At 41.9% G+C, this 286,177-nt stretch overlaps 7 protein-coding genes across 27 annotated transcripts; 4 read left to right on the forward strand and 3 right to left on the reverse strand.

Annotated features, from left to right (window-relative positions):
• Nucleotides 1–15,818: 15,818 nt before the first annotated feature.
• BATF3 (basic leucine zipper ATF-like transcription factor 3) lies at nucleotides 15,819–19,377 on the reverse strand. 2 transcript variants are annotated; one of them, XM_052687120.1, is made up of 3 exons: nucleotides 19,210–19,377; nucleotides 18,482–18,586; nucleotides 15,819–16,470 (listed from the first exon to the last, which is right to left on the reverse strand). In XM_052687120.1, the coding sequence occupies exons 1-3, from the start codon at nucleotides 19,243–19,245 to the stop codon at nucleotides 16,285–16,287; spliced, it is 327 nt and encodes a 108-aa protein (XP_052543080.1). In that variant the 5' UTR covers nucleotides 19,246–19,377; the 3' UTR covers nucleotides 15,819–16,284. The 2 variants fall into 2 exon arrangements, with proteins under 2 accessions (XP_052543080.1, XP_052543077.1); XM_052687117.1 differs by lacking the exon at nucleotides 19,210–19,377 and adding an exon at nucleotides 18,729–18,825.
• A 2,893-nt stretch (nucleotides 19,378–22,270) lies between these two features.
• Nucleotides 22,271–34,023, reverse strand: NSL1 (NSL1 component of MIS12 kinetochore complex). 2 transcript variants are annotated; one of them, XM_052675906.1, is made up of 6 exons: nucleotides 33,769–34,023; nucleotides 32,961–33,042; nucleotides 30,653–30,783; nucleotides 28,354–28,408; nucleotides 24,243–24,310; nucleotides 22,271–23,850 (listed from the first exon to the last, which is right to left on the reverse strand). In XM_052675906.1, exons 1-6 carry the CDS (start codon nucleotides 34,021–34,023, stop codon nucleotides 23,572–23,574), a joined length of 870 nt encoding a protein of 289 aa, XP_052531866.1. In that variant the 3' UTR covers nucleotides 22,271–23,571. The 2 variants fall into 2 exon arrangements, with proteins under 2 accessions (XP_052531866.1, XP_052531869.1); XM_052675909.1 differs by lacking the exon at nucleotides 33,769–34,023 and adding an exon at nucleotides 33,456–33,605.
• TATDN3 (TatD DNase domain containing 3) lies at nucleotides 34,007–40,072 on the forward strand. 4 transcript variants are annotated; one of them, XM_052675924.1, is made up of 10 exons: nucleotides 34,007–34,078; nucleotides 34,159–34,191; nucleotides 34,264–34,337; nucleotides 34,454–34,538; nucleotides 36,106–36,168; nucleotides 37,226–37,335; nucleotides 37,821–37,876; nucleotides 38,104–38,216; nucleotides 39,452–39,532; nucleotides 39,868–40,072. In XM_052675924.1, the coding sequence occupies exons 1-10, from the start codon at nucleotides 34,022–34,024 to the stop codon at nucleotides 40,009–40,011; spliced, it is 816 nt and encodes a 271-aa protein (XP_052531884.1). In that variant the 5' UTR covers nucleotides 34,007–34,021; the 3' UTR covers nucleotides 40,012–40,072. The 4 variants fall into 4 exon arrangements, with proteins under 4 accessions (XP_052531884.1, XP_052531894.1, XP_052531915.1 ...); XM_052675934.1 differs by having other exon boundaries at nucleotides 39,455–39,532; XM_052675955.1 differs by lacking the exon at nucleotides 36,106–36,168.
• Nucleotides 40,073–52,344: 12,272 nt separating this feature from the next.
• FLVCR1 (FLVCR heme transporter 1) lies at nucleotides 52,345–63,505 on the forward strand. Of its 3 annotated transcripts, none has more exons than XR_008206284.1 (11): nucleotides 52,345–53,079; nucleotides 54,708–54,852; nucleotides 55,386–55,526; nucleotides 56,194–56,261; nucleotides 56,469–56,572; nucleotides 57,759–57,869; nucleotides 58,167–58,272; nucleotides 58,484–58,595; nucleotides 59,228–59,295; nucleotides 60,746–61,494; nucleotides 62,072–63,505. XR_008206284.1 is itself a non-coding variant. In XM_052681119.1 (11 exons), exons 1-11 carry the CDS (start codon nucleotides 52,477–52,479, stop codon nucleotides 61,572–61,574), a joined length of 1,641 nt encoding a protein of 546 aa, XP_052537079.1. In that variant the 5' UTR covers nucleotides 52,349–52,476; the 3' UTR covers nucleotides 61,575–63,505. The 3 variants fall into 3 exon arrangements, 2 of the variants coding, with proteins under 2 accessions (XP_052537066.1, XP_052537079.1); XM_052681119.1 differs by having other exon boundaries at nucleotides 52,349–53,079; nucleotides 60,746–60,804; nucleotides 61,451–63,505; XM_052681106.1 differs by having other exon boundaries at nucleotides 60,746–63,505.
• Nucleotides 62,107–94,466, forward strand: VASH2 (vasohibin 2). 2 transcript variants are annotated; one of them, XM_052681176.1, is made up of 8 exons: nucleotides 62,107–62,206; nucleotides 64,853–64,935; nucleotides 72,232–72,320; nucleotides 73,918–73,974; nucleotides 81,483–81,557; nucleotides 87,737–88,118; nucleotides 89,829–89,944; nucleotides 92,010–94,466. In XM_052681176.1, the coding sequence occupies exons 2-8, from the start codon at nucleotides 64,918–64,920 to the stop codon at nucleotides 92,077–92,079; spliced, it is 807 nt and encodes a 268-aa protein (XP_052537136.1). In that variant the 5' UTR covers nucleotides 62,107–62,206; nucleotides 64,853–64,917; the 3' UTR covers nucleotides 92,080–94,466. The 2 variants fall into 2 exon arrangements, with proteins under 2 accessions (XP_052537136.1, XP_052537127.1); XM_052681167.1 differs by lacking the exons at nucleotides 62,107–62,206; nucleotides 64,853–64,935 and adding an exon at nucleotides 69,527–69,735.
• A 496-nt stretch (nucleotides 94,467–94,962) lies between these two features.
• ANGEL2 (angel homolog 2) lies at nucleotides 94,963–110,108 on the reverse strand. Of its 6 annotated transcripts, none has more exons than XM_052681057.1 (10): nucleotides 109,633–110,106; nucleotides 106,655–106,818; nucleotides 105,002–105,432; nucleotides 104,161–104,414; nucleotides 103,293–103,362; nucleotides 101,881–102,302; nucleotides 100,438–100,564; nucleotides 99,718–99,778; nucleotides 97,816–97,979; nucleotides 94,963–95,451 (listed from the first exon to the last, which is right to left on the reverse strand). In XM_052681057.1, the coding sequence occupies exons 2-10, from the start codon at nucleotides 106,741–106,743 to the stop codon at nucleotides 95,297–95,299; spliced, it is 1,773 nt and encodes a 590-aa protein (XP_052537017.1). In that variant the 5' UTR covers nucleotides 106,744–106,818; nucleotides 109,633–110,106; the 3' UTR covers nucleotides 94,963–95,296. The 6 variants fall into 6 exon arrangements, 5 of the variants coding, with proteins under 5 accessions (XP_052537017.1, XP_052537043.1, XP_052537059.1 ...); XR_008206272.1 differs by lacking the exon at nucleotides 97,816–97,979 and adding an exon at nucleotides 97,590–97,784 and having other exon boundaries at nucleotides 95,365–95,451; nucleotides 109,633–110,108; XM_052681083.1 differs by lacking the exons at nucleotides 106,655–106,818; nucleotides 109,633–110,106 and adding an exon at nucleotides 106,399–106,623.
• Nucleotides 110,109–110,219: 111 nt separating this feature from the next.
• Nucleotides 110,220–196,749, forward strand: RPS6KC1 (ribosomal protein S6 kinase C1). 8 transcript variants are annotated; one of them, XR_008206234.1, is made up of 17 exons: nucleotides 110,221–110,383; nucleotides 115,043–115,078; nucleotides 119,293–119,413; nucleotides 125,860–125,975; nucleotides 128,733–128,826; nucleotides 132,160–132,219; nucleotides 132,996–133,358; nucleotides 147,442–147,554; nucleotides 155,170–155,262; nucleotides 165,848–165,895; nucleotides 167,463–167,595; nucleotides 176,624–178,198; nucleotides 178,470–178,559; nucleotides 189,898–189,980; nucleotides 190,793–190,888; nucleotides 193,655–195,528; nucleotides 195,613–196,749. XR_008206234.1 is itself a non-coding variant. In XM_052680964.1 (16 exons), the coding sequence occupies exons 1-16, from the start codon at nucleotides 110,279–110,281 to the stop codon at nucleotides 193,763–193,765; spliced, it is 3,237 nt and encodes a 1,078-aa protein (XP_052536924.1). In that variant the 5' UTR covers nucleotides 110,221–110,278; the 3' UTR covers nucleotides 193,766–196,749. The 8 variants fall into 8 exon arrangements, 6 of the variants coding, with proteins under 6 accessions (XP_052536962.1, XP_052536924.1, XP_052536932.1 ...); XM_052680964.1 differs by having other exon boundaries at nucleotides 193,655–196,749; XM_052680992.1 differs by lacking the exons at nucleotides 110,221–110,383; nucleotides 195,613–196,749 and adding an exon at nucleotides 115,860–115,971 and having other exon boundaries at nucleotides 115,061–115,078; nucleotides 193,655–194,564.
• Nucleotides 196,750–286,177: the final 89,428 nt, after the last annotated feature.

Below are 286,177 nucleotides of genomic sequence, written 5' to 3' on the forward strand. Positions count from 1 at the left end.
AGCCTTCCAGCACAACCCAGAGCATTTCCAGCTCCTTCAAACTCAACCACATTCGCCAGTGCTGCCGCACGCACTGTGTGCTCCGTAGCCTCTCCATAGCAGGGAGGCCAAGCACATCACTAATGGCAATTACTCCAAAGCACCTAATCCCCAGCCCGTGATGACATGAGTAACTCACAGAAGAGTTTAAGATTTACCAGTTCTTCCCAAATGTATAAATCATCTTCCCACACTTCTTCCTCTTAAGCATCACCACTGCATTTGTTTTGCGTGCTTGTTGAGCTGAATTTGCTCAACTTACTGCATTTTATCACATATTCTTCTTTTAGGAACAATCTGCACACAATCAAAAACCTACACCACAATTTAAGTCCTTGTTAAACTTGGCTTAATGTGTATTGTAATAGGCAGTGCTTAGAAACCACAAATGAATTTGTAGCTTTCTTTTACCACTGCACAGTGCACAAATACAAAATCATGGCAATTTTCTGAAGCACTAAAATCCCATCTTGAAAAGCCAGGCAGGATACATAGGGGTGTTTCAGTTCCTGATTTATGAGTAGGGATGAGAGAGATTTTTTTTTAACTGCTTTTTTGGGATTTGATCACATTTTTAAATATATGGGAAGTCAGTCCAACCCATCAGACTTGCTGAGAGATCTACAGTATTCCATGTATTGCTCTTAGGTGGACCATTTCATTACTGAGAGTAAAAATTATTTTCCTTTAAATATATAAAAAAATCTATTAATGAAAAAACACATAAGCAAAAGTTTGTTCCAACCTCTCTGTACTAAAATAAGCTCCTCTCTTTTACAATAACAGTTTTTTTTTTCAGTACATTCCTATCACAGTGTAACCATGTTTGACTGGAAGTAGATGAACAAATCTCCGTAACGTAAGGCCTTGCAAGGAGCAAGCAGCACTTGGAGCTTGAGGTCAGTTTCTTGAGCCCTGGAACCAACCAAACACCTCCCTTTACCTTATTCTTCATTACTTTACCAAGAAACAAATCAAGGCAAAGTTGTGCCCTTCAGCCTTTCAGTCAGTTTTGGACCAGAATTTAACCTGGATATCCAGCTTTTTGGTTCACCTTAGAGAGGTAGGTGTAATTCTCTCACTAAATGATATCAGAAACTTACTTCTATCTGTAAACTTTTGGAAGGTCACATAGGCAACTAGCAAGCCAAAATCATAGGTTGAAAGTGAGAAATCCATTCAAGAAATATGGATTAATTTTTCATGAAATACTCAGAGGTACACATTCATTCATAAAGAAAGGTAAGAGATTCTGTTTGGCTCTACTGTCAAAATTCTGCATGTATTTAATAGAGCAAAACACAGAACATTACTGTACCAGAGTAAAAATAAAGGAAATGATTACAAACATCCATTTCAAGGGCATGCTAGCAGTTCTTATTAGATGGAACGATACAAGCTTGGTTCAGTGATTTACATGCCACTGTCCTGAGCTGGCAAAGATGGGAAATTGGGCCAAAAAGCTACGTAATTATTTACCATAGAGGAAAATATCATCTTCCACTTTTTAATTAGAAATTGAGATAACTGCCAGTGCCACCTGCAGACAAAATACGATAGGAAAATAGAAAAAGAGAGAAATATAATATGGGGGATCCCTCAGCTATTGCCATTCCCAGAAATTCAGAGCGAGCATTTCCCCCAACTACTCACATTTCTGATAAATCATAGATAAGTACATGTGGTCTGTGGAAGAAGACAGTTTCTTGCATCTCTTTTGAGTTTTCTAAGAAAAACTGTCACTGTCCCCAGGGATGAAGGTACTGAAACGAAATATTAGGACCTTGGGCATAAAAAAAGGGAAGAACATAATCAGATATTTTTAGGGCCAACATGAACAATCAAGATTTCTCCTCTTAAAAGCAGAGACTTCAGCATGAATGAAACCAATGGCTGATCCCAGCAGGTATAACAAAGGGCAGAATTCAATTCATGCCATCTAGACTTTTGCTAGTCCTTTTGCTAGTGCTCTAATGAATGGTTCAGTTCTTGTATGTAATTTGATTGCTCAAAAGTAGAAAGGTCCAGCTCATACCGAGACCTCTTAATTCACATCTGTGCAGAGCACTTCCAACAAGAACCACGAGTGTGCTGTGCCGTGAGTAGCCCAAAAACAAACCAGAAAACCGTGGGGCATTTCACATCTTCTAGTACAGATAGTAAGAAATATGAACCCAAATGCAAGGTTTCTATTCACCGTCTCCTTCGATGAAATGTGGCATTTCCAGAACATGTTTCTCAATCAGACTATCCCCAGAGCAGCTCTGCTGAGCAGTCCAAAGGCAGTATGCAGCTATTTGCTGGCTGGTAGTAAGCAGCACCAAGCAGAAGTGAAACAAGCTTTCAGATGCACTTTACTCACTGCCACTCCACTCCTTCTCCCCACTGACTGACGGTCAGACACTGAATTGGCACCGCCTGCCCCAGCGGACGGAGTCTTTCCCTCCCAGCAAGCACAGTTCTTTGCAACATCACATCTTTTGCTTCTTACCTTCACTCAGCAGTGTGTCAGCAAACGTACTCTTCCTGGTGCCAAAACAACGCAATTGCTACACGTGGTTTGTGCAAGATTTGTACATATTTCTTGCATTAGGCTACGAGTCTATCTTGCATCATCTTGATGTGATTCTTGTTAATTTGAAACACGACTGCATGTAAGCAAACTGTTCTGAGTTGGGCTCTTTAATGACAAGCCAGCATCCAGCAGTCACCAAAGCCAGTCACACCACGGCTGCTGGGATTTGTACCGGGATGACGGATGATTTCTCTGAGCACAGCGGTGGGTTTACTGACGGCACTGCCAGACCCAGCTCACTGCATCCCAACACGTTCCCGATGGCCATAAACCCAACCGGGCAGCTTGGAGAGCGGTTTGCGAACGTTCTATTTTTACCCAGCAATAAAAGCGTGGTTTCCTTGGCCCGAGCCCCACGGCCCGCAGCGGGGCTCCCCGCGATGGCGGCAGGCGGGCCTCGCCTTCTCCTCCAGAGGCGGCCCGCTCCGCGCGGCTCCCTCAGCCTTTCCGAGAATTCAAGCGAAAGCCTTTCACTTTCCGCGCGCGGGCGGGCTCGTGCCGCCAGGGGACGCTGTGGCTCCCCGGCCGAGCGCCTCCGCCTCCGCGGCTGAAGGGCGGGACGCTGAAGGCCGTTAGCGGCTGCGGGAGCTACGGCGTTGGCGGGCGCGCGTGAGGAGAGCGCGGTCCCGCAGCCGCCGTGTCTCTCGCGCGCTCCCGCTCTGCCCGAGTGAGGCGGCCGTGCCTCCCTGGGGTCAGGCGTGAGGCTCGTGCGCAAATCCTGCCCCCTCAGCCCGGCCGGGTCGCGGAGCGTACATGGGAGTCAACGAGGCTTGTCGTGTAACTTCCAGGCATTTCGGACTCATGCAGCGTTATGGTATGTGACAGGGACTTCCCCTTGTTTCGGCAAGCTGAAATCCTGTAAATGAAAATTCTGAACCCACTGGTTATCTGGATGGAGAGTCCCCGAAGACAATTTATAGACTGTATTTCATGAGTAACAAAATATGGTCGCTGGGATTTTCTGATGCCTTCCAGGTATAGCCCAGCAGCCCTGCTCGTGAGAGCAGGATGCATAGAAAACAGCAGCTCTGAGCGGCCCTGAGTGCACAGCTTCTGCTGCTGCACGAGTCGTACATGTACCATAGTCACTGCAGGATCAAGGCACGGCTTTGGTTGGAAGGGACCTTAAAGCCCACCCAGCCCCAACCCAGCCTTGGGCAGGGCTGCCCTCCAGGGCTCCATCCAACCTGACTGAGCACCCGCAGGAATGGGGCACCGCAGCTTCTCTGGGCAGCTGTACCAGTGCCTCACCGCCTCTCGTTGTGCAGTACTGAGCATTTCAAATTGTAGCTGGGTACTGGTATATGCTAACACTGAATGAAAGGAGTGTGAGCTCTGAGTTAATTACCAGAGAAACCTGAACCAGCATTTTCAGTGCATGCTCACAAGTGCACATGCAGAAGCACTGACTTAAGTCCTCACACTGACTTACGGCACAAGAGGATTGCAGCATGTCACTCTTGCCTAAGTGATGTAATGGTGAAAATGCTGCACCATAATGTGGTTTCCCTACCAGTGCTGTTCTAATATAGTCCCGGGTGACTATTGGCTCTGCTTCTCAGAAAGAATAGCTATCTCGTGGCCTGCCAATTAATCAGGTTTGCTTCTCGTAATACGTTATTTTATTTTGCATGGCACTGTGCTGCACATGGCATGCTCTCAGGTTTCTATATGCACACAGTGAACAGTTTAAGTAATTTATAAAGATTTATAAAGTAAGCAGCTCAGGAGACAATATGTGTAAAAAAATCACACCAGCTGTCTGCAGCCACTTTTAAAAAGTTTGGGAGGCTGCTTCAGGAAGAGTTTGATCACTGATTGTAGACAAGAATAATTTATTCTGCTAATTCTGCTACAGAACTGTAATTTCTGGCAACTTCTTTTAAAAAGCATGGACGTAAACTTGTTGATACAATCAGTAAGCACTTTCGAAAGGTGTGCTTCACTCATTCAATTCATTCTCTCTCAACTGGAAGTGGAACACACTTTACATTAAGTGCAATTTCTCTTTTAAACTTCTTAACAGTTTTAGTATTTTACTTTTGGGGAGATGAACCTCACCTGAGGGAATTATTAATGCCTTCCAGCTCTCAGGGGAGTCCCATGGAGCACATTCCTGAACTTCACAGACTCATTCCTTGCCTGTAAGTCTTGCCGCATTGGTTGGGAACCACTGTTCTGTACATCAGATGCCATGTAAGACATTATTTTTCCACTACTGTATGTTATTCAGCTCCTTCTGAAATTAAACAAAAGGAAGCTACAAGTAGTGCTCAGTTCGAAATGACTTTATTTGACTGGTGATGGTAAGCCTTACTTCAGAGTGAATTCATGCATGGGTGCACTGCCAATCTTTCATGATTCACAGGATTCAGAAGTGTTGGGTAGTACCACAGTCACACTACTGCAAAGGCAATTTTCGGGCTTTTAAATACTGAAAACAGCAATCATGAAGAGTAATATCCTACTGGGTATCAACCAGTAACACTTTAGCATGTATCAAGATAGAGGTGAAAACAGTTTATAACATATACACTGCCTTCTCTTGAAAGCATATATTTATTTAAAAATATACGCTTATGTCACCCAAATAGTTATGAAGATACTATAAAAATACATCCATGTACAAAATAAAAGTGATTATTCTAATTATAGAGAAACTTAAAAATGAGTCAAATTCTTACAAAGTTCTCTCTACTTTGTTTATACCCAAAGGAGAATGGAGAGGAAGGGAAATCTATTCAGATTATTACATCTGATTCAATAGTGTTCCAGAGAAATTATGATCATTAAGAGCATAATTCTGGGTAACTGGCAACTCTTCCTCATCTGCTTGAAAGTAATCAATTTAGAAAGCATTTGCCTATTAATGTCCAAGAATTCAGCTAGAGCTAGAGCATAGTAACAAGGCAGCTAAGATGTGCAGGCAGATATCAAATGATAGACTATCCATCCCATTTATGTATACAAATATTGGATACCAAACGAGGCCAAAGCTGGTCTGTGACACACAGTGTTTGGTGATAAGCACAACCTGCTGATTCAAGGCATTCTCCTGCCACCAGCCTCTCTGTCTCCCTGGCATGGCAAGTTCTCCCCCTTCAACTGTGTCATTCTTTTTGTCAAGCCCTTCTGTGAACAGGATCAGACAACCTGTGCTCAAAAAAGGCTCCCTCTTCACTCAAGGTTACTTTTCAACCATTTGCACTGCCTATTACAAAACCTAGAAACATTGTGTTGGCATCATTGGAAGGAGAGCAATGTGGGAGAAGGAGCAGCTAGGGGTGGGCAGATAAGGCTTGCTTCGCTTGATGTAGACACCTGTAAAATTGTATGAATACCTACTCTCTCAAGCAGGCATTTGCTTTTGGTGTCTTTTAATGTTACAGCTATGCATCCTGAAAATATATTCACATAGGACTAATCTAGCATTAAATTTCTAGCATCATCTGATTTCAGGGATAACCAATGCTCATTTTTATCCCTGGGTATCCGTATCATCTGCCATTTCTCTTCTCCATACTGAACAGGAGTTGAACTTCTGGGTTAAAATTCTAGCAGAAAAGCAGTTGAGGATGACAAGCCCCACTGTCTTAGAGGAGAGGGTTTCATTCTAGCACTTCTCCCAGATTTAACGTCAATACTTCTTACTCTTTGGCTCCATTGTTAATAAAAGGCAAATAAGCATCATGCATTTTCTTACCTTAAAACATTTCAAAGGAACCAAGGCATTTGAGCATGAACTGAAGTAGGAAAAGCTGAGATAGGTATCCCCTTCTGTAACTAGTGGTAATCAATGGCAAAGGAATAGTTGTATCTTAAACTGTGGCTGATGAATTTACCAGAGCCAGTTTATCATTGCTCTTAGTCAGCTGGAATGTGCCTGCATGAACATCCCTATTAAAATCAGCTTGCATCACCTGCAGTCACTTTGAAAACTCTTTTGTATCATCAGGATGGCATAAAGGTATTGGCTTGGTACTGGAAAAAAAACAGGTGTGACATTTTATTATTTTAGTTGAGTTGTTGAGACTACAGTTTTGAAATCAGTAAGGCAGTAAATCCAAGTGTTTGGCAATGTAGGCAACCATTCAAAATTTCCCATGGAACATGTAGAAAACCTAGTCTGTTCAATGCAATTTCAGAACATCAACGTGGATCCATGTGTGTGAGGCTCTTTTGCCCTCTCTGGAACTATTAGCACACATCTAAGTGAAAATATTTAAATTTACTAACTACGATACTGTGACAGTAACATAAATCTTGTTTTGTAATCTAGGAAGATCCCCTTTCATGCCAAATATACATGAATGAAACACACCTCATACAATTCCCTGAGAGGACTGAAGATTAAAGAGAAACCTGTTCCATTCAACTCAAGAGAATAACCTCAGAGTCTTAACCCTTGGTTGCTAATGGAATGACATCAGAAAGCAGCCATCAACAGCATCCTGCCAATTTCCTAGACACCAGGGAGTTTTGCTAAAAGTTGCATTAAATGATCTGTCATCAACCTCATATTAATCTCTCAGTATTTTATTACTAACCCTTAAACATGGCCTTCTGGAGGGCATGAGCTATTGGCAATGGGAGGCAGTAATTACGAAGTGAAGTATGGTGAAGAAAACATGACAAGTCAGCTAAAACAGCGTTTGGAGACCATTTAATATTGTGTTGGCAAGCGTGACTTGCTATAAAAACATTTTAGAGAGTCCAGATAGACGCAGGAATCTAGCTGCTATAGAACAAAAATGAACCCTGAAGCAGAAAATTTAATTTCTCATTTCTCACATTAAGGCATAATCTTTCAGCCTACAAAGTGGTAGATTCTGGCTATGCAGAGCACCATGTATATGTGCCAAGTTTCTTGAACATGCTGCAGGGCAAGACACATTTTTTAAACGTGTTGTAATCATTGTACATAAGATGCCACAGACCGTGGTCTGCCCTTTGTGTGCCATGTGGCTGAACTCTTGCTGAACTCAATGCTGAATGGGTTCCAAGCAAGTGCAGAGCTAAGGTGAGGACAGAAGAACTTTCTGTGTGCACTGATACCATTCTCCTGTAGTTAAGAAAATGTTGCTGAAGTTAAAAGGAAATGATGCTGAATTATTGCAACTCGAATGCCCCAACCTGAGCCAAATGCAGGAAGGTGCTTTGCACTGTGAGGGGATAATAAGGAAAACTAAAAGCAACGTGCACAGGCATCAGGTATCACAAGGCAGGGCTTAGACAGAACCAACCATCGCAGGCCGCATGATGCAGGCTGATGTTCCAGCCATCACACTGCACGACAAAGCATACGTAATAGCAGAGGAGTTTTAATCAAGTGTATCAGGGCATGAAAACACCAGAAAAGTACTGGAACATTTCCCTGAATTGAGTGTTCATTGTTAGAAATGCCTCTGCCCTGAAAGGCTCACATGGTTAGCAGGTAAAGCAGATGGTGCTGGAGAGACGTACGTGTCATGTGATAAACAGCAGCCATCTAACACACAGTGTGACAGAGCCCAATGAAAGGTGTTTGCTCATTACATTGCATTTGGAAAATGTAAAAAGTGACGAAAAAAAAGTTGCTATTATTGTTAGGAAAATCAAAATGTTAATTGGAGGTGGAGTTGCGATTATTCAGCCTGGAGAAGCAAAGGCCTCAGGGAGACCTTATAGCAACCTTCCAGTAGCTAACGTGGGCTTCCAGGAAAGCTGGGAAGGAGGGGGGCTTTTATCAGGAAGTGTAATGATTAAAAAAAGGAACATTTTTACACTAAAAGACAGAAAATTAGGATTAGATATTAGGAGGAATTTCTTTACTCAGGGGGTAGTGGGGCAGTGGCACAGCTGCCCAGAGAAGCTGTGTGCAGAAGGCCAGGTTGGATGGGGCCCTGGGCAGCTGAGCTGGTGGGCAGCCCTGCCCATGGCTGGGATGGATGGGCTTTGAGGACCCTTCCAAAACAAACTGTTCTGTGATTCTACAAAGAAGACAGAGAGATTCTGCATATTGGCTTGGGATAGATTATTGAAGCCCTACTGGTCAGGTATTAAATAAGTATGCAGATTGTGTAATAGGATTTTTATCAAGAAGTCATTCAACAGTTTGATATCCTCGTGTTGTCATTTGTAGTAAGATATTCTTCCGGTTTGTGAGAACAAATCAAGAAAACGAGACAGATAAAAGTCTCTCCATAGAATCTGATGTCAGACACTGTACTAAAAGTGAAATTGAAAATGAAAACACATTATACATATTTTCTTTTAACACATATAGCTGATGTTTAAAGAGTAAAATCATTTCATTTTTCTTAACCATTATAAAAGTTATAACTTGAAATAAAAGCAATTACCTATTTTTAGATAATTGTGTACTGTTTCCTGAATTTTACAGACAGTGACCATTTCTAGTTGGAAATATAAAGAAAATATGTGGAAAGGAACAATGATGCAAAAAAAAAGTTAGTGAAATACTGCAGAAATAGTTTTTCATATGAATTAAGTAGAATATTAGAATATAGGGGACTGGTATAAAATTTGGTAACCTAACAATTCATAGGGAAAGTGTTTTGATCACACAGTTTCTTAACAGAGTAGTAAAAAATGCGGGTGTATTGACACGAGAGTGTCATTTAGAACAGCCAGTGAAAAGCTGGAGTTATCACATGGCTTCATGTTAACAACGCTCGGTCACCTGCACCTCTGTTCATACTTACACAGCTGCAAGCTGCTCTGCCTTGGCTGACCTCAGTGACTCTCCAAGATTCCCCATGTTACCTGAAACTCCAGACTGGAGAAGTGTGGAACAACCAACAGAACAGTGGTCCAAACCAAGGCAGGCTCTCTCAGTATTTTATTAGCCTTGGGAACTGGGCTTTTGTTCCTATAGAAAAAATACATAAGTAGTTTCTTCACTTCACTTGATCGAAAGGGCTCTTTCAAATTCCTCAGCTCTTGGATGTTAATCAAGCCCTTACACACAGCTGATGGATCGTGTTCTAGAAAGGCATGAGCACGCATCTTCTTAATGCACTAGCAGAAGAGGTCCTGACTCCATACTGGAACTTAGAAAACAAATGGGATGGTCAGAATTTACAAGGGAAATTTGTAGCCCTGTGTACTATTGTCATTTACAGTAAAAAAAAATTTAGTAAATTCATCTCTAGAGATTATTTACCTCACAACCCAGTAGTGCACTTGGAAATTACTGTGCCTTAAAACAGCTCTGATAAGCAAAGATGAAACTCAAATAGCTAAAAGGGAACTAGCAGCTCTCTTGCTTAGTATCAAATCCTGTTTTAAAACTTTCTGCCCTTATAGACATCCTGTTTATATATTTAATCAATGAACTGCATGTGAGAGAAACAAAAATTTCCTGCAATCTTCTGTCAAATACGTATTCCTAAAACTGGAGTAACTCGGCTTCTAAACAACTAAACAGTTTGGGAAATTTTCCACATTCCTGTTTTATTTGTTTCTGCTTTTCTGTGAAGAGTTTTCTGATTGTTCTAGAACTGCTCGATAGTAACACTGAGGAAAAAAAAATCCCTCTCTTCTCTGCTCTTTTCCTACTTTAATCAGTTCTTTACTTTGACAAGAGATAGTACTTCTCCTGCCAAAACGTAACGCCTATGTTAGCTCTCCTGACTGAAGGAGCTGCTAGGTAATGAGGTGAGATACGGGAACCTCAGGGATTGCGTGGGTTTGTTTGTTCTGTTTTTTGGGTTTGTTTTTTTGTTTGTTTGTTTGTTTGTTTAATTTTTAATTTATTTATTTACTGAATAGTTACTTTTTAAGAACCTTTTAAAAATCTTACTTTTTAAGAACAACTTCAGATCTTCTCTAAAGAAAATAAGTACGCGAAACAGGAGGAAATATTTTAGATCACCAGAATACTCCAGTGGTCTCACATCAAATAGTCAGGTTTCATCCTAAAACAGGTTGCATTTACCTGTTTACCTGTGGCATTGCTCACATGTAGCTCAGAAATATATACAAATTACTCCTATTTAGTTTTCTACAAACCCTATCACTTACCTACAATACTTCTTTCCCTGCCATCTTCTTTATTTCATAATTACATAGACAACAATCCTACTATTTCTCAGGCTTTATTTGCCTAACAACCTGGAACAAATTTTAAAAGAAGTCATTATCTTATTTTTTTCCTAGCAGCCCTTCTATGTACTGTATTAGTTTTGATTCATCCTTCTTTATCATGATGTAGCAGAAATACATGCAGGGTTCCATCAGGCTCTTGCCTGGAAGTTTCTCTCTTAAAGAACACAAATACACACGTAAAGAAATAACCCCATTACAACACATGTAAGTTGTCATTTAACTTCCTTTTTGACCCACTAGACACATCTCTCCAGAACTGAGTTTTGAAACAAACAATCTGTAGCAGACTTAACTGGACAGTACCTAAATGAGTATAAAAAGCTATAATGGCAATATATAGAACTTACCAAATGGATACAAAACTCTTCTAATGCAGACTTAAAACAAAAACACCTATTAAGGGTATCATTTTCTATTCGACTACATGTAGGAGCTGCTTAAGGATAAGAAAAGATGTGAAATTGAAGCATAGTAGTCATTCTGTACCAACTCTCCAGATGAACTATTTCATTCTATGTCAAAAGAGCCATTTGTGGTTTAGCTAATCCACTTCCAAAGAGAACTATAATGATACCCTTAGAGCAGAATGAACACATAGCAAGTAGAGAACAGAGTATTTGCAAAAGCTGTGCCAGCCATTTCCAGACTAGGCAAGCCATTACTTTTGATGTCATAGTTTAAAATTCTACTAAATTCTTACGGATTTTTTCCACAGCAACTAACTAGGGAAACAAACAAACAAACAAACAAAAACTGAACAAGTAGCAAAAAAGAAGAATGCAGTTTCAGGAATGATTGCTACAGTGGTTTCCTTATTAACAATTACTCACTTTAAGTTAGTCTTTAACTGTTCTTTGGTTAAATATTACCTGAGTTACTAAACTTAGTGCCACTTGTCCTCTGGGGCAGCTGTAGGACTGTTCCTACTTCCAGTGAAATCAGCGTAAAACCCACGTATCTGCAATTAACTAATCCACATTCTTTCACTCCTTTGCAGATGGGTGCCTACACCAGATGATGTGTGTAAATGTAAAATCTTTCTCCAGTGACCACTTGACAGCAACCAAAGGTTTACTAACAGACAACTCCTAGCCTTCCTGTTAAGAGAGTATCATTAGTCTCTGTAACAGTAAGTAAACCCACTGCTTCTCCTGCTTATCAGATATGTTTCCTTCCTGTGTCATGAATTATATCACCACGCTGATGGGAAGAAGAGTAAAGGGATTTTTTTTTAATGGTTGTTTTATCTATCACTTTCACTGAAGCAGAAATTCTAGACTGATTCACAAATGGAAACCCCAAACACCATGCAGCAAAGCGTTCATCTATGGACAGGAAATAGTATGGGTTTTGTAGGCTAGAGTCAAGGTTATGTCACTTCTAAGTATACTTTAAAAGTCTGCACAGACACCTTCCTTAATATTCAGCTGACAAAGCTAGCCACACATAGTATACTTTAATCATATATAAGGTGTGCCAGCAAAGTTCAATTTATTACTCCTGTAGATTAGACTTGCTACTATAACACTTATAACATTTAGCAGTGTTGTCACCAAACCACATAAGAACAGAAGGAAAGCAAGGGAAGGAGAGGGAATAAAAGTAGCATCTCAAATTATATAACAGGAGAATACATGGGCTACTGCAAATAGCAGCAGATGTAGGGGAGACCAGCAGCTATTAAAGAAGGAACAAGCAGACAATGGAGGAAGAACAGAAAGATGTGGTGGCTGTAGAATAGGCTGTTTTAATTGTGTTCTTAAAAAGGGTGTACTTTTTGTGGGGCTTGGGATGACTACATGAAGATGACCGTAAACATTCACAGACACTAATACAAAACATCAGTGAGCAGAAGCAGGACTTTTTCTCTAATTAAATCTCTTCAGGTATAATATTTGATCACTGTTACACAGTAGACATTTTGGGAAGTTTGATTTTGTCTTTCTGTTGACTTTTTTTTATCTTTGAAAGCTAAAATTATCTTTTAAAAATATGATCAATTTAAATTTGACCCAGCATTATCTGAAATAAATGGACAAATACCCAGATTGGACTCCATCTGCTACTGAAAAGAATATTTGTATCTTTGTGTAAGTTTGAACCAAACATTTTGATTTTTCATTAAACTCAAAGAAAAGAGGAAATCCATGCCAACCAAATGTAGACAAACTGTAACCTTCATTGTGAACATAAAAGGGAAAATCCCAAACTTGCTTGGCAGCCTTCATGTATATTTGGTATGAACAAACAAGACTGCAGTTCATAGTACTCCTCACGTGAATCACCATCAGAACACAGAAAAGATCTTCACTATGTACCTTCATCAGAATATAATGTAAGTGTAACGTACACACCTCATCTGGTGTGGGCACCCATCTGCAAAGGAGTGAAAGAATTTGGATTAGTTAATTGCAGATACGGGGGTTCTAAGCTGATTTCACTGGAAGTAGGAACATTCATAGGGTATAGCATTTTACAGCTAGAATACGTCAAGCACTTTTTTAGCCATTTATAGGTATGAAACAATTTTTTTCTGATGGCGTAATGCCCTGCTGCAAAAGGAGAGGTCTGAATCTGATAAAGAACTTTCTGTTGCTTCCTTAATAAATGGGTCTTTTCCTTTCTGTTCTCCTTTCTGGTTCCCTATTCACATTACAATTATCCCAGGCTCCAGAACATACTTTCAGTTTTAAAACTCTCTGTAAATCAATATCCTTGTGAAGAGCTCCTGCAAATAGTGTGATCAACCTGGATACATATAATTTTGTTAGTGATACATAAGCCAGTGCTTTAACATTGTTCCTTTCAATACATGATTCAGCTATGAAATTAATTCTACAAATATATCAGTAGGTTGGATTTATTTAGCTTGGGACACTCATTTTGCTCACTTCTTTTGCTTAGGGTTCTCAGCTGCCTGTGAACTTCATTCATACAAAACACTGCAGTAGATGCCTTGATTAAACCATTAAATAGAAGAATTATGCACAACACTTTAGTAACAGTGCTGGAAAATAAAGTAATGAAATAAATGCAGGAGAAAGAAGCAGCCCTGGTCCTGATGGTTCAAAATCTGCTGTTACTCACAGACCCAATGGGCAGGCTGGACCCGGTTGTGGGACAGAACTTGAGACCACAAGGACCCAACGGGACTCCCAGCTCTTCCAGGGAAGAGCAGCACACAACATTGCTGTAAATTCAGCTGTCTTTCATTTTACACTCTGCACAGACATTACATAATTAATAAGCCAATAAACTTAAGTGCAGAAACTGGATTAAGTTTGCACAGCAGAACAGTATTACTGCTTACTGTTGAGGAGTGCTGAATAGAACTTGAATAGATCTAGAAAATCTGGAGCCATTTTCTGGACAGATGTTTACATGAATAAGTGCATAAAGAGGAGGATTTTATGCAGGTGACTATATCTTTCCTTCTAGAAGAAAGTACCTGTGGGACAGAATCCTTAGGAGGTTTCTGCTTGCATGGACTATCTTGGACAAGGTGGCTGAACTTTTCTCCAGTTTCTGAGGCCGCACAGGAGAGAGGCTTTTGCCTCACACCTGACCTCAGCTAGCTTTTTTTCATTCCAGCCTCAGCTCAGCTACATGTATATACTTAAAAGATGTAAAATCTAATTTCAGTCTCCAACAATCCCAAGCTACAATGAATTTTTCCAGAGTGAATGCTGTTCATCTCCAATACGTTCAACCTTCTCCATTACATCTCTACTCAGCCTGAATTACACTGCGGCATTCAGGGGAGGAAGGAACGTGGGTGGGTGGATGAAGATACTCAAGATAACTTCCTTTCTTAAGGGTGACAGAAGGAATCCTACCAAGGACAGTATCCAAAAAGCGTATCGCAGAGTGTCCTGAAGCTTTCATTTTCCTTGTCAGGAGTGCACCTGATTTACTTTGCATGATGACTCAGTTTTTACAGGACCGTAAGAAACTTTGAACACCACATTTAGGCTGTAGGTGGCTTCTGCAAACATTGAAAATTCTCTTGGGAACAACCTAATGCAAACTTCTGAAGAAGCCAAAGGCTCTCTCCTCCTGTTGACCTTGAGTTTCCAGCCTAAGACAATAGCATGAGAGGGTCCTTTGGAAGACAGAATTGACTACACAGTTTCCCCAATTCTGTCTTGGCAGTGATCAGTAATGCATAATTAAACTGGTAAAACTGAAAAAGAAAAAAAATATTCTAGACTTTTCATATGATGTTCTGCTGATAAATACACAGATCCACCTGAGTGAAGAAATTTATATCCTAAGCTAAAGTGAAAAAATAGGAATGCCAAAGTGAGAGAGCTGGCAAATGGATGGAGCCTTTTATTATCTGAAGACGCTCTTTCATTGGGAAGCACTGTGAAAAAAACTCCTTGCTGGACACCAGGCTAGAGCATTTACATTTCTAGAGCTTGGCACTTCTATGAAACTTCAGGGGAAGTAAGCACATTTTTCTCTATATTTCTCACTAATGTTGTCATAATTATTCTTTTTGTTAAAAAAAAAAAAAGTTGAAGATGAAATAAAACAATGTTTTTCTTGCAATAAATCATGCCATGTGGATATGGAACTAATCATTCAGCCTAACAGTCTTGTTCTATCACTTATCATTAGCAGAAGCAATATTCAAGACGAAGGATAAAGATACTGCATCACCAAAAAAATCCAAACAATTCCCTCAATTGCAAATAACTCTCCAGTTCATTTCCAGTGGCTGTAGCGCATTAAACCAATAAATTTTATAATCTGCTCTTTAAAACAATGTATAAAACAAGCAAACTCTGTTTTGCTTTTCCTCCATACAAAGCAGGCAGCCATTACTGGAAGTTGGCTGAGCCATATTTTGAGATAGAAAAAGTTTTTAGTATTGACGTTGGCAGAGCTGATGATTTGGAAGAGTATAGAAATGAAGACTGGGAAAAATTATTTGTTACATGCATTTGAAAAGGAGGACTAATGAAGTAGTGATAAGCAAACAATAAAACAACTGACAGGAAGATTACCATTAGACCATTGGATTTGGCCAGCAAACAAAGAGCAGAGATGCCGTAAGGGCACTGGATATTGATGAAGGTGGAGAACACCATAAAGACAGAACATGCCATCATTTTTTTATTAGCCAAATCTGTTTAGAGGAAAAAACAACACAAAAAAAACCCCAACCAAAACAGCAGCCAGAATCTGATACAAAAGGATGACAACTGACAAAGGGTTGCTAGTGGTGAGCGTGTGGGAGAAAGGCATCTCGGCCCGAGGCTGGTACTTATCCCGGTCTACATTCCATTGAGTGATGGTGGGCTGCACTGCACCATGATATTTCTGAACGCAAAACCATGGCTCGGAGATTCTACCACAGAAAGCAGTCGTAGTTCAAGCTGTCTTTTTTCCTATACTGATGCTTTCCCAAGATTCAGAAAACCGAAACACGTGGAGAACAGCTGTGTGGGCAAGTCCAGCCCTCTTCAAGGGTAGATCTGCACCTTACGCAGGCAGTTCTTCACATCTCCCATTTTACTGGCACTTTCACACATCACACAGGTTGAGGAGATGTCTCATCTGGGCAGGCAGCTGCTGAGTGCATCAGGCCTTGGCACGGTCACAAAGTTCATGGTGCAGTGCAATAGTGGACAGATCTTTTCGTGATCCTTCAAAACTTCACTCAAGTGTTTCATTTCATCTGTTAGCTTTCCGATTTCTTTTTTCAGGGAGGTATTTTCTTGCTCAAGAGATTCATATTCCTGAAAGGAGGGGAAAAAAAGCTTACTCATAGGCAAAACATTCTCTTCAGTGCTCCACCTTGAGTATATTCATGTAACTGTAGGAAAGAAGTGCCCTGCTTCAAGCCAATGCAGGGAAAAGCACCAGCTGGGCGTCACACTTGGCACCACATGCCTGGTGCCAGCTGCTCTCCTCCAGCCCATGTCTTGCAGTCACCTGTTCAGATGCTCAGGAACTTAGAAGCAGGAAGAGCTGAGCATCGTGCCAGCTTGATGCCAAGCCCCACTTTGTCACAAGCGATTTCAACCACTGCCTTGGTTACTGTGATCCCAAGATGTTTCTGAGCCAGGGCTTCACTGACAATGAGCTTTTGATAATTGCAGGAGAGCTTTGAGATACTCTGCAACAAGCACCTGTGACGGATGTGAGACTCACATGTCACATTTTTTGCTGACTGCACGTCTCAAGTGTCCCTGCCACCAAGACTTCTCATCCCAAATAGAAGAGAGCTCGAGGTTTAGAGCCAGCCCACGGAAAACCCACAGGTGTCCTCACCTCACTGCTGGCCTGGGGCTCAGCACTCGCCCACTCGATCTCACCTCCTGGGGAAAGCTGCAGAGCAAACTTCAAAGCCTACACGTGCCATCAAAGGGCTGACGGGAATGCCTCTCATGCACTGCTCCTCTGGGCAGCCTCATGCTATGTGTGCCACCCTTCCTTGCTGTGGCAGTTTGTATCCCCTTGCTCTTCCTCACACTCTTTCAGCACACACTCACAAAGAGTAAAATAGACACGATCCTCATAACACATCATTGTAGCCAAACTCCAGTAGGGCTCAGCATCCCCAGCTCAGACTCTGCTCTTGGTGCCTCAAGTCCATGGAACAAGCGTTGCCCTCCAGTTGTTCTGTTCCATTTTCAGGGGAGAAAATATCAAACTGTCCTTACTAGGGAAGAATGCCTTCAACCAGATCTGCCTGCAGATCTGAGTATGTGGATTCCCAACGTGACGAAAAGCTTCAAGTCCAGCAGGAACACCAGAGCGGCTGTGGGACAGCGCAGGGCCCAGCAGTGACTCCAAAAAAGCCAGGGGTTACCCCTGTACAGAAACACCAGCACCTGGCTGTCTCGGGTGCTGACTCAGAGGAGATCTGGGAAAAACCAAACCCCAGGCTCTCCATCTCACACCTCCCGGCCTCTGCTGCCTGATCCTTCCACCCTAAGAGAAAGAAGAGGCTGTGCTGAGCCTCCGAAGCTGAGCAACTGACAAAGCCACCACTGTGGCAGCGTAACCAACACCTACCTGCTGAGCCCTAGCTGCAACTAAAGTACTGCTGTGTGAGGAAACGTCCTGAACTAGAGAACAGCAATTCTTCTCCAGCGTTTGCAATGGTGACATGATAAAACTCCACTGCACTGTAATATTGAGAAGCGTTAAGAGTTTCTGGAAGAATCAGATACTTTTATGGTTTTTTGGAAACACCCACTGCTATTTATCAGAGCACACGAGTACAGCAGTAACTGCACCCAGCTCTCTTGTTTGGAGGTTTTGGAGTTCCTAAGAAGCCTTTTCAAAGGGGTATTTCTGTCTCAGACCACAGCTTCAGAATTGAGTTAAGCCAGCAGTGCCACTGAGCATCATGACACGGCACAGCACCGCCACCTTCCCTGCGAGGCATTCACACATGCCACCGTCAGCTCTCCCGGTTCAGCACTAATGCATCAGAAAGCGAGTTTGCTTTAGTCCTGAGAAGCCTGGGATCCAGCCGGCAGGTGGTCACAGGGATGGGAGTAGCGGGCACGACCGCGTGCCTCCCTCCTTCCCGCTGTCACAGATGGCGGAGATGCTTCACCCCACCTGAGCAGAGCGCCGGGAAGCTCCTGAGCGGGCAGCGGGCAGCCGGCAGCGCCCGCCTCTCCTGCACCGACGGCTCCGGGCGGATCGCACGAGGGCAGGCCCAGGCGTGCCGAAGGCGTCCCGTTATTGGAGCGTCCCGGACTCCACGCCCAAGAGCACCGCGTACCCGCTCACCTCGTGAAGTTTGTCTGCCTTTTGCGTTTGTTTCTTCCGACTTCTCTGTGCTGCAACTCGGTTCTTCTCTCTCCTCCTTACTTTCTTATCATCTTCTTCGTGGCTCTGGAAGATAGAAGCAGCTCGCTAGGTGTCAAGGTGCGGGCGGGCGCACCGAGCCAGCCCCTACCTCCCGCACCCAATCTCGGCAGAGCCCCCCCGGCCGCCCCGCTCTGCCCTACCCGCCCCTTACCCGCCCCTACCCTACCTGCTGGCCGCCTTCGGCGCTCCGCGGCACCGCGCTGCCCGCCGCCGGGGCGCCGCACGACATCCCGCCGGCTGCCGCCCGCCCCGGGGCGCCGCGCTCGGCGCCGTTGGGCTCCCCCGGCCCCGCGGCACGGAGCCGTCCCCCCGCTTCGCCCCGCCCCGGCACCTGGGGGGCCCCGGTCGCGGCCCCCGGGGCGGAGCCGTCCGGAGCTCACGTGGCGCCCGCAGGGTCCGCGCCCCGGCCCGACCGGCCCCCGGCAGCCAGGGGGAAGCCCGCGGTCCCCGTGGCGCGGCGCTGCCGGGCAGGAGCCGCCCGAAAATCCCCCGGAGAGCCCCGGGGCTGGCCGCGCCTGACGCCCCTCCGATGGTTAAAACGCCGTCCTGGCCCGAGCGCTGCCTCCCAGGGGCTTTTGCGCGGCATCTGCGCGAATCCCGCGCAGATGCCGCGCAAAAGCCGCCCGAGGTGTGCGCGGCTGACTCACCCCCGCGCACTCCTGGCCGCGGAACACGTGCGACATCGGCTTTCCAAAGCGGCACGACCTCAGAGAATGGGCAGGAGCGCAAGGAGGGGTTCACTGGAGTGAGGACGAGGCACCGGGGCTGGGATACAGCGATTTTCACTTTCGCTACTCGCCCGGTTCCTTTAAATAATAAGGAAATGCCGCACGTTTCTTGTAAAGGCGAAGCAAGACAATGAGTGCAGAGAACGCAGTTGCCGGGACAGAACTCTCTCTGTTCGAACGCGCTGCCGGGAACATTTTAGCAGCCCGAACAATGCTGCTTTTATCCTTCTAAACACTCGTCCTACGTCGCAACTGAAGCGTATCTTCTCCCTGTACTCTGAAGGAAGTGAATTGCCGAGTGCCCCCGCAGATACCCAGCGACATCCTTTCTACGGTGTGTGCGCGTACAGCACCACAAACGCGCGACTCCCGGGGATAACCGCACGTCCCCGCTAGGGAACGTGCCTCTACGCTGCCGTACAGTCGGTCATCAACCCCAGGTATCTTCATAAATCGGCCACTTCCCTATTCTTCTCGTTTCACCCGAAGTCTGAGTCATTCAGCTTAGGTGAAAATGAAGTTGCAGGCTGCAAATGGAGTAAATATAGATCATCCTTCCAGGAAGATCTGGTTGACGGTTCACGTTGATGGGAGAAATGTCCTGCCTGGAGTCCAGGAGTCAGATTGAGGTCAGCATCGCTGAAAGCTTGACCAGGGCTGCCCTGTGGGGAAACTCTTCTCCCCACTATGTCTCACAGCACATCCCGCCTCTGTCTCCTACACTGCCTTCACCTTTCCCAGAGCTCCATGGACCACGGAGGACTGAGCCTCAGAACTGTTTTCAGAGATACTTGGTGGATCCAGTGCAGTTGCAGGACACACACAAAGTCAAGGCACTTAAGAAAGTGAGCAAAGGGTCCATTGGGGCTGCTGGTCCCAGTGGCCCTCAGCATGCGGAAGGCTTGCAGATTTGTGTCTGGAGAAGAAAAAAGCCCCCTTCCTACAAGTGGGGCTTTGAAATGATCCCAAATGAAGTGTTCATGCTGGTACAGGAACCATACACACGTACCCTAGAAGCAGCTGCACAAGCAGGTGATCTAACAGAGCTAAGTCACAATAAGTAAGTTTTCCAATTTATTTATTGATACATGTAATTTATTGGTATGAATTCATCCCGTATTTGTAAAGTGAGGTTTACAGACCCCACAAGGAATGACAGGTCACAGGGAGGTCCTCCTGGACCTGGGTACAATCTGCTCATAGTGACAAAGGAAATGAAAATCAAAATTTGCTTGTGGGAACAAATTTCTGCTTGGTATTAAAGCTATCTCTGGTACATCTGTAGAAATGCCTACACAGTAGTTCCAAGTAACACAGCAGTAAGGGCAGAGCATTGCTATGCAGGAGAGAAAACGAGCCCAGAAAGCAGTCTGAGCTGCTGAGCTTACATTTTATAATCGCAGCATATCAGTAACGTTTGTCTGCACTGAAGCAGCCCACATGCCTTCAGACTGGAGTTGCTGTCTTTAACTTTAATTTAGCATGGCTCTCTGGAAGCGTGGCGTATGTCACAACTGGGTCCCAGAGCACCACATGCCCAAACTTTCAAACAAACAGATGTTGGTGTTTGCATGAAGATTTCTGGAAGAGGGGTGTCATCGCCTCTGTTTAAAAACTACATGCAGTAAGAGTGTGTGGATACAAGGCTGATTTGCAAAATTCCCTGGGTATAGATGGCTCACCTGGCAACATGCACGCCTTTGGCAGCACGTCCTAAAAACGGTAAGATGTTTAATCTCACCCAAAATAACTACAAAATTCAAACTAAGTTTGCAAATATTCCCAAGCATCCTTCACCATTGAGCTGCCTTACAAAATTCAAAGGCTATATAAAGAAAAATGACCAGACGTTTCTTGATGCAATACCAATTCACCCCAAGTTAAAAATAAGAAGCTTGGACGTTGTGACATTTCAGTGGAAACCTGAATAGACAGTCTTCTTGCACAACACTGCTGATTTCTATGAAGTTAGCTGAAGGACAAAAGACTACCGGAAGGGGAGGGGGGTGGGTGGGGAGAAGAAGAGGAATATTTTATGTATTTCTGTCAGTGGAAACACAGATTGCAGACACTGCTAGTTGGAAATATCAATTGCTATAGAAATTTTTAATAAGCATTGGGAAAGCAGATGAACATTCAAGCATGAAGTTCAGTTCATCACCTAGCTTTCATTTCAAGGGAGGTCCTCTGACATCTTTCACTGCTGCGTGGCCAAAAGCAACCCTAAAGATTTGTAAATTCATAGCTGAGGCACTGCACTGGACATCAACTGGTGTTCTTTATTCTTCTTTACATCAGTTATTTGGGCAGCATTCCCAGATGCAGTTTTCTTTTTCTACCCAGCTGTGATTAAAAGGAGGGCCATAGAACCAGGTCTGGCTGCTCTAGATCAAGGCAGCAGACATCCATTCCCACTTCTTTCAAAACCCATGCAGACCGGCTGCCCTGCACTCTCTTACCTCTAACAGGCACCATAGGATGAAGTCATTAGTTCACTTACTAGCCCTTAATCCACACTGCTCGCTCTCCTTATTTCCTAAGGCATTTGTCTTATGTTGGTCATTTGAGATGGTGCCTCTTGAAAGAGATATACCTATTTCTATTAACATAAAAATATTTAAATACTGTAATAGACATGCAAAATCCTGCAGTGCTTGGTGAAGATGTATGCATTTGTGCAACAGTGGGGATTTTCAACCAGAACACACACACACATTCAAACAAACCAGAATTCACTGTGCGAAAAACCATCCTGGTCACACGTTCTGCAGCTTTGCAATTCCAGTCCCTCTCACATCCTGTCCTCTCTTATGTTAGAGGCTTTGTAGCCTTGTGATTAATAGCAGTCGTAAGTTCAAAGGCAGTAAATGGAACTACTTCAGTTACTCCAGCCAAAATTTAACACAGATGTCTTCTACAGCACTAATACACTAACTGTTCAGTCAACATGTATTGCGGGACTAAGACAGACATCCAGATCTTTGATCTTTCTTAGTTGATTTAATTTACTTTGTATAAAAACAGAAGTTTGTATATACAAAAGTGATAGGAGATATTTACATACGATTAAAGATACAGAGCCTTGGTACAGGTGCTCACCTTCACAACATAAACGACGCTACAATCTGTCACGCACTTCCTTGAAAACTGTCAGTCTCTAGACATCAAGCTGCACCTGCCTTCTCACTACATTGCATTCCGTTAGCAAAGCTTCCAAATCACCCTCTATGTACTGCAGGAGGGAATACATGACATATTGGTTAGACACGAGTACTTACTGTAAGCGTATGCAGTCATAAGCTGGAAAAAGTTTGCAGTGGCTAAGGCACAATGCTTAATTTAATACTACTACGTAAATGTCTAGGTACTACTGTGCTTATAATAAAAAATGCTAGCTCAATTTAATCCCATTTACTGTTAATCTCTACTGTTTTAGATTTTTTTGGGTAAGTTTAGTCAAATGCCACAAACGCATGGCCAAGTCGAGATCCTGTAATGTGTACATCTATTGTCCAGGAAAACCCCAGATTGCTTAGATCAGTTATTTACACAAACTGAAATATCAGATGGTAAAATGCAGATGGTCAAATCATTGTTCAGTAGAGCACTCTGCAGGGAAATGCATATAATTATTAAAATTCCAAGTTCAAATCAAGATGACTGCAAATGAGCCGTGCTGATCTAGAAGATTACCTGAGAGGTAGAACAGGAGGGATCAATTTTAGATTTGCACATGGATTTTCTAAAAACTCAAACACTGTACTAAAATTGGTGGGTTTCACATACTCCAGTCTGAAAGTATTTTAAATTTATTTATTAAATATCCAAACTCAGTTTAAATGAAGCATGGTTAGGAGAATTAGACACTCTCCAACATCTTCAGAGATGTGCCTGCTGTATATGAGCACTTACTAGTTTACCAAAGGAGTGCCCACACACATAAAGCATTTGCACAGCTCTGAGAAGCACGAAGGCTGAGGGTAATAAATGCTGTAATAAATGGGCAAAGAAGAGAGTTAATCAGTAAACATACTTGCTGGGTATCAGCAGTGACTGGTTCATATAGGCTTTCATAATACCACCAGTGTAACAGTAAGAAGAGAAATATTTAAAAGAATCAAAAGACTAAATAATCAAGGAATCTCCCTTGTATAGCACTGAATTAGAGAGTAGAATGATTTTTTGTTGTTGTTGTTTTTGTGTTTTTTTTTTCTTTTTAAACTGAATACACTGAACGAGAATATTTCTGAATCTCCAATCCTGAAATTCTAAATGAGAAATCTACATGCTGAGGGTAATTTTCCTCCGTCGAAGCGGGTAGTATCTTCTCTGTGGTGTATCTGCAGCTTTTTTTCTTTTGAACAAAGTGTAAGGATTGTTAGTGGTATCAGCGTCTGTTGGTGTGACTTCTGCTGGTGATACAAAGTTTTGGACACTATTTTCCTCCTTTGCATTACAACCAGTGAAGACTTCTTGACGCAGCTTGCAGAGTTCCAAGGTTGGTTGCCAAGTTAACGCTTGGGAAAAACCTTCTGCTCTTTCTATTAGGGCTGGGAGAGACTGCGAAAACAAATCAAGTATCTCAAGTTACATGGGAAAAGCAATGGTTACAATGAGGGAGATGTTAATTAGATTCTGAGAGGCACAAAAGCTTCAGTGTCTGCAGAGATGATCTTCACAAGATATTTTTTGGATGCTGCAGATTTTAAAATCTCTGTAAGAAACACTTGCTGAAGTCAGAGGGTATTCTTCCTTCCTACTACAATTGAGGGAGAATTCTTCATAGGTATAACTTCAGTAATACAAACCTAAATATGTACTTGCTTCAATAGTACACGCAGGCTTTTTTGTACAAATCTACAACCAAGATAAATTACAACCCTCATTTCATGGCATTATCAAAACAACAAAATGAAACAAAAAAATCCCCTTGGAGCATACATAGATCTCACCTTCATGGCCTCACCAATCTGCTTGGATGCCATTTCAGTCACCTGCTTCAGATCTGTGAGGTAAGCATCTGAGAAAAACACAAAGCTCCAATAAGCTTCTGACACACAACTCCTCCCCTCCTTCCCTGATACTTGCTACTGACTTCTTAACACGGGGCATGAGAAGCAGTGGAGTCCCTCTGTAAAATTAAGCGTACAACATATCTCTTTAATTAGTGTTGGTGATGACAGCTGATGTGCTTCATCTTACTCTTATTACTTCTAATCATGCAAAGTGCAGTAGTGGATAGAGGTCTCAACTGCTGCAAGCCACAGAGGTCTTTGCTAGAAATCCTATAGCTTGTCCAAAACATGAGATACAGAAACAGTATGTGTATAAAGGAGAAGGTTAAAAATAAGTAGATCTGTTTTTCAATCTTTCAAAATCATATCACATTGTGGAAAAAAATTTCCAAAGGATAAACATAACTGTGGAGAAAATTACATGAAGGAAAATAATTTAATGGAGGGGGGAAAATCCTCAGTCTTACAACTTCAGCCTGATAGCAACAACTCAGCTTTCGTTAAAGAAAAAACAAAAAACAAAAGCTACTTTTCATTCTGATTTAATTTCCAAGCAGGAGTAAAAAAGGCACTAATTCTGTTGGGTTAACAACAAAAGGAAGAAAAAGAAGCTTTCAGGAAGACTGAGGCAGACAGCAGTACAGAACACTTGGGGAAATTATTTGACTGCAGTAGCAGTAAGATCATCAACATAACACACGTTTTTGATGACTGATTCACAAACAATAATATTTCTTCTGTTCAGGAGTTAAGGTTTTAAAGTTATTATAAAGTTTTAAAATTATTACATATTATTTTGCATGCTCTCTGCCATTGTCCTGCTTGAGGCACTATGCCATCAAGAAAAACTTAAAATCAGCAGCTAAGTGTGCATCTGGGAACTAAGTTGTCTCACCTACCACCAGTATTTGTCTGTAGGGTGTCACCAGGGCCTGCAGAAGAACACCACATCAGATGGTGCATGCAGTCCTAAATCATTGCAGAGCAAAACACCAATTTGCTTTGAAGTCAATCTAATTAATGCTACTGAAGATAATTTAAGTCAATCACTGCATTCTAGTGCAGGGTGACAGTGACCTCCTGCTGAAACGTAGTATGAAGCAAGAGAGTGTTTTGTTAAATTGCTTGTACTGTGTGTCCCCAGTGCTTATCAAACTTGGCTTAGGGAACACTGTCTGTATATGGATATGGATGCTAAAAAGCACAATCATTCAGAATTTGGAAGAAAAAATATTCAAGTAGTAGCCTCTTCAAATGCAACACAGACGTTTATGATGGACATTCTCTAAAAGAACATGTCCATAAAAAGCAATTCTTACAGTAGAATATGCAGAGTAGAAGGCTGTGAAGTTGTAAGGAAGGAGCTAAGTAAAAATAATTCCAGTGATTATTCCAGGTATACAGAAAGACTGACACACATTTAAATGAAATTTGCCTGCATGAGTTCAGCTTTACATGGACAGCAGTATATTCCTCAGTGTTCAAGGCTTTCCAAAACATAGGGAAATGAAAAGAGGAAATGAAAGGTATTGAGTAATCTAAACATTTTTTGTTTCTGGCCACTGTACTTACTAAACTGGGATACATAAACTTCCCAAATACTACATAATACTAATATTCAGCACAAACTCTATGCTGTCTTAACTGAAGCTTTGCTGTTACCTAACATGAAAAGGTAAGACTGTAGGAGACTGTAGTGCAAGCTCTTACTAGCTTGTGAGTACTTAATTCATATGAGAAGAGCATAGAATTACACACTAGAAACCAAAAGAAATGCAGACATGAAGTGACACTCTTTGCTGATCCTGTTAGCTGCTTTGCTGCACAGGCTGGCACTTCTGGAAGCAACATCTCCTGTTTACAAAGAGGAAATGATGCCTAGAGTGAAGCCAGATCAGCAGAGTGAGAGCTGGAAGCCTGAGCCTTGCTTCTCAAACTTAATTTAACACCTCTGCTTGTTACACCAGCTTTACAGCATGTGAAGTAATCCATAGAGAGTTCTCTGACCATGTTTGTCCACTTAAAACAGCATTGGTATGAAGACTGCTCCCAAAGTAATATCTCCTATGCTACAATGTTGGCCCGCGATGTCAGAGGCAGATGTTGGTGGTGTGGCAGTAGAGACTGAACCTTCCTGCTGACATCCCATTACATGTCATTGCTATGAGACAGATGGCAGCAGAGGAGCAGTCTGACAAAATGGCATCTGATACAGCAGTGCATATCAAGCAAAGGTGTGCCACTGAATTCCTCCATGCAGAAAAAACTGGCATCCACTGACATTCATCAGTGTTCTCTGAATGTTGATGGAGACCAGACAGTGGATGTGAGCACAGTGAGGAAGTGGATGGTGCATTTCAGCAGTGGTGACACCAACATGAAATACAAGCCTGTTCTGGACAGCCATGCACAGCTGTCACACCATGAAATGAAGAGCACCTAGATCAGCTCATCCACACAAATTGGCAGATTATAACCGGAGAACTGTGTTCGTAGCTGAATATCAGCTTCAAAGTATTGGATATGATGGTGGCAACATTGGAAAGTCTGCACCAAGTGTGTCTCATGAATGCCTGTATGCAAGTTTGTCAGAACCTACTGAATTTGCAGTACAGGTCTGAAGGTGACAGTTTCCAGGATCACATCATTATCAGTGACATCATGTCATCACTGTGAGTTGGAGTCAAAACATCAATCTGTGGATCAGTGACACGTGACTTCCCCATCGAAGATGCAGCCCTCAGTAGGTAAAGTGATGAGCACAGTCTTTCAAGATAGGAAAGGAGTGATCCTTCTAGATTTCCTGGAACCCGGATAAACCATAACTCGACCACTACATCCTGATGCTGACTAAGCCAAAGGATTGAACTTCCAGAGCCAGGCCAGGGAATAAAGCAACCTTTCTCTTGCAATACAATAAAAGCAGGCCCCATATCCGTCTGGAAGCCATGGAGCACACTGCCAATCTTAGCTGGACTGTCCTACCACACGTACCATATAGTTCAAATTTGGTGCCTTCTGACTTCCGTCTGTTTGGGCCAATGAAGGATGGTCTGCATGAGCAACATTTTCCTAGCAACGACACTGTCATAGTAGCTGTGAAATAGTGGGTTACTTCCATGGGTGCAGATTTTTACCAGTGCACATTCAGGCTCTTGTTCGTCACTGGCTAAAATGCATAGCTAACAGTGGTGACTGTTGAAAAATACTGTTTTGTAGCTAAGAATTTGCTCTATCAAATAGAGTTTGTATCTGTTATAATTTGCACGGAAAAAAAAAAAAAAAAAGAGGCATTACTTATGGAGCAACTTACATACATTCTGTCATTTTTCAGTACATAAAAACAGGCAAGGCATTTCTTTAGGCCAGCTACAGAAAAAGCACCTCCTATTCTACTATTGCAAAGTACACAGCACCTTGTACAAATGCCTCAGAACAAGGAATAACCTTTCCAAAGCATGCAGCAAACTTAGGACATCTTTCACAGTTTTACATAAGCAGAATAAAATTTGATGCATGCCTTACAAGTGTGGAGAGCCAACCCTATCAGCAGTGATACCACAGGACAGCTTTCAATTCCCCGAGGAAGCCGCCTGATTAGGAAGAGAGACTGAAGTATTTCTAGTATTTATATAGGAAGGAAGACAAGACTGGCCAAAGTATAATGTCAGCGGTCCATCCAGTTCCGCATCTTGCCTCCACCCAATGGTGAAGAAAAGAGGTGAGAACAGAAGGTGAACAGAGGTAAGAGAAAGTGAATATTTGACATTTTCTTCTCCGTGCCCTCATAGTGGCATCTTCTGCCTTTAAGCACAGTATATAACAGCAGAGAGCATTCAGAACAAGAGAAATGCATACAGATTAATAAGCTAATGCAGCAGTACTGCAATTATAACAAAACTTCCAGCTATTTTAGCTAATTTAGTTAATATAGTCAATAAAGATAAATAAATTTAAAGAAATAAAACTTCTTAAACGTTTGTTGCTAGGCAGGAAGGAAGGCAGTGTTCCCTCGGTATACTGCTGTCCTCCCCTGAGAAATCATTACCTTGAGAAGGCTGTGATTTAATCTCTTCTGGCGTTATGACAGGCTGGTAGAGCTTCTGCAAATTCAAAACAGAAAAAATCTGAAACGCTCCCTTGCTTTAACAGATATCTAATATATACATGGCAGCTAGAATAATGGAGAAAGGCTAATAGAAGGAGATGGTGGTGGAATTATTTAGAGTGTACTAGATGTTTAGTTTATAGATACTCAACTACTAGAAAGAATGATCTGATTAACATAAGTTCACTGAGAACATGTCTCCAGAATCTCCTTTAGTTTATGGAATTCTAATTATTAAAGCATGAGAATTTCTAAATTAAAATCCACATGTTCTGGAAGAACCATTACCATCTGCTGAACAACCCAGGAAAAATAACAGCTCTGACTCCAAAGGAACCATTCACAAAAACAGAAGAAGGTCAGCTGCAGAATAAAGGAGTCTGAGAAGCAACCTAAGTAAGTCATCTACTTTAGGATTCAGGTGGAACATAGCTCTCCTTTTCCAAACGATCAAAAGGTCTTGTTAAATCTTGGTGTTTTGCAACAGCAAGTTTTCACAGAATCGCATAACATCCCGAGTTGGAAGGGATCCACATGGATCATGGAGCCCAGCTCCTGGCTCCACACAGGACCACCCAAAATTCAAACCCTATGTCTGAGAGCACTGTCTGAACACTGAGCTGAGCATGGGTCACACTGCTTCTTTCTTACTGCATGCATATTTGTACAGTGCTGATACACCCAAGACTTCTCTCTTCCAGGCTGAACAATCCCGTCACACCAATGACTCATCACTGGACTTGCTTCAATTTGTGCACATCTTCCTCACGCTGAGGAGCCCCGAGTTGGACTCAGTACTTCTGATGCGTCTCCTCAGGGCTGAGAAGAGTGAAAGAATCACACCCTCAGCCTGCTGGTAGTGCTCTTCGTCATGCGGTTCAAGAGGCTGTTGGCCTCCTTTGCCACAAGGGTGCGTTTCTGGCTCACGGTCAGCTTGTCACTCAGGGCCTGTTCGGCAAAGCTGCTTTCCAGCTGTGGGGAAGCCTGGCCTGGTGCATGTGGTTATTTCTCCTCCCAGCATTATCTTTTGCCAAAATTCACGAGTTTCCTGTCAGCCCATTTCCCCAGCACATCCAGGTCCCTCTGAACAGCAGCACAACCACGTTCCTAACTTGACACTTGTCTACCATTCCCTCAAGTTATGTTTTCCTTGTTCGAATGTTTCGCACAGGTTTTGGAAGCCTATGGTTCCTGAAGGCAAATCTTACCAGGAAAGACAAAGGCAAAGAAAGGACTACGTTTCTTGGCCTTTTCCATGTGCTTGGTCATCAGTCCCATTCAGAAAGGAAGAGCATTTTCCCTAATCCTCTTCTTTTTTCTTCATCTGTTCACATACGCGCTCACACAGAAATGGCTCAAACAGTGTATCACAGTCCAGAAACCCCTGTCTTTTACCCCTAGAGATTCAGATGGTTTTTTTCCTCCAAAATCATATAATAAAGCACCTATCATTAGGCCATTAATCTGCCAGAAAACCAAGATGGTTTAAGAATGTATTCAAAAGTCGGACACTTAAAAAACGTACTTCAGGAGATGGGGAGAAGTTCACAGCTCTTTAGGGTGAATACGAGAAAGAAAACTGATGTCTAGTTAACCTGCAAGTAAGCCAAAAGGAGTCCTAATGTAACTGCAGAAAAGAAACTTAGCAACTAAGAACATGACTAAGAACATTGGCTGCCCAATGCCAATGATTACTTTACACTCAGTGTCAAAAAAATGAAATCGATGAACCTATTCATAATCCACACTACCTTTTTTCTTTCTTTAGTGAAAGTACTCAGTGTAGTTACTGGCTCAACAGAAGTACTTAGGAAAAACATAGACATCCTTTAAAAAGCCAAATACTGCATGTGGTAATATATATGCCTGCATGTATTGTAACAGTACTTCAACCAGCCTTCAGATAGGAACTTTAGAAACCTGAATTTTACAAGATAAATAGGGGTAAAACTGACTTGTAAAGCACAAATCATCATGTGGGAAAAATGTGCCTCAGTAATTTGCTGAACTGTAACATGGGCCTAATTCATTCGTAGTCACAGCAGCTTGTAATAACCCTTATTTTACTGGAGAACAAATTAATGCAAATTCACGCAAGGAAAAAATTTCATTATATGACAAAATCAAATGCAACTGTGGGAAGAAACTTAAAGGTCAACACTTGATGATTTGTTCCTTCAAATTACACACACCAGCTATAACTATAAGCAAAGCTTTTCTGAGCATCTGTGTTACTCACCAACATCTCTTGCTCTGCTTTCATGGTCTGGATAGCATGCACCAGTATCTTCTTAGGCCACTGCTTACGTTTTGTTGCTGTCTCTACTATCAGTTCATCAAGCTGATCTTCAAGAATTTTGATGTTGGCACCTAACAAAGTTGCAACAAAGTTATTGTAACGATGCTCCTACCTACAATGTTTCTTTTCTTTGAGACCTGAACAATTCTATGATTCTCAATGAAGATAAATACATCTGTCCTGGATCTCTAGCGAGTAAAAAATCGCCAATGCTCTAAGCGTTCTGAATCGAAGCCAAAAGTCTCACAAAGAAGTGGTTACCTTTTAGCTAACTTGTTTCTCAACTGAAAGAAACAATGCAAGCTGTTGCAAGAAAAGTGATTTGATCCGTTTAATTTTGTGTAATTTACAAGCATTGAACAAGATGCAGCTGTCCAAGCAGTAAGCTGAAGGCTAACTGACTTTGCATCATATAGAACACAGGCATACATTGTAATCATTAAATCAATCCATGCATTTTTGATAACATGTACCACCACCTTAACGAAACCTTGTTCCCAGAAATATTCCTCTGGGATGCACTTCATGGGAAGACAGAAAAGCAAAATTTAGTCTGCTTTCAAACTTTGATGCCAAAGACTGCATCTGATAGGAGCCAACTTTCACAGCCTTCTTTTCCAATCAAGATTAGGTTAAATGTGTAGAAAATGAGTATTTTGACTTCTGTTACTGTACTACAAATACTCAGCTTCTCCAAGACTGCAGTTAAACTTGACAATTTTTAAAGCTTAATGCACTGTTTTATAAGTGCCTTCAGCATTTGGACAAATAAATGCCTGCACTGTTCTGATGTCACAAGCCATCATTACAGACCATAAAAATTATGAGTTATGGAAGAAAACAGAATTAACAGCTCAATGTTATACTCTAACCTTGCATAACTGAGAATGCATAATTCTACATTCATTCATTTGCACACCTATATTTCTTTTTTCCATCAGCGGAGGCTTAAAACCCCAACAGTGGTCTTGTTTTATAATTTTTACACTGAACTTTGAAATTTTCTTAGAATTTACATTCACAGTTTCCAGTGATGTTAAACACAGCTTGCAAAGCCATGCATTATTGTCAATCTAGTGGTAACAAATGGATTTTGAGCACCCTCTCTTGGTCAAGCTGTGCAGAATCAGGTGATGATTAACCTCAGAAAGTTAAAAACAAGTTTTGAGAGTTGGTGGGATTCTTTATTTTTTTAGACTTGCCATTAAAAGAGCCAATTTAACCCTCAGTGTAACCCTCTGAGCTCAGTGATCCAGCCAGCATTTCCACCTACCTAAACTATTTCATCTTTGCTTGGATAACGGCAGAACACCAAGACACCAAGAGGCTTGGCATCTGGAGTACATGATGTATGAGAAGCATACAGGAATTTGTTCAGCATAAAGAAAGCTACAGGAGAAATCTGTTATCCTTGTCTAGTTAAAGGGTGGTTCTAGAGAGGATGGAGGCAGGCTCTTCTCAAAAGTGTGCAGCTTAAGGACAAGAGGCAACAGATATGGTGCAGTAAAGGAAATTCCAGTAGCCACAAGGAAGAAAATTTCACCATCTGAACAATCAACCACTAACTCCCCTGTGTAGAGCTGAAGCCTCCACAGTTGGATCCATCCTATTGCTTCATTTCAGCTTTAAAAATAGGTCAGCAGGCCCTGGTCCATCAGATTTTGTATACTCCCTTTATTCCTATGAGAAAAGTTATTGAAGTGGAACATGCTCTTTCCCAACCTGAATTAAAAATTATGTTTTGGAATAGCAACTTTCTAAAATCTTTCTGCAGGTTTTCTATTAAAATTAGTTGAACTTTATTTTATTTCCTATGTCAGTATCAGATGTTGTGGGTGTTTCTAAACTACTTTTCTCTAGTAAAGAACAGATCCTTTTAAGTTATTTAGGTACCATAATAGTGACAGCTAAAACTGTGCCTATCTGTAAGCACCTTGCTATAGGCATCAACCAGAACAGTGCTCCTTCTAACAAAGCTGTCTTCCCTTTTGTACTGTCACAGATACTTTTTGCTATACCTTTTAGTTGCTTTTCCCTTACAAACAATGCTCTGCAAGAACCATGTTCCTGCTGTGCAGTACTTCAGTTTTTTATACAGACGCAGCCAAGCTTGAGTTCCAATTCATCTGCTTCATGAGAGTCATTGTTGCCACTCTACTAGAGGAAGAAGTGCCCAATTAAAAATACCACATCTAAAAAAAACCCAACTATATAAACACATGTAAAATGAATGAAAGACCATACGTACTGCTTGGTTCAGAGTCAGCTGATGTCTCTGCCCAGAGCTGCCCATTAACAGTAACATTCTCTCTCACTGCTGCCTCAAAGTTCTGCAAGAGATGCATAGGCTGGAAAAGTTATGCTTTAGACACACATGTGCAACATCAGCACAGAGGACCCCTCCTGTATGAGTGCCTGGCTTGGCAGACAAGAATCACGGAATCCTTAAGATCGTGAAGATCCAACCATCAACCTGGCACTACCAACCAAGTGCAGCACTACGCCACATCCCTCAGTGCCACGTCCACGTGATTTTTAAATATCTGCAGGCAGGGGAACTCCACTATGTCCCTGGAAGGCCTGTTCCAATGCATGACAGCTCTTCCTATGAATAAATTCTTCCCGACATCCGAACTAAACCTCCTCAGCACAATTTGAGGCTGTTTCCTTACATACTATCACTTCTCCCTTTGGACTCGATGATCTTTAAGGTCTTTTCCAACCCGAGTGATTCTATGCTCACTCGTGGTGTTACCGACTCCCCTCCTCGCTGCAGCCTCCTTTCAGGCAATTGTAGAGCAATGAGGTCTCCCTCCAGTCTCCCCTCCTGCAGACCAAAACTTCCCCCAGCCCAAACAGCCCCAGTTTCCTCAGCCATTCCCTGTTTTCTGGCCCTTCACCAGCTTCTGTGCTCTCCTCGAGCGCGTTCCGTTCTTGCAGCCACAGCCCCGCCCCCCGTGCCTCTCCGCCTCTCCACCCCACGCTGACCGCCCGACGCGGCAGACCGAGCCGTAACGGTCAGCGCCAACCGGGCCGCGGGGTTCGCGGTGCCGTACCCAGATCGCGTCGTCCGCGGCTGCGGCGCCGCCCGGCTGCCCCTGCGCCAGGCCCCGCAGGAAGGGCGCGCACAGCCCCACCACCTCGTCCAGGCCGCGCCGCGAGCAGCAGCGCACCCGCGCGTCCCGCCGCTCGGGCGGCCCGGCCGCCATTTCCCGCCTCCTCCGAACTGAAAATGCCGGCCCGGAAGCACAACCCGCCACTCCCCCGCCCCTTCCCTCTCGAGGCCGAGGCCGGGCGCGGCGCGGCGGCATGGCGGCGAGGCCGGTGGACTGTCACTGCCACCTCTCCGCGCCCTGCTTCCAGTCGGTGAGGCGCCGCGGGGAGGGCGGGCGGATGGGGACCGGAGCGGCGCGGCCCGGCGCTGAGGCGCTGCGTGTCTATTGCAGGACGTGGCGGCCGTGGTGCGGGCGGCCCGGCAGGTGAGGCGCGCCCCGCGGCCCGGCAGGTGCGGCGCGCAGCGCGGCCTTCAGCGCTGTTTGTGGCTGTGACAGGCGGCGGTGGCGGCGCTGGTGGCGGTGACCGAGCAGGCGGGGGAGTTCCGCGGCGTGCTGGAGCTGTCCGACAGGTGCGAGCCGACGGCCAGGCGTCCGCGGCCCGGCGGGACTGTGATCGTGCTGCCCGCCCCGCTGCTCGGGCTTTCGGTCCCGCCTCAGACTGGCTCGGCCCGACGCTCTGTTCTAGGTTCCCGGGGTTCGTGCTGCCGTGTCTGGGCGTTCACCCTGTGCAGGATGTTTCTCCAGAAGAGCAACGCAGCGTTACTTTAAAGGTAAATTAGTGGCGGGTAGCCTGGCGCAGCTGTGATGTGCTGCTGTGTGGACGTGTCTGAGGGACAGGCTGAGCAGGAGGCACAGGAGAACCTCTTGAGGTTCAGCAGATCCAAGTTGTAAGGTCTTGTACCTGGGTCGTGGCAACCCCCACTATTGGTACAAGCTGGGGGGTGTAAGAGTGGAGCACAGCCCTGCCAAAAAGGACCTGGAGGCACTGGTGGATGGCAAGCTGCACAGGAGCTGGCAGTGCGCCCTCACAGCCCAGAAAGCCAACCGGATCCTGGGCCGCACCAAAAGAAGCACAGCCAGCAGTGTGAGGGAGGTGATCCTGCCCCTCTGCTCTGCGCTGATGAGGCCTCACCTGGAGTACTGTGTCCACATGTAGAGTTCTCAGTACAGGAGAGACATGGACCTGTTGGAGTGCATCCAGAGGAGGACTACAAGAATTATTCAAGGAATGTAATACCTTTCCTACAAGGACAGGGTGAGAGAGCTGGGGCTGTTCAGAACAGAGAAGAGAAAGCTCCAAGGAGACTTGACAGCAACTTTTCAGTATCTAGAGGGATGCTGTAAGAAAGAAGGGTACAGACTCTTTATTAGGGTCTGTTGTGTTAGGACAGGGGGACTTGGTTTTAAACTAAAAGAGAGGAGTTTCGTATTGAGATTGGATGTAAAGAAGGACTGGATGACCTTTGAGAGTCCCTTCCAACTCAAACAGTTCTGTGATTCTATGCTATGGCTGCGCTGGAGATGCAGGGGGCTGCCCTGGTCTGCCTGATTTCCAGTTAGTTGTGTTTCTGTGAAGTGGAGGACGCAGCAGACCAAACCCCAGGGCCTGCAGCATAGCATCTGCCTGTGTGACTTCAGCAGCACTGAGAGCCATCTGGCCCCAGAAGCGATGCTGCTGGAAAGCAGTTCTAAAAATCCCAAGTGAACAGCTTGCTTACAGTGAACAGAATGCATCTTGTTTGCAGATGGCCCTTTGTTAGCGTGGGACTGGGAGAATACCAGTTTTTGTCCTTAGCCTGGGGAGCTTGAAGAACTGCCTGCAGCCATGTAACATGACCAGACTATGGGCTTTGTTACTACTTCTGGTCCTATGAAAAGTTCACCTTGAAAGGAGGGGTCTTTGAGTAAAGCAGGAAAATCCTGCAGTCTTTGAAATACTGCTGATAGCTCAACTTCCAGTGATAGCACGTTTAAGGTACAAAATTTAAGAGGAGTGAAGGGAAGGGCTGATGGTACAAAGCTGGGAGAAGTGGCTGACACAGCAGAAAGCTGTGCAGTCGCTCAGCAAGACCTCTGCATGTTAGAGAGCAGGGTAGAGGGAAACCTGATGAGGTTCAGCAAGTGCAGGTATAGGGTCCTGTGCCTACGGGGGAATAACTGTATGCATCTGGTTAGGGGCTGACCTGTTGGAAGGCAGCTCTGCAGATAAGGACCTGGGGGACAACAGATAGGCCATGAGCCAGCAGTGTGCCCCTGTGGCCCAGAAATCCAAATTAATCACAACTTTGCATTTATAAAGCTTCCACCTCAAAGTCAGGGTTGCTTTTGTTCTTGCAGGATCTGGATGCAGCATTGCCACTTATAGAACTCTACAAAGATAAGTTGGTGGCAATTGGAGAAGTAAGTAGAATTCCAAAATGGGTTCAAATGTATATGGCTTTGGCAGCATCTGCCACCAGTTACAAAATCTTAGTGAATGCTTGGCTTTGTATATGTGATAAACATTGCTGGCCGTCTGAAAAAACCCCACAACTAATCAGTAATTCTCTTAACGTGCTCTCCTTCCTAGATTTGCCCAAATCCCTGCTTTCCTTCATTATATTGTTATTAGGAAATAGTTACCCTTGTTCAGGTCCTTTCTCCCTTCTGCAACACAGTTAGGCCAACCTATGGTTTCAGCATGCCTTGGTGGCTTACATAAGTCCCTTTCCCTTGTCTGTCTCTACCCACACAATGTCTATTATATTGTATTTCCTTATAAACAAACTGAAGCTTGAAAACTTTAGGGTAGAGTCCGTCCCTTTGGTATGTTGGTAGCAGAGGGGTTTGTGGCTGGTTCTTGCTGGAGGAAAGGCAATTGTTGAGAGAACTTGGCTAAACTTGTCATGTGTGAAGCCAGGAGTTGAACTTGGAGTTGATCCTTGTGGGTCCTTTCCAACTCAGGATGTTCTGTAGTTCTGTTTTGTTCCTGTACTTTAACCAGGTTTTTGGTTTGTATAACAGTAAATTTGGCTTCTTTGATGAAGTTTAAATTCTGTTTGAATGTATTTAGATAAAAAAGCTATAAAATTAATGGGTAATTTTTTTGCTAGGGATAGGACTAAGTTACAGGTTCAAGTTGGAAATTCAGCTTAGATTGGAGATCCAGCTTTGAGATTTTATCTGAAATAATATTTAATAGTATAGAAAAACTCAGAAAACTGCTTACAGATTAAAATGCTAAGTACAGTCGCTGCCTTCAAGTGCTTTCATAATTGAAAGTCTTGTCTTGAGAATGAATTCCTTTCTGAATTAAGCTACAGTGTGGCTACAACCTTCTTAATTGCCATCTTTCATAAATATGTTTTGTAATACCTTGCAGGTTTGAAACTTTTTTTTTCTTTTTCTCTGTGTGCTATTGTGATTTAGTCAAGCCTTAGACCTGTACAACTTTCTCACTTTTGTTCTTGTACCGTAGGTTGGATTAGATTTCACTCCTAGATTTGCCAGCACAGATGAACAGAAGGAAGGACAAAGACAGGTTCTGATCAAGCAGGTTGAGTTAGCAAGAAAACTGGATTTGCCTTTGTAAGTTTTACTAATAGGAGAGTTTTCCAGATCTCAGTAACCTCTGTACATTGTTCCCAGGATTTATGATTACTAAGAGCCTCCCGAACTTACATGGCTTACACTGGTATTAGTGTCCTGGCAGTCTCCAGCTTGAGATGTAATTACTGAATTTTGCCCATGAATACAGTGGAGTTCCCTAGCGTGTCTTCACAGTGTTGTTGCTAAATATTCACTGTGGCTAAAATGATTTAAATACACATCTCTAGACTTTTTTTACTCTAGTAAAAGTGCTAACACAGATTGTTTTCTTCCCAACATGCTGTTGGTTCATTGCAGCCTCCTCTAGAGAGCCTCCTTTAGCAAGGAACTGGACTAGATGACCTACAGGCGTCCCTTCCAACCCCTCTGATTCTGTGATTCTGTGGTGTATGTTTATTGAAAAATAAATACAAATACTGTTGCTTAATTTCCTAATGCCACGGCTCTCTCTCTTTCCTTTGCAGAAATGTTCACTCCCGCTCAGCTGGAAGACCAACCATTAATCTCTTAAAGGAGCAAGGTATGTTTCTAATGCATTTTTTCCCTTCTTATTTTTTGCCAACAGAATTTCCTAGAATTTCTTCAGTTTTGTAATGCTTTCCTATCATGTTGTGCCCAAGAAACTTGTGAAGAGTGGTGCGGAGATTCTGTATTCACTCTTTGGTGGGGTTGAGGTCCAGTTTGAAGTGGACACTGTGAACATGCTGTAAACCCTGCTAATAAATTGGTTTGTTTCTTTTCTCCAAGGTGCTTCAAAGGTGTTGCTTCACGCGTTTGATGGGAAGCCATCTGTAGCCATGGAAGGAGTGAAAGCTGGATACTTCTTCTCCATTCCTCCTTCCATTATAAGGAGTGATCAGGTAACACTTGAAGGGGATCACTCCTGCTCGGTGCTTGGGGACTGCAGGCAGTAGTTGGCAGCTTAACACATTGGCAAACGTAACTACATTTTTACTGTGTAACTACGTATTTTTTACTGTGCAGCTCGAAGGAATGCTTGGTTGTTTGGTTGTTTTTCATTAAGTCTATTCAGTATAAAAGACTATCATAGAGATGTGATTATAGTCACTTGATGCTTTTTGATAGAAGATCCTGCTTTCAGTTAAAACTGCCTTTTTACTTTGGTTATGTTTCTGTCTGGGACTTTTGCCATAGCTGGACATTTGGGGCAGAAATTTTGGCTAAAACAATTCAGCTATTCATGAGAAGCAATCATTAAGAAAATGAGCATTTTTTTTCCCTCATTTTATTGTATTCTGATGAACTTTTCTTCGGACATTTTTGATTCTGTAATGCTCTAGAGCAGGGAGGTGACACATGGAAAAGCACTAGTTTCTATCTCACTGCTATGGCACTTCTTGTTCAAAAGGAAATCCCCTTACAGTTGGCTAAGTTACAGGTCTTTGAGAAATGCTGATTAGTCCATGGCACGCTGCTCAAAGCATCAGCTACACTGCTTAAGATCAGCACTGGCCAGTTTCAGCCCTCGACTCAGTGAAATGCTGCTTCTGTTTCTACTGTGGGCTGCTCAAACTATGCTGACTTCTCAGATCAGTCAGCAGTCTGCTTCCATCCTGCACCATCATCATTTTCTGTGATAAGCTCAGGAAATATACGACGAGAAAAGGCATCAGTCAAGTGGGAAGGTTGTGAGGGTGGATATGGTTGGGGATGAGGGCAGGAAGCTGCAGAAAGGAGAGCAAACTGGAGCTGAATGGTGAAAGCAGAAAGGGGAATAAAGATATTAAAATGCTGTATATACAGAAAAGTGGTAGACTAAAACTGCAATGACAATCTGATTCTGTGCAATATTACCACATTATTTGATAAAGTAATAAAGGATCCAGTATTCAGGTAAAAGTGCTTCAGATGTTCAGAGTCACAAAAAATGAGATAATTCTTTTTTTAAAGGGACATCTTGGGCGTTTCCTGGTATTCTTGCTGCCATTCTGAATTTGCTGATAGTATACTGACAGTGGCATCAGAGTCTTTCAACATTGCTTTTAAGTGCAGAGCTTATCTTTATATCTTATATTTTTTTTCCCACAAGTGTAAGTGCATAAAACATTTAATGGTTCTCTTTACTGTCTTCAAGAAGCAGAAACTTGTGAAAGTGTTACCTCTGGAAAGTATATGCTTGGAAACCGACTCCCCTGCTTTGGGGCCTGAAAAACAGGTAAATGGTGGGGGGGATTTCTATGTTTGTATATCCACAATGACTCCTCGTCCTTGTGGAGGTTAGTTGCTAGCACGGGAGAGAGGAGGAGTGTAGGCATTGACAGGGGATGAAGGAGATTGCCAGGTGGAAATTTTGAAATACACAATTCAGAGAAATAGCTATAGATATAAGGGGAATAAGATTCAAGGACAATAGATACCTGTAATTTCTGTACCATAGATAGGTACAGTGTGACTGAAGGTGTGTCAGGAAGTGAATCCGAAGCACTTGCCACCTGGAGGGATCTGTTATTTGCTCTGTTTGATTTTTATTTTTGTTTTTTTTTAATCCAGGTGAGAAATGAACCAAAAAATATTTACATTGCTGCAGAATATATTGCTAAAATTAAAGGAATTCCAGTTGAAGAAGTTATAGAAGTGACGACACAGAATGCACTGAAAGTATTCCCCAAACTTCGTAACTTCCTTCAGGTATAGACTTAGAAACTGATGTTGTTGAAACTATTGGTTATGATGTAATAAATAAAACCAACACACATCTTGGCCTTGAGTTTTGCTATCAGAGAGGTCAAGAAGTGAGCATGGTGTTGCACAGATACAATTCACAACAAATATACTGAGTTCATCAGAGGTTTTCTGTGTACAGCATTATTGGCTCTTCAATGTGATAAAGATACGTTGTTCTTCATTCCACTGACTGGAAGTCACTTGTCTGTGGCCCTGCTAGGACCTGCTTGAAAACCCCAGAAGGATGGAAGTGCTGAGTGTCAGTAAGACAGGGCTCTGAGCCGGGCAGGTGTAGCAGCTCCAATTCTTTTTGATATGCAGCTTGAGGGAAAGAATGGCAGTCCTTCTACTTTCCCCCTCCTTTTCCCTTGCTTATAGTAACTTAACAGTTGTTCAGATCTTGGTTATTTTGAGAGGGGTGTGCTTTTATTAGTTTTTGAATCGCTCTCAAGGGAAGAACTTAGGATTTGGTCTTATCTGCAGGCCTACTCTTCTGTCTGCCCCGTATCAGGATGTGAAAGAGCAACAAGTCCAGTGTTCTGAGATCTTAGAGGGACTTGTCTGCTGTGGATTCGGCTATGACTGCCAGTGTTCTAAAAACTGGATATTGTGTTGTCTCACAGTACCTTGCATGAACTGAAATGTGCTGAAATACTGGGCTGAAATTTGTATTGACTTAAACAGTGAAGAGGTGAATTACAAATAACACTTGTTCTGAGGGCCAGGTAGGGAGGTACAGGCTTTGTTTCCCTGGGGGTTCTTGGATTTTTGGTAGAAAATCCAAGAGCAAGAGTATTTGGCTTTAAGATTGGGCACACAGACCATTTTCCAGGTTAGGCTTCTTCTTGTCTTCTTGCTTAAGCATCTTCCTGAATGCCCCTTTGGAAAGTGGTTCGTAATGCCCTATTCTGAATTCATCAGATGTCTGCCTTTCTGTGGGTTGGATGAGGAGGAGACAGAATATTGTCTTGATTGGCATATCAGGTTGCTTGCAGTAAATAGCTTAGAGCTGACTACTTCTGCCTTATAGGTCAAGAAGAAGGTTTTGTTTTGTTTTTTATTTGCTGTTTTGAGGATTAGGATGGAGAAGGTGTCAGCCATCCAGTAAAATAGAAATGGGAGCAAAACCTTGTGGTATAAGGCATACCCACACTGTGGTATTCTGCATTCTGCACTGTGGTAAATGCAATTCTGGTCTACCCAGAATTACTTTATCAACTTTAAATATTTGTTTCTAAGCAGTCTTGCAGCACACAACAAAACTTGAAGAATTGGTCTGTGTTACAGGGTGCGTGCAGATCAGCACAGCTTGAGTCTCCTGAAGCTTTGACCCAGAGTAGTTAGGGCCATTTGTTATCCTGGTCTACAGGCACCAGTTCCACTGAAGTAGTGAATGATGCAGTTTGCCTCCAGGTGGTGCTAGGGAACAGGTGTGCCATAGTCCTGAATTATATGATATTAATGATGTCACAGGAGATGCTAAGCAGGTGATAACAGGCTACCTTACATGTGATTCGTTCTGACTGTGAAGCATGGGAATGCAATCATGTATGGAGAAGGAGAAGGAGTTGTACCAGCTCTGGGGTGCTATTTGGTTGGCTTTGCTAGCCCTGCACCTGCAGCTGGCACTGAGGGCAGCAGGCTCTGGAAATAAGTTTGTTTCTTTCACAGGAGAACAACTTTTCTGTGTGTGGCAAAGAGGTTAAGCACATGTGTGCTGAATGCTATTGCAGCCAGTGTGGTTGTCGGGATGAATCCTGTCCCCTTCCTGTGTAGCATGGGCTACTGGAGTAGCCAGGAGTGTGCTGAGGGAGAGATCCAATGGAAGTTCAGCTGAGTGTCAAGTTGAGCTTTCAGGAATCCTGAGGGGAAACGAGAAAGCTCAGAACCAGTGGAGATGCAGCTTTCCTGTTCTGTCATGCCTTTAGCTTGCTGGGCCAGTGGCAGCGCCACTGAGCTCTCACAGCACTCCAGGAGCAGAGCAGTGCTTGCGTGTCCCCAGCTTTGTGTCTGTGAAAATCAGGCCACAGAAATATTAAATGAGCTGCCCAGTGGCTCCTGAGGTTCCCAGCAATATGAAGAATGGTCATTTCTGAGCAATACCCTCAACAATCATTCTCCCCTTGGATACTCCTAACAGCAGACCTGGTAGTATGGCTTTTCTTGTCTGTCTTGAAGACTCTATGTGGAGTGATAGAAAAATGAAGAAAGGTTTGTGATTTTTTTTGTAAAAAAATAGTGCCTTCGGGGTGCCTCATTCATTACTCAGCGCTCAGTCTTTGGTGCAGCTCTGGTGGCTACAGCTCCTGCTGGAGGAAAAGCCCCGTGTCATTGGTGCTTTCCAAGTTTAAAAGGCAGCACACAGATGGGCATGAGGAACTCCCATGTGTACAGGATTACAGTGAATGCATCGCTCCACACATCATGAGGAGGATGCAGGGTGACAGTGATGTGAATGTACTTTCCACAGGGTGAGCTTGCCGTTCATTTCTGGAGGGCTGCAGATGCAGCAACCTCGCAGGGCCCTTCTGAAACTTCCCTTGAAGGCTTGCTTCTGCCAAGTACTGGGGCAAGCTGTGAGGCTAAGTAGTTTTTCAAGATTTTAATGTGGGAACAAGTGAGGAGGTGACAATAAGGCTAAGCAGATAAGATGTGTTATCCTGTTACTCACTGTGATAAGAGTTTGACCAAATTGACCAAAGGCGTTTGCTGGAAGTGTTTTCAGCTGGCTCCTACGCAGTGCATGGATAGGCTCTTTAGAAGCAGAAACAGTAAATAATTGGCTGGAAATGCAAGTTTTATCACTAATGAGTTTCTGCTTTGGTTTGTTTGTTTTTTTTTTTCATTAATGCTGACTGGGGCCTTTGTTTCCATTACAAAGCAGGAAAATGAATTTGAGAAAGTTACTGGCTTAGCAGAAAGGTTTGTTATCCTTCTCTTTGCTTTCTATATAGAATTAAAAAAGACACAATTGGGATCAAAGAAAAGTTACAGGCTGCCACAGCACCTCATTGTCTCAGTGCTTTCCTTTCCAGCAGGTGGTTATCCCTCTCTTTGTGCCCCAAGACTGGTTTTCAATGGACATGAGCTCCCTTCCTGCCCTGAGTGCTAGCCATCTTTTGTGTCCCTGCTCCTGTGAGTCGTGGAACTGTGGAAAAATAATGGTGGAGAGAAAAAAACACTGAGGCACTAGGACATGCAGCCCACTCTGTCCAGAGCTGTTCCTTGTGGCACCGTGATGGGTTACACTTGGGTTTTGTCTCCATTAATGTTAGGAGGGCATGTTAGGATCTTGGGTTTATTTTGGCTGTGCCAGGGCTGTGTGTTCTGAGTAGTTAAACCTGATGCTTGGCTTCTTATCAGCCCACCCTCAGCACAGATCAGACAGTGTCTCTGTGTTAACAGAAGAGAACACACTGCACAAGTAGCACAGAGATTTTCTTTCCAGGGGATCTGGGACCTCCACACTATAGCAGTCCCACTCTCTTGCATGTGCCCTGTGATGCTCCCAGTACAGCCCTGCAGTCCCACCCCACTCCCAGCTGCTTCATTCCTAGCTCCCCATGCATTTTCCTCATCCCTATTGTGGTACTACCCTGTGGGACCAGACCTCCTTGCACTACACTGCCATGGCTGGGAAACTGGAGGGCTGGGGGTTATCTGGCAGGAAGGCCTGTCCTTGTGATGTGCGCTGCTGGAAAGGGAGGCTTTGAAGTTTCAGTTGGCCCAGGCTTGTTGCTATAAATACAGAGAGAGAGCACTTTGAGCTCAGAGTTTTTCTGGACACACAACAAAGAAGGAGGAAGTGAACAGAGCACAGTAGGAAGAAGTTAAATGGAGTACCATGTGGGGAGCTCCCATCAAAGCACCCCTGGATAACTCCCCTTCTGTTTTGTGGGACTGTTCCTGCCTGGGGAGCTCCGAGTGGAAGCTGAGCTTTGTGCTAGCACCATGTAACCTGCACATGTGGATGTCAGTACTCTCTGAAAACATCCACTGCCAATCCACGTATGTATGTGGGACTTTATCTGAAGAGGCTCCTTGTATCAGGATGTTCAGAATCTGGAATGAGGCATCTGCACAAAACATTTTCACACACAGTAAGCCAAAGCAAGCACTGAAGTATTTTACTGCATACACAGTGATCCACTAAGAGATCCAAGAAGGACAATTAGCCAGCACATCTCAGATTGGCTATAAGGTACTTTATGGGCTTTCCACCCTGTCTCCCCATGGAGACCCCATGTTATGGTTCTTAACTGTTTTTCATTAGTACCCGTCCTCTTGATGGTAACCAGGTTATACTTATCTGATGGGACCTCTCAGGGTTTATACATGTGACAGTCCCAGCTTTGTCCCAAGCTGCATGACACAGCAGAGGAAAGGTCCTCACTGAAGCAAGTGGAGAGAAAAGATAGAGAGATGCTTTCTCTCTATGGGACTTTGCCAGTGATCTCCTAATGCATGGCTGCACCACCCGGCATGCCTCTGGGCTACTTGTTCTTAGAAAACCCCATCTGGACTCCAGCTTTCAGCCCTTGATAGGTGACTTAGGATGGAGGATGAGAGAGAGGTACAAATCTTGTTCTTGTGTAGATCTCTTAGTGCGTTAACACCCATAGCTTAGTTGTGTTATTTTTGTGTAGACTAACAAGCCTTTAGAAACAGATTGTTGTAAGGAAGATCTGTATCTGTTTGAAAGCCCTTCTTCTGTTGCAGATAGCAGTTCTCTACCCAGTGGGTCAATATTTAGGAAAAAACACCGGTTACCACCACCAACAAAAAGGTCAGTTTCATAAATATGAACCTCAGGAACATCAAGATCAAATTTCTCTTGTTTTTATATGCGACTGTGTTGCTGTATATAAGCATGCTGTGTGCACTTCGTTCACGTGGGGAAGGATCACAGCTAAATCTACACAGGTGCCCAGAGCACTAACAATAAAAACAAACGAATCTAGTACAGCGTTTCCAAAGATTTTCTTAAACTTCAGATAGGTGCAAATAGGAGCAAGAAGGAAATAGCATTTTGCCTGTGGTGATGAGCAGAAAATAAATATTTGGAGAAAATCAGAGCTCACAATTGCTTTGCCATGTGCTGTCCACGTGATCTGGCCATAAAGCCACTCTGAGTGATCGAGAGAGGGTAGTTTGGGATGGAGGTGTCCTCATACAGCTTACTGCCAGCTATTACATGTATACCCTTTGGACCTGGCATAACTGCTGCAAAAGTGAGGCTGGATAATAGCCATCCAGCCAGAGGAGCCTGATCAGAGCAGCGTACCAACGTAATCACAGTGTGTGAACCTTTACTACTTTCCTGGAAGGGGACCTACCCAGCTGTTATCTTTACATTACAAGGCACAATCAGGGTATCTGTCCTTGCAGAGTTCCTGGAAGCCGTTTCAGCACGCTATAATTAGATTGCATGAGGCTCAGCCTTCTGCTTTATCTTCCCGCTATCGTTCTCCAATATCTGAATCAATGCAGAAGGAGAAGTGATTGATGGGGAGACTGTGGGTGACCAAGGGTGGCTTACATGCCATGGAAAGTATCAGTGATGTCAGTGCTCCCTGCAGACCTGTTTTCCTTTGGAGTGAAAATGAGATGCTGGGATTTGATCAAAGCCTCACGTAGCAGCTTGGAGCTCAGCCTTCCACAGGCTGTTGTTTTTAAGAGCTTTGAATTGAGAGGCTGAACTTCTTCACCTTCGCTGCTACCCACTGAAATACTGCTGCTTCTAGCACCCAGACATTTACCCTGGGAAAAGCTGCACTGTCATGAGAGTTACTGACTGTGCAGTGAGGAAGAAAAGGAGGTGACAGTGAGCAGGCACCTGGGGATGTTGCTGAGCATGGTGCACCCAAGCCACCAGCCCAGCTGGGGCTGAGCAGGGTGTTCTTTCACCAGTATGTTCAAGTAACCTATGGCTTTTCATGAGCTCTGTGAGTCTGCTTGCTTTTGTCCCGTGCATAGCTGTCCAACACAGCTTTTGTCCTGTGCGTAGCTCCAAGGGGCTCAAGATCTTACTGCCTGTGAAGAGAAGTAAGCAATCAAAAGTTATTCTTAGGACCGAAGTTATTCCTCTTCATTCCTCTCCTAGGGTTTCTAAAAGCTGCCAGCCATTTGTGCCGTCTGAGGTCTTAAGGAACATAAATGCTCTGTTTAGCCTGTATTTGCAGTACATTGGAAATACAGGATTATCTCCAGAAGCTTAAACAGTCTGAATGCCACTCTGGCAGATCTGGTTCCTGTTTCGAATGTTGCTATGTTGATTTCTGTAGTGAGATTGACCTTGTCATGTGCTATTCTGCCTTGTTTTGTTTTCTTAGCAGCACCAGAAATTAATTAAACAGATTCCATGTAGGAGAATGGATCCAAAGAGTGGTTGCTTCTCTTGGTCCAAACAAATAGGTTCAGTCAAAAACAGGTAGGTCAGTCCCCTTACGTACGCCGCTTTAAAACTCTCTTCCTGTGCTCTCTCTAAACTTAATGCACTGAAAAGCCTTAGTATAATGTAACACAATATTTTCTTTTTTACTGGCCTTATTATTTCATATGAGAAGAGCCACAAGGATTTGAAAAGATAAATAATTTGTAAATCAGCATGTCAGCTTTCAGGCTGAGATTATGTGATAGCTGCTTCAGTAAAGCAAGCCAGTGAATGCATTCATCGACACCTTGGAGAACACTAAATGATTTTCCCTGTAATAAAAGGGAGGAGAACTTTCCCAGCAATGTTCTTTCTGGCTTTGCAGCTAATCTGAAACAGTCTGAATCTTGCTGGGCGTACTATAAAGAGAGCTGTCTAAAGGGGTCTTTGAAGAATGCTTGCAGTGCTTTCCCAACAAAGGAGCAGAAAAAGTCCCTTTTGGTGTCTGAATGGCTGAGTTCCTGTTCAAGTGATGTAGGCTGCAGGAATGTTATTGCATTTTCCATAATGTGCTGTCACAGCCAGGGGCCGGGGCAGGCACTGTTTTTCTTTAATTCAAGTCTACACAAAAAAAATCCCTCTGATTTTTAGTTATGCTGAGGTCAGCCAACATCTTCCCTATGGAATAGATGTAGGCCGTTAAGAAACATGGCTCTCTTCCTGCTGATAACTTCTTCAGAGAGCAATTGGGAACTTCAAGCTGTTAGTAAATATTTGGGTTTCCTCAGTAGTAAGAGTAACAACATTTCTCAAGATCGGGTGAGCAATCTGTCTTTATAATACAAGTACATTTCCATACTTGGCTCTCAGTAGATCCAAATCCACGTTTCTCTTCCAGAGTGTGCACGTGGTTGCGATGAAGCAGGTAGTAAAAGAGAGTCGTGAAACTGAAGTCCTGTTATGGTGTTTTGTCACAAGTGTACTACATTAAATTGCTGCAGCTCTCAAGTTATCTGAGACCTCCTAGAAGCGAAGGTGATGTTTTATCCTTATTCCTTTGAATGATGCTTTCATTGGCCAGTTATTCAGCATTCTACCAAAGCTGTCAGACACACGGCATTTTTTTCTTAATGTTAACATGGCTTTTCTAATCACTTCTGTCCCACAGTCCTTTGTTAACTGAGGCTGATGTCATTTGATCTCTCTCACAAAAGAATTTGAGATTGAGACTGTCTGCCATTGTTGCTGCAGAGAACAGAGTATTAGGGGAAGAGTTTGTGCAGTAACAACAAAAAATGCTTTGAGGCTCTTCTCAAAAGTTAACCACTGTTTGGATGAATGAGTACTTGCTGAAAATGAGAATGTTCCTTAAAGGCAACCCTTTGCATCTCATGATTTTTATTAATTGTTATGAACATGGGCACTGTTGTTGTTGTTTACTGTTTATAAAGGATTCAGATGGAGGTTACACTTTTTGTGACAGATGAAGAAGCTCTTATCCATGCTGAATAAGAACCCAACACATTTTACCTACTGGATTTATTCACTTTTTATCTATCTATCTATCTATCTATCTATCTATCTATCTATCTATCTACCTATCTATCTATCTATTTTAAACACAAATTCTGTGTATGTAACATTTTTCCCCACTTGCTTTGCTTGGAAACTCAGGAGAAAAATTCTGTTACGTATAACAGACTGACAGCTGAGACTACAAAAGGAAAACCAGATGGCAGCACAACAGAAGCACCAGATGTACATTTCTCCATCTTTTGTGTGGATGGAGACATCTCAGAATGCTGATTTCTAATATTATTTACAGAAGAGTACCCTGCTCACTTATCACTCCCCATGTTTCAAAATTGAGAACTTTTCTCTGATGCTTAAGTAAGGGTATATTTCTGTGTGCCTGCCATTATAAAAAATTTGACTACAGGTCACAGACAAACATCCCTGCTATGGGCAATTATGTTCCAAAATTAAGGTGCCCAGACAAGCACCTGGAGTTCATCTAGGAGCAAACTTCAGTTAAGTGCTTTGTATTGCAGATGCTCATTCTGTGAGAGAGATTAAGGCTTTATGTTGTGGGGAGAGCAGGCGAATGTTGCTGAAATGAGGACTGCATAGGAGGAAGAGGATGTTTACATTTTCCCTGTATTCTCTTAACAGCTTTCAATGAAGAAATTTAAACACGCAACTCTTTAACCGCTTTATTTCAAGTCCAGCTTACTGAGGTTTGTTTGATATCTTGCTAAAATAGTTCATTTCCAGCTCAGTTGGAACTTCAGATCTTTTGTTCTGAAATCACTTTCTTAAGCTGCTGTTAGATTTTTATTATTATTACAATTTTTTGTCTAAAGACAAGTATGCAGTGCATTTCTTCAATGGAGGTTGTCCCTGCACTGAGATCAGTGTAACTGGGAGTTGAGTGCTTTGTAAAATAACATTTAAATTCTTGACAGTAAAGACTGACACGGTTTGAAACATTACAAACAGAAAATCCTGGAAAACTGAATTGTGTGCCAGGAGCACACAATAAAATATTGGAAAATTCCAATTTTATTTTTGAACAAGTGTTGGTGTTCTGGCAGTGTTCTACAGTGCCAGTCCCAATGAAATGTTCAGTTCAGATTCCTACCCTCAGGCTCAAGTTGCACCAAGATACACACACTTATAGATTTCTAGGTGGAGGGCTTAGATGCTGTTGTGAGGTTTGGAAGAAGAATGCGACTAAGAGTGTTAGGAAGCTAATTACGCCTTGAAAGCAGCACTGCATAGCTGACTTTCCTTTATTTTGTTATATGCTCCAAATGAAATAAAAAGGCAACTTCTGTATGGTGTTTCATCCAAAGGCATAATCTGAAAGATTAAAGTTTGGAAGTAGTTATGAAAATACATCACTTTTGCAATTGACAATATATTACAGTAACAGGGTCAGATTTTGGATGAGAGGCCAGATTGAAAAAGGTTAGCAGCAGTTCTAAGCTAAATTTGTCCTGCAAACCTTGACACCAGTCTTCTGTTTTTTGCTTCATAAATTATCCATGAAACGTAGAACTCCAAGGATGCACATTTTAAGTGAGCTCTTCCAGTGGCTGTTTCTCAGAGGAGAACTTTCTCCTGCTGTTTAACAATGTCCTTGGCCCTGCTTCTCACGCAAACAGATGTAAATCAGAAGTAATGGTTGTGAAGCCTATGAAATACAGCAGTGTAAAAAGTTAGTATGCAAGTATCAAAGATTTTTCCTACTGCTGTTAATTTGTTCTGCCTTTTCCTTTCCTGTTTAGAAAGGTAATTCTGGAGATAAATGACATGTCCCAGAGATGAAATTGCATTGACTTTACCACGTCAAAGTCAGCCTGGTTTTACTTTACTAACATCAGTGTAGCTGTGGCAGTGATATACTTAACTTCAAGTTGATGAGTTATGAAGAAACTTACTTCTTTCTGGAAAAAATCCACTCTCCTTATGGGAGCTGACTTTCATCCAGGTGCTCATTCTACTGCCAGGCTTAGGATCTTCTCTAAAGTCTCCTGATCTCCACTGCTTTGAGGGCAACATATCCTCTGAGGTGCAAGCCAGGCTGTGCCTCTTCTCCCTCATACCAAGCATCTGCACTGCCTTGTTACGTCCATTGCAAGCAGGTGCTTTTTTCACTGCCTCAGACATCATTTTGAGAAAGGTGCTCAGTTATTTCTTCTGTGCAAGATTCTTGTGTTGAAAGCAAACGAAGCTTTGTGTGTTGTGATGCAAAGAGGATGCTGTCTGTCTGCTGTGAAAGTGAAAGCTCAGACGCATCTGCAGCTCTAGAACAGGGTGAACTTGAATCTTACTCGGAGCATATTGGCCAGCACTAAATCTGCCTGCTGCACTGTCAGCAGTGTAACAGTAGGAAAAAGAAGAATGAGAGAAGAACAAAGCCTCATTTCCTATGTCTGTAGGGGTAAATGTTATCGTTGGATGAACTGCAAGGTCGTCTAAAATACAATGGAAAAAAAAAGTTAAATGAAATTAGATCACTGTTTACACCTTCTTTGGAAAGAACAAGAACTATACCTGTGTTCCCCAAAAATTGTGCTCCTTTCCTCAGCTGCAAGGCCTACTACAGAGTGAAATTCTCCTATGTCTGAATGAGCTGGACGGGTGGGAGAGCTCCCAGCTCATCCTAAATACTGAACATTGACTATCCCAGGCCAACTTTGTGCTAAGAACTGCACTAGGAGCAGTGTAGACGGCCAGGCTCCAGTGACCACAAACAGATACTGTTGGAAGTATCGAGATGTGGCCTCAAGATATTTTTTCAGCACATCTACTGACATGTTGCACTGACACACCTAAAGTGAAAGCAGTCTCTTCTGTTGCTTTGATGTCTAAGAAGAAGAGGAACCGAAACAAAGTCTTATTTTTAATAAAGCTGTGCTTCTGCAGCAAGTAGCACTTAAACTCTGAAGTCAGCCAGAATAAATGAATTTACCCAGCACCTGATCTGGTACAAGAGAAGTACAGCCAGACCAGGCTTTTTCTTGGAATGAATGAAGGAGGCAAAGAGGGCCTGAATCTGATATAGATAACTTAATTGCAAAAAAAGCAGTTTGCTTATCTGTGGTCTGTGAATTCAAGATTCGCTTCCAGTATTCTCTAAAAATCCACAGTGCCTGCAGTCATCACTGTCGTGTCTTAGCTAAGTGCTCAGGGAAAGCAAATATAGCCAAGTTAGAATTTTGAAGAATTTGTTCATAGTATTATTCATGCTCTAAATTAGATCAGGAACTGTGGCTTAAATAGATCACCTGATGTTAACTAAAATACCAAATCATAATTAGCGAGGAAAATTAAGGCTGGTGGCTAAGCCCATCTACCACTCATACACAAATCTGATTAGGCTCAAACATATGCACCAACAACGTGCAGTATGTTATTTGCTGAGCACACGCAAAATGATTTCCCACAGAAGCCAGTAACAAACTTAAATATTGTGGTATTTTCCTAATGCTCTTTGGAGAACAATCCATTTTTATAATGACACATTGTCCAAGGCGGCAGAATTATAAATCACAGTAGTGTTGCCAGATACCACTCCTACACAAACACATACCGGGCAAGGTTTGAGGGAGTATCGCTTACTGAGGTGACAAGTGACGGCCTACACGTGCTACGCGTGAGCCACACAGCCTGATTTCTGGGGGGTCTGTCACATCAAACTGCAGAGGTTGGGTGGAAACAAGGAATGCTTTGCCTATGGCACTTGATGCAGTGAAAGACCAGGGCAGAGGCATGTGCCCTAGTGCCAGTCCTAGGCGTCCTTTGCCTCCAGTCAGACCTCCATCTTTGCCCTCTGCATGTTAACCCATCAGCGCATTCCTTCGCACCGCAGCTGCAGAGACAAAGCTGTGGGCTGAGGGGAGCACCGGCCGTTTCCTTGGAGCTGCCTGCGGCGGGGCGGCAGCGGATGCAGCCTGCAGGGTGCTTGATGGGAGGGTGCCTCACACAGACCTGCAGCCACCCGGCCCTGCGGCACAGGGTGCGTAAACTGAGAGAGACTTTACGGGAATGAGATTATGCTGCTGCTCCCTCGGGGACGTTGTGGGGATTGTTTACGTCATTTCTGTCTCCATATGCTTCCCATCGTCTGCACTGAAACACTTCCGAGGTTCAGGTAAAAGACTGTAAATGGAGAATACAAGGGCAGCCTGTCGGCAAGCGACACCACTCATAACGCAACTCAGCACCAGGAATAAACAGGGACCTGTGCAGAAAGGCAGCGGGGGTCGATACAGAAATAGCACCTTCCCGCCGCGCTCTGGAAGCAGCGCGCACCCGGCGCTGGAGCAAGCGACGCGGGGAACGCCCGCAGCGCCGCCGCCCGCAGCTGGAGGCAGCCGCGCCCGGCTCCGCCTCCCACCGCGCCGCGCCCCGCCTCTCGGCTTCCATTGCCCGCGCCGGGCGCCCGAGGTTGCTTTGCGCCCGGCGGCGGAGCGCTGACTTCGCGGGGCGGTGAGCGCCGGCGGAGCCAGGCTGAGGCCGCCGCTGCCGGGAAGCTGGGCGGGGAGACGGCCGAGATGGTGGAGGACGGCAGCGAGGAAGAGGAGGGGGAGGCGGAGGGAGAGAGAGGGGAGATGCTGGGAGCCCCGCAGCACAACGGCTTCCTCCCCGGCAAGGAAGCGGAGAACGGCGGCCCCGGAGGATGCGCGGCAGCCGGGACCGGGGCGGGCGGGCGGGCGGAGACGCGGCTGTCGCGGCGGCGGCTGGCGGTGCTGGCCGTGTTCAGCTGCTACTCGCTGGTGAACGCTTTCCAGTGGATCCAGTACAGCATCCTTAGCAACGTCTTCGTCCACTTCTACGGCGTGTCCTTCACGGAGATAGACTGGCTCTCCATGGTGTACATGGTGGCCTACGTGCCGCTCATCCTGCCCGCCACCTGGCTGCTGGAAGCCCGCGGCCTGCGCCTCACGGCGCTGCTGGGCGCGGGGCTGAACGCGCTGGGCGCTTGGCTCAAGTGCGCCAGCCTGGCGCCCGGCCGCTACGCGCTCACCATGGCGGCGCAGGCCGTGTGCGCCGTCGCGCAGGTCTTCATCCTGGGGCTGCCCTCCCGCATCGCCTCCGTCTGGTTCGGCCCCGCCGAGGTCTCCACTGCCTGCTCCGTGGCCGTGCTGGGCAATCAGGTGAGGGGCTGGCGCCGGCTTCGAGCCTGCGTGCAGGGGAGGTGGGCTGAGGCGGTGTGAAGTGCCACGAGTCACGGGGAATTAATGTCGGATAGACCTCTGAGGTCATCCCGTCCAACCCCGACCCATCGCCGCTTTGCCCGCTGACCGCGTCCCTCAGTGCCGCATCTCCGGTTTCCTGAACGCCTCCGAAGACGGTGCCTCCACACGTCCCTGGGCACCTGTGCCAACTGCCTCGCCGCTATTTCTGAGGAGTAATGTTCCCCCATAGGCGGTGTGAGGTGACGGTGGAGTGAGGCGGTGGCATGAGGTGCCGGTGTAACTGAGTCGGATCTCCTCACGTCCCCTGCTGGTTTATCAGAGCTGGACCGGGCACCTCTGGAAACACAGGTGGAGATGAGGTGCTGCTCCTTGTCCTTCCCCCATCACCTTATTCTCAGCCCTGTCCCTGCTCATCTGTGGCAGCAAAATGGTGAAACTCCCACCAAGGTCGCTGGTGCAGGCTTAGGTCTTAGGTGTGGTTTCGTTAAGATAATAGAGATTATGTTTCTTGTCTCATGAGTCTGATGATTTATGACTGTGCACTTCGGATTATTGGTAATATTTAGGTTAAGGTTCTTGCTATATCTTACTTCTGTATTAATAGCTGTTCTATTGCTTTCCCACTACAATTAATCCTGTGCCTTTTTGCTATCCACAGTCAGGTTTAAGATTTGTCAGCTATATCTCTGCACTTCAGACACTCAGCTGTCCTTCCAGTGGCAAGGAGCTGCTAGGGCCTCTATTTGGCAGGACAGTGGCCAAGCTAGTGCAGAAATTGGGTGTGGGGCTATGCATAGTTCTGATGCTGGTGAGGGAAAGGAACAGCAGTGCAGGGATTGTCCCAGATCACACATGTTATCTGTCAAAGTGCTGCTTACTTGCAGCTGAAACATGTATCTCTGAGAGTGTGGCTGTTCGCCTGTCAAGGGTTGTTTTGAGCACCATGTTTTCAAAAGTAGTTTCTCAGTTGGGTATAGCAGGTTCTTTCTTGATCCTTCTGACCATAATTCTCTACTGCATGAAGAAGGTTAAAAAAAATAAATAATGGTGGCACAGGATGATTGTGGGTACTACGTAGCACTGCTCTGATGGCGAATAAAAGTCCTACACATTAAGAGAAAGCATAATAGTGTACTCTGTTTATGAGCTTCATATACTGAAGGGTGAGGGTAGAAAGAAATGAGTTCTTCAGGTGAATGCTGAATACTGCTTAAATCTGATGGCCTTTGGGGGAGGGAAAGCAGGGAAAGACTTACAAGGCGAATGCACAAAGGCTGCTTTGAGAGCCTACTGGCACATCTCTGGTGTGCGTGCTCTCTGAGTTGTGAATTTGCCATTCTGACAGTCACTGACATTTTATTTATTTTAACCTGAAATAGATGCAGGGTTTTTTTTTTTTTTTTTTTTTTTTTTTTTTTTAAGTCTAAGTATTCTTGCACTTAAGAATACAGCCTAGTTTTGTATGAGTGGCAGAGACAAGTTGCAGAGTAATTTAAGGCTGTTGTTTCTTGACATTTCTTAATGCTTTATACATATACCCGAAATGTCAGGAAAATGAATTTTTGTTTCTTTTCTTGCTTTTACAGCTTGGCACTGCCATTGGCTTTTTGTTGCCACCTGTCTTGGTTCCAAATACCCCTGATGATATTGATCTAATGGCACATAATATAAGCATAATGTTCTATGGAACAGCAATAGTATCCACACTTTTGTTCTTCTTAACAGGAGTTGGTAAGTGTTTTGTTCTTACAGTGTGAAAGTACTGTGGCCATAGGGGGTGTTTATGCTGTTGTACTTTGGGCATCTGACTTAGCCCACTGCAGTTGAGTTTACCTCTTCTCAGGTTACTTGTGCTCACTGTCTGTGGTATCAGGGCTAAGAGACAGGCGTTACTGTGTGTCATGCTTCACGTGGAGCAGCCTCTCTCAGGACACAGGTTTTTTGCTAGAACCCATGAGGACACTATGATGTAATGGAAATTCTTTCTGTTAATCTTACAATTTAGATGTGAAGGGCTGGGGATGCTGCATGTGAAGTCAGGCTCTAACTATATGCTGGCAGCAGTGAGATGTGAACAAGTTAATTAACGCATTATCTATTCTGGCTGTGACTTGTTTCTTGCATGAGGAAAATCTAGAATGTATATTTGGAAGCATTGAAAAGACAATCCTGTTAAATGTATTGAACTAGAAGACTTCATCTTTCAAGAAAGAAACAGGCGTGACTCTGGTAAATACAGATGAAAATCTTTTTTTTCCCCGTAGTGTTCGAAGAGAAGCCCAAATACCCTCCCAGTCACTCTCAAGCACTCCTGCAAGCTATGCCTCCTGAGGATTACTCCTACAAGCAGTCAATTATTAATTTGATCAAAAATGTCCCATTTGTACTTCTACTGATCAGCTATGGTAAGTGGTTGTGTCTGGCTGTTGTCTGGCAGAGCAGTTCCAATGTGTGCCAGAAGCATGGTGAGGTTTAATTGTGGTTTTTTTAGGTGAGGGAGGGATGTCAAACTACTACATATTAAGCAGCCTATGGAAAACCCTGCAGTATTTGAGATGCCATTTATAGGTCTGGAGAAGAGATGCGTATGGTAGATGAAAGGTTATTCCTCTGATCTGAGTCTTGGATGCTGTATGGGAACTGCTGAGTCACGGCCTGAACCTCTGATTGATCACCTGAGGTGAGCCTTGAGTCAGCCAGAGGAGCACAGCTGAAGGCAATTCACCTGTGCTGCAGGAAGGGGTGGAGCCAGGCTCCACCCCTCCTGGACCTATTTAAGAGCTGGCTGCCAGAGGGGAAGGATCTCTTCTGGAGATCCCCTCTTTTGGTATCTTCTGGTGAGCTCAACCCAAGGGTAAGCTCTTCCACTTATTCTCTTTTTGTGATCGTTGTCTGCTTTGCCTTACTCTCTTGATTATATTGCAATTATAACATCTTGATATCTATTGATTATACACAATTATATTGTGACTATAACATCTTGGTTATACAGATGCCAAAAGATTAACTCTGTGGTAGCAGATCTGCGTGGCTAGATGTGGGGTGACTGAAGCTGCTCTTTTGCTGTTGCAGGAATTATGACTGGAACATTTTATTCTGTTTCCACATTGTTAAACCAGATGATAGTAACTCATTATGAGGTAAGTATTGTTTTGTTTTTGTTTTTTTAATTTTATATTTGCAGAGGTGATTTGGTTTGGTTTCCTTTGTACCCCCCCATACAGTTTCTTGCATCATACAGCTGTGGGAGTCATAGGAATGTTTGCCTTATGACTGCCAAGAGGTCTGAACTTGACTCTGAGTGGAAACAAGTTATTAATGAGCACCATATAAATATTTGTTGAAAGGGAGAAGAAGTGAACGCTGGGAGAATTGGCTTGACACTGGTGGTGGCAGGAATGGTGGGTTCGATTATTTGTGGTTTGTGGCTGGATTACACTAAAACGTACAAGTAAGTGTGGGTAGGCATGTATGGGGCTAAGGGTAGGAGTCTGGTGCAATTATGTTAGAAAAATACTGCAACTGTGGAGGTGAGCTGATGATAAAATGCAGCGCATCCCTGATCGTCTAGCAGCCTTGATGAAGATGAGTTTCAGAGGCTTCAGCAGAAGTCTGACGCTCTGTTACTGGTTCTTGGCCAAAAGAAATGAGAGGGAGTTGTGGAGAATGCAAAGACGTGAAGGATTTTCCGTCTACTCCTGTCTCTGCAGGGAATGTAATGCTATCAAGAAAAGTGTTGTGTGTCCTACATGTAGTGGCCAGAAGGAACCCAGTAGGTTCCTTCTTCGTGGAAAGCATAAAGGCTCAAAACTTATCCTCCCTTGTTGTGTGAAGCACCCAGTTGAGGGATTCCCAGTTCTTGTATGACTTCTGGTCCTGTTAAGAAGCAGAACATTGGCTTTCATTCAGTGGATGACCATGCAGCAGAACTCTGTTTTGGTGTAAGAGCTCTTGGGTCCATCACCTGTGCTATGGTTCCCCTTCCAGGAGTGGGCAGTGCTTCCTCTGCTGACAGCAGAGGAGTTCTCCTTTGGTGATTCTCACATGTGAGCACTGTAGAAACCTACAGGATGCTAGTGCTGTAGATTGTTTCTCCATGCCTTTTGGCTTATAAATGAGTGGTGCATGCTTTAATGTTTTGGGTTACATCCCTCATTCCAGATTTAAAATGTTCTATTAATTTTTCTGACTTCTTAGATTGATTTTTTTTTTTAATTATTCTTTGTTTTATTTTTAATCACTGATATTGATTTGGCTGCTGCTGTTTTGATCTTTATATAATGAATTGTGCTGCAGAATGGCCAAGAGGTGCAGCACAGAACTAAAGGAGAACTGAAATAGTCTTGAGGTAATGGTTTCCTGTACAATTATTTGTTCTTTGAGAGTCTCTGAGTAGTTCTCTTGGCCTTGAATGAAGCAGCCGTGTAACTAAGGCAATAAGGAGCTGGGGTATGAATGTCTTCTCACTAAAATGCATTATATGGTTAAGTTAGAGTTACAGGAAGCTAATTTAATTATTGTAGAAAGTCAGTTGTTAACAAGAGAGTAAATAATTATATTATTCTTCTGTACTTCAACAATGTGCTATGACCTTATGTTTAAAATGTTAATATGTTTTTATTGTTGTTGTGTTGCAGGCAAACTACTTTGATTGTTTACATTCTCTCCTTCATTGGGATGGTGGTATTCACCTTCACGCTGGACCTCGGATACCTTATAGTGGTGTTTGTGACTGGAGGAGTGCTTGGGTGAGTGATGAAAGGAGGCTAGAAGGCTGATTGCAGTTCTGCTCAGAGATAGCATTTGACTGCTTTAACTCAGTGTTTCTACTGTGTGTTCTGTCACCATGCTCTCAACCTATGTCTGTGTAGCTAATAGATGTGGTTTATTTGGCAGGCAAAGCAAGCGTTGAATCGTATTAGATCTTGAAAACAAACAGTTCAGAGTAGCAGATAATTGGGTACCAGGTGTTGATGCTTGATTTTCATAGCCATAGTAACAGATGAAAGCCATACCCATCATTTTCTTGTTTTCTTCTTCAACAGGTTCTTCATGACCGGCTATCTGCCACTCGGGTTTGAATTTGCAGTGGAAATTACATACCCAGAGTCTGAAGGCACTTCCTCAGGTCTCCTCAATGCATCAGCACAGGTTACGTCACCTTATTTATTCAAGTGGTGTAAAGTTCAAGGAAGGCTGCTCTGCTAGAGTCTAAGTCTTCCTTAGATTTGGCTGCTGATCTCCGTTGTGGTGGTGTTGTCCTTTTAAAATATATTTTTAAATTATTATTTGGTTCAGTATGATATGGTCTGAATTTGATGACTCTTCTTGATGTGGTACTGATGAAGTGACTTGTTTGCAGATATTTGGAATTGTCTTTACGCTCGTCCAAGGAAAGCTTACAACAGACTACAGTCCTCGTGCAGGAAACCTCTTTCTTTGTGCTTGGCTGTTCGTGGGCATTATCTTGACAGGTAATTAAGCAGAAATGTAAGTAAAAAATGGAAAGGGAAAAATGTGGAGTTGAGATGTTTCAAAGACTTAGAATGTATGTGTATTAGTATATGACTTTCTGTCTGGGCTGAGGACCAAAATGACTAGGAAGTGCAGGGTATGTTTTAAGTTTTACATACTTGCTGTGTCCACGCGCTTTGTTTTAAGGATGGTGTTGCTAATAGGTGAACAACCAGTCATCAGCCATTTCTTGAGCCTTGTCCTGAATTTGTGGCAGATGCTTGCCTTCAAAGTAGGTTAGTGAACATAAGCAAGTTGGTAAATGCAGACAGTTTGCAGTTTTTCAAATGTAATTGATGTTTTTGTTTTTTAATGTGATATGATTTAGACAAGCCAGCATTTGGAAGTATGCTGGAAATGACAAAACCACTAAGCTTTGCTTTAGGTACTCATGTTTTAAAAGCTTTTATTGTCATTTTTTTGCATGTGACTTGTGAGGAGCAAGTTCCAGTTGTCACCAATTCAAATTACGAAAGTCAATGATGTATTTTGAGTCAGTGCTGAAAGCAGCTTCTTAGTGCTTGCCCGTGAAATGCATGTCATTACAAAGCTGGAAATCAACTTTCTCTTTTTTTTTTCTTTTTTTCCCCAGCCTTAATAAAATCAGATCTGCGAAGACACAATGTGAATTCAGGGATTATGAATATGGATGTGAAAGCTGTAAGTGGTGACTCTTTTACACTGTGATATTACTACACTTGAATGGCTGGCTTCTACTGAATTAATATTGGCAGAAAAGAACGATTGACAAAAACTTCCTGTGTGACAGTTTTGGTGCTGCTTTGTAAGGACAGAGTCGTGTGGGAGGCTGCCATCAGATAGTGTTTCTCTCCTTAGCTTCCATGAGAAGTCTCTGCTCTCAGATTTTCCTGAATTTTATATGGCTAGTATTCATCTCTTCTTGAGTGTAGGGTTTATTTATTTTTCCATGTTTGTAAGTAGTTTTGTAAATTGTGGAGCTTTTTTTGCATATTGCTTTAGGAGGTCATGCTATAGATGACATGTTTTATTTTAAACACCTGCCATCCCTGTAAGTGAAGTCTGTGTCTGATGAACTGAAGTCATGCTGCAGTTCTTATTCTGTGTTTTCATGAAGAGCCAGGTTGTTCTTCTCTGAGCACCGTATCGAGTTATGGGAGAATGAACACTGTGCTTCCTGCTGTTTATGAGGTTCCAAGACCATGGTTCAGCAGCTTTTACAACAAAACACAGTCACGAGTTGAACTAAAACCAACACCTGAAACTTTGTTCAATGCTATTATTTTCTTGACCCTTTTGATTCAGTTAAGGAAATCAGCTTTCTGAAGTCAGATGTTTTAAGGTCCTTCATATGCATCTTTGTATTATAAAGGTGTCTTGCATATACAACAGCTCTGGTCATCTGCAAGCAGCTTTAGGACTTAAGGTTCAGAAACTTGCAAGTCAATGCCACGCAAGCAGACTTTTTTTTTGCCTGAAACCTGTGTGGCCGTGTCTGCACAGTATGACAGCCTGTGTGTTTATCAGCTTGGGTTAGGGTTATCATGGAGATGGACGTGATGACTTGTATATAGCAGTCCCCTGAGTCCACTGTTCCACTTTCACTCATTACCTTGTTAATTAGCTAGATTGTCACACAACTTTATGAATATTAACCCCAGTAACACAGAATTGTAGTGTTCTCACCACATCATTATCATAGGGGAGTGCTGCCTGTGTTAATAAATGTAGAACAGCTGCCTGTGTGAATAAATCTAAAATAATACACCGATTCTAAACCTTGATTAAGATTCTCCCATGTTTAAACCTGATAGAGGAAAAAAAAAAAAAAGGAAGTTAATTTCCATGTGATAAATATCTATATGCTGTAAATGTATGTTTTAAAGTTAAACCAAGGAAGCTCAATTCCATGGATTTTTTTTTTTTGGTTTTTTTTTTTTTTTTTTTTATCAGAAAGAGAATGGAAAATAGAGCTTTCTGTAAATGTCTCTTCTAGTTGATAAACTACATGTACTATTGTGGTCTAACATACTGTAGTCTAACTCAATAGTTACCCAAGAGTACTGAGGTTGAAAGTGGCTTTGGCTGTACTACAGCTCAATTCTTGATTACTGCTTTCTTTTTCCCACAGGTACCAGTTGACAATCCAGAACGTGAAACTTGTACTGCATTCAAAATTCAGTCAGATTTGTAAGCCTGAAAGAAGATGGCTTAGAAACGCACAATTTCTGTTGAATGCTTAACAAAATTAGTATAGTCACTGGATTTATGTGTATGAGTAGTAAAACGTGTTTGGTGATTTTGGTGACATTTATGTGGACAGCTATGAAGATGCTGACTTCATTTTGCCCAAGATATAAACAATAGGACTTTGTATGGAATATTTATTGTAACAGACTACAAGTTTTGCTGTTTCGTTAATGAATCACAGAGTCGCAGGGGTTGGAAGGGACTTCTGGGGATCATCGAGTCCAACCCCCTAATGCTCTTCATTTTGGGAAGAAGTGTACGTTCAGGATGCCCACCAAAATGTGCATTTGGAATCCTGAAGTACAGTCATGATCAGAAGTATCTTCTCCCCAGGAAATCAGAAGTTAGTTAATTTCTTGTTCAGTTCTTTCTAGTGCTTTTACCAAGTCGCAGTAGGTAGCTGCATGACTGGAGGGTATTCATACTTATTTTTAATGTCTCTGATGTAAGACAGTATTTCCTTCTGGGAAACTGTCTATAGCACAATTCTGAAAACGTGATAACTGCAAATATGTGTGTTGAGTTTCTTTTGCCTTGAAACTTCTTGATAGATAGTGGAAGATGAGAGAAAATGCTTTTTTTGTAGGTTCTTCAAGCATTTCTGGGGAGATTTAAAGAGCTTCCTACTAGGTATGTTGAAGAAAATACATTTCTTATTAAATAGAAAGAAAAGACCACCATTGATTTATCTATCTATCTATCTATGGTGAAGTATTCACAGGCAATGGAATATGATTGCACAGGTTGCCTCCTGAATATTTTGAGTGCTTTCTCAGTTCAAATGAGAGGAACACGTGTTTACAAAGAGATGGTGCCTTTACAAAGTAAAGAAGATCCTTGCCTCATCTTGAGTTTGGCCAGTGCTGCTGAAGAAATTCCATTTTGCTTGTTAAACCTCCTGAATGTTTGTGGAGTATCCAAAAATGTGCTCTACCTGTTGTATTGTTTTTTTTTTCCCCTCCATTTATTTCTCTGTGTTACGTTGTATCATTTGTCTCCTGTAAAATTTTTGTGCTCACTGTGTAACTTAACAGTAAATAATGTCTTGTTCCTCACAGTCAAGAGCTGTAAGGGTGACTGAAAGGAAAATAGTGATGTTTCTCTTTGTCTGATGAAATACTTGCTGTTTAAATAATGAGTCTTAGCTACTAAGTATGCTTCTTTGCTTTTGTATTATAATTGTTTGTATTATTATTTCTCACTGCAGTGCTACTGATATTATTCTTCACCCTGTGTACTATCTACCCAGCTACAGAACTGACATCCCTACAGTAATACTGAGGCTCTTCTTCTGAAAAGTCCAGCCAGAGTTAGCAGCATTGAGGCTTTAGCAGCCTTTCAGGTGAGCCTGCAGTTTCAGTGCCATCAGTGATGCAGTCTCTGTGTTCCTACAGCTGTAGTGCCATCCAGCAGGTTGAATCCTGCTTGAAGTTTTTCTGTGGGTTACAAATTGATATGGGGAACTTTGCAACTCCCAGGATAGTCTTTCAAGGTGTTAAGTATAATTAAATGCTTTTCTTCTGCCTTGTTTCTCTAAAGATTTAGAGATTTATTTTTTTTTTAATATATAAACAGGACTTTCTTAACCTAGCCTCTAAGCTTTCCTCTTAAGTTAGTGTTTTGTGTGATAAATGCTTCAGACATGAGTAGGCTGAGTGGCAGTGTAGGTATCTGAAGAAGCCAGGCATATCTGAACATTGGTCTTTCCAAAACAAGCCCATGCCTCTGCCGGAGCCAGCACTAGAGGGAAAGTGGGCATGCTTTGTGGCTCCTGGAGAGGCAAGCTCTATGAGAGGAGTCCTGTGTGAGATAGCTGAAAAGAGATGTTCAAATGGCAGGCAAGAGGATAGGAGTGGAAGTAGGAGGTACCTTGTTTATCTCAGTTCTTACATGGAGTGACTAACTGATACCAGCTGCCCCGTTCAGGGATGTGCACATTTTCAGCCTGAGTGAGCAAAGTGAAAGTTCCTTCCTTTTGCTTTCTGAATGATTTTTGCCTTTAGAGAAATGGTAACACTATGATACATACATACATATATATATATATATAACTCTTCCACAGAATACAGGTATACAGAATGGATGTGCTTTCAGACGTCCAGTAGAGTCTTTGGCAGCATCCAGAATACTTTCTACATGTCTGCTAAACACTCTAAAGTTGAGCTCTTAATTTATTTTGGAAATTCCTTTCCCTACTAGATTCCAGTTTGTTTAGTTGTTTTCAGTTGATTATTGAAAACTATTCTAGCCCTACTGGCTCCTTGTGTTTTTCATCTTCTGCCAAATTACTTGGCTGCCCTCTGAAATTGTCCAAACAAGATTTTTGGCATGCTAAAAAGCCTGCAGGGTTCCTGAAAAGAAAATATTCCTAATAATGAAGACTTAATTACATCCTAGATTTAACGCAGATCAGAAGAAACTTGAAAGTCGGAAACCTGTGAGTATTTATTTGAAAGCTATTTCTGGGCAAGGACTAAGTATAGAAATAAAAGGCTAAGTGGCAAAATGAGGAACAAATAAACCAATACTCTTCTCATCTTTTCACAAAAAGAAAAAAAAAAAAGAAAGGTTCTAGCTTGTGGCAGAAACTGGTTTGGGGTAGTTGGGGCTTTATTTTTTGCTTTCTGTTTGTTTGTTTTTTTTAATAATATAAATCAAATGTGTCTGGAATTGGAAATAGTGTTTCTGACTTTCTGAGCCATCAGATTGTGGCTCAGCCCTCTTCTGGCAGAGACTAAGAATCAAAACTGCTTAAAGAGTAATCAATCGAGAAATGGGATCGTGTGTGCCAGCTGTGAGAGGACAGAATCAGAAAGCATGTGAGGAGAGCCATCCTAATTCCATGCATTAATTTGTGCTTTAAGTATGCTCTTCTGCCTATCACAGGAGTGTGTGTCTGCTGTTACCAACTTTCGATTCCTAGTGGAAAAAATGCTTTTTGAAAAAGCTTTGGACTACTGTGTGTATGACTGAGTGAAATTGGGTTAAGTCATATTTATTGCTCTCATTTTCCATTCCGTGAACTCAATAGTTTTACTTTGTGAATGGGAATGTGGTGTTGGTTTTTATCTTGCTGTACTTGTAACACTTTCCAGAGCATTAGAGACTACAGACAATTCATAGCCCACAAGCTAAGCTGTTGTATCCATGTTTTATCCCCCCTACACACAATGTGCTGCCTGAAATCTGTGAAGAGAAATTGTTAATACACAGAATAGGGTGGAATAAGCAAAAATATGCTTAAGAGAAATGCATTTTCTTGTAAGACCTGTGTTATATACTGCTTGTCTTTGTTCTCTTGGAGATTGTGAAGATTTTTGCTGTAATTTTTGTTTTGTCCTACTCTTTGTTTCAAAATAAAGTTTAAAAAAAAAAATCCCTATGAATATTCTCTGAATGCAGTATTGTACATATGTATACATGTGGGTGAAATCATTCTTTACCATTACATGTCACTTATAAAGCTTACAGCGTACAACTTGATTGGAGCAAAGCTGCTGGTACAGCTGGTGTGTTAGATTCATTTTGCCCCCTCCAAAGCTGTCATTTAATGTAGGAAAGCTAAGCTTTATATGTGAATTTTGTACTCTGCACTTAATAAACATGCATGCATTCATATACAGACTGGATGTTTTCACATTACCCAAGCATTACACACAAGACTATTGGCTTACCGTGAAATCTTGTCAGCATATGAAATTAAAGTGTTAGCACCGATAGCTGAGTTGCACTATTCTGATGTAGTGGTTTCTCCTTTGGTTTGAAGGAGGTCTATGGAGAAAAAGTATGGCTGAGACCTGAAGCAGGGCTGTCCAAAAAGTCAGCTCCTCCAGGGTAGTGCAAAGATTAATTACTTTATTCTCAGATGATTAGTATTGATTCCCAGGACACGAGCTGGGGGCCAAGCAAGTCTGAAGGATCCAACTTCAAAGAAAGTAGAGTCACTGTAAGAAAGTGATTTTAATTTTCACCTTCCTTCTCCACACAGCTCTGAGCTGCTTTCTCAAAAGAGATTAATCCTAGAAGAAGGCTGCAGTTTGTGCAGAGCATCAGATGCACCAGCCTCGTGTGGTAAGTCAATGCTAAGTTTCACTTGTATTTGGTTAGAACTGTATTCCTCTATGAAAGTACTTCTATGAAAGCTGTAGGCTTATATTCCCAATTAGTATTGCAATTTAAACACTCCCACAGCTGGAAGGGAACAATCAGCAAATTATTATTGCCCTAAAGTTCATTCTTTGGCAGACACTTGGTTTTTCTTGAAAGAAAAGAAACTTCACCAGGTATATGTGGGAGATGTGAAGGCATCATGACTGTGAGTCAAAGCCATTCTCCAGAGAAAATGCTTTCTTTGTTTCTATAGCTGAGGGGTGCTGTATATATCCAAAACTAACAAGTGGGATACACTTTCAGAAACTGGACTTTGCATGGTTAAAATCACAGGTAATGAATACTCCGTTTCCTATGCTAAGAAGGCTTCTTAGGGCTTGCTGGATTTCCTCCTTTCTGCCTTTGACAATGGACTTACCTCATCTGACCCTGTTCTGAATTAATATTTCTATCTTTGCTTAGACAACATCTTTCAGAAGTCAAAGCAATAATATCCTGGACTTTGTATGATAAAGTACTTCAGCAGTCATATCAGTAAAAAATAGGTGAAATGTGGGCAATGTTCAGACGTGGTTTCTCATTAATGAGGTAGTGCCTGCTGTATATCAGGTAACGTCAGTATTTAGCCTCTAGGGTGCTGATTCTTAATCAGAGGGGAGAATCCTGAAATTGTTGGATCAGGTATAATAGGGACTGGACCACACATGTGGTCCTTATTCTTTTACTGGTTCTGGTGTCAAGAGAAAAGACATTAAAATGTTATGCTCCCCTTCCTATGTTTGTACATACTGATATTCTCCGTTATTTCCTTGCAAAATAGATTGGTTTCCTCAGAATAATTCGTCAGCTAATTCAGAACAACTTCCAGGTGCAGGAAGAAACCTGCTGAGGTGAGAATGGCTTGCCCTTGGCTTACTAACCAGCTCCATGCACTTCAGTTTGTATGTATTGTGCTCCTAGAGTGCAGCTGAAATTCACTTAGGGGTCTATTGCTGAAAGCCTTCAATTCACATGGAAGCTAATGCTTAAAGCCTAAAGTTTCCATGCTTTTTCCTCTTATATTTGCTCAAAAAAAGTATCAAAAGGGTAGAGGAGCCCTCAGAGGCTGAGCTTGACAAAGCCTCCCAGCCCTGACAGCTGATAGTGGAGATATGGAGATCCAGCAGCTTTTGGGAAGCGAAGAGTCTGGGGTGACTTTGCTCCAACATACTTCATCTGCTCTGCCATGGACTGCGAGGGTCTTGCTAGAGTGGCAGAATGAGTATGATTCATGTGATGGGGTGTAATGTAGATGTATGAAAAAAATCATTTTGCTCCAAATGACTGTATTTCCTGTAAGACATTTAACTTTTGAAATTTGACCGCAGTATTTGAACTTTATCCTCATCTGCAGACACTTCTGCAGTGTTTTGTCTACTGTTCAGTCATTGCTTTCTTGAGAAGGAGGAGTTTTAATCTGCAGAGCACTGGCATCCAATGAAGCTTGAAGTGCTGTTCCAGATCAAAAGCTGCTTGATGAAATCATCAGTGTTGCGGTGATATTTTGTCATATAGTGGAATGAGAACAGTGAATCACACATTTCTTTGCAGGTTTCACAGAGCACTTTGGTCCTAGCTCTTGAAGCTGCTGGGCTTATGACAAGTTTTATTGCTAAACTTGATTACTTTTTCGGTCCACTCTCAAGTACTCCTGATCTTGAGCAGGCAGTGTTTGAATGGGATCCACTTCTCCCCTGGTACAGGAAGCAGTGACTCAGTACTCAAACACAGAGGCTTACTTTGGCAGGGAGCCTGTCCCAACTCTCACCTCAGCTCAACCACTCCAGTTCCCTTGTGACAAAGACTGGGGTGCTGCCAATTGCTGAAGGGATGGAAGCGATCTGGTGTCAGAGGACCAGGTCTTTTTTTTGTTTTTTGTTTTTTTTTTTTTAGCAACTGCCTTTCTTTGCTACCTGTACTGCTATTATGCAGTTTCCCTGAGCAAAGCGGTGGTGTGGAGTGGTTCACCCTGCACCTGAAGGTTATGAAGGAAGTGAGCAGTCCAAAAAAGATGGCTTTTGTAGGTTTATGGAAGGTTACTGTAGTGTTTCCTTGTTTTTTACGAGCAGATATTGTAGAAAGTGAATCATATGCTGGCAAGTGAGACCTTCACAACAAGTTGTGTTAATGCAGACATTTCCCCAGACTGGGAGCAAAGCCTTAGAGCAAGACAGCAATGCAGGCTGGCCAGGACATGGTGGGGTGCTGCTCAGTAGCAGAGATCTCCACTGTACCTAGTGCTATTAGCTGTCAGTCTGCAAGGTGACCTTAATGGGAACAGGGTGGGCAGGGCTGTGCTGCTGTTGGCGGGGCTAGTAAAGATTTCTGGGGAGCGTGCTGGAGTGAAATTATATGCTAGCCCTGATGCGTTGTATTTTCCTGCCACTTTGGTTTCCTGTGCTGGAAACCTTGCACGTTGCATTGGACTGCGATCAGGTAGAGCCTCATTAAGCAAACCCAACTAAATTAGCACTAATGATGTGTTGTGGTAGAGTTAGTGCAGGAGGCCTTGGACCTGGTCAAGGCCCTGGACCTGGTCAGGTGGAAATCAAAAGGCATTGCTGATGTTCTTCCTTGCTAAAGCTGAAGCAGTTTGATGCTGTTGTGCTGTGCTGGTGCAGTGCAAAACAAACAAGAGTTTCCAGAAAGGGTTGTTTGGGGGAGTACTCCAAAGCAGCATACCCTACCCTCAAATCTTCCTTTCATAGCTTGCTTTTTTTTTTTTTTTAAATCTGCTTTACATTTTTATTTTACCAGCTTTTATGATCGCAGTGATTTATACATAAAGTTATCACTCTTAGTGGTTATGCAAGCCACTCCTGCAAACTTGCCATTAACATATTACCATGGTGACATCCTTATCACCATTTAACCTTGCAGTTCATTACTAAGCAAATCCCATTCCAGTGTGATTTCCAGGTCAGGACAAAAAGCCCAAACAAATGAGTCTTATCTTCCTCTTCAGGCACTGAGTGAGTTTTTCAGGAAATGGCCTGAGTTTTGCACATCCATCATGCAGTTATGTCAGGCAAACTTTCCAGACCCCATTCTTTTGTTTCCATAGAATCACAGAATCACCAAGTTTGGAAAAAACCTCCAAAATTATGTAGTCCAACTGTCCATCTACCACTACTAACCCTGAAACCATGTCCCTTTGTACAACATCTGAACGTTTCTTGAGCACTTCCAGTGAGGGTGACTCCACCACCTCCCTGGGCAGCCTGTTCCAGCACCTGGCCACTCCTCTCCCAGCAGCTGCAACGGGCTTTGTGGGTGCAGTGGGCAACAGGGGTTCATGTTGTTCTTAGCAGAGAGAGCAGCTCCCCCTTTTCTTAGTTTAGGGCTCCCTGCACGCTTGTGGGAAAACTTCCAGGAAGCAGTGCCGATCCTAATATCACCTTGCTGCTATGGTGCAATTAAGAGCCATTAATTTTCCTTCTGTTGGTTGTGTAATAGCACTGCAGGGTGTTCTGAATGCTGTGTGTGAATGAGTCTGCAATTGGAAATAATGAAGGTTAGAACCTTCTTGCATGACTTAATGATCAAATTAGTTCGTTTGACCCAGAAAGCAACTGCGGTGGCACCAAGCTCTGTGTTAGGAAAAGGGCCACAGGTTAAGAGTGCTGCTCAGCCCTGTTACTTGAAGAAGGGACCGCAGTGCCCTCTGAGGCGTGGATGCCCCTGGTAGGCAGGGTCCTGTTTGGCTCTGGCTGACAGCCTTTCTCCAGTCTTCCTGACACCAGCCTCCAGCTGAGATGCCGACAGAAGGGTAGGGGTCACAGGGGACGCCAGCTCCTGCGGGAGGCCGTTAGCAGAAGGCTGGCATACACCCAGGGCTGCTGAGAGCCTTCGTGGAGTGGACAGGGCGCGGCACGGCTCACCCCAGCCTCTGGGCGGCTGAGGGGACAGCTCTCCTCGCTCGCTTGGCGCCACCTACTGGGCTTAGTTGGCGCGTGGGATTTCTGTTATTAGGCGGCTAGTTCGGGGCGCATTCGGGCTGGGCACGGCTCTCTGAAGGGCCGCGGGGCCAGGCAGCCCTGCGGGGGGAGGCTCGAGTGTCAATCCTGTCGCAGCCCCCGGGCACGGTACCCGGACCGCCGGGGGGCGCCATCGTCGCGGCCGCGCCGGGCAGCATCTCCGCCAATTGTTTCTTCGCCCGTCTCCTGGTCCCGCCCTTCTTTGTTGGGGCCGCCAATAGGAGCACGCTGAAGGCGGGCGGCAGGCCCGTAGCGTGGTAACGGCGGGGCGGCATGGAGCGGCGAGCCCGCAGAGCGGCCGGGGTGCCCGGGCAGTGGGGCTCAGGGTATCGCGCGGGAGGCGGGTAGCCGCCGTTAGGGCCGGGGTCTCGGCGCGCGCGAGCGCACGTTTATACCCATCTCTATTGATAGAGGGGGGCGGCGGGGCCCGGTCGCCCCCCGCCCGGGGCATGGCGGCAGGGCCATGACGGGAGCGGCGGGCGGCGGCGGCCCCCGCCGGGCGTCGGCTGCGGCCAAGGGCGGGGGCCGCTCCCGGAGCGCTCAGCCGCGGGCGGTGGGCAGCAGCAGCGGCGGCGGCTCGGAGGAGGAGGATCAGCGGGACGGCGGGGTGCTGTTCCTTGTCAACAAGAGCGGCTTCCCGCTGGACGGGCAGACCTGGGAGCGGATGTGGGGGCACGTGGAGCGGGTGCACCCCGACGGCAGCGCCGTGGCCGCCGCCATCCGCAGCGCCGCCTGCCTGGCCCGGGTAAGGCTGCGGGGCGGTGGGAAGGGACTGCGCGGACCTCCTGCGACCCGCTGCTGCGGGTCCGTGCCCGCTGCCGAGCTGCCTCGGCGCCCGGTGGCCGGAGAGGGTGGGCCCTGGGCCGGCGGGACGGTGCGCGCAGACCGTAGTGAATGACGAGCCCCGGGATCGAGTCTGCCGGCTTTGTCCGCGCTGGGTAACGGAGCGCTCGCTCTGTGCGCGGCGGCCTCCTGCTCCTAATGGGGTGCGGTGAGACGGTGGAAGGCAGTTCCACGCGGGCTGCCCGCAGCGAGCCGGGACCTGGCGTTCCGGGCATAGGGCGGTCGCTGGCCGCGTTGCGCCGTTCGCAGCATCGGCCCTCGCGCTGCAGCGGCCGTGCTGTCTGTGGAGGCGTAGCTGCTTAGAAATAGCGATGCAGGGTCAAGGTTTCCCGTTGCTCCACTCCCGAATCCTACTTGCTTTATAAATGCGCGATCCACAGCGCTGTGTCTCCTCTCGGCAGCCCTGACTTCCCCACTTGTACGCACAGAGCTGCTGTGCTGGCGGGCTGGGACCGGTCCTCTGCAGGGCTGTGCTTTGAGGAGTAGGACAATGCCAGGCAGCAAATGTTGTGACATAATGACAGTCCTGGCAGGAGTTTCCCTGGCCTGAGCCTGGTGTAAAGTGTGACCAGAGGAAACGGAGGGGCTCTTTGCAGATAGACAAGAGTAGGGATGGGAGCTACAGCTCTTCTTCTGTCCCCTCTCGTTTTCCACCACTGCCTGTGCCCCATCTCTGTAGGTACTTCTAGAAACCAGGGATGAACCTGTGGTTAGGAAGCTGGGAACTGTGGAATTTTTAATGCTGCCTGATCTTTGAGAGTGTACGGCACCTTCTGGGGTGTGCTCGGTCCTTTGTGCTTCCAGTGGCGTTAAGCAGGAGCTGCATGCTGCTCAGAAACATGCAGGGATTGAGCTCTAAGCAGGTGGAGCTCTGCCCACTGACCTAGGACACAGCTGGCCCAGATCTGCTTGCCTGGCTGTGGTGTGACCAATGTGGGCCAGGTGCCTGCATAGCCGCATTTGTGCCTGGGACTGGCCCAAGATGCAGAGCAGTCCAGAGCCATTTGTGCTGCAAGCTCTTATGGTGCTGTGGTGATCTTGTTCCACGTGTACCTCACGCACATGTGTGAAAGACATTGACATGGAAGGTTTCAGCACCAAAAGCTCAGGCCTGGCCCAGGCCAGCCCAGCCCTGATAATTGGGATGCCTGCACTGCGTGTAGTGAGGGCTGTGAGTCCCAGCACCCATCCTGTCCCCAGCAGCTGGGGGCCTAAAGGCTCTTCAGCAGTCCAGCTCTGGTAGGTTGAGTGAGGGCCACCCCACTGCCTCGATGTGTTGTGCATGTGCAGTGCAGGCAGGTTTTTATCTTAAAGGAGAGTCTGTATGGGATTGAGAGCAGCAGCAGTTACATCTGGAAACTTTCATTCACTTTTTTTTTTTTTTTTTTTTTTTTTTTTTTACTATTTCTGCTCTTGAAACTTGAGCCCTGTCTCAGTGATTCATCCAAGCCAAAGGGGTAGGGGGTGGAAGGAATTTGTGAAACTGAAGAACTACCTCTAATGAAGAGTGTATGCCTGGAAATTTGTACTAAGAAATGCTCACCATCCCCACTCATGACTTGTGGCAGCAGAGCTGTCTGCGTGGTTACCGTATCTCTTGCTGCACTGAGGAAGCTAGCAGCACACTGGAGCCACAGCCGTCTGTCTGCTTCCCACTTAAAACACATTTTTGTGTGTCAGTAGTGTGAGTCTCTTCCTATCCCTTTTCCAAGGCCTGTGTACTGTCTGACAGTAGTAGCGAGCTGAATGTGGGTGCCGATTTCCTTGGCAGGTGCTTGTCACAAAGCAAACAGTGAGCAGCTCACTCAGAGCGGAGGTGGGAGCCTGGGCAGCCAGGTCCATGAGAGGGAGGCTCCACCTGTTTTTATAGATGCTGACCCCTTGTTTTGCAGCCTTGCCCCTGCGTTAGCTGGGAGATGACAAGGAGCTGCCCCTTCCCTGTGTTGCTGTGGGCTGAGGAGCCACATAGCTGTGGGGATTAGATGTGGATTGAGGGCCTGGCTTCTGATGGTGCTTTGGCACCAGCTGATGCCTTAGGGGATTTCTGAAAAAATCCCATTATGGTACAGTCTCTATCTCTAAGTGTCTTAATACCATTAGCTATCGGGTGCCCTCAGATGGCCTTTTGGCCCTACAGATCCCTGCCTGGCAAGTGCTGGGATTGTGTTTCTGTGAGGAACCTGTGTGTGCGGGCTGCACAGGTCCTGTCCTGTCCCCATGCTGCAGGGTGTGGGCAGTCCCTGTCACAAGTGGGATGGCTTTGTCCTGTGCCCGAGTTCACTAAGGTGGGAGTCATGTGCTGCAAAGCTGCACGGTGTTAAATGCCTTCATCTGTCTTAGTCAGCCTCCTGTGAGGAGTGGTAGCTGGCTGACCTCTTCTTCTTCTTTCTGTGCCCAGCCCTCGGTTCCGCCCGTGCCCAATTACAAGCTCTCCATGTCCATCCCAGAATGGCTGCAGGCAATACAGACCTACATGAAGATGCTGCAGTATCCTCTGCACAGTGCGTACTCTTGCAAAGAAGGCTGATGTGTCCAGCATGGAGCACTGCCTCGTGGGTTAGCAGGGTTTACTGGAGCTGGTCACAAGGGCCGAGGATCATCGGGGGTGAAGGGACAACTCTCAGCACTGCTACAGACTTCTTGAGCTTTTTCTGAGGAGCGTAATGAGCCACAGCAAAGCAGGAGCCATGGGAGGGAGGGAGAGATTTTGCAGCATGCATCTGCATTCTAGCCCTGCAGCCTGCCCCTGGGACAGCTGTATTAAGAGAGGGGTAACAAGGAAGGGCCCTTTCCACATGTCTCAACTGCTTGGAGTTTTCTTTGGAGCGGCATACATCAACCTGGCCTCCCTGCTGCTTTGTCACTGCCCTGTGCCTGATAGCCAACCCTTCCCCACACTGACAGATAATGCTGGGGGAAGCTGCTGGCCTGGATGCTGACTTGGCTGCTCTTTTCTGTTTGCTTTTTTTCTAAACTCTCCCTCTGTGTGTGTGTGTGCTCTGGGGGAAGCAGTGAAGATGAGGAATGAACGTGAAGTCCTGGTAAGGATTAGGAAGGGATCTGGGTGGCAGCTGGAGGAGCATCCAAAAATAGCAGGGCAGAGGTTGGGATCAAAGCCTGGGCAGCAGCTGCAGGGCAGGCACTGCTGTGCAGCCCCCCTTGGGCAGAGAGAGCTACAGGGAGGAGGGCTGCACAGAAGGGGAGGCCATGTCACACAGCTCAAAAAAACACCATCTTTTCCTCCAGTGGTTTTGAAGTGCTGCACTTTGCTATGGAGGAGGAACAAGTCTCAGAGGTTGGGTTTGGCTCTGTGTTCAAAAAGGCTTCAAAGTGTGCTGGGACTGGGGAGCAGGATCCTGGCTTTCTTTGAGGGCTGAAGGAGGTTGTATGTTTTCAGAGCACTCTGTGAAAGGGTCTCATGAATTAAGTTTCAAAAGTGGGTGGGAGGGAAGAAAGTTTTTTGTTTGTTTGTTTTCCTGGAAGTCTCTGAACTCTAATTAATGTCAGCTCTGAGCATCCTGATGCAAGCTGAAGATTTGTATAGCAATGGTCACACAGCCAGCAGCTGTGCTGGTTGTACCGTGCTGGGGTTTGGTTGATGGGTGGGTGGCTGTCCTCTGGCATCCTTCATGATGAGCTCTCATGTGCTCATGGTGTTAACTTTTGTTCTTGAGTTGCACTTAGGTGGCTAGTTCCATTTTAAGTGCATTGTGTATTTTAGGGAGTGATTTATATTTCCTAAGTGTAAATAGATGTATTGCCGTGCAGTTGATTTACAGGCTGACTGAGTCAAAACTTACAAAAGGAAATTAGTTCTTTGAAACAGTGGATTATGTTGTTTGGTTTGGGCTCTTGCTTGAAGGGGAGACTTTTTTCAAACTATAACCCATTTTTTTTCAAATGCAACCCAGCAGCAAATGGGAGCTAGAGGAAAAAAGAATTCACATCTCCCAAATGCCAAGTGTGTCATATTAGACAAGTGACCTTTTTGCTCAATTCTCCATCTAATGCTGATTAATATGTCATGAATTGTGATTTTATTGTTTGTCTGTTTAAGTTGCTTTCCTTAACATACAAAATTCAGATACAATCACACGGGAACTCAGTTCTTCGAGATCAGAAAATCCAGACCTCTAAGTGGGTAAGTGTCTTTGGAGCTGCTATACTGTCATGCTCCCCCATACGTACTGAGGGCACTCAGCTGATGCAGAGCAATGTAGTGGTGTGGGAGCTCTCTAGTGCCACTGTCTGTCCTGGCACAGCCAGGGCTGTGTGTCACTACCTTTGCAAGGAGAGTCCCAGCTTGCTGCCTCCTGGGACAAGGATCCATAGCAAGCCAGCAAGGGGGAGGGCTGAACTTGCTCAGTATCCACGCTGTAGCTGGCCAAGCTTGAATGTGCAGGGCTGGGAAAATTCAATTCTTGTTTGTTGGTGTTGGGCTGGGAGGGCTGGGCTGTTTTTATGGAAAATATATAAGTCTTGTTATTCTGGTTTGCACTATAATACCATTGCTGAAAGTAGGAAGAGATCAACCGTGCACATTGCTGCAGAAATCTTAATGTTGTCATGGGCTCAGTTATTTCACCTTTGAGGATCACAAGGAATAGCTCAAGTCATGGTCTTGGTTCTCCCTTTGCTGGTCCTCTTGTCATTCCTTCCACCTGGTGTGGATGACAGTGAGTTGCATAATACGAATATGAACATGTGTGCAGGGAGTGTGGCAACAGAGTTGGGACCTCTTGCATGTAAGAGCTGTATCGTGGTTACGACAGGTCTTTGAAAGGACTCAGTAACTTGGCAGATTGGGTGGGTGGTGATGTTGACAACGTTGTGCCTTTTTAGTAGGGCAAAATTTAGACAAGCAGAATGTAATGACTCCTGTAGGCTGTCCTGTCTAGCTCTCCTCAGCTGTCTGTCACTAATAGTGTGTTGCTGTAAATTTCTTTTCCCATCACAGCTCTAGACTTGAAGTTTTCATCTTGCTGACAGCAATCTTTCCCACTTCCTTTCTCTATGTTATTTTACTGTACTGGTGGAACTTGTTTAAAAGAAATCTTGTGCTTTGAATGATGAATGGGTTTATAGACTCTTAAACCAGTTTTCAGGCTGGTCATTCATTTTTAAAGTTGTCCCATTACTTTTATCCAAGGAAGTGGAGAACGAGATGAACTCACTACTTTAAATGTCTGTGTTCTCTTGGGCTTGATGATAGTCTGGCTTATGAGGATGGTGCTTTTTCTTTAAAGTGAATCAGCGTGGAGGCGTAATCAGGGCTCTGGATCCTCTTCTAAGTGGTCTTATTTCCTCCATTTATCTGCCTTTAATGTTTGTGGGCTTGGGTACTCATGTTTGGCTTCTCTCCTTGTTGCAGTGACTTCTGAGCAATCTAATTTGTGGTGACAGGATTTCAGAAGAGCTACAGCGAGGGCCTCTGGAAATGGTCTGGCTAGTAGGAGCTGATTTGCCAGGCACAGTTGTCTTCCTTTCTCTTCCATTAGACTTGCACAGTGTGAGCTGCTAAGCCTGCACTGGTTTGCTCCTTGACATAGTGGACAGGGGTAGGCCTGGCGCAGGATGTGTGTAGGATCCCTCACTTGCTTTTGAAATTAGGCAGGAGCCTGCTGACAAAGCAAGGTTTGTATTTGCAAGTGGATCTGGCAAGATGCTGCACTATCCATTTCTACCAGCTCTTGGAAGCTGAGACTGTTACCAGAGTCGTGATTTATTGCTGCTGAGCATATTGTTTATTTCCTATTGTAAAGGCTCAGGCTAATGAAAGTATTACGAGACCTCTGGCAGCCTGACTTCATGAGAGTGGTGGCTGGACACAAAGAAGTAGAGTGCTAGGTAGAAATGATGAATATTCATAAATTCACGTGAAAGTGTCCTAAAGCAGCTGGAGCATATTAATGAGTATTTCTGCTATGGAGGGAGGACTATTATGGAGATTTACTGTCAGCATCAATGCAGTACATGAGAGAATAAAAATGTCTGGCTGGGCTTAGGAAGGAGAGCATAAATTATCCATAGGAGCACGTAACGTTAAGCAATGCAGGCTTGATACAACTCTGCCTTTATAATCCCTTTTATGAAGAATTCAGCTATCAACTTGCATCTAGACTGCCTGGCGCCCTGTGAATTTGTCTGGACTCAAACGACGCTTCTGAAAATGATTGTGCTGGTATGGCTTTGTAAGGGGTGGGAGAGATGTGATCCTGAAAGCTGTGTGTTGTTCCTATTGTATTGGCAGCGTGTGTGTGAAACTGGACCTTACCTTGCCTGGGTTTGCTGTACTTTTACAGAACCCAGATTTACAGGTGTAGCATGGATGTTCCTGACCCAGGGCAATGTCCTTGGTTTAGGTTTTGTGGTGTGCCCTTTTATATTGGGGAAGTAAAGGACGCTCAGTGGAGTTCTGCTGATATCTGGTAGGAGTGAGAGTGAGGCTGGGATATTTGTGTTTCAGGCACTTACTGATAGGACTGGTTTTCTTTTTTTCATACAGGATTATACTGGCAGAACTTACATTACAGCTTCTGTTTGTACAACTCTGATTTAAAAATTGGTTGTTCTTTAGTCATCACTCTTTAAAGCTCCCAAGAACGGATCATGTAAGAGCTCCAGAAAAACAAAATTTCCAGATATTTAATGAAGTCTATGAATGTTAATTCAGTGCTAACACACTTTTATTACTGGCTGTACAACAGGCGATAAACCCTCTGCACGCTTCTGTTCTAGGATACAGATGTGAGCCACAGTGTGGAGCAAGCATCTCTGCTCTGCACAGAGTAATGGGGACAGTGTAGGGAGGTGTGATCTTGCAGTATTCTCTTCATTCAGTGTCCTGTTGGTCACTGTAACTCCAGCTGAAGCAGTAAGATAAAATAAAATAAAAAAGCAATGGATTGTGGGTGCTTTGAGAAATGACAGAGATGCCTCTGGGATGTGAGGGTAGAGCCATTCTGTGGCAGCAGACAGTTGATGGCAAGAGGAGTCAATAGGAGCAGACACATGGAATCTATGTAACCAAATAGTACGGAGGAGAAAAACCACAATACTGTTTCAACACACCATATTATTAAGAAACCCTGATGGGGCTGCAAGGGAAAATGGGCTCATCCCATTTCCAAACAATAGACTGCAAAGGCTTTTAAACATCTGCTTCTTTCTCACACTGCTATAGTCAGCATGTGGGAGAAGTCCTTTCGCCACTGACACAAACTGGTGGTGAGAAGATCCTTGAGAATGGTGGCTGCACTGCTTTATATCTGTTTACTCCTGTTTGTACTTTTAACTTCTCTTTTTGCTTTGTTTGGGAAGAGTAAACCTGTCAGGAGCCTCTGAGAAGCCAAGAAGAGGGAAGTTCAGTGGGCCTTGTGCAAGTCCTGATGCCTGGAGAAAGAAAATTTAGTAGGAAATATGTGGGAGGATTTTATTATGAGATTTACTGACATCTGTAGAAACCTTGGCGAGGAAAAAATGGTTCAGTGCTCCTTAGCATGTTCATCTCTGAGTGAGTGTGGTGGGCCCCTGCTGGTGAGGTCCTCTAGCACTGGGCGTGCTAACAGGTTTGAAGCTTTTTCTAACCTGTATGTGAGATAGGAAGGGTGGTTAAGAACCAGGGAGCAAAAGGCATTTGTGTTTCACGTGATGTGCTGCAGTCATGTCAATGGAAAGCATTCTAAAATGGCAGGCACTAGTCCTCAGTGCAGAAACCAAGGGCGATAATTCTAATGGGCACCTAAAAACACTGAAATAGATTGGAGTCAATTTACAAGGAGATACTGCCGTGGACCTGGAGGGAGAAGTATGCAGCCTGTTCATGTTAGCTGTGCTTATCAGGGGCAGAAGTGTTAACTGTGGTCTGGGACAGATACCTGCCTGGCAGATTTTAGGTAATGGTGTAAACACAGCAAAGAGGGAAGTTATATTGTGCTAGTTCCCAGCTGCCCAATATGAGATTGCAAGTACTGCACTGGAGAACTGTGGATGTGGAATCTGTTGAGATGACTGGAAGGATTTAAAAGTCCCATAGACAAACCCTGCGCAGAAAAGAAATCAAAGCACATTTCTTTTTTTATTTTTTTCCCTTGCTTAAATCTTCATTAACAAATCTAATTGCGTAGTATTTCTCATCACAGTTAGTACATGTGACAGTGTGGTCAGAATTCAGGAGTGAAATCAAACAAGGAAAGGACAAGCCAAAGAGCACTTGTAATTACTTGTTTTCAACTAAGCTGGATGCAGCGTAGGTTGTTCTAGGTGACTTAGCTGACAAGCAGCCTGCAAACCATTTGTGCTTTGGTTACGGTGTGTAGGAAGGATGAGTGGTGTGGCTGGAAACAGGAAAGCAGTGATACCAGCCTGTTAGTGGAGGGGGAAAAAAAGCCAAAGAGAAAACTCTGAAACTGTGGTCTAGAAACTTCCAATTTATCTGCAGTCTCAGGAAAAAGCTCTAGCACAAATAATCAAGTGTCTGGGACATGATAAAGCTGTAAGGCAACATGAATTTAATTTGACACATTTTATCTCTATGAGATTGTAAAGGCTTTTGTGCGTAAGGGAGGAGTTGCAGAAGTGATCGCTTTAGTATGGCTGTTGGTAGCTTCCAGGTAAGGCAGGGGCAGCCAGCCTAAATAAAATGATTCTGACACAGGGACCCACGCTGGTGAAAAGCTGCACTCAGGAAGTGGCATGCGGACAACAGCTTGTTCTTGGTCTGGCAGAGCTTGTCAGTTGAGGTGTGCAGTATCTGTCCTAGGTCAATTGTTTTTTTCATTAATGGTGTGGATAAGACTAATTGTTTGCTAATTAATGTGCTTTGCACTTCAAGCTGAACAAAGTGACAAGACTTTGTAAGGTTGAACTAGGATTCAGAGTGGTTTTGGAGAGTAGGAGTGGATTGGAGCAAACAGGTGGTATTTTAGTAAGGACAGTTGCAGAGTATGGTTTTGGGAATCTTCAACTGTGAGGATACATGACGGAGAAGGAGAGGCTGGTTTTGCAGAGAAGGATCTGATTTTAGGTATTTATTTTTAAAGACATTCAGTGTGAGTCAGCAGGGCCAACAACACACTGAGTTGGGTTGCAAAAATATAGTTGGATTGAAAAGATAATTAGTGTTTGTATTGGAGTGGTGGGATCAAGTAAAGGGCTACAAGTGAAAAGAGAACAAAAGGAAAGCAAGAAACGTTGCCCAAGGTCTAGAAAACATGACTTATGGCAAAGCTTGGGGAGGGAGGGCTATAATAATAATAGTAAATGTGGGTTTACTTTGTCATGTTTGCAAAGGAGAGGTTGATTACAGCCTTATGTATGTATAAATGTCTGTTGCAAAAGGAGAGTTAATAAATGGTCTCCATGTCCACCGTGGATAGCAGAAATAGCTTCTCATTTAAATTGCAAAAATAAAGATTCAGTTTAAACATTAGGGGAGCTTCTTAGATGTGAGGTTAAGCATAGGATGGATTTACTGGTGGCTTCCCAAGCCTTTGAAAACCCAGTTCAAAGTAGGTTGGAAAATTATCAGTGAGGAGCGATTTGGGTTTGGCTTGTGCTACCTTGGGGCAGAGTGGTGGCTTAGGGATTTTCTGAAGACTGTCTCCAATGCAAATGCAGTTTCTGAGGCTGTGGTTTAACTTAGGCTTGTTAAGAGAGGCAGAGGGGCTCTGGGTGGTTGTTGAACTGGGTCATCCACAAACTCTGTGGCCTGTGTTGCAAATGTGAAGGAAAAAAAAAAACTTTGAGTACTGCCCAGGATTGGGCATGACAGGGTGGTGTTGTTGGATGTGGAGATGCTCAGGGCTCTGTTCAGCTGGCTTTCTGTGCTCCATGAACTCACAGAAGTACTGGGCACCCTCTTGTTCCACACTCAGGTGAGACTTGGGCTTGTTCTGCCCAGGAACTGCCTGGTGGAGCAAGGCTGAGCCCATGAATTTGGAGAGCCACGTCTGCAGCATGGCCCCTGGGCCCACCAGCCAACAGCTGGCCCTGGGCTTCCCACCTGGACTTGTCCTTGCAGGGATGGCTGTGGTTCCTGTGTCCTGATGCTGAAAGCAGGAGCTGGACAAGAGGGCTTGCCATGTTCCCTACCAAGCTGAATTAGCCTCCGTAGATGCTATGTAAAGGAATGGCAGAGCAGCTGCTAGCCTGAGTGGGCAGCCAAAATATAGCAGTGTGTCTTTGTTTTTGTTTTTTTTTTTTTTTAAGCAAGCAAAATGCCTCTGCTGGTCAATTTAAATCTATCTTAATAATTGCGTAGCATCTTGAAGGGCTGTACTTGCAAGCAGAGCATATGTGAAATAGAACTCAGTATTTAAGTACCATGGATATTGCTGTGACAGATATATTGGGGCTAATTTGGCTGCTTATTTAGGCCGATTACTTTGAAGCCTCCCTCCCTGGCTGGGGAATCATTAATATTATATATATATATATATATAAGCTGACAACTTGATGGCAGGGAGCTTGTGCAGGCAGCTGTTAGGAGAGCCAGTGCTGCGTGCTGTGGTGAGGTGGTGACCCCAAGCCCAGCAGCCGCAGGAATTGCCTTGCGTTGCTGTGGGAGGATGAAGGGGCCCCATTGTGTCCCTGCCAGACCTGCTGCTTGGTGCTGGGGCTCCTGTCACTGATTGTGAGCGTGGTGGAGGCAGGCAGGCTGGCCCTGCTGTGCCCGCTGTACGGCAGGCAGCACGTAAAGAGCAGTTGTTTACAAATGAGGAGATAATTTCTAGCCTGGAATCCCGTGACAGGCGGTAATAGCAGTGGAAGCTGCGCTGCCATTTACACTGAATACAAGGTTTAGAATGCATGAGATGGCTGAATTGGGAAGTGGGAAAATAGATTAATGGCTTGAGATGCATATTCTCATCATCTTCTCTGGTAGAAATATTTCTCTTTTTATGAAGCTCTCCTCAGAGAGGATTAGAGGAGACTTCAAAATAGAAGTCATCCTTTGTTTTGGCTTTTAGCATTGTCTTGCTGCAATTGAATATCACTTTTCTCCCTCCTGGTAATTTTTTTAAAGAGTCCAGATTGTAACTAAATTTCATGGGCTTGCCGTCTCTGGGATGTATTGTTTCTTGCACTCCTGTAAGGAAATCCTGCATTTGGGGCAGCCCAGAGGAGTTGGGGAGCAGTAGGAAGGTAACTTGGCTTGCAGTGTGAGTTATCTGTGCTGGCAGAGCTGCAGAGCAGATTCAATAAAACACCTGAAATTCCAGCCTGCATCTATAGCCATCAGCTCAAAAAGGGACATAATCACTGAGGGGATCAGCTTGGTTTCAGGCATGTTCTGCAGTGCAGAGGGGATTGTGGTGCACAGGGAGCTCCTGATAGGCAGCCCTACGTGTGGGATGACCTGGTGCAATGCAGGAGGCTGCTGTTCTTCCAGCACTTCCGATGAACGCTGTCACCTGCTCACAAGGTGGTGCTGTGGTCGTTGCACCCACCCAGCAGGAAGCCATGTCCTCTGCATCCCCTGAGGCCCCTCCAGCCCCAGGGACCCGTGCAGTGGCCCAGACAGAGCTCCCCAGGAACATCAGAGCACATTTAGCCTGCAGAGATCAGAAATGGGGATGTCTGGTTCCAAGAGTAAGAGAGAACTTTGTTCCAACCATAAAGACTAAAAGCTTTTTGTCTCTGTTCTAGGTTGATGGAAACAGCAAGAGAAATGACCAGGGAGTCCTTACCTATCAAATGCCTTGAAGCAGTCATCCTGGGGATGTATCCTTTCATGTGTCTGTCACTTCTTACTCTGCAGCGCTGCTGAATTTATCAGCTGTCCTGGAGGGTGTCTGAGATGTGCACAGCCAAAGGTGAGTGTACACATTTCAAGGGCTGTCTGTGCTGTAGATCGGTGAGCTGTTGAGCTGATGAGAGATAGGAAGAACTGGGGAGGCTGTGTGCTGTTCACAGCCATCAGCTGGTGTTACAGCAGCCATACTGCCTTTGCTTTCTGCCCCAGTAATTTGTGTAACATCAGGATCTGACCCACAGTGCCCACAAGTGTCTGTCTGTACAATCCCTGCTTTGTTTAGTCGTTTGTTGCCTGTTGCTGTTGAAGCTTGTTAACACATGAGAAACATAGGTTCTGCGTTGTGTTTGTGTAATGTTTGCATACTGAAGTTGTGTTCACTTTTTGTTTCTCAGTCCACAGCTGTGGTTTGTGCAGAAACAGGTGTATACTATAGTTAAATGTTTATGCTCTACCTTAATGTAATGGATATTTCCTACTCAGGTTCAGAAAATAACAAGGGTATTTTTATTTGGAGACTGACTCGCTTTCTAACTCCCTTGTTCTCTCACTAATAAACTAACTTGTTTGTCCCCAGATGCTGGAAAAGAGCAAGACAGGCCTACAGGTACAGCTGTGCACTGGATAAACCTCAGCACAGCTGATCAAATTTGATTTCAAACAAAGAAAACCGAATCCCAATGCAGAGTGGCTCCTGGCGTGTCTTTGCTGCGTTCTGCTTGCTGCTGCTGCCCCCTCTCGTGGCAGAAGAAATTGACATGTGTTGTAGTGCCCGGTGCTGGCGAGGGGGTGTCTGAGAGCTGCCCCCCTGTGTGCTGCTGCCTCCTCCTGCCTTGGCAGGGCCTGCTGACGGCTTGGGAGTCCTGAGTGCTTGGTGGCAGCAGGTGGCTCGCACTGACACCAATGTGTGTAGGCCTGTTGTGTTTATCCATGTGTCAGGACTCTATTTTGTATTATTTGGAGAACAAAGTGGGGAGGAAATCCCCAGGAGGAGCTGATGCTGCTCTGCAGTACTGGTAAGTGTCTGTGTGTCTTCTGGTGCTGTGTTTCTAGCACTGAACCACATAGCATTCAAACAGAGAGTGAGAACACTGGTGACATAAAGATGACCTAAGAGTCATGGTAACCTAAGAGTGTGTTTGATAGTTGAAAAGTTTTGACCGTTTTATTTTTGATTTCTGAAAAAGCCTTTTTTTTTTTTTGTTTGTTTGTTTTGTGGGGGCAAAACAGTTGAAAGCTCTGATTATGCTATTTTGTATCATTTGAAGTTTCTTTGGGGATGGATTTTAAAGCTTTGAATAAATGTTTCTGTGTCAAGACAGTACTTCCAAAATGTGTATGGAAGGCTTTTAGTTGAGGTTGCCTCATGAGAAGGCTTAGCGGGGAGAGTGGGACAGGGCTCTCTTTTCCTTTGGTTTCCAGTTCCTGCACTGGAAGTCCACTGTGTAAGAACAGGGGCTGCCTTCTGGGGTGGTTGTCTAGTAACGTGTTCGTTGATGGAAGTTAAAAGATACCAGAAAAATATTTAGATTTTATATTAAAGGCGAGGTGTGGGCATAGAGAATATCAGTAGCAAGTAGATGGGCCTCCTGAGTGTGTGACTTTTGGAAGTGGCCCTTACAAAGCATGGGTCCCTGCAGAACCTCATGGTGTGCTCCAGATGTGTTTCTGGAGCAGATCTCTGTAACAACATGACCTTGGCTGATTTTTTCCTCAGCTATGAGACTTTAATCTTCAGTGTCACCCTCTGGATGTGTACTCGGTTAGGCAGCGGCTGTGGCATAATTTACAGGGTCAAGCAGCTTCCAAATGAAAGATGCTGTTGCCCTCTGTTCCCTTTTTTGAGCGTCACATCGCTGACTTGCATCCTGCTGAGCTGAGCATCCTGGTGTGTGTGTATGTGTGTTAACCTCTGGTTCTCTTCTCTGTCTCTAGAAATAGGGTAATGCTGTGCTGACAGGCCTTGTCCTGTTGCTTGGCTACCAAAAGGATCAAAGCCCGGCTTTGCTGATAGTGAACCCTCAGTGTGAGCCTCCATTCAGAGCACAGCTTGCGCAGAGCAGCTTAGCAAGCTTAGCAAGGTGTCATTTAACTGAACTGCTTGGTGGCTTGTGCAGTTGCCTTTTGCAGTATGGCTTCTTATAAAATACTTCAGCAGTCCCTCTTGGTGCAGAATTAAGTTTTGCATAATTATCATCGCACTGAATATTGAAGTTTTTTTTATCTGGCAGCAAGTAAAATACTGAGCTATTCTGAATGCACACAGCAAGGGAGCAGCTGCTGTGAGATTACCAGAAGCTCATACAGATCTTCCAGCGTTATAACAATTGCAGCAGTCTGTACAGATCTCCTCCGCATAGCTGTCTGAACTGGCTTTGTGTCTTGTTGCTTTCATGGACTGCTCAGCAGTGCCTGACTGGAGGCATTCCTCCTCCTGCCCTCTCCAGGATCCTTCTGAGTTTAGCTGTACATCAGCTGAGTAATTGTGTGTTCACTACATCCATTATGAGCAAGGATCAAAACTACTTGTGCTCAGGAAAGGGAGTAGTAAACCAAAAGGTGCCAAGGGAATTGTATCCAGTTGTAGTAATAAAATGTGGAGAGCAAAATAGTGGAGAGTGAGTACAGATTATCAGTGGTCCACAGAGTGCTGTCTGTGACAGGTGAATCTAACTTATTCCCACTGACTGCAGTGTCCCTGTCGTGGTTCATGCGAGGTAACCAGCAGACCTGTGCAGTGTATGAGACCTCCTGCTGTCTGATAATGTCATTAACGGGGAGGGCAGAGGTGCCCCTGGAGGAGAGATGATTTAATGGCTTTACACTGCCCATTTAATCATTGGGTGATGTTTATCTCTGCTGGAGTCCCTCTTGCCTTGCAGGCAAGGTCCTGGCTGGGAGTGAGTGCTTCAGTTAGGGGCAGATTTTCTTCCTGCCGTCACTGCAGGGTGCCTTGGGATATTGACATCCTCTCTGTCCCCTGGTTGCTTTCTGCAAGCTTGTCTGCAGCCTGACATGTTTTCTAACTGGAATAGAAGCAGGGAAGGCCTGCTGAAGAGCTGCAGCCCCTCTGGTAGCTGGGAGGAGCTCAGAGAGTTTGTCATGACTTCCATCTTCATGGCCTAACCTTAAATTAGTAGCTCAGGCTGCACCTGGGCATTAGAGAGCTGGCTTCCTGCTCAGTCAGCAGGGTCATGCAGACCAGGGATTTCAGTGCTGCATCAGCTGCAGGTTCCCATGAGCAGCCGTGTCTGGCCAGCCAGGCTGTCCTGCCCTCTTCCCTGGCACCTGGCTGCCCTGGCCTGTGCTTACTGTCTGAGCCTCCCTGCCTGCGGTCACATGGTGCATGACAGTCATTCCCTTGGTTTGGACACCAGTGGGCTGGCACCCCGCAGACTGTTCCTTTGCCACCTGTTGAGCTGGCTGCGGTTCCCAGCGGCTGTGGGAGGCTGTTGGTCGTAGGCAACACAAGCTCGGGTAGCCATGGGAAGCCAGCTGCTGCGTAGATGGCATCAGCTGCTAAGGCCTATTTCCAGAAATGTCAGTGTCCAAAGCCTGGAGCCACGATGCTAGCACATGGAAAGATCCCACTCAGATTATGTATTTAAAAATAAATAAAAAAAAGCATTAGAGAAAACCCTTTCTAAATTTGCTCCTGGCAGATGAAGGAGAGTTCCTCTTCTGGCGAGGAGCTGCTCTGCACTCCTCGACGGGGATCACCTATTTAGGGAATGGTCTGTAACAGAGAGGAAGAATGCTGGGATTTCTGTGGGACTTTTTTGGTAGTAGAGTTTACTAGGGAACAAATTAAAATGTGGAAGGGCCGACTATAAAGCATTGCTGGAGTCATCATGTGGGTATATAGATTTAAAAACAAAACACAAACATCCAGAATCTAGTTTCGCACCAGAGTTTTAAAACAGAGTCTGACTCAGATCATGCCTTAGCTCAGAATGTTCACAGAACTAAAGAATGGTTTGGGCTGGAAGGGACCTTAAAGTCCACCCAGTTCCAACGCCCAGCCATGAGCAGGGCTGCCCCCCCAGCTCAGCTGCCCAGGAACGCATCCAACCTGACTCTGAGTGCTTGCAGGGATGGGGCACCACAGCTTCTCTGGGCAGCTGTGCCAGGGCCTCACTGCCCTCCAAATAAAGAATTTCTATCTAAATTTCCCCTCTTAGTTTAAAGCCGTTCCCCCTTGTCCTATCTACGTTCTCTGGTGGGGCTCCAGATGTTGTCTGTATGCATTTTTGCAGCGGGGGCAGGAGGTGGTTACCCAGAAGGTGACAGATAGGTTTCCTGGGTGATCATCTGAGGAGATCAGCATCCCTCAATACTGATTTTTGGCTGTATAGCCGCATGGCTGGGCCCTGGGAAGCTGCTTTGACTTGCACCAGGACCAGATATGGAGGGCACCGACCTTTCCTCTCAGCTGCCTGTGCCCTCTCCTGCTCTGTGCTGTGTCAGCATCATGCTGTGCAATTTACTCCCTGACTCTCCATCCTGCGGTAACAGGCCCAGCTCAGAAGTGTGATTGCAGCCATGGTGGCAGCGTGTCATTGCCTTTTGTTTGCTACAATACAGCTCTACTTGGGCAGAGCAGAAAGGAAAAGAACTAATAATGACACACGGGCGGAGGGGAAGCCCGTTTGCTGTGTATTTCATCTCGGGTGGGGACTCTCATTAAGCAGTCTCTCGGCAGAAGCAACCTGTACCTAAAGGTTAATTTCCACAGCAGTTGTTGCTGGGTTGTTTGATGGTGGGTAATTTCCATCCTCAAAGGAGCCTTTTACTCCTACCCAGCATTTAATGAGATTAAATTGCAACTTCTGCAAGGCCTGGTGGCAGAAGTGTGTATGTGTGGCAGGCGGGTGCCACGCTTTGTGTGGGCTCAATAGAAGGGCACTGGGGAGCGAGAGAAAACCCTTTCATCATGAAGGGAAAATAGTGGCGATGTTTGAATGCTTCATATGTGTTAATAAAAGACACTGCTTTTTCAGTTACACAGATTGATAAATACAATGGGCTTCTGTAAGAAACTGTCTGTAGGACAAGTTACTGTAACGTGACTTTGATAGATGCAGGATGCTCCTTTTAAGGCCTGGAGCAAGGTGACCTCAATGAGATGACAGTGGGCCGAATTTTCCAGTTGTCACAATTGCTGTGGTAAAAATGTTTGAGCATGTGAAATTCAGCAAGTGTTGGGAGGATGATCTGCCCCAAATGTGCTGAAGTGTGCTGCAGCTGTTCCTTGTCACCGCACCTGCCCTGCCTGGGCCAGGAGGCCTTGTGGGCCTCAGTGCCTGGAGCTGGGGCTCAGCTGTCCAGGATTAGCAGCAGGGAGCAGTGCAGACTCAGCACTGATGAGGACCCGCTTGTGTGAGGGATTCTCTCTGTCCTTCCTCCTCTGTGAGGGTCACTGATGTCCTGAGGAAACCAGCTGGACCAGCACGCAGCTCCCGTCTGAGATCACACATTGCTGCCAGAAAGCTTGGCCCTCAGCCATTTCCACTGGTGCATTTGGAACGGCCAGCCAGCAGTTCAGGGACAAATTCTGCTTTATAAAGGTTTGTTCGTGGCCATATGTGTCTGTGCTAATCTGGAAACAGTAGTTGTCAACTCAGGAGCTTGTCTTTATCTCAGCAGCGTGTTACGTATATAAAACTGGTCTTGTATCAGGAGTGGCCAGACTGAGGGTCATATTGAAAGACAGATCTGTAACCGTAGAAAGGATTCTGATCTGCTTGTACTGCTTAACGGCTGCAGAGATGTGTGAAAATGAGAATAAACAACCCGAGTCTTACCAAGTGTCAGTGGTTCCCTTTTGGTTTTGGTATCACATAAAGGAGCTCCCAGGGATTTGGGGCGGATGCTCTCCTCCAGCATACTGCGCTGAGCGCTGTCACTGTGGCTTTGTTTTTCTGTTCTTCCCCACAGGCGTGGTAGAGACAGGCCCTTTCCTGCCTCAACAATTGAGTCTTATTCTCCAAACAGTAAAACGGGCTTTAGTAATATTGACAGTTGCTGGGGCACTCTGAGAATACACTTGTGTTTACGTGGGTTCTGGCAGTGAAAACTGTTGGAGGTCTCACAGCTGTAATGTGGTGCTCCCTTCTCAACCCCGTTTTCGCCTTGATTCAGTGCACAGATACCTAACAAATGGGCAGCCCTCTGTGGAACGATTCCCCATCAGCTTTAAAACCCACTTCTCAGGGAACTATTTTCATCATGTGGTGCTTGGGATTTACTGCAATGGCCGGTATGGATCACTGGGCATGAGCAGGCGCTCGGACCTAATGGACAAACCTCTGACTTACCGAACTCTGAGCGACCTCATCTTTGAATTTGAAGACTCCTATAAGAAGTACTTGCATTCAGTCAAAAAAGTCAAAATCGGATTATATGTTCCGCATGAGCCACACAGCTTTCAGCCCATTGAGTGGAAACAGCTGGTCCTCAACGTATCCAAAATGATGCGCACAGAAGTCAGGAAGGAGCTGGAGAAGTTTGCCAGAGATATGAGGATGAAGGTAGGTCTGGTGCCTGGTTTTAGTTACAGGATCTCTCCTTCAGCCTGGGAAACGCTGGAACCCCACATTCTCCCCTGGCTGTCGAGGAGTCAGCACTCAGATTGTTTTCTGCATGTTTTCTAGCTCTGGATGAGGGTGGCCAGAGGTGGCCATTGAGGCTGAAGTTATGGGGTTTCTATACAGCTCCAAATCAGGCTGCTTTGGTGTTACATAAGGGCGGATGCGTGCAACACAGGGAAATGGGCCTTTCCTCTTTCCTTCTTTCCTTCTTTTCTGCTGAGAGGTGCAAGTCTGTAGAGGAGCATGATGGCAGTCCCCGAGGTATGCGAGCACATGTTGAGGAGAGTCACTTCTCCATGTAGGGCATGCTTCCCACTACCCGTGCTTCAGTCACGAGGTAGGTGAGGTGGGGAGGGAAGGAAAGCAAATCCTTGGCAAGATCAAGGGAAGCACAGGGAGAGAGGGCTGGCTGCCAGAGGGCTGCAGGTTTTGGCTGCCCTTGGGGCGAGGGGTGTCCCTGAGCACGCTGCCAGCATTGCTGTGGGCAAGAAGCCAGTCACAGCTAGGGCAGAAGGGGAGCTGGGGCCTCTCCAGTCTTCTGCTGGCAGCAGGAGCTGAGCAGGTGCATTGCTAAGTATGGGGCTGGCTCTTTTGGAGTGGTATGCAGGTTATTCTGGGTTCCCATACCCTTCTCTGCTGAGGAGTGGCTCATACATGGAAGCTATGTGCCTTTTTGGTAGGGGCTGCGGCAGCCTCCCTGCCCCGATGGAATACTGCTGCTGACGTTGGTGGCAGCAGGAGAGCCCTCTCCTGTGCTGCCAAGTAGGGCGAGAGGGGTGAGCGGTGCCCTCCCTCTGCCTCTACTGCACATCTATCTTCGGGAGTCCCCTGAGGTTCCCACCGGTCCCATGTCCTTCAGCTGTGCTGCAGCCAGGTGGGCCCAGTGAGCATCACTGCTATCTCTGTCACTTGCTGCCTGGGGCACAGGAGGAGGAGGCAGCGATGAAAAACGCTGAAGCCAAAATGGTCTTGTCCTGGGCTTCAGAGAGACAGCGTGTGGGGCAGTAGCACAGATAAGATGCCTTGTACCCTGATGTCATCTTAAGCAAATATGCTTGGTTACATTGTAATGAAGTTTTTTTTTTTCCCTTCTTCTCTATTCATACACTTCTAATACCATCTGGAGAGCAAATCACTTGAAGTGGGCTCCAGTTAAAGAAGTCCATGCAGGTAGACAGCTTCCTGAACTTAGTGCTTGCTTCTGACAGAGGCACCAGCTCAGTGTTTGTACCAAGCCATGATACTGTGTCCTGTCCTCAAGGCCCAGACCACAGCCCTGTACACTTGCATTCAGTCAAAAAAGTCAAAACTGGGGGCTGAAAACCCTGCACTGAACTCTGCCCTCATGACTATGGCTGTGCCTAATGCCACCTTGACCTCCTCTTAGTCAGCCACAAGATGACTTAATTCAGGGCTTGAGCCATTTAATTCAGAACACTTACATAGCAAGAGGTCTGATTTGGAGGATGGAATCTTGAAAACAGCCTGAAGTTCCTCTTAACCTGGGCAACATTTGAATGAACCCCAAGGGACCGAGGGCTTTGTGTGTGCCATCTGTGCTACTGCCTGAGGCCCTTCATTTCAGCTTTATTTTTTTATGAATTGTTGCCATCACAGAACGCTTCTCCCTCTCCTTCCCATCTCCTGCAGATTCTGAAGCCCTCAAGTGCCCATTCTCCCATGAAGGAGAGGTCGCGGGGTAAGTCGCTGTCCCCTCACCGAAGGCAGGCCAGCCCTCCGAGACGGCCGTTCAGAAGAGACAAATCGTGAGTACTCCTGTGCTGTCACTGCTGCCATCGCTGGCGTACGAAGTTGGGGGTGATGATACATTTATTATTTGACAGTGTACAAAACGTAGACGCTGGCATTTATAGGAAAACTGTACCAGGATCTTGACTGCCTAAGAGGCTCTCCAGTCCAGCAGTGCTGCTTGTCCCGGCGCTGCTGTGGTTACTGGCCCCTGATGGCTCCTCTGTACGGTGTCACTGGGAGCCCTGGTGACTCTTGTTTGGTTCAGCTCTACTGGGTGTTGGATGGCTGAGATAATGGAGGTATGGGTTCCACCTTTTATTTTTTTTCCAGTTTTTATACAGTACATTTTTGGGAGAAATGAAGAACATATCTTGGGGTGCAGAAGGCCTTTGCAGGGAGGAAAGCAGTTTGATCATATTTTGGGGTGTTCAGACATACATTTTAGAAACAGGAGAAGATCTCCCAGTGGTGTGGGGTGCTCAGCTATCACCGCTCCAAAAGAAGTTGCATTTCCTGTGAGCAGCACTGGTGTTGGGCTGCTATCCAGCTTAGAGGATTGTGGAAGAAGTCAGTCTTTCTCTTCTTGCCAAAGCAGGACTAGCCCTCCCACTGTAAACTTTTGATTCTAATCGGTTTAAAAAACCAGGCTACTTCATTCATGCTTCGTAGCTGTTTGTTTTTCTGCGAGTGACTGGGGAGGAACGGACTGTGACTGCAAGCGATACCTCTAAATGGACAGGAGTGAGCTGCCAGGCCTTTTACAGCCACCAGCACACTCCATACCTTAGATGCGGAAGAGTCACGCTCGAGCTGCACTGCTTCGTGCCAGGAAGCTGACAACTGCGAAAGCCCACACGTCACCCACATTAGTCACGCATTTATGATCACCTCTTTTTAAATAGGCTCCCGGACTACTGTCTCAGCACTTATTTATTTATTTTGAAGTGGCTAACAAAGACATTAGGCTAACTTTCTAAAGATAACTTCCAGATAGTTTAGCAGCAGATGATTTCACAGCAGGCTTTTATTTTAACTTGTGAATTCATACTTGGTCCGCGGTGCTGTGCTTTAGATGTCATCACTGCGTGCTCCTTGCTTAGTGTGTGAGTAATTACAGTCATGGCAGGCCCTGCTCCCCCCCAGCCTCATCTACTGGGTTCTTTTGGAGGGATGAGGTCCTCTCTGGGTTTCTCCTAATGCAGTGCAGAAGTGCAACGCAGGCATTGCAGCTTTATCTACGTTGTATGGTATTCTGAGCCAAACCCTCCTTCTTATCTCATGGGGATCTTAGTGCTGGTGCTGAGAGCGGGAGTCTAAGAACAGCAAGAGATGCACTATATGAAGTTTCCAGTGTCCTTTCTTCCTCCCTCTCTTTAATTAAAGCCAGTCTGGGTGGTTAGGATTCTATAATTCTCTTCTGTTAAGTACTTACAAACTGAGACGTGTTTGCTTTTTTGTTGTGAGAATAGCTGAGAACCTGGAATGAACTAGCAAATCAAATGCTTCTATAAACTATACACTGCCAGGATTATTTAGGTTTAAGAATGTTGCTGCAGGAGCTTTTCCATTGCATGCTAAGTAGGGAGAGACTGATTGCTCAGTCTTGAAGTTTAATTTATTTGGAATTGTGAATATAGTAACAGCATGTGTTTAAGTGAGATAACTGAAGTGAATGGCTTGATAGTACCAATCTGTAAGATGCCTGGAAAGTGTAAGGTGTTCGTCTCAGGCTTTCTGTTTGGCTGACTCTAGAATTTCATGCAGACTTAGGCAGTGGGAAGGAGTAGTCTGAGACTTACGTTACCATGTGAGAGACCTTGCCCATTGACCCTCAGTTTTCATGTTGCTGCAAAAGCCAGAGGATGGACAGCTTTTCTTCGCTGGTGGTGGGCTTTAATGGGAGCTTACTTGAGTAGCTCAGGTTATGCTCGTTTATGTAAGAAATTCAGCACGCTCGTGCTTGCAGCGAGAAAACTGGATGTAGATGGCCTCAGTTTGAAGTAAGCTGTACCTGGCTCTGCTGGTGCTCTCTGCTCCTGTGCGGCAGTGCCAGATTGCTCTCCCCTCCTCTCCTTGTAGGCCTGCGGTGGTGGACAAGAAGGGAGACCTGGCTACGCTCAACGAGGTGGGCTACCAGCTCCGCATCTAACAAAGCCATAGGCTGGACAGAGGGCTTCCTCGGTGCTTCCCACTGCACTTTACCCTCACTCCATTGGAAGGAAAAAGGAACGGGACTATTTATTAACTTGTGGACACTTACAGTAAAGGTTTTATCTAGAAAATAGAACAGAATTTTCTTGGTGGCTGTATTTATTTTCATTCAGTTCATGAAAAGGCATTAGTGAAGAGAACCTTCACTCTATCATGTAGGACATAACAGCAGTTGTATGTGAATTTCTGCAAGTAGAGTTTTGCTATGTGAGCATTAATGGAATTTGGACATTGTGCTGGCTGGTACCTTTGGGTGGGCTACAACTCATACTCTTAGTATTAAGATGTGCTGGGTGCAGTGTTTAAAAAAAAAATAAAATCACATTCAGTATTAATAGTCAGTTCAGCAATAAAAACAACCAGTGCAGCAGTGGCATGATTTTTTGAAGTGTCAACATTACCTCACAAAACTGAATAGATATGCAAAACTGTCAGTATTACTGTTTTGTAACAAGTTTGTACTGTTTCCCAGCATTCCTGGTAGTATTAAAATGGCACTGGACGTGCCCTGCCACCTCTTTGTTGTTCTGTGCATGTTGCTGAAAGACATTAATAGTAATATGCAAGTTGTATTCTTAAAAACACATTTTCTTGGGGAAAAATGAGTTTTTTAAAAAAATAATGATAATTGATTAATAATGAATTTCTAATATTTCATAATTTTTTATACTTTGTCACAAGCTTTTTGTCTTTCTTGACTACACTGCTGAAGCACAAGAAGAAGAGATTGCTGTTTTTGTAGAGACAAGTGTCCACAATAATGGTTTGTTGCTTGTGTATGTTATTGCAATCATGGAAAAAACGTCCAAATTGCTGAGTCTTTACACAGCTCTTTCAAGATTTGTGTGCAGCTTTGAACCTCGTCGTTGAAAGGCCAAGTGCTCTCAGATAGTGATGCCTTGACATCTTATATTAAGATCAGACATCACAGGCTGAAGTTAAGCTTCCACTGTGCTGCCGAGGGAATTTCTCTTGTATGCATCGTAATCACAACTGCTTAGTCAGACCTGAATAAGGAAGCTTGTATTGGAACAAGTTCAGCAATAAAATGCATGGTGTGTCTGAAATAACCAAGAACCAGGCTTGTCTGCTTCTTCCCTCTCTGCCCTTCTGCTGTGAGACTTGGCTAAGGACCTGTGATGGATGGCAGTGTTCACAAGTGACGTGGTAAGAGACTTTCATGCCTTTCACATGAATGAAGTTCTCTGGAAGCATTTGAGCGCTGCATTCATGAAAATATTTCATTAGGTGCCTAAGTAGAAACTGGATTATTCCAAACATCCAGCCTCTACCCTTTGTGCTGTGCTTATGGATTATACTGCCGTGGTCCTTGTGTACCTCCTCTTCTGGGCACGCACTTGTTTTGGAATCTCCTAGAAGACAGGACATTCTAACACAGTGACAGTAATACTGAATGAAATGGAATGATGTAAGCTCCCAAAACCCTTCCTGCATCAGCCAGGAAACGAATGAAAACAGAAGGAAATGAGTGCATATACCCAAACCTCACTGCTTGCTCAGAAGAGTCAGTGAACTCATCTCCCTAGGATAGAAAGCCAACAGAGACCCAGCAAGCTTCTACAAACAGCAAAACGCTCTTCGGTAATCATTCTTCACGAGGCCTGGAAAAAAGGCCTTTCAAATGTATTATACTTCCTTATACAAGATTACTTGATCAGTTACAGGGAGGCCTTTCTCATCCCTCTTTCCCCACCCTTTTTCACTCCTCTGTTCACAAAAGGAATTTTGGTTCAGGGGTGAAGTTGAAGAGAGGGAAGAATTTTTTTTAGTAGAAATTCTTGTGTAATTTGACATCAGCTACAGTCTTTGGTTTACACTTTGTGCTGCTCAGTGTCTTGTGACAGTTTTCTTCTTGTGTCTTAGATTTCTCATGGGTAAAATACTGTAGAAAAACTGACATGGTGATCAGCTGTATCATATAGCATGAGGGTATCTGGTATGTTTCTAGCTTTTTCAATGGAACCACAGTTTACTACTCTTTAACTCAAGAATCAGTGGTTGGTATATATCTATTACCAGGGTCCAGAGCGATCTGAGTTATTTCTTCTTAGCCTCTAACTTATACTGAAGCTCTTTTATGCTACAGAGCTGTTCTGAGGTGGTTCTTGTTCAACTGAAAATTTCTCTTGAAACTTGCTTATTATGGCATTTGTCTTAATGGTGGTTCTAGTGGCTGTTTTGTTACCTTACTGCAAAATGGTCAAATAATGTAGAAAACATGCATGCTGTTCTTTGTTTTTTTTCATTACTTGTATGCTTACGCACAGTGTGAGACTTCAATAAAATATCATGGTAGTCTTTGTAGTGACTCAGGGTTGCTTTTTGTCTTGTCTAACACTGGCTATTATTGGTAAGTGTCCAGGTTGTGATATTCCAGAGAATACCCAAGTCATTTTAAAATGTCACACTGACACAATATTTAAATACAGGACAAATAGAGAAGGTCAGAGTTGAGCACATCCAAAGCATTTGCTTTTAAATTAGTATAAAATTTAAGATTCAGACCCGCCCTACAGCATGTTTGGAATGGCCTATGGAAGTACTTCCTGCCATAGAAGAGATTGGAACTGACATGAAACCTGTCCTGTGAAAGAGCTGAGGCTTTAAGCAAAAGCTTCTCTGAGTGCCAGACAAGGGCTGCTTAAGACCTACTTTACCTCTCTCTTCCTGTTAAATCCCTTTGCAGAGGTACTCAGAAGGAAGTGGCTCAAAAGTAACTCCACAATAAAATATTATTTCCAGCTCATTACAAAGTTTGACGTGCACACAAACTCTTCCCTTTACTTGAAGAAATGCACAGTTCTCAGAGAATAATCAGTTTTACTCAGATTTACAACAAAGACCATTTACAGCATTTCTGTGAAAAATAATGCCATTTTAAGACTGGCAGATGTTTTCCATTATCAAAGAGGAAGCTCATGTAAACTTTTTTTTGCCTCAAAGACTTCATAAAGTAATTCAAACTCTTAAAAAAAGTCTCTTTAAAAAGTCTACTTTACCCAGCACTACCAAATCAGCATGCAAGCAAAACATTTAAACCGAACCGGCAGTGCTCAAACTAACTTTAAAAAATAAAGATCACATCAAGAGAGGAGGTGGGAGTAACTGTAGCTACATGGGAGGTCCTTTGGGTGTTACCGTTCAACCAGCCTGAACTCTGCCAGCAATGGCAGGTGGTCAGAGGAGTTATTTTCATTGGGAAGACCATTAACAGTCCAGAGATCTTTCTCTGTTAGAAGTGCCAGCCTTCCGAGGAGCTTCAGACCTCCGTGAAGAGAATCCTCTGTTCCTAAGTGAAAACAAACAGACAAAAACATTCACTGTAGACTAAAGTAAAAAAAAAAAAGTAATAGATGGCATTCATACATTTTCAGAAAGAACAGAACATGACAGTCTGTGGTTTTGTATGGAACAATAACCAAACAAGATGGTTTGGAATTTTTTCAATTTATTACTGTTCCCACACAGAAGGGCTTGCTCCCACAAGAGCTGCAGTGCTCAGGACACAGCCTCTGCACTTTGCAGGAGGGGGAGCTGAGGTAAGAAGGGAAAGGGATTTATTTGTCCATTGTACCTTCCCTGAAAAAACCCTGATACAATCCAGTCTTATTCCTTAGCGCAGCAGCATGGCTGTACAGAACTGACATTTGCAAAATTAAGAATCTCATGAGATTTACTGGGACACACAACATTTCTATATCCTCAAGCATGCAGTTCTCCAGCAGGCAGACAATACTCTCTCTGCTGAGGATGAAAGCATTTTGGCATCTTCATTCCTAATTGCTTGTCATAAGAAATGGATCTTACCCAGTGTTGCCTGCTAACTTTTCATCATAGCCTTAAAAGAAATCTTAGAAGTACCAAACCTCCTCCCCCTCTCCCCCACAGTAAAAGCATCACATTGGTCATGGTAGAGGGGAAGACGAATGAGAGCGTTTTACAACTTTATTATTATTACACTATATTTAAAATGTGTCCTCATTAAAAACAAACAAATAAACAAACAAACCACAAAGCAATCAGCAGCAGCAAGAACTTTTTTTTTTGCATTAAGAAATTCTATTGAGACGAGATCCTTTGTGATGCATCAAACCTCTCATGGGTAAAATGAGAGAGCAGACTATTCTGCACCCCTACCTGTTGGTTGCAGAGATCCTACGGAGGGAGCTGAGAGCTTTTCAGGAATGGCCCAAAACAGCAGGTGCAACTTTTGACAAAAATGTGCATGTAATGAACGTGTATGATCAGCTGATTTCAGAAATTCCAGCTGAATGTTTTAAGGGCTGGCTTACAAGTAGAACTATGTAAAGGATCGCCCAGCAACTGCTAAACTCCTTGCAGAGTTCAGGATCTTCACCCCCTTTGCAAACTGCTAGCTTACCAGGCCTCTGACAACCCAGCAGCTGCTTTCTGCTGCCTTGAAGGAAATCCTTCTTGCTGTAAAAATATCTCAGTGTCTTTAGAGCACGTCTGCTCAGCTCTTGAGCCAAATGTATTATTTGGCAGCACCTGCACTTCTACAAAGCAGCAGTTCATTGCTACAGAGAGCGTGGTCTGTATGCAGTGATTCATGCCAGCTCAGGGCATGCACTTTGGAAGCAACCAAATCAAATCCTGCAGCACCCACGTAAGTACTAACTCCCTTTTCACAGAAACATTTCCAGAAAACCAAACTAAGTTCTTGGTAAGCATACCATACATTTTTAAGTCACAGAGCACTCAGATTGCACAGAACTCGGGAGGAATTTAGAGACTCTGTTCTAGAGAAGCTTTTCATTTGCTGTATGCGTTATGACTAACAAGGCTTTGGTACATTCACTCAATGAATGTTAATGATCTAGACCCAAAGCATGAGAGATGAAGGTGCAGTTTTCATTTCAGTTACCAAGAACAACATCAATCCACTAAAATCAGTGGTAATCTGCACTGGGAGCAGGATTAGAATCCAGGTTTCTTTGCTCAGAGTTCTGCAGAGCCATTTATCTGATGGCACTGCGCTGTGCACTCATGGCTGGTAATGGCATAAGACACGCAGCTAACTGTAACGTGAAAAGCCTGCTGCTCAGGAGCACCACAGTAACACACAACTACGATCAAAGCAGTGCAGTTCCCCACCAGGAAAGGCACCCACAGAGGCACTGCATCTTTCTTGCACCATCTGGTGAGTTTTAGCTGCAACTGCAATCAGGAGAGTGACAACTGGGCTTCTGCCTGTGCCTCCTCTCAGAGGAAAGGCCATTCACTTGACATTAATTACGCCAAGACTATCTGAAAAGTAATTTTCTAGGAAGCAGTTCATTTAGCAGCTTTGGCACGTGTTAATAAAATTGCCATTTTATTGACTGAATGATTGGAAAAACGACTTTGTTGTAGGTCTGGCCACTCAGATCCTCCAGGAGTCAACAGTATTTTCCAAGTGCTACTTACATCACTGATTTTCTGTAGCCTTAGCTCTTGGTTTCCATGCTGAGATGGGAACTACAAGAATGTTTCTGTAGGTGAGAGTTTGCCCATTCCAGCTGTGGTAGGTTGACAAGGCAGCCATACCTCTGAGGTACTCGATATGGATCAAATTATCACGTTTCCCTTACAACCAGATCCAGAAGTTCCCTTTTAGCATCTCTGAAAAATAATTAGAAGTTGGTTTCTTTACCTGGTTGGGCAACAGAATCATCATTTGCTGCAGAATAGAAAATATAATCCACAGTGACTGCGCTTCGGGAGTGACAAGTTGTTACTTCTGGCAACCCATTTTCAGGGAAGTAGTGAGAATAGACTGAAGACAACTTAAAACGGTGCTGCAATTTTGAGGATAATCTAGATGGAATCAAAAGAAAAACATTTTATTTTCTTGCATTTCCTAGAAAAAGCCATCAAATGTTTCTTGTTCAAACAAAATAAACATCTGGATATGCAAGCAAACTGGTGTTTTCCTCAAGCAATCAGTCTCATCGCTTTTTGTGCTAGAAATGTTTATATAAGACTAGCTTATGAGAAAGGGACTGGCTGTGAAACTCATCTCTACCCGTGCCTTACTGTATGTAAAGAAATCAATGTTGTTTTTTTTTCCTGAACTAAAACTCGAGTGTTTTCAAGTTAGGCTATACCTAAACTTTCCTCTACTCAGGCTCCTGTTCTGCCTTTCCTCATCAGCAGCCTGTCTGCTCCTCTTCAGTTCATCTCATCTCATGTATGTATTCAATTCTGAAAGAAAAAGGCACAATTGCACCTTTCAGCAGAAGAGCTCTTCTCTCTATCCCAGCTCCCATCGGCTCAGCAAATCACCTTTTCCTCAGCTGTACCGCCTCGCCCTGCATGGCTGCATTTTAAACCTGATCTGCAGTATGTTCTTAAAATAAAATGTTTTGCTATTGTTTTTACAATTAAATCAGCCTGGATGGCAGTGGGTACAATACAAGAAAGCAACAATTTCTGCCCTGGAAATGGATGGGGAATAAGTTCCTCTTTTCAACTGATTCTACTGCCAACAGTTATACGTTGCAGCTTCTGTGGACTCCTGCATCCTGTGTTTTGATGACCTTTTCCATCTATGTTTAGCAGAAGCGCAGCTTTCCTGAGACAGTGCAGCCTGCCCTAACAGCCTGACACCAGCCAGTGCCAAATGGTTAAGCAGGGAGTGAGATCTGGTTAAACTTCAGCAGTCCTGTGACTCACAGCCTAGCCAACAATCATTGCATCTACACCGATTAAGTCATGTACAACAGCTTTTTCTTCCATGACTTTTCCTTACCATTGCTCAAGTACTTGTGCGGTGTTGTTCAGCAGTTGGTTTTACTTCTGCTGAAAGCAAAGAGTGTTTGTCTGTTTTATATCTACTGCCTGGAAATTTGTCATAGTGAGTATATTCTGTACTTAACCCTTCAATATTTGCTCATGTTCTGCTAGCTCTAGATGATTTTCCAGTTAATTCCCTCCCAGCTTTTTTTTTTTCTTAAATCAAGAGACCCAAGTCCATTTAGTCACTCTTCAGATCAAAGCTATTCCAATGACTTTGATCATCCTTGTTACTTCATTTCCCTTATAAGATGAAGCAAAAACCTGCAAGCAGTCTTCAACATGTGGCATGATACAGATTTATTTACACTGTAGCATTCCATTTTCTGTACTGTTATCAACTCCCTTCCTCAGAACAGTTATTCCTTGCCTTTTTGTTTGCTAGGGGTTTCAATCTATTAGCAGTGATACCAAGATCTCAATTCTGATAAGACATGGCTAACTTAGAGCCTGATATCACACACAGACCATTAAATGAGCTTCCTTCTCTTTTGCTTTATTTTACATGCTTTTCCCAGTTTGGTAAAGGCAAGTATATTCTTCCTCTAAAAATAAACAAACAAACAAACACCTGTTTCTTCACAGCAGTCTACTGATTATTTTGCCAGATGGGCAGATTGGGATCAGTGTGCATCTTATATCCACGTCTGAAATCTGAAAAAGTTTGGTCTAAAAACAAAACCAATACAGCCCCCTCTCTCCCCCCCCAAATATCCAAGATCCAGTCAAAGGAATGCACCTTCTCCCCAACAACACGTACTTTTCAGATGCTATTACAATCTCTTTGGTGTTATCCGATGTTGCTTCCTCTGTTTTTTCTCCTGTCAAATAAAAATACATTCAGTTTACATTCAAAGAGTAGGATGTAGGTGAGACTATAATACTGAAAAGCTACAACAGAATATCTGAATATCTGTAAGTATGTTTATTTCTTGCGGCAAGCAAGGTACAATTCACAAAACTGGACTGAATTACTCTGTTCCATTATTTAGATTCCCTACATCACATTATTTCAAATTGTTCTGTCTGACGCACACAAAAGGTGGATGAAAGATGCAATACCACTCAACAAGGAATCACTTTCTTTCCCCATTTGTCTCGTGAGATACTCTTACTGTAATACATGAACACTGGAGCAGAACGTAGGCTGATGCTACATGCTGCATTCCTCTCTCTTCTCCCTGTCACAGCACAAGCAGTTTTCCTGATGCAAACACAGTAATCCTGATGTGATTATCTGTCAGCTCCTGAATGGCAAATTCTGTGTCTTCTCAAAGATTTAAATCTGGAAATGCTTATCTTGTACAATATTCAAATTCACACGTGAACAAACAACCTTACACTCAAACAAGCCCAACAATAAGTTTGTGCAAGCTCAAGGCAATTTTTTCCCCTTCTACTATAAAAGATCATCTGTTTTTCAGTGCTTCCTGAAGGATGCTTTCAAAGGACCACAAAATCCATCAATCCCAAAACTGACCTGCATCATCTTCTTTTTGCTGCTGTTTTATTTCATACACACAGTTTTGTGAAATACCTAATTTTTTGGGCCAAATCGGAATAGATAAGATTCTTTGTCCCCTTGGAAACTGTTCTTGTCCAGAGACCTAAGAAAGACAACATGACAACATGCTTTTTCAGAAGAAATTTGATTAAAAAAAAACCCCTGACATGACCACACATTTTCTGTACATTAAAAATGTAAGCAAAAAACAGCCCCTTAGAATAAGCATTTTATAGAAACTTAACAAGCCATCTTGGGTTGGAAGAGACCTTAAAAATCACCCAGCCTCAGCCCTCAGCCATGGGCAGGGCTGCCCCCAGCTCAGCTGCCCAGGGCCCACACAACCCAGCCATGACTGCCTGCAGGGATGGGGCACCTCAGCTTCTCTGGGCAGCTGTGCCACTGCCTTGCCACCTCTCTGTGAAAAGCTTTTATCTAAACCTAACTTCTTTCACTTTAAATCATTACCTCTTGTTTTACCACTACACTCCCTGATAAAGTGTCTCTCCCCATCAGTGAAGGGCCACAGTGAGGTCTCCCTGCAGCCTTCTCCAGGCTGACCAGCCCAACTCCCTCAGCCTTTCTTCACAAGAGAGGTGTTCCAGCCCTCTGAGCATCCTCATATCTCCTCTGGACCACTAAAACAGGTGCACATCCTTCCTGTGCTGGGGGCCCAGAGCTGAACACAGTACTCCAGTGGAGTCTCATCATTCCCTCTGTTTACTCCTATCAAGATATTTTGCAGCTACCTAATTTTCCAAGATAGCTGTTGTGACACGAAGCTGAGAGATTACTGAGAACACTGTTTGCAATGTAACAGGATTGAGTATAGACATCTCCCTAGCAGAATCTTATTTTATCTTTTTTATGCTTATTCTGGGATCAAGTAAGGACAAAGACGGGCTAAAAACAACTACCCACTGGCAACAAACACCACTGAGGCTATTTTCCTATTTTCTCATTGTACACAGTTCTGTGCTTCCTATTAAATAGCCTTTGACATATCCAAGAGCTACGGCACACAAGAACTTACAAAGAAAACCATCTAACCTGAAACAGTTTAGCCTCAGCACCCAATCCCATATTTGATTTTTACAATTATTCTAACCACTGTAATTCAAAGCTCATCTAAAACAAAAGTCATCTTCTCAGAGAGAACAATATGCAATTGATTAAGTGGTTATTTTCTCCTGCTTAAAGACCAGAGCACTGACAAACAGTGACACAATCATCCCCTGGATAACTGCATTTTAAGAACAATTAATTTGTTTGGCAGATTTTTCATTTCAGAGTGATAGAGGCAGATACAACATCCTGTAAGACACAGCTAACAAACCCAGGCTTAACTCCACAGCAAATTTCTAGCAATTCTCTTTAATCAGAATCAACTTTTTTCCAGGTAAGAAATGAAAAGCTTACCTTCCCTATAGCAAGTCCTTCATAATTTAACTTCCCTTCCTTTATAAATCTGTACAGCGGAGAACCAGGAACAGAATTGAAGTCACCACAGATGATAATTGGGCAGAAGATACCATTCTTCTGAGGGGCGACGCTAGCAATCTCTGCCAGGAGCATTGCAAGTTGGGTCAGTTTGATGTCCCCTCTCCTCGGGTTATACAGCAGATGCGTGTTAGCTATACAGATGGCAGCGTTAGTTTTACATGGAAATTTAGGCTGCAAAAGTAAGACTAGTCCAACGTTGTCTCTGTCCAAGAGTGGAATATCACGGCGAAAAAACTCCACGGGATTTGATGACATCAGGCTAAATTTAGAAGTTTTGAAGCAAATAGCACAGCCATCAGGTTTTCTTCCTGTCCGCATTTTGTACTCACAGTGATACCCTGCAGGAAAGGAAAATAAAAACAGAATACTATTAAAAAAATACAGATTCATTACAAAAAAAAAAAGAAGTTACACTTCACACTACTTTTGCCCCTCCCACAGCAGTAAAGACTCAGTCTGAAGTAAGGAAGCCTAAGGGAAGTTCACTGCACTTTTCACATTCCTTTCTTTAATGTTCATCATTGAACTCTGCATCTTTTGAGGTTAAATTTTCTGATGCTTATGTTATTTTGGAGGACAGATGACTTCAATGGGAATTATTTGGTGTCACTAAATACAAAGCTAACAGCAGAGTTCCTAAACAATATCCATCACAAACTCCCTAAGAGAAACTCAGACCTGAATGGCTTCTGACAGAAATACCAAAACAACTGGGTCCCGATAAAAAGAAACTTATGTAAAACTTAGTTCCTGTATCTTTCAAGTTGATGGGGATCATCCCCAGTATCTCGTTTTTCAAAAATAATTGTTTTAAGATGGCATTGAGCTGCCATCTTCAAGTCAGGAAATAGTTCAGTATTAACTGCCCCAAATAAATTTCAGCTAGAAATGTAAAAATGTAAGTTTTTAGTACTGTATTTATCCAGTATTCTTTAAGTGAGAATTATTTAACATAACTAACGATACATAAGTAATCAAATATCACTAGCAATCATTAGACTTCACTAATGAAGGCTTCAAAATATGGTTCAGTAAGGAACACAAGAAGCATTCTGTCCCAACTTCAGTTTAAATACTGTAGGAAATTTGGTCCAATACCTTTCACAGTGTATAAGCATTTAAATAGTTTAAGATACCAAGCATCTTCTTCTCTATTCATGTTAGAGAAAAAAAAAATAAAATAAACCAAACAACCAAAATATAAACCACAAGTCACATCAATGGAAGTAGACTTGCATAACAAAGGCTTTTTTTCTGGATATTACCTGTGAAGCATATCAGTGATTAAAAAAAACCCAACCGTGCTGGCCATAAGATTTTCATCATACCTAAGGATTCCAAACTTGACTTGATCTCTTTCCTATAGTGGTCTTCTTGGACTTCTTGTAAACAAAGTACCTGAGGCAAAAAAAAGTTTACAACAAAAGTATCACTTTGTCTCTCTGTTGGCAGCCTCTGTACGTTCAGACAAAACCAAGAAGATGTTAGATTTTTTTTTTTTTTTTGCCCCATAATCCTACAGAAGGATTCAGTCTCCCACTAAAAACAAAAACAAAACCTTAAAATGAAATATTTGACAATGAAAATCAGCCGTTCAGTCTTGCATGTCCTTCGTACTAAATAATTTCTGGCACAGTTGAAGACACAGACTTCAGCCCTAGAGGTTCAGAATCTGACAATGCCACAGAGAAAGGTGCCCTATTTTCCCACTCTACATCTATCATCAGATGTGCTGAAGACACAATGCTGCACTGAGTGGATCTTCAGCTATACTTGCATAAACTGTTTTTAAATTCAGTGCCTTCTTTACTGCACACTATTAAAGCATGCATTAAAGACAAAAGGAGATTTCTGTGAAGAGAAGGTTCTAATATTGAAAAATAATTTTGCTGCATGTCAGCAGAACATCGGAGTCATTTCAAAAAGACCAGGAAGTCAGGGACAAAAGGCAACCATGAGTATTGCATACTGTACAGTTTGCTTTTCCTCTAAGTTTGGACCATAAGTAATGCATTATAAATCATAAATCAGAACTTCTGTTAGGCATGACATAACCAACAGCTCAGCTGGATTCACAAGACAGCCCATCCACTAAACTAAAAACCATCAAGGATTGGCTACCCCATTTCATCAGTTCTAATAAATATTTCATTTCATCCGTTCTAATTAATAGCTACGTGCTTGTTTTCTACTCACATCTGCGTCCAGCTGTTTGATTTCTTGTAGAATGTTGGGAAATCTGTACGTCCAGATTAACAAACGCTGTCTGCAGTGTTTGTACAGGTGGGAGTTATCTTCTAACAAATTCTGTGAGAGGATGTTGTAGGACATGACTGTGAAATCAAATTTGGCTTCACATTCTCTATTACTTTGGTCAGTTTCTGCACTTTCCAAGATTTTCATTGTCCTGCTGTGCTGACAGAAATATTCCCAGTGTCTTTTGATATTTCCTGTTAAAAACACACACAGCAGAAAACCACATGACTTCTTACTGCTCTTAGAAATCATTCTACTACCAACTATTTGCCTTGGAAATTGCTTAACCAATTCTAAAAGCTTGTCTGATTAGCAGTGATTTATAATCTTCATTGAAGATGATCTTTATGTAAGCATCCGTAAACAGCACAACAAAACAGTTATATGCACTGCATTTCTAATTACTTTGAAAACAGGAAACTGGCATGTTCTAAGGAGATTGCTGCTGTCATACCATACCACCCCACTTTGCTCCTTCTTCCTTGCAGGAAGGCTGCCAGCCCAGGAAGTCAAATCCACTCTCAAAAACACAGGCTTATATCACTACCTGCCCCTACATCCTAAATGCAATGTATCTGCAATGAATTCAGCAAGGCTTCAAATATTACTTTCATAGTGGGAGAGAAGTCATGCTGCACCTTTGTGACACCGTAACATTTTTAAAACAGATGTTTTCTGGGAGAGGAACCAAGAAAAACAGTAACTCAAAAGAGGTGGGCAATGTTGCATCTGACTTGTTACAAGTTCAAACAAGGCCAAGAAGCAAAAAACCATTTTTTACCTTTCTTACTACTCTCACTTTTTTCATCTTGTGAGACAGAAACATATAAAGCTTCTTTCTGCTCAGAGAAGTTTGGTTCTTCTGGGGCTGGAGAATCCGGCTGGGTGCTGAGCCTCCTCTTCTTTGTCAGTGGTTCTTCTCCCTCAGATTTCATAGTGGGGTTAGGCAGGTGAAAGCAAGAATTTTGTGTGAAGTTATCGAGCTGCCAATTAGAATTCTGAAATTGCCTCCAAGGTCCAAAAAATGGTGGGAGCCTCCAGTTTGCTGAGAAATCAACCGGAACAGGCAGAGGGAACGAGGCCCATGGGCACTGTCCAGCCCATCTCATACAGGTGGGAACTGGGCTGCCAAAGGCAAATACCTGAGAACCGTTGACATGGGCGATCCAGTCTCGGCCCAGCCTCTGCACATGACGGGGCAGCATGGGGTGTCTACCAATGAAAGTGTACATTTTGTTACTTAAATCCAACAAAATGTGCCTATAGAAGGCTGCAAATGCAATATAAAAGCCCCTCTCTACAAGTTAACACACACAGGATATTCATTTTTCTATTAGTTCTAGTTCAACTACACGAGAGAAGAATCAGATTTTTAGATACCGCTTACACATTACAACCTCTTGGAATTTCAAATGTAGTTGGCACTTGTAGAAATGTAAACCTTAACCTGGAGGATGACTCGCAAAGCGAGACCTCAGGAACTGAGGCGGAATAGGGAAAAGGATACAAGCGCCATTTAATTTTCACACTCTCCCTCTTAGTAACTGTCTACAATTCCGCCTTGTTGCATTCAATGCCACATCTTCCCAGCGCTCAGCAGGACAACGTTTACAAAAAGTCACTCGGCGTGCTGCTTGAGCTTCTTCAAAAGGCTATTAGAAAGGAGTCAGAAAAGCACCGACTTGCAAGAAGTCGGGAATTTGCTGAAAGAGGCGCTGACAAGGACCGTGCCATGACGACAAGGAAACAGACGGTACGGATGCTCACTTCCCTTCAGGCGCCACAGACAGCAAAGAAATCTCACGCCTGCGCCGTCTTCCGCTGGGAACCGCAACGGCGCTTAAAGCAACCGGCCGGCACGGCCAGGCCTCCCGCAGCCGCACGCGGCGCCCCCGGGTTCCAGGCTGTTCTCCCGGCAGCTGCCCCACCGCCCAAGGGAGGCCGACGCGGCACCCAGGCCCGACGGAGGCCTCACGGCGCCCTCAGGCCCGGCACCCCGAGATCCTGATCCTCGCCCGCCGCTCTTTACCTCACGGCGGGCCCAGGGCCGGGCCCGGCCCTGCGGAGCCCCGCTAGCTGCTCCGCCGAGCCCTGGCTCCCCCAGAAGGGGTCATTCCAGGGCAGCGCCAGCTCCGCCCGCCGCCGCCTCCGCCGCCACAATCCCTGCCCGCCGCTTACCTCGCGAGGGCGCTAGCTAGGCCACGCCCGCTCGCCCGTGGGACTTGTAGTCCGAAGGCTGCCCTGCCGTCCCGCCGCCATCTTGGTTCTGGGAGGGCCGGCGCCAAGCCGCGCCGCCACGTTGGGCCCAGGGCGGGGTGAGGCGGCAGGCACCATCTTGGTTGTGGGCGGCCCGCCCTGCTGTGAGGAATTCGAGCGGGTGGGAGCTTGTGCGTCACCTTCGGCTCTCAGAGAAATGAAATGCTGCTGTTCTTACGTGCTAGGCATATTTTGGAGACAGAAGAGACACCCGTAGGCAGCAGCATCAACGGCAGTTATTTTCTGGAGCTGAGAGAATTTTCCCATAGCATGTAATTATTTTCTTTATTCTGATGTGCAGTAGCTGTGAGGACAGTTTTTTTGTTTTTTTTTAAGGTAAGCCTTTAAGAAAAGAAACATATGTTGGTGAACACAGAAACTGTAAACAAAAAATTAGAAGAGATTAATCATACATTGAAAATCTTTTCACTTCTGTATTTTGTTATTATTTCTTACTTTGCCCCAAGTAAAATTTAATAACCCAGTAACATTTAATTACATGTAATCTCTTCTAATTATTATTTTGTACATCTAGGCTATACTACCTATGTTAAGGGAGATTCTTTGAAATAGGTACCCCCAAATACAGGTTTGCAACTAGCAGCCAAGTCTTTCATGAATCATTTGAGCTTTGGAAACTCCCCAGTGATCTGAGGCTACTGGCTCACTGAGGAATGCTTTGATTGATTATGCTGAACACGAGAACAGCCATGGTGCTTCAGCAAAATGGTCCAGAACTCAGTTTCCTGCCTGCTAGAAGGGGTTGGCAAAAGGTGCCTCAAGATGTGCAGGGACCAAGCAAACTGCAGCTGAATGCTTTCCCTGCCTCTAGCTGCTTTGAGTGTAGTAGATTTCCTGAGCCTGATGCAGTTGTCTTTTCAGTAAATCTTAGTGGCTCTCTCCCCAGATATTTGAACTTGTGAACTTTTTCACAGAATCACGGAATCGTAGGAGTTGGAAGGGACTTCTGGGGATCATCTAGTCCACTCCTGCTGATAAAGCAGGTTTCCTACAGCAGGTCACACAGGAAGGCATCCGGGTGAGTTGTGAATATTTCCAGAGAAAGACTCCCTCCTTGGGCAGTTTGTTTCAGTGCTCTGTCCCCCTCGAAGTACAGAATTTTTCCCTCATGTTAGTATAGAATGTCCTGAGTTCCAGTCTGTGCCCACAGCCCCTTGTCTTATTGCTGGGTACCACTGAAAAAAGCCTGGCCCCATCTACTTGACTTCTGCCATTTGTATAAGTGTTGATAAGGTCCCCTCTCCGTCTCCTCCAGACCAAACAGCCCCAGGTCTCTCAGCCTTTACTCATAAGGGAAATGCTCCAGGCCTTTAATCATCTTTGGTGCCCCCCACTGAACTCTCTAGAAGTTCCCTGTCTTTCTTGAACCGGTGAGCCCAGAACTCAGCACAGTGCTCCAGATGTGGCCTCAGCACATTTTATTTTATTTATTTTAACGTGCTCCAGGATATCATTACCCTTCTTATTCTCAAGAGCAAACTGCTGGCTTTTTTTTTTTTTTTTTTTTAAATCAACAACATAATTTGAGAAAAGTTGTGCAAGGCTAGCTAGTATTCATCATGTGAAAGCTTGTTTATCTATTTATCTAATTCCTATCAGCCTCTGGCTGTGTTGAAAGAGACATTAAGCAGTGCACTCCCATCCATCTTCTCCATACAACTCATGATTCTGTGGACCATTAACATATCCTTTTGTGTTATTTCTTCTTCCCTGCCAAACCCCCCCCAGACCGTTTTGTTGTTCTAAATGAAAAAAAAAAAAAACAAAAACAAAAAACTATTCCATGTCTCTGATTATTTTTATTTTATTTTCCTCCTTCTGATGTTTCCTAGTTCTAATATTTATATATTCTCTGACTATACAAAATATCTAAAGCTTAGTCCAGCCATAGAACTGTAGTGTTGCAACACATCCCTCTCTATCTACTGAACTCCTACTGCTGCTTCTCTGCTCCTCTTCCCACCAAACTAACTTTTGAATAAGACAGATTTAAAATTGGCATGTTTTTCTCAGAAGGTGCAGAAGTGTTAGCTTTTGAAATTATGTATGTCCTGCTATGTCATTCACTAGAAATTAATCAGTGATGCCTTCAGTACCACTGATTTCTGTTGGTACCATTAAAACCTCAGAACTTCCACATCTTATAAGATGTAATTAGTAAGGACCACTTCATAAGCAATTTCATGTTGGAAGTGGTTGTTTAATCACGTTTTTGCACTGGAAGGTTGTATGAGCTGCATGTTATAAATACTTAGTATGCCATACTGGAAGACATTTCCTTGTTTCCTTGAGCAAGTGTGTCCTCTGGATTTATGCTACCATCAATGCAATCGGAGCAGCTGCAAACTTTTCACAGCTAATATTACAGAAGATGAGAATAATAAAGTATCCTGAGGTCATTCTAACCCCTTCCTTTCAAATTTAAACAAAACCTTAGAGTTTGTATGTACGTTAAAATTACTCCAACCAGAAGATCTTGTATTGGAATTTTTCCTTTAATGAAACTTCAGCCACATTATCATTGGTATAAGAAATCATTCACTATCCAATGGATTTCATTGCTTGTCTTTAGCTTTGGGACTTGGAAACTTACTTTGGAAGGATGGTGATCAATACCAATTTATCTCTGAAGTAATTCTTTTGATATTTACTTGCATGAGGTTGGATATACCACCTTGTCAAAGACATAAAAGACATGCTTCTCTCTAAAGATAAGTGGGTGTGGCAGGTGAGGTTCTATCCATGTCACCTTCTCTTCCTCATCTCTTAAGAAAGTGTCTACCCAAAGCAGGGTAGACCAGACAGTTCTTAGAAAATAAAAGTATAAAGAATCTTTCTAGCAACTTGACAGAATCATAAAATCATTAAGGTTGGAAAAGACCACTAAGATCATCTAGTCCAATGCCAACCCACCCCCGCCATGCCCACTGACCACATCTCTCAGTGCCGCATCTCCACGTTCCCTGAACGCCTCCAGGGATGGTGACTCCACCACCTCCCTGGGCAGCCTGTGCCACTGCCTCGCTGCTATTGCTGAGATGTTTCCTAATATCCAACCTGAACCTCCCCTGATGTAACTTGAGGCCATTCCCTCTCATCCTATCACAGTAACCCAGGAGAAGAGGCTGAACCCACCTTGCCAGCACCTCCTTTCAGGCAGTTGTAGAGAGCAATGGAGTATCTCCTGAGGTTCCTCTACAATGTTCTCTCCATCAGCTCCCCATAAGATCTGTGTTCCAGATCCTTTACAAATTCCTTGCCTGCTCTGGACGTGCTCGAGGGCCTCAATGTGTTTCTTGTAGTGAGGGACCAGTGATAGCTTGGAACGCCAAAGTAATCCAGATAAATCCGAGAGACAGGGTGCTATGAAAGTCACTTTCGGCCATTTCTGCCCTATGAGGTGTATATCTCCACACAGGATGACTCCTATTGGGATTGCACTGCTCAGAGCAGCAGCTGTGCGTGGATGCTACAACATTCCATTTGGAGGCACTGAGCTCCTCCGACCCGATCTTGCTGAGCTCTCCGGGCTTTCACAAGGAAATCTGAAGGCGCGTGATCCGTCTTCAGTCAGATCGGTCCCAGGAGGGGAACGTCCCGCTCCGTCGCGCCTCCTCCCCTGCCCGCGGAAGTCCGCACAACCTCCCTTACGGCCCTCGGGCGGGGCTCCCCGAGGCGGCGGGCGGGAGGGCGCGGCCGGGCCCTGCACCGCCCGGGCGGGGCGGGGCGTTCGGGGGCTCCGCTTCCGCCGCGGTCGGGGCCCGTTGCGGCGGCGGGCAGCATGCTGAGCCCGCGGGAGCGCGGCGGGGAGCTGGCCCGCTTCTACACGGTGACGGAGCCGCGGCGGCACCCCCGCGGGCACACCGTCTACAGGGTCACGGCGCGGGTGAGTCAGCGCCGCCCGGGGCCGCGCCGCCACCGCCCGGGCCTCAGCCTCGGCCCTCTGCCCGCTCCCCGCCGGCGGCCGCAGCCCTTCCTTTCGCCTTTCCCGGCCGGCTGGGGGGCCGCTGGGCCGGAATAGTTGTGCAGGGACCCCTGTCTGCAGGGCTGTGTGGGCTCGGGCCTCTGCCTTGTGACGGTGCTGGATGCTTGTCGCCTCCATCTTCCCATTGAAGCCCAGTAGGGAGAAGGAGTATGTAAATACGTGGAGAAGGCTGCGAGAGGAGTGGGAATTCAGGTCATGGGTTGGTGGGTGTATTGAGACCACCAGGAAGGACAGGGTGTGTTCAGATGGCTGTGGTCGTGTGGGTGCTGTGGCTGTAGGTGTTCTGCCTGGGAAAACAATGTGCCTGCGTGTATCCCCCTAACCTTGGCATTTTGTACATGTCTTTATGCTGTAGCACTCAGGTTGAGCACGATCACATTGCATGAAATCATTTTGTACAACTAAAAACCTATTTTTAATCTTATTCCCTACCCTGCTCCCCCACCCCAAATGAGGGCTCCAAAAGTAGTGTCTCCTATTCTGATGTGTTGGCACACAATGTCAGAGGCATATGTTGGTGGTATGGCAGCAGAGGGTGAACCTTTCCACCAGTATCCCATTACATGTTGTTGCCGTGTAACAGATGGCAGCAGAGGGGCACTCTGACAAAATGGTGTCTGACATGGGAGTGCATGAGGTAAAGGTACGGAATTTAATTCCTCCATATGGAAAAATTAGCACCCACTAATGGTCACCAACACTTGTTGAACGTTGATGGAGATCAAAGAGTGGGTGTGAGCATGTGAGGTGGTGGGTGGTGTGTTTCAGAAGAGATGAAAACAATGTGAAAGACAAGCAGCATTCTGGGCAGCCATGCTTATGCAGGCTCTTGTTCATTGCTAGTGAATATACATAGTTAATGGTGGTGACTGAGTTGAAAAATAGTGGTTTGTAGCTGAGAATTTGCACTGTCAAAGAGTGTTGTTGTGTTCTTTGTTGTATTTTCTATGGAAATAAATTGTAGACGTTACTTTGGGAGCAATCTACAGATGTGTATTAATGCAAACACAGATATGGGATGTGCTGGATACTTTTTAGTCAAATAAACTACTTTTTATTAAGAGCCAGATAAAGATTGTGGGTTTTTTTTGTTTTTTGTTTTTTTTTCTCCTCAGAGATTTTAATCTAAAAGAGAAAGATTAGGTTGTGCTTGCAGTCAGAGAGCCTCTGGATGAGGATTAAGGGGATGAATCGCAAAGCAGATGTTGTCATGGGTGTCTGCTATTGGCTGTCCCTTCCATGATGGTAGTACAGATGAGCTATTCTGTAGGCAGTTAGGGGGAATCGTAGCATCAGCTGAACTCATCCCTATGGGAAACTTCAACTATTCAGACACAAACTGCTGTGACAGCTGAGTCTAGGGAATTCCCAAAGCAAGTTGAAGATAATTTCCTGTCGCAAGAAATAAGTGAGACAGCTAAGGGGGAAAAGTGTCCTCCTAGAGCTGTTTGAGAACAGGGAAGGCCCTGTGGGAGAAATGTTTTGTCCACAGCACTTTTTGCAGTGGTTATGTTCAAACGTTTTGGAGGGAAGAGAAGAAAGGTCAGCATTACCACTCTGGACTTCAGGAAAGGAAACCTTATCCTACCTGAGCTAGCAGTGTTCCCTGGGAATCAATTTTGGAAGGTTTGGGGGGATTCCATGCAAGCTGGTCACTCTACAAGCACCACCTTTTAAAGTCCAGCAGTGGGCAGTCCTGCTATGCTGTAAGTCAAGCAAGTGGGGCAGCTCAAAGGGTTGCAGTGAATGGGGCTGGCTGGTGGCCGGTCACCTGGCTGGTGGTGTTCGACTAAGGAGTGCTCTACGCCGGGGACAGAGTAATGGTGGACACAGTGCAGAGTGGGAGATGGCAAAGTAAGTGATGTTTTGGTACTTGCAGACTTGTTCAGGAACAGGCTGTGGTTAACTAGCAAGAAATGACAGTGTGTCTCTGTGTCCTGTAAGTTGGAGCCATGCTGGTGGTATGGTTTTCCAGGAGATGCAGTTCAGAATTGGGGAGCATGCGGGCTGCCGTGGTTTTCCTGCAGAACAAAGAGTTGGTCAGCCTTTGATCTCTCCAAACTAAGCTGTTAACCAGAGATATTTCATTCTTTGCTGCGTTTGGATGTTGAAAGTCCTCGAAATACAAAATTATTTAATTTATGCAGCAAAGCATGTGTTGTACGAACAAATGTAGAAATACAAATAGCATTTGTCTCACCTCAGTGGGTCTCTATTTGGTAATCTATTATGTAGTACTTGAAGCGAGGATTTGAAGTGTTAGACGTTGGACAAATGATTTAAAAATAATTCAGTGAACATATCTGCTGCAGTCCCTTTTTCTCCCCTCCTATTCCTCCCTCCTGTTCCTGCAGTGCTCTGGCTCCATGGTTGATATTGCAGCACTACAGCTGTATTGGCTGAGCTGATGCTCAGCAACTCTGGGGGACCAGCAGGAATAAAGTGGGGTGGGTCTTCCCCTTGCATTGAATTCCTTTCTGACAAACCCAGGGCACTAAGTGTGCTAGTGGAGATGCCTTTCAATGGTGCGTGAGTGAATCCTTTCTGAAACTATACTGAGGCCACGTATTTATAGAGTAGATTTGGTAAGCACAGAGAGAAGTATCAGGAAGTGATGATAGCAACAGAATTGCTTATATGATATCTGAAAATGTAGGCTACTCATAAAAGTTCAGAAAATTGAGCAGATTACAGTTACTAATTAACATTCAACTGAGTTGCATTGGCTATCTGCAGGAATGGGCTATTCTGAAATACATGGCTCAAAGGTGAGGTATGAGATCCTTTTAGAGTTTTTCTTTTCAGATCATAATGCAGTAGTTATGCATTGCTCAGCTCATTGATGGGTATCACAATGATATTTTTAAAATAGATGGAAGTTGCTTGCATTAAAGATTTGCGGAAGGAGCCAATTGCATTGATCCTTGTGGGAGAGCTAAAAATGTGCATTGAAAACTTGGGGGTTAGTTTTTTTTGGCAAGTCTCTGGATTGATTGTAGGTTTGGTTGAAGGGGAAGACCTCTTTTGGGGTTGACCTTCAGGAAAGGATATGAAGAACAAAGTAGGAAGAAGCATTAATTATTACATACTGACTTAAAATTGGCAGGACTGGTAGATATAGAAGGCAATGTAACATTATAACAAGTGTGGAACAGGGCCTCTGGGTTTTATTCCAGATTCTTACTAACTGGCTGGTAATTACTCATCTCTCTGGGTCTCCTTCTGCCCATCTGGTAACTTTCCTAGCTGCCAGAACTGGTGTAAGACTTTAACTAAAGGTGAACTGCAAAGCCAAACAGCTGCTGCACGCCCTTTGGTCTCCTTTTGACGCACAGCCGTACCTGTGGTACCTTCCTTCCTCAGCTCTGCAGCTTCCCTACATCAAGTACGCCAGCTGCTGGAAAAGAAGAGTCGGAATTGTTCACAAATAGTACACAGGAACTGGCTGGTAGTGAATGAGGTAGCACAGCCACAAGGTTAAAGTTTGGTCAAGTTGCCAAATGTGACATTAGTCACAGATTTCCTTGGATTGAGGAAAAGCTGAGGAAAGGTTTGTCAGTGCAGTCTGTTACAAGGGACTGACAACTGAGTGATGCCCGAGGCCAGTGAGATGGTGTTCTATGCTGTGGAACTATGTAACTCCTTCCACTTGCCCCTATATGTCACCAGTTCACAGTGCTAATTGTTTTGGGGTGTGTCAGTGTGCGGATAGTCTGAGTTTGGGGTGAGAGTGCCCTGTTTATTTAACACTGGGCTAATTATTGTGCTAAATGGCTTTGGCTGAGTTATAATGAAGGATATACTGACTGACACAAGGTAATTGCAGTTATGAAATAAAGATACCTGGTTTCAATGTGTTTGATTGTGTGGATGTGCTCTTACTGGTGTGACCAATGCAGAACTTGGATTACGAAGGCTTTTTTGCAGTCAATGTTTATTTATGGAAAGAAATCCTGACAAAACACAGGCTTCTTGATGGTGTGCAGTCAAGCCTCATTTTCACTGCGGTTTTCCTCTGGACAAAGTCATTTATAATTAATTAGGGAAAGAGCGTTTAAGCAGAAACAAATACAGAAAGATGGAATTAGTTGTGTGTGCACGTTGATGGCTGTAAGTGAAGTGAAAATACTGTCTTAATGAATACAAAGCCTTACATTCACAGCAAGGCAGTGAGTGACTTGTATTACGCTAAGCATAGCCTTAATTAGCTCTGCTTAGTGGGAGTAATGTGACCCAAATATGAAATAATAGAAGAAGATGAGAAAGATGAGGGGGGTGCACTCTGTGCAGCTTTGTTCTGTGAGATGCCTTCTCTGCCATTTTGCCTGGAATGTCCGTCTTGATTTCTCATCCCAGCAACCATCTCTGCTGCTGGAACTCCCTACTGTGTTGTGTTTGGATATTAGACTTCTGTGAAACTAATGAAAACAGTTCTAAGTGCAAGGAGAAATATACAAGTGCCTGCCTTTTTCCAGGTTTTAATTTTCAGCAACAAATCACTGCGTGTTTCCATTTGGAATAGTAAAGCTGAGCGCTTAATGTTTTTGTTTTCCTTTTCAGATTGTTTCGAGAAAAAATCCAGAGGATGTCCAGGAGGTAACAGTTTAAACTTGTACAAATGTCTTTACATATCACATTATGCCTTTTGAAGTATCTTTGATGTAATTTAGCAATTTCTGTGTATTTTGTCATCGTAATTGTGCAAACTCTTTTTTTGTATGTTTCCATCTGTTTTTTACTTTCATACTTGAAAACAGTGGCTGGTGTAACATGTTGCAATTCTGCCCTCAGTGATGAACGTGACTTGAAACAAAGTCTTAGGAAGTAAAGTATCTTTTGATGACAAGAAGGCTTTGATAATTTTGCAAGCTCTTTTCTCAGGTCTGGAATTGGCAAATTGATGGTTACTTAACTCCTACTGGTAAAATTAGAGATCAGTCTGCAATCCAAGTCTTAGGTCTCAGCTGTAGGTATTATAGTCCTCTTTAACCAATACTTCATGGAAAAGCCTACATCATTACTGGCTATTAGTGAGCAGGGAAAATGGAGGCACGTGGGAGTAATTGAGGGAGATCAGACTACAAGTCATATATTATGCGTCTCCCTTTGAGGATCCTTAAGTATTTTCCCATGATGTGCTTTGATAAAACTTCTGAATTGCTTGCTCTTTGCCTCTTCCAAAAAGGCTCTGAATAAGCCTTGTATCACTTTAATGCCTTGGAAAATCTATTTTTTGTTTCCTTCTTGATTTCTTTTAGACTAATGACTTGACATTGCTGATACTATTATGATGTACATGCAGTATCTTCCTTCAAAAGCACAACCTTATGGCTTTTCAGACATTGAGTAACATGCATATGTTGAATTTCTGGTGCAGTCTCTTACCACAGTTGAGGAGAACCTGGATAGTTGATGAAAGAAGAGCCCATAGATGAATTCATTGCATCTGTATGGTCAGACATGAGTTACTGATTAGTGGCTTGGCAGAGGTGAGACTTGCCTGCTACACCCAATACCCTTTTGTTGCATCTTTCTTTGAATTCTTGAGGATGAGACAAGCATGAGCATTCATGCTTCTGGCTTTTTTTTTTTTTTTTTTCTTAAGCTATAGAAGATTAAAAGTCTATCAGAATCAGAGTGATCACAGAGCTAGTGGTAGACCTGTGTGACTGTAGCTTGTAGCTCAGTCTCCTCTTCCAGAGAGACTCCTGACTTGAGCCTACACGTGTGCACCCTCTGCCAGTACATTAATCTTCATTTGTGGGAGAAACACTTTATAGCAGCTGTTGATGAGCTGTTCATCAGTAAAATACATTGAGTGTCTTTCAGCTAGTGTACTGCATGAATATATTTTAAATAATTTTGAAAAAAACAGCAAAACCATATCCTTCAGTCCTTGCTTTACTTCATAGTGCAGGCTAGCCTCGCAGGATTCCACATACTCTAGTCAACATGGGAACGTAAATGTGCCATGAACTAGTTGATAATTTTTCCACTTTGTACTATATCAAAGTAATTATTTTGCATGTGCTAGTGTGCTAGTGTGATGCAGTTTTGTTATAAGCAAGCATCTGAAAGTTCCTAGTTACTAAAAGCAAGACTGCAGACTGTAGTTGCTAGAATTATAGTGGGAAAACAACATACACTGGGAGCTTTGCTGTTGTAGTGATCTCCTGTGAAGTGAAAGACCTGTGGGCAGTGTTTGAAAGAAAAAAAAAAGATGCTTCTAATCTGCTCCTGCTGAAAATAAATTATCTCAGTTTTCTGGAATACTTGTTTAGAAATCCAACAGACAGAATTTTGTATATTCAGCAACCCTCTTACTTTATGGCCTCTCTGTGCAACCACTTCCCACTTGGCCATGCCTGCCTACGTTTTCAGAAGTCTTTTAATGGCACTGCTGTGATGCTAATAAATGAGTAACATATGTGCAGCTGTATGTAAGGCCATGTACAGTCATCTCAATTCTGCTTTCTGTCAGCTCTTCTAACTGCACTTTGGAATACCTTTAGTGCACAGTCTCTCCCGCTGCAGCCAACTAGAGTTCAGAATGTCCTCACCTGTTATGGCTGGGACAGAAAGGAAGGTAACTTTGTAAGGGATTTCTTCTCAGAAGAATGACGTTAATGCAAAATTGTATGTGGAGGAGTTAACAGATACTGAAGGGCTTGTGGCATTCATTTCAGTTTCCTTGCTTCTGTGTGTTGATGATAGCAACATAGCATATGAAGTCATTCTAGTTAGGGCAGTCCATGGTTGATTTTCTTTTTTTTCATCCATAATTTGCTGATGAGAAAGGGTTATTTTTTGTGGAAGGCAGAGATCAGATGAGTTAATAGAGATACAGTGGCTCTAGCTATGATGAGCACACACATTCCCTTACAAGTCTAATTCCTGTTTTATGATATACTTGGTGTGCTTTGTTGGGCCTCAAAGTATAACACGTCCTTCCTCCAAATCCAATTTCTGAAGAGTATATTACAGTGGGAGCTTTGCTAACTTTGCTGAGCTGTGTGCATGCAAAGGCATGATTTCCATGAGCTTGTGAAAGAGTTTAGGATGACCTTCACTCATTTGCTTTACAGGCCTTTTATGTTTTCTCCTCCTGGCTACTGGGAGAACGCTTGCAGCAGCAAAAAATAATACTCTGTAGTGGAACAGAATTTAATGCTCTTAATTTTTGGCAACATTTCTCAGTGTCTCCAAATACTGACTATATTGCAGCTTGATGTTTTGTGACTTTGCTTTCTTAAGAAACTCAGTAAGTGCTGATCACCCACTTTGTGGATATTGGATTAAATGGAAGTACAGCAGTAGAGAATTATTGTTTCTGGAAGTCAAATCACTAGTTAACTTTCTTGAGAGATTCTGTTTTTAATTGCCTTGCCTGTTGAACTCCATCAAATACTAATTGCAGCTGAGTTCTGGATGCATGTGTGTGGTAGGTAGGTGGGGCTGAGTCAGGACAGCTACTTTACACATAACTAAATTGATGAGGTGAATAGAGTGTTGCTATGGTAAAGCTTTACATATACACTCCTAACGGTCCTATTGCCTTAAATCTGCACTGTTCTGTAGGTATGACTTGCATCCACTGACAATTGGAAGGCCTCTGACATGGTGCTTAAGAAGAAAAAAAGAATTACTCTAAAATCAAACCTTTTACTTCTCTCTAAATCTGATCTCCTTGAGGAAAGTAAATTTTTTTCAATTATGATTGCTCATGAGAATGCAACTGGTTAAACCATAAATGTATGGAATATTTAAAATGGTGTTTAGTTGTGTTCACTTGATTGAGACTTGTGACTGAAGGAACACTGGAATCAACTTATGAATTTATTACACCCTCCTTGTTGTTCTTTGTTCTATACTAGTCTCTTTGCATTAGTGTTGAGTTTTATTACCATGGCTTAATGAGTCTAGCAAAAAATGCCTTTGTTCTTTTTCTTAATTTATTTTCCTAAATCTTAGGAAAGGAGTTACCAAACTCGTTAGCAGTCAAATGCAAATTCTGTTGCTTGATTTTTCTCCTGATCTGATTTTCCTACTGGGTTTCCTTCTTTCTCAAATGGCAGGATACAAAGAATGGGATGGAAGAAGGATAATGTAGATACCTGGCTGCAAGATGGCTACTTCTTTCTGAAAAGGGCAGATCAGGAAAATCCATTGTAATGAATGCTGTCCTTGCATTTCTGAAGTCTAGAGTACAAAAAGAATTGTTCAATTTTTTTACCATGATTATTAGTAATAAAAAATTTGGACTTGCATTTGCACACGATCAGCGTTTTATGTAGATGCATAAATCAGCTAGTTTGTAGTCCTTGGTGCTTAATGCTCTATCCATAAAAAATCCTCTGTCTATAAGATTCCGTAAGAATCCTTTACTTGTACTGATCTATTTTTCCTAGTTTTCTCTTGCTGTTGTCTCTTCCCCATACCTGCGCCAAGCACAGCATGCTGTTGAGTTTTGGATAGTGAAATGCTCCCATTTAGCTTTTCTTTTTTTCCTTCTCTTAGTGTCTCCTTGTAACTGGTCTGCATCGTGGCTGAAACATTGCTGCTTTCACCCTCTGTGTCCTTTTTTCTCCTTTTCCTTAATGTTTAGTCTGTACGCTGCAGTCTTGTTAGCCAAAATGGGGTTGGGGACAGGTACCTAATCACTATTGTTTATGATTGTTACGTTTGTCAGTTCAGATTGTATATTTTTGCTAAATGTGTTTGCTGAAGGTAGTGATCTGATTTGCTTGAAAATGTATTTGTGCTTTGAACAACAACCCTACTAATACTCCCCACCTCTTTCTGTGCTTCAGATAGTCGTTTGGAAGAGATACAGCGACTTTAAGAAGCTGCACAAAGATCTCTGGCAAATTCATAAGAACCTCTGCAGGCATACAGAACTCTTTCCACCTTTTGCCAAAGCAATAGTGTTTGGTAAGCATGATTTCTTCCTGAATTGCTGAAATGTATTGATAACTCAGAATCCATGAGTACATTTTGTTTTGCAGCTGCGTGGAGAAGTCTTTCCTATGTGCTTTTGAGCTCAGTGTTTTTGGTTTGTTGTGAGTGTCTTACCGATAGGTGGGCTGCTTTCACAATTTGGTATTTTTATTATTATTTTTAAATGGAATTACTTATGTGCTTGTGCATTTTAGAGAAATAAGCACTTATGTTTGTTGACGTAATATGTTCTATAAAAGTCTCTTACAGTGAGGGTGGTGAGGCACTGGAACAGATTACCTCGAGATGAGGTTGATGCTCTGTCCCTGGAGACTTTCAAGGCGAGACTGGATAAGGCCCTGAGCAACCTGATCTAGCTGTGGTGTCCCTGTTCAGTGCAGGGGAGTTGGACTAGGTGGCCTTTAAAGGCCCCTTCCAACTCTAAGGATTCTTTATCTGTTAAACATTAGTTCCTGTTTTCAGGAGCACGTTGTTTGTATTAGCTTTGTGAACAGTGCTTGAACAATGTACAAGACTATCATATATAAACTGTTTATTGATGAGTTACGGAGAAGTACAATGTTGGAGAAAATATGTTATATTTAATTATAACTATCAATTGTATACTCCTTTGAGGTCAGTATTACATAAAGCTATTAATTATACATAAGAGGGCTGTGACTCTACATGAAAAATATGTGGCAAAAGCTACTTAGCCAAAAAGGGTTTTATCGTAATCCAGATGGAAATCATCAAGTAGCCATAGATGGATTTTCACTGAAGCAGTATGGCTCTGTATAGAACTCCATACAGAACCAATTGCACTGTCAGCTACTAAAGAAAAAAACATTCTGTGCCTCTCAAGGAAAAACCAACCAACCAACCAACCAAAAAGGCCATCCAATCCTCCCGAGTGTTAAGACTTAAAATAACTTGAACATTAAAATGTGATATCCTGTTGTGTAACATTGTATTTTGAACCTTATCTTGCTGGATGTGCAATATCTTGAGCTTTAAGCCTTTTTGTTGTGTAGTGTATCGTACTGTATTTTTAACAAGTTGTGTGCCTCCTGTGCATGTTGCACTTCTCACAGCATTTTTCATATTTTTTTTCCTTGGAATTTAATGTTTGTGCGTTCACTGTTTTTCAAGTTTCATGGCATGCCTCTCGTGTACAGTTTTGCACCTTTTCTCCATTTTTTGGCATCTATGTGTGTGGTTTTTTGTGCATCTTTGGATGCGGTGCATTTCTCAGCTGGGTGGGCCTTAGGTCTGCTCTTTTTTTGTGTTTATTTTTCATGTGTCTTTTTAAGCAGCCAACGTGCAGCTGCTGCATGTTTCCACATTTTCCTCATGCACTGTTTGTAGGCATGCATGTGGCATAAGCTTTTGCACATTTTTTCCTTGTCCCTTGCTAGTGTGTTTCAGCCTCTAGCATGCATTTGACATTTTTACCATTCACTGCTCATCTTTTCACATGTACTATGTTTTGATGTGCATCTAGTGTGTGTTTTTGCTTGTTTTTTTCCTTGTATGGTGTTTTTGCATGCATTTAACACTTTTTTTCCCTTTTCTTGCACTTTGCTGTTCTTTTCATACTTTATCTACATTGTTTATTCTTTTTATATTGCACTGTGTTTTTTATTGGTGCATTTTTTGTTTTAAATTATGATTTCTTATGGTAAGCGTGAAAAGAAAATAACAAAAAGCCCCAACTCCCTGTGACTTTGAGATAGGCAGACCTGCCAGTTCACGGAGTGCCATAGCAGAGGTGGTTCAGTCACCCTTCATTCAGCAGTGCTGTTGTGCAGCTCTGGGCTGTGGCACTGTAGCAGTATTTGCTGGCAGCCGTTTTTTTCCTCCTGTGTCAGAGAAACAGTAGGAAACTCCTGTGGAGACAAAACCTCCACCTTCAAAGCACAACTTTTCCCTTAGTTTCAGGACCAAATTCTGCCAAATGTAGAGTTTTTGCTACCTAGTGCTACCATGCTTATTCTTGTTCACTGTGCTGCATGTAGGGATGGTGCTGGAATGTTTTAAAGAATATGTGAACATAAACAAGTGGAAGTTGGCTTGCAGGCTGTGTGCAAACTACTCTCGGGGAGGTACTGACTTAGCCTGCTATTGTTAGAAATGTTCAAGTGATGGGCGAGGAGGCTGAGCTCTGGTGTAGACTTCATGGGTCTCTGTGCAGAGCTGTGTAAAATTCCTAGTTCGTCTTTCACAACAGGTACATTGCATTCAGCTCTTGGGTCTTTTTATGGCTTATTTATGAGGTTGGAAGAGGAGTAAGCTTCACTGTTCTGTCAGAACTTGTGCACTGATGTTTAAAAAGAGAGTGCCTTATTAGTTTCATCTTGAGATTATTTTTATGTCTCATTTACAAACTAGAGTGCTTGCTGGACAAGTTATTCACAGAGCCAACATTTGCAATCTGTAATGTAATGTTAGGTAGAAGGTATGGTATCTATTCACAAGGGAGGGAGAAGAGAAATTAAAATGGAGGTTGAAAAGAGTGCAAACTTCTAATTACTTCTAAAGTAATTTAATTGTCAGAAATACAGATTTGGGAGCTGTTACTGTCTATAAACATGGGACAAATAGAACTAAATCCCCTTAAAATCTTTCTTTTGTATGGAACAAACAAATGTAACTGCAGCATACATTCAAAGAGAGGGAAATCTGCAGAAGGACTCAGAGTAGTTGTTGACAAAACACTCTTTGAAGTTAAAAACCAAACTAAGCAAAACTTACTAAGTTTGAATGAAAAATACAGGAAAGAAAAAATGAAGTAAAAACAAGTTTTAAATAATTCATAGATAGCAGAAAGGAACAGAAATGTCCTATTTTTTCCAATTTAAGATTTATCTTCATTTAAAACATAAAATTTTACAACAGCTCCTTCCATGCTTCTTCTACTTCGTAATAGGTGCTGTGTGTCTTATTGCCACCTACAGCATGTATCTTCAGTCCTAGTGCTTTTTGTATTAGAGAAACATGTAGCCTTTGTGGATGCTGAGTTTTTGACAAACTTCTTTTCAGTCTTGTTCAGTTAAAGGTGAGCTGCTAAGCACACCTCTGTTAAGAGCTTCCCTTTTCAGGCTGCTTTATCGAAGCATTTCTGAAATGTTTTTTCACTGTGGTGATGTTTTCTTTGTTGCAGTTTTTAAATTAGTTATTTATAAACATTGCCAATAGTTGCCAATGGCATAGTTTCATTTTTTTTTTTAAATGCACATACTTTAAGTAACGTGTTGTTTTGTGGAGAGTATACTTTACAAGTGGGCACTGTTAGACAGTTGAGCTTATTTGTTCTGAAAGTGTTAAACCTCAGCAGAACCTCAAGTGTAGCATTCAGAGTTTCAGGAGGTGATGTGGAGTACTGGGAAGGATTTAGAAATGGATCAGCCACGCTGTGCTGTTGTATTTGGGATAACTGAAGATGTGTCACACCTGCAGAATTGAGCTGCCTTGCACATTCTGCAGCACAGCTTTTGAAAATTATGATCTGCAAGTGTGGGGTTTTTTTTAAGCTGCTCGCTTCCAAATATGAAACTTGGTATGGGTGAGGGAAAAATAAATCCAGTGAGGAATAGAAAAAGTAGAATGAACTTTTCCACCCATGTTATGGGTGATCATTCAGACCATAGTAAGCTCAGGTAATGATACCAAATGAAGGAACCTGTTTAAGGATTAGGTGTCATGTGTGGTCTGAAGTGTTGTGAGAAACTGCACTGTGAGCAGAAACTTTGCTAGGTACTTTGTTTTTCAGATCTGCTCCAGAAACAGAATGGCGAAATCTTGTAACAGAAATTTACATTTGATTTCCATGCTCATAGGAAATTCTGAAAGCATCATTTGCTGGAGGAGTAGCCCAATGATGTTAATGCATTTGTTGTATGATGAAACTGAGCTTGAGATTTCCTAAAACTCTGGAAAGCTATGATCTCTGTCATGAAGTTTTCATTTGTCTAAGAGACGTGAAGAGCAGTGGAAATTACATTGACGTAGGTGCAGGAAGATATCATTTAGACTGTGTCTGAAGAGTCAGATGAGGTATCTCAGTACTTCTGAAAGTCTTACTGAGAATGGAGAGACCAGCCAAAGCACAACAGGAAAACTAGGGGAGTGTGAAGGAGTTCAGTAAGGGTGTCTGGGCATGGAACTGCTGCAAAGATGACAGTCTGTGAACTGTGCCAAATAATATTTTTCCATCCCAAGAAGTCCTGTTATTCTGAAACTGGTTGTCCTGTTAGTGTATCGTGGTGCTGATGAGCCAGGAAATGTGACAGTGACTTTAATGGTTCAGTGGCTTTATTCCAACATACATCTTAGTGAATTTTGTTCTTGCTCAGCTCCCTAAGAAAATAAGGCTTACATAATTGCACTGTCAGAAAGTCAAATCTCTTGCTCACGTGGATCAGCTGAATTTGAGAGATGAGGTGCCTAATGATGTTTTCTGTGAAGTGTGTGAAACAGCATCCCAGTGAGTAGTGTGCCCATGCTGTGTCTTCCTAAGGGAAGGAGGAGCCAGCTGCTGCCTGTTGGACTTGCACATGAGCATGAGCATGTTCAGCCTTGTAGGCCTGAGTGCATGTTGCCTGTGCCTGATGGAAGCTTGGAGAAGGTGAGGAAGAAGAAAACCACTTCTTAATTGTTTTGATGAAGGCCTATAATGGAGAGAGAAGGATCCCTGGGAAACCAGGAATGGTGTCTTACAGAATCACTTTTTTGTGCAGATTGTACATTTCTGACTTTGTTAGCTGCTGATTTCTTTGTAATCAATTTTCTGATGCATTGCATTAGCATCTGTGTTACTTTGTAGATTAATTTATTTCATGCTGTTACGCTTTATTAAGGAAAATTATTTTTTCATGACATCCTGTTTTGCTTGGTGTGAGGCAAAAACCATAATGTTCCTACAGTGTTGCTCTGAAGGCCTCTGAAGTTTGATGAGCAGTTTGATATGGCCTGATTTCAGCATTGCCACTGAATGTGATAGCATTGCCTTTGCCTTCTTTCTGCTTACTTGTTGCCCACTCTTTTGTATGTCTGCTAATGTTTGTACAGCTGAATGGCCGGGGTGAACAAATCATGGGGCTGATCCAGCTGAAAATTAGCCCAGCAATGTCTTTTCTTTCTTTTCGTGGAAAAAATAATCCCCAAAAGCTGTGTTTGTGATCTTCTGAGTATGTACATGTCTTTCTAGTTTTATTTTCTTTTTTCTGTTACCACATGGGCAGGAGCTATTTACTTGAAGAATTTCTAGAAAGAGTCCTGCTTTGATATTTTCTTCTGGGATTTTTTTTTTTTTTTGCTTCTGAGTATAAATGAATTTTGCTTTTGTATTCAATGCATCTTTTGTCCTCTTCAAAGGTTAATGCCACAGAGCTGTTATAGGTGGCTCTTATTTTTTTGGTCATGCTGTTATAGCAATACTATTTCTTGAACTTGTCTTCCCAGTCCTTTTTTTTCCCTCTGTATAGCTGTTTCAACTATCTTTTCTATTCTCCTCCAATTATTACTGTTCACCTCTGCCCTTTTCCTTTTGTAAACTTATAACTATTTCAACAACAAAGTGATGTTGATATGAAAAGCTAAAAGAAGTTGTGTGCAATTGTGAAGAATGTGGATTTAAGGTAGTAATGCAAGGGTCCTTTCTCCTGAGAAGCAAATCTCTGAGGTGAGCTGTGGGATTGGTTTTTAAACATTTTTTTTATTTTTTTATTTTTTCCTAATTGGAACGTCTTGGGTGCTGGGAAGGGAAAAAGGAAAGGACTGTACATTTTGGTAAATGAGCTGCCTCCCAGCTCTGATTACCTCCTGAATCCAGGGCAGATGAGGCCCTGTCTGCTTGGAGCTGTGACTTCCCTGTCTCACTGCGATTTGTCTCCATAAATAGCACCTTGGAATCAATTATCTGTTTGGGGGGCTTTTAGCAATATTTCTGCTTTCTGCTCATGTCATGTATCGTTCTTGAGAACACGTGAAGAATGCTCAGCTCCTTACAGGATTTGGGCTGTAATCAAGGCTGACACTGACTGGCATATTGTCAAATTGCACACGTATCATTTACTGTTAGACAACACTGGACATCCGTTAGTGTCTCTTGGCTAATGAAGAGTGTTGCCTCACATATTCTTACGATGGGAGTGTGAAGGATTCTTGTTGTAGCTGCCAGCTTTCATCATGCATGTGGATTGCAGAAGGTGGTACTCTAGGGATAATTGAGAATAGGAAGGTTGAAGATTTGCTGTGTTCTTCTGAAGCACTGGAATTACTTCCATTGGCTCAGGGCATTGTCTCCAGAACATTGCTTTATTTATTTATTCATTTATTTATTTATTTTTAAATAAATATTTGCTTACTCTGTGGTGGTTATTATTGCAGAATAAATATCTTGTTATTTCTAAAACTGTCAATCCACGTGTCTGTTCCAGGGCGATTTGATGAAACCGTGATTGAAGAAAGAAGGCAATGTGCTGAAGACCTGTTGCAGTTTTCTGCTAATATCCCTGCTCTCTACAGCAGCAAACAGCTTGAAGAGTTTTTTAAGGTTTGTTAGTATTTGCAAGAGCATTTTCCTTATTGATAGGAATAAAGTATACTGCTGATTCTGCTTTGTTTATAACAATAGAATGCCAACCAGCTGATCTGACATGCTTTCTGAAGCAACTGGCAGTTTTCTATTTACTCTCAAAATGTAGCTTTGAGGAAAAAACCAAAAAGGTGTATCATACTTCTAAGGTGGAAAGGTCTACAGGAACTTTAGGTGAAGGGATTTGGAATTCTTGCTTACCAAATGATGAGCAAAACCAGTGATGTTAAACCTGGATGATGTGGGGAAGCAATAAAAATTCTGCCATCAATTTGGCATGTAACTAGTTAAATATGCTACTTGCACAGCGTTATGAGAACCACTCACCAGAATACAGTTTAGGACAGTGAGTTGAGACTTTCTTTTCATTACATCTGAAGCAGTTAACTTTCAGTAGATTCTTCAAACCTCTTTATTTTCAGTACTTAGCTAATTCCAATATTCCACAGGCAGATAAGCATCAATTTGCTTGTAAACATGATAATAACTCCCTGAAATTAAATAAATGCTCATTTGGTTTAGATTGGGTTAAAAGTGTATTGACATGTTTAGTCTCTTTAAATGATACATGCAAAAGCAAGATTACAGCAAGGCTTACAAATTACAACCCGAGTTTATGGAACAGTTATTGCATAATAACGATATTTTTTGTTAAGCATTGGAAGTAATGCTAAATAGGAGAATGAATTTAAATATTTTTTAGTTTATTTCCATTTACACTTTTTAAAATTTATTTTTAAATACTTCCGTGCTTTTGGATATTTGTTTAGAACCGTTTTCATCTTTTGCTTAACTGAGGTATTGGTTTTAGCCTTCCAGTGAAAGCTAAAAGGCTAAAAGTGAAGGCTTTTCTGACTTTATGAGGCAATGAACAAACCTCAAATGGCATTCATTTTTATAGGAGTAAATATGTCTACAAGGAGATTTATGCAAGCTTGAACTCACGGTAGCTGAAGCTATGTTATGTTTTTCTGTAAGAAAGCCTCATGGTTTGATCAGTCACCAGGTCAGAATCCTTCAGCTCCATGTGTGAGTGGTTTTGTTGCTTGTCAGATTTCTGTGCATATAATCATGGAGAAATAGAGTTGGTCACTGAAGTCTTAGAAGGAACTGAGGGAGATGCTGTGTCTACCTATGTACTGCTGACTCCAGGAAAACAGACTACCGATGTGGAAATGTGCTGGAATAGTTCAAGACAGATTAGAAATGCCTTTGGAGGTGGTGCATTTATAATAAAAGTGCATGGAAGGGATGTACTTGAAATGCAAAGCAGAAAATTAAAAAAACAGTGACAAAATGACATCAATATAAACATAAAACAAAACATAAAGCAACAGCAAAAAAAAAAAAAAAAACAAACCCAAGGTGTAGGGAACCTGCTTTGGCAGGGGGGTTGGACTCGATCTCTGGAGATCCCTTCCAACCCCTACAATTCTGTGATTCTCTTTCCTCATGCAATTAACTGTTTCTTTTGATACTTTACCTATAATGCTTTCCAGGCTTAGAAGGGTACACTATCCTTATATGCTGGCCCGGGCCTTATCTTCTTTTGTCCAAAACTCAGGATATTAGATCCTGGTTAGGCTATTAATCTGATCCACAGACACTTCTGTGTGAGGGCCCTGCTGACCTAGGGAATTACCATGAAATGGCACAGACTCAAACCATAAGAGAGCTGGAGCATCACTGTTCTCTCCATGTAAAACTCCAGATCCTGTAGGTAGACCTGCTGCAGCCTGTGTGGTTCAGGACTTGTGTTACCACAGAAGCTGAAGTTGATACCTAAGTGGTCTGTGGCAAGCAACTGTGGCCTGAGCAAAAACCCTTGTTTTGCTTTGGTTCTTTAGAAGGAGTGCATTCTGAATTTTCATAGTCATAAAATCCCCAAGGTTGGAGAAGATCTCCAAGATCATCAAGTCCAACTGTCCACCTGCCACCAATATTTTCCCCACTAAACTGTGTTCCTTATTATAACATCTAAATGTTTCTTGAACACCTTCAGAAATGGTGTCTCAACCACCTCCCTGGGTAGCCTGTTCCAGCTCCTGAACACTCTTTCAGAGAAGTTTTTCCTAGTTTTATGTTGTGCAACGCGTGGAGTTTAGCTAGAAGGATTTGGTGAGGCTTACTGTCACTCATTTGTAGTGGAAATGGAAAGTCAGGGCTTGAAGCAGTGATTGAGCACCTGGTGGGAAGGCAGGGCCAACTCAGGAGAGCTCAGGTGCATGCAGTGCACTTGGGTGACTGCAAGGGGTAGAACCATGATCCACCTCTTTCCAGATCTCATTTAAGGGTTGGCAGTGGAGGCAAGGGTATCTTGCAGGAGATCCCTGTGTACTTGAGGCCTCCTGATGGTAAGCAGCTTCTTTCCTTTGTTTCTCTGTCTGTGGCTGCTGCATTTGAGCGTATCCTCACTTGCTGCAGCATGGGGCTTTGCTGCTATGCTGTCATTGCTGTGCTTTCTATTGCGTTACAGCGTTATGCCTATTGAAGTCTGTGAGAAATTATACCAGCTATTTTACATGGTTGTTGAATAGGTTAGAATGATACTAGGATTAAACTTCAAGCTAATTCTGCAGGTATGTATAGATTGATTAAGTGCATTAACTGAAAGTCACGGAACATTTACTGGTTAGAAAAGTTGATTTTGAATATCACTGCTATATAAAGGGATTTCCATAGAGCTCAGCAACTAATTTCTTTCCCTCTCTTCAGGGTGGAGAGGTACATGATGGATCTGAACTGATCGGTCCTGTTGAGCCTCTGTCTGACTCACTGACTGACAACCTATCTGACTGCAGCTCTGAAGGTTTGCTTCTTTCTGTCATGTGGCTTTATACCTTGATCTCTTTTAAAAGAGCACATAAATGACAAGTGTAAATGACAAGTGCTGCATTTGTACGTTTCTGTTTGCTTGATATGACAGATAAGTTGAAACTGGGATTTAAAAAAAGAAAAGTTCGGCTCAGCAGAACTCTGTCTGCTCTGCTAGAAGTTTGCTTATAACAGGACATTTTCTAGGAGTTTGTCTGGTCCACTTTAAATGTCCTGTTGCTCTGTTGTTCCAAAGAACTTCTTCAGGTATCAGTGGGAACTGACCTCTCTGGTGTAAATGTATGCAGTCCCACCTGATTCCAAAAGGTTGGGTAAGTGATCTGGTAGCATTCATGATGAATTGTGACTTAAGTCTCTGGTAGTAAAAATTTGCAGGGAACTTTAAAATCGTTTTGAGATTGATCAATAAGTATTTAGGTAACTTTGAGTTTGCCCAGAGCATGAAAAATAGGTCTAAGATTTGAATTGCTGTATTCATTTCAGAGAGTTCTTATTTAGCTGTTCGTGCCCTGGATGCCACCAGGGTTTAACTGCTGAGTAGAATCCAGAAGATATACTTAAAAATTATGCTCACAGTTTCTTGTGTATGAAACCTAATGTTGGCAAATAGGATTTGTTAAAGAGAGTAACAGCATGTAAGTATGTATTATTATAACAGATATACTTAAATTTGTAAGTAATACATGTATCCTTCAGATATTAAGTATACTAATGTCTTGCGACTCATACTTTCTTAAGTTTGAAACCAAACGTTGGCGAGTGGGATTTGGGAGAGAAAGTAACAGCTGTCTTTAAGGCCTCTAGATGGCAGTGGCAATACTCGGCTCTGAGTCCTCTCCCTGTTTGCATATAATTCTTCTAGTCTGATTATCATAGCTAGTTTGGACTAGTTCTCTGTTTTTGTGGGCTGACACAGCCTCCCCATGAGCACTGTTCCTCCAAACTGTGCTACTGAGAAGGGGCTTGTGTTTGCTTAACAGAAGTTGGTGTTTGCTAATAAGGTTCTGTTGTGTTTTCTCCGTTTTGCCTGTTCTTTTAAGACAAAGTTCACCCTGCAGAATACATGCGTGTTAATGGTAGAAGGATCAAACTGATGGGCTTTTTTTTTTTGAACCAAGATGAACAATAAATATCCTGCTTCTCTAACAGTTTGACAGTTCATGCTTTAAATACTTCTACAAGGATCTCTGTGCTTTTCAAGAGGGCAGATCTCAGAGCATCACAGTACTTTCTAATCTTGCTGACTGTCACTCATCTTCCTCTCTAGATATGTGAGACAATGTTCATCTGTCGAACCCCCTCTCCAAAGTTTTTCTATACCAGTTGCCACATTCTTTAGATAAATCCCCTTGGAACATCATCTTTTTTTTCCCCCTTTTTTTCTTCCTTCTGGTTTTACCACATTCATGCTTTCCTTCCAGAAATAAGCAGATGCAGTTCAGACTTTTCCTACCCCTCATGCTGGTTGGAAGCCCTGTGACTGCGATTTGTGTGGTGATGGAACTGGGTTTTATACCACTCCCCTAAGCAAAATTTATTATCTCAGGCTCTGTGCCATGCTAGCTCTGTTAGTGCAGCTTCTGGTCAAGTCAGCTGCAGGAGACAGCTCTGTTTGAAATATTCTTTGTAGATGTGTCCTGATTCATATAGTCTGGGAGACCAGTGCACCCTTTCCACAAAACACAGCCTGATAGTGGTAGGGCAAGGGGTAATGGTTTTAAGCTAATAGAGAGTACATTTAGATTGGATAGTAGGAGGAAATTCTTTACTCACAGAGTGGTGAGGTGTTGGAATAGCTTGCCTAGAGAGGCTGTGGGTCCTCCATCCCTGGAGGCATTCAAGGTGTTAGATGCAGCTTTGAGCAACATGGTCTAGTGGGAGCGGTCCCTGTTCATGGTGGAGGGTTGGAACTGGATGGCCTTCAAGGGTCTTGTTTCCATTCATTCACTCTCTTCTATTCATTCACCTTTGTCCATCAGTCAGCTCTGTTTGCACGTGCAGATTCCCTAACTTGTGATTTTTTTTTTTTTTCACTGAAGAAGAACATTTGGCACTTCTGAATGTAATTTCATAAATTCAGTCATGAACAGCCAAATTTAAGTTTATCTCTAACTTCGGCAGATGATACCTAATCACTCATATCCTAATGAATCTTCTGTCTTCCTCCAACTGGTCCGTTGTGAGGTTGCCTTCTTTATGTATTCATGAAGCTACAGTTTTCTTCTCATTGTAAACACTGCTGTGTTTTCCTCCCCTGAAAAGATCTGGAGCAGTGTCTTGAGAGCACCTGTGCACTCCTGTATTCTCCAGTAGTCTTGCACCACTGAATATTGTCATGGCTTGATTTTAGACCCAGTAATGACTGGTAATCTGTTTTTCTTCCTGCCTTTTTTTTTTTTCCCCTCTCACTTAGGTTAAATGATTTGCTAGCTCTGGAGAAGCAACATTTCTACAGTGCTTAGCAAATGTGTGTGCTTTCTCTCTACTCTTCCATAAATTGTAAACCTCCCTGTCTCCCCTTCACTTCTGAACTCTAGAGCTGCAAAATCAAAATGAAAGTTTGAGCTAGGTACCTTTGAGTCACCTCCTTGCTGCTACACATTCTTTTTGAAGAAGACAGAATACTTTTCCTGATAACATGCATAAACTCTTGACTCTGTTGATAATACAGAAGAAAACAAGACAGCCGGTTCTAGCTCAAAATTTACTTTTGTTGCTTGTACAAACAGCTAAATGCCTTGACCTTCTTGCTTGTTTTATTGCTTCAGTAGGTACATGTGCCAAGGTGATAAAACAAACTGCTACGTGATATCCAGGTGGCACTGCCAAATTCATTGCTCGCTCCATATGTCTCATGCAGAGTACTATTCTGTAATGACATTTTTTGAGACTGAAACCTGGCATTTTTTTCTTAGTTTGTAGATGTAGGTCCCAGCTTTGAAGACTCTTCTGTTGTAAGTCTTGTTAACTGTAAATCATTACAATGGTGTGAGATAGGGATTAAAGTCCTATTGTTGTTGAAATTAGGTGGGTTGGAGTGCTGAGGTTTGAGTTAGCCATCCTAAGCAAATGACTGTGTTCTGATTTTAACCTTGGTGGCAGCCAGAAATGGCAAGTCTGACTTTGCTGTCAGTTTCAATGGTGTGCTACCAAATGGATATCTCTGATAGCCAGTTCAAGAGCAGTTTCACATTACATACTTTTACCTGCAGCAGGGCCATATCTTTTGTTTTTGATGGCAAGTGAACATCTAATCTGTTATGCAAAAGGGTATCAGAACCATTTTTATCGTTCTTGTCTTTTTCAGTTCGGAAAGACTTAAGTGGACTTGATGATGTGACGCTTACAAGCCAGTCGGAATGTGGAGGTGAGCGCTGAAGTTTCAATTAGTTTTGTGGAGTTCGAATTATTAAAGAGTCATAATTATGGATGGACACCTTATGTGGATGATGATTCACACAGAATGGTGTGCATGTAAAATATCTTTGCCACTTATTCCCAAATAACTCTTCTAGGTTTCTGTAGTTTGAAGTTACTGAAGATCAGTTTGAAGTAAGTGTGTATGCTTGTGGCAAATGTAAAATAAAATAAAAGCTGTGAAATTCCAGTGAAAGAGGCGTAATCCATTTTTTAGCACATCTTAACAATGGAAGAATAGTATATATGGTAGTCATGAATTAGAGTGCTGCGTGATGCAGAAGCTGACAAACTGTGAATTTGAAGTCCTAATTGAATCATTTTGGGATGTTTCATTTCACTGATTTAAAACAGTATATACAGAGAGATCTTGCAACAATGATCTGGCTTCTGCTATTCTAACAGCAATCACACAGGGAGGTTTAGCTTCCTGGGCTCCAGCAGTGAGCAGGCTTTGAAGGTTAAAGTTGGGTGTTAGATGTTTGTCTCTTCTTTCCCTGTATTAAAATGAAGAATTGCTCTGCAGAGTTTGTAGCTAACTTTTTAAAGAACCATATCTCTGGTTACTCAAAAGCCATTTTTAAGTTGGAAACTTTTTGTGCGCAAAGTCTTCGGAAGTTGGAAAGGTGAAAAGAAGGCTAAAATATTTGAATGTGATAAAGAATGTTGAATATTCCTGCGGTATATAATGTAGAGTAATAAATGTCTGTCTTGTCGTGCTTTCAGGCTTCTCCAGTGACAGCGACCTGATCTCTTTGACAGTTGATGTAGACTCTCTTGCTGAATTAGATGATGGAATGGCATCCAACCACAGTTCTCCCAGTAGAGCTGTTGGCCTTTGCCATACTTCTGAGCCCCCAGTACAAAGCGCTGTGGCATCTGAGCAGGAGTGGAGCAAACCTGAAGGAGAAAGGGAGAGCCATGGTCTGTTTTCTGGAAGCCTGAAACCCAAGCCTGGCAAACAAGATTACTTAGAGAAAGCAGGCGAGTTGATAAAGCTGGCCTTGAAAAAGGAGGAAGAAGAAGACTACGAAGCTGCTTTCAGCTTTTATAGAAAGGGTGTTGATTTACTTCTGGAAGGTGTTCAAGGTATGGATCTTCCCATATTGTTTGTTTTACCTTTGGTTATGGGTATTTGATTATGGTATTTCCTTAGTTACATCTGCTTATTGTGTTGCAAGGAGGTGATATGAAATGCAGAAAAATGTGTGCCTGGCTTTCATCTGCTTGATAGCTGTTGTGCTTGCAAGATAGAGAGAAATCTTTCTCTTTAAGACTTGAATAATAAGCTAGGGTCTAATCTTCCAAGTGCCATATATCTCCTACTCAAAATTGCAGCACAACCTCTGACTTGCAGGTAAGTAGCAAAGTGCTCCACTTTTGTCTCTTTCCTTTTTATTACCTAGGCATTAATTAATGTGTGGCACTTGCAGCACTGTTGAAACATTATTTAATTTACATGGTTAAGTGAGGATTAATTATCCCCATTTTACACATGGGGAGAGGCAGACTCAGGTTAACTTTTCAATCACAACAGGATTAGAAGTATTCTTGGCTCACAGCCTCTTGCTTCTTTCATTTAACTGTTCTCCTTTTTCTAGCTAAAAGATGCATAAAAATTTACATGCTTATGCTGCTGGAGGAGAACAGGATTTTTTTTCAGAAGACTTTGATGCATCAGTATATCTGCAAAAACCATTGTTAACTGATGAAGTGCAACACCATGTAAACTTCTGTAGAGTCTCCTTGTACCCTGTCAGTCAAGGGACAGTTTTATCCCCTTCCATCTCTAGTTCTTGAGAATCTAGAGGGATAACCTCATGTATTTGCATTTTGTTCAACAACAGAATAAAATGACCACAGGAAGAGATCTGTTGTTTCCTGGAGTGAATTCAAGGTCTGTGTATTGTGCTTCTGTTTGACACAGATCAAATGAGTGAGATTAGAATTGTGGCATTGTTTAACAGCATACAGCACATGAATATTTTGCTGCTCCAGAGCTGAACTTAAATGCTAATGTACCAAAGTATGTACAAGTGGAATCCTGTTCTCCATCTGAGTACAGAGCTCAGCAGTGGTCTAAGCCCTGTGAACAATTGTAGGAATGGAACTTAACCTACTGAGCTGCTTTAATGGAGACTAGAAGAAAATAATGGATAAGTTAACAATGAAGGCTGAAGGTGTGCACTTTACGTAAAATGTCAGTTAACTTTCTGGCAAAAGGGAATCCACCTCTTTTTTTTTGTGCTGTCCCAGTGGTTGTCAGTAGGGCTGCTGCTTTGCTGCTTGTCATGGCTTGTCGATGTAATCAAAATGCCTTCCCTTGGGAATAGAAATGTGTACAGACTGGTTCTGGGTAGGCATCTCATCATTTTCCTTTCTCTGTCACTCTGCATGGATGCGGAGATAGTGGGGAAGTTGATGGTCATCCTCTGCTGGGCACTTAGCTTAGATTTGCATGAATCCAGCTCATCTTGTGCTCTCTTCTGAGCTTAAAAAGTGTGCTTAATCGTCTATAAAGACAGTTTGAAAAGCCCCACACAAAAAACTGAAATAACAGAAAAGCCCAATCCAGGAGTTAGCTCTTGTACATTTAATTAGTGGGTGGTATGTTTAACACTGATTTGTGAATATTCGCTGTGTGTTGCAATAAAAAGTCCCCATCATTTCAGCAATACTGGTTATGTAGTTCATGTGGATAATAATGTGCCTGTTTTGAAGATGAGGGTGGTGCAGCTGTTGCCAAATGCCTCTTGTCTTTTGCCATTTGGTATTTTTATCCTTTTTTGTCTAAATTAGCCTATGTATTTTTTGAAAGTGAAACACAGCATTCGTACATAGTTACACACCAGTCTAAAGTGACTGTACCTTTCAAAGCAGACATGTATTGTCTGCAAATGCAGCCTTTCTTTAGGTCGAACTGAAAGTGGCTTTTGCATGTAAAATGGCAGTACATGCTTTTGCCACATGGTGGCACCAAGGAAATAGGAATTGACACTTACCATTGGAAAATGTAACATGTACCAGAGGAAAAAAGAACCGTCATTCATCCCTTGTTTGAAACTTCTCTGAGAATTACTGTGGAAGTGAAATGCCTCCACGCACTGATTAGGCATATCTAAAAGATAAAGATCTCTCTGTTACCTGCCGCCTCCTTTAGGCTTGGCACGAGAAGTTCTTACTTCTTAAATCTACGTCTTCAAAATCACGTATGAGTAAGTTTATTACTGTGAGTTTACAGACTTATTGTTTAGTTAGGAGTAGCATGCTTCCATAAAGGCAGCTGGGGCAGCTCATCTGTCATGCTCCCAGTGACCTCAGCTCTCTGAGTTGGTGTATTTCTACAGGATGAGACGAGGTGTTGCACAGGCTTACACCAAAGAAGTGTCCATCTTGAGTTCATTTTCAATTATCTGTGCATAGTGCTGTCACTTACACTGTGCGTGCTGTATGTGTATTTTCCTCTGCTAGTCTCTTGTGGACTTTTAGTACAGAATCCTTCCATGTCCTGTTTTACAGTCCTGCTGCAAGACTGGATGTGTGCCACTTGGGAGATGAAGGCAGTGTACGCTCTGAGAGGCTGTAGTATAACTTGGTCTCTGGACATCTGCCCTACAAATGTCTTGGGCCTGGTTCTGCTCCATATACATATTCAACGCTGAACATATTTGCCAGTGGGAAGGAGAACAAATTCCTGGAATGGCACCTGAGGGCTCTGCTGCTCCTGAACTACCTGCACCTCTTGTAACTTCCCATTTCCTCGCTGCCAGAGCTCCCTCACATTTGCACAAAGGGAATGATTGCCATCATTTTCTTTTTCTTTGAAATATGCAGATCCTGATCCCCTCTTGTGTTTTCTGGAACCTGCTGTGTGCAGGATTTTGGCACTTTCACAAAGCAGGTTTGTAAAGATTGTGTAGCTGGTTGAGCTGAAACCTTCAGAAATTCAAGTTGGGAGTGAGTATTCCTGACTTGCTTGAGAATTTCAAATTTTCATACTTTTTAACCATACTAGAAAATAAATACGCTAATTGATAGAAACTTTGGTTCACTGTTATAGCTGCTCATTTGTTTTATTAGCATGTCAGAGTACTTTGAGGTCAATGCATTGCTTCAGGCCCAGTGGTGGAAAAAATGCACTTATCGATTGCAAGCCACCAACTTCTAGGCTGGAAATCAACTGTGTTTTGTACGAAGTTAGTGCTTTCCTGACTTCGATGCAGAAAGTAATTTGTGTTAGGAAAAAATTGATTAGGGGCCTGAAATTATGGAAAAGGATATTTGGAATAAAGAAGGGAGTCCTGCTCCTTCTGGTGTGAATTGCTCCTCTTTCTTCAACTCCCACCTAGTTGTTCTCTAGTTGTATCCATTATGGATCTTGGCTGTAAAAACATAGTTAATGCTGTTGCATGTTGCTGCATTTAAATCACTTCAAGCATGTGATGGAGCAAGAAAAGCCACAGCAATATTGTGATACTGTGTAGAAAAGTACAAACTCTGTTCCCTGAGGCTTAGAATACAAACTTGTCCATTCCTAGACTGCTACATATGAGGCTCTTTGTTACATATTAACATCTGAAGGTGTATGATCCATTTGCTTTGTCATAGATCTAGGGTGTTTGTGTTAGCAGCTGGGGCTAAGCACAATTAATAGTTATTTACTGTGTGAGGCTGGTTCAGCTAGGCAATGTGGACATCGTTGCATGAAGTGCATGGTACGTAAGTCAGCTTTGCAGCCACAAGTATATTTCCCAGGTATTTCTGTTTTGTGCTGGTTATCTACAGCTCCTAGATAAGCTGTTGGTGTCTTTGAAAGCAGGCTGTGAATGTCGATTTCTCACTGCTCCGTGCTATTTTCATGTTTATCCAGTAAACAGAGCTGGAACAGAAATTACACAAATTGTTGGAACCTTGATACAATGACTTTGACTTTTAACCCAGAAATGCATATACAGTGAAATACTGGGAATACTTTAGACAGCTAGGTGATATTTCTGGATATACTGAAAACAAACCGACTTGTTTCTAATTACTGGAATTATGATGGACTATGATCTGAGCTTGTGATGGAGCCAGGAATGCAAACAGGAGCATGACTAACAGAATGCCAGACAGTGCTTTGTGAAGAGAGGAGAAAAGCCGTGGCTTTTCCATGAGCATGCTTCTGGCTTCCAGATTAAAAAGGACCTTTGCTTGTTTGTTGAATAATACTTATGAAACCAACTTCTGTCCAAAGCAGTAGCTATGTTAAAGGAATATAACCTGTGAAGTCTTAGGAGTAGTATTTCTTGTTGAGAGTGGCAATCTCTATGCAGTTTTTGAGCTACACAGTGATTGTGCCAGATGAGAGCATCTTTGAGGAAACAATAGACCTGTTTTCTAAGAGCTATCAGTGTGAGTTTGTTGGCATCAAGCAAATGCAAATGAGGATCCTTGCATTCCAATTGCAGGATTATTTATGCTAATGCTATGTATTTGAGATCCTGTTGAAGAGATGAGGAACAGTTAATTTTTGCAAGACAGAGCCCTAGAGGACATCAGGACGCCTTGGGCTGTGAGATGATGGAGATGATGATGATGTCTGCAGGAAAAGAAGGTTGTGCTGGGTTCTGCCAGGGAAGATTAATGGCAGCGTTAGTGGCAGAATTGAGGTTTTCCCCCAGCCAATCTCAGACCTCTGTGCTCAGATGATGCATCATGACTGTCTCCTTATTCCTTGTTGTGACTTCCACTGAGCTTGGAACCAGCCAAGACAGGAACTTCCTGCCCTAAGTACTTCCAAAGGAGCTGGAAAGCCATTATATCCTAGTAGACTAGGAGGATGCTATAGGACCATTTGGATTTAGCTTTTTAAACAACAGTGCAAAATGTTACCTCTTGACATTACAACTTCTGTTCTAAAACAGACTAGTTGTTTTAGCAGTACTTGTCTACTGGTAAGCAGCTGGATTAAGAAGGAATATTGAAAATATTGTGGTTTGCTTAAAAAAAGTCATCTAATTCCAGCGTGCTTTCAGGGATGCTGAAATTCTTGCTAATGTGGGCCATGAGCTATTCATAACTGAAATGTGCTGACTTCCAAGCCTGTTGCAGACCATATAGAGCCTCAGAGAAGATTAGTGCTACAGGATTTGTAACTGCAGGGCAGATGTTGGATAGATCACCCTGAGCAAAGTCATTCCGTATGCACACAAACTGGGTTTAGACACACCATCACGGCTAAGCAGTAAAATATGGCATCTGCTAGTAAAGTATGGTGAAGTCTAGTATGTAAATGCAACCAGATTGAGGTGTGTAAAGGAATACTCAAGACAGGGGTCCATTTTAAACTTCGAGACTTCTCTGCACAAAATGCTGAGAAAGATCTGGTGTTTACCTTCTGCAGGTTGGTACCCATACAATATGTGTGGATAAATTGTGGTGCTAACTAAGCCAGTGTGTGGGGCACGTTGCAGAGGTGACATTGAATGCAGTCCCATAGCATTTGATTGTAATGGAGTGAATAAACATGTCTGAAGGTAGAACATAAGCATCTGTACTTTCTTCTCTCTTCTGGAGGGCAGTGTCGGCTTGGTGTTGATTCAGCCTTTCCAAGATTTCTGAGTTTGTCCTCATGGCAGTTCCTCACCAGGTTGCTGATCACGCCCAGCCTCTCTGATAGACCTCCCTGCCTGCGCAGCCTTCTGTCTGGGCTGTCATTAGGCAGCACTTAGCTGCAGCAATGTGTGTTAATCTTTACTTCTGCTTTGCGTTGTTTTTAACCTCCTATCAGAAGACCCCTAGCGGTTACCATGCTTTCTTCCAGCACAATGTAAACACATCAGGCTCACCTAGGTGGTGGTACGTCTGTCCAGGTGAGAAAACTAACTGAAGTCTCTGACTGCAGAATTAAATGCCTCAGGCCGTGTAGGTGAATTAAGGGTCAATTCCTTTAGCTAAGAAAGAAGAGCATAGAGAAGTTTGAAAGTCTTTTCCTCTCTTTCATGGTGGTGGTCTGTGTAAATTCTTTCACTGCTGTGGCTTTCGAAGTGCTTTTCTATTTCTGTGGCCCATGTGTTGGAGGAGCTGCTGCTGTCACCATTTTGTTTCCCCTCTATGCTAGGATGCCATTGCTTATCCTTCTGTCTTACAGCAGTCACAGGTTTATTTTCCTTTTTCCTCTGTAGTTTTACAGGAAAGTGTTCAAGGTTATTTCTCATGTTGTGAGGTCTTACTTTGGTGAAATGCCTTGCAGCTGAAGTCTGAAAGTTTTAGCAGATGGATGGGAAATTAGTCTTTTCTTCCCTGTAGCACTGTATGACCATTCCTTTTAGGTTTTTTTTTTTTACAGTTAGTCACACATGCATGAGGAAGGCTGCCATCTTGTGTGTTTAACGTGAAGTTGTGTGAATAAACAGATGTTTGTTGGTTAGCATTTCTGGAAAGCTGCTTTTTTATGATGTCGAGTGTTACTGTATCCTGGTGACTGGTCATTCAAATGCATTTTGTCTACACCATTATTCTGTATAATCTTAACTTTTGCACATATGCCAGTATTTTCTTTCCAGGAAAGTATTTACCTAAATATTCACACCACTGGCTTGTAACCTTACATTCGTGACAGCAAATGGAATTGGTAACCTCGCAGGGAGTGAAGATCTGTGAGTGTTTTGAGCAATGTGCAATAAAATAAATGTACAAAATATACAGAGCATACCAGAAAATTGGAAGAAGAATTCTTACACGTTTATTCACTGTCACACAGTTGTGCTTTAGCTTGTGTGGTTTTAAAGGACAGTGGGGTACTCTCTGGTGCCTTCAGGAAGGGAAAAAGAATAAGTCTGAGAAATATGGTGCATCCTAACCTCTTTTAGGAGGAAAAAAAGCACTTCAAACTTTTTTTTACCATAATAGGGCTTAACTTTAGCTTTATTTATTTTTTAATATTTACTGTCTTTCTTTCAGCAGTGGAATTTAGCCACCACCCCAAAGATAATCACCATGAATTTATTATATAGCATACTGGAGATGAGGAGCCAGTGGGCTTATTTTGCAAATCCGAATTGCCACCTGCTGCTAAAATCTGTAGCATCTTCCCTTGATGCTGAGGTGTCCATCTACTCCAGCACCTGCCACGTTTCACTTAAGTAATTGTTTGAAAATTAAAGGTTACCCACTTTCCTGTGAAAGTTTGGAGACTTGTTCCTAAATCCGCAGCTCTTCCCATTCCTGAAATAAATGTTAGGGTTATAAAAGTATGTCCAAAGTGGTCACAAATCTGTGCTGGATTATGACTTGCATTGTCACTTACAGTGGGCCTGAGCTTTTGTTTGGCTAATATGGACAAAGGAGTCAGCTTCACATGATGTAAGAAGTGTTTGCCCTAAGAAGAACAGAGGTCCTCTTGAACCAATTAGGCAAAAATAACAGCTGGGCTACCCACTAATAAGGAAGGTGCTGCTAAACCTCTTTTCATTGTGAGAAGAAATAAATCTTTTAAGGCTTACTCCCTTGCATTTTTATAGAGAGCAATTCTTTGAAAAATTCAGCGATCCAGCTGGGTGATATGTGCAGGAAGACTGTGAAGAAGATAAAGAAACTTTTAAAAATAAAAAATGGTATTATAGCTATTAGATTTGGCAATTATAAATGTTTCATTGAAGATTTCAGTATTTAGAGAAAGTTTTACCATTTAAATTGTTAAGTACATCGAGTTTGGGGTTAGCACAACAGGCAGTCTTCCACAAGTTCCTTGTAGCCTGCAAGAGGACATTCCTTCCTGGAGCAAATCGCTTCTGATACCCTCTTAAACAAAGGCAGCCCACATGTATTTTTAGTAAGTCTGAGAAAAAAGCAGGAAGATTTGGAATATGGAGGTTACAAAGGATCGGGACAAGTGATGCTAACTTTGTACCTCTTCTGTGGAAATATGCACAGCGTCAAGCAGCTGGTTAGGTAGGGAGCTTGCTGTTTGGGTTGGGGAGTAGTTTGGAGGAGGTCAGACATGACGGAAGGAATATCTGGAATTCCTAGGTGGGTAATATATACTGTGATTTAGTAGATGTGTAATATAGTATATGTTAAGGGCAAGTAACGTGCAGTGCTATTTTTGTTTGTTACCATCTGTAAGATAAGCATCCATCCTGGATCTGTGGAGAAGACTAGTTAAGGATCAGAGCAAGTTTGAAGGCACTTCGACGCATCCATAACATGCTCTGTTAATACTCTAGATTACCTGGGGGGAAAAGGGGACAGATTTCTCCACGGTGCTAATCGTAAAATCATTTGAGTTGAAAGGGACTTTTAGAGGCCATCCAGACCGACTCCCCTGCAAGGAACAGGGACAACTGCAGCTCAATCAGGTGCTCAGAGCCCCCCCGCCTGACCGCGAATGTCTCCAGGGAAGGGGCATCCACCACCTCTTGATATCTACCAGAGATTTTTATTTTTCACTTTGTATTTGCAAGTTATAATCCCCTCTCCGTAGCTTTTTTTCCTGACACCTGAACATAAGGCATTTACCTACATGATAATATCGCAGGAGATGTGATACCTGAGAAAAAACAGCTAGCTCACCTTAACACACAGTGCTTCACCATTAAATTAGCGGATCATTCAGAGCAAGAAAATTAGCTCTTCTGAGCAAGAAAGCTGCTTGTAATATTGCTAGCTTCCCAGATGCTACTGCAGGGTGCATATTCGGTGGAAATGTTGCTTCTCTGTATTTTGCATTCAGATCAATGGTCTATAGGAAAACAAGCCTGCAAGTCACAGATGAACTTGGTGGCACGATTATTCTGATATTTGTGGTTTTCCTCTATCAAACCCTCAAGATCATTTGAATGTTGTTAGGAACGTCTGTTTTTGTAAATATATTATAGCTGAGCTGTCCTTAGAAATAAAAATTAAAGAACAAATTTTAATTCGTTGGCTGCTGTCCTAATGTCCTGGCTACTGTTAGTTTGGTCAGCGGGTGGCCCGGTCAGCCTTTCCAAAGCCAATTTTCATTTTAAGATATTTTTATTTCTTTGAAATAGGCAAAGCCTTTGGAAAATGAGGGAGCAGCCTGCTCGCGCTTGTGTAGATGAAGGCTTATATGTGCAACAAAGTAGCTGTAGAGTTTTTATATTCTGTTTGCAGTAATAGTAAACAGAGCATCTAAAATAACCACTTGCACATTGCAACAAACACATCATCATTTGCTTAAAAAGAGTTATAATTACAGTTGACGAAGCATGGACACCATAAAAAATGCATTAGTTTGGCTTGACACATTAATTACCTGTTTTTGCAGATGTTTTTATATATTGTTGTGTGAACAGTTTACAAAATAATTACAGGAAAGTCATATGGAAAATAAACTAAGTGGGTGGTTTCTCGCCTTAATATTTTCATTCATGTGAATCTGTGTGAGGCACAGCTGCTCCGTAGCAAATGCAGAGGGAGAGAGAGGGAGGAATCTTGAGGGGGTTTTTATTCAGGTCTCTGTGATCAGCATCGCTACACTTTATATTGTGCTTTAGCAGTGTAGTTTTTAAACATGTAAAATGACATTGCTGATTTAATCCCAGTGATCAGGAGCGGGGAAAAGCTTTGATCCTGATCAGATGAAACATAAATCTTCTAGTATCTAGGAAAATAAATGAAAAATCAATATTATTTTAAGCAGGATGATCTTTTATGAGCAGTTGTAAAGATTCATCAAAGGCTTTGACACAGTTTAAACATTTCCTGTTTGCTGCCATTTAAAGAAAAACGCCTTTCAAGTTATAAATTGTAATTAAAGAGAGATACTTCTTTAGATTATTGCAGGCTAACCGCAGAATGAAAATAGGAACTCAGTGTGTTCATGCAGTGGTAAAATCAAAAGATCTTCACTCGAAATAAATGCGTTGATTCTTTGAAGAACACGCATTTGTTTCACTTTACAAAATATTATAACAAAATGTGATATTGCCATTTTGAAAAAATATGCATAGTCTGTCTCACAGCTGAAGCATCTATCAGAGGCAGAGATTTTTTCTAGCACTGTGTTCTAATGCTTTATTTAAATGAAGCGGTTGATAAATTGAAATCGATGAAATTAAATAAATGGTAAAGATTATTTTTAGTATAATGAGACTTTTATTATTAGGCATCACCCTGTGCTAAGACTTTTTGAAGTAATATTTTCTCTACTCCTGTAGAATTTGTATCCTCTACTTCGTTACAGATTTCCATGAAGCATTGACTGGCTAAATGGGAAATTACATTGGAATATGGCTTTTCTTTTTTTCCTTTTCATTTGCTTTGTTAAACTAATATAAATAAAAATCCTGTTCTAAGAATCCAGTTCCCCAACTCCCACTCAAACATACACCTTATTACAGGATTCCTAGGGATGGAACTGATAATGATCTTGATCATGAATAAGATACAAGAACTCATGGAGTTTGTGAATTTGCACCCTCTTAATGGCTGAAGATTTTAATGACTGAACAGTTTGTGAATGTTTTTTAACAAATTACTCAGGAAGGGAAACTAGAAGGAAAACTGAAATTAATGTCTTGTGAAAGTAGGGAGAACAAAGACAGCTCTAAGGGGACAGCCTATCTTGTTTGCGTTAATTACTGTAAAATTACTGAAGCATTGAAAAAAGGCAATAAACATCCAAACTAAATACACATAACTAACAATTAAGCAGTAAGCTTGACTTTTATGATAGCCTTAGACACTAGCCTAGCAGTTTTCTACCAGTTTGTTTGAAGAAAATGCTGGCTGAAGAGTTTAATGTTGCCATGTGGATGATTTGTTTTCCCTGTGCAACTACCACTTTTGTGTGCCTTTGAGAATGTTGACGATCACCAGTGATCATTACAAAGTTTTATGGTGCTCTGAGATTAAAGATGAACGCAGCAGTGTTGGTCATATTTCAAGAAATTGCAACACATTTATTTAAAAGCAAACAAAACCCTGTGTGTCTATTCCATGCTGATACAGCCAATCCCAAGCTCAAACAATTGAGTTTTATTTTTTCTTCAACATGAGAATAGTACTGGTAGTCTGATCTAAGGGAATTTCACCAGAAGAGTATTAGTAGAGACTGATCTAAGAGGAGCTAGACCTGAGTTTGCTCTCTCTTTAGAATGAGAGGAGTTAACTCAGAAATTTGTGCATATCCATTACATTGTAACCTAAAAGTGTGCTGAATTTCTGACTGTCTGGCTTCCTCCTAAACCACGTGCAGTCCAAGGTATTTATGGAGAAAGGCTCTGTATCTTTGTCCAAGGAGTTAACAATCACTTTTCCACCTGGTGGGAGATGGATAGTAATAGTTACAATAGATCACTTTCAGCAGAGCTTGGAGTAGAGCATGAGTCTCTCTGCTCTGTTCTTGATGGAGTGTGTGTGGCAGTTCTGTGCCTTTAGGTAGTTGGTAGTCACAATACAAAAGTGAGGGTGAATCTTTAATTTAGCAAGGTCAAAATGACTGGTAGAACAAAAACAATGTAGTAAAGACCGCTCTGCCTTGTTCACTCTCTTGGTCAAAGTGTTATTTAAAGCAAGGGCAATGATTCCATCTGGAGTACGTTATTCAGCTCTGTGGCCCCCAACACAAGGATTTGTTAAAATGGGTCCAGAGGAGGCCATGAAAATGATCAGAGGCCTGGAGCACCTCTCCTATGGTGTCAGGCTTGGAGATCTGCGATTGTTCAGACTGGAGAAGACTCTAGGTTGACCTTATAGCAACCTTTCAGTACCTGTGGGGAAGATGAAGAACTCTTTATCAAAGGATGAGGGGGTAATGTCTTTAAACTCAAAGAGGATAGATGTAGATGAGATATAAAGAGGAAATTCTTTACTCAGAGGGTGGTGAGGCAGTGGAACAAGCTGCCCAGAGAAGATGTGGATGTCCCATCGCTGGAGATGTTCTGAGCCAGGTTGGATGGGGCTTTGGGCAGCCCAGTCTAGGGAGAGGTGACACTATCTATTGCAGGGGGATTGGAACTGGATAGACTTTTCAGGTCACTTTCAAGCCAAACCATTCTGTGATTTGTTTCTTCTTGTATAAGGCAGAGGGAAAATAACTGAGAGGTTCTACAGTAGAGGAATTTTCTAAAGAAACCTGCTACTTGGCTTTTCACTTTTCTCTCCAATCTTGAAAATGTTTTGAGAAATAAGAGCGCTCAGACAACCTTCTTATCCTTCTTTATTAAGGAATCAGATGTTAAAGCTAACCAGGTCTGTCCAACTGAAAGACTCGGACATCAGAGTGCCTCCTGCTGCCCTGACCTGCTGGAGATCAGTGTAGGCAGTTCACCTCTCCTTTGGGTCCTGCCAGTTGTGCTGCAAATTTCTGAGAGGATTATGCATGTGACTGCATTCTCTGTAGGCACACGGCTGGCCACAAACAGATGGGCACAGACAGAGGACATTGCCTTTGTAGGCACCTACATAACCATGGACAAAGTGTGCAGCTCAATTTTTTTTTGAACTATCGCTGTTCTGGGAAAGACTGGGCCCAGGCCCATTGTCTGACTCTCAGTAGACTTGTCTGCTAGTCTTGTGTGAAGGTTGGTATTGCATCATATGCACAGAGAGCAATGAGCTCACACATGCAGAAAATGAGGAAGAATAGACTTGAGTGAGAAGGTAAGACAATGATGATCAGGTACAGGATCTTAGACTAAGGTGTGCTGACTAACAGCCTACTTACACACAATCAACTGATGTAATTCCCATCCCTATTTTCTCACGCTTGTCCCCTGGGACTCTACCTTGTCCCTCACCTTTAATCCTGGCCCTAAACATCTCAGATGAGGCTTCAACCTTCCCACAATTCTTCTTATAAAGCATTCCATATTAAGTTCTAACAAACTTTTACTCAGTAAGTTCTTCCTTGGTTTCCCTCAGACATCCTGTAATAATTTTGCTTTTTTTTTTTTTTTTTTTTTTTTTTATGAGACTTGTTCTTAATAACCCACAATAATCAGGTTCCTTTCTTATCAGTCACCAAGTTTCTGGTTGAACTTCTTCAAGGTTGCACTTGGTGGGCATGTCAAATGGCTCATTGATCTCTTTCTTATGAGTTCTAGTCTTTGTTATTCTCTGCTATCTGCTGTTTGTCAGGGTTTGGTGTTTGCATGCTTAATTTATTACCTCTCCTGTTCCTTGCCTTGTCTTTTATCTTGAGTAGCTGTTAGATAACCTTGCGGTTCCTTGCCCTGTTTGAGAACGGTGCTGACTTACACCTGGTGATTCTGAAGCCTTCTGTAGCCAAGGCTGTGTTTATGCAAGTCTTGGGCAGCTTCAGTTGTGGCTGGAAGCAACTGTCATGGCCAAATGAAATTTTTGCTGTTACTCTGAGAACTTCCAGGGCAGACATTTCAGTATTTCAGCAGCCACAGTATTTTCATTTTTCTGCTCTAGCAATTATGGTGCACAGTTTTTTTCTCTTTGGTTGGTAGTTGAATTCTTTTTTTTTTCTTTAGTAAAAATCGAGTCTCTTGTAGCAATGCACTGCTTGTGACGAGAGTGCCTGAGGATTTAGAGTGAACATAGATTTTTTGCAGTACCACAGGACTATCACCTCTTGCAAAAGTTTGGATTGACTAGGTCTAACACAATGAATATTCAGCCATCTGGAAATTGAAATAGTTGATATGAGTGGTTTTTCCTCTCTTACTGTGTCACCCCCAAGTCAACAGCAAAGAAGCAGCAAGCATCAGAACGTTGTGAGCAGGAGCTGTTGACGTCTCCCATGTTGTCATTTGACTATTGGTAGCATTTCTGTATTCCCTTTATACTTAAGGAATCTCATGTTAGAAACATAGGGGGGGAAAACAGCTCCAAAAATTTCTCTATTGTTTCTATGTAAGCTCTTATCTTGTTTTCTGTAATTGAGATTTTGGGAGGTACAGTGTTTAGACTGGCAGTTTGTTGCAGTTCAAGTTACAATAGGAACATCTGCCAGATCACAGAAAAATTAGCTAAGAATTTTTATTCACCTCAGTCTATTACAAGGTTTAATTTTTTTTTTTTTGGTAGAACTCTGATATCATAGTACTTGCGTTTTATGAGATGCATATTTGTAGTTTTGATTATTAGTAACCCAAAGTAAATCAAAAAGGTAGAATCAAAGCAGTCATGTGCTTTGATTACTTAACACCTCTCTCTGTGTAGAAAAAATAACCTTACTTTCTTTTCCTTTGAGGTGAATCAAGTCCAACTCGTCGAGAAGCAGTGAAAAGGAAGACTGCAGAATACCTCATGCGAGCTGAAAAGATTTCCAGTCTGTACCACAAATCCTCTGAAGATGTCTCTATGGTAGGGTTTATTTTTTGTTATTATTATTTTTTAAAATTTGGTCTAATTGAATTGTTCTGTCTCATAGTAAAACATATTCAAGCTTGAGGATCAAAATCTTTGGAATTTATCTCAGGAGGACTAAGGAGTATTTTGACATTATATTTCTATTAACTTGCTCTTATTTTCCTATTCTTTTTGGTTTCATTTCATTGGAGACTATGCTTAATTTAGCACACTTTCCTTCTGCTCCACAGTTGATGAGGTGGACATTTTGATTGTGCTAAAGATTTCAAGTTAAAGCAAAAAAAAAAAAAAAAACAAACAAAAAACCAGAAACCACCACTAAAACTTTTTTTTTTGACTTTTCAATGAAAATATTACTCACTCCTGGATGTAGCAGAAAGTCTGTTGGTTTCTTTAGCCTAGCACATATGGATGTATCACAACTGAGTTAAGCTTGTAGAGCTGGGAGGGGTGGGGGATGGTTAGAAATAAATACTTAATTGAGCTAAGGCTCTTTTTGCTTTCTTTAGATGTCTCTCCTGATTGTGTTTGAGTGATCAGCAGATTCTTTATTGGTGTGGAGTTTCAGGACTGTCTTAAGCAGAAACACCCTTATCTGTACTTGTGCAAAAGATAAACAAAGCTCGCTCCAAGACGCCCTCAATAAATTTCTACTTTGCCCTTCCCCAACCATTTCCATCAGGACTTATCTATTCTTACTTTAGATCTTTACTGCACTCATGTGAAGCTACGTGTAGGTGACTGCTCTATCGTAAATATAAAATTTACCAACTTCCCATCTCTTTGCGTGTGTATCAGGTAAGGGCAAAAAGCACAGAGATTATTGCTTCTTAGGTTGCACAGATCCAAAAATGCTCTAAGGAGACTACAGCTACCTAAATGTGAAGTGTTATAAAAATCTTACTGCATAACAAGTAATTTAAAAAGCAAAACCAGTGATTTTTAAAGGTAACTTTTTCTGTGTTGAGAGCCCTCAAGTACATTTTTTTGAGAATGTTCCAAATGAGATATATTTTGTGAGATTTGCAGTCTTGCTGCTGCTGTGAATTGTACTTTGAACAATTTAGTATTTTGGACTGATATGAACTCCTACTAGGTAGTCTTTCTTTGGGTCAGGTGCCCCTGAAAGTGGGGAAGAATCTGTATTGAATGGAAATCTCAGTATGTTTGGAAACCACAGAACAAGGAAAAAAAAAACCCAAGAACAACCTATTTTTACCCTTTTATAAGTTTAAAAACTAATTGCAGTTGGAAAGGAGGAAGAAATAGGTTGCGTTTTTGTTATGTGGGCTTGAGAAATATTTCCTCTTTTGCTGTACTGAGTAAGGCAAATGTCTTCTTCGTAGATCCAAAGAAAGTGAAACTAATTGGAGTAAGACAAAAGGAAAAAAAAAACGTAATGAGACTAGAAATTCAGTCTTCTTGAAACTCTGAATTGACAAGATAGGGCAAATCTGAATGTTCTACTCTCCTTTCTACGATAAAAATGTTTTTCTAGGCTGTGGCTTTGTCTTCCCTATGGCACTGTTTTCCCTTTGTATTTTAGTTCCATTTATTTGCTACTCTTTATAACATGGAAGCCTTACTTTTGTCTTAGAGTTTTTGTAGTTTTCTGGCATCAGATGCAGGCAGTGCTGTTGGGTCACGATGGTTGTGGCGGAGAATAACTTGTCTCTGATTTTATAGCTGAAAATTTATGGGAAGTAGGACTTCCCTAAATTGTTTTAAAGGTGAGGAATTGGCATGTTCTTTACTTTGGCTTTCAGGACAGGAGAGGATCTTACAAAAAGAAGAATGTGACTCCCTGTATGGTGTTTGCAGATCAGACCTGAATTCTTTCACCTTAATTACTACTAAATTACTAAATTACTACTTATCCTTTTTAGTTCCCAAGGTAGATTTGTGTGTGTGTGTGTGTGTGTGTGTGCGTGAAGTATTCCATCCCATGCAGGCAGTGATAAAGTGTATTGAAATTACCTGCATCTGTCTGTGGGGTGATGTTCACTGGCGGAAACATGCAGATATTTTGCATGTGTCCCCTATAGAAATTAAGTCTATAGTTTTGAAGATTAGTGTGCACGTTCCTTGTAACTAGCTAGCTTCTGAACTGCTGTAAGCATGGCTTTGGTCAAGTCTGGGGCAAGGCTAGTTTGTTACTGGTAGCATCCCCTACTGTTGTAAGTCCTGCAGACTGATCCCATCTCTTGTTCAAATATTGGTGCTTAGACAGGATACAAAGGCAAATAAGACTATACAAATCTTTATTTGCCCAGATGGGTCAGCAAAGAGATATCTCATCTCTTTGTCCTTGTTAGAGTGATGCTAAAGTGTTTGCAAGGAACCATTGCTTTAGTATATATATGATGCCTTTACTAGAAGCATGGTCAAGTTTTGTCACACTTCCAAATGTAATAGACTCCTGGAATTGCCTGTGCCTGTATTATGATGGGCAGGATGCATTTCTGGCAAGGAAAACATGATTCAGTGCAGGGAACTTCATGGAATATGAAAGCACTGAAACTTTAAGCACATTGGAGGAGGAGGCTTGGTTAAATAGCAAGAGTAAATATTTCAGTGTTTCTATTCACCACCTGATGTTAAAAGGCAGAACTGCTTTGTCACTCATGACCAGCATAGGTAGTCTTGTGTTTCTTTTGTGCCCTTACAAGGAACAGGGTGAGCAGCTTCAAAACCAGGCTTATCTGGCCTTCATAGATGTGATATTTTGCTTCTTTCTCATCCACCCGGCCAGAGAAATATCCAGCAAGGGAAGAGGTAAGCTCTGAAGGATGGGTTTAGTATTTGTCTTGCACGTCCCTGCTCCTCATGACTCCCAAAATCTGTCAGGCTTATGCTGAGCCATATGAAGCAGCCTTAAAAAGGCTGTGTGTTACAAACATAACCCAAGCCATGTGTTTACCATCTGAACTCTAAGGGGCAGTAAGGCAGAGGGGCTTCTCCTGAAGGAAGCAAGCTATTCTTCCAGGCCTGAAATGCCATGCTCCTGCCTCAGTGAAGACCAGATTTCTTTAGAGGCAATAGCCTGGTGTTTCAGAACTGCAAAGAAAAAGATTCTTTGATGCCATGGAAACCAAACAAAGAATGATAATAGTTTGCTACTTCTCTTGCCTCGGCAAAAAGCCATCAGTGTAGCCCTCAAGGATAGCATCCTTAGCAACCACCCTGCTGCTGGCAAGTCTGAGTAGTGAAGAGAGAAACACAAGAGGACGTGTTTTTGAAGAACTCTTGGCACTGTTGAAAAAGGTTACAAGTAGAGGTCTTAAGGATGGATAGAAGATTTCTTAAGGCTGAGAAGCAGCGCAGGGAACAGATGCAACTGTGACTGACCATGAACTGGGAACCTACTTGACAAGGTATGGTAAACATTGAGAAAAGCCCTGCTGTAGATCTGTTGGAGTGGGAGATGTGGAGGGACCTTCTGAAGATTGTAAACAGGCATACAGACCTTATGGAAAAACATGCTTCAGCAAACACTTTCCTGCTCTTCCTCAGCACAGCATGGCAGCCTCAAGAGCCTTCTTGACAATAAATACTCAAGAATGCTGGCAGCAGCAGGCCATTTTGCAGGTTCTCAAGCTTTGTTTTTCTCTTTTGCCTGCTTATGACTAGCAAGCTTTAAGGGAGTCACCGCCAAGCCTGAGTGAGAGAGATAGCCAGCCTCAGCAGCCTTTGAATTGCATTGGGCTGACCAATAGAAAGCTTCAGACTAGCATAGCTGTCGAATGGGAGACCCAGCACAAATATGCATACAGGCTATGGTCTGTTTTAACGCTGAAGGTATTTTTGCAATGCATATCTTCTTCACTCTTTGAAACTGTTTCTAGTTCCACTTACACCACTTATTTTATATTTGGATTGTCTCTTTTTGCAACTTTACAAAAGCTGTTGTACTCTAAAATGTCAGATATTTTCAGTTTTCAGAGCAATTTAGTATTGTGTATTACAGGCAAACTCAATGCCTAAACAGGAAAAGTAATCTCTGTTCTTTGCAGTTATTTAATAAGATATTGTACTTCCTAAATTTCTCATTCAATGTGCATAAAAACTGCAGAAAGTGTAAAGAAAATACACTGTTTTAGTTTTATGTTATGCAAGTTTAACATAAAATAGAAATTCAGTCTCAAGGTTTTCCAGATCATTCTGCATACCAATCAGCTGTTGATTCTAGATGTACATGACCCCAGCTGTGTCTCAGCTTCTTGGAAGATACCATTTCAAATTGGTGGTCACTGGGGACCTTGTGAGGCGCACCTTAACTTAGTCTCTGTTCAGATGCATGCAGAGATGCAGCATGTTTTTTGCTTGATGCAGATTCAGGGTGCCCTACTGGACCAGGAGAACTGGAAACTGTTTCACAGCCATCATGTGAAACTTTGCATCTCAGGCCAGCAGAATCTGCTTCAAAATGAAGAATCTCTTTGCTGAAGTGAGGGTTTTGGCCATGCTATCAAGGGTGGTGACTGAAGTCATCAAACACTGACCTCTGCATCGTGAGGGGAGATCTAATTTTGATGTGCAGCTTGGAGCTGAGCTCTGCACTGATGTTTCTGAAAGTGCTCTTTTTTAATCCTGAAATTCTGTGAAGACTGCTGTCAGAAGTTGTGGAATCAGCAGTAGAATTACCTTCTGTCACATGGTGTTTGCATCACCAGGCTAGGGATAGAACTCTTGTCTTCAGTGAGGTTAACATGAGAGGCTCTTGTAATGGCCAACAGCGATGCTGAAGTTAAATCAAGAGCTATGCTTCATTGTGTAGGTTGCAAAGTTAGAGCCTATTGAAGACTGGTGATGGACACGAATTGTCGCATCTTCGAAATCACAATCACATCATCCTTTTCCACTTGAAGTTAGCTCTGGCTTAACAAAAGGTGATGGTAGGAAAGGAACTGCAAGACTTTGGATGCTGGTCCCTAGTCAGGTAATCCCAGCTGGCTTCTGCTGTGAAGATCAGAGTGTAGTCTAGAAATGGTATATAAGGCAGCAGCAGAGAAAGTCTTAGAATACCTGAGCAGTATACTGAGCATTTGGACAGGTTGCTGAAGTTATTCTTCAGGTAGTTGTGTGGGTATAGGTAGTCTGACACTTTCTTTAGAATATGAGTGCCTTATTTCTAAAAGCAGATTAAGTCTTTGATTTTCTGTTAGCCTCTTTCCTGTTTGGTTTTTTTTTTTTTCCTTCTTTATTCCTCTAGTTTTCACGAGCAAGCTGTCCTTTAGTTATTTTTCTTATTGCTGGCAAGATGCTGAGCTTGGGTTTTTCACCTGTTCAGAGGAGCAGGCATATAATGCTTAATTGCCTTATTTCTGGAAATTGAGTATTTAGAGCTTGCTGTTGCAACAGAGTACGATGTCTTTCCAACTCTGGGTTCATCTACTAGACGTTGCAATGGTGAAACCACACCACTTTAAAGGGCAAAGAAGAAAAAGAAAAATAGCCTGAAACTTATAGAAAAGCTACTGAGAACTGTAGAGACATTAATGTTATTAATCATTTTAAGGTAGCAACTTAATCATTGAAGTTAATTAAAAAAAAATTAAAAAATTAGTCATTTTAAGGAAGCAACTATAAAATGCACATATGGAGAACAGTGTGTATGTACTTTACTGACTGTGCCATTGTTAGTGATATTTTAGAGAAGAACCCAAGAATGTGTACTGTTTACTTCAGACTCTATGGACATGATGGGTGCAGAAGTACAGTTCTGTAGCACTGTTAAGACAACATGAACAGACGCATGAACTTAATTCATGGTTGGGACATTGTGCATAAGAGAAAGTTTTGAAAGCATGATTATCAAGCAGTGTTATAAAAAAGTAATAGCTTGTAAATTGAAATCTTTTAAAGTAGTCCTGAGAATTTTGAAATATTTTCTTTCATAACACATATTCCTTAGAATGCTTTTGAAATTGTGTCATGATTAAACTCTGCATTAGCAGAACTCCGTTTCAAAGCATCTATTTTTTTAATGCAAAAAAATAGCACACACTTGTAAATACAAGACAGAAAAAGAAATCCGCCTTGACCTTCCTGGTAGCTTACTAGCATGTAGGACCTAAGGTAGGTCTGGAGAACAAACTTCATGCAGAATTATTTTCTTCTTTGTACCAAAAGCTTTAGTGATTTGTAGAATCTGGGCTGTTTTCTTCTAAGTGCTGTTGGTACTCAGCAGTATCTGCATGACAAGGAAAATCACAAGAGCCAATCAGTTAAATGAAGATAAATAATAAACTCTTTTAAACCGAGAGCCCAGTAGATTGACAAAAGGGAAATTACACCTTTGGAACATGTTCCAGGCTTTTGGAATGTGTGTTTTTGGCCCTTTCTGTTGAATTTCACAGGCAATGCTAAAATAGGAGCTGCTTTCAGGAAATAATTTGGAAGGAAATAAGGCGATTGACAACGTGAAGGGAAACTGATTTTGGGGAGAGATATGAAGAGGTGCTCTGGTCCTTGACAATAGCACAGTGAATATATAGGAGGGCAAACACTACGTGGGGAGGAAACAGAATTAACTGGCTTAATGTCTCCAGTTTTTCTGCAAGTTTCTGATCATTTTCCTTTGTGACATATTTATTAACAATGTCTCCAGATACTGACAAATGTGAGATGAACTTTTGACTTTCAGAAATTTAAAAATCAAAGAGTTTCACCTTTCTCTTCCTTTATCTTTGTATGTTAGAAGGAGAGACTTGGGGAGGCTGGGTTAGGCTAAAAAAGACTTTTTGTGTTCAGCTTTCCAAATGAATTTATCAGATTTGGGAGGAAGGGACTCTGGTCTGTGGTTTTAGTAGACGCTGCATGTTGAATTTTTAGAGGAGGATCTAATGAATTCACTCAGTTTGTGACTAGAAACTTCTGAAAATTAAATTGTTAATGTGCCAGAGGTAAAATGTGATGCTTAGAGGTTGAACTTTGTCTTGAAAGACTTCTGCTTTAAACACTGTTCCCTCCTCTGCCATGCAAACTTGGAGTCCGCCCTGAGAAATTATGAAGTACAAAATGGACAAAAGTCTCTGTGTATTAAATACTTAAACAGTTAGCACCTGCTGATTTTCTTGTTAATTTCTAGATTAATATGATATAGCTAGCTTCCTTTTCCTGAGGCAGCATTAGAAATTATTGTACACCTTGCTATTAAAAGGATTTCATAAAGCTCATCAGAGAACAAGAGAATTCTGTTTATAATCCTGTATTTTATGTTCTTCAAACTTAAAAAGCCTCTAATTTACTTTCTCCTCTTCAGTGATCTCTGAATTATTTTGTATCTGTACTAGCTATAAGGCTTTGATTATTGGGATGGGTTAAGAATTCAGCAATTGATTCAACCAGGTTCTGCTAAGCATAGAAAGTATAAAAAGTCATTATTTTTTCTTTTCAAAATTTTGTTTTCGATGTTATCTTGGTTTTATTTACTTGCAAGTTGTTTTTTTTCCCCCCACTAAGGACAAACAGAAAACTTCTCCTTTCATCTTCACTCTCTCTGATTTATGATAAATTTAGTTTCCTTCGGCCTGGCATTTGCTTCAGCAGGCAGTCTTCCTTCAAGTACCACCCTGATTGATGTGTAATCTTTGATATCTTCCATTAGCCTCCAGGATCACTAAGTTCAAGGCCCTCTTGGAACCTAAGGAGCCCTGCCGAGGAACTGAAGGCCTTCAGAGTCCTTGGGGTGATTGACAAGGTAATTCTTCAGTGTCTCTTCAAGAGTTCAGTCATAAATCGACTGCATGCTGACATTTTGTCTTTGAAGCTGTGGATCTTAAGGATATGAAACAAAAGGGGAAAATGACTCAAATGCATCTGCACTTTAAAATAACAAAAGTAGAAGAAAAAAGGCTTTTATCTGAGCAATTCATGTAAGGCCATGCAAAATATATTTGAGCTAAAGGATAAGACACATGTTTGGTGGCATTCAATAGGATGAGGCCTGTTTTTTTAAAAATGAATCATGGTTACAGTAGTGGGGTAAGGACAAGTTGATGTGTTTTCAGTTGAATAAGCTGGTGGACATTTGAAATACAGACAGGTAAAAATTCCCACTTTGGAGCTATTGTTTAAAATGGTGTTAGAAGGACGACAAATGTTTGCTCTCCATTCCTGAGAATTTGGAATTGAAATCCCCAGCAAAGACACAGATTGATCAGTGAAGCCAAGCTTCTTCTTGTCACCTGCAAGTAATGTCACCCAAAATCCGAGGGCCATGTTCCTCTATAAACAGTGAAGGACCATACAGATTTTTTTGCAAGCCTGATTAAGAGACCAGAAGAATTTCTGCTTTGTTTTGATAGTGCTGATTAGTTGTCACCTTACCAAATATTTCTAGGATGACGCATTAATCAGTGGTGTGACAGTGGCTAATGTAAGACTGCAAAGGTTCATTTCCTCCTTCTATTCCAATTCCCTTGTGTCTTTTGAGTTCCTCGTATAACCCGTGGTTTGTGCCTGGTGTACTTGATGCATGACCAATTTATGCATTTCTAACTCGTATCAGAAAAGCTATCCCATCGCTTTAAGATCTGTATTTCTTCTTTCTTGACTGAACCTAGCTACAAATCTTTGTTTTTCTTTGCTTGCACTGTTGTAATTGTGTGGATAAGCTGATAACTTCTCAGAGGGCTATATACATTGGGTGTTATGGTTATTTTTGTCACACATAAGGATTTCTGATCCTCAGCTTCATTTATCATCTTTGTTCTGTTTTTTAAGTACAGACTTTACCCCATGAAGTGTTTCTCTCTGTATACATGTCAGAGACAGCTTTGAAAGAACAACTGTTTGATTGGTAGCCTCCAACTAAATGCCTATGCCAGTCGTGGGCTTTGTGAATTAGTCTGAGAGTATAAGACTGAAGAAGTGTTGGAAAGGAACTGAGAAAAGCCTTTTCCATCTTCTCGTGTAGGAAAAAGGAGCAGTGACTGGAGAAAATGCTGGTTCTCGCAGTTGAGGTTTTAGAGTCCTTAGCATTGTGAGGTCTCCTAGATCCCTCTCAGAACATTTCTCAGGTGTGAAATGAATGTACCCCGATCTTTGAGGCAGAGCTGGGGAGAATTAGAGTTCCAAGATGACAGAAATACAAGATCTTAGTGCTGGAGATGCATGTGAAGAGTGGTTCAAGGAAACAGGCCTGTGTATACAGCTGTATGCTTGTGTGTAAACAGTACTATAGGGGTCAGAGTTAATGTTTAATTACTGGGTGGAAAAAGGAGCAATACTCCTTCAGCTGTCTTTGTACTCTGCATACATGCTTCCAAATTATCCTTATTACACTTAGTCTTGTCTTTTATCTTTTGTGTTTTCTAAGTGTTCATCCAGTCGTGAGGCAAATGAAAAGGCACTCTAAGTCCAAACGTTCATTGAATGATCAGTGAAGCAAAGATGTGTGTTTGTATGTGTGCTGGAAATTATGCCTCTGCCTTCGATTTAAACCACCATCTCCTTTCCTTCCTCACCATTGCTTTTTTTGTGCCTCCTTCTCAGCTTGCATATAGTCTATAAAGCTCATGTCTGGAGAAATCTAAATTGATTGGCAAGTTTAGTATCCTTGCTGAGGCGTAGTGTGTTTGTTCTTGAAAATCAATTCTGATTTTCAGGGCTGGCGTTGAAGATGCTGTGCTTCTGGACTCAAGTCTATAGCTGATTCAGCATTAGCCAGAGTTATGCCTGCAAATAGTATTCTGCTATTTCTAACCCTGAGGTAACTTCACTGGTTTCAGCAGAAAATGGATATGTGGATAGTAACAAGCCACTGACATTTTACTGCTGTCTTTCTTAGATCTGACTGAGACTGAGCACAGTGAATGGAAGGTGGTGGTGAGTGGCTTCCAGAGCTGTTCTTCCACTGCTGCTTGAGGCCCAGGCTGGTGTCTTGGCAGTGCCGACTGGAGCAAACCAGCAGTTAATCTTCACTCATCAAATGCTGAAAGGTTCAGCACCTCACCTTAGCATAATGTCCGTCCTTGTTCTTCTTTTGAAGCCCTTTGAAGTATTTGGAATTGGCTTCTTGTTCACAGATAAAATGCTTTCTGCTGATAGTGCTGGATATTTCAATTTTTTTTTTAGACTGGGCAAAACACTAGGCATTTCATTCTGGTCTGGTTTAGTGATGTGCCATCTTTCCCTCTCTATCTGCCTTTTCACTTTCCTTGTTACTTGAATAATTTTTGCAGCGTCGATCCCTTTTCTGCTGAAACTGAGAGAGTTAGGGATTTTAGCATTATTAAAATCCTGAAAGTGCTGTGAAAATTCATAGTAGAGCACCCATATCAGTGCCTCGCCTCTCACCCTTTGCTGTTGCTCTCGTGCAGAGGCTGTGGATATAAATCCAACTGTTTTGATAGACTTGAGAGGATCTGTGCTAGCGTTTGAGGAAACCACGTTTCTTAAATTCTGCTGCTGCTGTGCTTGCTTCATGGTGCCAAAGGTTAACTAGATGGTGTTTGCAAGTATTTTATGGGAAGAGTCTACCTGTAGATGGCTTTCTGAAAATAGAGGTTTAATCTAATTCTGGGTATTGCTCTTGTCCTGCAACTGTTGTAGGCTCTCAGCTGTGTTGCTGATTGGCAAGCGCAGCTCTTATTAATGTTACAGGGGTACCACATTGAAAACAGGCTAATATATAAATATTTTAGCTGCTGTTATCACCAACCAGGAATGATCAATCATTGGTTCATGTACCTTAAAGTACAAAACCTCTTTCTGGAGTACCAAGGATTTTTGCTTGCAAAATTTGACTAATTAAAAATACGAGTTGCAGATTCTGTGCTGAGTTTCTGCCCTAGGCAAATCTTTCCTTTGAAGCTACAACTGGCCCCTGAAGAAACTACTTTGTTACAGTGCTGCTGGATACCTTAACAATGCTGTTTCAAGCCCAATTTCTTATTCTTTAGAACCCTGTTATTTAGAGTCACTCCATTTAAAGATTCATCTTGAAAGCAGAGTACATTAAGTAATAACTATGCCTCTGTAACCAATGACTGTCCTTTATGTCTTTCCTGTCCCCTCCCCTAGACTCTCGTCAAGCCATATTGTCCATGTTGCAATGGTGTGCTGTGATCAGGTTTTGATGAATGTCTGCATATTTGAGCTTGTTGTTCAATACGCTGTTTGTTAAGCTTCCTTATACAACCTGAAACCTTATCAAATAAAATCACTCTCATCAGGGCCTTGCTAACATTATTTTGGGACCTTCTGAAGGGGATTCCAGAATTATTATTATTATTTTTTTTCCTGAAGAACTGGAAGTGGTTATCTTAATCTGTAGTAGAGATCATGTTTGTGATTGTTGTGCTGCTGTGAGAAGTTGTAACTGACTTAATATACGGTGATGAGTTGACCTTAGGAATGTGTAGAAGAACCAAATCAGGGGTAATTATTCAGAAAATGTGATTACTACCTGTCTACTTGATGAGCAAAAGTACAAAAAAGCACACACATAAAGAATCTGGAGTTCACATGTATGGTCTGCAGACCTACAGATGAATTCAAACAGATTGTGGTTAGTTTTAATGGAGCTCAGTCAGAAAGTAGGAGAAATGGCCTCTTTTATGGCAGTGTGTGTGCACTGCATGAATGTCTCACGTTGTTGTGGCTGTGACCATTTAGTGTCTATTAGAAACTTCAACATTCAGCACTTTATGTGGAGGTGAGTTTCAAGAATGCTGCGGCTGTGAAACTGAATTGACTGCAGCAGGAGTTTGTTCTCACTTGGCTCTTGGGTGCACATTGCCAAGCTTCTTTCAACCATCTTGGGGATCTGAAGGAGAGGTGGTGGGGGGTGGGGGAGAGGGAAGAAACTGTAATAAACAGTGTGAACAAGTTCAGACATTTGTTTTTGTTTCATAATTATGCTTAGAAAGAGAAACTGGATGAAAGCATTACAAGGAATTGACCAGGTTTTAGCTTTCAAAAAGATGAACTTTTCTTTCTGTTACAGCCACCTGAAAGTATTAAAAAACTTAAATTTGAATATACGCTGCTTTCTTAGTATTCGCATTATTTAAAGCTGCACCTTTTGTCTTTTAAGTACACTATTACAGCAAGTCACAGAATATACAAACCTTAAGTTCCTTGGAATAATGGTGTGAAGGGAGGAATAATTGCAAACAGAAGATAATTCATGTTGCACAGGTACAAGGATAAGCAATAATCACATTTTTCATACATATTAGCCAAATGTAATCTTTTCTTGCAACAGCAGAGGAAGATGAGTGAGAGTCTGAGTGATGTAATCTGAAAAGTGACAAGAATAAATCTGTATTAAGCAGATTTTTTAATCCTGGTAGTCTTGACAGCCAGCACAGCTGAGGAGAGCAGGGGGAATTGCATGCCTGTTTCTGTCTCATCACTACTGCTGTGCTGAGCATGGCAGTCGGCCTTTTGTCCGCCCTGCTGAGGCTTTTATGAAGTCCCAAGTGCTTGTCCTAGGATCAGGTCACCGACTTGTCTCCTTCCTAGTTGTCTGTCACTACCTGTAATGGGATTTTCCTGTCCACTGGTGGTATAAATGCAAGGAAAAAATCCTATGTGAGCATCTGATACCTGTGAGTTTGTTGGACTTCTACTGGAGGATCTGTCCTCTGATGAGATTGCAGTTGTAGGAGGTAAGGACCAGAATCATTATGTGACCCACTAGCGACATTGTTATGTGGGGTGTCTTCAGTGTAGAGCAACAATTTAAAAAACAAAAATGAGTAGCTTTTAAAGTAGCTCCTCAGCTGTAGTGTATCTTCAAAACCCTTTAGGTATCTGATACCACAGTAAGGAATTCTGTTCTTTTTTATTTGATCAGGCAACAGCTATTTTCCAACCTATGTTAGTGAACTTAGTCACGTTTGTGTAAGTGAATGTTTTGAGGTGTTTATTTTGATCAATGTTAAACCTTGCTCAAGTAAATCGAGCAGCACAAATATGTTCTGTGCCATGTTCTGTAAGTGGGGATTCTGGAAAAACATTAATGTTATATACTTGGGGGAGGGGGAGAAACAAAAACAGAAAAGAAAGGAGGTCTGGGAAAGCAAATAACAGCAGTATGTTAGAGGGCTGCATTTATATTAAAGCCAGCTGCAGGAGGGCAGTGCATTTAGCAGTCCTTAGTTCTTGCAGTAGTGTCCCACGCGACCTTGGCTGGGTGCTTGGTGGGGTGACTGATGGCTCACCGCGCTCTTTTTTCCTGGTGACTTGCCTGTTGCCTGCCTCTGGGTCTGTGATTCCCCTTATGCTGACTTCTGCAGTATTCCTTCGGTCTCTTATCTCTGGGCTTTGATGCATATGTTCTGAAGGTGGCCACCGTGACTTTGGGTGGCAGCAGATGGTAAACCTTCAGGCTGCCACCGGCTATACTGGTGTTAAGTTGGAAACTTAACGTTTGATGAAGAATCAGTAATGCATATGAAAGAGCTTTTACTGCAGAAATATCTTTTAATTAAAAAAAATTAGCATACTGAAACATTTGCTAATTTCCGTGCATTTAAAAATCCTAAAATTAACTGTTTTCTTAAAGCCAGACTATCGTTATTTACCAAGCAGGTTTTATTATGTTTTTCTCCAATTAATTGTACCTTCTGCACTGAATTTATTTTAATTTATTTTCTACTAAGCTGTTGGATACACTGTAAATTAAATCTAAGAAGCTAAATTTTTTAAGTAGCTGTTGTCAGCATCAGTATTAAGCATTGCGGTATTAAGCCTTGACTTAGCCTCCATCCTCAGGAGAGCAAACTAAACAACAAAAACCCAAACAAACAAAAATCTTAAAATCACAAGTAGAAAAGTCAAAACATTGCTGCCATGCAAGGTTGCTGTGTTCGCATGTGTTTTAGTATGTGCCTGAGAACTTAACTGTTTACACAAAATAGGGATGAGTGGTGTAGGCACTTATTTACAATATACATTTATGGCAATTGCTATTTTGCTGTCAGTTTTTTAATTTTTATTTTTACCATTTTGAGTTTGTCATCAACACACAAAAATAAGGGAAAAATGGGTAAGCAACAGTGCTGTGAAAGCCAGCATGATGTGTAGACCTTGACTGTGTTAGTACATTAGTATTACAAATAGGATTTTGCCTGGTCTCCTTTTGTGTCACAGTCTAGTTGCTCAGTGCCCAGGAATGCCCTGCTGTGCATTTTTCTCCCTCCCCCCTGAGATAGGATGCTGCATGTTACAGCTGACAGCTCGTTGTTATGAGGTATTAAATATTACACCTTACACAGTAGTTGTCATCAGCAAAAAGGTTCCATCAGCTTACTGCAAGCCAGGAGCAGTTTCTAGTACAGGCATCTCAGTGTGGTCTGCTCGGGGAAGGACAGAGTTATGCAATGGGGAATGTTTTGTGGAATCCTGTTTTGTCCTGCTGTGTCATTCTGGTGGAGGTTTGTCGTTTCATATTTGAAAAAGGACTCTTAGAAAAAGAATTGCTGATGAACTTGCAAACATTTTCCTTTTGCAATGGGAGGAAAATGTGATGGTATGCAGATAGTAAAGACTTGTTGGGGTACATGGCTGTCCAGAACCTGGCTATGAAAAGCAAAGTGAAGAAGTTAAGTTGGCACTTGGGTCAATGATGATGTTACTGCTGGTCAGCAGCCTCGATAATGCATCTAAGAGCTGCTCCCCTTTCTCTGCTCTGTTCATCTGATACAAAGTCAAGCAAATGTGCTTGCGACAGTCTCTTTTCTGGTCTTTCCCCTTCCTAAAATAGCAGTTTCCTGGTGAGTGATTTAATTATTCTTGTATTTGTTAAATTATTTGGATGAGTCTGGTTAAACCACCTTTTCGTAATATGCATGCAGCTGCCTCTCTGAGAAATAGATTTTTGGTCTTTATGGGCCCCTGTAAATTCTCTGGTCAGCCAGGGTCAAATGCAGTATCAGTGGGCAAAAAATTCCTTGCATGGTTCTTGCTGGGCTGCTTGGGATTGATCTCCTGTGAAGCTAATGATCTTGTGGAAAAGTAAGCATTGAATCAGCAAACAAATAATTTTCCATTAAATAAAGTGGAGCTGTAGCTCATCATCACTGGGGGCAAGTTACGATGCTTGATGGGGAAGCTGGTTAATAAGACTGGTTAGTCCACCTAGGCAGTTAGCCTCAAAAGTGCACAAACATTATTTGTTATTACAGTTGTAAAACCGTAGCTGCTACTTTCAATTTGATGTTGTAATATAGCAGCAGATGAAGGCAGCCCTAAAGGGACCCGTTGTCTGCTTTATTCCCGTTAGTCGTAGTCATTCTATATGTCATCTTATAGGGCGAGGGCTCAGTGATCTGTTCTGTTTCACCATATGCTAATACAGTGCTGATAAGCAAGTGTGAAAAATGAAAGGGAGGAATACATTAATTGTATTTGTGCAATAAGGTATGCTATCAAAGGTAATTATTTCATGACAGTTTTAGTTATAGCAGTTGTTTTATCATAAAATAAAGGATGGCTTTAGGAGACTTTTATTGGAAAGACAATTGTATCAAATTAGTACCAGATTAGATTTTTGCCTTTATAAAGGTGAGCAAACCCATGAGCAGTTTTTAAATTGGTGTCTCCTACTCTACAAATGAATGAATCCTGTCTGAGGGTTAAAGAAGCTATTATTCTGTCCTTTATGCTGACAGCTTCATTACTGATAGGCCTACTGTTGATATTAAAAAAATGTTTGGCTCCTTATGATCTTTGTGCATGCAACTAAAATATTAATACAGACCACAGAACTGTTCATTAAGATATGACTTTAAATGAGGTTGATGCTTGTAAATCTGGAGAGATACAGATGTTAAATGCTGCCATTCCTTTTCCTACACAGCTGTATGGCTAATAATTTCCAAGTGGCTAAAGCTCTTGTTAGCAAGAGTGCTGGTGTGTTAAGAATGGCCCTATAAATAACTTTAAGAACTGAAGTTGAAGGTGCTTCTTTTAAAGACTATTGTTAACTAAACATTATTGCCAAACAGATGGAAAGCATTCACCAGCCTGATGTTTTTAGGTCTAATTATATTATCGCCACTCCTGGTACGGCTCAGTTGAAGAGGTGTATCCAGAGGCCAATTTATAATCATTTAGCCAACACCTGTTTGGGAGATATTGACAGTCAAAGGGCACATTTAAAAAAAAAATCACATATGTTCTTGTATTTATTGCCTCGGTGTGAACAGTGTCTAGTTACAAATAAACTTGGGATAAGAAGAAAGTGACGGTAAACACATGATCGTTTTCAACTGTTCTTTATCTGTCTTCGTCTGGCACCTCTTGCAAGTGGCTTTTATTTTTCTCTTGCTCTTTGGTTTTCTTCGCTGTTCGTATACCGTTTGAATTCTTTGCCTTTGTAGTTAGGCAAGGATAAGTAAATCAGTTTTATAGTTACCATTTCTTCAGCTGGTTTCTGGAAGATTCAATCAAGAGACCTGAAAGATTGTTTGGAGAAACTCCATGATGTAGGGACATGTGCCATTGGCATGGAAATGACATGTCTTTTCTTTCTCAAAAATTGTCACTAATAGCAATGTCTGATGATATTTTTTTCACTAGAAGACAAAGAAAGGCTGTGAATACTGGGTGCAACCCTAGTAAAAGAGGAAGTCTTTGAGAAGGAAAAGCGGCTCTCCCTTTATTTCTTTCAGTGAAATTTGGTGAGAGCAATGATGTGGAAAAACTCCAACTCTCTTTCTCTTACTAGAGTGAAATGCAGAGGGAACGAGGGCAGTGTTTGGAAAGTGGCATCTCAAAAAGCAGTGCTTGCCTTGCTGCAGCCACAGCTTTGGGAAAGTCTGTGCAGTGCTGCCCTGAAACTTCCCCTCATGCTACTTACATCTTCACCTTATTGCAGGCACTGCACGTGGTGGCTCTTCTGGCAGAAGAGGAAGTCAGAAGGTGCAGAGAAAGTCAGTTGTGAACTTGGTAGGCTTTACCTTGCAATGGCCAGTGGGCCCATCATTGCCCCACAGAGTAGAGACGGGGAGGCTGAATGCTGTATTGTGCTTATCCTGTCACCTGGCAAACCCAGAATGTGTTGCTCCAACACATTGTTCCTGTACAAGGAGTCTTTCTTGGTGAATCTCTAAGTGCAGTTGCTGCATCTCGTCCACTGAACGCTGAGTTTGGTAACCCCAGTGCTGACATTTTCAGCCCTTCAGGATTTTAATTTTTAGTGTAACCAAATCTTACTATCTACATCAGGTATTTACAGTGTCTACTGTGAATAAGCAGTGAGTGTGTACTCTTGTTCCTAAAGGAGAGTTGATCTCATGCTTGTCATTGTTTTTGTGGCTGTCTTGCAGCTGGTGCTTTTCAAGTACATCCATGTTCTTGGAGTTTACGAACAATTCTTAAGTGTGTGTGATTTGAAGAAAGAGCTGCAGAGAGTTCCAGCTCCCTGAAGATAAACTTTTCCCAAAATATATGTGTACATAATTCTTGTTTGTTTTGTTTTCAACATGTAAAATAACAGAGCTTGCTAAGAGGCAGAACATGGTCTAGTACTCCTGTCATCCCTGGATTGTACTTTCAGCAGAGGTAATGCAGTCCTAATAGAGATAATCTCTGTGGCTGTAGGTGTACTTCTGCAGCAAACCCATCCACTTTTTTTTTTTTTTTTTTTTTCCAAAAGAAATCCTTCTTTTTGTTGTTACCTTAATACTAGTTTTGCAGGGACATGAAAGGAACTTCCTTACAGCCATTCCTGTTGTGGTTTATGAGCGTGGCAAAATAAAAGGGCAGCTGAGGAATGAGACAGGAGTGGCGGTATGCCGTTCGAAAACTTTTGGTTACAGAACATTACTATCAGGAAAAGGAAAAGCATTTGGTGTATAGAAAGCTTGGTCGGGGGGGAGGTGGAAATACTGTAGTAAGAAGGTAGGTGCAGTGAATTAGGAGAAAATAAAATAATACAAGTGATGTAACATAGGAGGCTAGTGCAATGTGGACATTATTTGTGTGTTTTATTTTGTTGTTGCAATTGCATTTCTGTAATTTGTATTCTGCTAAATTATTTCTACAGTTATAAAGTAGTGGTTTTCTTTTTAAGGTTTGTTCTTTAAATTAGCTGATTGGGAATCAGGCAACATTCTAGTAGCTCTCTAGAGATCCAATTCTCGATCAAATTTATTTCTTTAAAAAAAAAAGTTGTTTAACAAATGTGTGTTACAGGGCTTTAATTTTTGTTTTCATCGTGACATATTTAACTTTGTTTGCAAGAATATTTCAATATTAAGTTTGAGAATCGAGTATTGTCATCTTACTCATGTGAATTTTAAATGTTTCTCTGAACACTTTTTGCTTAGGTTTTACTTGTAATGGACACTAGAACACAGCAGACTTTTATACTGAAGGTAAGTAAAGTCTTCTTACTTCTCTGAACAGACTGGCTTCCTAGTTTATACAACCACACAAGATCACTTTGCATCTAATGTGCCAAGTTATATATATCCATATTAAGTGCACTGGAATCATTTTTCTCAGTATTCGATCTTTTCCATTCCTTTCTCTGTGTAACTTCTCATATGTGCTGGTTTACTCACTTATTTGCTACTTGTTATTGATGTTAATACTTCAGTGGGCTTTGGTGAAGAATCCCTGTTTCAACATGCTTTGTAAAAGAGCCATCAGACTCTGCTGACTCAAGCCACACGTGTGCTTCTGATTAAGGAAGTTAAGATGAAAATTCTCCTTAGCTCAAGTATACCCACAGCTCATCGTCGTGGTTGGTTGCCCTTAGTTGGAGTATTTTATTGACCAAAGGGGATTCTGGATGAAGTGGATGACTGGTCTTATCCAAAATTGCTGTTTTATGGTTTACATCAATAGACTCTGAAAACTGAATTTAATGTTACTAAGCCATTGACCTGCCAAATAGTTAAAGGTTGAGGATATTTTTTTTATATTAGTCTTTTGTGTTTCAGAAAGTGCTCAGATGAAGATCCAACATACTTCGAGCATCTGTGTTGCTGAGAGTTGATTTAGTCTGAGTCTTGTCTTTGTGGCTATTATTTCAGACTCCCATTGAAATTAATGACATGACTGATGGGAGGAAGGGCTGAAAAAGGATGTCCCAGACATGGAGCTATAATTAGCTAACATTTTATAATGTGGCTTCAGGACTGGTTTACGACCCTATCTTAAGTTAGTGCATTTGGTTATTGAAGTGAGTTGTCTTAAGTTTATGCAGGGTACAGAAAACCTTTTTTGTTCCTCAGAAAATATTATTTGTGAATATTGTATATTAGAACCTCACTTTATCTGCTGGCAGATAGGGAAACATTGAATTTCCCATTTCACTGCTTATGTTTATCAATACTGTAATAGGTCACATTATTGACATAATTTTTTTTTCCTTTCCCTATTCCCTCCCTTTCTCCCTCTCACATCAATTTTTTCACTTCTGGCAACTTCATCTCTGTGCTACCTCCCAAAAATCATTACCTCTCAAGGAGATTAATCCTTTCCTTTCCTTTTTGTTGTGGTTACTGCGGTTGTCTTTACTGAAGTACAATGGAAATGTGAGGATTACCTGTAAGGCTAGGGCATTCTTTTGTCTTTAGAACTTGAATTGAATTTTTTAATAGTGTCTTTTGGTCATGCACAAAAATAAATTTTTAAAAAAAGGTCACAGGGAAATAACTGAGTGTCATCCTGATGACTTAGTTTGAGAGAGATTCTAATAAAAACATTGACCCATGTAATTGATTTTAATGGCAGCTTTGTGCCATCTTCTGTTCTCTGGAAATGTGCCAGATGCCATCAGCACAGCCTCGGGGGACCGAGGGGCATAGAGCAGCAGATGAGTGGTTTCTCTGAAGCCCAGAGTAACTCGGATAGATTAGTTTGGTTGATAAACACAGAGCACAGCAGGCTCCAAAGGCAACTGAGGGTACAACTGACCTTTTTGTTCTCTGTCAGGGTCTAAGGAAAAGTAGTGAGTACAGCAGGAGCAGAACGACCATCATCCCCCGCTGTGTGCCCAACATGGTGTGCCTGCACAAGTACATCATCTCCGAGGAGTCTGTCTTTCTCATATTACAGCATGCAGAAGGTTTGTCTCTCATTTAAGTATATTGCTGAAAAAGTCAGAGGTGTAGGTTTTAATCAATCATACATTTCAGTGTCAAATCAATCTCTTATGTATATCTAATTAAAATATTTTTCTGTGCCTTAGAGATGTCGTGTAAGACATCTCACATCCTCCCTCCTCTTCTTTCCCTTCATTCTCTGGTAGATCTGATTCCTTTTTCAAACAGCCTCTAATCCTGATGGGTCTGTTGCACTGTAGCATTATTGAAAGTGTCCAACAATTAATTTCTACCAGAGAGCAAGTGCTTTTAACTGCAACAAGTATCTGTAGTATTTACAGTCATCTTTAAGAAACTAAGTCTTTGGCTACTTTTGTAAACTTTGGCAAGTACATTTGTGGTTAAGTGACAAGCATTCCCCTAAGAGTTGAATAACTGTCTGCTAAAAAGCCATAAATATTTGCCTAGTAGTTAATATTACATAGTTACTCTGATCTGGATTTTTAAGAAAATAGCTAGTGGCATCACATAGGAGTTCAAAGCAGAACCACAGAACAGTGCCTTCAAACTATTTATGAAATTCCTGTTAAATGTACGGGGAACAGGTGGCAAAAAATAATTACATCTTGATTTTTTTCCTCTAACACCTGGATTTAAATATTCCTCAAATGTAATTACCCACATTTATTTAGAATGAGTGCAGAATATAAATTTTGGGTTTGCTAATAGTTCTCTTTTTAGGAAATGTTAACAATTTAGACACAATGACTTGAAGGAACTATGTAGCAGAGAGAAGATAATTTTATTGCATTGAATATTATTGTTTTTACTCCTAATAACTTAGATTTTAGCATTTTTATGAGCAATTTATGTCACATGAGGCCAGCTAAAGTTGGCTTTAAAACATGAATAACTTTTTAAGCTATGTGTGACAAGGTTTTGTCGCTACGAGTGTTGCATAAAGAAAGACCTATTGTACCACACTATTGTAGTGGTGGTGATGCTGGGACTCTGTACAGTGCTACTTTTTTGAGGTCTGTATGATTCAGCCAAATAATTTAGAAGCCATCATCTGAACTGTAATTTACATGTAAGCTCAAACATGTACAGTTTGAGAAGTAGTAACTATTCAAACAACAACAAAGCACAACAAAGCCTAGGCAGATACCAGCTGACCTTAAGGCTAGCAGAATGAAAGGATTAGAGACCAGATACAGTAATAATGCAACTGTTTCTAATAGTTCTTCACTATTTGAAGACCTGTTCTCCTGGGAAGAATGTCCCTTCACAAGACAGATGGAAAACCGGATGTATTACCAGAGGAATTTGGGGGAGTAGTGATCACATGGAGAGAACAAAAATGTAAAGGCAGGCTTAATTTAATTTGATTGGTTGACAACGATAATCTCCCCAAAGTGATAATTTTTTTTGTGTGATGACAGTGATAAAAATGGAGATGTTGTATGATCAGAGCTCTTCCATTTAAGAGCAGAAGCCTCAGCTTAATGCTTGGATGGAGTATATGGAGTATATTCGTTAAAAAAGAGTAACTCTTCTAGTCATCTTTGACCTGATCATGAGTCCAGTTAAGTGTTCTTGGCCTGAATGTGTTGCTCTTACCAATGCTGTCTGTAACAAAAGTTTAGAGTTCTGTGGTGAGAAGATCTTTTATTTACCAAATGCCTGCTAAATCCTATTTGTGCAGCTTAGAGTCTTGTGTGGCACCCTGTGATATCTGCTTGGTTTGCCAGCGGTGAAGGTGGTGTCTGTCAGGCATTGTCATTTTGCATGGGCAGTCAGCAAATGAATACTTGGAAGCAGCCAGAGCTCATATGCCTTTCTCTGGCTGTGGGTCATGCATGCAAACAGGGAATATAGGAGAGAGAGAAATTATTTTGGGGTGGAGCTGGGAGAGAGTGTGCAGGTGAGATGGTGAGATAGGAGTACTTTCTGAAGAGAGTTCTGAAGGGGGAATAGTGAGAAGAGGACATAGGAAGAACCGGGGAGCATTACAGGAATACAGGATTGTCAGACTGTACTGGAGAGGACTGGGTGAGCTGGCAGAAAGGGATTTCATGTGGGTTAGGGCTGCTACTGACAGTGCTTTCGAATATAAGCTAATAAACTGCAAAGAGTTTCCCCTCATTTTCTGAAAAAACAAGTTGTCTGGAAATGGATTCACCTCTGTTTTTTTCCCACTGCTGTAAGTATTTTTTCCTAATGACCAGGGAATTATCAAGGTTAATGTCTTTAAGGATAGTCCCCTGCATTCATGAAATTATTGACTGGCCTCTGAACATACAAAGGGGGAGAGGAAGATAAGTGGTGTTTTCTGTTCTAAAGAGGGAGAACTGGGGCAAAAATCGATGAGTAAATTGCTCAAGAACACGTACAAAAATTATATTGCAGGTGTAGGCCCTGATCCCAAATCCCTATTGAGCAATAATTTTGTGTTGCTTTGGAACTGCATGACCTGTGTACCTCACCATGTCCCAGGAGACCGGTGCTGGAAAGCAAGTCAGCAGAAATGCTGAAGTTGTCTTGTAGATTTTCCTAGCGCTGGAGAGAACATGGAAAAAAAAATAACCCACTGATGATTGTCTCAAACACATCAGTCCTTTGTTAGAAGAACTCATCCTTTAAACAGGGATAAAAACACTAGGAATATCTAAAGATATTCTCTTAAAAATTTTTGTCCATCTCACACCAAATATAAATAGAAAATGTGCTTGTAGGTAAGTTTGAAAAAGTATGAAGATTTCTAGGACAATGCTTTTAAAGTGATAATCTCTGAAACTTTATTCCATCACTTTGTGAATGTTCTTTACATTCATACAAAGTAGTTCTGTTCCAATGGAAATTACTGCCTGTCTAATTTATAAGTATATTGTTTTGTGGTGATCTTTCATGTCAGCCATGCTATCAGTATCACTGAGTAGTTCACAGGTAAAATATTAATTTAAGTGGGCGATGGCTTGAATTACAGCTAATTCAGAGGGTGTTTAAATGTTATGTTAGGTATTATGTATTTGGTAAGGAGCTTGCTAGCTCTTACAGTGCACCTTAACTGCATAAGTAAGTTCAGCACTGTTGGCTTTTGTATGGAATTCTGAAAGCTCGACCCCAAACTCTTGCTCCAGATGAAGACTTTTTTTTTTCAGTAAGTCATAATGCTGTTACACACTCAGATTGGTGAGTGAGCTCTTGGGTCCCCTAACAGGCTTTTCTCATAACTGCAGTCGGAGGCTTGAAGAGGGCCTTGGAATCACAAAAGTCAGTAAAGTTATCTTGTAGCTTTGTTGGAAGGCACTTGGCAAGTTCTATTGTGGTAGAGAGCCAATTTGATATTAACAAGGCCTCGCTTCTTCTTGGCACTAAGAACTGCAGAAATTTTAGAAACAGATGCTTCAAAAATAGGCTGGGGGGCTTCCATGGGACATCAAAGTTTAAGTGGCTGTTAGAAGCTGTCAAATCTCTTTAAGCATAAATAAGGTGGAGTTCCTATCAATCTGGAGAGCACTCAAGAAACTTCGCACTGAAGAGGCTTGCTGCATGCAGGAATTGGTAGACAACAGGGTGGTAGCATTTTGGTTTGCAAAGCTTGGATTTGTTGTTAGGAAAGGAGACAGTTCTAGCTGTAAGGACTTGGCAGAGATCAGAAAGGGTAGGAAAGGTGATGTAGTCATTGGCAAGGGACTTTTTCAGAAGGCTGCTTTGAAATAATAGCTTTTGCTTGAAGTGCTTTGGGAAGTGGGAGCTTTGCCTAAACTAGCAAACTTCGTAGCAGAGATTCACCAGCAGCAGTGGAAGCAGTTGTGTGTATGAGGCTCTGGAGTTTGTAACTATTGTCGTGTTAGAGATTAGGTTGAGATTAGCTTCCAGTTCCTGTGTATGCTGCAATGCTATTGTGACTGCTGTGAAATATTGTTATTTTATCATGATAATGTCTGCATGTCTGGCTCCCTTTTGGTCTAGAAACTATGCGAAGATAATTATGTTGTCATTGTATATTAACATGATGAAGTTTAGCTGCAGCCATGTCTTTACTGAAAAGAAGGACAGTAATTCTAAGAAAACCATAAGGTTGTTCTTTTTCCTGGAATATTATTTCACATGAAGTACATAACTTGTGAATGGCAGTCCTGGCCGTAAACAAATTTTTATGCAGTGAAGTAGAGAATTTAGCCCGATTTTGCAGAATTGTTCAAAAAGATGTCTGACAGTGCTTTTTTTAAATTTTTTTTTTTTTAAATCACAATTATTTGAAGGCTCAGGCTGTTCACTTTCACTTTTTGTAGACTTTCCTAAATACAATGATTACCACACTCCAAAATGCATTCTGGTTTTGTAGAAATTGATGTACAATATTGTCCTTCAGAGCAAACTCATGGGGTAAGATAGCAAAAGCCAATGAAATCTTTTGAATTAAATCCACTTAGGCAGTCTTTCAGGCTGTGGAACTGAAATAGTAAGTGACCGAGTACCTGCTGAGGAAAAGACCATCAGGTTATGATTTTTTTCATGTCAGCTAGAGCAAAAACATGGTTAGGAGAATAAATTTGCTGATCTGATAGGTTTCCTTTTATCTTGTGGTGTGTACAGTATAGTCTCTGTATCTTCTGTTTGATGTGCCTGCTTCAAAGTCCTATTAATAACAAAACCTGTAGAAGTGTTTGATAGAATATTAAAAAAAATATGGAACTAACAGTATTCCTATCCAGCTTCATCACTTGATCACTTTGTGTTGAAATTCTATTTTTTTTTTTTAACACTAACTTCTTCAATTCCACCTCTTGAAGCACAAATATTACCTTCAGAGTATTGAAAATATGGTGAAACAAGGCACTTCTGACAAGTAATTTTATATTTAATACCTGCAGAAGGAGCTTTGATTTTTGTGTGCTAGTAAAACTAGAAAGAATAAGCTAGACTGGTTATAGTGTCTATTTAAAAAAAAAACACAAAAAAATCTTGATGATGTTAATACTGTACTTATGAAATCGTATTAAATACTAATAAACTTTAGCTTAAAATCATAGCTTTTACAGTTATTTAGTATATTAGACTATTTGACAGTGACCAAAGCTTTCTTGTTTGGATTGATTTCTGTAATTTTAGTTTTTATAGATTCCTGATACTATATTAGCATGGCTTGCTAATGGGTTTTCTTGATCTTACACAACACATGGGGAGAGGGGGAAAGATTATTAGTATGTCATTCATAAAGGCATAATTATATACCCAGATACAAATATCACTCTTGTTTGACCCTGGATTGGACATTTTCAAAAAGGAATAAAATTGTTGTTTTTCATATAGAACACAATTATTGAATAGCATTTATTTACATAGTTCCATTTGACCAGGAGGCCAGTCTTGAAATATTTGTGTGTAAACATATTTGGACATAACATTTTTTTAAATGTATTTACTTGCATTTAACTACAAATTGGAGTTGGAGGAAGTAGTTATTTCCACTATGATTTCTCAGTCCAAGTGATTATTAATAAGCAACTTCTTTCTTAAGAAGGTAAGATAATAACATGTTCACTAATGGAAAATGAGTCGTTGTAGTTCTCTTTTCACAGGTAGGCAGTTGTGGATTTCTTAAAGCTATAATGATAAAGAGAGAATATTTTTTATCTTGTGCAAAACCTATTCTTGCTGAAAGCATTCAAAATGAAATATTTTTAAAAAAACAGTTTGAACTTTTTGACTCTTCCATTGAGCTTTCTGTTAGATTTTGAAGGGCTGATCTCAACATATCTGTTTTCCTTCCTTAATCCTTCTTGAGTTGATTCCTTTCTTAAGCTGTACTAAGACTTTGAGCAGAGGCCAAGATGTAGTGGAGACTGAATGAAATCTTGCATTAAGTGAGGTGGAGGGAGCAGAAGACAAGAACTGCACCAAGAGCTTGGCATGTGCTTGAAAAATGAGATAGCGCTGAGGAGAATTCTTTCACTTTTCATGCTGCCAGACAGTCCAGCTCCTTTCTGTCTTAGCATAGGATATGAAGTGTTTAGTTTGGTGAGAGACCTTCAGATGTGACATGCAAAAGCATACCTGGTGTCCAGTAACGATGCAGGAAAAGAATGTGACTATAGACCATAGCAACAATGTATTGAGCTTTCTGAATCCCTGGGTCTAAGCTCAACCCAGACCTCTATTAAAAAATAATTTTTGTATAGACAAAGGACTGATCATGACAATATTTGTATTTAAAGCCATTCCTGGAAGCTGAGATGCCGTTGCACCAGGCACTGTGCAATGCTGTGAAAATGCAAAGTGAGTCTTCGTCGGTCATATTCTGTGAGCACCTTTTGAAAGCTGAGATTTGTGCTTTCTTACAAAAAGTACTGGGATAATAAATACTAGTAATATGAAGATGGAAATCGTATTTGCTTGTATTAATGAATATAATGCAGGAGGGTAGTTTCAAATGAGATTTTATTGTTCAGTATGAAAAGACCCTTAGTAATTCCTTGCCTAATTAATACATAGGGAAAAATCATTTTGTGTCTACTTAAAATAATCTAATTGAAATAATGAATAAAAAAATTGTTGTAAAAATATTGTTCCATCAGAATCTTCTAGTATAATTAAACTTTTGTGCTGTTGCTTTTGTCTTGGTTGGAAGTGTGAAAAAGAGGAGAAAATCTTTCAGACAAAATAAAAATGTTTTCTCCTTTCTTTTGCACTAAAAGGCTTTAAGAATAACAACTCTCAGGGAGACTGCAGTGTTCAGAAGGCACGGCAGTGCTGTCATATTTGAGGCAAGTCTCTTCATCTTAAGGATGCACGTGGACTCCACCCTCACACAGGGACAAACAGTGTCCTGATTGTGTGGTACTGCTGGCAGGACTGAGATGCTCGGCTCTTGCCAATGCATGCAGCTATTTTGCTTGTACCCAAGCAGGCTGGGAGTACATTGCTGTCCCAGGAGGCAGCTTGCTTGGTGACACTGGCAGGAGTTGATTCTCTGGCTGTGCTGGGAGACAGCATTGAACCTTGTCTGGCTGTTGTGGCATGACACGTAGGTATTTGAAGACGTGATATGGCCTCACTTTGAGCACTGTATGCAGGTTTGGGCACCACAGTATAAGAAGTGTGTAAAACTATTAGAGAGATCTGTAAAGGTGGTGAAAGGTCTGGAGGACAAGGGGTATGAGGAGGAACGGCTGAGGTCCCTGGGTTTGCTCAGGGCAGAGGAGCTGAGGGGAGGCCTCGTGGTGGCTCACAGGGAGCGGAGGGCAGCGCTGAGCTCTGCTCTGTGTGACAGAGACAGGGCCCGAGGGAATGCATGAAGCTGCAGGAGTTTGAGGAGTATTTGAATAGCACTTTCAAGGCATGGGATTTGAACACTGGATGGTCTGTGTGGAGCCCAGAGTTGGATTCACTGACCTTGTTGGTCCCTTCCAACTCAAGATTCATTCTGTGATTCTACATCTTTGGGTGAATCTGAGATGCTTATGTAACACAGCGGCGAATACAGCAGGTCTTGTTCCCTTCTATATGAGCATCACTTCCATTTGTTCCTGACATACTTTCTTGCCTTAGAAAGTGGCAAGAGTCATTTTGACCCAATACATCAATTTGTAGCTTGCAGGCAGAACTAATAAATTTAAATTGTCATATTTACAACTACACTCAAGCTGTTAGAATTCCCTCTTAGTATTTTTTATATATTTAGTTTCACCACAACCACTGAGATATTTTTTTTCCCTTAAAAAGAAGTCTTGTCTTAGCCAGGGGGATGAAGAGCAAGAAAACTCCACATTATATTATTCAAATTCATTTTTAAAGTATCAAGGGTTTTCTGCCTTTGATAACTTAGTTTTGAAATACCTGGAAATATATAAAACCTGTTCCTAGGCAGTGAAAAATACTTTCTTCTTTCATTGTTCTTTTTAAAGGAATTTTGCCTGATAAGGAGAGTGCTTAAAAATAACCATTAGAGACTCTATTTTGGAAAAACATAATATAAATCTCTGTTTTACCCAAAGAAGTAAAAAAAGAAAAAAACCACACCAAAAAGTTTTCAGGTGCCCAGCGGGCTGAATATTTATTCTTTTCTTCTACAAAGAGTGTTTGAACTGTTTCTAGAATTTTTATAAAATTTTTAAACTGAAATATCTTGTCTTTGCATTTTTCCTTAAGTTAGTAAAGGTGGCTCTCTAGCTTTTTAAAGACCAATTCTCTGCCACATGCAAGAGATGCAGCAGTAACTTCTTGATTCATTTTTTTTTCCAACTTCTGTTTGTAAACTGTAATCTTATAAATGTGTGGTATTTAGAAAATGAGTTTTAGAGTGTATTTTTTTAGATTTCATGATTACTTTTTGAGCTGTATTTTTTTTTTTAAAGTTTTTGATATGAGTAAACTTTTTTGATATGAATAAATGGGTTTTGCCCATATAGCTTAAAATATTGAAAATGTTTGCTCAGTGCAGCAAGGCATAAAGAATTTTCTTAAGGCCTGACATTAAGGGAGAAATTCATCTGTATTTCACTAAAAAAAAATCAATTTATTCAAAGAGAAACATATCCTTAAAATACCCTACTAATATGAGGTATTTCCCTTCCCCTCACTGAACTTGCTGATCAGTAGTTTTCAGTCTTGTGTTCCCCGATGTTGCTTATGAGCTTGAAGCTGTGATTCAGAACAGGCAGAACTGGTGATGGCTACCCCTAAACCATTTGATCTTTCCTAGTTTTTGCTTCCTTTGGAGACAGCAGATGGAGAGAGCAGTCATCACCATGCAACTTGAGACAGACTCTGAAATGAGACTTTACTGAAGGTTTTATTTTTTTATTTTTTAAAAAAAGCTTAATCTCAAATGCAGCTATTTAAATATTTATGTATTAATACAAATCCGCTTGAAAGCAAGTTGTGGTCCCTGTAATTACTTCCTCCTGAGGAAGCAGATCCAACTTGCTTTATGGGCTTAAGGAGATAGTGTGCTCTGTCAATATTGACATTTTCCTATATCACCATTAAACTGATTCTGTTCTGAGTGATGTTAAGAGACTTCTATCTCTTCTTTTCTTGCAGGAGGAAAACTGTGGTCATATGTCAGTAAATTCTTAAACACAAGTCCTGAACAGAGCTTTGAAATTCCCGAAACCAAAACATTCAGTTCAACTAAAATTCTTCTTGAGCGGCCGACGCCCAGCCCTAAAGACATTGGTAGCAGCACGGATTCCAGAGAAAGCTGTGGGGAGAACATGCTGAAGGTGGTCCCTCTGAGGAGCAGCCTGACGCCGAGCTCTCAGGATGACAGCAGCAACCAGGAAGATGGACAAGAGAGTTCAAAATGGATGGACTCAGCATCCAGCTCAGAAGAAGAGTGCACTACGAGTTACTTAACGTTATGTAATGAATATGGGCAAGAAAAAATTGATTCTGGCTCTCTCAATGAGGAGCCTATGGTTAAAGTGGAGAGTCAAAGTCTGAATATTAAAGAGAAAAGTTCTTTACAGAAGTGCACTGTTAGCAGTGATAGTTTCAGCTCTCACGTTCCATCTCAAGAGCTAAAACTTTTCATTGATGATGGTGAATCAGAAATAGCCAGTCCTACTAGAATATTGGACTCACTAACCAAATCAAAGAAGAGCCCCATGGAACTCTTCAGAATTGACAGCAAAGATAGCGCTAGTGAGCTTCTGGGACTGGATTTGGGGGAAAAATTGTATAATCTGAAATCAGAACCTTTGAAGCCATTGTTCTCTGTGCCAGGTCATGACAGAAGCTTGGATGCCCTGGAGAACAAAATGGGTGTGAGAGCTCAAGACACCGTAAGCAGGGGTTCAAACGACTCCGTGCCAGTTATCTCGTTTAAGGATGCTGCATTCGATGATGTGAGTAGTATTGATGAAGGAAGGCCTGATCTCCTGATAAACTTACCTGGTATGTCTGATACAACTGAGGAGGCAGCAGTGTCAAGGCCTGCCAAGTTTACAAAAACTGATATGGATGTTTTAGAAGTAAAATTACTAGAAACACCTGATGTCTTACAATTAAATAGTTCTGCAGAGCAATGCAAAGCATTTAATCAAGAGCCAAATCGTGTGACACCAGAACTGGGTGATCCTTCCCCCAAGGAAGTGAATGGACAAAGCGCTGTCACTCAGGGAGCTCTCGGGACCCTTTTTACTTCTGAACCAGAGGTAGGTAGTTCAGAAGATGAGGCTCTGTTTCAGGGGCCTGCAGCCTGCTCCATAAACGTGACAAGCAAAGAAGAAAGTGTGTTTGTTTCCAACCTGCTCTCAGGTGCTCAAGATGTTAGCTTGGACAGAGACACGATAAGAAACGAAGCAGTGTTGCTGTTTTCTGATCAAACTGAAGACTTTGGGAAAGAGGAAACAAACCTGTCTTTGTTACCAGCAGCTGAAAGTGAACAGACAGCACCAAAGAGGGAAGACAAAGTAGCAGTAGCAGGGGAGAAGGATATACACCAAATTTTTCAGGACCTTGATGAAAGATTAGCGATAACCTCCAGGTTTTATATCCCAGAGGACTGCATTCAAAGATGGGCAGCTGAAATGGTTGTAGCCCTTGATGCTTTACATAGAGAAGGAATTGTGTGCCGCGATTTGAACCCAAACAACATCTTATTGAATGATAGAGGTCAGGAACTTTTGCAAATGCATTTCTTTTTATTCGCTGTTGCTTCCAATTAACTGAGTAGGCGTTTTATCTTGTAATTAGTATCTTCATTTCCTGTCTAGAGCTTCATTATCAGTGCAGCAAATTCACCCCCAGTAATAGCTTCTAGTACTTAATGATGCCATTATTCTTAATGATACTGTTTTTAGCTACAAAAGGAGTAATTACAGTTCACTTCTGCAGAAAATGGAAGGGAAAAATGTTTTGATTTCTCCTGTCGTTTTGTTTTTAGGACACATTCAGCTAACGTATTTTAGCAGGTGGAGGGAGGTTGAAGATTCCTGTGACAGCGATGCCATAGAGAGAATGTACTGTGCCCCAGGTTAGAACAATCACCTACAATGTTTCACTTGGAAAGTAGATAAGCAGCTTTCATTTTCTCACGGAGCCTTTGTAACACAGAGCTCAAGAACATGCAATATCAATAGCATTTTCTTTTCCTGAATATCTTAAAAAGCAAGAGAGTTTGTAACTGCTTTATTGTTGACTGTGTTGTTGTTAGAGCGTTTCCATAAAGTGTAATTGCATTGAATGCCTTGTTTAAGGAAATTTTAAAAATGTTGTGTGTTCTTTCAATAGTTTCTTATGTGTGAGTACATCCTGATAACTGGAATGAGCAAACAGGGAAAGGGCAGAGTGAAAAGATGACACCATGAGCTTTAAAAACACAACAATTTATACATGCAAAGAACATAGAAAAAAAACGTATTGCAGTTTGAAACACACAACCCTAATAGGCTCAGAGATGCCTCTGACATTTTTGATGAGCTACAGTGGGCTTTGAAATAGTTTAGAGAGCTCTTTTCTTAGAACTGCTTTCATCAATCACGAGGGTGATAAAATCAATATCTCTTGGGTTTTTGTAGCAAGGATGGCACTTGAAACAGATCCCTCCCTCTTTTACTCTTTCCAATTTATTTTCTGCTATTATAGTTGTCTAATGGTAGTGACAATTATAATCAGATACGTTACTTATAACTTTGCATTTTAAACATTTTATAGGTAGCTTAAAGAAACGGCTTTTAGAGTTGAAGTAACTACAGTGATGCTACTCAGATTTTCAGTTCGTCTTTTGGTTCTGAATTTGAAATGCCAATGTACACTTTCTGCTGAGTGCATGGCCTGGCTAGGCTTTGCAACTTGGTGTGCAGATAGTCCTCAAGCTGAGTCTGCAGATGGGCTTGAAGAAAATTAGCTGAAGCTGAGTGAACGACTCAAGGCAAAAGTTGTGAACTTAGTTTGGCAGGTGTTTGTTCTGTGACTTGGTTCCCCCCCACTCAAATACAGTGTGAAACTGCTCTTTGTGAATACAGGTGGTTGTATGGCAACAAAAAAATGAATTCCAGCTCTTGAGATTAACAGTAAATAAAACTTTTGCTCTCCAGGTGCAAGTCAAAAGGGAAGGGGCAGATATTACAGAATTATAGATTTAAATATATAGAATTATAGATATTATTATTGTTCTACCCTCACCCCACTTTAGTTCAAGAGCAGTGAAACTGAGGAACCCTTGATTTGAGAACCCCAGCAATTCTTATGGCTGTGGAACAGAAACATGTTCTGCTTGCCAGTATGCACTCTGTTGCATTAGAAAGAGATGTTTTCCTGCCTCCACAACACAGGCCTGTACAAAGCTCTCCCCAGTTGTGCTGCTTTTAAGATGGAAGCACAGCCTATTCCCACCTTGTCACCATTAATAATCTGTAAAAGTCAAAGCCTAATTTTTCCATATTTTAATGAGAATCCAAAGAGAGGTGGTTTTTTTGCCCCCCTGATCTTCAACCAGCCAACTGCTGTAATTAATTGTTCAGGAAGCAGGCAAAATAATATTTAGAAGTCTCCAAATACAAGAATAAAGTTTTCTGTGCCATCTTTATTTCCACGTCCCAGCACAGGTGTGGTATCCATCTGGATTTTTTGGTTAAGTTTGTTCCATGTGTAACTGGTGAGCTGCAAGACAAAGATCTGCAAGTGCAAGTGTTAGATAGATGCAGGATGGCAGGATTGATATTGCCATGTTAGCCTTTCACATTCGATCTTATTGTTACCTGTGTACACCTTCTATTCTGAGTTAAGGTTTAGTATGTGCTCTTAGGTAATATGTGCAACTGAGGTGAAAGTAGCTTTCTTATGGCTGCTGCAAAACATCCAACTGTAATTAAAAAAGCTCCCCTTAGTGGGCTTTCTTCAGCACCACTGCTACGTTACAGGAAAATAAGCCTTATGTGGATGGTCATTTTTCCTTTTAGGAAATGTCCTATGACTTGGAACCCACGTCTCCTCCTGATCATGGCAGCATTGCCCCTAAGCTGCTTCTTGGGTTAACCACTTTGAAGTTAGTTGTGCCTCACAGTTCAGAGTGCTTAGGTAAATTGAGAAAATTGGATTTTATACTATTCGTCTTCAGTTGCTCTTTCAAATTGTTTGTAAATGTTACTCATAGCTTGCTTTTTCCTGCTGAAGGAACAGATGAACAAGTGATCTTCACAAAACTTAGCCAGGCCCTATGATTTATATCATCACTGCAACACGGTGAACAATGAAATAACTCCAAGTGAATCTCCAACTCGTTTTGATGCATCGAGCAGCTCGGTGGGCTGTGGTGCTGTGCCTCCGGGTACCTGACATCTCATTTCACCTCTAACCAAGTGAAACTCGGATTGGAAAATTTTACCTTTATGTGTTTAGTTTGGTGTCTGTTTTCATCTGAATTCAGGATAGTAGGATTTGGGTGTGGAAAGCCTGTATTTAACAGACTTTTGACGTTTTGTTATTTAAATGGTCTCATTAAAAGCAGGCAAGGAAGGGAAGACCTCTTTGATAAAACGCTGTCCTTTAGGGTCTGGTGTTAGACTGAGTACAGATGATGACCCTTTTTGAGATTCAGTTGTTTTTCTGCAATAATTGTTGAGAAACAAATTTCACAAGCAGGAAAAAAAAAATAAAAAAGAACGTGGAAGTTAAATAGATTACGTGGTATCTTCAGTTTAAAAAAGGTAGGAAGTTGTGTTGCAGAGTTATGTGAAAGGCACAAAAGTGTGTCTGAAATCATTTTAATTGCTAAGGTTCCAGGTGTTACTCTTTTACATGATATGTAAATAATACTGAGCAGCAAAGTTCCTGAGGGCATATTTAGGTTTCAGGTTGCTTTATTGGTTGAAGGAAAATGTGGAACCTAAATCCTACAACTTCTATGTCAGAATCTAGTTTCTGGAGGGAGTCAGGATATATGTATTAATGCTGAAGCTCTTCAGACTTGAGGAGAGAAGTGCCCCTGCGAGGGTCTGCAGGTGGTGGTGGAGGTTTTCGGTCCTCGAGGACGGGGCTCTGCTAAAGCCAAGGAAGGGCTCCTGGTTCAGAGGCAGCGGCCAGAGCCTTTCTGCGGCGAGTAGCCGGGGCTCGCTCAGCTCTTGTTATCCTATGAAAAGCAGAGAGGGATTGTTAACGGCGTGTGTATAAAAGAGATTATGCGACGTAGGTATAAATTAACAGAACAAATGCAAACATTGTAAGCGTAGAAGTGTCAGAAGGATGGGAGAAGAAATAGTTTAAATAGCCGCACTCCATTTCCTGCTGCCAGTGTACTTAATTTTGTTTGCAAGAGCAATTGTCAGTTTTCATCGCGCATAAATTACAAGCGGGGCCGGCTGTCTTGCGAGAAGTTGCACTTCTCCTCCGGGGGCGGCAGGTGGCATTGTGCCATTGGAGGACGGCGCTGCGGGCCGAAGGCGAGGTTTCTTTGCAGCGACTCGCACCTCCGGAGTTGCACTTGGAGCTCAGAGCCGGGCTGCGTTGCGCTGCTGTTGTGCGACGGCACAAGGCTCGCCGCTGCGTGGTTGTACTCAGTCTAAGAGCTGGGGCCGGAGCCGCTCCGGGACAACGGGGCTGTCTGCAGATACCTGGAAGTAGCGCCCGCGCTCTGCTTTGATGGATGGCCAAACTAAAGCTTCGCTGTTCACCTATGATAAGTCAGATGTTGTTTCTCTAACCCACGAGGGAAATGATGGCTTATAAATCATCCCTGTAAACTCAGCACCGCTTCAAGTAAATCTGAGGGGGAGTTGGCCAAAAATAACGCATTTGCTTTTAAAGAAGAAATTAGGTGCTCAGAAGTGAGCTGTTCTGCTGCACTCGTGGTTAAGGTGACAGATGTGAGATCCACCTGGGTTTTTTTGGTTGGCTTTTTTTTTTTTTTTTCCTTTTCCCCTTCCTCTTCTTTTAAGTACTTTTGTTTTCTGAATGTTTTAAAGTGTGCTGATGTCTGAATACAAAGTTATTAGCAGATCAGATGAGAATGATTCACTTCTGTTTAAACAGCCCTTTGCTCTCTGCGCCCCCTGAGAACTCTTATCATGTATTTGTTCAAAAAAAAAAAAAAAAAAAACCCCACACAGAAAAACTAACAGAAAATCCCTCACATTATCCACCTACCCGGTGGCTGATAATATCAGCAGCGTGTATCTCTTTATCTCTTGGTTAATGTGCCTAGGCATTCTGAAGGGGGAAAATTCCAGTAACAGATTCAATTTACAGGGACAGAAACTTGAGCAAATGCCAGCCTAGCAGGGGGGCCATTATTCTGCGCTGTAAATAAGTTTAAAAAAGAAACAAACGCGCACACAAACCTGTGAATCAACGTGTTTTGGTCTAATTGAGGGAAAAGCAAGAGAGATGAATTTTGAAATGCAAATGATTACCTTCTGTTACTTAAGTATTGGTTTTGTCATCTTTGTGATCTTAAATATAAAGTGTTGTTACCTTTTAAAAAGAGTAGTAATTATATTCCGTTTTTGTTGTGAGTTTTAAAATAAAATTGGTAACTTTTTTTTTTCCCAGAGAGCCCCTTCCTAGTATGCTTGATACCTGTGAGAAAGACAGAATTGCCTAGAGCTACAGACTAGTTGAGCCTGTTTGCAGCTGAAGCAGATTGTGTTGAGGATTTACTCATGAAGAGGAATCTTTTAGGTACTTTTTCAATCTAACCTGTAAAGCAGGATGTTACAGTGGCTTGCTGGTCTAACCTAACACGTGGATGCAATTTGTGAACGAGGTGTTTTATTTGCACTAAGTTCTCTTTCCAGCAGTGAGGCGAGTTCTGTCTTATCCCTGTAGAGTTATTAGAGGATGAGATTTCAGAGCTGTGTTTTCTTTGGAATCTTTTTTCTTTCTTATCCAAACCATTAATTTTGTCTGTATTGTTTTTACTAAAAATTGGAGATTTGTTGAAATTGTAAAGTCAAAGTGAGCTTAGATTCATTGAAATTGCAAGTAGGAAAAGTAAGCTTAGAGTCATTGAAAATGTAAGTAGAAAACTGGCCATCAGTAATGCAGTCAGATGCTTTCACAAGCTGTGTGCTATAATCAAGCCTTATTTACACAAACTAGCCTTTGCAGAAGCCTGCACAGAAATCTGTGATGTATTTGGTTAGATCGAAACTGGTACTAATTGTACACAATGGGAAACCTAGCTAAAAAAGGAAGGCTTTGCAGGTAAATGATTTTGCCCCAAGCAGACCAGTGTGTTTCAGTGTGCAACCTGATTTTCATACTCCCAAACAGTGTACTTGTAGACAATTGAAAATACAGATGCGAAGTGCAGCTGATAACCTAAAACATATGGCATTAAAATAAAAATTGCCAGCGTGCTATTATCAGAGTGAATGCTGTAATTTTTATTTACTGAAGAAAGCAAAAAATGGTCTGCCTCTATTTACCAAATAGATATCTGATGTTGGAAAACCTGCACGTTATGTGTATGTGTTTTGCAGTAGGAATTTGCAAGCACTCATTAAATTCTGCTGTTCTCTATTACAGTGGTTTAATTTGGAGTAGACTGTTTAAGAAGCAAAATAGCGGTGGTGGATTAAAGTGCCATTGACCCCGAGAGGTGTCGAGGGGTGGGTTGGTCTCACGGTTAGTGCGAGACTGGACTTCCTCGATGTTATCTCTGACTCTGTTGTAGCTTTTTGTGTGACGTTAATGTTTCAGGATGATCCTAAAGAAAAAAAAGGGTCGGGGAACGGGGCAGATGAATGGATTTAGAGCAGCAAGTGTAAAAGGACAGGCTCTCTTGATTTTAAAAGCTCTGACAATAGGAAATGGGACTGAACATTAACGTGACGACTGTATGGCTGTTGTGAATAAGGAGGAAAAGTCTGAAGCTGCAGAAAAAGCAATGATGGTTGTGAAGCTGGGAGTAACGACTGTGCAACCCTTTGGGGGTGTCCGGCTCTCCAAAGACACCGGAGTGTCCCAAAGAGAACAATAACAGCTGACTGCTCCCAAAATAGCAAGCTGTAATAAGCCTGGAGAAAGTAGTTGAAAGCAAAGGTTTAGAGAGGGCAGCAGGTATTTTCTGAAAACAACACGATGTGGCTGGGCACTCAGGCGTGCTGCAAGTACACTGTGTGTTGTAGCTGAAATACCTTCTCCTTCAGCTTTTGCAGACTTTAACTAGTAAGCAGTGAGATGTACTGAGGCTGTTGATTTATAGTTTTCTTATCTGGCTGACATAAAGGACATCTAACAACTCTGGAAGAAACTGTAATTTACCTGCAATTGTTTTCTGTTGCTGTTATGTTTTAATAATGGAGCTGAAACTTGAAGATGCCTTTCGAAAATAAGTGGAGAGAGCTGAAGGGTTAAACAGTGTTTGCTTTCTTTTGTTAACGGAGCGGTAAAAGGTTTCTTTGTCTCTATGGCCACCTGATTATTTTAAAGGAAGTTTTAATTCCATCTTGGGTTGCTAAGAGGACAAAAAAAAAAAAAAAAAAAAAAGAGTTGCTTCTAATTTTTTTTTTCTGTTAATGACGTGAGGAAATTTCTTCCAAAGAGGAATGTAGAAGCTCGTATGTTATTGATACCTTTAAGCTGAAGCTTCCTATTTTCATACTTCATTTGATCTTAGCAGATGTTCATTGCGCTTGCTTCACTACTTTATTGTTTAAAGGCCATGATAAACTTTTTATATTTAAGAGTAGATGGTTCAGTACTGTGCTTTATAAATTGCTAGAGCATTTTAGGCAAAGCATTATGACTGCTTGCGTGATATGTTATTTAGTGAGTGTATCTTATATCTTGGCTGACTGAATCTACATAGAGTAAATTACCTTGGGTTCATTTTCCTTGGTTCTCTGCAAATGCTTCTTTACATTTATAGATATTAAAATAAGATAAAAAAGTAAGCTTTTAAAATTAAATGAGTGTAAGGTAAATAGAATTTCTGAAGCGACTCTAATGGATTTTCATGCAGTGCTGTTTATCTTAATGGCAGCGGAAGGGAAAATTTTGTGTCTGGTGTTTTCAGAGTGTTGGACAAGTCCATTTCCTCCTTAACTGTTCTAGACACCTGATGGCAGTTCAGATGGATGCCCTTATTTTCCTATCAGTGCAGAAGCAGTACTTGAAGGTATGCTGTTTCTGCTTGAAATGCGGAATAAGGGAAAGGGATCCCGTGGCTTTTGAAAATCTTATCAATCCATCGAGATTCAAATGCTGCCCTCTTAATTCCATCTCAGTGCAATGCTAATCCTGACTCTCAGGTGTTTGGATAAGCAGTTTCTCTGTGTAGACCCTGTTTTGTCATGAACTGATTTCAGGTCTTGTTCCTAATTCGGATGCGTCTTTGGATGTTACAGTTTATCCTGAAAAGTTTGATTGACTTTATGCTCCTTGCAAGTGACTGGGCCTCAGTTGCACAGTGAATTTCCAAGTCCACTTGACTAGCTTTAAGCCTGGCTTCTTTTTTTTTAGTGTCTGTGTGAGCTCATCAGGAGCCCTGGAAGAAACAATTCTTAGGAGAATATATTTGAGGGATAGTTGTAAAAGCCTTTGAAATCCTTCAGAATGAAAGCATGTATTTTGGATTAAGGTCCAGTATAAAGAATATCAGCGTCACTGTTAATAATGTTATCAACGGTGTGTGTGTTCAAAAGATGTGAAGTCCTGCTCTTCTACTTTGGAATTGGCACTTCTGTTTGAAAGCACAGCATGTTGTCAGCTACAGATCCCGTATCAGGAAGTGAGGTGCAAATATTGAGATAAGTATGGAAACACTAAAAAAAAAAAAAAAAAAAAAAGCCTTTCAGTTGAGTTCACCAGTTCTCTAGAGGGACAGTGCTGGGTAGAGAAGCTGTTTACCTGAACCATCTGCCTCAGTCTGAATCTGTTAGCATCTTACAAATCTTCTTCCCTTCAGTTTAGCCCAACGACTGCTGTTACTGTTGTTTCTGTGCTGGAATTGAGCAAGTGTGCTAGTTGGTGCTAGCTACTGTATGGACATATGCTGGGAAAGGAAGAGAAGGAAGTTTTTAATAAAGTTGAATAAAATTGGTAAAGCTACTGATTTTATTTTCTCACCTTGCTTTTTGTTTATTCAGTTCAAAAGGATCTTGTATTTGAAAATAAGAATATTTTTTTTCTGCAGATATTATGGTGTTAGTCCTAGAAACGCCAACACTATGCATGTGTGTGCGCATGTTTATGTTTGTACAAATGTGGACAAGGTCCTTGATTTCAAGGTTCATGAAGTAAAGAATTGGCACAAATATCCCCATGTTCTTCACTTAGGCTTATGGGTCACCACCATTTATTGTTTAAATTACTTTGCTGATGGATTGAGATGAAAATGTTTTCTTAGTGAAGGCAGATATTGTAGTTCAGATTTATTGCGACATTAGAGCTTTAAAAAAAGCATATGCCCTGTGTGGTATATTACATTAGCTGGCTACTCTATCACTTGAAAGCACTTCATAATCTATAGTTTCTAAATTTTCCCATGATGTGCAGTTGAGATAAAATGCAGTAATATTGATGTGATATCCTGAACTTACGATCGGTGTACTGCATCAGAAGTAATGTGACCTGTTCAAAGTAAGGGAATGTAAACAACACATGTTTATCTGTAGTATTCACATTGATTTTTGTGTTTTTATTTTTAAGGAAAACATTCATGTTAGTCCAAAGTAAGGAAACTGTGGGACCTAGGGAAAGCAGCAGGACAGCAGACAGTGGGAGAAAAGTGGAGCTAACGTTTAGTTTTTGTAAAAAGAGTATTTAGATGTTCCTCTCAGCTGAATTTTCCATGTTCTCTCCTGTGTTGGTTTAGATGACTTATCACAGACCCATTTCTGTTCTGTGTATGAGAACCCAGCCAGAGACTTTCCATACATCTCAGCCTGCACAGTTTGGCCATTCTCTTTTTATCCCAATTCTGTTGTTTTGTCACAGATAAGAGGGATGGAAGAATTCAGTGCTCTTCTTGCAAGAGTTCTGTAGTGATGTTTATTTTGGCTTGGTGGATAGTGGAAGTGCTTCTGTGGTTAAAAGTATGAGTTTGGATTTTGGAGAAGCAGACTCTAGTTTACTTCTTGACTCTTGCTCTGTGTCCATTTGCTTGATCAGTGAAGTAGGGTTACATCAACTTCTTGTGACACACAGTGTGTTTCTGTGAAGAGTGACCTGTAAGTTTGATGCTTCAAAGAGCCTTCAGCACCTGCAACTGCCAACATGAAAGGATATAAGACCAAAAATTAGAAATGAATTTTCTATAATATTTCTTCTCTGTGATCAGGACAATTTTTTTCACTTGTGGCTGAGGCTTATTTATTTATTTATGTATTTATTTTAGACTGTTTTTCAAGAGGTCCATCCCCTTTAAATGTTAGTTCTGAGGTTCCTTCAGTGTCACTGGGGAGGAATAGACTACCTCCTTTTGGGGCATTATGCTAAAATTTAAGGTATGTCGATATGGGGAAGTTACTGGCAGTATGGGAGTTGAGGAAGTAGTAATCAGTTATAAGTAACTCTTGGCTTAGCTGTCCTTATCCTTAAATGATTCCGGAATTGAACTTATAATAAAAACATCCATTTGTTTGGAAGACATAAAGAAAAGAAAACTCTAAAGCTGCCTGAAGTGTTTGTCTTTAGATTTTAGTTTACATATTATGCTATTTTTGAATGTACAGCATTGGATCATTTAGCACTAGGAAATCACAGCCAGACTAGAAAGGCATTTCTACCATATAGGTGTTACTGGGAGATGCTATAAAAACCTTTTACCACGCATTTAACATAGAAAGGCCTGAGGGGTTTTTTCCCTTCTTTTTTCGCGTGACAAATGTCACGAAGATTTCTCTTTCTTAAATAAAATTAACTTGTAGGAGCAGATTTTGATTTTCGTATAAGTTGTCTCAACTTACATTGAGATTCTTTAGATGCATGCCTGGGATCTTAAAACATGATCTTAAAACTGTATGAAATATTAGTTAAACCAATAAGTTTGTCATGTGACTGCCATTATATCTTTGTAAGTGTTCCTCAATACTGATAGAAGTATTAGTCTGTAAGGAGTGGGATAAATGCCAACATATGGCACCCTTACAGTGATATACTGGAGAGATAAATGCTATTAACTGTACAAAAAACTTCACCATGAGTGATGTCCTGCCTAAAGAAGCACGTGTGATCCATCGTTCTGGCCTCTTGCAGCAGTGACCTCAGGCTCATCCTTTGAGGTCCTGAGCATCTCCCCCAAAGGGAGCTTTGTGCACACCCCCTGCTCAGTGTGTACACCACTAGGGAAGCTCTGGGATGATGATGTTCCTTTCCCTGATGCTGGAGTCTGACTCATCTGTAGCTCTCCTTGGCCACGTTCACAGTAAGCTCCATAAAGTGATGAGCAGGATTTTTCTAAAGAGGCTTTATGCTTTTCACAGGAATGGCTGTGTGACTGTATGCTAATTGTTGTCCTTTGTTGGGAATCTGGTGTGCCTTTTGCCACCAAATCTGTTTTAGTACAGCTTCTGCATCTTTGACAGTGAAAATGAAGATTTCATCTTCGTTACAATCTGTTTTTCTGACTGATACAGAGCAGCCTGTGTGGCGTGTTTGTATTTAATATTTTTTGCAGTTTAAAGCCTGAGTCATTGAAGGCCAAGTTTGCTGCGTGCGTTATGCTCCTATGCTCCCACCTCACCTCTCCGCTACTGCTGGATCGTGGACAGCAAAAGATGGCACTGGATTCTTGCTGGTTGCTAGGGAAAACTTTTTATTCCTAGGTAGCTAAGGTGAGCTCGGGCTGAGCTGTAGCAGTGCAATTGCTGCCCATGTCTAGGCTATGCGGAGTAGATTTAGCGTCTCCATCTAGTTCTCAGTGGACAGGAGGCTGTTGTGAACAGCCTGCTATGGTGTTCACAGCACAGAGTATGGGTTGGCCATGACACGAATCCTGCCCTCCAAGACAAAATTAAAGCGTGCAGTTGGCGATTATAAACTCTCTTGTATTGCTTTTATGGATGCCTCAGGTCAAACTTGCCAGTCTAGCTCTTCTAACCAGAGTAAATTCTGTAAATGTGTTTTGCTTCACCATCTGTCACTGTCCAGTTTCAGTGTAGCAGAATCCTAACCATAATTCCTAAAAGTCTTGAAAATGCCTGTGTGTGCAAGGAAAAAGCAAATTATGCATGAAATGTGTAGTGTTGCTGTGTTTGAACAATGCAATCTGTAGGTGGCTAAAGGGCTAACTAAATTGCAGGCGTAATGAAAGCTCTGTGGTATTTAGTATATGTTCTGTCAGCATTAAACAGTCACCTTGTAAATATATGTTAATTCTGAAGGTGTAACTGACCTTTTTAATATTAATTGAAATGTCTCATGTTTAGAGGTTGGAGCTATCCTAGAAGAGACAGAAGCCTGTGACTGGTGGAGCCTGGGTGCCATTCTTTTTGAACTGCTCACAGGGAAGGTAGGGGACAAGCTGCATTATAAAACAGGCATGCTGGCCAATAGTTTCTCACAAGTGGTTTGCCCAGTTTTGATTTTCTTCTTTCTTGTACGCAGATGTATGTCTTTGTATAGCGGAGTATCCTTGATCTGCTATGTCTTCGTGGCCAGAGAAATTAAGCATGCTCAAGCTTCAGAATAACTTCATAAAGTTGCATCAAGTTCAGGACTGAAAAAATAGCCAAAACCAATGCTGTTCTCTCAACCTCAGTAAAATCGAAGCTCTCTGATATCCCTCCTGAACATTTAATACTTTTTTTGCCCTGACAGATATCTTTGTTTCAGCACTATTCTCTGGGATAGCCTAAATGTTGTGTGTTGCAGTGACATATTAATTCAAGCCTGAGCAGACTCTCTTGATGGATTGCCTGCACTGGGAGGTCTCACACTGGTGTGGTGATGCAAAATTATCTTACATTGAGACAGGAAGATACCAGCACCTCTAAGGAATGCTGATTTCAGTATGTGAAGACAGGGTGCTCAGCCAAATTGAAAAATAGTGGCTATTTGGCAGTTCCATGTGAAGAAAGCGAAGTTCACCAAACTCCAAAACTTTTCAAGTTTGAGCAATAGAGAAAGAGCATTATGATGTAAATGTTCTAATGGCAAATCTCTAGGGGTACTTCAGTATCTGTAGTGGTTCCCTTCAGAACCAATATTTCAAACTAGGAAGCACTGACATTTTAGCCGTGTGTGTTAACTGACATGTATACTAGAAGATAATCCAGCACTACATTTTTTTGAGTTAATAAATGTATCTGACTTTTTTTCCAGACCCTGGTCGAGTGCCATCCATCAGGAATAAACACTCATACTTCTTTAAGTATACCAGACCATGTATCAAAGGAAGCCAGGTCGCTGATTCAGCAGGTGACTGCGGGGGAAAAGTTATTTTCTATGGGTACATGTGCAGTCTAGATGAATACTTATATACCTGAGCTGTTCTTGTGGAAATTATTGTAAAAAGAAAAAGCTGCTGATAGGAATGTGGATGGGTCTTTTGTCAGCAACTGATGATTTTTGCCTGACTGGTTTGTTGCATCTGGAAACTAGACTTCTGCTTCCTGGTGCTTCACAGAAGCATAAAAACAGAGTGCTCTGCTGTTTCTCCAAAAAACAAGTTTGGTCAATATTGGGTGCTTTGGCAACACCTATTGGTGATACGTGGCCATTTTAGGAATTCTGTCCTAGCTGTTATTGGAAATGTTTGTGATGAAGTGAATTAAACTCGAAAATATTGAAGCCAATCAAACAAGATGGCTCAAAGTGCCATGAAACTCGTAAGACAATGATTTGAAGTGTCAACCACTTGTTGAAAATCGAGTTGAAAATTTGCTGTGCTTCAGGAAATCCTGGGTGAAGGACTTCCAAATGTGAATAGTCTGACTTCTGTAAGAGGAAGATAACTGTTAGGTTAGGCAAAAAGCTAAATGGGAAACTTTAAAATACAGACAAACTTCCAGAGTGCTATACCACATATTTTCAAACTAATTAGATTTAAATTGTCACAACTGAGGAAAATAAATAACTTGTCTGTGTAGAGTCTTGAATTTCAGGTAACACTGTCTTCCTTCCTGTAGTTAATTTTGACCTATCTGTGCAAGTGGGGCCTGGATCAGACCTATTCCATTTGAGCTGAGTAAATAATAGGCGTAAGCTGTGGTGTTCAGCTTTGAGTGGAGAGTATCTGGCTAGTGAATATGTACAAAATGACATCTCTTAAATGAAGATCTGAACGGAAAAAAATAGTTTCTGAAGAAAATGAAGGAAGGACTTTTTGAATATTCAGCAAGTCAAAAGCCCTAGTGACTGTTAGTGCACTGCACTGTTAGTGTTGAATGATGAGTGGACAGGCAACCCGAAGTTTGAACCTCCAGATTTGAAAGTGCTTTCACATGCATTTCTGTGTTTCTGGCAAGGATAGGAAGGGGAGTGATGAAAGAAAAATCCCATTTTTGTTGAACCTGCATTTATTTTGTTAGATGGTGGCAAACTTTTGCCCTCACCTACAAGTGCAGCGTGACCTAAATGGATAAAGAAAAGCAATACCAGCTCAATGAAGGGAATTCTTCCCTTCTACTACTGAAAATGAAGACAAACAAAGTCATCCAGTTCACTTTTCCCTGCCAATACAGGATTGTTCTGTGCAGACTAATGTGTTGCCTGCTTTCATATATGCCAAAGAGTGGCTTTTTTGCCACTTGGAATGTAAGTGGAAGAGATACATCTGTCACTTTCAGATATATTGCAAGACCATAATCTGTTCAGAGGACAGTCGCCCTAGTTGCCTGTTAGGTTAAGCCTTCTGATGCAGGCTGGTGACGTGTCAGGTGGAGGTTCAGCTCTATGAGCTAGTAAATCACATTTTTGTTGTGTGACTATCCAAGGAAGCTGCCATTCATTTGTTGAGGAAGCCTTGTCAGGAAAAGGAAGAAAGCTCTCTTGGCATGGATAGCAATTTGTCACTGCGACTTTCCTTCCCTACACTGCCAAGGTCAAAGCATCACAGAATAACTCTCTGGGCTGAGTGTTCAGCTACACAGAGTTACAGTTCAGCAGAAGGCAGAGGGACAGTGGCAGCTTGTGCTGTCTTGTGGAAGATCTCAGAGCAGCACCATTCACTGTCACCAAGTTACCTTTACTATGTGACATTACAATTGCAAATAGCAAAGCTATCTTAGAATGTGTAAATTCATGTGTTTATTGAAGTAGACTCACTTAGATGTTGAGTGCATAAAGATATGAGTACATGTTGTTCCAGGAGACAACTGGGAGAAGTTATCCTATTAGCTATTGCAGAAAGAGCAAGAAAGAAATCGTGCCTTTGTACTCAGTGTAATTGAATAGAGGATAAACAATTCTCTGGAAGTGCAAAATATTTTTGTGTGTCTTTATTAATATCTTCAGAGTGTTACCTTTGCATTCCCTTTTATGTGGATTGATATCTTTAAACAGATGTAAATATTGTGATTTCCTTTGCACATGAATTCAGCATGTGATGTACAACTAGAAAGGGAATGAGGTGCTGAATCTCAGGAAATTTCCATGGAGCCCTTATGCTGTTGTTTTGTTTGTTTTGTTTTCTTTTTTAACCGCTGGGATTTTGATTATTCAATCTTAATGCATTTGTAGAACTCTTCAAAACTTTTTTTTATTTTATTTTATTTAAAGAAACAGAGACCTGACTGCCATATTTTAGGAACAACTGGCAACTCATGAAATGGAAAGTTACAGACCAGCGTCCCTGATGTAGCCTTATTGCAGTGGTGTGAGCAAAGGTTAACATGAAGCAAATGCAGTGGCCAGAGTTCTACAGATGTAGGCTCTGGCTGCTGTTCTCTTTTTGAAAACGAGGTTATGCTTAAAATGAAGTCCCAGTGTACAGTGCTTCAGGGTATTGCATGCTGTGATCAGTACTCTCTGAAGACTGTATCACTGAGACTCAAGGAAAAGAGAGTCTTCCATTTACTGCATTTTAGGAATTTCAAGTATGCTTCACACTCTTGAAAGTAACTCAAAGAGCAGGAAAACGGTGGGATATCCTTTACCTTAGACCTTTACCGAACTTTTAAGCTGTTGTTTCTGTTCTTACTCACTGAATCATATATATATATATATTTTTTTTTTTATATCAAGCTTTTGCAGTTTAATCCTGCGGAGCGTCTTGGTGCTGGCGTTGCTGGTGTTGAAGACATCAAATCCCATCCATTTTTTGCCCTCATAGAATGGGCAGATCTGGTGAAATGAGAGATGCGCTCGCCCTCGGAACAAACTCAGGTCAAGTGGACAATTTTCTCTGGCACAGAACAACACCAACTTTCTTCCTTCGGGTGTCCCAAATCCTTGGACGTTCTAACTGAAGGACGCTGGACCAATCATGCCAAAAGCAAACACTTTTAACAGGACTCACCATTGTGCAGGGTGCTAGCTTGTTTTTACGGCAACTGGCTGCTATGTGTGTGTAAGTCTTTTCACCAAAGGGTGATTTGTGATGAAACTGCTGCCTAGCATGCTTCACGCTGCCAGACTGTCAACGAAGTGACAGTGCCCTCCTGGTGCTTTGTCTGGTGATGGAAGCGTCTGTAGAGTGTGCCAGTTGAAAATATCTTTTATACTGTATGTCAGTAGACCATTTCCCTATGCTAAGTGCAGCTGGAGGAGGGAGGGGAACAAATAATTTATTAATGGTATATGCTGAATGAAATACTAAAATGCTTTCTGCAAAACTTGACACATTAAAAATAGTATATCCATTAAAAAGTAAGAAAGCTGTTGCATAATACTGTGGAATGTGTCTTGAAAATGGCATATCACTTCAAATAGTGGAAAGAGCATATAAAAGGCAAATAATGCTGTCAAATGTTGTACTTTGTTGGCTGGCACTGTCTGTTTAAAACTCTTGACTCTGTTATATTTGATGAGCTACGTGTTAACGTCACTACCGAAAGGGAGACCTTTCCCTCAGCCAGATAAACACTGCTTTTGCAACTTGATAAGGAGCAAGAAGACACAGTGCTAAATAAATGTATAGATTACAAAAGGAAAAGCTCTTCTCTTTGTCATTGTAGCCACTACTTAGCACTTAATGAACTTCACTTCCTCTAAGTGTCCTATTTTTAACTATTTCTTCAGGAAAAACCCTTTCTTCTTGTTTTCTGCTTGAGGAAGCTTCTGAACTTTCTATTTGTTAATGATCTGAATAAATCAAAGAAAGCCTTCACCCACTCTGCTGCTCGAGCAGGAAGGAGCCTGGGCTTTGCTCGCACTGAGTGACTTGGTGTCATCTCTGAGCAAACCCTGGAGCGAGCCAGCTAGCTGACCTGTTTGCTTGTTGGTAAGGTCCAGAGAATGGGAGAAGGACACAAGGGATGCAGAATATTGTGCTGTGGTTGCTGCTAATCAGCCATGCATGTACAGGTTCCCGATGTACAAACACTGCACACTGTAATGTTGTACAGATTATGGATCTGTGTTCTTTTCTAAATGTTCCCTTTGCTCTCTCTCTGTTGTTTGTTTTTTTTTTTTTACAAAAAAAACAACAAAACTTCTCCCCAGCTTTATCCGGAGAACAAAGACCAGACTCCTTTGGGAAAATGAGGTGACAGCAATGATTTTTGAATTGACTTTTTTTGGGGGGGGGGGAAGTTGTATCCTTCCATTTGTATTTTAGCAGCGTGTTTTATGAGCATTCCCCAAAGTGCATCTGCACAGTCTCCATCTGTTAGACACCAGGTTGGTGTATTGAAATAAAGTGGAAAAGGAAAATGCTTCACTTAAACAAAGGAAATCTGGAAACTTTTTTTTTCCTTTTAAAATTATTCCACTCCCCTCTTTTTTTGTTTCTTCCCTTTCTTGTGATCACCAGGCCAGCAGAGGGGCTGTAACAACACTGCAGGTTGTAACCAGGTCATTGGTATCACCGCCTACGGAGCACTGTCCAAGATTACATCACTCTCAGAAACTGTGCTTCAACCTACCACCCTCTGGCTTCATAACAGGAACTCCCTCAGGTGAGCCACAGGAACGACTTCCTGCGCCGACAGGGTAGGAAATCTCTAATGCAGAATCCGAGCTGATGCAGAGCTTCCTTCCAGTGCTGCCCCGGCTGTGACTCTGGAGGGCTCATTGCTCAGGGGAGGCCTCCATCCCTCTGCCACCTGCCTCCATCCCGGCAGCTCTGCCTGCTGGTACCACCCCGTCGTATTGTCGGTTCCATTCGCCTGTCCCACTGTGTTTGCCTGGCAATAACTGTTTTTAAAAAAAAAAAAGTAAAGGGTTTTTCCATGTTAACTTAAAACATTTTCTTGTTCAGATTGTGCCAGTGTTGGTTATAGGTGAAAGCAGTGTGAGCAAGCACAGCAGGACAAGCAGCAGAAGGAAAACGCTCCTCTAGCAGGAACCAAACAACCGGTGATTCTCACTGATTTGGTTTTAGTAATGACACAATGAAATATTTCTTTTTCAAGTGCAGCGTTGAGTTATGAGGAAGTGTAGATGAGAAGGAACAGGACATTTGATAGGACAGTTTGCTGTAACTGCGCCTTTGCGATGCTGCTGTTATTCATAACTTTACCACAGCTTCAGATAATGATTTTGCTAAAGAAAGCACAATCTGGAGCTAATGGCACATGAAAAATCTTGGTTTTATATACAGATAGATAGGTGGTGGATTCTATTTATTTGTTGATATTTACATATTATATTTCCTTTGTACCTAATCAATGGCTTAAATGACTTGGGAAAATATTCTGTGTTATCTTCTCTCTGGTTCTTGTTATGAGGCCCTGTGGTGCACATCTCTGTTTTGCTGACTGCTGAGGAATGCAGCATCCATTCCACCTTCTGTTACACCTAACAGCTGATAGCAAAGTAAACCTGCCAGTTTGTTCACAGAAATTCCTGTGAGATGATGTCGTACAGTAAAATAGACATAGATTTTCCTCATCTATACAGGCAAAGCAGATGACGGGCTTTGGATGTCTGGAAGTGATAATTCCTTGCACCCCATTGAACCACTCCATTATGTTTTCGTCTCCTACTGAAAAAACCTCAAAGAGAAAATATATGAAGTGACCTTCTCTTTCTTTTTGGTTTTCTGTGACCTCCTCCTTTTTTCTGATCACTCCGTCTCCAGCCTCTTGTTCACTGACCTTCTTTGACCTTCTAAGACCATCTTTTCTCTGACCTTTTCCTCTCCCCTCTGCTCCTGTCTTCACTTTTAAATCTCTTCCCTGCTCTTCTTGACTGTCTGCAGCCTGCTGTCACCTTTTTTTTGACCCTCCTTGACCTTCTCTGCTTTTCTTGGATCTTCTCTGACCTTCTCTTGTCTTCTTGGGCTGCTTCCTTCTCACCTCCTCTTCTTGATCTTCTCTCTGTCCTTCTCTGGTTGTCTGCTCGTCTCTGACCTTCTTTTTCCCTGTATTGTCCAATGTTCTCTTTGCGGACTTCTGACACCCATGAGTATCTTTCCTTGGACCATCCCTTCTCCCATTTTCATTTTTAAACACCTTTATCTTTGCTCTGCTCATCTCTGCTCTGCTCTTCTGACAGACCCTGGCCTGCTTTGACATCCTCTGAGTGCTCATGGTCCCCTTTCCACCTTCTTTCCCCCTTCTTTGAGCTTTTTCAACATTCTTTGAGCTTCTCTTGATCTTTGACCTTTGGCATTGAGCTGAGTTGCTGCGAAGCACAGCAGAGCCCCCTCAAAACATGAGGGAGAAACTGCCTCTCATGAAATGTAGGGGATGTAACACTGTTTGCTTTATATGGCTGTATTCACAGCTTCTGTGCTTGTTGCCTAGCTCCTCTATCTCCTGTGAAAATCACCTCTCAGACAGCAGTTATTGTCATGCTGACTCCCTGCACCCCTTTGGGATGCTGAGTTGGCAGGGTTAGCTGCTCTGGAACATCGACTCGGCTCTTTTCTCCATTTCTAAACCTGTTCCTTGGTGCGTCCCCGCAGAGAAGGGCAGCGGGATGAAGAAGGCTGGGAGGTCAGCCTGCTCTAAATGAAGCACTCAGCATAACAACGCACAGGGAAGTGCGAAGTAAACCTCTGAGGGCTTTTTTTGAGTGTGGTGTCATTTGTTTTTTTCAAGGACACTAAGTAGGAAGCCGGAGAAACAGAAACTTCCTCTCTGGTGAGATTTATGGCAGTGATTTAAGCAATAAAATGAAAAAGTGCACTTGTTGATTTCTTGGCATCTCTGCTCTCCACGTGGATTTTGCTGTGAGGTGAATGCAGCCCTTTCTGGGCCGTTGTTTGGGCCATGTCTTCCACCAAATGTGGGGGCCTGGTGCAGCTCTGCTGCAGAGGGAAGCTTTGGGGAGGGGGAGCAGAGCCAGCTCCTGGAAGAAGAATGGTGCCTGCTCAAAGGGGCCATGCAGCTGCTACTGGCTGCAGTGTCACACTGGCAGCACGAAGCCCTCTCTTACACTATTGGACCACCTGCAAGAGTGGAGCTGGGGAGCCCAGACCCAAATGTGGGGCATCCCCAAGAAAAGCCTCAATTCTGGTGGATGGAGGAAGTGGTGGATTTGGTCCAACCTGCTAGTGCTGTGCAGTGAAATCCCTTGCACTGCTGCTGTGGGCCAGAAGAAGTGAACCTAGGCACAGCAGGGAATTGTCCAGCCTTCCAGCAGCAGGCTATAGCTCCATGTGCTGCCACAATGGGACCTCGTGGCTTCTTGGCAGACTGAAGCTCTCCTCCTCCAAAGGCAGCTCTGTCTCCATCTTCTTGGCCCAGGGACCTGTCAGGAGGGATTAGAGCTGCTGCCGGAAAGCTGTGGTGGCACCATGATGGGCAGGAGGGCTGGAGATGTGCACACTGCTGGGCAGCAGGGAATTGGCAACCTCTTGGGAAGGCTGCAGGCAGGTGCCTTGATGCTTTGCGAGATCCCAAGTTTGGCAAGTCTGGGAAACGTCCTTCTGGGGGCAATACTGTAGGCAAGCCGATTGGCAAGTGGCAAAGTGGAATAAAGATGGGCCAGCCAGGGAAGGAGCAGATGTTGATCAGCAGTCCTCTGCAAAGCCTTGCTAGCCTTGTTCTGCTCTGCCCTGGAGACAGCTGTTGTGCCTCAGTGTCATCTCACCGCAGGAGCTGTGTGGTGGCAAAGGACAAAGCCACAAACCAAAATAGGTTCAATGTAGCTGGACAAAAGGAGTGTCTCTGCTGGCTGCATTACCTGATGACTCCTCCTGTGCTGCAGGGATGGAGGCTGAAGGGGCAGCTGGAGATAGTGGGAGGCATCCCTGGAGCCTCACCAGCATAATGTGAGGTGAAGAAGAATAAGCTCTGGTTTTATTCTGATCACTTGCTTAGTAGTTTTCCCCTCCCAGCTAAACTCCTCTGTGCCCTATTCTGCTGGTTTCTCACACCCCTGAGCCATTTATCTCTAGGGTATTGTCTAGATTTGCCCAGCTGCCTCTGTTCATCTCCTGCATTGGCCACAGATTTTCTTGCTCTTTTTGTGCCTCTGCTTCTGATATGCTGTCCTAAAGTGCTGGGACCTGGAAGTGGATTATTAGATGCAGCTGTTATACCCATGTAACGATGAAAACAGAGAGGATTGCTCCCACAGAATGAAAGTGCTGGGCTTGTAAAAGGGCTAGGAAATAGCTTACCCCAGAAGCATGTGAGTAATGAAAGTTTTATGGTGCCCAGCACAGTGGTGGAACAGCAGAGAAGAAGCTTCCATGAGAGAGGACAGCGCTGCACTGTGATTTAGGGCCTTCTGCTGGCTGGCTGCACTCTGCCTGCGGTCCTGTTTGAGCACTGTGCTCTGACATTTGCATGCTCATAAGCTTCCTTTACGAACCAGGCATGGAGAAGATCAGGAGCCAAGTGGTGTATATCCTTTCTCCAGGCTTTTTTTAACCTTCTTCCCTACTGCTCTGCCTCCTTCATTTCCAGCCCCAGCCCTGGTTTGATCTCAAGAGAAGTCCTCTGAGCCCAGACCATGGTGCCCCAGAGTGGCCTGCAAGCCAAGCAAACGTGAGCTCTTCAATCCTGAACGGAATGGCCCCTCAGAATCATGGAATATCCTGAGTTGGAAGGGACTCACGAGGAACATCAAACACATCTCTGGGATTCACACAGCACTGCTCAACTTTTAAACCCTGTGTCTGAGTGCTGTTCAAACAGCTCCGTTCCATGCCCACCGCCCTGTGGTGCAGGCCCTGTCCCTCACCCCGAGCTGCCCTCCCCTGACGCAGCTCCATGCCGTTCCCTCAGCCTTGTCGCTGTCACACAGAGCAGAGCTCAGCGCTGCCCTCCGCTCCCTGTGAGGAGCTGCAGCCGCCATCAGGCCTCCCCTCAGCTCCTCTGCTCTGGGCTGAGCAAACCAGGGACCTCATCCGCTTTCACACACCTTGCCTTCCAGGCCCTTCACTATCTTTGTTACACTGCTGCAGGGTAATGCAGCTCACAGTGTGAAATCCCAGCCCTCTTCACATTGCTGGGAGTTTTCACTGGGTCAGGAGTTTGCCCTTGATTTAGAAGCCAAGTTCTTGAAAAGAGGTATAGAGATTATATTTGCTTTCCAGCTTTAGGGATACACAGCCCAGAGAAATAAGCCGAAGCGTTCTCTGAAGGGTGCAGTTAGCATGGCACTCGGCTGCTGCCCCTGGACTGGGCTGAACTCTTCTACCCCAGCCCAAGGTGGAGCCGTGTGGCGATGGCAGGAGCTGGGACCGGCTATGGGCCCTCTAAGAGGACAGGTGCCGGTGTCTGGCCTGAGCTGTGAGGATGAGAGGCTGCCATAACAGTACTGCTCCTTTCCCTTCGGGGGACCAAAGAGAGTGGGGCAGAGAAAGGCTGGCGTCTGCTTTCCTTGTTATTTCTATTCATAAATAATCCCTTGTACTTGCACCCTGGACTCTGACAGCACTGAGAATGCACAAGGTTGGTGGTTTTTTTTTTTCCTCCTCCGAAAGTTATTCATTTGGCTAGCCCTTAAACAATAGGTTTTTGTCTAAATCGTCACCAGTGAGACTGTCAGGAGAGGCCCCTTCTCCCCCTCCTGCTCTCCTCCTTTTGTCTCCAGTCGAGGGGTCGGGATTCGCAGCCAAATGGAGGCGGTGGCCGCTTTTCCAGGCCCCAGATGCCAGCGCGTGGCAGCATCTGGCTGCTTGGCAGGCGTGGGGCAGCTGCCTGGCCTGGCCCTGCTGCCATGGCTGCTGTGGGCATGAGGGCTCCAACGGGGGGTTTGGGTGGCAACAACGCCTCCAAAGGGTCCGGGATCATCCGGCCGCCGTTGGACTCCCGGCCCTGCTTTTTGTCCTGCTCCACGGTGTCTCGTGTAACCTTACCTCCTTGTGCTGAGAGCGTTTCGGGTGCCTTAAGGCATGGAGCTCTTTGAAAGAGAAATACAAATCACTAGAAATGTAGAGATAAAACCCTCTCCTTGGAGGCCATGTGTTTGGCATGGGAAACGCATGATAACAGCTTGCTTTAGAAAGGTGACATTTCCACTGAAGGCTGAATAATAAAAAATGCATTCTAAAAGCTGAGCTTTCCTCTGTCTTCTGATATATTAGACTTTTGTAATGAAGACAGCTTCTGGGACCGGGGAATGCGCCGCTTACTTGAAATACATGTATGGGAGCTCTCCCTAGCCCTAATGGGTGTCACAAGTGGCTCGGGCTGCATTAATGTGGTGAGCTCTATTAAAGGGATTGTCGGGAGCTGTTCGCAAGCCGTGAATCAAAGCCGCCTTTCCCCAACTTTGTTTTAGCTCTGGCTCGCACGTGTAGGCAGACTTGCCTAAGGTTAAGTCTCTTTTAATATGAAAATGCATAGAAATATTCTGATATGATTTTTTTTCCCCCCTTTTAATTCAGAACATGCCGGTGAAGGACTCCAGAGGGATGGGGAAGGAGGAGGCAGCTGAAAGAGGCTCTGAGGGTCGCATGGAGTCTGCACTGCAGTGTTCTCGCAGGGAACCTTTCTGCTGACAGGCAGCTGCTCGGCTCTGCAGCCGCACAGTACGTGCCGCGCGCACGCACAAATGCCGGGACCGTGTTGACAAATGCCTCCTCAGTGCAAGATAGTTAAACCTGCTTGTTTAATCATTGGTGTTGTTTCATCCAGGGCTCTGAAACAATTACGCTGCTGCTTCACAATGTGATGCGTATGAAAGATGCAAATGTGAGACTTTCATGATGCCATTTAATTCAAAGACTTGTAGAGATGTACTACTATGGTTATTATTATTATTTTTTAATATATATATATATATTTTTTCTTTCCCTAGAAATAGTATTATTTGTTGTTTGTGCAATAAAACCCTGGCAGCTTGGCTTTACCATGTTGCTCTCAGGTCTCCTTGCAGAGCAGAGATCCCACGATGTGCCCCTGCACCGGTACGGCCCCATACATGGTCCCCACACAGCACGTGCACAGAGGCACGTGAGGATGTGTGTGTGTTTTCTGCTGGCTTTTCTGGCACCGAGGTGTGGAACTCGTGCTACTGGTCCCCTCCTGTCCATAGCTTGGGGTGGCTTTTTGACCTCCCTTCGTTTTCACAACAATATCTGCCTTCATGCCAGTATATTAGCTAGTCACATTGTTGGCCTCATCTTTGGAAATATAGTGTCTAAAATTAAAGATTTGCTTCTGTTTTGGAAATTTTGAAATGACCTTTGTCACTTAAATAGAGAGAAAGTGTTGCAAGTCAGGGCTTCTTTCACGCTGTCAATAGGAAACAAAGTGGAGGTGCCTTCTGAGACTTCCTGCAGACCCTCTTCGTTCTGTAGTATCTCAGTGGCCCTTTCAAAGTGCTTTTGGTGTGTGGATAATTTTTTAATCAAAAGGTTTATTTTTGAGGGCTGATCAAAAGAGGATGCTTCACTGAAATGTAAGCTTTTTTTTAGTCAGAAAAAGACTTAAAGCAAAAATGCCACTTCAGGATTTAGAGATGATCACTGCATGCTTGTGTGTCTGTGCCTGAGAGAGACATTTCCTTCAGGAGAGACTCTAAGTGCCGAGGTGCTTGAAAATGTTGGTGACAAGCTGTGTATCCTATAGCTGTACCTACTGATGGATTTGAGCCTGACGGTGCTCCTACTGTTTGAGTTTTTTTGGTTTCCTAGCAGTGAAAGCCAATGCTATCTATCTGTGTGGAATTGAGTTCAATGCCTTTTCAGGGTCTCTTCCAGCTTGGAATGTTCTATGATTCTATAGATTCTCTCTGTGATTCTCTCTGCCATTTTTAAACACTGATGTTGATGTGTGAGGCCAGTTGTGATGAGGATTTGCACATGTGTGGTGCACATTTGTGAAAAATTTTGTCTCCTCGGTAGTGTGATTTTGTTAGCTGCAGCTTGCAGATGAATTCAGGCTCCATTGATGCCAGAGCAAATAGTTACTTTTTTGCACTAGTTTAACCAACATAAATATAAATGTGCATTCTTATGAGTGTGGCCAGCTCTGTCTATAGTCTAGGCCAACCAATTGCATCTGAAACTTTTGGAGAGTGGACAGTTTCCATGTTATTTCAAAATTAATGGCCTCATCCTCTCTCACTATGTATGCTTCTTATGTGCTGATCATGCTGGGATTGGGTACTTCAGTTCCTTCTTTAGGCTCTTGGTTTATACTTCTAATTCCAGTGCCACGCTCACTGTAACATATAAGGTGAACATAATTTATATCCAGCACAACTTTCTCGATCCTCAGTGACGAAGAACTGTGGACAAAACCCCCTGAACTGCTGGTGTTCAGGTGTCTCTCTGATGGGAGCTTCATACATGGGTGTCTGCAGCTGCAAGCTAAACCCCATGTCGATTTCATGCCAAGGGCACCCAGAGGGCTCCACTGAGGTCGCTGCTACTTGCTGCTAGGCTATTTGGAGGTCTGTGAGGTTTTCTAGCAGAGGACAGGGCTTTCCTGCATTTTCCTGAGCATTTTCCTTGGGTGTGTATGGCCATTTTTTATGAAGCAAGATGTATTCTGATTACGTGCCTGTATGCACAATGCTTATGTGTTGCAGCCTTTAATCAGAGCTTGGGCAAATACATCTAAAGAAAACATAAATGTGAACAATGGATTTTTTAGTAATTAAAATCAGTTCCTTGTCTGAAATCTTGATTAATCAACATTAAATATCATAATGCTGCATGAAATACCCTTTATCAACAAAAATCAAAACAGGTATAAAAATGCTAAAGGACTTTGGCCTGGAGTGGTCAAATTTCAGAGCAAACACAAAGGGTCAACTCGTGGCACTTGGCTTCTGTATTCTGCTCGTAAGCATCCCCACGTATTTGCTTTGCTCTGTCTGTCTTTTTCCTCCCTGTTCCCCTCTCCATACATCAGTGTCGGGGAGTTCAGACATCACAAGGACCGGTGTTTTTTTTTATTATTATTGTAGTGCCTAATGTGGAATTTAGAATGAGCAACACTCTTTCCTGTCGGTACTTGGAAACTCTTTTGTGTTACGTCCGTCCTTTCTCTGAAGTAATCGCCCAACTATTCCTAGCAATAAAATGTTCCTCTCTAGCCCCATCAGATATGTTAGAAAGATTAGTGAAAGATCTGAAGGCCCAGTTCAGCTGAGTTAAACAAAACTTCCACAGGCTTTAATGTACTCCTTTTATTTTACTGCAGATACTGCCTGAGGACATAGACTAGGAAAAAGGCACCCAGATACTGCCTGATAGAAGCAAGCAATGCACTTTACAACAAGGCTGCGTGTTGTCTAAATGACATAACTTGTTCAGGAGGCGTGCCAAGGGAAAGGGACAGAGGGAACGGGAGCTGTGCATCTCTAAATCCACTCTATTTTTTATTTTCTTTAAAATTATTACATTGAAGATTTGTCCAAAATTTCTTACGGTGCTAGAAATTGGACTTGTCTCTCCTGTCAGCTGGGGTAGCAGTGACATTCTTGTATGACCGCAGCTCAGAAGATACACCATTTTCAGTAAGGCAGCTTCCTTGGCACTGATGCCTAACACGTGCTTTGGGGTAGGGAAGGTTTTCCCAAAATTTTTGAATGTATACCTGACAAAAATGGGAGAATTTGTTTTCCTTGCTTCCTGCTGAGGAACTACTTGAAGGAGAACAAAACTCTTGCTGAGAGTTCAGAAAGCCTTAAAAGATGAGGAATTGGCTCCTTCAGGACCCAAGGCATCAGGGATGAAACTGCTCATCTTTTGGCCTTTCTTTTGTCTTCCCTCAGTGGGAGGTTGTAACTTTGGTTTGGGATTGGAAAGCCCCCAAATTGGTGCTGGCTCTGCCTTGAGCATCTCTGATGCTTCTGTAATGCATAAATCTATCAGTGTGTCCAAAGGAGGGTAACAAAGGTGGAGAACATTTTAGAGGGCAAAGTGTATGAGGGGTGGGTGAGGTTCCTTTTCTTGTTCAGCAGGGTGCACGGTCTTGTCATGGCGGCTGCAGCTCTTCTCAGGGAGCAGAGGGCAGCGCTGAGCTCTGCTCTGTGTGACAGCAACAGGATCCGAGGGAACAGCATGGAGTTGTGTCAGGGGAGGGCAGCTGGGGGTGAGGGACAGGGTCTGCACCAGAAGGCGGTGGGCATGGAAGAGGCTGCCCAGGACAGTGGGCACAGCCCTGAGCTGCTGGAGCTCAGGGAGCGTTTGGAAAAGACTCTCAGACATTGGTTTGAATGCTGGGTGGTGCTGTGTGGAGCCAGAGTTGGTCTTCATGATCTGTGTTGATTCCTTCCAACTCGGGCTATTCCATGACTCTGTGATTCTCCTGAGGCAGTGGTCCTGTAGCCCCACTTGCTGTCCTGGTACAGACTGGAGTCTTCTTCAGTTTTGGCTCTTAAAAGAAAGTTTACTTCAATTTAAGGATATTTTTGTGCACTACTTTTTGTTTTGTTTTGTTTTTGTTTGACAGCCATGACAGCCTCTCCTCATTATTATGGAAAATATAGGGTTGGTGGTAATTACTATCTGAGTATGAATGGGAGCAGAAGTGGGCATAGCCTGCATTGGCCTTTCTTTGACAAGGTATAACTTTCTTCTGAATTTCTGTGTTAATTAATGCTTATTTAAAAACCACTTTAATTGGCAGTAAACACCTCAACTTTTTGTACTCATTAAAATGCAGCCATTGATGTGTGATGGATTTTTTAAAGCTTAATTAACTTTCTTTCTGTATATATAACCTATAATAATGACAAATACTGGAAACTGCTTTTTTTTCTGCTTTTTTTTCCCCCTTCATTTTTGGCCATTCTCTTGATATTGCTATCACCTGAAGAAAGGCCATAAAGTGTACCCCAGTTTGGCTGGGCTTGGGAGGTGTGGGGATGATAATGCAACCCATCTGGGAGCATTCGTCCCATACCAGCAGCTGGGATAATGCAACCACTCTGAAAGCTCTTGTCCCACAGCAGCAACTGGAGCCTGAGCTTGCACCCAAGCAAGCAGGATTTGTTGTCCTGTCCTGTCCTTCTCTGCATGTCATGACCACCGTTACTAAAAATGCAGTGTGAAACTTTTTCTCGGGTAAGCTTGCAGGCCTGCTTTTCCCTGAAGCAACATACTCTGTCCATGAAAATTGAAGTGAAAATGGATTTTCTGGTTCTTTTTTAACAAAAAGTAGACGCGGGTGGGTTTGTCCTCATGCATATGCATAAACACCAAGTCAAATGAACCAAGAAATCTTTAGGAGTGTTTTTCTCCAGTTTTCTGCCCACATCTCAGCCACAGAACAGGATTGGGCATAAAAGCCTGTACTTTGCTGAAGTGAGTTAGGAATGCAGGCTGTGTTTTTAAAGGACATCAGCACTTTGGACTGTGAAATTAGACTCTCAAATCACTTTTGAGTGGGGATGTTGGTTCTTTTTGAAGCATTGATCCTTTGTATACAACAGGATTTACAAACAAGCATAGCGCGGTATAATATGTAATTCATGCAAAATATGTAGTCTGTTTTGTTCAACTATTGCACACAGATACTTTCCCAGTATTCCTTTGCAATTTCTGGTACAATCTTAGATGAGGTGGGTAAATCAGGAGCTTGAAAAGGTGAAGCTGGTTTGGGAAAGCAGCTGTACTCAGTACATTTGAACTCCATGAAATAATCTCATTTCCAGAAGTGCTCACCTCCAAGCTACTACTACTACTCTCAGCAAAATAGGATTTTACTTAAATTACCTTGGAAAATAATCTTCATTCTCCTTTATGCTGTTCGTCTTCTCTAACTCAGTTGATAACCCCAATGCTGCTCAGTTCCTTTCCCTTTATGCGTCTTGAGAAGCGATCAGGCTGACCACCTAAACTCGCCACTGCAATAACCATAAGCTGAGGTATTCTCTCCTGCCTTCTAAACCATTGCTGACGGCTAACCCCAGTACTGAGTGTCTGTTCTGTCTTGTCTGCTTTACGGGAATCTGCCACTCTGCTAATGGACATAAATCTTTATAGCAGTAGCGTAGTGCTCAGTGACACCTGCTTTTTGGAAGTGTGTGAATCAGTGCAGTGCTCCTGTAGGGACAGCCAACCTGTAGATGCTTTTTACATCTTTTTACATAGTTCCCTGTCTGGTTGGGTTCAAATAAAAGACCGCGGATTCCTCGTGCCTCACTCCATCTTGCCTGAACTTGCTCCATCCGGCAGGCAGGGATCAGGCCTGTGGCAACGTGTGTGGAGAGCTATGAAGCTTGCGGCCTGCCTGCTGCTGAGCAGTTCTTTTGCACAGCTTGAGAGGAGAATATACAAGATAGGCATCGATTTAAAGCTTGGTTGTACCCGCTCAAGGTAACTCCATCAGAGTGACAGTATTTGTGTATTTAAAAAAATGCGTTCCCGTGGCTAAATGTGAATGGCAGGCAGTATCTGAACATTAATGCTAACTTTCTTTCTGGGCTGATTTCTAGGCTATCATTAAAATAAAATGCTGCTGCCTGTTAATTTGACCGTGTCAATAAATAAAAATGTCCATAACAAGTGTATGAGGCTAATTAGGATTTTATGGCTGTGTTGTTCTGGTTGATAGTTGTGCTGCCGCCTTGCTGGGTCTTTATGTTTCAGTGATGTACACCTCATTGATGCATAACATGTAACACCTGTTGATGCGTTAAATGTTTAGTCCTGGCAATTGGCCCTCACATCATTTCTGGGTACAAGAGTGCTGTGTAGCAGACTGCAGCTCTCATAATTAGGCTTCCCTAGCTTAGAAGAGCTTTTCTTAGATGAAAACAAAAGCTTCTGAAATCCTGATGAAGAAGTTTCCTGAAAGTTAGTTAAAAAGGCCAGCACAATTTTCTGTTGCAAAAGAGCAAATTATAGCTGTGGGCTGGCTGGTCTGTGCAGTGGGTCCCTGCAGTAGGATGCTGAAGTCTCAAGGCATAGCTGCTCTTTTCTCTCAGCACACCTCAGCAAGCACACAGTGCTAACAGTGCTGCCATTTCCTAGTCTGTGGTCCCGTAAGGAAATATAGGAGTTCTGAAATGACAGCAATATTCTCTGAATACAGGACAAAAGGGAATGGCCTCAAGTTGTACCAGGAGAGGCTCAGGTTGGATGTTAGGAAACATTTCTTCTCAGAAGGAGCAGTGAGGCACTGGCACAGGCTGCCCAGGGAGGTGGTGGAGTCCCTGGAGGTGTTGAAGTACCATGTAGATGTGGCACTGAGGGACGTGGTCAGTGGGCATGGTGGGGATGGGCTAGGGGTTGGACTACATGACCTCAGTGGCCTTTCCAGCCTTAATGATTCTATCATTCTATGATCTGAGTATCTGTCGTTCACTGCTATTCACTATCAGGCCTGTCTGAGAATCACATTTGTGATACTGTGATTCAGTAAATAACTGAAATGATTTTCTTGTAGGTGGAGTTTCCTGCAAAATTCAATTAGCTTCAGATTTTGCTTTGAAATGTAAAGATTATGCCTGTTTTATCTTTGTTGAGTTGAACTGCTTTCACCAGATCTACTTGAATTATTGTTTTTAAAATCCTGTTAGTGTCTTAGTTTTAACAGGATTTTTGGCTGTGGATTGCACAAGCCCATTTAACACCACACTTAGCTAGAAATATTATCTTTTGCTGAGAGTGCTGGTTCCTGGCTGTAGCTCCATAGTAGAACCGTGCCTGCTGTGGCCTCATGCATTATGAGATGCAGCCCATGCTGGCAATGAGTAGAGGTACCCACCTCTAGAGGGTAACAGCACTTGTAGCCACATGCCTTGGGAGTCCTGTTCCATGGACGTTCAGCATAAATGAACAGGTTCATCTGCTACCTGTCGTAAGGACAGTAGAGATACATTCTGTAAATACATGTATGGAGACATATTCTACATAAATAGCTGATAACAGGACAACAGTGCCACGCAAAGACAAAATCAGAGACAAAAGCTGCCCTGCTTGGTATCGGATTCAATAAATGAACACAAAACTTACTTCCAGCATATAAGCCAGCAGTTTTTTTTCTCCACCACCTGAATCCTGTGGTCCTGTAGTGTTTCAAAGCTTAATTTTTCAGACAGCAGTGTGGATGATGCCAAATGAAAATAAAGGTTATTCAAAAGACTCTACCACTGTTTTCTATTAGATAAAATGGCAGAAATGCATAGGAAAGCTAAAGCAGAGAAAGACTTGAATGATCACTTTCAACAAAAGCTAGGTGAGTTTTAATGCAGAGTGTAGATTTTGTTTTTCATTGCTTGCTTCTTGGCAAAAATTCTCTTGTAAAGGAAAGACTGCATTTTTTTTTACTTAAAAACAACTCATTTGGTTTTGCCTGTGATTTATTCATTACCAAGATGTTAATGACTCAACTTCAGGGATTAGTTGTGCTGACTGCTGTGGTGGTATCAGCTCTAGTTCTCGCTGATATGAAAGCAGCCAACTCAAGCCAAGCACCAGGCATTACAGTTCAAAATCTGAAAACCATATCACTCCATCTGCACACTGACTACTGAGCGTGCGGTGAGAAGAATTGCCGGATGGAACAGTTCAGAACTGTTTGGGAACCTAAAATGGAAATCTTTCAGAGCTTCTGAAGGTTTCCTGTTAGTTTCTGAATGGAGAATTCAAATTTTGGAATATGAAGATGCAGTATATGTTGTATAGAAACATCTTGAAGATTTTTGTTACTATCTTATTTCTCTAGTAAATTTCTCTATTTCATTCTTTTATTTTGCTGCTTAATAAGTAAAATGCTTTCGTTAGTTGTCTTCTCTGTAATTAGATACCCAAATCATATGTTGGTATTTCAGTATTTTTTTTTGGTGTATTACCTTTTTTGCTACACGGTGGATATTTTCAGTATGAAAATTTCAGCTTACAACGTATGTATATACGGCCTTGCTTAGGTTATGCAATTTCTGTTTCCAACACATCACTTTCGAAAGCGTGAATTTCAAAAAACACATGTGGCGTAGGTTCACTCTCTTGTATTTCTTGCTTCCAGAGAGCACAGAGCAAATGATTTTTCATTATCTATGTCTTAAAGACTTTGCACACTCTCAGTAATTTCCTCTTATCGATTCCCTTAATATATCTGTATTTGGTTTTAGTGATTGCCAATGACAGGTTGGAACGGAGCTACATACACCTGATGCCTCTTCCAGAGGTACTGCTAGTCTTGACCTTCTGGGGTTGGGCAAGGCTGATGTCATATTTTTCTTGGCAGGTAATGCATTATCAAATCAAAACACTTTGCAAATAGCTAAAAATGTCACCAATTTTTTCAATTTTTGCCATCACAAGCTCTCCTTAAGAAATCCTCAACCTTGTACTAAGCAAAGGGGAAAACTAGAGGAGAGAAAGCCAACAAGGAAAGAATCTTGGATTTCTCACCAAATAACTTTTACCAAAATGAAAAATTTCTATAAAAATAGGTGTAACAAGCTATTTTGATTTGATTATTGTTTTTATTTTTCAATGGCAAGATATTTACGGTTTTTCTTTCTCCTCATTGTGTGGCCCTGGGCCTTATTAAATGTGTTCTATTCAAACCCTGCTCTGAAGACCGAAATATTAATTTCCACATGGGCTTTTCTATAGAACTCATCGCTATGGTAACTGAATGTTTCATAAACATTAATGAACTTATTTTCACTGCGCTGCAGTGAGGCATTGGGTGGTGGTATTATCCCCATTTCACGATGAAGAACTCAGGCAGAAAGAGATTAAGTAGGAAAGTGTTCACTAATTTTAAGAAATCTGAGATGCACGCTCTGATTTTTCAGAGAACTTCAGCTGGTTATCTGTTCAAAGCACAGCTCCCATTGCTGTCAGTTGCAGCTGTGAGTTTGGATTTCTTTGTGCTTTCTTTACTTGGATAGAGACTGCTTTAATCCCATTCGTACACGGCCTTTTTAGTTTCTTTCCTCCATCACAGTCAGAAAGAACTGAAACTTACTAGTAGCAGCCACACATTCTTTCTGCATACTGACTGAAATGGCAACACTCTACATCATTTTGTCCAAACACCACTTTGCAGCTCTGATGCTATAACTAAAATAAGAAATGGACTTAATCTAACTTCTCAAAGATTAAAAAAAGCATTTGTTCTCCTAAAGCTTATTTTTCATGTTTATGAAAGAGAGGAAAATCTGTTGTTTTGAGGTTAATTTGTGGACCGGTGATGTGACTGCAAAGAGCTAAATTGGTGTTTGGAATTTCATGTATTCATCCGGAATTGTTCATTTAAGCAAATAAATCCTTCCTTCCCTCAGTGCAAAAATACTCAATTAAATTTATTAAACACATTTTGTTACATGGGATGTTTCAAACAGGTGACTCGGGTGTTTCAAACACACCTAGGTTTTGGCAAGGTTCAGGTTCACAGTCCTTGGCCTGCGGGCATCCCCTTAAATAGGAGGAGGTTTATTAAGATCGTCTTACGTCTTTAGACAGCAGGGCTTTATAGTAGTTTAGGATATCTTGAGGAGCCAGCCCTTAATTTGCATCAGAATACATCATATGGACTCGTGGTTCTTTATTCAGGTCTAATTTTGCAGGCTGCTCTCCTATTCTTTCCTCTAGACCTGCAAGTATAAACAAAAGGCAAAGTTTACTCTCAGATCTCCCCTGAGAGATTTACTTCTGGAGCAAACTTTCGTAGATGTTTTTCTGAGGCAGTGGTTTATAAAACAAGCACTGACCCATCTGAGCTGCAGAAGTGTGTGCAGGCTGCCCTTAATACCATGTTGTTGAATTTTTCTTCCAGCGCTGACTGAAAGAGAGCTTGCCCTTTTCCTCAAATCCCTCCCTGATTGAGAGACGAGTGAGCTGGTAACTACAGTATCCAACAGCTTCACCAAGTCGAGAATGTGATGTCTGTGTAATAACGCTCAATTTTACACACTTCAAATCCATTAGTAGCAATTACCTTACCTGAGGTGTTTTGAGTTAGTTTTAGCACAGCATTCTTGCAGTTCGTAGATAATGAACATAATAATGTATACAGCATTTTCAAGTCTCTGTTTTTAGCTACAATAATGCCATTAGGATTCTATTTAGCAAATGTGTGCTTCATGTGAAAAGTTAAGACTTTTTGTTCATGTTTTCCCCCCATCTCTTTCTGTTGCACCTCACGTCCTTTTCTATGCAGCTCTGTCCCTCCTGCAAGAGCAGGAAAGTGCTTTGGCCACTGTGTGCGTGCAAAGGCGGTGAGGCCTGGGACATTGGTGTGACAACTAAGATGCAGGAGACCTGGGCCTCATTTTAGTCCTGCTTTAGCATCCCAGAAAAGCTGCATTTCTGCGTTCTATTGATGTTCTGAAAAAATTCTTTACTCAGAGAGTGGTGAGGCAGTGGCACAGCTGCCCAGAGAAGCTGTGGTGTCCCATCCTTGGAGGCACTCAAGGCCGAGTTGGATGGGGCTCTGGGCAGCCTGAGTTGGGAGGGTGACAGCCCTGCTCACAGCTGGGGATAGGAGCTCAATTGTCTTTAAGGTCCCTTCCAACCTCAGCCATTCTACAATTCTATGATTCTATGGTTTGTCCTGCTTGCCCGCAACATGGGGATACCAGTGTGCCTGCAGCACCCTGTGGCAGCTGTCTGCTTAAACCAGGGTGGGCTGCATGCAGCACGGCTGAAGCTGTTGATGGGCTGTGTGTTGGCAAGAGGTGAGGAGTGAAGCACCTTTCTGTGGGGAAGCAACCCAGTTGTCTACACTTGGAATCCTTGAGCACTATGAATATGCCAGGACTCCCCTGCCACACTGGGCTTTTTCCCCCTTTGGAAAAAGGATTCATAGCCATGTGGGGGATTGCAGCTTAGAGGAGGTCAGTCTGGGAATGTACGGGGAGGATAGTAATATAAAGATGCCTTCAGTGCATTAAGGCTTAGGCCTGCTTGTTTTCAGCTTGTAAATGGGTCTGGGTGGGACAACTGCCCTCACTCTGGGCTGAGGAGCCACCCCATACACCACCACATCCCTTTCCATGCCCTCTATCTGTGTAGTGACATATAATTTTTTCAGTGGAAGTTTGGGTTGGGAGAACTCGTATGCCTCTGCACAGCCAAGGTTCTATTCTCTCTGATTTTGGCTATCATCTGAACCAAAAGATACTGCAAATCTACCCCCTCTCCCTTACAGCTTGCTAAGAAAAAAAGTTTTCTTCAATTTTATCTTTCCAAATAATTTCTTACCAGAGAAGAAGTGCTGGGAAGATTAATTGATGCCTTTGTAGATGTCACTGCTAAGTTGTGCATAGATCATATCAGCTTGTGAAAAATAGCTCTAAAATTTTATAGTTATTCCTTGGTATTAAATTGCCTTTTTTAGTGAACCGCACAAGCTCAAGATGCACAGGGTATTTGGGTAAGTACACAAAATACTTTGAGAAACAAACTTGCATTTGCAGTTAGTATGTTTAGAAACAGATGATAGCTAAGAGTTTGGAGAGACTCCTCTGTTTAAAAAGGAAACATTGTGAACATATCTCAGGCAGAAGTGTATTGTCTCTCCAGCTCTTTTGCACTAGGATGTTCTTCTGAGATAGCTAACTGATTCTGCTGGCATTGAATTGATATTTCTCATCCTTTAGTTGTTGCTGAGACGGTGGCGTATAGGGATGAAGGAGAGCAGAACGTGTCCTCCTTGCTCTGTCTCCCTGCCTGCAGGGCTGCCTCTGGGCAACAAGGCCTCAGTTATGTGCTTCTGGGGCTGAGATTTGTGCTCACCACCTCTGGCACCATCAGCTGCATGTGTGACTGTCATCTCCATCCGTCTGCTGCCCTACGTGTCTGCTTATTTGACAGCCGAGCCCAAAAGCTGACCCCATCTGCAGCCTGCAAACCGAAGGGGAGCTGGGGGAGGCAGATATCACTGCTCAGTCACAGCGTGCCCGGGCTGCTCCAGGGGCAGCGCAGTGAGGCGCTGGCCCTGATCTCCTTGCATTGCCATCACCTACCCTGAAATTAGTAACAGTGCGTCCAAGGTTAGCAGCAAGTTCAGATGCCCAAGTCACAGAGGAGGAGGGTGAATAAAGGACGGTGGTCGCGTACAGTTGCAGTTGCCTTAGACAGTGTGTGACCTCTGAAGTAGAAAGACTGGGATTTGCATGGAGCTTTTTGCGTTATTGGGCCCATTTATGAAAACCTTTAGTCCTAATTGTAGGGTGCCACAGAGCTTTAACTCGAGAACACCTTGGTTTTGTAACTTGATCCCCATATAATCGTCATCTGTGAGCACAACACTTAATGCCTTAATCTGCTGGAAATGCATAGTACCTTTAAATCTGAATTGTCCTGATCATTACAGGTATTGCAAGAGTTAATTCATTTATATTTCACACAGAAATCTAATTAAATCTCACAACAACATGACTGAAATGCTTGGGGAGGGACGGGGAGCATGGAGGGAAAGGCCTTTCCTCATGGAGCCGCCATCAAACTTCGCGGTGTGTCATTAATGGAAATGAAATATGTCCTGTTTTGCTTTATGATGAAGTACAAAGTCTTGTGTGTGGAGATGTGTTTTCTAATTTCATATGGAGCAGCGGAGAGGTCACAAAAGGAGTTTGCTGCTGTGTACTTTCAACTCAGTCTGCAAGAAAATCATATCATGCCTGCTAAACAGCATCAGTGCGTGGAAGAGACGAAGGCCTTGATGTTGTGGAGAGCCCAGTGCCGGTGGTTGGTCACCTAAGGGAATCCACTTATGACTCTATTACCCAGTAAATTAGCAGAGCGGTTCAGTCAGGTATATTTATCATGAAGAGAACTGAAGATAATTAATACACTGCATTGAATGCAAATTGCACCCACAGCACTTATCTCATTTTCAATTAGCACAAATGTTACAGCACTGCAGGCTTGTTATGGTTTTACCATGGGCTGGGTAATTAATTTCTGTGAGCTACATATCAGACACCTGATAATGCCGTTTATTAATAAATGTCACCCCAGGTATCTGTTAGGAGAGGTAAATAAATTAAATGTTCAGTTGTCTGCCCTGTGCAAATCTATTCTTACACCTCATTGCATCTTTTCACTTGTTTGTTTATCAACGAGAATGACTGCGGAGATTACAATGGCAAACAAAGGAATATGAGGAACAATAATCTGTGCCGAAAAGCGCTGTTCTCTCAGTGGCAGCCCAGTGCTGATGGCAGCAGCATGGCTACGCCTCTCCTGCCTGCGTGGGCCTCAGGTAACCCTCCTGCTGAGGACACGGGGCCCGGAACTGGACAACACTTATCGGTAGGTACTACTGTCCCTAATATCCCTCAGAGCGATTTAACCACTCCTGCCAGAGACCATGGTTGAAGCTGCAGGTGAACTTGCCTGCTCGTCCTCACCACCAGGGGGACATGGCCACGCTGCGCTGTGCGACCTCAGGGCTGGAGGCAGCAAGGAGTGGACCGCTCAAGGCATTTTTGGAGGGTTCTCCATGCCTCAGAGCCAAAATAATACCGATTATAGCAAAAAGCAGCAGCCACATATTCTCTGATCTGCTCCAGCCTTTGGAAAACCGGAGAAGCAGGAGGTGGCATGACTTCTGCAGGCTGGTGGAAGATAAAGGAAAGGTTCTTCTGCAGGAATGTGGTAAGGTTTGGAAATGCCATCTTCCCCGTCTGGTGGTTTTTCTGTTGAGAGGGTGGATCGTGTCTGGAAAATCGTATGGCCAACTACTGCTTTTAAGTTCCAACCTCAGTTTTGCCACCATAGTGAGGAAAGGTTTGGTTCTCTCAAATGATTTTAAAATTTCAGCAAGTCACACTAATGAAAATAGTTGAAAATGGCCAAAGTAACCTGAAATTCCAAAAAAACCACCACCACCACCACCACCACCAAAAACAAAACAAAACAAAACAAAATAAAAAACCTCACCCCTATCCCTAAAATCCGCACCAAAATAACAGAAAGGCTTTCAGGATTGGAAAATATATGTGGTAGAATCAAAGTTGTTGTTCCTGCTAGCTTCTCTGCCAGCTCCTTCTGCTGGGTCTGTTCCAAGTGTATCTGCTGCTGCTTCAGTTTTCACAGCAGAGACCTGTACCACCAGTGACACTGGTGGCTTTGGAAATCCCTCTCCACTGGGAAGGTCACAAGCACGTAACTGCCATCAGTTTAAGCAGGCTTTATCTAATCTTGGTCTTAGACCACGCAGACTCAGTTAAATTAGCAAAACCTGCATTGCTTGGTTGTAATTCTGCTGATAGATATTTGCTGCATGTTAGTAATTTCTTATTGCAAGCATAGAGTCAAAGCAAGTAGAGCTGCACAGTGTAAATACTTGTATAAACCAAGCTTCACTCTTTCCTCAGAACAAACAGTAATTACAGCCTCCCTCCACTCCCCCCAAGAAAAGTTCAATGCAGCGTACAATTCCGTAGATATAAACATATCTAGTAATAGCTCCACTATCAGTGACTTGTAAGTAAGCTATGGGAAAGGAAGCCTCCAGTAGGCAGCTCTTACTGCAGTAGTTTAATCAGTGTGGATTTCAGCAAACATTGCTCTTAGGCAAAGTATTTTCATCCTTTATGCAGATATTCATTATATTTCATGGCCTTCATATGGCAAATACTTTTCATGTGCTTGCTGCTAATTTGGCCTGCTCTCTTACCATCATCAGATGTGATCTTTTGCACTTGCAAGACTTGGAAGATGGGATTTACAACAAGGCTTCTTTAAAATACTGCAGCACTTGAAAATTCAATTAAATAAAAAGTCCTATTTGGATTAAGATTCATATTCTAGCGGAGAACATGTGAACTTAAAGGCCAAGTGACCTGTCAACATCCTCTAAAACTGTGTATGCCAAGCTGAGAGAAATGCATAAACTCACAATTTAAACAATTAAAATAATATTCATACTGAAGAGCTGGCATGATACAGAATTCCTGCAAATTCATTATCTGTTCAGGAACAACGTATACAATAAAAATAGAGACAATAATGCGCTTTAGTACCTGGGTGCCACCTATGTAGTGTACTTCCACTTGGTCCCACAGACTCGCAGACATGGTGGATGCAGTGTGGGCCCCTGCCCTTAGTGTGTGCTTGGCAGGTCAGCTCCCTGCAGGCAGCCCCTGCACCTACTGAGCAAAGCTCAACTGGTGCCAGCGCCATGCTAACCCAACTGTGCTGTGTGGATGGAGGCCTTAGCTTTGCTGGTGACACTGGTGCTGCTGTGGAGTGAGGATCTGTCGTGGGGAACAAGCATTGTGGGAAAGGCTGTATAGGAAAGGACCCTACACAGTTTATCAGGGTTTTCTGATGGGATTGCCTCTCCAACCTTTCTGCCAAGGGAAAAGCGGGTGTAATGGAGAACCTTGTTTCTGCTGTTATTATTTATGCAAGTCAGAGAATTATGCCTTATCATAGAGGTGAAGATGTTTGATCCACAGGCTGAAGGCTCTGGACAGATGTGTTTCTGCAGCAAGCTCATAGGTCTAGAGGAGCAAATCTGTCAAACAGCCCCTTCATTGCAGCTTTGTACAGCTTGTTAGATGTGACGAGGATGATAAGAATGAAGACCATGAACTCAATTAGGAATTCCATGGGAAGCTGATGCCAGGCCCAATGCCAGGTTTGATATGCCATTGTCACTGAAGAGATGCATTGCAGCAGTAAATGAAGTTTTCTAAGCGTGAATGCTGCATGCTTGCATATTTCAAATGACTACAGTCCAGCTGAGAAGTGACACAGCCATGAATAACCGAGACAAGGTCATCACCTGCCAGGATGGGAGAGAGCCTGCTAGCCAATGGAAGAGAACAGAAGTGTTATTTGCATAGGTTGCTGTGGGAAATCTTAGCATCAGTAGCAAATCCAAGAGCAGTTCCTAAATTATGAAACAAACACCCGATTCTGGAAATGCAACCTCATGCCAGGCATACTGCACACAAGTGAGAAGCTCTTAAAGATGCTTTCCTGACTCCCATCTGTCTTACCTCTGTCTTGCTTGAATGTAACCAGCTGCTCTTCTTCCACTGTCATGTTGGAGGTAGCAGGGTGTTTATATTCACCAAGATGTAGGTATAGACATATTTCACCTGTCTACTTCTGACAATTCAATTCATGTCATGTCACATAGTGGCTCTGTGTAGACATGGGGAAGTGCTGCAAAGAATGCAGATCAGAAGTCCACAGGAGAGAGGAATTTAATGCTGAAGATAATGTTTTTTTTCAGGAGTCATGGGATGAGTCTCAGCAGAAAAGACTGAAAATAATTTTAGTACCTTACCCTAGACTTCTGCCACCCATCAGGTGAGACAGCAATATCTCATTGTTAATGCTAAAGTCAAGGAGGGTGAAGATGGATTTATGCCCTCTCCCCACTGACAGGAGACTCTCATACATCAATGCAACTCAAGTTATTTCATTTCTACGTCCTAACTTGAATCCAAACCATCCCAGATCTAAAAGATTTACTTTTAGCAGATTTAGTCCCAGCCACTCTTGGGCTAGTAGCTGTAAGAGCTTTCTTGGGAGCTGGGAAGCCTGTTGGATGTTAGTTAGGAAGAACTCATGTCTGCAGAGTGAGTTTCCACAAGGCTGAGTCACAGTCAATTTCCAGTGTGTATGGGAACTGTTCAGTCATGGCCTGAACCACTGATTGATCACCTGGGGAAAGGACTGATTCAGCCACGAAAGCACAGGTGAAGGCAATTCAGCTGTGTGACCAGCAGCCTGGCTACACCCCTTCTGCTAGACCCCATTTAAGGCTGACTGCTGCTGGGGAAGGATTTCTTTCTGGAGATCCCTGTTCAGCGGAGTCTTTCCTGTGAACCTAGATCTTTGGATACAGGTGAGCATTCCTTTCCTGTTTGTTTCTTGTCCCATTTTCGACACAACAATCTTTCCAGCTCTAACAGCAACTGTAACACAGTGTGTTGGTAATTCTTGGTTGGTGTCTCCAGCTTCGCTCCAAGACTTTAGACTTATGGTTGGGCTCTGCAGCAATCCTGGACAGAAAGCAGTACTGTGAGGTGTAATCTAGGGCAAATGGATACTGGGAGGGAGCTTTTTGGTGCATTCATTGTAGTTAGAAGCCCAATTCAACTGTGCATTTTCTGGGATTTTAATGTTAATATAAACTTGACCAGATGTAAAATAAGGCTCTTATTTTTTCATGGGCTGAGGAGGAGGGAATGGGAAGCTTTTACAAAAGATCTAATTATTTGGTTTTTGGTTCTTGTAATGCAGCTGGATTGATTTCCAGGTGTGAGGAAGGGCTGGGTCCTTCCTGTTGATTAAGTAAGTTGGAGGAAAGGATTATGGGAGGGGATGGAAGTCAGTGGATAGTGTGAAAAGCTTTTGCTGGAAGAAATGAGGCTGTACTACAGGAACAAGCTTCTCCTGCTTGCCGAGTTCTTTGCATTCTGCCTCCCTCCTCAGCTGAGGATGCTACTGGGGAAGGAGAACTGGAGGATGTCTGGTGTTTCCCAAGGTACTATAAAGCACGGAGAGGGCACTGCTTCCGTTCATCAGCATGATTTCTTGTGTGGTGAATGAAAATCACATGTCCTCTTTGATACCTGCAGTGCCTTGATGTACTGATGGTTGCGGTGGTCTTGGACGTAGGGTAGTACTGGTAATTGTGTGGCTGCCTTGTGTTCAGGTCAGTGCTACCAGGACAGAGATGAGGTGTACTGACTTGCCCCATGACAGTCATGCCAGCAGGGCACCCTTTTCCATTGTGCTTTGCCCTAGTTTGCAGTACACTTGCCTGTCTCTGGCTGTGCTTGGCTACTGTGGAGGTTGGGTGAGCCCAGAACTGTTGTGCCTCTGTGTGGGCCACGTGCTGAAGTGCTTTGGGAAGGAAAGTGCAGAAGAGTTTATTAGCTGACTTGATTTATCTCTATTATTTATTGTCCACATGTGAGATTTCCTTTAGCTCTTTTGTTACTTCTGGGTACTGCAATGGATGTCCAAGGTGGTAGTTACTGCTTGCCTCTAGACTGGGATCAGATACTCTTGGCACTTAAGGAAAATGAAGATGGATAGCCTGAAAATGCAACAAGTTTTTCCTCCTTGCCTTGTGGGTTGATGTCAAAGACTTTAAGTCATTACACTGTAACAAAGTGTTAATTATGTGTCCATATTCTTAAAAATATGGATTTGTATTTACCTGTGTTTCACGATGATTATTGGGTACCAAGCAACCGATCACCCTTGCAGCCAATCATGTGCCATGAACAGTGAAAAATGGTAAACATTGTTTTAAATCTTGTTTGATTTGGCAGAGATACAACAGTAAAAAACGAAACAAAACAAAAACAAAAAAAACCAACAGCTAAATCAACTGTTTGTATATACAGCTTTTATCATCCACAGGCATCTTTATCAGTACGGTTTTGATTAATATCTGTACACAGACTAGCATATTTCTATTGCTGTTAAAGAAAATCTAATAGGCTGTTTGCTGCTTTCATTGAAAGAGTGGATTTTAGAAAATAATAATAAAACACATAATTTTTATGCTTAAAGGAAGTTAACCAAAGTCTTGATGCTCCTATTCGGTCCACAGTATGAGGAATTGTTGCCAAGTTCAGTGGGCTACTTAGTTTTCCAAATTACAACAGTGATTGTTTGTTTTTCTTTATTGGGAACAAAAAATCCAGAGAAATATTTTTTACCTCAGTACAGATCAATTTCCAAAATGAATACACATGTGAAGGTAGACTAATTAGTAGGCAGGGAAGAGGGTCAAATGTTTAATCTGAAACTGAGGTTCTGGTTAAGACATGCAGACTTCTGTCAAACAAATCGTGAATTTGTGCCACTTTCAGAGAATTGTTTCAATTTGGGAAAAATAAAAAAAAAGCCAAAAAAACCCTCATGTTTCATTTCAACACTTCTATACATTTCAGTGTGCTCTACAATGAAATAAGTTTCCCTAGTTTTCCTTTTAACATGCTGCTAACTTTCATAATGAGTTCAATTTTATCTCAAAACTTGAAAAAGATAAAATATAAGTTGAAGTACACTATGAAATCTTTCACTGAAATTTAATCTTATGTTGCTTTTTTTTAATGTTAAGAATACTGGAAGCTTGTTTTAGGTCAAAGCAATGGATGTTTACTTATTTTTTTTTTTTATTGTTTGGCTTTGATTCTTTGGCTGCTTAGCCAAGCAAGTCTTGTAAGAAGAAACAGTTTCCCAGTTACCAGAGGCAGGTAGAGTGTTGTGATTGTTGGAATCACGCAGGAGTCAGTGGAATGGTGGGGACTTTGCTTCCTCTGGTTTTGGGAGCTCTACAGTTTAATCTTTCTACTGTGAAAGTCAATGGAAGAATTCATGGGTACTATCTAGCCTGCTGTAACTAATGCTGTGGATCAGAAGGTCTGCATTTCCAGACACTTTATTGGTCGTAATGCTAATGAGTTTATGGTGTAAGAAAATTACCTTGACCGTGTTGTACATGAACTTCTTTGCTACTGTTAATGTTGTTCAAGTCCTTGCAGTCCTGCTCAGAACTGTAGATACCACTCATTACTTAAGGACCCTTTTTTTTAAATCTTTGCTCTAACATGGAAGCAAAGGTGGTTGTGTGTGAAGAAGAGGATGGGGGTAGGGAGGATTTTAATCAGCAAGTGATCTGAGAATAAAGAAAGGTTACCTGTTTGTTTGTCAACAGGATGAAGTAAATAAGTGTTAAAAAAAAAATATCTGAGACACCAGTCAAAAGCAATCAAATATGTATTTAATTAAAGCAAACATAAAAATTAAAGTTACATGTTGAATCAATAAACAGCACTTTTTTCTACATGCATTTTGAACAAGACAGATCAGAATCTTGCATGATGAAGACATAATGTGTCATAATAATTAGGAACACAGACAAAAGAACAGCTAATCAACATGCAAATTTATGCAGTTCTGGCGATTCAGATGAGGCAGATTTCTACCTCTTTTTTTGCTTGATTCATCTTCATTGCTAATCATCTGAAGGCTGCCAAATGTTCACTGACACTAATGTATTATAGGTCAAGAGAGGCAGGTCTTCACCTATTACCCCCACAAACAATATGCTTTCCTTCCCTGTTTCCTCTTCAGGATTTTCAGCAATTACTGCCAGATGCAATCAGACTCCTTGAATAGGAGCAACTGGGGCTTGTTTGTGGCTTGGATTCATTAGAATCAGGAGGATGAAGAAAGGAATAAATTACTTAATTGCACAAAAAAGTTGCAGCCAAAGTGATGGTGAGAGAAGCTGATTGTGTAGTTGCGTATTAGGCCACTCTTGGAATGGAGGATCTTAGAATAGCTGGTAGTTTGGCCTTCCTGATTCAGACAGATTTGGGTGTCCTCCAAAACAGATGGCTCCACACACCATCTATTCTTCTCTTTGTCAGGTTTTACCATTTATTTGATCTTGTTCATCTATGATGCTGGTTGTATTAGATGTAACACAAATATGCATTCAGATCATATCCATTTAGTCTTGCATCCCAACTTTTATTCTTTTAGCCTTGTTTGATGAGATGATCAAGTTGAACAAAGCCCTTGTTGTCCTATTCCTGCACAACATCCATACATAAAACACCAAAAACCGTGACTAAAGCCTTGTACAGACAAATAATCCTCCCATGTCTCAGGTTTTTGAGGTTTATTTCTCCATGTTTTACCAAGCAGCCCCCCAGCTCAGGCAAATGCTAACCAGACACAACAAATAGTTAATTTTTATTTGATCCCATAGAAACAAACATTTGCATATGCCCAGGCAAAACTGCCTGCCTCCCATCCTTATGCTGAGACCCCTGTTCAGATATTCTCTTCAGGTTCCAGGCCATGTGTTATGCTTGTGGGTGGTCTTAAGATCTTAAAGAAAAGCTTTGCTCTGTGAAGTCATGCAGCACTGTATGTAATTAAGAGGCTTCCCCCCTTCCAAACTCCTCTCTCTCTCTCCTGATGTCGTTGTTGTTGCGAATGATCTACGCTTTGTGGATGAGCTGCCTTTCAGGTAATGGTTAAAATTAACTTTCTAAAACTGAGATGTGTGGTTAGGGATTCGCTCTGTGGGAGTCCTGCTGAGCACAGTGCTGTGCGCTCGCTGGGACTGGAGCGGGCGTGTGCACTTCTGATTGCTGGATCTGGAGTGCGTGTTGTGTGTGTGTTTACAGCTGGGGGAGATGAGGTGCTGCTTGTGTGCCTGGAAACTGGGGGGTCTGTGTTTGGTGATGGGCAGGTGTGTGTGTGATGTGATATGTTACAGATCCTACAAGTTCATTGCAACCTTGTACTAGTTTCTGCTTTGGCCCCACATCTGTTGTCTGAGAAATACCCAACGTGCTGCTTTATTCTGTGATGATGTTTAGATCTTGGGTGTACAATACGGGCTTCTTGGTCTGTTTCAGCCTAAACTGGGGTTTGTAAAAGGCTTTAATATATTTTCAAAGTAAAATGAAATACCCATGGGTGTGGCAGATCAGTCCCAACCCCAGACAGTGAGCTCAAGCTCATGATTTCCAACGTCATAGCTGTGAATCCCTGAACATCCTGTCTTTCAGAGACTGGTGAGATGAGGAGGAGAAATGCTGGAACCCACCTCTCACCAAGACTGGCATCTAACAGCCATTTATGAATCACCTTTGGGGCAGCTATTCCAGAGGGCTTAAGGTACTTCCAGTAGAGTGTTTTTTTAAGGTCACATGTTGGAATGGATTCATGAAGGTATGTCCTTCAGATGTCATCTTTACTTTTGGAATTGAAGTTGATGGCAACTTTTGGCTACAAACCCAATGCGCAGCCTTCAGTTCTTGCCTCCCCTCAGCTCATGCATGGGGTTCACAGCCCCCTCTGACCCTGGTCCCAAAGGTTTCCCCACTCCTCTCTCCAGGTGGGAGAAGAGGAGCATTTACCCTGTGCATTTTTTTCGTTCCCATAAGACTGATTTTTATTTGGGATGTTTCGTAGGGCATCGGTGAGTACATTTTATTGCAACTATTGGAGAATTAATTTTACTGCTGTGTCACTAGGGGGAGATTTGTGAAGGCACAAGTGCATTTAAGTGCTTACCTTTCCTCTGAAAGTCAGTAGGAGTTGTGTCTAAATGGCTTTTGTGTCTGAGGAAAGTATGTGCTGTGAAATGGGAAGAGCCCACATTTGGTGCAAGTGCAAAAAGTCAGTGGGTGAGGCTACACTGAAGTCTTTTTTTTTTTTTTTTTTAAATTGTCCTCAGATCTTTCATTTCTTACAGAGCTCAGGCTTGGTTTGTTGCAAAGAATTGAGATACCTCATCTCCTCAGTCAAAATCCTCCTAGATTGTTTTGTGATAAGAAGACTGAGAAAGTCTACACAAGGAACTTCTCTCTGTGCAGATGATACCTGGCTGCTTTTCTGTCTAATGTTATAGTGATTCAAGCACTGATGATGCCTTACAAAGGCTCTCTCTATCTTAGGCCTCCCTCAGAAAGGCGGGGGAAGGCTACTTTGACAGGCTGGCTTGAAAGCCTGTGTAATCTCTTGCAGAATGGCCTTTGCTTTCACAGCTCCTCATGTTGCACAACGTCCTGGTTTTTGCACTCACACTTGTCACTGAAACATTGCCTGAGCAGTGCTCAGTCTGAGGACTGCTCACTTCAGGTACCTACAGTTTTTTATTGTGCTGTGAAACTAGTTATTCCAGTGCTCAGAATAGTATTGGTAGCATCAGACTGGGTGACTAAACTGTTCAGAGTGGAAATGTGAGGGATGACAAGAGATGCAAATGAATCCTATTTTATGACTGGAAATACAGGAGTGCTGGCAAAGCTTTGGGCAAGTAAAAGGGTGTTAGTGCAAGCACTGGTGTAAAGGCCCTGGTTGCAGTTGGAGCAAAAAGTCCTCTGAATATGCATGTTTGCCAGTGATGCTTTAACTTAACAGAGTAGGTCCAAGCACCTACTCTGGCCACCTGTGGCTGTAAACATCTGCATTTGTTATTAGTGGTGTTCTTTAAGTGCTGATGTTGCCCATTAGAATGAACACAGGCTTTGAAAATGGAACTGTTCTCTCAATGAGCGTGTCTGTGAGCGGGCCACCAAACTTCGTGTGTGTAAAACTGAGGTTTAAAAGGTTGCTGGCCTTTTGTGTCAGGAGGGGCCTATGTTACCACGCTGGTCTCTAAAGGCTCTTGAGGAACTTCTGCTGATCAGTGAACTCATTCGTCCTGATGGTCTATTGCCTCCTTTGTTTTGACATATTTTCACTCTCCTCTTAATGTTTCCTGTTTTCATGAATCTTCCCCTTCTGCTGTATTTTCCTGTGTGTGTTTTTTGTCTCCCAGATGTTGCATGACTGACTATTTCAGTAACTCTTTGCGTACAAGCTTGAAAAAAAATAGAAATGGAAAAAACCCATGGTGAAATGATACTCTATTTTCCACCTGCATGTCGCATGTCAACTGAAACATGCTCAACTGACAGGTTGAACATCTATCTAAATACTGCAGTACGTAGTGCTTAATTAGTGTATCCGTTCAGTGTATGAGCTGGTATCTGTTATTTCAGAAAGAAAGAGGCTCATTTAAAATAGTACTGATTTGTTAGCAATGAGGAGTTTAAGGTTTTTTTTTTTGTTTTTTTTTTTCAGTGCTTGAACCAGTTCAGAACTATGGGCTCCTATGGAAAAAAAACCTGTGATGTACTTATGAAATGGCCAGAATATATGGATGTAGGGCAGGATACTTGAAGATGTATGCAGTAGTTATTATTCTGGCTTCCTGACATTTGGCACTTCTGAAAGACAAGCTGTTTATTTCTGTGCCTAACTCTACCTTTTGGCCTGCGTTGTAAAGCTCAGCAATGCCAACTCTTTGTCTACCAAAGTAGTTCTATTTGTATCCACACAGATTTATCAAGGGTGGGTTCTTTTCTAGTGTAGTGTGGTTTATATGTAGTATACACCTGTGTACTAGTACTTAGTGATTACTATGGCAGCTGAAATGGAATGGTCTACTCAGTCCTATGTACCTACATTGCCTACCTGTGACAGCTGGTTGGTGGTGAAATCTTTGTAGTGGTTAATACAAACAAAGCTGAGTCCTAAGCTCTGAAGGCTTTGTCCTTTTATCTCTGAGACCTGGTTGCTGTGCAAAAAATACCAAGTGAAATTTCACATGGAAATGGGAAATTAATGTAAGGAGCAGGCTACCTGGAACAGACAGTGATTTGTCTTCGTTACAGCTCTGTCAGGGATCTTTACCTCTGTTCTCCAAGTGATGTTTGCTCAGTAAAAGTCCTCAAAGTGTGTTTCTTCCCTCACTTCACTTGCCACATGGGTGGGTGTCACTTGCTACAACAGTTCTACAGTTTACATTTGGCAAAGTTTACCCAAATAATTAGGATTTGGAGAAACTATTTAACTGGTAGATTAATCCTTATAAAATGTCTGTGGAGCATACCCAATTGTTTCAAACAAATCCAGTGTGTGCAAAACATACTGACCAGATGTGGGCAGGGAGTTCTGTGCCGCTGGAGTGCACTATCACAGTTATCATGCCTATATGGCCAACAGCATTTGCTGAGTACAGTATAAGCTACATCAGTCCTATGAAACTGACAGAATCAAATTCCTTGTGTCTGTACTGTCTTTGCATTTTGGCAATTTCAGATTTAGTTCTATTTTGTAAGAACTCTGGCAAGATTTCTTTAGCTCTTCCACTTTTCAGTGTACCTCTGCTTTAAAGAACTGCTTCTGGCCTTTCTGTCCCTTCAGTAGCTTTCTAATGTCCTCTCTGTCAGATGATGATGGGCATAATGAACTCAGAAAACACTTCTCACTGGACAGTATGCCAGAACTTCTTTCTTGTCTCTTTCTTCTCTATTGCCTAACAGAGCAGTCCAGGATGCTGGGGATCAGAAGATTTCAATCTATAAGTGCATTTAAATTCTTCTGAACTTCACACATGTTGCTGACTAAGGGTGGAATGCACTCCTTTCCCTAGGGAGCCACTGTATAACCAATCCCATGGAGCTAAGGGTTAAGGAAAGACCTCCAAGCTGTAATACTGGCAAGCAGTGTCACGGTAGGCACTTCAGAGCAGCAGGCAGTGTGTAAAGTGTAGAAGTTGGTGAGGGTATTAGCAAGAAAGTGTCAAAGCTCCTGATTTAAAACCACAACCCATTTGATTTTGGAGGATTCTGGAGTCATCTTAAACTTCTTGTTACCTCCTGCATTTTGGAAATGCCACCTGACAATTGCTAAGTGGTTGGGGTGCTCTCATGCACTCATCTGATTCCTTTGCCAGATGTGCTTGTTGATAGATGAGTTAAGGAGTCTGGAGTTTGTACCCTTGATGGCAGCAAAATCTTCTCTTTACAACTATAACATGTTTTCTATGCCCTCTTAAAAAAAACAATGGTACCTGAGATTTCTTTGAGATCCAGATGGAAAGCTTTTGTTAAAGGCGGTGGTAATGAGGCTCAGTAAGACTTCTTTTTTGTTAAGAAAAGCTCATCTGGTGCTTGCTTTTGGAGCTGGTTGCTCATGAAGGTTTCTAATTCAGGGTCTTAATTTTTGTAAAGCGTGAATTACAAGAAGTCAGAAGAATGATGCGAAGAGCATTTAATAATGCACATTCACAAAGAAGTGGTGTAACTACATTAATTAGGCAAGTCTTGCGTAAAGATGCAATGTAATTATATATTTGAGACAGTTAATTAGGGAGCTACTTGGAAATTTCAGTGAATATTAAGGTAATTATACATAAATACTATAACCATTAAGACTGCACCCATAATGAAAGCAATAACTAATTACATAAATAACAGCATACTTATGTTTTTACATTACCAATACCTAACAATACTTCCTCTCTTTCCTCGCTCTCTTTGCCATGCAAATGACAAAACTTCCATTTTTAATTCGCATATTCTTGCAAATTGTCGGGGAGACAATGAACTTTCCTCTTGCTCTCTTTCTCTAGAGAAGTCCAGACAACTGGAGTTATGCTCACCTAGCAGAAAGACAGTTAAGAATACTGTAGATACATACGGAGTCTTTAGTGACTGCCCTGGAATCTCACACAAGCCCGGGTTTGACGAGCTTAGTAAATAAATTGTATAATTGTAAAGATGATGATTTAGACTGTTTAATCAGCTTTGAGTAATTCAATAATGAGATCAGGTGAATGGTTCTTGTTCAACCTGGTCTCTGTACTTCATCGTGTTAGACCAATGAATAAATGCACAAACCTTGCTAAAACTTTCCATTTACTTTTATCAAAGTTTGGGGTATCTGGGTATCTGTCTGTAATCACTTGCACAATCTTTTTCTAAATCTATCAGCTTCCAGTGAGAAGTGAATGTGGCAACATTCCACGTGCTATGCACACTTTCCTCATGCTACCTCAGCAAGATTGAAATTTGGGCCTTCTAAACCTATGTGAGCAGCTTCTAAGCTGAGAGCTTTTTATGAGGAGCAGTCCTACTGATTCAGCTGAAATAGAGAAATTGTTGTATCCAAATAAACTTACTGAAATAACAGTTTCTACCAACTAAGGATCTAAAGGTGTCTCAAAAGCTCTAATAAGTAAGATCTCAAAATGAGTCTGATTTTTTGTGAACTGTTTATTGGAGACTTTATTGGTGTCATGACTTTATTAACTGTCATGAATCAAGTTATCAAGTGACTTGTGCAATATTATAAAGAACACTGAAGTACTACTGTAAGTCTCTCAGCTGTGTTTTAGTCACAAAATCATCCTTTCTTCTGCAGCAAGGACATGGCACATGGTTTAGGGTCTAGTGATGCTACTCCTTTCTTACTTTGTTAATCTTCTCTGAGTAATTAAATTGACCTGGTGAAGCAGTGGAGTTCACAAAGGAATGTTATTTTCAGCGATTTGTGTATATTATGTTTCCATCAGACAGGGTGAGTAGCTGTCTGAAAGGGCCCACAGCAGCATGAGCACTGTGCATGTTTTTGATATTGAAGTCACCATCATGCAGAACAAGGTCGTAGTTAGAGCTGGGATGGCAACTGGGAGTTCTTTAGGCTTGCTAAAGGAACAGTGATGGCAGTTATTTCCTTCTATTTCCTTCCAAAAGTTCCCATGATGATACCAACACTAAGGTATTAATGATGGGGCAAAGGTAAAGCTAACTTAGGACACCATATCATACTCTCACTGTGGACTCCAGAGCTAGCAGCTCTCTGCAATTGATCTGTATTTTCTCAGATCAGCAGCAACCAATGAAGCTGCCTGCCATAAGCTTTAAAACCTGTTGGAGGCCAGTAGCATCTTTCAAATTATTTTCATTTGAGATGTCATAATTTTGAGATAATTAATCCTTTCTGTAGTTATGCATGATATTACAGTTATGGGCTTACACTGTCCTGTTCCAAGTCATGTAAGGACTCAAATCTTTTTTTAAAAAATTATATGTACTGTAATACTAAAAAATACTAATAAAATACTAAATGCTAAAAATACTAGTAAAAGCAATTCCAGTAACTTTTAAAGCTCTTTATTTCTAGTGGAGTGAGACTGGGGGAGGTGTGTGTATCTGTTGGAAGAAACCATAATTTGCAAATACTGTAATAGTGCATGGGTAAATTGCCTCCCACTCCTTTGGTATCTTTCTTTGAGTTTGTGACCAAGAGCTACAGTAGCTCTAATTCAATCAAGGCTTCTGTAAAATATTCAATGGATGCTATGTGAAAGAAGATAATTTGGGCTGGAGAATGTGAGTTTTGCTGGAAGTGTAAAGAAATGGCTGTAGGATGATTGCTGAGAACCTAGTTGAAAGAACTGCCAAGGGACAAGAACAGCAACTAGCAGCTTATTAATGATCAGTCTTGTAACCTATCTTAACATTTTTGTTTGCGAGCACTTAAAAAGTTTGTAAGTGACAGAAAGCTGAAAGGCCTTGACAGTTCAGAGGACTGACCCTGACAACAGCAGAAATGGAAAACAGATAAAATTAAGTACTAATAAAGCACAAGGTCATGCAGATGTTTTCCTTTTTTGCTGTGAGCAGGAGGCTCATCAGCTGGAAGTAACAGCAAAGAGTTTTTCTGAATCTCACAATGACTGACAACTGCTGGAGCTCTTCAACAGCAGGGAAGGGAAATATTCCCTGAGATGTTCCCCTGGATGTTGCATGAGGGGAAGCATATCCAGGAAACATGTGGGATTCCTGAACATTTTTGTACAAGGCACTGGGGAGATCCTCATCAAGTTCAACAAGGAGAAGTACAAAGTCCTGCACCTGGAGAGGAACAGCCCCATGGACCAGGACATGCTGGGGGATATGCAGCTGGAAAGTGGCCTGGCAGTAAAGGACCTGCAGGTCCTTGTAGACAAAGAGTTGGGCACGCTGCTGGTTTGTACTCATGCTGCAAAGAAAACCACAGCAGCTACATGTATCTCAGACTGCATTAGGCAAAGCATTGCATTAAGTCAAGATGCTGATTCTTATTCTCTACTTAGCATTGTTGAGGCCACACCTAGAGAACTGCATTCAGTTGTGTGCTTTCTAGTGTAAGAGAGAAAAAGATGCTGGAGAGTCCAACAAAAGGTCACAAATAATTAAGGGGCTGGAGCATCTCTCCTATGTGATAAGGCTTAGAGAGTTTGGACTGGTAAGACTGGAGAAAAGAAGGCTTAGGAGATCTTAAACTATGTACCTGAAGGGAGGGAGCAAAGAGGATGAAGCCTCTTCTTGGTGGTGCCTAGTGCCAGGACAAGAGGCAGTGGGCACAAACTGGAACATGGAAGGTGTTTCCATCACAAAGTGCTTTGGTGCTGCCTGGATGCCAGAGTTCTGGTACAGGTTGTCCAGAGACTGTGGAGTCTCCTCCTTGGAGATCTTCAGAAGCCACATGAACGTGGCCCTGGTTAGCCTGCTCTGGGTGTCCCTGTGTAAGTGGGAGTTGGGCTGGAAAGAACTGAGGTCTCTGGTAGCCTCAGCCAGTCTATTATGCTGTGATACAGAAAAAGAGTTAATTAAATTGAGGTAGGATCTGTGTCTTTGGTTCTGTTAAACTAAAACTGAGTAGGAGTATACTGCTCCTATAAATATAATATTGGGATAAATGATGAGAGAGAGCACTTTAAATTAAATATACACTGAATGCTGTAGGAATGACTGATAGGAGCCAATTCTGAACACATGTTCTTTGGAAGTTGAATAAGGATTTTGAATAATATGAAGTTTTGGGGCAGCCTTCCAGTAGGAGTCACAGGGGCAAGAATACTACCTGGATTCAAGAAAAAAAATTGGGAAATCTATCAATGAGATTGTGATGTTGTGATATCAATGAGATATGATGTGTCAGACATAGCAGGGGATGACCTGGGAGGACACTTCTAGTCATATTTCCTATGTAAAACTACTCAATAGAGCCCCTGGTCTCCAGAGTACTTTTTCTGTAAAAAAGACTTCAATAGTGAGGAATAGAAAAAGTCCTTTGCTTTGGATTCTTTTTTTTGCCCTTATCTATACTGGTGGCATTAATCTGATCAAAGTGCAAATGAATCTTGTGGTAGGTTGGATGCAGATCTCTATTATCTGTATGACAATACCCCTCTGAGGTCCTGCTCATTATTGGGGCCCAGCTAGTTTCCATTACTTGACTTCTATGATCTCAGTTCATCTCTCAGTTAAAACCATCTGAAGGACTGTTTCCTTGATAGCTCCTTTAATTTTATAGGATTCTTATGGTTTCTGTATTCTTGTAATCTTCAGAAGTCCTTTATAGCAAGCCAAACAATCTTGTACCTCTTGTGGTGCTATCAGCTAGCCAGAGCCGTGCAGTAGATCACTAATTCTCTGAGATAAGATCAATAGCAAATCACCCATCTCTACCGTGAGAAGATCTGACAACTCAGTTTAGTTGTAACAACTGAAAGAAATGTTAATAATGGATGATGACAGACCAGAACCATGGTATTCATGCATATTGCTTGTTGATTGACAGTCCCAATAGGTTAGAGGTTACCCATGGAATACAGCCTTGATGGCCTAGGATGAAATGTTCCTTCTGACCCTTCTGTAAGCTGGTGATATACAGCACTGGCTAATGTATCATTAACTTGCGACACCATGATGATGGGATTAAGACCCAGAGGGCTTTATCTCCACCTTATTAATGGCAATTAAAAGCTGCGTGACAGTTTTAAAACTTGATGTAAAGAAAGTTTGTACCTGTCTTCTAGTAGCACAGTAAATAATTGTCTGATTGCTTTGCTTTTTGTAATCTGTCTGTGCAGCTGTATATTATCATTATTTTGCTGCAAATACAGCTTTTCGATTTATCAACAAAAGAGCAGGTAAGGCTCTATGTAAATAGTAATGAAGGACACTTCCAGGTTGGATTATTTCCCATTTAGACTACTGAGCATGAAAGAAGCAGAGGATTTTCAAAACTGACAATATCTGTTAGAGGTGTTTTTCAATGCCTAATCACCACTTAAAGAAATGCTTTAAACCCAGTTTTAATTACTGCTAGCTTCACATCATAGGGTACTAAAAATTCTCCTCACTTCTCTTTATTGCATAGTGGACAGTTATTCCTTCTTGGGGGCTGGTGGAGATGCAATGGCTTCATGGCAAGATATTTCATATCTCTTATCCTTCTGCATAGTCAAGAAATGTGTCTACAGATAGAGCAACATTTGAGTGCTGTGAAGCAGCACCACCTCTTTTACACACGACTTTTGTGAAAATCTCAATCTAATCACAAACTCAATTGCGCGCACTATCTAGAAAATATTTTTCCCTCGAACATATAGTGGCTGTTCTTGTAGTTTTGCGTATCTTGATTATCTAATTTTGGTTTTGGTGTCTCAGTTCCAGGCGAATGTTTCTGAACCACTGTTCTCACTCGTGTTTTGCTGTCCAAATGTGTCTCGGTGCTGTTCCATGAGAACTTGCTCCGAGTTGTTGGGTGTGTCGTACCCTATAGACTAGGGCTCTCAGTAAGGTTTTGTGTCAGGGCTCCTGGAGCTACTGAAAAGCAGTTCTCAGCTCTTCAGTGACAGAATGGACCAAAAATAATCTGTGCAGCCCCCAGAGTTGTCTGTCCCTCCTTGTTCGCTAGTGAGATGGGTGAGTTTCTAGGTCTATGTTTCTCTGTGTTAAATAGATTTGTTGGGTCTGCCTCAGGGTTACAGAAGCTGGAGAACTTTTTTTGGTAAGACTTGAGTATTCCTTTTTTTTTTTTTAATACAGAAGGGTTCTTAGCTTTCCCTACTGCTACTATTTCAGAGGGGTCAGCAGCTGCAGCAGCCTGTGCTGCTCTGGCTGTGCAGAGCTGCAGGACTCCTGCTGTGTGCTTGCTCCTCTGGGGTCCTCAAAAGGTGCAGGACTGGGAGATGTGTTACTGCAGCTCCTTGCCACTCCAAGGCAGAAATTGCCTTACACCTGTAGTTTATACAGCCCCAAGCACAATGTCAGCATTAAACGTTAATTAATAATAGTGGCTTATATTGCTAATCACATAATTATAAATTATGTGCTGGTTATGCTTGCCATCACATATTACTTTGTAGTTACGTAGATATACACATAGTGTATCTGGGCTTTTGTAAATCAGCTTGTAGTTGTTCAGTGATACAAAGGCTATGCCAGCACATAAATCCGATGTAAACTGCTAATCATTTTTAAATGAAGACAAAGCAATCTGAGTTTTAAATCCATAATGCAAGAGAATTACAGTGCGTGTGCCTGAAATTTAGGAAGAGAACTTGCTTTGCAGACGTTTCAATTGTAAGCAAAATTCTGATGTTACGCGCATTACATGGTATTTTACTGAAATCACACTCTGTGGCAGATTTGCATAAATGAATGTATTGTATTTTTTATAACTGTGAAAGCTTTAATTACCTAAACTCTAATTAGACTTGCATTTTTCAGAAAACACAAGATATTAGCTTATTTTGTAGTTGGCCCAGCTTTAATGTTTTCACAAATTTTAACTCATACGCAACAATATACTATAAAAACCACAGGGAAAACACAGAGATGAAGGCATTCCTGGAACTTCTGAAGCTGAGTAGTTGTTTCTTTTCTTGCTGTGTTTTAGCCTCAGTGCGCTGGAAGTTTCTCAAATGTAGACAAAATCACACCTAATTTGATTTTGCCACAGCTAAACTTGGTAGCATTGCATCAAGAGTGAATCTAAATGAATATATTTTAATATTTGCTAGGAATAAATGTGTTGCGTGAAAGGGAATTGTTGACAGAGTTGCTTTCTAGTGGAATTTAGTGTTTCAGGAATTCTTGAAGTTCTACAGCAATTTTTCAGACAGTGAGATATAAAGGTGCTGAGAGGGCACTTGGCCAGGTGGGGCCCTACAAAGATCTATGTCTGCAATGCAGGTTTTGAAAAGGCCTCCATGACATGGTCCTTGCTTGATACCTAGTGAGTCATTGCTGTGCTTTCACAAAATGGGAGAAATTAATTACCAGTAGTCATTACTGTCCCATTTGACAGACTTTAAAGAAAAAGAGAATTAAACCATCTTCTATTAATTGTCTTGAATTTTCTCATTTGCTTCCCTATTAAAGTGCCTGTTCAGTCTTTGTTGAGTTGCCTATATTCTGCCCTTTCCTCTTGTGACAGTTATTTCTATGTTTGTCCCCCTGTAGAGACTGCTGCAATGTGCTCAATCAAGAACTACTTCTAAAGGCAATTTAGTAGCCTTGGCTGGAGCAGAGCATCCTGCCCAGTGTTCACTGAGGGCTTGCTGCTAAGAGCGTGCAGCTCCTGTGTTCTGCAATTGCTCTCAGTGCAGGTCCACATGCTGTTGACATCCTTGCTGCAGTGTGTGCAGTGCAGCCTTCCGGATGCTCAGAACTTCTTTCTTCTAAGGTGAAGGAAGGTGAAGACGCCTGTTCTCGAAAGACTGGGTTGAGAGAGATTGTATAAATCTTCTAGCTGTGTTTGAAGTGCTGCTTGCAGTGTTTCTGGTGAAGCCAAACAACAGTGCAGCCCTTGTGGTTAGCACATTTTAAAATATTTCTGCTTTTCTTGCACATTACAATATTGTCCTAAAAACACAATTTTTCACTTATGCAGACACCTGAGATTGCAAAGTATCTCTCAAGCATTTGTGCTAGACCTGTGAGTGGATTCAGTGATTATTCCAGTCCTACTAAGACCAAGCAGCTTTTAGGTCTACAGATCCAACAACCTCTGCATCCTGCTCCCAGCCATCTGCATCATATTTCTGGATATTCTTCAGGCTGGCTAGGTGCATGCCTACCAGCAGGTTGATGCTCCCAACATGTTCCTGTGCAGAATTATATACCCTGAATTCTGAAAAATCTGGCTTTCAAACACTGTAGATACAGCTGTTGGTGAAGATTTTTGATGTATGAAATGCACAGGTATATCCATCTCCTGTCGTGAGGGTTGTGTTGTGCTAAACTCCTCCTCTGCTCTGCCCTGGTGAGAGGCCACATCTGGAGCACTGTATCTAGTTCTGGGCTCCTTTGTTCAAAAAAGGAGTCCAGCAGAGGGCCACAAAAATGAGTAAGGGTCTGGATCACCCCCCGTACAAGGAAAGGCTGAATAACCTGGGTCTGTTCAGTCTGGGGAAAAGAAGTTTAGACGGAATCTGATAAATATCTAAATGGATGTGGGAGGCAAACAGATGAGGCCAGGCTCTTAGTGGTGTGTAGCAATAGTACAAGGAGTAATGGCTAAAAGTTAAACATATTCCATTCTTCAGCATGTTAGCTGAAGAACATCTTTACAGTTAGCGTGATGGAGTACTGGAACAGGTTGCCCAGAGAGGTTTTGGAGTCTCTTTCTGTGGAGATACTTAAGACCTGTCTGGATGCCTACCTGTACCCTACTCTTGTAGGGTACCTGCTTCAGCTGGGGGGGTTGGACTTGATGATTTCTTGAGGTCCCTTCCAACCCCTGTGATTCCTTAACTGTAGCTTCAGATCCAAAAGAAGTGCTGTACTTGATTGCTGTGATTCTGGATGTCATAGGACAAGTTCTTATCTTACACAGGGTGCCTCATCCCTTGTGCACAGGGACTGGCAAGTTCTTTTGGTCCTACTGTGGCGATACAACAGTGACAGTTGCAATGGCAGGTGTCACAATACTTATCCTCAGTGTCCTCATATCACAGTGAGAACAGCAGCCTGGAGTTAGGTGCAGACATTTTTTGTGAAATCTATGTGCACTTTGGAAGCTGGTTGGTGGAAGAACATTGCAAGGTTTTTCCCCCAGGCATAGACTCTAATGTTTTCTACCTCTGCCTACATGGGATTTTCAGCCTCAAAATCTCTTCTTAAGATTGGTGTCTGACTTTCCTCTGAAGAACTAACTAATAAGGAAACTGCAGTATTTATAGCTGGTGCTTTACTGGCTAGTACATTCATCTAGGATTTTTGAGTTCATTTTCCTTTTCTCCTGCCTTAATTCCTGCCTAGGAGTTGGACTTCATTCTTACGGGTTCCTTCCAACTCAGGTTTTTCTGTGATTCTATAATTCTGTTTTCTGGAGGAACTGGATCCTGCATGTCAAACTACCATCTAGTCTTGGGTAGGATGACAGAAGAGATCTTCATTCTGCTTCTGGAAGTGATTCTTGTCATGAAATTCAAGGTTAATTGCAGCAGAAAAAGGATGTAAAAATAGCCCAACTCTAGCACAGTGGTTAGCTGTGTTTGTTTGGGAAAGAAAGGTTTTGTAGCAGAAACTGTGAAGCATGTAATGGAAATCAAGTGCTGCCATTGCCACTAGGCATGCCTTCCTCTTCTAGCCATGGTGCCTAGGAAATTGAGAGCAATGATGTTTTTGTATCTAGTCTCTTTCAGCAGGCATGTTCCAAAGGCACCTGTAAGACGAGGCTGTTATGCTGAGATAGATGGAGGTGTGTGGATGCCTGCTGGGGCATAAATACTTGATCACCACAGAGTGACTGAGTCTTTTCAAGACAGCATTTTCTAAGCATGCACAGAAGCTGAATTGTACAAACTGAGGAATATGTAATGCAATTGATTGATGTGCCAAAAGACTCCTGGGTGTTCTGAGGATTATATCTTTTCCACACAGGCTGGATACAGCTGCTCGAGCCCTGCTGTGGATCTGGTCCAGAACCCCTTTGTATTGGAGTTTTCCACCAGTAAAATGCAGAGAGTGCCCTTGTATACACAAGTTCAGATATTGTGCCCCGTTATTGGGTAAATGTCTAATATAAAAAGAACAAAAAGAAGTGTCCCTTGCAGTTTGCAATCTGCTCTAAGAGGTAGGTGATTACCATCCCGATTTAATGTGGGATATTTCAAAGGTCAGTGGCAAGAGGCCAGCATTTCAAAATCGCAGGTGATTTGTGGGGGTAAAAATTTGCAATTTTTCTGAAATTGCTTCTGAGTGTTTCAGAGAAGCCCAGTTGCTGATTCTCAGGCTGAGACCAGAATGTAGGAGCTGCACTTGAGTCCCTTAAAAATGGAAGCATCTGGGATTAGTGTGAGAAAAATTTTGGCAGACTACCTTGTGTCACACAGTAGGCTTGTTCCGAAGCCAGGGCCCAGCATCCCTTCTCCAAGTTCTTGTAACAATAAGAACAACCTCCTCAGCAATTGCCTTACAAAAGGTTTGAACATCAGGTTACCCAGAGACATGAGCAGATAGTAGAGCAGTGATGTACAAATGAAAGTCCTACACTTTGACCTCCAACCACATGAAGCCCCATTACAATAAATATCCAACAACACATCCCTTACCACACCACACAGATGCTGCCTTAGGTACAAAGGTACTAAAATGACTGTTCCGTGTAATAAAACATGGTGGGAGAAATTATGAAGTATAAAGTGAGGTTATTGCCTTCACTGCTAATTAAAGTTTACCGTATCTTCTTGCAGCTTTGTTTAATGGGCTCCAACATATCATGGGGCATTTCTTTAAAGAATTAAAAGAAAGCTCTTTTTAAGGTCACTCACTTGACCTCGATTCATTGTGTTGTGAATGCGGTATTGTAGTAGCACATATTGTGTGGGGTACAACACCATGTGCTGCTCCAAGACTCCCGTGGTAGCTAAGCACAAAGGGCTGCGTTAACGATGGTGTGTCAGCCTTAGCTTTGAATTTCGTTGCTTGAGTGCTAGTTTTCATTACTGACATATATTATATGGTGTTAACCATTTCAGCACCAAGCTGTGTGCCAGAAACGCATCACTGCTTGTGTGTGGAAATGGTCATTTCTGAAGTGCCAATAGTCTGAGATACGATAATTATTTTATTACTTAATGGCATCAATTAGGGCAAGCTTTGTCATCTAGCACACAATGATCTCAGCACCACAGTGTGATATAACTGTTACAGTGAGCATCACAGACTGATGCTTATGCCATATAGGGAATAAAAAGCTTTCAGGCTTTCTTTTCTTTTATTTCTTTCTTTGGTTATTTTTTTATTTGATTATAAATTCAGTGTTCTGAAGTTTTCACTTTGTTTCTTTGTGCCTTCATTTCATCCTCAGAAATCCTGTGCAGCCCTTCAAGTATTATTATTCCTTTATGCAGTATGTTTCCTCCTACAAAAATTTTCTGTTCAGCATCTCATGTGGCATTTCAAATAGCTAAATCCTTGATTATTTTCAGTTTTCTCTCGTACACTTTTCCTATTCTGCTAGCTGAGTCGAGGTCCTTGTTTGCATCATACATCTCAAGCTGCAGCTGCTATAGATCCTCTTATTTGGTGGAACTCTGTTACTTTGGTATCTTGGCTGTTCATCTGGCTCGGGCTGCTTCCTCCTCAATACGTGTTCCACTCATGAGGCGGGTGATCCAAAACCCATTGAAGTAAATGGAAAAATTGCCGTTGATTGAATTATTTCACATCTGCACTCCCTGGCTCTACCAGCTTCTTCCATTGTCCACACATCCTGATTCACAAATGTTTTAAATGACAGCTTTAGGAACATGAAAGCCTTTGGGGCAATGGCCTAAAGACACAGTGGAGGGTAAAATCTGTGAGCATTATAGTGCTTTAGCTCTAGCACTCCCATTAATCAGTACTGAGCATCTAACTGAAAAGCCTGCCTAGTTAGGCAGGGGAAGCTTATATTTCACACAATCAGGCACACAGGCAGCCCCCGGCCCACAGTGTAGTTCATCAGGAGGCTTATTTGCTTCCAGATGCAACTGAACAGTGTCTTTGTTTTGCCAAAGGATTTGGTTTGCTTTGCTATTTCCATTCCTCTTCCTTGTGAGTGGAGGGCAGTAACGACACCAACTGCCCAAGTGCCTGATTAAGAGTATTGCAGAAGTGGGCAGACTACCTATGACTGACTGTACTATAGGCTGCTCTGGGGCATGTTGGAGAGGAAGGGTACTGTGATGCTGAAGCATGTTTATCACCATCACAAGCCCCTGCTGGGACTGTCACTGATGGGGCCCAGTTGTGGTACTAACAAATATGTCTAGCTGGGAGACCTATGCATGTTATCCAACTGCCTCCTGATGGTAGGTCTGGATGAAATCCAGAGGACTTCACACCCTCTCATCCCTAAATGCTGGTGTTAACTGGGGGAAAATCTGAAGAATTAAAATCTGAAGAAGGCAGATGCTGCTCCAGCTTGTGGCCTGCTTTCAGGGCCAGTGACTCGTGATGAAACCAAAAAATGGTTTGGGTTGGAGGAGACCTTATATCCAACCCAGAACCACACGCGGCCATGGGTAGGGCTGCTCTCTTCTCCCCCCCCCCTCCCAACTCAGGCTGCCCAGAGCCCCATCCAACTTGGCCTTGAGTGCCTGCAGGGGTGGGGTGCCACAGCTTTGCTGGGCAGCTGAAGGCTAGATTGTGGGAAGGAGTGTGATTGATACCTGGATTTCAATTGACTTACGAAAATAGTTAAAATGACAGTTAAAAGGGTATCAGTAGAACTGATTTTCTGATATCAGTAGTGGAAATTCAAGCACATTTTCAAAAACATGGGGCAATTTATTGATGAAATCATTTTTGGAAGCAGGTAGGAGGCAACGTCCAATTACAGCACCTGTGTGTGCATATGATGAAGATTACGTGTATGCTCAACAAGTCAAATACCACTCCCAAGTTGTTCTCATTTGTTATTTTTCTCTTTCTCTCCTTTGTGCCTTTGTCCACTGTCTCTTGGATCTGGAGTGCCCAGCTAAGATAATGAAATAACCTCATAAAGCCAGGCACAGATGTGGGGAGAGAAATTCAGCACTGTGGGCTCTCCCCTCCTTTGGAGGAAATCTACAAACATTTAGAAGAAATGTTGAAGCATTTAAAAATTTTTAGAGGTTTGCCATGTTCCATTAAGATGTAGATTCAGCTTTACCAATGGAACAGATGCTGGTTGTATACCTGAATTATATACTGTTGTAGCAAACCTTCCTGTTCATCACTAAAAGAATAACAATGTCATTACTGTTATAAATATAGTTACCGAGGAAACCAGTTTATCATAATTGATGATTTATCCCTGTTTCTTTCTGTTCAGTATCCCACTGCACCTGAGCTTATTTATTTATTTATTTTCCCAGTTAAAATGTTTGGTGAAATGCTGTAAGGCTGACTGTCTTGTTAATATGCATCTTAATTGAGGTGGATATATCTTGCCTGCAAAGTTAAATCTAGATGCTCACTCTTTCTCTTTCTTTGCTTTTGGAGCTAGCAGAGGATCAGTTTATTTTATTGCTCCCATACTATTGAAAAGCGACTACGGTCTGTAGTATTTCCAGGTTTGTATGCTGTCACTAAAAACACAAGGGAAAGAGGAAGAAATTCTTGGCTAACAGATGGCATCATCTCCACTGAAATGTTTAAAATAATCAAAGAAAAGATGTTATGTCTTGTGGTAGAGGAAGGGAAGGGCTTGGGTTTCTTTGCCAGGACCTTGAAACATTTATTTTCCCCAGGAATTCTCTGGGGTTGACTTTGTTGGGTGTCTTTGGTCTTGGTTTCCTACCTGTATGGCAGATGTAAGCCATGACATTGTGCGTTGTCCTGTTGAGATCAAGGAGGTGACCTGCATGAATGGAGTAAATTGCTGTGATATGAGTAATGATGGAGCAGTCCCTTCCCTGGAATTCCCCTGCGTTGTCATTTTAAGATAAGGCAAAAGCTTTAGCTTTAACACAATGATGCATCAATTTATTATGTCTGCAGGCATCCTTGTTTTTAAAATTCACAAGTTCTTCACAATACATTTTTACAGCATTACAGCCACCTGTTCTATCTTGGTGTGTGGCTGTAAATCTGGGACTGTCCTTTTGCATGCGTGTGCCTAAATGATTGTCCCTTCCTACAGCATATGAAGAACTTCCAAAATGTGTTCGTAGCCTGGACCGAATTGGGAGCCACATGGATGTTCTATGGATCAGCTTTCCTTTTCTGCCACTCTGAAAGTGTTGCTTTGGATCCCAAAGCAAAGTGTTAGGAAAATATTCAGCACCTCCCTCATGTCCCTGTGGTGCTTCTGGAGCCTTGTTCTACCACCCACGATCAACTGGAGTTTTTAGCTCTTGTGCAGCAGTGGGCAGGTTGGATGCAGAGCCATTTCTGCTCCTCAGAGAGGAGCCTGCTTGACTCAGGGCTGTGGGGTGTGATGCTGAATGAGAAAGTGGGAAGATCTGCCTTTTGGTTCTCGGCCCTGGATTAGGCTTGGAGAAATCTCATTACTTTCATGTGCCTCAGTTTCCTGTTTTAAAATTAAAATAATGATATTTTCTGCTTCCCTTTTTTCGTTTTGTCAAGTTTAATTGCTAGCCTTCCTGATAGTGTTACACCTGAAAAGCGATGTAATGCTCTTCATCTCAGTGCTGTAGTTTATTAATGCCTGTTAAAGCAACAGAGGCCTAAGAGAGGGATTCATTTGTTTTATGGGATGAAATACAAATAAATCAACTCAATGCATTATTAGAACCTCAGGATGCTTTCAAGCGGAGGTTTACTGGCTTGCTGTGTTTTAAGCCAATGGAGGCTCCTGGGGGCAGAGCCTTCTCTCTCTGTATATTTGCTTGTAAGTGCTGTAAAATAGTATCATTATGCAGAGGCTGTCCAGTTCCTTGTACAATATTATAACCCGAATCTGTGGGCCACATAGAAGGCTCACGATGATAGAAAGCAGTCTCAAGAGTCAATGCTGCAGGCTAGTCTTTTATTAATCTCCTGCAAAATGAGGTCCCACGGCAGCAAATCACACGGCGCTGACACATTTAGTGCTTGTCTTCCCTAGTTCACATAAGGGGAAGAGCTCTGCATCCCCATTTCTGAGAGAATGAGGTGCAGCATGCGCTGTGTCTAAGGAAGAGGTTGGGTTTGCCAAGAGCACCAGATGAGACATTGATGAAATCCTGGGAGCGCCTGTGTACTTCTGGTGGTGTGGATTGTAAATCACAGTAAGGGATGTCGATGCTTTAATTATGTGTATGTGATGGTCTATGTGTTTGTGCTTGTGGGTTTTTTATAAGTACGGTAAATGGAGGAGAGAATCTGGCCTGGCTCTGAGGCTGCTGCTGCTACTGGCGAGGCGGGAGAACATTTTGGCAAAGCAGTATATTTATTTTTTTTAAACCTCCCTCCGCAACCCCTCCTGCCATACTATATTTTTGTAGGATTTTTTTTGTGTTCGTTATCGGAGGTGCTGCTGGGACTGGCCGTGTGCTCCAGCTTGCTTCCCATTTATCTGGTGTGGTTCCCAACCTATGATTTAGCAGCGGTTTGTGCAACAGAAAGAGAAAAACAATGTTTGATCTGCTAAAATGTACCTTAAGAGCAAACACATACACATTGATGAAGGTATCAGCTGGGTTCTGCCTACAGTTATGTCAAACAAAGTATGCTAGGAAGTGCCAACTTTCCTTTTGTGCTGTGACACCAAGCGCTGCCAAAAGATATTAAAAAGCTTGCGTGAACTAGGTGATGGCAGCTGTAACTATCTAAGTTATTGCCTGGCAGCTGTAATGCTTCTTCAGTGCTGCTGGCTGCTTTTTATATTTGGTTCCCCATTTGTTTGCCCTTATTCTAGCAACCGATACCACCAAAGCAGGCAATCAGTGTGTTACAGCACATGGCCACTTGCTACTGCAAAATAGGCAGCTTAGTAGTGGCAATTGAGAGACTCTCATGCAGCAGCTGATATAAGTCATATTTCTTTTGGAAGAGAACCAACCCACTGTTTTTTTTTCCTGTATGTGTCAGTGTGAATCCAAGAAACCTTAGCTGAGTTGATGGCAAAAGGCAGACACACGCACGTACGCGCACACACTCGCATGCACACACACAAAAATGCAGCTTTCCGTGTTCTTTCCGTGTTGGCTCTAAATGTGCTAGAACAATATAGCCAGCTCCTGGCCCCTGCCAATCCTACATCTGCTCTCTAAAACCTCCAGCAAATAAGAATTACTGTGGGGTTGTTTAACCAACGCTTACAATATACACACTTTTCATTTTTCCGTCGCTTCTATCTGCACACTGGTGGCAAAGGTTTGAGAGATAATGGAGAATTATACCCATTGGGCACTTGCTTCTGCAGTGCTGTGAGGTGGGCAGTAGCCACCTAGATCTCACTGCTGGCAAATTTGGGGCAGTATAAAATGTTTTTCATTGCCATGTGCTTTTGGGAAATTGACTACACAGTGGGGGTAGTTTTAGGGTGGTGTTTTTTTTTTGTGAGAGGAAGGCTGCATATTCCATGCTCTTCTTTTGAGCTTTCTCTGCTCAGTCATCTTTTAAATAATTCCTGCAGCTCATGAATGTAATATTTCTGGGAGATATGTTTCTTCATTTCTCCTTTCTCTTCCTCATTTCCAACCCAAGCTGGTTGCATGTAACCTGATAATATTTTTCAATGTGATCCAGCCTCAGATTGATTTCCCCAACATGAAAATCAGATTTAAGTAGTAGCAGCATCTTGCAGAGGATAGGGCGGAAGATCTCAGTTGAGCTTTTGGATTTTTTTTTTTCCTTTACCATTTAGGCTCAGCTGTTACAGAGACCTGAGACAATTGCATGTTGTCTCACAGTAATAAGACACCATAATTCTTTCCTCCAAAGAGTCCCAAAGCATTCATGAGTGTTTAATTACCTATTCCATTTCACAGATGAGGATGCTGAAATGCAGAGCAGTTAAGTGATATGACAAAGGACACCCAGGTATTTGATCATGTAACTTGTGAAAGAAACAGCATGTTATTAATGTTTCCCATCACAGTGACTGGACTGTGATGGTAATCAATGTGACTAACGAAATTTGTATGGCTTTAGAGCCTTGCCTCCAACTATGTTGCTTAGCTGTTTCTTGTGAGGCTTTTTTTTTTTTCCTTAGGGTACTAAGAATTTAAAAATCCCCAATTTCTTTTTTTAATTTATGTATTTTTCAGAAAGATAAATGCCTCACTGTTATTTCAGAACTTGGAAGAGGATGAGGTTTACAGAAAGTAAAGTTGTAAGTGATGGTAGTGTGTTGATCAGACTGGAGACAAATTGGAACTTGCCCTTACAAAACTCAGGTTATGTCAATCATCCTATGGCAAGTACTGTACTGCTGCTAGTGCTGGCCCTCTGAATTGCCAATGAATTTCTCTCTATAAGAAGAGATTTTTGTAAAATAAGAATTCCCCCCTTCTATTGTTGAAGAGATACCTCTCTGCAGTATTAAAGCATGCCAAGTGAAAGGGGTTTTGAGATTTTAGATAAGTTATACTGTTTCAAAGTTCTCTTTCACCAGGGGGAACCTGCACATGTCCAGCAATTTTGCATGGAAAGGCTTGCATAGCTCAGTGAGAGAAAACACCTGTGGGGTCTGTGAAGCAGTCCTGAGCTGGTTAACCTGCTACCTGTTGCTTTTCCAGAGGATTTTCATTGCTGAGATAAGCTGACCTGTCCTCTAATTGCCTCAGCACTTGCCTTTTTTTCCCTATCCACTCTACTGGATAGAAAGTAATGCTCATGACTCAGACTTGTTCATGGGCAACCGCTGCTGCAAAATGATGGTGGAATGAACCCTTGTCCTGTCGGATGCAGCAACCATCACTGCCACATGTATCAGGAGGGCTGGGAGTACCAACCTGCAGGCTCCCATGCCCAGCAGAGAGATTCTTTACCTCTTGGTGCTTTTGACCTCCTGAAGAAATCAGTGCTTTTCTCCCATTATCCCTCTCAGCTCAGAGATCTGGGGTACTCATTATTTATTAAGAGCTGGTCAGCCACAATCAACAGCTCATTCATCAAATCTTGTCTGCAATAATATCCTGTAATATTCTATCATCTAAATTAGTCATCTAAAAACTAACAAAAGAGTGTCGTTGGTGGGGAGAAATTATCTGCTTTGTCATTTTTTTTTTTGTTTTCTTTTTGACATGATATATTTCTCTAAGACCAATCCATACAACAACCCGTATAAAATTTTCACCATTGTTTTCCATTAATAAATGCAAAATAGTTTACTAGGAACCTCTTGTATCTCCATTTTTTTCTCTCTAACAATAAATTAGATGTTTTCTTCTAAGACTCTCATACCATTTTCAGCCCCAGTGTTCTTACTATTTTTTTTTTTTTCCCAGAGAGGGATTTGAGCTGTCCCTCCCCTCAAGAAATGTGTGCATGAGTGTGTGTAATGGAAATGCTGACAGACCTTTAACTATAACAGCACGAAAGGCGCCACTAAAATAACAGTGGAACAGATGCTGTCACCACTGCCCCTGGTGGGGAAAGAAGATGAAACAGAAGGGCATTAGAGTTGGTAGATGGCAAATTAATCCTATTGTACTAGCAGCTGCAACCACCGAGATGCTAGCATCCGTGCTTAGACACTTCCAGTACACCATGCTCTAGTAGGGGTGGTTGGAAGAGATGAGGCAGTGAAAGGTCACTGGAGCTGTTTTCATCTGAATAGCAAAAATGTTGGTGTATGTTCCCTACTACGACTGGGCTCTTTTTGTCATGGCAGCCAAATCGGGGATCTTTCTGGTATTTTGACTCTTTCAGTATTTCTCAAATGCTTAAGTATAATGTTTTCTTTTTTTTTTTTTTTCCCCGAGCTTTCAGTGCTGAATCTGATTTCAGAACATGGGTAATGACAGCTCAGATCTCTTTCTTATGCTCATATTAAGAGGCAAAAAAATCACTGTTATTTTAAAACAGCGAGTAAGGAAGTTATAATTATCATTCCTAAGACAATCTGGGTGATTTTTGTGGGGATGTTGCAGAAATTGAAACTCAGAAAGACCTGTGGCCTGAAATGGTTGGAAAAGGAATCTTGTTTCCAATGAAGGCTGAGTGGATGGTGCAAATCAGAATTTTAGGGGCTTAATTTATCCCTACAGGATTTTTTTTTTTTTTTTTTTGAAAACTTGTTGAAGAGAGCTGTGCAAACAATAGCTTGTGTAAGCCAAAGCTGGCATCCAGTAATTCTTAATGTCTGAATGAAAGTGCTTTTTTTTTCTTTTTTTTTTTTTTTTTTCTTCCACAGTACATGTTGCCAAGAAAACAAGGAGTAGTTGCTTTAAGCATTTACAAATGGTAATGCACCAACAGCTGGTCCCAATCCAACTGAGCTATTGTAGGGGTATTAAAAAGACAGGCCGGAGTTTGAGATCTACTGCCAACATCCCTTGCAGAGTTAGGGAACATTTTACTTGGGGAAAAAAAGGTCTTCTCTTCCTGCAGAGATCTGCGGCTGTATCCTCCTGCAGAGCCTGAGCCCTGCCTGGCAGAGTAGGCAAAAATGCATCGGTAGGCCAAATGTTTCATTGACATGAAAGTGCGGAATCTAATAGGTCTCCAGCTAGAATATTTATCTCAATCTAATATTGAAGTCTTCACTTTTATATGCTGTTCACTATAATATGCTGTTTGTTAGATAAATAGTTGCTTCATGGGATTGTATTTTTATGAATATTTTTTGTTTTCCTAGCAAAATCTTAACTGACTACAATGTTAATATTAATGAAATTTAACTAATTCTTTCAATCTGAAGGATTATTTGGGTGGGTGAGGGTGGGCAAACCAAAAAGCTTATCTGCTTTCTGTAGATAGTATCCACAGATCACACTCTTCTTCCCATCCAGCAGAAACTGTAAAATATTTTGGAGGACTTCTATGTTTATAGGTAACAATTATACTAAAGAATATTCTTGTTCCAATATAATTATAAATGAACAGTTTTTACAGCAAATCTCCTAGAGACAGCAATAGAAGTTACTGTTTCTCATTCTCAAAACCTTTGATATTAGCAGTACGCTTTGTATATGCTGCCTTTTCTAAATGGAAGCACAATGTTTGGCTTTTCCCTGGAAAATAAATGATGCCATTTGTTGATGTACCACACTTGAGCTGGACATTTATGTGAAATAAAAAAGGCCAAATTAATTGTAAAAGACAAACAAAAAATCCAACCAGGCAAATGTGAAAAATATGCCTTTATCTGTGTTGCATTTCTCAGGTGTTCATAGACATTGGCACAACTCCCACTTTAGGTTTGTGTGTATACAAATATATGTATGGGTTTTTCAATTTTTATTTTAATTATTATTATTTTTTTTACAATCACATGGCTTGGTTCTGTTCTACAGACCTTGTCCAGGAGCTGCTATTTGAAATAAAAATGTTTGTACCCATTTTCTCATTAATCGTTCCATTGTGATACAACCTGCTGCAGCTAAATGACAAAACAGATGCAACGATGAAAATTAAAAGTGATGGATACTTATCTTTGGCTATAAAAGCTGCTAACAATTTAGAGAACTAGAGTTGCTTTTGGAGCTGGAATGTGGCAAATGAGAAAAACAATAATAGGGCTAAAGAGTTTGCTGTTTGTGAAGCAGATAACTGAGGAAGCTGCATTACTGCATAGCACCTGTTTCATGCAATCTGCCTTTTCTATCGTGCAAGATCAAGTGAGGTACCATTGTAATGGCTCATACGCCTTGTATAGCGTTGTTGGAACTGGATGTAACCCAACCCCAACAAAACTGCCGGAGATGTGACTTTGCTTTTGTATGATGTTTTGAACTTGAAAATAGGCCTCCTTTTTTTCTACTGCATGTACTAGCTTGGCTTGGAGCTTTTCCTTGTAAAACGTGTTCCTTTTCACTAATAGAAGCAGATTTATTCTGATATGAAATGTGGTTTTGAAACATAACACTCAAAACCTAACTAATTTTTCTTTGCCAAAATGTTACTTTTTTCAGTACATTTCATGGAGGTGGTGAATCCAGAGGGTGCAAAAAATGCAAGGTTCAAAAATCTTATGGCAGAAATACTTATGGCTGGACTCCATCCATCTCTAGTTGCTCTCCTACAGCTGGGGCTCTTGCCTGTTCTCTGCTGTGGTGTACCTGTAGTGTCTGTGATTTGGCTACACACTTCTGCAACTCCAGTGTGCACCTCCAAAATGCTGCTGCCAACCAAAACCTTCAGGTATTTACAGTGGCTGTCTGGATGAATCTCTTCTAAAATGCAGGACAACATCTATGCCCATATTTCAAGCTGTATTCTGAGTAATCCTAGATGGGTTCTGTATGTATGTTTTTGAAATGCTGTGTTCATGCACAGGAAAGGTGTACAGTACAGGTACCTCCCAATCAAGTCCAGTACAATTCCTCCTTCTGCTCAGTTCTCTATTTTAGATTTATCTCAAAGCATTGTTTTTTTTCCACGGAGAACTTAAGTTTCCATTGAAAAAGGAAATGATCCAGAGAATTAAGTATTTTAATTCTCTGTATTCTTTTATCATGACTTATGTTTGTTGCCTTTAATGATCCCTGTGTTTGAGAATAGAGCAAGTACTGCTCTTCAATGCAAATCAGTTAAATAGAGGAAGGGCAAAGTAGTTTAGGACATTTTTAAAAGCCTCGTAGTTTTTTTTTTTTCTGTGGATCATTAGGAATCCACCCTGGAAAATCCGAGGTGGTGGGTTTTTACCTGTCAGAAAGGGAGAAGTGATATCAGATACTGAGCAAGGAAGTAAGAAGATGACATGCATGGGAAATGATTAATAAGGGAGGGCAAGAGGTGACAAGAGATGTGACAAAACAGGAGGGTCCTTCTTTTTTTTCCCCATCTGTCATTGGGCAGCTTATATAGTTTAGATTCCTTTCAGATCGTTCCTAAGTTGCTCATTTCTCCACGCATCACCTGTGCTCTGTTTGAAACATGCTGATGTTCTCACTCCTGGCTACAAAGCCAGAGAGTCCTTTATTGTGGAGAGGAACATAACATCCTCTAGATGTGCACCAACTGTCTCCATGAATGAGGAGTAAAACTCTCCAACATGGTGGTCTTAAGTACTGTGAATCATTCTCCTCCCATGACAAGCTGCCAGTAAGATAGGTCCCAACACCAGACATCTTCCTCATTCCCCCAATTTTATCATACCAGCAGCCTTGAGTCAGCTAGTGCCAGTGGCAGTGCTTTTCTAGTGCTTTTCCATGCTTCCTTAAAACGTTTCAAGCAATGATGTGCTCTAAAATTGAGAACAGGAGTGTTCAAGATGCAGGTGCATGTGGATTCATCCAGAAAGACGGAATTTATTTATTTGTTCATTCATTCTGTTGTTCTCTCAACTTATTTCCTAGCAGTTTCTAAAAGCTGCTCTGGGCATTTCTGACAACAGCTGAACACTGAGGTGACCTTTTCTAATTATTTGAATTAAGTCTAAGATTTCTTTCCCAAGAGTGCTGCTGATCATTGTGTGTCCATAACTAGTTGTTGTTTCTTTGTTTTTTTTTCTGTTTTTTTTTGCATCCACCACCACTGAATTTCTTTTAAGTTCATTACGTTCTTCTGCAGCTCTTCACGATTAGCTACAATTTTGCCTGTTCTGAGCAGTGCTGTATCATCAACAACCTGTCACCTCTGTTGTAGTGCTTTCCCAGGTTGGTTACAAACATAGTGGTTATAGTGGTTGTAAACACATTCAAAACCTTTTTCCACTGGGAGAACTAATAGTACAGTTTGTTTCCAGTTATTAACTTCTTGATCTATGAACGTTCAGTTCAGTGCAAGGAGGGATTTCTTATGCTGTATTGGCTAGAGAGCATCCTAGGCCATATGCTCATTGAAGATTTCATCAAATTTCTGGGACATGACTTTTTGAAAGAAACTGTTGGATTCTTCCCTCGCATATCTGATTTATACATGTCTACCAATTTTATTCATTACTGTTGTTTCTAGAAATTCATCCACTGCAGAGATCAGATACACTGTTTTGTAGTTTCCCGAGACTTCTGTGGAGTCCTTATGTGGCAAAAATTTTTTCCACTTCCTCAAGATACTGAGGTTGGACTCAGGACTTAGTTACAGACTTCTATTAATAGCTTAGTAATGTCTTTGATTTAGAATCACTGGATATGTAACTTCTGATACTAGTGACTAGTTACTCTTCATTTACCAATTTGTTCAGAAACCTCTTCAGCTCACTTTTCACTTTTCTTTAAGCATTTTACATGAGTTTAGCCTGATGTAGCAGATACTGTGGGGCCTCTCTCTGAAGGCACAGAGAACAGGAGATGTTCTCCTCAGTAAAATGAGAATGTCTTAGACCATTTCCAGATATCTATGCTCTGAGAGTGCAATAAAGTATTTGCAGTAACTGCTACTTAGCAAAGTCTCACTTAGCGTCTTTCTGTATTTCTGGGGGGATTTCATAACCTCACCTTCTGCTTGTGCTTTTCAGGAGCGACAGCATGTACCACCAAGTGATGTTTTGTCTGTTACCTAAACACTTGAGTTCAGTCCTCTCATTTTATTTAGGTATCTTATAGAAATTGCAGCTGGGTGGTTTTCTACTGTATGGACAGAACCTAATAATCCGCATTTTGAAGACTGATTTGTGGCATGATGTCTTTGTACCTGATGGATTGATGATCTATGTTTTTATACCATTCAAATATCTACTTATAGTTGTGCCATGTATCAGACAAAATTACTTTGTGGCATATCCTTAAAAAAGTGATGAATCTTGATAAATAGTTCATGCTATGATTAATTTATATAGATTCCCTCTGATTTTAACTTGATTATTAGTCTATGCTTAGTATGTCAGATAAAATAAGCATCTGTTGAGCCAGTCTTTGGTGAGATGAAGAAGATGGCTGACAAACTTTGCAGAAGCTTTGTGTGTGTTTGTTTTATTCTGCAGGTTTTCAATCTCAAATTAAGCTTTCACAATCCGTGTGCTAACTCCTTTATAACACCCCATGAGATGTATGGAATAAGAGTATATTGTCCAACGGGGATATTAATTCCTTTAGATTATCTGTTAGGTTCTGTGCAAAGAAGTGAAATATCTTTGTTTCTCTAGAACTTTTTTTACAAAGGATGTTTTAATGTTTTTTTAAGAGCAAGAAAAAATGTTTTGATTGTTGAGTGAACAATTTTCTGTTGAACCTTTTTTGCAAAACCAAGTGGCAGAAAATAAATGCTTCTGGCTTTGTTCCAGTGATACAAGAAAAGAGCACAAACGTCAAACTGGAAAGAGAAGGACTTCCTTGCCTACAAGATCAAATCTGACCTTGATCAGGCTGCCATCTTCAGAGATGGAGGATGTGCCCGTTTTGCCTGCAATTTCTCTTTTCAATCTCAGTATTTACAGATGGAGCTCCTGATGAGCGCTCAAGCACCATCAGATCTGCACTTGGGCCTTGGGATTTCTCTGCCAATAACCTACCAGTAACTCTGAGACTTATTTAAGAGTAGGCAAATATGCCTGTCTTCATACAGACAGAGGAATTGAAATCAAGTGATTTACACAGGAAAATTCTGATGACAGCACCAATGCTCATGGTTTCCTGGCTCTCAGTCCTGTAATCAGATCCTTACGCAATTCTTTCTCTGTCCTGTAGTTGTGCTATCTTAGCTCAAAATGAGGCCAAAGCATGAATCTGAATCTTGTGTTCCCAGACACTGAGAAGTAGGTTGTCTGTTCTTTCTTAAACACATTCAGTGTGAAGCAGAATGTATTCAGATCCCTAAAGAATAACTTGTTTTTTTATTTTCTTTGCTAATTTTAAGTTGTACTATTTTTCTTCCTAGTCAACATCTGAACTGTTTGATGATTGCTAGTTTGGGGAGGGGCTGGTAGAAAAAAATAGAAGGTTGGTACAAACCAGTAGCATTAGAGAATGCAATGAGAAGTAGAAAAAAAAAGTCTGATAATTCTTCAGTTGGGCAGCCGTGGAGGAAAAAGAGATGAAATCACTTTGGCTAAAATGGATGTCTGCAGCTTTGCTAAATCTTTCACATTGAAAAAAATCCTACCTTATAGTTTTTACAAAGACAGGAACAGCCAGAATGCCAACAGAAACCTCAGTTCAGACAAAGACTTCACTAGTATTTCAGTACAGAAACCCTACTTTCTTCCTGGTGCCGTAAGAACCAAGAGCAACACAAAGTCTCAGGGCTAAAATTCTTTTTTAGTATTTTTTCTTTGTAACAATCAGCTGCAGCTCAGACACGAGGCAAATGCTGGATTTAAAAATGTAGCTTTCAGTGAGCAATGAATCTGGCATCCACATACTGCATTGTGCTGCCAGTCCTTTTTTATATACCAACTCGTGTGCTTCCTACCGCCTTATGAGCTGGGGCTGTCTGTGCCATGATGCAGCTATTATGACAGTGATATCGCCAGTTGCCTGCACCATCCCATCCCTTTAGATTTGGAGTTCTAAGAAACAGCAGATTGGGAAAAATCAAGTAAATGTCAACTCTCTGGACTTAAAATTAGACCTTTCTTCTGAGCATCTCAATGCATGTTACAAATCCAGACCACTATTCCTAGAAATTAGGGAATCAGATGCTCTCTCTGCACACGCATAGAGCATCACACAGTTGAGGAGCTTGACTGGAAGCATACCTGAAGTACATTACCTCTAAGAACAGATTCACTCCTCCTTATTCCCATTGTATGTGCTTGCCAAATGGCTGTTCTTGGACTGTGGTGCTCTAAGCTGAGGCCTAATTTGTCAAAATCATTAGTAGAAGTCCAGCAAAATAACTTTCAGCTGCAGTGTTGCAGCTTTTCAGGGGAAAGCAGCGCTTTCGATATCTGTGAGACTTCAAATTGGGAGCTCAGGACCTCTGGAAATCAGAATCTCTGCTAATATATAACATCCTGTGCTGAAATACAGAATGTGCTGGCTTTGGATTCAAAACTCAGCTGTGGAATGATTCACATGTGCTACCATCTCTCTGCTCTAACGGTGATAAATGCTCTAACAGGGAGAAAGAAAAATGCATTTACTACATGTCCTTTGCTGCTGTCTTTCTGACCTGGACTGCACATTTCACTTTCCCATTTCTTATAGGCTCAGCTGCCTCAAGCTGCCTCCAGTTATTGGCAGACTCTGTTCTTCCCCACCCTGTTGGCTATCCACAATTACTTCTGACTTACCTGTCTTTTTTCCCCCTTGTTTTCCTCCTCCTCTGCTAGTTTTTCTCCCTCCACCTTTCTCTCTGCACAGTTTCCTTGTCTCCTCCTTCCCTTGTTTTTATCTCTTTTCACTTCTTCAGTCCTCCCTGTCTGTGTGCCTCTATATCCCTTGCCTTCCATCTAACTCTTGAGGTGAGCTGAGTGTGGTAATGGGGTTCCCATACGCAAACTGCCTAATATGTTTTGTACTCGTGGACTTCAACGTGCATCAGCTGAAAGTGGGCTACACTGTGTATTTTGCAAAATTATCTGAATAAATGAGCTTGTAATGAATTTTTCCACCAACTTTCTGATAACCCACCATAGTTTCTGAGGTCAGCTGCGGAAGTAGTCATTTCTCTTGAATCAGCTACTGTTTTCTTTGATTCATAAAAAGATCTGCCAATATAAATTCACATGCTTTGTTTTCACCTTCTCCATCTTCTGTCTCATTTCTATTCATCCTCTTTTCTTAGTTCAGGCTGTTGGCTCAGGTGTTATTGGCAGGACTGTGTGAAGACCACATGAGTTAGCCTGTTAGCTCAAGTAGTGAAAGCAGTCTTTGTTTCCTCAGGCTAATTCTCCTTTATTTTTTATTTTTTTAATTTTTTTTTACTCATAGTGCATGTAAACCCACAAAGGCTGTTTCTAGTAGCTGAGCTTGATCATGGACAGTTCTCAGCTATTTCTCTGCACTGAACTGCTGTGCCTCAGCCTTGACTCCACATCCATCTCTGCGGCATCTTTTAGAATAATCCAGTGGTTGGCTTCATTTTCCTTCAAAAAATCTTCTGAGACTTCACTCCAAAGACTTATGTAAATGGCAGCTTCAATGACAGGTAAAATTATTAACCTACCAGTGAAGTAGTTAAAACAAATTAAAAAAAGCACACCAATGTTTTTATATCCTGGAGATGGGCCTGGAGTCAGGCTAACCATTTGCTGATCCATTCTTATCTCATCTAATCCGCACCATGTCTGAATCCATGCTTATTTCTATGTACTTCTGTGTATTATTAATGTGCATGAGAGTCCTGATAATACAACATGTACATGCATTGGAGAATATCTGCATGTGCATATTGCCTTCCAATTGAACTATGTCCAGAAAGAGAGACTGGGAGGCAGATCCTTTGCTCCCCCAGCTAGTGTGGATATGCAAAGCAGTGGACTGAAGGAGCATCTATATTATTGCTTGCTCAAAGCAGCAGAGACTCTGTCATACATAATACAGAGACATCATTACTAATATAAAACACTGCTGGGGAGAAGGGACACATGGGCGGGCCAAGATGGCAGATGGCTTTTAGTGGCATGCTGCTTTCAGTTCTTCTACCTTTGTAATTTGTGCAATTTAAAGCCTTTGGTTACTGTTTTTAGTCTGCTGTCCATTGGCTCTACTGGGAGCTTTTGTTGTTGTGCAAGAATGCACTGTATTTTTAGTGAGGGCTACAGCCAATAGTATGTGCTGTGTTCTCCTGGCGACTGGTATTAGGAAGGCAAGCTAGTCAAGAATAGCTGTTATGATCAGCTGGACTGCTGAAGAATTGATGAAAATAGCAGTTGTCTTGGCCATATAACCTCTGCTCTGCTGTACTGCAAGATTTTGCAGTTGCTCTGTAATGCTCGAGTACTGATGTAGAAAGACCTCTGGCAGTGAAAGAAGGAGGGTGGAAATAAAATATACCTCAAGGAGAAGCAATTTCAAGGTGAGGTTAGGAACATATTAGTATATCTTCTCTCATTTCTCTAGTGGTGGAAAAAGTCTTTGTTGGGGTGAAGAAAGTGAAAGTGCCAAGTGGCCCTTTCTACTTTTTAGAAATGGTGTTCAGGAAATTTGAGGTTACTTCTGGCCTTGTCATATGGGCCAAAGTCACTTTGTTTCCTTTACCCTCAGCATCCCATCTGCAAAATGAAAATAACAGTTCGCTGTTTGGAAAGGCATTAAGTCATTCTCCATCCCTTCACCCTCTGGGATCTCTAATGCGCTCTGAGACCCATTGATGGATGATGCTGGAGGAATGCAAGGTGTTGGTACTATTGGTGCCAGTGATACTTCCACAGAGCAAGATCGTGACTGGCCTGCATGTAGCTGTGGAAAGTTTGTTCTCCTTTTCATGCGAATTGCACAGGGGCATTCATGGTCATAAATTCTGTCCCTCAGAACAGTGCCTGCAGGCAGATGCAGATAGGAGGCTGACTCATTTTCTGTTCCCAATTTTTTTTTTTTTTTTTTTTTTTTTTGCCTCACTTCAGAACCATAAAATTTAGCACCTACTTCATCTTATAAGGGAGAGCTGTTCACCTCTAGCTGCTACAATAAAATTAGTTTTTTTGGATGGCTGAAGAACCTCACTGCAGCTTGGCCCAAAAGTGGAAGCACAGAAGTACTGTTAAGAAGCTCATTGCAGATGGGAGAAACAGGAATAGTGAAAAGATGCCTGTGGATACGTACCTGCTTTAATTTCTAGACTGAAGAAACTGAAAGAAGCAACCCACCTCAGGAAAGCTTTTGTGGAGGCTTCTGAACTAGAAAGAAACCCAAGATGCAAAGGCTGAAATTTGATCTCTCTATGCCTTTCCTCCTTTTTCTTTTTTATAGCCTTTCTGCATTTTCTGATGCTTTGCTTCCATCTCTGATTTGATGGTTTTGTGTGAGGCCTTCTCTAATTAGAGCAGGTGAAAACAGCTCAGCTAAGCACAAGCTTAACTATATTGCAGTATATTTTATACGTTTCATGGCATGCTTTGCACCGCAGTTTTAATAGCACACTAAATCTGTGTATGTATAAATTCAAATGCATCTGTTGCCAAATATAGGGCTCCTTATGCTGAACAGCCAATGCATAAGCAAGCAATATTACCAAGGAGTTTTGTTGCATTTTTGTAATAACAGGAACTTTGGTTCAGACTCATAGTTCAAAGATGCATTTTTAGAATACTTCTGCATCATATGAATGTTCATTTGAACATACATAAAAGTATTTTGCCCAGATTCTGAGTACCAGATAAATTCCTGGGATGAGTTTAGGAATTTCTTAGGTATGCTTTTGAATTCTTCTTTAGCTTCCTACTTCCTACATTTTTATGTATTTCCCCACAGTCTGAACATACACTGAGTGGATTTTTTAAAATCAGAATGTGAGTGAACATGAAACATGAATGTAATAACCTATTTTCAACTCTACTTTCAGGAGATGTTTTCTTTTGAGTTCACAATGCATACAGTAGCTATAAAAAGACATTATATTTTCAAGGTCTGTCACATTATTTACAGTGTGTGAACATAAAACCTCTCTGATGTTTCCTGATAAACAGTCAGACCCAGTAGCACAGCTGAACAACAGGCTAGGTACATCAGATGCATAACCAGCTTCAGGTGGAGTAAAGAAGCCAAGGGTATAGGAACATCCTTTTTCTAAAGGACATGACTGTACTCAGATCTCTGCAGTTTCAAATGCTGGAGTACATGGGTTAACAAACATTTCTGGTACGTTGTGGCCTAGCATTGCTACCTTCCAGGCAGTCAGTCATCTAAGCAAAATTTCCACATGGGTGGCTGCTGAAAAACACAATGCCCCTTACCGTAGGGTGAATCCTAGTTTTGTTAAAGTCAATGACAAAACTGCCTTTGACTTCAACAGAGTCAGAATTGGTGAAGTCTGACTTCCATTTGAGCTTAGGCTTGGAGATATCTTGCAGGAAAACAAATCTGACTTTTTACCCAGGGGATGGAATAGCTCAGTGCATTTGCAGCTCTTTCACCTTTATGACCAAAGAGGGCTTGTCCTCTTCTGGATCCAGATGTGCCTATAGAAGAAACTACTGTCCTCCTCAGAGCTCAGTGCTTCTGACTTCTTAAGTTGTTTTAAGGATAAATTATCTGGGTTAGTATATAGAAATAGAGATCGTGTTTTTAGCTGGGATATTTGATGTGGAGTGAATTAGTAGGTGCTCACATGAGCTGTGTATCTTGAAGATCAAGAAAAGGTGAAAACTTGGAGATGCAGAGTTGTTGTAAGCATTAAACTCTGGGTCAGGAAAACAATATTATGCCCATGGTTTAGGTAGTTGGAAGAGTACCTTTACCTCATGGCTTCTCAGTGTGATCAGTGTGGACACTACTTACCAGGGCTGCATGTGTGTGTAGAGCTGTGGTGGTCTAATCCTTCTCAGGATGAACCTTACGAGGACAGAGCTGTGTGGGCTGTGAAAGCTTGCCTCAACAAAATTTTTGTTCTGAGTCTAACTGAAAATGTTTGATCTCTATTTCCAATGTTCATGTTGGAAAACCATTTCCTTATGTTCCCTTCTGTCTGGTCACTCAGTGATACAACAGCTTATCTTCACTGTACCTTCTGCTTCTTTTCAGCAGTGGTCCAAAAGGACATTTAAAACAGCAGCCTGAGAGCAGGCTTTCCCCATGTACATTGAAGAGCTACCTTCAGCCCTACTAGGTGCCTACAAAAAAATGTGTGTGCTTGCATCCAAAAACAGAGACAGTGCAAATGAGGTGTCTTCCACATGTGACAGCAAGGCTCTAATGGAAGTAGCTGGGTTCAGATACTGATGAATGCTGGGATGCATGTAACTAAACTGTTGGGCTGATATCACATAGCTGCTATTTTACTGTTCCTGCTATATTTTGTTTTTCTGTGAAATGGGCACTGCTGGGATAAATAACTGGAGAATGACACAAATTGGGCAAACTTGAGACAAACCGAAAATATAAATAAGTTGTTGGAACAGCACAGGAGCACCTTCAACAAAGATCCGAGTCTGAATTTATTTCAGAAAAATACTATTTTTTTGTTTGAGCACTATATCTGTGCTACGTGCAAGTGCCTGGCAAACACAGGCTTCTTAACTCACGAGTGGCTGAAGTAGTTAAGCTGTGCCGTCCTGATAGTTCCTCAACAATAGAATGTCCTCATTCTTTGATGCTGCATACCTATGTACAAAATGAACAGTCCTTGTGGCTGACAACGAATGGCATTTTGAACCTCTGATCTGTCTCCCTGACTCTGGGAGAAATCTAATCTTATTTACAGAAAGTAGTCTATGAATGTTTGTGTATTGTGTATTAAATTTCAAAATTATTCCAGAATTTCATAATTCAGATTGTGCCACTTTGGATCCAGCATTTATTTTGCAACTTGTTTATTTGTGAGAGGGTTCTTCTGGCATTTTTTTAACTTCAAAGCAAACACAACAATAAAGACTTAACAGCTGGGTCCTGGAGGGAAGCCTACTAGCACCTCATTTAGTGTCTGATTTTAAATTATGTTAAGAAATGAGAAGAAGAGTGAACTTGTTAGAAGTATTTTGGGCCATTCAAATTCTGAGAGTGACTCTCGGGCAATGCATAGCAACTGGGTTCTTAAGGGTGGGACAGTGGCAGAGCATTGTGCATCTAAGAGAGGTCTTGGGATTTAGGCAGAGCAGTGTGCTGAGGGTTTGGGAACTCTTAAAATGAGCAGTTGTCCTAATATTTGTCATTCTTTTTATTAAATTTTCCTTTGTTATATATTAGTGTTAGGTTCCAAGATGACCTCAGAAGGCATGGCTTCACTGAGGTCTCAGTTCTTCAGCCTCAAGAAACTGAAGTGGGTTTTGCCTTGCTTGTTATATTTGTGCAGCTGTGATAGAGAGTTGGGTGGCACAATCTAAGGGTGAACAGCTTTTGAGCTGATGTATGCTCCAATACTAGGTTACTGAATGCTTCTGGAAGAGGAAGATTTATTCCTAGTATTACAGAAACATTAATGTTGGAAAAAACCCTTACGAGCATCTAGTCCAACTGTCCACCTATCAAAAATATTGTGCACTAAACCATGTCCTGAAGTACTGTATCTGTATGTTTCTTGAGCTTCTCCAGGGAGGGTGACTCCAGCACCTCCCTGGACAGCCTGTTCCAGAGCCCAACCAGTCATTTGGAGTTTTTCCTAACATCCAATCTGAACTTCCCCTGGCACAACTTGACATTAATCCCTGTTCCTTCTCTGCCCCATTCTGGCCATGGTTGAGAGGTACAAGTCAAGGCAGTTGTATTATCTTGAAGATTGTAAGGCTGCGGGGTGACCTAATTGCAGCCTTTCAGTACCTAAAGGGAGCCTATAAACAGGAGGGGAGTCAACTCTTTGAAAGAGTAGATAACAGCAGGACAAGGGGAAATGGTTTTAAATTGAGGGAGGGAAGATTTAAGTTGGATGTCAGAGGGAAATTCTTTACAGAGAGAGTGGTGAAGTGCTGGAACAGGCTGCCCAGAGAGGTTGTCCCATCTCTGGAGGTGTTCAAGGCCATGTTAGATAGGGCCCTGGACAACCTGGTCTAGTATTAAAGGGGAGGTTGGTTTTTGGTGGCCCTGCTTGTGGCAGGAGAGTTGGAGATTCATAATCTTTGAAGTCCCTTCCAACCCGGGCCATTCTGTGATTGTGTGATTCTGTGATTGTGAGTGGAGATGGCACAATGTCTGGCTCTCATCCCTTTGTTGGCCCTAGGATTTGGGAGCTGACAAAGGAGATGGACTTGAAGGTGGCAATGAGTTGCTGGTAATGTGTGGCTAAACTTTGTTTGGGAAGCACCCTTAAACTCTAAAGGTACAGCAGGCATGTGGCCTGCCAGCATCCCACACTACTCACTGATTTCTTGCCCTGAAGTGAGGACTTCATATGGAAGGGAAAACAACTGATAGGAGGCAATTCTACCTCCATGTGAAGGCAAGGTCACCCGGATCCATTATCTGTTTCTATCCTAGGTAAATAAAATCACTTGTTACAAAATGGCGGCATCCATACGGGTAATCGATACGGGGGACCTCTGTGTCTTGTTCCTTTGATGACTGTAATAGTGTCTTCTGTTTTCTCTCCTTTGATATTTTTATCAGAATAATTTAGTCTGACAATGTTTGTAAGTTACTGAGAACAACCAAAGGATAAACAGTTCAGTCACCTTGGCCTCTTTCTTTTCCTGGTATTAAAAGTTAAGCTAGCTGTTATTATGATATAGTATTTTACTCATTGACTTTCTTTTGAAGGTTCATAATGTGGAAGCTGTTTTAAAAAAATCGATTTACATAAATGGTTTTTAATAACAAAAATGTGTTTACTCTTTCTTGACTGATTAATAATTTTCTACATAGCAATTATATATAAAAACTTGAGCCTGTCTGTAGATGTACACATATATATTCATACAGGCTCAAATATATATGTACAAAACTTGCCTTCTGTAGCTGGAAATGGATCAGCTGAGAAAAATAATGTGCCCACCAAAACAATTGCAATTTTTCAACAAGATCCCAGTGTTTTCTTTGTAAAAAACTAGGATTGGAAAAACATGAGGTTTTCCTGCCAGATTCCATTCATTTTCAGCAGGAACAATCTGCTCCTCTCAGCTGAACGTTTTACAGCAAGAATGACTGGAACTGAGGAACCGGCTCCTGTTTGGAAATAGTAATTGTTTTTAATGAAAATGCCTGCCTACCATTTGGAGCTAATACTAGGACCATGATTCCACTAGGACAAAGCATCAGCTGGACAAAAATATATAATGCAAAGAGGGCAAGATGTCACATTACCAGGAAAGCAAAGAAGAAGCCCTTTCTTTTTTCCTGCTTTTCCTTTTTCTCTCCTTTTCTATTGGTTTCATCTGTGGTTCCCTAAGAGATACCAGATAATAAAAAGGGCAAGGGCCAAAAATCACCTGGTGGTGACTGGAGTCATGCCAAACCATTGTGTGTTTGAAAACAAAGCTGATGGTAAAGGAACAGTGTGTTAGACCTCCCTGATAGTTAGGGTTTGCTTGGAAAAAATATGGCCAGCTTGGCAGAAATAATCTGATGTACGAGGAGATGTGATTGAGAGAACCTTGAGTTCAGCCTTATACAGACAACCTTGTCTGTCATCTTAATGCAAAATGTCTTGAAACATTAGTAAAGTCTTTTTGACAGAGGTACAGATTCAACTATTTCGTTAACAAATTTATGAATCAGAGAAGCAGAATGGCTAATTTTAAATTTAAATGTATCTAAATGTAAATTTAGATGTACAAGCAAAATGAATCCCTAGCTCGAGTCTATACTGGTGCAAATCCAATAGTGGAAATACCTGACTTTTACATAATACGTTTTGCTTATCAGCATCAGCTTTCTGCCCTCTAATGTAATGGATTCTAGTGAGCCATCTTTAATGTACTGCACCTCTTCCCATTGCTTCAGTGGTCTGAGTTACCATCCCTGGATGCAAAGGTCATCTTTCCATTAACATCAGGAAGTTAAAGCTGACCCTTTTATTTATCTATGCTGTTCATAAGATTTATGTATTTACTGGTTTTGATGGCTTGAGTTTGGTTGAAAACAGTGGGTTCCCTTCTCTTTTGCTCTGATCTAACTTTTCTACAGTTTTGTTCATATTGAACTGCTAGCAAGCTCAGAATGTGGTCAAATAGTAGAACAAGTGTACTTATTTTCTACTATTTCTTTAGTTTTTATTTGAAATGGAAGGAATATATTAGTTTAAAAGACATGAAGTATAATGTTAAAGCCAGATAGTCTAAGAATATTTGAGAGGACTAAGAGATTGGTGGAGAGAGATCCTGCTTTTATTAGATGAGCTGATATAATAGAAAATAATAGGCAAGGTTTCAGGTACAGAGAAGTTGCTATTTGACCAAATCAGTGAAAAGCTCTCTTTAGAACTTGGGCTTTGATTCAGTCTATTAGGGAAAATATGTATTTAGATATCTTTAAATGGCTACGACAATGATGACACTATTTATTTTCACAGCAGGGGTAGGATGGCTTTTGATATCAATGACCACTGGAAACAAAGGCAACGCGAAGTGTGAACTCACTCTCACCCCAATAATTCCACAGTTATAACACAGGTTAATGCTGAAAATAATTCAGGTCACTATGTGACTCTACCAGGCTATAGCAGGTATTTTACAGGCATTTCAGTTTATCCTGATGTATTTTAAGAAGTCAGAAAAACACCTCTTAATCTATAGTTGCAACAGAAATTTGTTCCATTGATAAATTGGTTTCTCACACAAATCCTCAACCTGTGTTCCTTCATGTTCAGTGTAGCTGGCAATAGAAGAGGGAAGGGAAATACAGCCTGTAGTCAGCTTTGCAAATGCCTGTATTTCATACTGCAAAGTTTCAGTTTGGCTTTGGGGAGGAACTGTGTCTTCCTGGGACATTTCGGGGGCCACAGGATATCTGGCTTAGATGTTTGCAATGCAGGTACAGCTGTGTGACAGTGCTGTGAGTGGGTACATGTACTAGAGTGTCAGAAACACTCTAAGTTGTCTAATTTGTTTAGCGGTCAACCACCTTTTAGCTGCTGCTATTAAAATCTGCTAGCAAAGTATCACATACTACCTTTTTTCCTTTCTTTCCTTTTATTTAAAAAGTGAAACCAAAACCTCCTGCTTGGTAATAAAGTCTTACCGCTAGGCAGAAGGAAATCCTGAGGTTAGTGAGACAAACTGATGCACTGTCTAAATGAGCCATCTCCTTTGAAGAATCATCTCCTTTTTCAGAGTTTACTAGCAGCATGAAGTGGAGGTAGCTACAGACACATCAGAGCATTTGTGGCTGCATTTCATAGGGATTTGCAGAACAAACTTCATTACAATTTGGCTGTTCCATTGCTTCCATGGTTACAAACCTGGCCTCTTAATTGAGAATCCAGACTTTGCAGTTTAAGCCCATATCTACCAAAACCTTCTCCCAGGAATCTTTAAATGAAGCTACTGGTGGGCCAGATGTACTGTCTGGGTAGGAAGGGCTCAGATAAAATGCACTGTCTTGGAGAAGACTGCTGTACCCTGGATTCAGAAGGATGACTTTTCAGCCAAGACCACATCTTCAATCTTGCACGGATTCCTGCCAATGAATTTTTGCTATAAAATCTGGATTCTGTGCTAGGTAGGATCTGGCATTATGGAATGATCACTTTGGGTCAGATACTTAAGGTACATTCCTGAGTTTGGATATCAGAGTATGTCGAGACTGCAGGTTTGCAAATCATCTTGTGGTCAAGCTGCAGGTAATAATTTTTCAGTTTTGGTGAATGCTGTTCATCCAGAAAGAATTAGTTCTTTTCCTATACTTGAGTCTACCAGTCAAGAAATATTTAGAATATGAAATACAGCTTTTCTAGCACATTCCTTCATGATTTTGTTAATCAATTCTAGTTTATTAGTCATTTCCTGTTTTGCTCTAGAAAGAGAAAAAAAAAAAAAAAAAAAAAAAAGAAAAAAAATCTATTAAAAGCCTCTCCATTAACTTCTAAATGAGAATTAGAAAAGATGATAAACTGCAATTGCTTCTTTGAGATAGAGGAATTAGATCTGACACTATTTTCTTGTTTGTGGGGCTTGCTGAAAATGAGTATTTCTCCACTGAGTGCTCAGAGATCTGCCATAGCTGAGCATGTTCAGATCCATTAATAATAATAGCAGTGAGTATGGAGCAGTTTTATTATGTTAAATGGCGTAATCTTATGTTTTGAAAGCTTGTAGTAGATTGAGGGAAATAATGGTGCAAAATGACAAGGCTTTATGCATGATTTTCATTTGTGTTCTTTGAGTTGCATTTGCCTCTGACATTCTGACATGAATTTTGAGTATTTGCTGTTGGTTGGGTTTGCTTTGACTCTTCTGTTCTGTGAGCCCTCTGCAAATCCATCCAGCAGTGCTTTAATTTAATTAGGGCAGCCCAAGAAGAATTCCAGCTTCCAAGTGCTTCCAGAACAGAGCAGAGTAAGGCAGTACCTCCATACTCCTTTCTGCGCTTGCCTAGGAAGTAGAATATGGAAAATGAAGGCCACAATCTTCTGATCAGACTAGGCCATGCCATACTGGGATGTACCACAGATGCACAAAGAATGTTGGTGCTGATGTAATCTCCCAAAGCTCACCACACCAATGGGTTGTAGGTTTATAGTACTGTTGCCAAGCTTTCTCCTGTTAGACCTGGGGCTACTTTCCTATGAACCAAAGCTTTGACTCAGATGCTGTATCTGCCTAGGGAGACACTTCTGTGCATTGCATTTTCCAAACTCCCCTGGTTTCTATGCACAGAGAAGCAGTGTGCATAGCCTGTGTGAGTGTGCACCTCTAACTCTCCCATCAGCCTCACTGGGACCAACGCCTTTCCTTACCTCAGCAGATACAGATGTGTCCCTGAAGAGAGGTCGTATGTCTGCTGAATGCTCTCTGGTTTAGGTAAATAAGTTACTTACGTGGGCTTGCATGTTTAGGATTTTCAAAAATAGATTGGCTTATACTACTTTCCTTGTCCTTTCCTTTCTCCTCTGCTCTTTCCCTTCCCACCATGGCTCAATCTGTGCTTTTTGTATTGTCTTGTGCACTGTGTTCCCTAGACATTTTGCTAGCAGGTGTATTTCTATCTTGGGTATTAACAGAGTGTTTCAGTGATTAGCTTCACACTGTAACAGTGGGGCCCATCTCTATGCCTAGAGTTTGTACAGACAGTTCCTCCACCTCCTCTCTGCAGCAGCTTGCTGTTGTCTTGGGTATTCTGGAATTGATAGAGATCCACTTACCTTCTTTCTCCACTGACAGTAGAATTTATTCTGTCTCTAATGGTTTATTTTTCCTTGCTTAGATCAGGCTGTGGTATTATTTAAATGGAGTTTTAGGAAGGAATGAAACAACACACTGAGCTCATCTTTACCTAACTGTACTGCTTCACTATGCCAAAATGGTTCTGTGCTAGGCTGTTTAATTTGGAAGAAATACACAGACTTTGTATGAGGTAGTATAAAAGAAAGTATGTGTGAACTGGGCAGCCTGAGACTGCTGTTCTGAAAAAATGAACTCTTGAAGTATCAAACTAAACCTTCATGATTGCTTATATAAGTTGGGAGTTATTAAATGTTATGTATTGCACAGCACGTACTTGGGCCTGTGCTTTCAGGTACAGACAACCTGGTAGGATTTGTGGAAAGTTAAGCTTTCTTAGCATTTCAGAAATGAAGTACTGATGCCATTAGTGTTCTCAAATACAACTTCTGCTTTGTTGCATAGTTATAATGACCTTCGGCTTTCTGCCTTTTTTATTGTTCTGTTACAACATGATTTGGGGTTTTCCATTATTTTTCTTCTTAATGCAGCTGAAAATTCTGTCTTATTCTTATTGACAAATCTCCCTTTTGGACCAGCTGCCCTGATTGTTTTATGTGATAAGACTGAGAATTTTAATCAATTCCTTGAAAGTCTTCTGTGTTACCTGAAGCTATATTGTCTTAGCTATATAAATACATATATATATAAATGTATATGCATATATGTATGTTTATATATTTACAAAAGTCTGACATTTCTAAACAAAAAAGTACTTTTAAGGAATTATTTTTCAGTGTTAATTGTTGTTACTCTTTGATTTTTCTTAGAATTAAAAGTTTCTTTTCAGTTGAAAAGGTACATTTTTCATGGATTACCATTTGCTCTTTTTCTCTTCACCTGTTTGATATTTTTTTTCCTAGATAAATTATGCCAGGGATTGTTTTTTATTTTTTATTTTTTTTCAATTTATAAATTTCTCAGTTTTTGAAGTGTTTCAAATGGCAAGAGGAAGAATAGAACCAAGATTAAAAACAAAACAAAAAAACACAACAAGAAATAGAGAAAATTGTGGAACATTGGAGTTCACTCCTTTGAATGATCTTCTGGTGTGAGTCCATGAAGCTAGATTTTTTTTTTTTTTTTTTTTAGGTTAGGGCAAATCCCCCCCATACTGTGTCACATTCATGGTGAATTAATTTATTTGTGGGTTGAAGTTTATGGCCAAGTGCCTTAGCAAAATGTTTTTAAAGTTTCTGTAGGTAAAAGAGAAAAAATTATGCTTTTAAAAATATTATTGTGAAATCTCACACATCATGAGAAAGATTAAAACAAAATCCTGGGCATCGTTGTTATGCCAGCACAAAATTATGAGAACATTTTCTCAGGTTAGATTTGACATGGGTATTTCCACAGCTTTTTGTTAGGCATCATGATGCCCTTCTCCAGGCTGCTTTTACCACTGACTGCATTTGCAATCTGCAGACTAAGTCTTGGTTTATGCTGAGGGTTATGATAATGATGCGTTTTGTTTTCCAGGAGTGTCTTTGTGGACAGTGCAATAGAGTTTGCAAATTTACCCTTTGTATTGTAAATGAGTCTTATATTGGTGCTGTCTCCGTATGCTTACCTTAATTCTACAGGTCAAGCTATGTTTTCCAGATTTACTTAACAGGAAATGCACATAGCTAGAAAAGAATTTAGAAAATTGTCACCTTCCTGTAGCTTTAATATTAAATTAAATTAAGGAAACATATAGAAATATAATTGCAAAAAATAGTTGAGAGAACACAGAATACAGTCGGTATCTTAGCTGAGCAGATGAATAGTACTGTCCTTCAAATCAGCTGAAATTGCTGGAATACTCAGTGCCCTCATCACAAATGTCCTACAAAAGGGCACACATACATGGGCACTCTTTGTTATACATTATATATCCTGCAGCTTTCTTACCCCACACTCTGAAGTCAGTCAACCCTTCTTTAAAGTGTTTGGCTCTGGGCAAATTCAAAGTTGTGTGGCAGGTGAGGGGTTAATGGCATGCATGCAGCTGCTAATACTTAGCTTTTGAGGCAATATGGTCTTCAGGGGTTATTTATCCAGGCATGGATAAATCTCTGACATGAGATGTGACATTTATCATCAAACCCAGAGAGGGCTATCGCACACATTCTTAGGGCTATCAAGAGCTCATGTTGGTTTCTTCCCCTTTGCCTGCTGCATTGATTCTCACGAACCAGTTGGAGTCTCTCTGCTTCTACATATCCTTCTGCTAGGCTTTTGTATATCTGCTGGGGAATCTCAGCTTCCCCAACTAAGTGGAGAGGGTTACTATTATTTGATGACTTACCAGAGGATATTGAGGAATAACTTCACAAAATGAGGTGAAGAATGAAGAAAAGCATTTGTGAAAGATGTTGGCAAAAAATGTGTAGAGGTCAAGCAGTATTAAATTGTAAGGGGAGCTTAGGAAAGCTATACCTTATAAAGTTTTGGAAATAAAGAAGAAGATGTAAAGAGTTGCTGACAATAAATAATGAAAGAGAGGCTCAAGAGCAGAATGATAAGAACATTGAGGTCTGTTATGGAATTATTTGTCCTGATCTCCAAATCCATTAGTTCTGCCTACCAAACTGGTGACAGAACTAAGGAGGGCTGTGGTATGAGTCCTGCGAAGCTGAGCAGAGGTGGCTTCCTCCTTACAGAGACTTCATGACAGGTTGGCTCAAAGGAACAGTGGGTGACAAGTGTCTGTTTGCTTCCAAGTATTTTCTCCATAGCCACTGAAGAGTCCTCAGACCAAAAGCTGCCCAGGTCTGTGCCCAGGATGTGGACTGAGGAGGGCAGATACACCCAAGCTAGCCTTCAGATTAACTGGGAAGGCGGGGGCTCTGTTTGCAGATGCCAGAACCCTTATTTGGTGTATGATGAGATCTGGACAGTAGGTGTAATTACGATTATTTCAGAGTGAGGAAGGCAGGAAGGCTCTGCAGTCACACTTCTGACAGCAGTGCAGATATATCTTCCTGTGTGGCACTGTCTGGCCTATCATTACTGCTCTCCGTTACTGTAAGTATAAATCCACAAGAGCTCTGACATTCAGTTTGTCACAGAATTTTAAAAAATAAAAATGAATTAGAATAAAGGGAAGCAAAGTAATTATGTTCATCTTCAGAGTACTCAATTCAGCTTCATCCAGATATCTAATTTAAGGTCAGCACAATAATTCAGTGCACAAAATAGAAGTAGATGCCATTAAAAACTGAATATTTACTGGGCTTCAATACTCGCTGAACATAACTGTTGTTCTTTACCTTGCTAATCCTTTTCCCAAACTGAAAAAATTCTCAAATTCTACACAAAATATAATTACAGTCTGGATTTGAATGGCGCTAGTGCTGCTTCCTATTGATTTTCGTCACAAGTTTAACAATTTTACTTGGTGTTCAAAAGGGAACATTTACACTTTTGCAAAGAAATTTTGTTCACTTTACTCAGGACGTGGACAATTAGAGAATGGATTATGATACTACAGGTGCTCTAACCTTCTTGCACACCTGACATTAGTTACACTGAATGAAAGTTATTCTTCGAAGCAGGGCGAATGAATGGGTGCACTCTGCTCTGTTTTTCAAGCTCTATGTTACTTTAGCTGCTATCTTTTCTCCCAACAGAGAGGGCAAGGGCTAAGCAGGTAGTACAACAGAACAGGTTTTTTCTCCATTACAATTTTGTACTGTTGCTAAATAGGTCCAAGCACAGCTCTCAGAAGTAAAAATGATGAATAATCAAAGCAATGTCATCCAACCTGGAAGCCAGAAAGACTAGAAGACACAATCATAAAAATATTGTTACTGATGAACTGCTTGTCTACAAGAGAACTCCAATTGGCAGTGACAGCAATGGGAAGTTTTGTAGGGAAAATCTCAATAGTATGGAAGCATTATAGTTGGTTCCTGTAGCTCAGGACCGAGATGTGTTTCTGGTTGTTTGTGCATGTATGTAACAGAAAGAGGATGTTTCCACTAGTTCTTGAGCCTTATGAGCCTATGGAAAGACCAAAGCATTTCTAACAGTCACTGAACCTGGAACACCAGGCAATGGAATTGCTGGAGTGGTTTGAAGCAAAGAATGAAGTGGCATAAATTTTGAAGTACATAAGTCACAAACTTATGCTTCCTGATGCTTCCTGATGTTTTTTTTTGGAGGAGTAAACTGAATACCCTAAATCGATGCCTTAGTAGCATCAGGCAAAGTTAAAGTATCAGCATAAATAGGCAACTGGATGTTCTTTACATTGTGCTTGCTGATGAGACTTCTGCATTTCTCACTGTCTCGTTCTTTCAAACTGCTGAGCCTGTGCTCAGTAGTTGCTATTAATGTGGGTGAAGTTGGCCATATGGCAAGCAGAAAACAGTGTTGGAAGAGCTTTCACACATAGCTATCGCACTGCTGTCTGCTAAATGAGGATTTTCTTCCTGAAGTCCAGATTTCACATTCAGATCTCTGGGGTAATGCGTTAAACTGCAAACAAGACCGAAGTGTTTGCATCAGTCTGTTTTAATGCCTGGGAGAAATCCATCTTCTCCTTCTCTTTTATGATATGGGGCTGTTTTTAAAAACCTCTTTCTGTGGAAGCTGGAGGGGGAAATATTTGTTAGATTTACTGTTAAATCTACAACAGGTTCTTCAACAAGTTATTCACCAGCATCTTCCCTTAGCCCTGTCCCCAAGGAATTCCCCTACATCCTTCAATTTTTACTTGCAAAACTGCATTATGCTACTGTAGGTTTTAGATGATTTTTTCCATTTCTCAGATCTACAATGTGTTCCTCTAAATCACCTATTTCAGCCAAAGCATCTGTTAGAGTGTGATTGTGTATACATGTTTTTCTTTGTATGACTTAGTTTGTCATATTTATTTCAATCTCTCTGTGGTATCTATCCATCCATATGTCAGGCTGCAAACCAATATTGATTTCAGAGGCCATATGCTATCCTGATGTCTACAAGCATTTCTCCTGGTAGTATCAATGGGAGTACTCCCTGTGGAGATTGAGGACTTTTCAAGCTTGGGTACTGTTGTTGATACTTACTGTGTTGGCTGATCAATTTTTCTTTATGACACAGAAATTCAACAGCAAACTAAAACTTGCTCAATCCAATAACTATTTATTTGTGGAGTATCATGGTTTTCCTTTTAAGCAAGCTTTAACTGCAAACATTATGGTTGAAACATTGTACTATGAATATGTAACAGCAGTTGATGTATCGCCAACACGTCTTTTGGCCTGTCTTTGTGGTGTCTGTTGAAATCAACAGAAAGATTCATGTACATTTTAAGATGTCAGGCTTATAGCTACTTAAAACCTCTAGTTAGAAGTGGATATATGGGAAGTGTGTTTCTTTACAGTGCTACTCTGGGACAATTTGGGCACCCTGTGCTACTTCACTCTGGTTTTACTTGAGTGGCCCTACCAGACATAGGCCTGTCTGCGGGCTCTTGGGCAGCCCTCAGTTTCTGTGAACAGGAATGGAGCATGTTAGGTGGTGCAGTGCAGGACAGAATAACCTCTATGAACTTCAGGGACAATTCAGTGAGACTGATTTAAAAAAAAAAAAAAAAAATTGTTTTATAAGAGGTTCTGTCAGGTTGGCTTCCATTATTATTCTATCCTGAAGAGCAAATGTGCAGCTAGGAGCTAACTGTCCTGGAGGTAACAAATTACTTGGACTATGTAGCTTCTCAGTTTAAGGAAGTACTAGAGTCTCTGTGCTAAAAGCTGAGTGCTACCCTTCCTAGTCTTCTCAGGAGAATCCTTCAGTGACACCACATCTTTTTTTATGAAATACGATGGTCTTTTGCATTGCAGTTCTGTAGCATGAAACATCCTCTTTTTTGTTATTCTTTTATTTAATAAATCTTAAGAAATTAAGAAAAAATACGTGTCTCCTGACATAGATCTTCAACTCACTGTTCTTTACATAGAGTGCTTTCTCAGGAGAAGTTCTGGAACTCAGGCAAAGGCTATAGCAAGCAGTGGATGGTAGATGCAAGTCACATGTTTAATAATCAAGTACATACTGAAGTACAAGACCTCACTTTAAAAAATTCATCTTAACAGATTACACTTTCCTTAGCTCAGAACAGGGCTATGTTTGGAGAAAAAATCAGCCTGTCTTTCCATCAAAGAAGAAAATGTAGTGCTGAGTGGTCATACCTACTCTAGCTCATGGTCATACCCACCCTTTGTTCATAGGTACTTTTGTGAACATTGCATTTGTAAAAGACATGGCAGCTAGAAACACTGGAGTGAATACATTTTTATTTATGGCCATTTGTTCAGTCTTGATTTGTTGGACTTTTGGGGGAAAATTCCTCCCAGACACTTGCAGAAAATTGAACTGATTTTATTCCATAGCACACAAATATGCATCTGTAGGAGGTCAGTTGTGAGCTTCAGGTGCATACGCAGTAAGGCCTGCATGCGCAAGACTTCACAACCTAAAAGAGATCACAAATGCTGAGCTATTTTCTGTAGTGCCCGGTGCCAAGGGGAGAGGTGATGACCACAAACTGGAACACAGAATGTTCCCTCCTAACCATCAGGCAGCACCTATGGGCTGTGCAAGTGACAGCACTTGTACAGGCTGCCCAGAGACTGTGGGGTCTCCTCCTTGGGGAACTTCAGAAGCTACCTTGATGTGGACCTGTACAGCCTGCTATGAGTGTCCCTGTGTGAGCAGAGGTTGGATCAGATGCACACCAGAAGTCCCTGCCAGCCTCGTCCATTCTGTAATGCTGCGTAAGCTGTCCTATGCAACTTTTTTCAGCCATAAAAACTAGCAGCCTTTCAGTAATATAATCCATTCTAAACATACAAGTGGTGGCCTCTTACCAAGGGGGTAGGCATGTATGATTTTATAAGCCTCACTACAAAGCTTTGTCTGTATAAGTCAGACCTGACAAGAAAAAGAAGTTTTCTTCTGCACAGTGTATGCAAAACAAAAGAAAACAACTACAACAAACATTATTTTTCAATTTGTATTTTACGGTTGTTAGCAAGGACAGCTTTGCTGTTATCCCAGAGCAAATGAAAAGAAATCTTACCTGTAAAATAAGGCTTCCAAAGAGAAGGAATCCCAAGATACTTCTGTGTTTCTTCATCTGGTCAGTCTTATGCTGCCAAGTCTTGTAAGAGCTCAATTTATTTCATTTGTACTCTACACATTGCTGTAGTAGCTAAGCACTATGTACAATAATATAATATTATAATTGAGAGCTAATGAGAAAGAAATGCAGAATGCTTAGTTAATATTAAAGCAGCTTTTAGGTTTATCAGCTGTATCAGTAGAGATGAACTGAAACCAGGGTGAAAGATCTTTGCAAAAGGTAGCACAAGTTTGCCTTAGTGTAATACAATGAAAACATAGTCCTGGGTTTGCTTATCTCTGCTTATGTTTTCATTTCTTTATCCAGTTAAAGAAAGGGAATGTTGGTGGTGAAGGATGATGGGATGGGTCTGGGGGGTGGGAGGTGGGAAGCAGACCTACTGAATAACATGCTCAAGAGCTCTCCTGCACAATGAGATTAGCACAATGTGATCATTTTGGTGCCAAGGTGCTAACACAATAATACGAGCGAGTTTGCCAACTTTTCAAATTGAATGTATTTGATTATTTGCTTTTAATTAGTGTGAGTTTTGGAGTATGTACAGGATTGTTAGAAATACATGAAAAACCTCCTATGGCAGGAGAGTGTATTCTCAGTAAAGACAGTACAGCATTGTTCTTTTTTAGCTATGGAGAATGAGATTTAACAGCTATGTTAAATGTTTTAGCCCATTTCTATTGTGCCTCCATTTCAACCTATTGGCAAGCCCAAGTGATGAGAGAAAATAAACCTCTCATTTGATCTGAATGCTGAGCACTTTGCCATAAGAATTTCCAGCCCAACTTCAGGATACAGAAAGTACCACTTATTTATTTATGGGAAGCTCTTGCTCCCTTTTTCTTTCTTAATAAGATCTTGATGAAACTCATGCTGTCCTTTTGTTTTGAACGTTGAACATTTTTGTCAACAATGTAGATTTTTAAATATCTTTTCAAATGGCAGAAACAGACTGCAGCTCTGGAAGAAATATAACAAGGCAGAAACTGTTTATTTTGACCTCAACCTTTTTCTCCTTAAGTAAGAAGGCAGACTGGAGGTTTCTTGGGGATTGCTTGGATGATTTACTAGTGGCTCTCTTCATGACTTGCCAGTCACCAGGAATAACTCGCTTCCTTGGATCAGGGGACATGTCAACAAAAAGAAGAGTAACTCTCAGTGTTTGGCACAGATTGTAAGTCAGTGTCTGTTTCTCAGTTTTGGGCATTACCTGCCTTCACAGAGTTCAGCCTCTTGATCTTCTGCCATCTGAAGAGTGGGGTTGAGAAGACTTCCTTGGAAAGACACAACCTTTACCTGTGATGTTCTTCAGTCATTTGCACACAGTTATATATGCACACACATATATATATTTTAAATACTCTCCCCTTTAAACAATAGAGAAAAACAAATGGTTGACAATAACAATGGCAGCAGCTCTCCAACAAAAGCATGCAATTATTACAATTATACTATCCTTGATTAGGCTCCCATGCATTGCATTTCAATGTAATTGATGTTGTAGGTTGACACATTGGACACCAAATATTCTCGCCTGTCCCTTCACTCTTTTGTTTCAGAGCCTGATTTGCATTTTCTATGCTTTTAGTAATGAAGACTTAGCACTTTTCCTCCATTAGAAAAAAAAAGAGAGACACAATAATCTGCAACTCGGCACTTGTTTAAGGATTCTGACCCTCAAAAATACCACTTTGCTTCACACATTAGCTGCTTACAAAGAAGGAAGCTAATGTATCATCTAATTGGGCAAACCACTGCATCTGATTTCTCTCAATCAGACTATTAGCTTCGTAATTACCCATCTGCCTCATGTGGAAAAACGGCAAGGCGAACACCCAGCTAATAACATTCTCAAGAGCTCTCTACCACAATGAGATGAGCATGATGTTGTGGGATATAGTCCCTAACCATTTAAGTGCCAAGGTGGTCTTACAATACAGTGGGAGTCTGCCAACCTTCCTGGTCTGAATGTGCTTAATTATTTGTCTTTAATTAGTATGAGTTTTGGGGTCTGTTCAGGATTGGTGAAGAAAAATGTGTGGAAGGAAAGAAAGCCCTTTGAGCCTCCTGGCAGTCTGCTTTACATCATCCTATCTATTAAAATAGTGGTGTGGAAAGTGGGATTTATCTCCTGAGAAGCTGAGAGTTCTTTTTCCAGATTGGAGGGAGTTTTCTGGATATCTAAGATGAGGAGCATCCTTGTCAGAAATCAGATGCAAGATGTTCAAACCAAACCTCAGGCTTGAATCTTCTATTTCCTGTAGGTTTGTGCTCTGGGCCTTTATGGAGCTATTGCCAAGCTAGTCTAATTTAAGAAAGAAGGTACTCAAATTCCTCAAATTTTCTCTTCAGCAGTGAGAGGTGCCATTTCCTCTTCCAGCCCTGGTTCTGCCCTTCCTGGATAGTTCACAGTATTTCTGATTCTTGCAGATTGCAGAAGGCTGGAATGCCCTTGCTACCTGACTCCAAGGTTGAAACCATATGGTCAAGTGGCAGGTGATTCTCTGAGAAGGGCCCTTGGCTCTGTTTTCGCTCCCACATGTGGTTTAGTAAAGGCCACATCTGGCTGCAGGTAGAGAGCAGAGCAAGATGCAGCTGCACAGTCTCTTCTCTTTTCATCGATTTGGAAGCTTAAAGGAGATTCATTACAGATAAATCTAATATTGATCTATGTTAACTAATTGCAAATAAACCAATTTCCTTCATGCATCCTTGTAAACAACATACAGCATTCTTCATTTTATTGTAGTTTATTCTTTTGTCTCAGTACCTAGAACGCTGCTCATAGGCTTGACCATCTAAGTGCAAATGATCCCAGCAAAGGAATTAAGGACTTCTAAAGAAAACGTTAATGAATGAGGAAAAACATCCACCACAAAATAAGAATTCTTAGACCTGTCTATGAACCAAATGGTTTTTTGCATACTGATATATTGTCAGTCAGGAATATTAACACCTTGACCTTCAGAAGCCAGTATTTTAAATGCTGCCACAACTATTGATGTCAGTTACAGTGTAGAAGATGCAAGTACAGCTATTCATTAGTAACTCGATACTCTCACAACTCTGTCTTATTAGCTTGCAGGAGTAACTAGATGTGTACACAGCAAATGTAAGCAACCAGATGGTCTTGCAGTTATGACCCTCACTCTCTTCTCTCTTAGTGTTTACTGATATCACTCTCTGTACTATGTCCAAACCCTTTTACAGGTCTGCCAGCATTGACTGCTGGACAAAGGCCCCAACTTGCAGATTCTTCTCATGCTCATTTCTAGTACTGTGTAAATACTATTTTGGACATAACAGATAAGCTGTGAACCTAGTCCTTTATTATGGCTTACTCAAGGTAGTGTCTCTTTGTCATATGAATTATTCTTAACATAGGAAATGATTACATACAGACTGGGTTGGAGGTTTCTCCACAGTGTAGGCAATGCTGAATGCTGACACTCATCGTGTGAACAGCCAGAAGAGGCCACCCTGTCCCAGGGGGAGGGAGGAGGAGACGCATCAGTGCAGGTTGTGGCTATGAGCCCAATGCTACTGGAGGATGGACACAGCCAAGCCTGTTTTACCTTTGTTTGGCTGTTTAGCTGACCCTGGCTGTTTGTTGCCACTGGCAATTTCCTGTGTTGCGTTTGCACAGAGAGGTCTTGTATTTTTTGCTTCTTGCTCATTGCGTTATTAAATAATATTCTGCAGCCTAATGGAACCTAGCATTTTAGGTTATCCAAATCCTTCACCAAATACCTTCAATGGATTCTCAGCTGCATTTCTAAAATTGTGTCTCCTTTTTACTGACAGCAAAACCAGAGCAAGATTTTAGGCAGTTCTGTATAGTAATGTAGCCCTGTCAACTGTCTGAGTGTTTACCTGTTTATCGAGATGAATACAGGGCCTTAAATAACTCAGGCTCTCTACTCATGCATGCTGTCCTCACTCAAGTGGCATTCTTCAGGGTATGGCTTGAATGAATAAGGACTGCGGGGCTGTTATTTCACATGCTTGTGTTCCGTGTGTTTTATCTTCACCTTCTCTCTAGTGACCTCTTTGGGGGAAAGGCTATGCAATCTCTGGCCAGACACATCACTTTAGCGGAGGTGTTGACTCACTTATGGCTTCAGATTAAACTTGTATGGCTGAAGTGTCATTGCTGCCCACCACCCACCCTCCCCTACACTTCCTTCTCCTGACATTGCTGACTTCAGACCTGGAATGGCTGAGCAGCTCTTGAACTGTTACCATTTATAACCCAGCATATTACAGTAAACTGGCACTGGTTCTGGTTTTCTTTCATGCTTTGGCCTGAAAATTGCAGTAGTTCAAGAGCTGGTCCTGCTCTGCACTGAGATTGTTATTCCCAGTCTCAGACTGGGTGATCCTGGACCAAGAGTCAGGTATCCTACAGGAATCCTACACAGGAATCATTGCCACCTGTGCTTACAGGATCAGCAAATGCTATTCAAGGATTGCTTTGTTTGGTGCTGCAGGGCTTTGCAAAGCCTCTGCCAGATACAGTGGGGATTTGTGCTGGCCACGTGTGGGCCTGTTATTTGGAAAGGCTCAGAAGTAAGTTGAGAATGACACAAAACCACACTGCTGGGCTGAAAAGTTTTTTCTGACACTCCTTAGGTATTGCTGCTGAATATGACTCTCCTCTTCATGCATATGTGCACATTAACTGGCACTAATTTGGTGGGAAAGCTCTCTCAGGTGGCTTGAGCTGCAGGAATGACCTATGTTATTGCTGAGCTCTGACTTGTGCCCCTGTGCTGAGGGAAGTGAACTTGGTACACGAATGAGGAGGTAAACTTTCTGGATAGGACACACCATGTCTTTTTACAATGTCTGTCAGACCAGAGGGTTCTCAGCTGGGTAATGTAAGGCGGTCAAAGCAGACTAGTGGTTATGAAAGACTTCTGAAGCTGTACTGAATTGGGCTGAGGAAAACAGGTCTTGATTCCATGGTTTATTCTGGTAAGTTGATGGGAAAGCACCCCTCCCTTTTAGGTTCCCCTCTGGCTTGGAAAATTTATCACAAAAGAAAAGTCTTGTGAGATCAGGCGTTGTATTTACCCAGGAGTTGTATGTTTGTCAGACTAAACTAATTAGTTTTAAATGACTGCTGACTTTGGATTCTGACTCAGCTTGAGTCAGTTATGTTGCACTGGGTTAAAAAGTTGGAGCTATCGTTCTTCAAGTCCACACCTGTGTTGTAACTCACTTAAAACATATATGTGTCCTTCATCTGCCACTTTGACCATATGAGCACCTCTTTCCATTTGAGATCCCATACTGAATTGCAGCCACAAAGGTATGGCAATTAGGTTGTTCTGATGTCTTTTGAGATCAGTAACTTTGGTGGAAGGAGTCAGTCAGGGAGAATCACAGACCCAGTTCAGTTCACTCAGCCTTTCTTCATAGGAGAGATGCTCCAGGTCCCTCACCATCTTTGTGGCTCTCCGCTGGACTCTTTCCAAGAGATCCCTGTCTTTTTTGTACTGGGGAGCCCAGGGGACTGTGATATTTTTTTGAACCCTTGCTGCTAATTTAACTACTGCTTGGGGTTAATTTCAGCAACTCTCTTCAGTCAGATTTATGTTGACATACCGGTTTGATATAACCAATCGCAGCTTGTCTAAACTACACAGATCTTCCAGAAGTCACTTCTGTTTGTTATGAGCCTATTAGAAGACATCCAATACCTAAAGGAAAATTAGCATGATTTCAGACCAGAAGGACAGTTTGCACAACTGGCTTGACTTTGGGAACCATGTGCAAGACCAGCTGTAGGTGATGAAGGCACTACAATTGCAACACTCTCACTATGACCTCAATATTAAAGAAACTGTATTGCAGCTTTTTAATGATGCGGAAAGGAAAATATTCTAGTGATTTAATTTGTAAAAAGAGTATTGAAAGATCCTCAGCACACACTTTCTTTCCTTCTTAGTGAGAAAGATGCTATGAGGTTTTTCCTGCCTGGATGCCTACCTGTGCGACCTGCTGTAGGGAACCTGCTTTGGCAGGGGGGTTGGACTCGATGATCTCTGGAGGTCTCTTCTAACCCCTACAATTCTGTGATTCTGTGATTTTTTGAAAACTTCTCTAAGCAGTTAAGATTTCAGTTTCATTACCTCAAAAATATTGGAATTTTTTTAACAAGGCTTTCTTCGTAGAGTATGATTGAGTCACTCCATTCTGTCTGGTTATTAGTGGATATTCATTGCACTCCTACTCAAGAGTTTGCTGTTCCTTAATAAATAAGTGATTATTTCTCCTTTTTTCCTGTCTTGAGTATACTATTTTTTTTCTATGGATGAATAAGATTGGACTGGCTTTTCTAATTGTTTCTTAGCAAGGTGGGGCAAAGGCTCATCCTCTGTTCCTGCACTGAATTCCATATTACTTCTGGTCCTGTTGGCTATCAGTATTTCAGGAATGTACGTACAACCTGTTCTTATGGCTCTGCAAACATTGACCACTGGTGGTATGATTCAGTTCCCTGTTTGACCACAGTGTTTCACCGTTGTCTTGGTTCCCCACATAAGTCTTTGTGCATCGTCACAACACTTTTGTACTTTGTTAGGCTGGAGATGATTTGCGTAGTTGTGAGCATGTCAGTCATTGTGAGAAGGGCCTTAGAAAGCCTGTGGCAGGGGTAAGTGTGCTCTCTGATGAAGTAATTAGTGTAAAGGGAACAATCTGAAAGGAATGGGAGTATGGCGTGTGTATTCCTGGAGTCACTCATCTCTGCTGTGTTCTGAAAGGCTCTGTGGGATTTGAGCACTTCGGTAAACATTGTGGTAGTACAGCAGTAATCCTGTACAGAAGATCAAGTATCTGATTGACTCTGAATTTTCAAGGAACAAGCCAGCAGCAGATCCAATGGAGGTTCTTGATTAGTTTGACTCACACAGTGCACACAAGTGCAATAAGAAACTCGGTTAAATAAAACTCCTTCATTATTCCTCTTTCCTTCTACAATAAAGCTGTCAGACGTACTGCATGGCTCATGTGAATCAATATATTCACAGTGCTGGGAAGTAATTTCATTCTTTTATCATTGGAAACTTGTTGTTAATTAGGCTGAAATACCAAGTGGACAAAGGAAGCAGAAGGGTGTGTTGTGACTTTAGGCAGAGCAATCTAGGTGCTGTTCCCAGGGAGAGATTAGCAGCTCTCTTGCTGAGAGATACTGGTGCTGAGCCAGCTCTAAACAGCCTGTGCCACATGCAGCCACCTTTGGAGTGGAGGGAAATTGAATTTAGGAGAGGAGGCCAGGACAAATCTCCGTTCTTACGAGTCTCATGAACTGTAATGCCAGACACAATTTATCTGTGGCATCTTATCTAATTCAAGAATTATAGGATCGAAAAAAACAGAACAAACAAACAAAAAACCCCTAAGATTTGAACCGTGAAGTATTAAAATACCAGACTTAATCAGCAGAAGAATCCCCTTCTGCAGCATTTGACAGTGCTTCTTCCTTCTATGATTTATTTTTTTCTCAAAGCTGGTAACAACCAACCAGCTCTGTTTGAATACACAGGATTCATGTATTTCACTGAACTTGCGTTCTATTGCTAGACTCCAAGGTCACATCATAAAAATAGGGCACTGTCTCTACCATAACCTTGGCCTATTTGCAGTTCACCCCTTTCACCTTGGCTGCAAAGCTGTTTGTTCTCATCATGACATAAGCTGAATATTTATAATAATGAGCCTCTATTGAACGGTGGTGTACAAACTCCTGGTATTACTTGCAGCAACACTTGGGGTAATGAAGAGTTCAATATTATCAGTCACAGTCTTGGTTTTGATAGCAGTGTACTGACTGCTGCTATGCAGAGAGACTAATGTAGCTAGACTGAAAAGGACTTTATAAACAGCAGTTTTGCTTAGGGCATCAGCTGTCAATCATCTACTGTGAGAGCTTGCAAATGAGGTTAGTGTGCTGGTTATGCATGTTTTCTGTTGTTTAATCAAGTCCTTGATGCAATCTTCATGGTCCTTCTAGATTTCTGAAGGAGACTCTGGACCAGGATCTAAAAAAATTGTCAAGAAGTGCACCTGGAATGACAGAGTGATAGAAAACTCCAGTCAGATGACATCCTTAGAGATGTTAGCAAGCCTGACTTGGTGACAGATGAACTGAAGGGTGATGTCTGATTTCAAAGAGGATGACTCTTAGTTTTTGTCTCCTGACAAAATGAAGTCAAATGAATTGGAATTTATGACAAATATGTTTAGAATGTTATTTTAATTAGTAATGAAGTTACCCATTCCATTAAGCAGTACTTTAACAGCTTACATTACAAATGGGCTCTTATTCAAACTTCACTGATAGGTCATTAATTAAAGTGTGATGACTTCTATAGTGTCTAAGTTCAAGAGACCTATGTCTATACATATTACAGTAGCAACGATTCCCCTCATGGTTGCTAGACCAACCTATCGGTCTGTAATACATCCCCTTGTTTGGTACCAGTGTGCTTGAGCCTGTCCACCTCCTGCTGAGGGTGCAGCTTTCCTGCAGTACTTTCTTCTGTATGCAGAGAAGGCAGCTGCTATTGTATTAAGAGGCAAAGAAATACTCAAGACATTTGCCAGTTAAGTCTTGTGAAACTGAGTACAAATAAGTTGGGAATAATCCAACAGGAAAGTTGTGTTTTCTCTCTTTAATAAAAAAGGTTGAGCCTTCTTTCTTCATCTCCTTCTGCCCTCCTGCAATTTCTCGATGGGGTTTTACTTGGCTGCATGGCAAACCCAGCTTTTACATCTGCAATGAGATCCTAGAACCTTGAATATTAACAATTCCCCTACAAATTCAGTCTTTAACGAAAGGTTGCTATCTCCAATCAAGAAAGGGCTAATTCTTAGGAAAGAAAAACAGGTTTGCTTTCTCTTGGACAATGACTTGGAGCTGCTGTGTGTCGGGGTGTGTGGGCTAACCAAGAGTGGTAACCTGTGCAGTGGCCGTGCCGTCACCAGCATCCAGGGAACTGGTGGTCTTCTGCCCAGTTCCAGCAGCCAGGTGTCATTTCCACACGGTGAGAAAAAACAGTCCTCCAAAGCAGGCACTAATTGGCCCCCTTGTTGGCAATCTCAGCAGAGATGCCAGAGTGAATGGGCATGAAATCCCGCTCAAACCCTCCATGGTTTTCTCCTCAGGTCAAGGTTGAGGTGCTTTGGCAGGGAAGTGTGAGGAAAGCTGACACTGCTGCTGTCAGTCTCCAGGTCTGTCAAGCTGCCACCTTTTTTAAGCACTGAAGCTCAGGGGTTTGGGTTTTAAGATGTGATTTTGTTACTTTGTGCTTCCAGAAATGTTGTCCTTTGAGTGGGCTATAAATGCTAGTGAAAAAGGGAAATTTCTAACCTTCTCTGAAGGCAATACACACAGAAAATAAATTTATTAATTACCTGGAATCTGCCTTCCCTAATGTCTCAAGCAGCCACTCTCACAACCCACAGCCATCTTCTACATGGAGTAATGGAGACCCTGCTCATTTATATGCTGTCTCTATGGTCCAGAATAGTTTTACATGGTACACTTCAATAACGATCACAGAATCATAGGATTGTTTGAGCTGGCAGGGACCCTTCAGGGTCATCTAGTCCAACTCCGCTGTATGACTCCAAGATGTCATACAGCACCTGAGAATGCATCATCTAAATAAAATTTCATCAAATATGTTACTTCAGCTTTAAGTATGTCAACTGTAAAAGCTTTTTAAGGCAACCTGATAATTGTAGGGAACCTAATTCAAGATCTGAAAGTTCATGACTGACAGCATTGATCTATATGAGGGCGCTTATTCAGAAAAAGGACTTGTTAATACTTCACACGAAAGGTTTGGGGGAGAGGTTTTAGATTTTGAAAAATCCTTGTGAAGACTGTGTTGCAGCATCCCCTGGCACCACGCGATGGCTTTGAGTTTACACAAACTAAGGAGGGTCTGTGGGGACTGCACAGAGCAGCCAGGCAGTAAGACCTGTGAAAGCAGCTTTGGCAGTGCTTGCTTTCATCCCTGCAAGTCATTTCTTGGGAAAGACAAACAATCCATTAAAAACTGGAAGCAATGTGAATACCTTCCTGTTTTCTGCAAGCTTCTGTAAGTGCTTAGAGTCACTACTAGTGCCATTTCAGCATGAATTTCTGGCCCAGACCCTGAGGGCTCTTTACTTGCTGTAGATCTTTTTTTTTTAAACTATTTTTATTTTTTAATTTTGTTCTTGATAATATTTCATGAAATCACAAGGGGTTTTAGCTCAGCTGAGAGCAGGCAATGATGCAGGGAGAACTGTTTTCAATGTCATTTTTCTTCTTAATGTTCTGTCAAACTTCTGTACTGTAACTAGCTCAGATAAGCACTTCATTCTAGAAGTTGTGCCAGATTACAGGTTTTCCCAAACTTAGTGCTCATGTTCGAGGACTCACACACTATGTGTATCTAATGAGTTCCTGCAGATTTTGCTTTAAACAGCCTTAAAATGGTTTCTGATGCTGGCCTTCTTAATGAGATGCTGCCTATGCTCACATTTTGGTATTTTCATGTCATGGCTCCCCTGTAACACTGGTAATGCCAATCAAATAAGCCTCAGAGTTGCAGAGAGCACTTCTGAGGCGTACCTGTGCATACCTTTGCACAGCTGAGTTCAGAGCAGCAGCAGAAACAAACCAACTTTCCTTCTTTTTCTTTTTGCCTGTCTCTGAAATCATATCACATGATACTGGGATGTGCTGAAGTCCCAGCAAAGAAATTTTGGATTACGGGTGGGCAAATAGCTGTCTGTGGCCAGAAGAACAAATCGTTGGACTTAGAGAGAGGGAAAGGCTTTTCTGAGAGCAGCTGCTGTGCTGTCCACTCTGAGAGGCCACACTTCAAAATGAAGTTAAAAAGGTTGTAGTTCAGGAAAGAGTGACAGAAACAATTATCTGAATGGAAACCTGTTTTGGAATGCGCGAGTCAAGGATCTTAATACATTTTGTTCATCAAAGAGAAGGTTAAAGTATGATAAAAATATCTACAGGAGAAAAAATACAAGCAGTAACATTAGTAAAAAGATATACAAGAGCCCAGGGCTAGAAGGTGAAGCTTGGCTAATTTAGACTAGATATAAGGCACTTTTTTACCAGGGAGGATAATTACCTGTTCCAACAACTTAAGAGCTGAAGTGGTTTCTCTGTCACTGAAAAATATTGCATGTTGTGCTGTAAGATGTGCTTCAGTTTAATGATGGCTTTTGGATACAAAATGGGAAATAATAGGCATTCAGATGGTATGGAAGAAATGAAAATCAGCGATAACCCTGGTGTATGCCCAGTGTTAAAATCTATGATGTTTATCAAGTCCTACCACGTCGGATTTGCATTATCTGTATTCGTTGCCTGTAGAATTTTTGTCAGTAGCAATGTTTCATTCTTCATGATATCCTTATATTTATTTTATGACACACATGGTGTTTCTACAAATCTAAAATAACAGAACTTTAAAAAAAAACATAATATTAAAGACTTGGAGTGCTTTAGTGCCACACAGTTTTAAGACACCCAATCTGGAGAGAATAAGATTTTATTTGGGGAAGATTAAGTAACAGGTCTCTCAGCCTTTTTATAGTAATGTGCACAAACACCAAATATAACTATATTTAGTCTGCGTAGTGCACTATAAATATTGACATGTTAGAGTAAATACTAATAGATTAAGGTAACATAAATAGGATTTGGAATAACATCCTGAAATTAAACAAATCCTAAATTAAAACTATTCTAAGTTGAATTTTTATTTTACGTTTTGTTTTCTGATAAAATTTTCGCTATTTTTTTTCTACCTGCATCAAGATGGGGCTATTTGTAGAAATATCAATGAGATTTGGAAGAGTGGTAATTGTGACTTTTTTTTTTGTGCTTGGAAGAGTGAGATTTGCACTCCAAGGATTAAAAAATCTTTGTTTCTCACTTGAAGTCACTTACACCATAGGCATAAGCACACTTGGGTGTCTCATATTCATGTCTGTCAATTGTTAGACTTAATTAACAGTTTTGCAAAAGAAGGAAAAAAAAAGATGAAACAAAACAAAAGACTGGAAACTGTCATTACAAGGCTATAACCAGCTAAATTTAAGTGCAGGCCTGTTAAGCAGCCCCAGGGGAGGGCTGTAATGGAGGTATCATCCTCCTTGACGGGAAAACATGTAATAGATGGCTCAAGTGCTCCAGGGTCTGACCCATCACATGGCTACCCCTGTAATGGTGTCACTGCTGGTACAATCCCTCAAAGTATTTTCACCATTTTGACTTGCATGTAACTTACGGGGGGCCTCGTGCTTTTTGATTATAAAGTCCCTCAGTGTCATCCTCCCCTTTGGACTGAGATGCATGATCAATTTGTCACATATTTGTTGTGACAAATATGACACATAGTTGTGTGGTCAGTGCCTTCATTTTGTTCTTAGCTGATGTGTTTTTACCTCACTGAGCAAAGAAGCTACCTGCCTGTGCAGATCAGATACCGCAGTACAGCAACACTAAGGCTTCACTGCTCCTATTCTAAGCTGTCTTTGAGCAGCACAACGGTGCACTTTAAGACTTCTGTAGTTTGGTCAAAAGTATCAAAGAATATTGTCTAGAAGGTCAAAAGTAATTTAAAAGTAGATGTGAGTGCCGCTTGCTTGCCCTGTGAAGCAACACGAGTACATCTTTGTGTTATGATAAAGCAAATAATTCAGGTTAAAAAGAAAAAAGCAACGGTTTTACTGCTGATAAGCAAGCATTTAAATAAAATTAAATTTTTGTTGGTTTAAACAGAAAGGAGACAGGAATGATATGAATTACATAAGGAAGAATAATAGGAATTACACAGCTGCATTAATTTTATGTACTGGTAAATGTACAAAATATAATTTTATTATACAGTGCTGCTGGGTATAACACCGTGAATAAACCCTCTCTCACTGCAATGCCCATAAGAACATGCCAGTTGATAGATATGTTTTGGGTTTATTTTGTTTGTTTGCCTTTTATTGTCGCCTCATTCTCTCTCAGCTCTCCTCTCGCAGCATGTTTGCTTTGCCCCTGTTGCATCTGGTTGTAACCTGGATTGTAAATTATCTGAAGTAAGAGGCCATCCGCTTAGTAAGTGTGTGTGCAGTGACTGATACAGTGGAGTACCACAGTAATTATATCACTCGTGTTGGAGTCCAAGGGACTGCTAATGGAGCTCTGCCCAGGAAGGAAGGTTTGTGGCATTAACTTGTTGATATCCAGCACAACCCATAGCTGCTGAGAAGAAGCAGCAGCATATAGTGAATACTGCCTGGCACTAACCCTGTAGTGCTGAAGTCAGTGTAATGATTACATCTACTGTCCACAAATGACCTCACGGATCAGGTGCCATGGGAGAGTGTCACCTCCCTGCTTCTCACTGGTGGGACACTGTGAGTTCCTGCACACCTAGGTCACATGGAACTGTTCCTTCAGACAGTAAAAGTGTCAGAGAGGAAGCCTTGAATGGTGACATATAGCTGAACTGCTGCAAAGCTGTGAGTTAAGTTAGGCACTTGGGAACCTGAAACATTTCCTCATTGAAGCAACCATGAGAGAAAACAGGGCAGAGACCGAGCAAAGTCACGGCTTAAGTATTGAGGAAGATCTTTTCTGAGGCATGGGAGAATTGCAGGGTAAAAATATCCTTGGGAAGGAGATTTACAGTGTTGGGCGATGCTAGGAAATAAAGGTGGAGGAAGTTTCCAGAGAAAGCATCCTTTAAAAGTGCTATGCTTTTTGATGTGATAAACATCATTCAAAGCAAACAGAACAGCTGCAAAATATGATAAAAATCACTTGAAAGTTCATTGATTTTGCAGTAAAACTGTAAGTACTTCACTTTATAGTAATTGTTCCTCTCATGCTCTCAAATCTTGTACTTGAGCTACAAGAGTATTCAGGTCAGGGTTGCATTCAGAAAATAGGCACAAAAAGACAATGGAGCTCAACTAGAGAGATACTTTAATCATGAGCTAATTTACAAACCAAAGCAAAACAAAATCATTTTTGTCTAAGATTATTAGAAGATGCTAATTCTATGCTTAAAATTATCTTTTTTCCGTAACCTAAAAACAAAAACAAAAACCCAACTCTTATCTTCCTAATTAAATTTCTTGCCCTGGCTTACATGGT

The sequence above is a fragment of the Tympanuchus pallidicinctus genome, unplaced genomic scaffold (assembly GCF_026119805.1).
Source record: "Tympanuchus pallidicinctus isolate F22 unplaced genomic scaffold, pur_lepc_1.0 scaffold1, whole genome shotgun sequence".
NCBI classification, from domain to species: Eukaryota; Metazoa; Chordata; class Aves; order Galliformes; family Phasianidae; genus Tympanuchus; species Tympanuchus pallidicinctus.

Bases quoted from the DNA above. Each gene is read 5' to 3' on its own strand.
- BATF3 (XM_052687117.1), bottom strand. From the start codon at position 18,791: ATGTCGTGCGGCGCCCCGGCGGCGGGCAGCGCGGTGCCGCGGAGCGCC. The intron at 18,587-18,728 runs GTAGGGTAGGGG...TCTATCTTCCAG, and splicing joins GCGCCGAAGGCGGCCAGCAG to AGCCACGAAGAAGATGATAA. The intron at 16,471-18,481 runs GTGAGCGGGTAC...CCCTCCTTTCAG, and splicing joins AGGCAGACAAACTTCACGAG to GAATATGAATCTCTTGAGCA.
- TATDN3 (XM_052675924.1), top strand. From the start codon at position 34,022: ATGGCGGCGAGGCCGGTGGACTGTCACTGCCACCTCTCCGCGCCCTGC. The intron at 34,539-36,105 runs GTAAATTAGTGG...TTGTTCTTGCAG, and splicing joins AACGCAGCGTTACTTTAAAG to GATCTGGATGCAGCATTGCC. The intron at 36,169-37,225 runs GTAAGTAGAATT...CTTGTACCGTAG, and splicing joins AGTTGGTGGCAATTGGAGAA to GTTGGATTAGATTTCACTCC.
- NSL1 (XM_052675906.1), bottom strand. From the start codon at position 34,023: ATGCCGCCGCGCCGCGCCCGGCCTCGGCCTCGAGAGGGAAGGGGCGGG. The intron at 30,784-32,960 runs GTACGTATGGTC...CAACTTTGTTAG, and splicing joins AGCTGACTCTGAACCAAGCA to GTGCCAACATCAAAATTCTT. The intron at 24,311-28,353 runs GTAATGATTTCT...TGTTTTTCTCAG, and splicing joins TAAATCACAGCCTTCTCAAG to ATGCTTACCTCACAGATCTG.
- FLVCR1 (XM_052681119.1), top strand. From the start codon at position 52,477: ATGGTGGAGGACGGCAGCGAGGAAGAGGAGGGGGAGGCGGAGGGAGAG. The intron at 58,273-58,483 runs GTTACGTCACCT...ACTTGTTTGCAG, and splicing joins TCCTCAATGCATCAGCACAG to ATATTTGGAATTGTCTTTAC. The intron at 60,805-61,450 runs GTAAGCCTGAAA...CTTTTTTTGTAG, and splicing joins TTCAAAATTCAGTCAGATTT to GTTCTTCAAGCATTTCTGGG.
- VASH2 (XM_052681167.1), top strand. From the start codon at position 69,655: ATGTGGGGGCACGTGGAGCGGGTGCACCCCGACGGCAGCGCCGTGGCC. The intron at 81,558-87,736 runs GTATCCTTTCAT...TTCAGTGCACAG, and splicing joins GAAGCAGTCATCCTGGGGAT to ATACCTAACAAATGGGCAGC. The intron at 89,945-92,009 runs GTGAGTACTCCT...CTCTCCTTGTAG, and splicing joins CCGTTCAGAAGAGACAAATC to GCCTGCGGTGGTGGACAAGA.
- ANGEL2 (XM_052681057.1), bottom strand. From the start codon at position 106,743: ATGGGAAAATTCTCTCAGCTCCAGAAAATAACTGCCGTTGATGCTGCT. The intron at 99,779-100,437 runs GTCAGTTTTGGG...TTTATTTGACAG, and splicing joins GCAAAAAGAAGATGATGCAG to GAGAAAAAACAGAGGAAGCA. The intron at 97,980-99,717 runs GTACGTGTTGTT...GATTCCATCTAG, and splicing joins ATTGTAATAGCATCTGAAAA to ATTATCCTCAAAATTGCAGC.
- RPS6KC1 (XM_052680964.1), top strand. From the start codon at position 110,279: ATGCTGAGCCCGCGGGAGCGCGGCGGGGAGCTGGCCCGCTTCTACACG. The intron at 165,896-167,462 runs GTAAGTAAAGTC...GTTCTCTGTCAG, and splicing joins AGCAGACTTTTATACTGAAG to GGTCTAAGGAAAAGTAGTGA. The intron at 189,981-190,792 runs GTAGGGGACAAG...CTTTTTTTCCAG, and splicing joins TTGAACTGCTCACAGGGAAG to ACCCTGGTCGAGTGCCATCC.